The 242073-nt window shown below is 28.3% G+C and overlaps 6 protein-coding genes across 12 annotated transcripts; 3 read left to right on the forward strand and 3 right to left on the reverse strand.

Moving 5' to 3' along the window:
* Nucleotides 1–103362: 103362 nt before the first annotated feature.
* On the forward strand, nt 103363–112635 carry LOC123292681. Its single transcript, XM_044873393.1, has 12 exons — nt 103363–103398; nt 103491–103576; nt 103639–103751; nt 104084–104223; nt 106596–107197; nt 108012–108146; nt 108726–108879; nt 109576–109768; nt 109827–110589; nt 110652–110746; nt 110948–111063; nt 112232–112635. The coding sequence occupies exons 2-12, from the start codon at nt 103503–103505 to the stop codon at nt 112313–112315; spliced, it is 2469 nt and encodes an 822-aa protein (XP_044729328.1). The 5' UTR covers nt 103363–103398; nt 103491–103502; the 3' UTR covers nt 112316–112635.
* A 1369-nt stretch (nt 112636–114004) lies between these two features.
* Nucleotides 114005–135119, forward strand: LOC123293301 (eukaryotic translation initiation factor 5). The gene is made up of 9 exons (XM_044874074.1): nt 114005–114162; nt 114269–114398; nt 131293–131410; nt 131826–132299; nt 132637–132921; nt 133199–133365; nt 133425–133847; nt 133915–134103; nt 134760–135119. The coding sequence occupies exons 4-9, from the start codon at nt 132143–132145 to the stop codon at nt 134886–134888; spliced, it is 1350 nt and encodes a 449-aa protein (XP_044730009.1). The 5' UTR covers nt 114005–114162; nt 114269–114398; nt 131293–131410; nt 131826–132142; the 3' UTR covers nt 134889–135119.
* A 1810-nt stretch (nt 135120–136929) lies between these two features.
* On the forward strand, nt 136930–209683 carry LOC123293901 (kinesin light chain). 4 transcript variants are annotated; one of them, XM_044874894.1, is made up of 11 exons: nt 136930–137132; nt 137241–137320; nt 177514–177775; nt 187127–187439; nt 188052–188280; nt 188792–189050; nt 189307–189511; nt 195334–195560; nt 196435–196446; nt 197140–197298; nt 209387–209683. In XM_044874894.1, the coding sequence occupies exons 2-11, from the start codon at nt 137283–137285 to the stop codon at nt 209417–209419; spliced, it is 1737 nt and encodes a 578-aa protein (XP_044730829.1). In that variant the 5' UTR covers nt 136930–137132; nt 137241–137282; the 3' UTR covers nt 209420–209683. The 4 variants fall into 4 exon arrangements, with proteins under 4 accessions (XP_044730829.1, XP_044730826.1, XP_044730828.1 ...); XM_044874891.1 differs by lacking the exon at nt 209387–209683 and adding an exon at nt 200377–201062; XM_044874893.1 differs by lacking the exons at nt 196435–196446; nt 209387–209683 and adding an exon at nt 200377–201059.
* LOC123293904 lies at nt 181358–182780 on the reverse strand. The gene is made up of 2 exons (XM_044874900.1): nt 182492–182780; nt 181358–181649 (listed from the first exon to the last, which is right to left on the reverse strand). Exons 1-2 carry the CDS (start codon nt 182741–182743, stop codon nt 181512–181514), a joined length of 390 nt encoding a protein of 129 aa, XP_044730835.1. The 5' UTR covers nt 182744–182780; the 3' UTR covers nt 181358–181511.
* On the reverse strand, nt 183847–186485 carry LOC123293903. 3 transcript variants are annotated; one of them, XM_044874899.1, is made up of 4 exons: nt 186445–186485; nt 185435–185653; nt 184249–184852; nt 183847–183946 (listed from the first exon to the last, which is right to left on the reverse strand). In XM_044874899.1, the coding sequence occupies exons 2-3, from the start codon at nt 185563–185565 to the stop codon at nt 184576–184578; spliced, it is 408 nt and encodes a 135-aa protein (XP_044730834.1). In that variant the 5' UTR covers nt 185566–185653; nt 186445–186485; the 3' UTR covers nt 183847–183946; nt 184249–184575. The 3 variants fall into 3 exon arrangements, with proteins under 3 accessions (XP_044730834.1, XP_044730830.1, XP_044730833.1); XM_044874895.1 differs by lacking the exon at nt 186445–186485 and adding an exon at nt 185723–186048; XM_044874898.1 differs by lacking the exon at nt 186445–186485 and having other exon boundaries at nt 185435–186048.
* Nucleotides 209684–214548: 4865 nt separating the features above from the next.
* On the reverse strand, nt 214549–230775 carry LOC123293826 (muscle LIM protein 1). Of its 2 annotated transcripts, XM_044874761.1 has the most exons (9): nt 230610–230775; nt 224982–225120; nt 224750–224915; nt 220482–220599; nt 219059–219155; nt 218816–218900; nt 216475–216595; nt 215910–216406; nt 214549–215698 (listed from the first exon to the last, which is right to left on the reverse strand). In XM_044874761.1, exons 2-9 carry the CDS (start codon nt 225094–225096, stop codon nt 215425–215427), a joined length of 1473 nt encoding a protein of 490 aa, XP_044730696.1. In that variant the 5' UTR covers nt 225097–225120; nt 230610–230775; the 3' UTR covers nt 214549–215424. The 2 variants fall into 2 exon arrangements, with proteins under 2 accessions (XP_044730696.1, XP_044730697.1); XM_044874762.1 differs by lacking the exons at nt 214549–215698; nt 215910–216406; nt 216475–216595; ... (1 more) ...; nt 219059–219155; nt 220482–220599 and adding an exon at nt 222323–222780 and having other exon boundaries at nt 230610–230765.
* Nucleotides 230776–242073: the final 11298 nt, after the last annotated feature.

Consider the following 242073-nt stretch of genomic DNA (forward strand, 5'->3'; position numbering starts at 1 on the left):
GACTTTTACTTAAAGAAAGATGATAAATAATACATCTTTCATTAAGTAAAGGTCCAAAAGTTAAACGTATGGTCCACTTTCATGACCATCTCAGAAATAAAGCAAATAAGGAAAGCGGTAACGTTAAATAGGAGACGAAATGTGTATCCACTGTATTATATATATTACAGGCAATAGCACTAAAGGCTTATTATAAAAAAATTTCCATATAAAATCAGCTTAAAAATAAACAAAAATGAGTACGGATCTTTCATATGTGGGGATATATGCTACTTAAATTTTGATTATACACAACTTTTTATTAGATCCAAGTTATTGCGAATAAAGGGCGGATTTAAAATTACATTTATTTTACATATTTATATATTTTATGGTTTTGCTTTCAATAAAAATCAAAGACAATGAGAATAATTAATTCCTTGTGCGTCATGAAACCATTTTTCTACTTTTATGGAATGCTTTTACACAGAAAAGGCGCAAGATTCACTGGGAAGATATAATGAAGTGCAAATACATTAAAGGATGAAGATGTTGAAATCGTGATTGAAAAAATAAATCTTGTAAGACCAGATCTCCATACTCGTCCAAAACGATCAAGATCCGCTGTTTGGAAATACAAATCCTCAAGTTTTATGAGCGCTATGTGACTATTATACCACCTGTACCAATTATTTCATCGATAATTTTTTTACATAAACTTTGAACGCATTCAACTTATGTGTATATCTAAGATAACTGATATTATTCCCCTAAATTAGTATTGTACGCTTTGTTATTGGATTATTCGTCACCAATTGCTATAGACAGCTTCCCTTGTATTAATCGACAATGTTGAAATGGACACTATTGTTGTCATATGGCTTGTCGTACATGACAATTATGCTTTCAATTATTAACAGGTACAGAAGGTACTACCTTGTATATTGGAGCGTGGACTTAATTTCCAATATATAAAATAAGATAATCATAATAGATTTTATTATTTTGGTGCGAAACCCTAAATTTCTTTGGAAACAGCCCATGTACCTCGCCGATAATAAAGGTTTCCATCCATGAAGTAATTTTTCAAATCGCTTAATTACCTAAAACCTACACCTATATCTTGAAGAATGTTCCCTAGCTCATATCCTCGGTTACTTTCACCTTTTTAAATGAGCATCTATCCATCTTGGGTTCAATATCCGGTTTACATATTGTAATGACTTTGCAACTCTCTGTATTTCTTCTATATTTTTATTTTCTGGGTCATAAGCTTTTGGCAACGCCATCACACAAAAAATTGCATTCACTATTTTTTTCCACTTTTGGGTAAAATTTTAACAAACTTTGTGAAAACTCATTTTTCTTAAAGTAATAAAGTCTTAAATTCTTCTTCTGCCATGTAAATCTTATTAAAACATAATGTTATACTCATATTTAGGTATCATCAGCGACATTGCTATAGATACAATTGAATAAATTAAGCTTGTAAATATTAAAATTTTTTTAATATAATAACATGAATAATACATAACGAACTTGGAGCACAGACACAAAATTAACCATTTGTTACATTACGGCATGATGGTGTAATTAATGAAAGGAAAACGTTGAGCAAAACGCTGGTTACAGAGGCTAAATCGAAGGACGCTTAAAGAAGATTTTATAGGATGTATTTTATTTGAGACAGGCTAATTATTTTTTATTAAACATCTCATCTGTCATTCACGATAATCTTTTAAACATTCCGTCTGTCATTTACGATAATCCTTCCATACTTTTTCAATGATTCTAAGTAGCTGGCCGAAATAAAGAAGAGGCATTTTTATGAAAAAAGAAATAGTTAACCATTTTACCTCTTGCAACGTTACAAAAAAAATAACGCCTGTAATCGCTGTGGCCATTACACGGTAAACACATGATTTGGAATTTTTTGCCAATATCTCCAAGTCTATAAACATACATATAACGTTTAAAAAAGTGCATTTTATTTTCAAAAATATTATTTGTTCATCATGGCTTAGCATTTGTCTAGTACAATAGCAGCAGCCTATTGTTATATATCAGAAATGCAAATTTTAAATTGATAATGTTTCAGTTGATAGTTCAGCTTTACTATTTATTTATGTTCTGATTTAAAGGCGTTTTCACATTTACATATCATGAAAAAGAATACCTGTTTGTCATCTCATGCTTCGCTGGAAATAAATTTGTAACTCGTCTAGTCAAAGTAAGAACTTTTTGTTTCAAACGTTTTGAGGTCTTGTAAAACATTTCTTCTCATTGCTTTTATAATTACATGTACAATAATTAAATATATATTATCTTAGTAAAATTTTTACAAAATTTTTATCTCTAATGGCAAAGCACAAAAAATTTTTATTCTGACCTTGGCTTACAAATAGCATTGGTCATTAAGTCAAGTTAATGTTTTAAAAAAAAATTAATGCAATAGAAACTCTTTGGTAAAAATGCCAACCAATTAATTAATATATTATTTTTGGAATCTAAATAATTATAATTGAAACGATTGTTTATATAAAAATCTACGAAAACGGGACTATGCTATTATTATAAATAGCATAACAAAAAATTGTAATGCCAGCCTTACAAAATGGAAATATTTATATATAAAAGCCCATTTGTTGCATGTGAAATATCCGTTGTCCCTTCATGTGTATACAGCTAAAAGTTCTGGTAGGCGTAAAAGTAGCCCAAAGGGATACATGAGATATTTTATGTATGTTCTGCAGGGATGGACATAATTTAATTTAATTGAAATCTTGAGAGATCAAAAATTAGGAAGAATGTATGACTCAATCGCTTACCTGCTACTCTCAAATAACGGCGTAACCAACTTAAAAAAGAAATATGTAAAATATTCACAGAAGTGAAGAATAGTGTACAAAAAAACTGTAAATATTGAAAATAATTTTCCATAGTAAAACCGTTTGCCTAGTTGCTTTTGGTTCGCAAGTTTAGTACATTGATGAATAATTAATCCATTTCCGGTAGTCTGTCTGTCTGTCGTATGTCCATCTGTCATCACGATAACTCAAAAACGAAAAGGGATATCAAGTTGAAATTTGTACAGTGAGCTCAGCACGTAAAAATTGAGGTCGAGCTCGTAAATGAGCAGCATAGGTCAATTGGGTCTTGGATCCGAAGGATCCATCTTGTAAACCGTTAGAGATAAAACAAAAGTTTACATGTTAAAAATGTTCCTTATAAAAAATAAACAACTTATGTTTGAAATATTTTTTCGTAAACATCACTGTTTACACGTGAGAGCGCAAATTATGCGAAAATTGTATAGTATGTATTATATGGGCATATCAGTTATATATTATGACATGTATGTATGTATAATGTGACACAGTAATCAACACTTTCTAGAAATGGTATTTCAATAATAAAATCAGTCAATTGTTTGTTTTCACTTTTTTTTTTTTCTATATTATTCTTGTGACTTTCGAATGTGTTACATTAATTAATTTCTGCAATTAAATCTTCTTCAAAAAAAAATAAGATTGGAAAAAATAACATAACGTGCTGTATATTATTAACGAGAATAACGATATCTTAAACAGCACAGATAGACCAAAAACATAGTAGATTTTCAGGGGAATTAAATAATATTTGTTCCTACAGTCCATAGTTTCAGGGTTTTCATTACATTCCAGTGCTTTTGTCCTGTTGATTTTTTAACATGCTTCATCCAGTTCCTGTCTCTAAATATGATACATATTTTCACTGTCTGTTTAATATTATAATAAAGTTGGTTGGTTGCTTATAAATTTTATTATTTTATCATTCAATTAGCCTTCGCCAATAAAACAGTATTCATATCATTACTTTTCTATTCTTTTCTTCTATGATAAAATTGCTTTCTAATGTAATTTTTATTGTTTATTTTTTTTTAAATAGTTTAAATGGCAAAGTATAATAAATAGGATTTGAAACACTGGTATTCAACAACGGGAAATCATTATTATTGCATAATTAGTATAAAACATTTATAGAAAAATTATACGAACAGTAGTTTCTTTCCACGGCTTTGTAGGTGTACAGATACCATGTGTATCCCTTGTTCGACAAAATAAGTTCCGTATAGGTAATATTCATATTCACATGAATTTCAATTCCATGAAATGTTTTACAATATTTTCAAACTACATTTTATATTTAGACCTTTGTAAAAATTTTATAATAGTCAAATAAAAAAATACCTGATAAAAAAGTTAAGCTGTGGGTGTTTATAATTTGAATAAAATATGTAAAATGTGTGTATGATATTTCAAATGCCTTTTATCCGCAGGACTAATAAACTAATTTAATAAAATATTCTTTTTGTCAGTTATATGTTCTGGTGCTAACATGATACATTAGTAAAATATTATTATTATTCGATTGAATTTTGTTTTGTATATATATCAACAATCATATTACGAATCCGATATCAGATTAAACGGATTCTGGCACGTATTCCAAAAACCGTACCATCTTTAACCAAGAATTTATCTTTTTTTGGCACAAAAACGGCTAATTAGGTATTTACCGTTCAAAGATATGCTTTCAGAATGGTCCCTTTTAATAACATCAGAACCAAAAATTTTACGTCAAGGATGAAATATTCTGAAAAATTACCAATAATTACCAAGGTGTGGATGGTCCAATTTGAAAAGAAGTAAAAATTTCCACCCTCATAAGCCTTTAGGAAGAGAATAATAAATTAAATAGTGTAACAAAATTTAAAAAAGCCATCTTATGAGTTATATATGAGTAATTACAATTAGAAGTCGGTGCCAATGAATCAAGTCGTCCTGGGATATGGTTTGCGTGAACTACAAGATGTAATTCCACACAAAGAAATTATTGATAGAGGTATTTAAACTATTTTGACTCATTTATGCATTTTTTTTAAATCGATTCCATTTTTGACAAAAAATTTTATTTATTTATTTTTTAGTAATTTAAGAAGGTTTTTAGCATGAAAGCATAATTTGCACTCCACTATGATTTTCGTAGAAAATTCGGTCTATTCTTTATTAAGGGCTTTGGTTGAGAGAGTTATTACGTGGTTTTTAGATGATATATTTGATTAAAATTCATTAAACTATTGTAAAACAGTCAGTTTTTCTGAATATCTCATAAATAGTTTAAATAGGGAGCCTTTGAAGGGCAAATATATATAAGAATGTTTTTTTTATTTTACAGCGCTGTCAATATAAAATATAAAAATGCTTTTGCATATTCTTAATGCCATTAAAAATGAGCCACGGCCATTATAATGACTTTTCCAGCGAAAAATATCTTACTACTATTTTTATTTTTCAACTTAATCCTTGGAGTAAAGAAATGTTTGCTTTTAGTACATTACATAACCCTTTAGATGCTGCTTCAATCTTATAGCTGATATAAGTACAAAGCAAAAAAAATTCGCATACGATGGCAAAAACCCAGTCTTCTGCATAAAAGTATCATATACACTTGAAATAAAAAAAAATACTTGTTTTGTACTCCCATGTAGTTGATTAAATAAGGCATTTAAGGACGGAATTTAAAACTACTCCTCTGATTTCTGCTGAACCGGGCGCTAACTGGTTTGTATGAGTGTAAAAGAAAGTCACTTTGATCCTAAAATATGGTTTATAAATTTACGCGTGTGAGTTTTCTTACAGTTTTATATTTTTCTTATATTTTGAACGATTTGTTAGTGTTTTTTGTCCTTTTTTCCTCGCCGATTTACTGATACAAGCGTTAGAAAAAATTTTTTATGAAAATTAGATATTGCCAAAGTTAATGATTATTGAATGTGCGGCTTTGGATCTGATATTATGGATATTTCTAAACGGTATTTATTCTACAACTTTTTCCACATTACCTCGCCGTTTAAAAAAAAAAAAAAGGCTTTTTAGGCTAAATTTTCGATCGAATATTTGATTAGAAAGTCAACTAATATTTTAATATTCTAAACACATTTTGTGTCGTGACATTTTGTACCTAACATCGCCATTACCGAGATATAGACGTTTAAAAAAATTTAATAAAATCAATTTCGACGAAATTGTAAAAAAACCGATTTTGTAGCTTCTTAGTTCTTTTGTTCTTAGTCTTCCAGAAGTGTTTAGGATAGTCAATCAATAAAATCAGTTGGTTGTCTAATTTAACATTTAATCTAAGCAACTTGATAATCGTCAAATTAGTTGATAACAAAACTTAAACACCGCTATATTAAATACGGCGAGGTAAGATGAAAGAAGTCATAAGATAAAAATTCAATTGTTTTTTAATCAAATATTTGATCAAAACCACACAATAATCGTTAATTTTGTCAATATCAAATTTTCACCTAAATAACGATTTTCTTTAACAAGGTTTAGGAAAAAATGGTAAAGGACACAACCGCTTAGAAAAGTTCAAAATATAACATCCAAAAGTTTTTCTTTTATTTAAGCTGTATGTAAGCGTAACTTTAAAGAGTGCACTTTCGTCCGGTCTTGTTAAAATTGAAGTTGTAGTTTTAAATTACGATCTCTTGGTTATTTTTCGCTTTTATTACCTAGATTAATGTGAATACTTTCCTGTATTCACTCAATATGTACCTTATACACGAGTACCGTATGCTTCTTACTTCAATCCAGATATTAACAACTTTTTGCATGTTGGTGGTTGGAAAGTATTCTTTACTTAAATACACATATGCATCGATATATTCTTTTCTTACAGTTCATTTCAAAATAATTTCAAGTTTATCCAATATTCCAGTAGCCTTGTCGCCTAAAGTGGAGAAGGAGCTAGCTTAAAATAAAATACCGTAACTAGTCAAAATACATTCGTGACATTTTGAGTTAGGTATACACGCTATCGAAAATATTCTGTTGCTTCTTAAAAAGATTACAAAAGCACTGTTTAAAATATTGAATTGTCATCGGTCCTTGTTAAATATGCCAAAGGTCGAGTTAATCTGACGTTTTAAAACGGATCTAAATCATGTTTAAAGTTTCCGTTTCATACTAACATACAAATATACTCACACACAAACATACTAACATACACAATACTAACATACTTTTGAAGCTAATAAAAGCGTATTATAAAGCAAGATAAATTTTGTTACACAAAATATATCGATGGTGATTCGCACTTGGCACATAACGCTTGAAATTTGAAATTTTTTACATTTTCATGAAATCACAATATTCATTACATTTTGTATTTTAATTTTTTTATATCGTACTGTCTGTCTGAATCTGTCTGGACATATTAATTAAAAGAACATAATTTTACAATTTTTAACAATATATATCAGTACAATTTTTTTTTTCAATGTATTAACAAACAGAAATCATCATTAGAGAATGATGATATAAAATGAGATAATACATTTCGATAAGCCTGTACACAGTAGTGCATACAGTTAGTCCATGTTTCTAAGTAATGAATTTTTTACTCAGTCATTTGCATATAAGCGACTAGTGATGATAACAATGATAATTATTATTATTAAAGCCAACCATAAAATGATGATAGTACTACACCGCTGGTTAAGGAGCTGGTGATAAAACATTTTCCGTTTTTTTATTAATGAATGAAGTAGAAAAGTATTATGAGATGATAATAGTAAAAACCAGAAAAATAATTTATTTCACTTTATATTTACACCTAGCTAAAAATCAACTAGGTTATACCTATGTTGAAGAATTCCGCACCATATCTAAGCTATTGGCACTATTGGAAATATGTCTTTTTTCGCACGTTATCGTTCTGATGTGTTTGCTGGTTGGGAGCGAGCCGACAGAAACCGACATCTAGATAATCAACGAATCTAAAACTTTTTCAATTCATTTAGCATGCCATATTTTTATAACTGTCAATTTGTATTTTTTGACAAATTTTTATGTTTTATCATTTAAAAAAATTTATTTGCGAAAGTTGTCAGAAGTTTAAGATAAGGGAGATAATTTAAAGTAAGTACAAGGCCATTTTTATGTTATGTCATAATAAATATCCTTTTCAACCCAAACGTAATGTACGCACAAACAAGTATTTGACTTCTGAAATTAATACCTCAATTTTTCAGAAAAATATCTTGTAAATAAAAAAAGTAAGCGCTACATTTATAATGTACCAAAGTATGAAAGAAATATAGTTCCTACCGGGTGTTCCATGAGACTTCTCGTTTGTTTTAAGAAAAAATTTGTCTTAATAGTTTAGAACGTCTACTTTCCAGTTTCGTGTATCGACTCAGCAAATATTCAATCGTTTCTTTTTCCTCATCTCATTCAGCACATTACTTGCTATTTATAATCAATTTTAGGGTGATTTAATCAACACTTTCATTCCAATCTTCGGGCACAAATCTCTAGCTTAAGCTCACTTAATTGCTTTTTTACATCCCCGTTTCGTCATATACATGCTTGTGTTATTTGGTTCATGTTCAGAACCACCAGCTCTTTATTCTTTTAGATATATACAGAATGTTTTTAAAAGATTATGAAATTTTTAACACGTATAGTATATCTCAAAAATTTTTTGAAATGTATTTTGATGATTTTGCTAACATTTGACATTTTATTACAGCATTATCGGACACAAAAATAAAATATCAAAATCATGAATAATAGCATACTATTAATTTCTACGCTACTGGATATTAGATTAAGTAAGGTTTCTACTTCTAAAGAGGTTTTAGTAAAAATAATGCGTAATCAAGGCGCACGACTTGCTAAAAATTTTCTATCTAAAGAATTGTAAGGAGTTAAAATAAAAATTATTACAAGCGAGCGAATTAGACTACTAACGAGCGGTGATGAAATCAGCGAATGGTTAAGATGTCACGAGAAACCGATTGAAGTTGCTTTATCGACAAAATGTTTTCTGTAAACGAATTATACTATTATCGATGCTTTAAATATAGAAAATGTGCATGAAACGTAATTTTTGGTAGTTTAATTTGTAGATGAAACTACTTTCAATACTTTAAATCGCTAATTTGAATAAACCATAACAGCAATCTAGATTTATAGCCAGTATCTGTTTTGAAGTACCTATTCAAACTTTTAAACTTAAATTCCTTTATCTTCACTAACGTAGAAATTGTGTAGGTTTTAGTACTAAGACGCACTAAAACCATCACGTACACCACTAACAAATATTTATTTCAAGATAGTTATCACTATCTTTTAGAAACATTCTGTATATTATATAATCTCAACACTATTCATTTGTACCTATACAACGTCAGAAATATTCAGATTTAGCTGGTGAATCTGCACAAAAAACACTATTTTTATTTTTTGATATGAAGTATAATAGAACAAGATGGAATGTTAAAAAGTTAAAAAAAATATATTTTATATACCGTTAACATTTATATATTATCAACTGTATAAAAGCTCAAAGACCTAGTATCAGAATTATACTGTTTGACTCAGTTTGACTAATTTTATTGAAATGATGAGATCGATACAATTCTAATAATATATAAAAAAAATATCTACGTGACAGTCGACGGTAACAAAAAATATATTAATTCAAATATATTTCCTTTCCGGGCATAAATAACAAAATTAAGTATAAATGCCATCACCGGGAATTTTATTCGTTTCTAACGGATTAGAGTTTATTCTGTAAGAATGGTGTCAAAGACCCTGATCCTATCACTATTATAACCTTGAAAATTGTTTGGATGTATAGATATATGTTGACGCATACATCTGTAGTTTTGAAGTAAAAAATTCAGGACTGTTTTGAGTAAAATTCCACTACAACGATTAAACTCTAAATACTCTTTATCCAATCCAATACAGATTTTCTTTACATAACCATAAATTGTTTCAAATAATTTTATTATTTATATAATTTTAAGATCCAGATATGATCGAGTTTTTTTTTATAATTCAAAACAAACAAAAATCCAAAATATTTTAAGCAAAACAAAAAATAAAAGCTCAACGAATCGATAGCGCTCCTATGATAAATCTAATCGGAATGTTAGTATCCGTTGGCATCGGAAAAATGGGCGTATCAGCATTTATACTTGAAAATTAATTTTGTCGATGCCGGCAGTGAATATTGGAAATATTTATTGCTGGCAGCGGTTATATAGATTTTTTTACCATTATGTATAATTAATTTATTAATGTATAATTATTAAAATTTAAAAATTCGAATGAGATATATATTTGTTTATTCATAGGTACATCGGAGTGATTTTTTCTAATTACTATACCAGACGCATATATTCGTACCAGGTATAATTGTATGTATGGTAAAGGCTAACAAAAAATATGTGTCAATTAAGTTGCGATTGCCCTTCGGGATTTTATTAAGGTATATATTTACTAAAACATTGGATGATTCCATTATCGTGCTTTAATGAATTTTTAGATACCTATATATGCCTTAAAATAAAAACAACACAATGCAACAAAATTACGTAAAGCTTGTAAATTACACAAGGGTTTACAAATGGATTACCACAACCACAAAAATTTTTACGAGTAGTTTTCGAGCTAGGGGCGATCAAAGCAACGAATATATTATAGATTTATTATATGGCTAGAAAAATGGCTTTCTGTCAAACTTTTTTAAACCGCTCCCAAAATGTTCCTTAGATCGCTCTGATCAAAAGCTCTCATAGTCACAAAATTTTTTTAACAAGTACTTTTCGAGCTACGGACTATATAACTATGTGTAGCTTTGATTGTCCGGGGCTCGAAACTACCCGTTTAGCTTGAAAATTTTATGGTTGTGATAGCATTCAATCAGAACGACCCGAAGAGCATTTTGGGAGTGATTTGAAGAAGTTTTATAGAAAGCCTTTTTCGTAGGCATACAGGTATTATAAATATGATATACGAACAGCTTCGATCACCCAGAGCTAGAAAGCTACTCTTTACAAAGCTTTGCGGCCGTGAGAGTTTTTGATCAGAACGATCTGAAAAACATTTATGGGGCAGTTTGAAAAAGTTTCACAGAAAGTCATTTTCCTAGTTGTATACTAAAACTTAAATATTTTCGTAACATTGATCATCCGTAGCTCGTTAAATTTTTTTGTGGCAGTGAGAGCATTTCATCAGAATGTTCCAAAGAATATTTTAGAGCTAGTTAGAAAAAGTTTCACAGAACGCCATTTATCGAATATTGTGGAGTCATTTTCAATAGAAAACGGTGAAGAAAAGTCTACCAGTCTATTACAATGGGCTAATCCAATACGTGGGAATTTTCAAAATGGAAAATGCAATTTAGGCACTCATTGCAAGTTGGCACGATTTGTGTATTTTACTCTCTAATAACTTTGTAATAAAGCCATGCTCTATGTGGTTGTTATAACAAATTTTTGACATATTAACAAATATGTTTACAGTATATAATATTCAAATGAAATGACGTTGATTCTAGAAAAACTGAATACACCATATAGGTAGGTATTGATATAGTATTCATTCATTGCACGAAAGTCAGGGATTTCTTTTAGTATTATATGCATGTGTGTGTGTGTGTGTGTGTGTGTGTGTGTGTATATAGGTGTAGGTGGTATCTCAATACGGTGCCGACATGTATATACATATACACAAACCTCTATACAAAAGACAAGTTTTCTTTGATGTTTGCAAGCTTTTGTTGTATCTGATATACCACTTACTGCTTTGTGTTTAAAAAAACCATGCTGATGTTTCCATCGAGCGCGAGCGGTAGATACATGGTAGGTACTTATTACTATATGTGTGTACTACACTGCTTCAGATTTATATAATACCTACAACTGTATTTTCGTGGCATACTAGTTAAATCCAGGCTGATTTTCTGAAAAGTTTCCAGTTAAGAATCTGTTCAAAATATTATTATTTTGAGAATTAGATTTGTTGGTAAACAATTTCTTTCTGGACTGTTTATAACCTGAAAATACTTGAAATCAGGTAATCACCTACTTACCACGAAAATCGAAAATTCCCACGTAAAATGAAACAAACCGTATAAGAACCCCCCCCCCCCCTCCGTAAGGTAATCAGACTCGTATTTTACGGTTTTTTGATAATCCAATCCGTTTTAAAAAAAGTAAGCTGGAAACTTTTTTAAAATAATCACCTGTATATGTATCATGAAGTATATTTGGGCACAGAACTGAAAGAAGAGTATTCTGAAATTGATGATTTTTGAATCTCTGATGTTAATTATAGAAGCATTCAATTTATTAACTTCTTGTAATGAATTGTAGATCAATTTTCTAAACGTATGCAATTACGGCGATACGAAATTTTTCAAGCTATGCCTATTATAGCGAAATAGCGAAACGCTAATAAAAAAAATTAAGCAAACCTATCGAGTAGTATATCAAAATAAAGCAAATAAAAAGGGGATAACAAAATTATATAAAAATATTATGTTTAAATTTAATTAGAAAAGAGAAATTGAATTAAAAAGTTACAATAGAGTTTTTTTAGTGCCGGGACACTAAATCAAAAACCCTACTGGGTGAAATAAAAGCTGAAAAGAAACAAACAATTCCAGTAGTTTACATACTAACTTTAATTGATGAGGCCCATTAAAATCCGACTGTTGAAGTCGCTATATAAACGACTGAGCTTATTTCTTTCTTTTCAGATTATATTTTACAAAGTCGAATTTCTGATTTTTTATTTATTTTATTTTAAAGATGGGTAAAAGTATTCTTATTATGAAAGTTTGTATTCTAATTATAAGTGTTGGTTTTCTAAACAAATTACACTAATAAATACACTCGTACTTTCAAAAAAGTCTACGTAATTCAATTTTTTACTACGATTTATGAATCTACATGGATATATTTGCATTAGATCTGCACTACGATAGTAAGATCAAACATCACATGTGGCTTCTGTTTGATTGTGAAGTTATAAATAATGGTAAAGGTTAAAATCTTACATTTACAGGACTATCAGCAAGAGTGTTACACAAATAGTAACTTAGCCAATATTAACCTTAATAAAATTTCCAATGTGCACATACTCACAAAAGACTACATATAAGGTAACATAACTAATTCATGGAAAAGCAATCAATATATATGGATACCTCTATAAACTGAGGAGGCTATCTGAGGAGGCTCTGTAACCTGAGGAGAGAAACTATTTAGAAATTCAGATTTTCCATAGACAGAAAACCCTTCCACAATACACACACATCCATACGAATTGATTTCAATTAAACTTTTGTGCTGTACATATTTTCCGAATATCATATTCAATTCATGAATTGCATTCATTTGGCGATGTGTATACATATTTGATGCTTGCCTGTTGTTCGTTGTACCTCTGTTGTCGGAAGTATTTGTTTTTATAATACTTGAAGAAAAAATGTTCAGATGATAAATTCGAATATAAGCTGGTTTTCCTTTTGGCAAATTTTGTTGAAAAATAAGTATAGGTATATTTAATTTTATGCATAGGTCACTTAAACTAACGAATTCAAACTAATTTAAATACCCAAAGTAGCTACGAAAGGATATCTTTCTTTATGTATATGTAAATGATATAATAAGATAAAAAATAATTTAAATAAGAAAAGAAGCCGACGACACTAAAACATTATAGTAGAAGTAGTATTCACTAAGGAATTCAAATCATTTGAAAAACTTAACTTTAAAACAGAATACCATATACTACGTACGATATGATTATTATATAATAATTAATTCTGTTTTTTATTTCTGATGACGTTCAACGTTATTCACAAATGGGTGACACGGCAATGACAACCAACGATCCGACAATGATGGCTATATATATTATACAGCAGCGAATATATATAAGATATTACGATGTAATTAAAATTTATAAAACGAGTGTTTAAAAATCTCAACTAATAATCTTTTTTGTCTCCCTCAACATTTTCTCATTTGATGACCGTTTGTATGCCTTGTCGGTCTGTCTGTCATAAGTACCTACCATATATTTTTTATACGTTTCTTTTTAAAAAAAACTCTGAAAACTCTATGTAATATATACCTTCTTTTTGTTCTTTAAAAGAAGAAAAGATTATTTTGTATGTGTACTTACAAGATGGTGTAAAATAACATTCCGTCTATAGAACTTTTGGATATACATTACTCATAGTTCTTCAGTAAAAAAAAAAAAAAAACATCCGAGAAATCCACGAAAAAGTCGGAAGAGATGAAAAAGGAACTTTATTAATTCATAGAATTTTCAGAATAGGTCAAACTCACTATGAAAATCACAATTTACTCGGGTCGATTTACCTAAACTGGATAAAACCCAGGAAGCCTACTTAGTCCACCATGGTTTGGATCGTTACCTCAGAAGCGGCATGCACACCACGTGACATACATAGCACGTAGAAAATACCGATTCACTGCCAATTCACTGAAGTTAAGCAACAATATGCACAGTCAGTGCTTGAATGTAAGATCGCTACTTCAACTTTGTGTGCTGTTGCCTTATGACCACTCTCTCATGATAGCCTTTGTTTTTTTTTTAAGTAAGTTATGTAAGAGGTACAATCTTTAACTTCATACTAAATAAATAACTTTTTTCACCGGCTGCGTTAAATAAAATCTGAAAAGAAAGAAATAAGTTTAGTAGTTTACATAGCAATAGTCAGGGCCCATTATTGGTCAAATTTCAACCGGTGTAGATTTTAATTAACTGCTGAACTTGTTTCTTTCTTTTCAGATTTTATATAAAGGATTTTGATTTTTAAAATTATTTATTCTATTTCAGACTTTTTAGTGTCCTGGAACTAAAAAAACCCTCTTATTAAACTTATTAAACCAAGTTATTATTTCTAATTAAATTTAAACATATAACTTGCATTTATATATATATATATATTTGCAATTTCCTTTTAAGTTTCCTTATTTTGATACTCAACTTGATAGTTTTAGTTAATTTTTCTATTGACGTATGATTATTTCGCGACAAAAATCTGCCATTTTCTTTTTTTTCGAACTCCTATCAACAAGACACTTGGCTAAGACGAATATAACGAAATCTTAACTCCATTGTCAAAATCCATTGAGCCGTTTGGAAGATACGGCGTAATTTAAGAAATTTACGCATTTTAATTATGCATACATATACATACATACATTCAGGATACGCGCGTAAAACTTAATCACTCAGTAAGATCTTTTAGCCTGAGATAAATGTTTGAAAATAAATTATCATGACTTTATTGTCATAAGAGAACTAGAAGAAGAAGGGAATTTAAGAGAACGAGTTTGTAAGAGAACTGACAGGACACAATGTGACCGATCACGCTTTTTTAGCTGTAAACTTTTCGAAAGTATATCTACAGAATACATACATGAAACAGTAGCTTATCCTTTTCTTAACTAATAGTTGCGGAATATCTTTCACCTTTTCAATACAGAAAAACAATATTACTAAAAGATATTTTTATATTTTTTAAATAAATTTTGAACAGTAATTACTGATTATTGAATTGAAAAGCAAGATAAGATAATGTTTCAGTACAGTAATGATCAATGACACTATACCTGATATATCTCAATAATTTTAAGATTTTGTTAAATTTTTACATGCCATAAGGTAAGAAAACGTTAATGACTTAAAAAGTGTTTTACGAATAATGAGTAACGCAAAGGTTATTCAACAATAGCCAGTCGCCCGTCAACATAAGTCACACATAACATCGCTAATAGTTCTTTATGTATATAAACATACATTTATGCGTATTATATGTTGACTTATAACATAAAAACCCACCTTAAAGGTACAACAAACATGTTTTTTAAGTAATCAACGCATATACCTACTAGTAAGCTTTATTTCAATAGAACCGGATAAAAAATAAAAAAGATCTAAAGATTTTCTTAAATGTTCCGACAAACGAATATGTATTCATTCACTCAAGTTGAGTGAGTTAGTAGCTGCTAGTATAGGTGAAGCTTTTTTGTATTTAAAAAATCCCCTTGTTTATGTAGGTATTTTTTGTTAAAAGAAATTATTTTACAATGTTTTGAAATGTACAGAACATTTGTTTACCTCTATACAGACACTGGTCGTAAAGTTTCAATTTCATTGAATTTTTATTAGAAATGATTTACTGAGTCGAATGATGTACATTTTTACCCGACTGTCAAGGGATGGTTATGTTTTTCGCGCGTAGTATGTATGTATGTATATTTGTTTGTAAATTTCTTTATTACCTCGTACTTTCCAAACAATGGAATTCAAAAACCCAAGTATTCTTTAACCGATGTTGGAAAAAACAATACAAAATTTTGGAGCGATATAATATGTCAATAAAAAAACTTAACAAAACCTATCGACTATGGTATCAAAATAAAAGAAATTGAAAGGGGCAAAAAATATGTATAAGTTATATGTTTAAATTTAATTAAGGATAATAAATTGGTTTAAAAATTTTAATATAGTAGGTATAATACGAGGATTTTTTTAGTGTAATGTGACAGAGTTAATCAACACTGTCTATATATGGTATTTCAACAATTAACTCAGTCAATTGTTTGTTTTAAATTGTTTTTATTCAATTTTTTGTAGATAGAGGTGATGTGAATCTTTTATACCAGATTTTATTTTTGTTAAAAAATATATGTATATTAATGAGACTTTATGATTATTTCTTTTTTAGTGTGCAAATAATAATAAGCTATTGTGATAACAACTTATTTCCATCCGTTTTCCAGTTTAGTTAGGATGATTTTTCCTTTAATTAAAAATTGTATATATTTTTCTATAGTACTTATGTATACCTAAAAGTACTATAATAAATACGTATACTATGTAATAACTTAGTATTATTTTTTTACTTTGGTATTCATTTTCAAATTCATCCAAATAGAAAAATATGTATTATCATCTCTTGATTTTCAATGTTAATTGTTGAATTTTTTCCATTTATCATACTTAATATTTACATCAATGAATACATCAGAAACATTAAGAAAACTGTCTTATAGTTTGTTATTCAAATATCCAGGTAAAAAAAAATACATATAGACCCGTATAATAATGGTAGTTCTACTTATTCTTAAAAGAATAGGTATGTACAAAGTCATTAGTAATATTCCTTTATATGTAAGATTCTTGCAGCATAATTTAAACAGAACAAATTAATGCTTTTTTGGCACATTGATTTTTCCTACAAAAAGAGGCGATCGTAATAGCATATTAAACTACAAGGGCAGAAAGTTTGAGATTCCTGCACTGCGCGATATGATCATGGCGTGTAGTTCAAGGCTCTTAAACTTGCTATCCGTGTGATGTATACTATTTAACCCCTGAACCAAAAAAAAAGGGGCGTCATAAGTTACCGCTATGTGTGTTGACCGCCATGCGTATGTGTGTGCCTGTCTGTGGCATCGCAGCGCCTTAACGGATGAACCGATTTTAATTTTTATGATTTCATATGAAAGGTAATTTAACGGAGAGCTTTCAAGTGTAAGTTTAGGGTTCCGCACTTGTTGCTTCTATTGGGAGGTCGAAGCTGCCACATTTATGTATTAGTACCAAAGCATATATGTCGGACTAAGATAAAGATTTTGTTCGAGGATAAAGAAAATACATTGTAAGCACAACATACCCCCAAGCAACATATATAATCAAATGTTATGTTTGCTAGTTTATTCAATGAGAATTTCGTAAAAGTTTTTATGTTTATGAAATAACCATTAGCTGTCACAAATAATACAAAACTGATTGAATATAAATTAGTAACTATTTTACACTGCATGAATTTCTATATGTATTATACAAGTAGTAAACACACAAATGTAGATGATATCCATTCCGGATATGAATAGAAATTAGAAACCACCAAATGATGAGTTTGTGGTTCTCAACCAAAACATGGTACACAAACTGTCAAATGTCTACCATTCTGTTATATATGATAATAACTTATTACTTACTATAATAATACTTTGATCTATCAATCAACTATGAAGTTCATTTATATAATATTATCATACTTGTTTAGTCCATCTACATGTGGTACAAAATCACCAAGATGGTAAATTTCGTTTTCAGAATTTTTGAAATTTTTATTCCTTATTTTTGTTATTAAATCCAGTTAAAGAGAAGCTGCTTGAAATATTCGGACGATACTAGCGTCCATGGTTGCGAAAATAAAAATATTTTGAATTATATTGGCAGGTATCTCTACTATATATCGCACGGGAAGAAAATTGTTATCAAATATTCACTTCCATAGAGAGTATATTGACACATAAATCTTAAAATAAATATGATCACCAAACTGTAATAAAGTAGTATCAAAATTGCTTAAAATAATTTTAAAATAATGGATAACAATATGGAAAATTAAGTTATTTTTGTTATGTAATTCTGTTAGTATAATTCATCACGATATTTTTATACTATGTATATGAAATATACCAAGGTATACTAAGTTTAGTCCCACGTTTGTAACGGTTAAAAATATTGATCCTATGAACAAAATTTGGGTATAGGTGTTCATAAAATCACCTAATAAGTCCATTTTCGGTTGTCTGTCTGTCTGTGTGTCTGTCGTCTGTCCTTCTGTCATCACATTATTAAAAATAAGTTATTTACTGATTCAAAAACCTTCGAAGCAAATTTACCACCTTGTTGATTTTTGTGTTTTGAAACTGTAGGTATTCATCCCATATTCTAGTTAGTATGGTTGGTGTATATGATATCAATTATATTATCGATTGAATATAGTTATTAACTAACTACTATATCTACTCAATAATCCCCAATATTGATGGACATTTGATATCAATTTTTTTAAATATTTAATTCTTTTCATCAATTCTGTGGGTTTATTAACTATAATTACTTTGATTTCCGCAGAGGAAAAATATCAATAAAGTATTATGTTTTTACTTGACCCAAAAAATTAGAATAGAGAACGATTTTTCCCTGGTTTATGTTAAAATTGGACTTCAGACCTAAGAGTACCGTGCCTGTTTAAAGTGAAGCGTAGAGTGTGCATGATGCAAAAGTGAGAGTCATATACCAACGATTTAAGAACGTTCAAAAATGCGAAAAAAAAAATTAATTTTGTAACAATTGTTGACAAATTGCTTAAAATTTTTGGAAAATGCAAAAAAAAAAATTGCACTTTGAATTCTGCGGAAAAAAAAATGTGTTTTATGATTTGACGTGAAACAACATTTTTGTCCGGGCCGGATATTGCTAGAGATTCATCTAGAAAACTATGTAGCCACAACTAAAATTTTCTTACTCACTAACTGATACAACTTCTACAGCACTTCTATACATGCTAGAAAGATACGGTTTTTGGCTTTCGACGCAGGATTGCTTGAAACCTACGGGAAACTTCGAACTTCATCTTTTTCATAGCAACCCCCCTGGAAAATTGGAAAAACCACCCTAAATTACTTATTTCAGTTCTATATATCCTAGAATGATCAAATTTTCAGCAAACGACCCAAAACAAAATCAAGTTAACAGAAAGATGTTAAATTTGTGTCTTGATGAAATAAATTTCCGAAAAGGAAACCGATTGATGAAATTTTGAAGAGAGATTTGAAATTTATGTAACCAGCATCTACTGCACTTTCTATTATATTTCACTTAAGAAAGTCAATTCAAAAAATGATTAAACCACTAGACTGTGGATTAATATACATAGTTGCTTAATATTTTATTTTAATTAATTTTAATATCTTTGAATATAATTTTATTTAATTAATTTCTTAATTATTTAATTAAAATGTTTTCCAAGTATGTGTTTTGTTGTATAAGAAGAAAGACTATTACCTATGTTCATACAGTTTATATTTGTTGTCACACATATCTAACCTTACTTACTTTATATATAAAATACAATGTACATGCATACATAGAGGAGATACGATACACTTTCATGTATTCTACAATCTAGATCTATTCGAAGTAAGCAAGGCATTTTAATAGAATACGACATTTAATAGTCAAAAGTATTTAATTTTCAGTAGATGTACCCAACACCAAACACACGTTGAAAGTTAATAGTAAATTCTAAACAAGTACCAACACTAAATAAGATTTGCATTTAACATCATAATGGTGTGGTAGTGAAATGCTTGTTGCCAACATTGAAAGCAATAAAATTTCTATTATTATGTATTATTGTGTTTTGTTTGTTGGTATTATGTATTGTATCTATATTTACTACTGGTATATATTCATAGTTTTTAGTAGTCAGTCGTCTATACTGTATCATTTACACTAGAATAAATATTATAGAAAATTGTTTTATTTATAGAAAATAAAATAGAAACTTCTATTTCAATATCATAACACATTTAATATGTATTGTATATTATATGTATTGTATACATATCAAAGTGAAAGATATTCCTACGTAAAGGTTTTAGGTTTGGTATGTTTATACGGATGGGAACACTTCAGACAAGTTCAAGCATTGAGCGTAATTGTAATCTCTACGTATATTGTTGCAATTAGTATATTATTGAGCATACCTCACTATTCACTATTGAATTTTATACAACGTGACCTTCTCCATTTCAATTTCTATTCAATATTTTCGTATTTTAGAATTTTGTTATATCATACAATAGGGGATAATCCTGATTTCGAATTGGCCATATTAATTCATAAAAATGTAAAACTAGAATTGATACAATGATAAAATTTGAAAGTTAAATTGACAAATGATTAAAAACGAAGAAGTTATAAGCAATCGAAGATTGCATTCAAAGTTTACCCATCCCCTTTTACCAAAAGAAAATTTTTTACGTAATCTCCAGGGCGATACCCACGTAATAGCAACGTGATAGCTAGTGAGTATCTTCCTCTTTGTTTAATAAGGAATTTTAATTGTTCATATCTTGCATACTGGTAAGATTTATAAAATGCAACTTCACTTTTTATTCGTGAAGTGAAAATTCTTCATCTGAAGTAATGAAAAAATTTAGTCCGATCCCCTTATTGGAATGTTGTCATCCATTCAAAATACGTCTGTGAAGTTTTTACGTCTGCCATTCCGTATAATTGAAAAATGCCATACATAAAGAAGTAAGAAGTAATACCTGATTTATGCTTTTACTTTATGTCAGTGATCTCAATGTTTAAGTTAATAACATTAATAAAAAACGTACAATATTTGAACTATATTTGGCTAGTTTCATTCTTTCATTGCTTTAAATAGTGGGTTATCCTGGGACAGTTTCTCTCTCTCCTGATACTCTTGTTTACAGAAAAAATCACAAGAAAATCGAATTTTGATAGATCCGAAAAATTTAGAACAAATTTAATTAACCTTAGGTACTTATTTAAAAAGGCAATTCACATCTTATTCAAAAATTCCATTTTTGCTATTTTCTTAAATACTTATTTATGTAATTCAAGGTGCTAAAAAAACAATTTGGGAAATTTGAAGTTGTTTTTGTACACCAGTAAAGTCGTAAGATCCGGGTGGGACAGAACCCTATATAATAAGAAAATATGGTATAATAACAAACGTGTTTATCACGTTGATACAAGAAAACTTATTTCTGTAGACAAATAATTTAAATATTTGGAAAACGAAGGTATTCACTTGTTACTATGTTAAAAACATATTTTCTTGAACCAATGACATGTTGCAACTAGTGCTTTTTCTTACAACGTAAGATATTCAATAATATTTAAAAAGAAAATAAAATTCGTTCGTTTAAAAATCATTTAAATGTTTCAGTAAATTTTGTTAAAGATTTGAATTGCACCAATGAGTTAAGAATAGGTTGTATCGTATGATGGGAGGGAATATAACTAATAAATTAAAATTATTTTCTAATAGATATTGTATATTTTTCATATGAACCTTGTTTGGCGTTTTAAAGTTGAATTAAACATTCTTAAAAAAGCTTTAAAGATGCTGCAATTATCATAGTTTTTCCTTTGCAAGACTTTCATTGCCACACAATGTTAATGTTTAGGCAAATCTTTTATTGAATCTTCAAAGCCACAAATTTTTCTAGTTAAATGCACTCCTTTGATATTATATGTTTTAAAAACATTATTAGTTTATGTTTTAACATTAACAGAACATTATTAGTTCGTGTGAAACTTAATAGTTTGCTAGTTAATGTAAGATGGTCATACTACCCAGGTCCGTAACTAGGGCGTGGCATAGGAGAACCCGCCACCGGCGCAACAGAAATAGAGGCGCAAAACAAACAGTATGTTTTATACGTAAAAGGCGCTCATTAATTTACAATAATATAAAAATCATAATTTGTAAAAATAAATACTTCAGAGAATTCTCCAAACTCCGAAATAACTTTAAATATTAAATTAATTTTGATCAAAACTTTGAAATGTATGATCCAAATTTAGTAGGATTAGATACTTGGTTTATCAAAATTGGATAAAATTTGGATATGATAGAAAAAAATAAAATTTTTTTGATTCCGATGACGTCATAAAGTTAAAAAATTCGATTTTTTTGATAACACAAGCAAATTTGATACAATCTTATTGGAATTTTTTTTGAAACCCACTAATTTTGGATCATACTTTTCAGCTATGATGTCAGTTTGATTCATATGTTTAGTTCCGGAACCAAAACTTCACATTCTCGAAACCTATTAGCGCTAGGTTAATTTTAATCACAAATTTGAAAAGTATGACCCAAAAGATAACTTACTTGGTTTATCAAAATTGTATAAAATTTGGATGTGATACAGCAAAATTAATTTTTTTGGATTCTGATGACGTACTAAAGTTAAAAAATTCGATTTTTGATAACACAGGCAAATTTGATCCGATCTTATTGGAGTTTTTTTTTTTTTGAAACCCATCTATTTTGGGTCATTCTCTTCAGCTGTGATGTCCATTTTTCGCTAGCTATCACTTATGTGCTTAATTCCGGGACCAGGACACCACATTCTTCAATCCTATTAGAGCTAGGTTAATTTTGATCACAAATAAGAAAATTATGGTCCAAATTTAGTTGGAGAACATACTTGGTTTATCAAAATTGGATAAAAAAAAACTATGAATATGTAGGATAAAATAATATTTAACTAATTCAAAAAACATAAGGGTAAAAAAGTAAGTGTGAAAACTTCAGCCGGGAAATCCTTTATGGACGTATACTACTTCTTCACCTTTACTTTCATATTCAATAATTACCACTATATACTCGATTACCCACTCTATGTTATGGTTTTTTACATATCCACATATTTGTATTTTTAATTATTTGATCACGAATATCCATATTCCATTAATGTAGACAAGACGTCAACCAATTTGAATTTTATTTTCTTAATGTAAATACTGCTTAGTTTATTCATTATTCATTCATTTTGCAATTTTGTTAAGAGGAAGTTCCCTTTGATAACGCAGCACCTACGTTACGGTATTTTTTTATTCTTAAGACCATAATAAAAATTTTGTAATTTAACTTTTACTTTATAAAGTAATACCTTTATTACCACGGGTATTTTAACTGCGAAGAAAGAAATTGTATTAAATTGCTTCATTTTCATATGTTTTATTATAATACAATATCAGTACCTATTCTAAACTTTTGTTAAAAATTTTTGGATGAATATTATTATTCCAAAATTCTATGAAAAACAAATCCAAAACACATTTTTATTTTATTTTTATTTTTTCGTCGGATTAATAATACCACAAATTTAATATTTTCTCTGCAACTAAATATACATATACCAACAATGTCGTAACATAAGTACGTTATATATTTTGCAACCATAATATCAAATTCACCAGAAAAAATCAATGTGAAATAATGGACATTAAATATCCCAGAGATAAATTTATAAACAGTGGTTACTTCAAAAAAAAAATTTTCGGAAATTACGTTCGACCAATGTCGTCCAAACTGTAAAAATAATGTCTGTCAGCATCGGATTAAAAGATTCAATGGACCCATTTCTGTTTGTTCTGTTGAAGCTCAAATTTTTGAAGTAAAGAAAACACGTGGTTGCCTTGTTTTTAACCTTTAAAACGCTACTAAAAAGTTCATTCAAAGTGTGATGGAATTTTTACGATAATTCCTATTTTTATTGCAAAATTAAAACAAGCGTAGGAAAAGTTGTGCTTGTGAGATCAGTTTTATTAAAAAATAAAGTCAATTGAAAAATAGCATTTTTTAGGAATTTTTTCGCATTTTTTTGCAAAAATTTGAAACTAATAATTAGTTTTTTCTTAGTTATAGAAAAATATATATAGAACAAAAAGTTCCATAGGACCAGTATCCTCATTACACCATTTAGGAGTTATGTAGCTTACAAGGAAGCAAAACAAAATTTCCCACCGAATTTGCTAAGTAACTCCATTCCCCAGGTTCCGGGCGCATGGACTCGGCAGGTCCATTGTGTGAGTACCCCCATCTAGAGAATAAAAGAACTTCTAACCTTTAATCGAAAACAACAAGTAAGCCATATCTATATCCGTTATTCTATTGGCCTACTAAGGAACGATAAGTTTCATGGCACCAAATCTCTTAAGTCACCATCACTTACAAGGAAGCAAAACAAAATTACCAGCTCATTGTTTAATAACTCCAAGCCCCAGTTTCCGGGTGCGTGGACATGGCAGGACCATTATGTGAATACCCACCTCCTCCAGAGATTAAAAAACTTCTGACCTGTAACCGAAACCTATATTTAATTGTGCAAGCTGTAGAGCTAGAGAGCCTTCATCGCCCAATTTTTGACCTTTCCTTCTGGGTTATCCAACTGAATTGGTTTTAAGTTTCACTAGCGCCACTAAATGTAACCATTTTGAATATTGAGGTACAATAAACATATACATACGAATATTTATAAACAAGCAAACGGTGACAAAATATTTAAATTTAAAATGTTCACATGCATATATAAATAAATATTGTTGCAAACAACAACAACAACAACAACAGCACCAGCAAACATTTTCATTTTAAACTGTGTATGTTATTCGTCTATTGTTTCCATTATTATTATATAAATGGATATATTCAATATAAAATATACATATTGTTTTCAATTCAAAACACTTCTAAGTTTCAATTATTTTTTGAAATATATATTTGAAAATTATTCTCATTTTTTGTCACATTCTTGAAAAATTAAATTGTGACTTAATGCTGGAAACTTCAATGAGAAAAATTATTGCCCAAAGGTATAGTAAAATTCGAATTGTGCAAATGTATAGGAGTAATATCTGAATGTACGAGCTTTGCTAATTTTGATAAGAAGTATGTGTGCATATGTGTGTGTGTCCGTAGACATTTTTTTCGTCGTCGATATCGCGCGATCAAAAAATTATATCGACTTCTTTGTGGTGTCAATCGATACGTATTAACAGCAATCCAAAAAGAATTTCATATAAGTGTTCAAAAATACACCTAATTAGTCAATTTTCGGTTGTCTGTCCGTCTGTCGCCACATTTACACAAACACGAACAGAGATACCAAGTTGAAATTTTTATAGGCTGTTTAAAACGTAAGAAGCGAGGTCGAGTTTATAAATGAGCAACATACGTCAATTGGGGCTTGGGTTCGGAGTTCCCATCTAGAACAAAAGTTTGGATGTAAAAACTATTCATTTTTAAAAAATAAACAAACTTTTGTTTGAAACAGTTTTTCGTAAATATGACTGTTTACCTGTGAGGAAGCAAATTTGGCGCAAATGTTATCTTAATATTATAAACTACGAGAAAAAGTTTCTAACATAAAAGTAGCATTTATATATACCGGTATTATACCTAAATTTTCTACGTATTTTTGTTATACCCTGTATAAATAAAAGAAAAAAAGAATTTACAATAACTAGGAATGAAACAAATAAATATGGATGAAATGCATCAGGATGGTTCGGTCATGGAATTAGTATCACAAAGACATACTTTTTTATTTTACTATTACTTAGAAGCAAGTTATTTCTACTAATCGATAATACTTTTAAAAAATTCAGACTGTATACAAATCATATTTAAATGCTCAATACTGCCCTTTCTCTACAAATTTTACACATATGTATACACACATATTGTTATGTTGTTGATGGCGCTACTCGAAAATGATTTTTCCCTTTTATCAAACATACATATATTTTAAAATTGCATAGTAAACGAGAGATATAAAATGAAAAATAAAATAAAAACCAAACAAAACCTAAATAATATTTTGCCACACATTTTCCAGCAAACGTACGTAGATAATGTAACCATTGAATGTTGATTGTGTGATAGTGCCACACAACACTTTATTTACAGTATGGTAGGTACTGGTAGTAAGAAGAAGAGTACCTACAACAGCAATCATATAAATAGTAAAATGTTTGATTGTAGAAAATCACGTTCTAGACATGAAAATATTTTTATAGTTCATAGTTCGTTATAAAACATTTTTATAAGAACTGGCTGGATAACTATATGAATTCATAAGTATATTTTTAATGTTAATTTGATTTTTAACTTTTTGGTAGAAAGTTATTATTTTACTCCGGATAAATAAATCGTTCAACAAAAAATACATGTACTTACCCGAAAGTATATATGTATACGTATGTGTGTATGTATCTGTCTGTCGAGCTGTGTAGCTCTCGAAAAGCAATCTATTCCATCTCCTTCTCATCAGACTATTTGTTTTTGTCGAAAAGATTTGTTTATCGAAAAAATTAGACTTAAGGAGAAAAACCATATACACTACTCATTTTGTGTCTTTTGCTATACTGATAGTTCTTATATGCTTATAGTAATTTTTATTAACCAACTAGAATGCGTATCTTGCAAACTAGAATGTGTAGCTCAACTCCTCAAAATAAATTAATTTAATTAATAGTTTTATGAGCAGGTGTGTGTAGACTATAAATGTATGGCGGAGGTGTACTCATTCGCTCAAAATCATTGAAGAACTGAAATTATCAATAAAGGTGATTCTAAACCTACAGTATTGTAAAAAAGTTTTGGTTTATTTCACGGTACACACATACAAACCAAATACATGCCTTGTTGTCAAGTATAAGTCAAAAATATATAAAATATTGCGTGCAAGTGCTGCTTATAAACTTGATAATATAGACATCGCTCTTCAACCATCAATACTCTAACTATGTCATCTCTGATCTTCAAATGATGGATTTTCGATGAACTCATAATTAAATTAAAATTGTTTGTTTTTATATCATCGGCAACCTGTTATTTTTATGGTATTATTATAAACTACAAGATTGTCAAAATTTTTTAGATAATAAAAAAAATCGTAGAGCAGGAGCTGCGTTATATTTCATTCGGAAATTTGCTAAAAATAGCTCCCATGATATAATCCATAATTTAAACGAAAAAGAAACTTTCGTTTTTCGCGTTCGTTTTTTTACAGTCAGTTGTTAATACTCTCACAGATATAAATAAAATACATATTTAAAAGCTACATTCATACAGCATATGTCAGTTGCAGTAATTTACAAAAGTCTGTTGTTGACGAAAACGAATCCTCAGTTATGCAGTAAAGTATTATTTTATTTGCCCGCGAACGCTTTTGCTTTTCTCAGTGGTCTGTAGTCCAAATGATCATATTATAAACAGGGTGTTTCAGAATTGTAAGGCATTATTTAAGTTATGTGTTCTCTTACATAAATAAACAAAAAAACTCGTATAGATTTTTGTCACTGAGCCTGTTAAAATGACCACAATCTCTTGATTTCTTACCGTTAGGATATTTGATCTGGGTCTGAAGGAAGTCTATGGTTTATTCTACTATGGTCTATTGGCATGCAAGAAGAGCTTAATAATCGGATCGTGCAAGGCGCAGAACAGAATGTTATGTTATTAAAATAATGTATTTCCCCCTATATCGGTAATAAATTACTTAGATGCATATGTTAGTTACATACTTTGTTTAATTTTTGTTTACTTTATGCTAGACAACACTTCAAATAGTGCCGTGAAATTCTGAAACACACTATATAGGTTATCCAGGAGCAGTGGAATAAGTTTCATTCTTGTAGATGCTTTATAACCTTCTTCATAAATATTTTTTGTAAATTAATACATATTAATATTACAGTTAAAGATGTTACAAATAAAAGCATATGGAAGAAACCACTGCCATTTTCCGAAACCTCATGGAATATGTTTCTTAAGTGTCAAATATCATTGGTAATGCATGAGTTATTGGTGCAAATGATTATATTTGTTAATAATATTAATAATAAATAAATTGTAAATTCAATGGAACGTTTAATGTTAATATTTCGTTGTCTTAAAGGCGAGATACGTGTCTTGAAAATGGACAACAGATTGGCCAGGTCAAAATTTATCTTGACGCAGTAAAATTTTCCTCAATCCATCGTATGGATCTTAATACAAAATTTGATGAAAATCATCGAAGTTTTTTAATTTTCGTATGGTTTTCAATTTCAATATCAACAAACCATATCAATCTTTTATCTACCGAAAAGTAGATAAAAAAGCATGGAATTATTACATCATCATTAGCTCACGGTATTGCCGACTACGGACTATAAATATATATATTTTTACTGTAAAAATTAAAATCTATTAGTCTTGTTTTAGTATCCAGAGATAAAGTATCGCTTAACATCAGACATTTTAAATGTTTTCTCTGATAGTTAAATGTTTTGTTTACAAATTGATATAGAAAAGTATTTCAAAGTTACTGGAATTTCAAAGGTATGCGTTACTAAAACCAGAAGCGGCTGATGTATTATATTTTATAAAAACTTAGTATATGTATAAGTATATAGTATTGTACAACATAGGGATTCATGCCTGAACGTGTGTGTAGATGTTACATTACATGTATACATGAATTATATCTTTTATTATAATAAATTACATAGTTATTTCCTATTTAGACCATGTACTTCCATGATTTAATGCTTTTAAAATAACTCTAAATAAATAAATAGAAAATACACACATACTTTACTATAATACACACTTGTATGTATTATGTAATGTAATATATACAAACATCTCTTATTCATTTCACTTAAAACACAAGTTTTTAGTAATATTGTGAATTATATAAAACTATACAATACTATACAATAAAGCTCTCTCTATACCTACACAACATCGAAAAAGTGATGGTTCCAAAACATTTAATAAATAGGGTTGTTGACACATAAAGAAAGTGTGAGCAACTAATGATAAAATTTAAATGACTTAAATCAAATTCCATTGTAAATTAACAATCATATTAAATTAAATTAAATCAATAAAAAAATTATACCTTTAACTATTAAAAAATAACACACTTTATTTAAATATTTAAAACATCTGCCTTTTATTATTATTTGGGATAATTATACCATGTATATGAAATATATCAAAGTATACTAAGTTTAGTCCCAAGTTTGTAACGCTTAAAAATATTGACGCTACGAACAAAATTTTGGTATAGGTGTTCATAAAATCACCTAATTAGTTCATTTTCGGTTGTCTGTCCGTCTGTCTGTCTGTCCGTCTGTATGCCAACACGATAGTTCAAAAAAGAAAAAAGATATCAAGCTGAAATTTTTATAGCTAGGCTAAGCGTAGTATTTTAGAGATCGTCTGGAAATTTGAACAACTGTTGTGAAAATCGTGAGAAATAAATTATTATTCAAATATTTGAATAAAAATGCAGAATTTATTTTGGCTGGCGAAGCATTCAAAATAAAAAAAAACATGCTGTGCTCCTACTTGAACCTTAAAAATTACAAATCTTGTCGAGAAATGGGTATATCGTTCCTTCGATGTTGTACATGATATTTTTGCTTTTTTTTTCAATTTGCTTCTTTGAATATCGTCCCCAATAAATAAATATTCATCAATGTTAGGCTAACCACACAAATAATAGCTATCCGGTATTCACTCACATTTTAGTTTTTTTTTCTCTTTCCAGAATATAATTGAGTATTGAATTTTTTTACCTACATAATCAGCAATAAATTGTTAATTAATTAATAATAAATAAATCAATTTATCAATTATTTTTAAAACATAATTTTCGATTTCGATGTACAATTTACGTAGTTTTACTCTCCTAAAATATACCAGCTATAAAAATTTGATCGTTTCAAAGAAAAATTATTGAGTTTGGCGTCCCCATATTATGCTGGTATTTACGCACATCTTGGGGGTTATTGAAAGCCCGAAGGAAATTAATTTAGTTCCTATAGCCCACACACTTTGTACAAAGAGATAAAATTATTTCTTCCACTTCTCTGAATTAAATTCTGAAAACAATGAATTTTCTTTTTGTTGCTATTGAAATATACTTTTAGTTTATAGAATCCTGGCCGTCTGCTGGATTGACCTTTGGGCAGATAGGAGTTGTTTCTAATGGTAATAAATTTAATAAATTACGTGCATTTTATATAGTTTTTCTCAATATAGAATACATTTTACTCAATTTCTATAATTTTGGTTTATTTATCACACTGTATCAAAATTTATGACAAAGAATACAGAGTAATACTGTACATCTCTTTAATGAATATTGTAAGTTTTAACCATGTTCTTCAATCACACAAATTATCTTTATTAAATAGAATAGTACGAATCGGCACAGGAGTGCAAACAACCATTCCACCTCAATTTTCTAATACGATTCTATTCAAATTGTCCTAATGATAATATAAATGAATGTTGCCAGGTCAGAAAAATAGTCGGAAAACTTTTAAACAGTAATTTCCGAGGCATAATAAATAGTTTTCGCAATTTGATTAAGGAATATTGTTGAATAATTTTCGCCCTTTTTTCCGACCTGGAAACATGCATTTATATCGTCACTGAGACACTTGGAAGAGAATCATGTAAAAAAAAATTGAGGTGGAGTAGTTGTTTGTACTCATGCACCGATTCGTACTGTACTATAAAAGGCTAAAACAACAATTTTATACAATAATGTTTTTATAACAGTTAATGTTGATTAATTTTAAATATCCTTTGCAACTTATTTGTTTACAGAAAAGGGATACTCTTGATCAACCTTACGTAAATTCTTGTATATCAAACGTCCGGCTTGGGTCATATGTCATATATACCCACAATATACCGGATTATTATACAATTCCATTCTTTTATAATACCTTGTTTACTCCAGTTTATAAGTATGTACAGAAAATATATGAAAAACGTTTGCAGTGTAAATTACTTAAAAAGATAAAAACATTTAACAAAAGTTTTATATAAACTACCCTGTTCACTTCAAACTATCCTAGAAAAATAATCATTACTTAAAAATACATCAAAAAGTTATCACATAAAAGTAACAAGTTAGTTTGTAACCTAACGGAGGAGGATTAAAAAAACTATTTATAAAAATATTGTTTCCAAGGCAATGTATTTGAAAAAAACTTATGAAAACGTTAAAATTCACGAACAAATAATTGTGGTAGAGTTTTTAGCGTACAGACTTTTCTTTAGAAAAATTTCTTTCCCTTTAATCCTCTTTTTAACCCCTGACTCAAAATAGGGGAATTATTACTTTAACGTGTCTGTGCATTTATGTTAATGTCAGTGGCATTGTAGCTCCTAAACGCGTTATTTGTCAAAAGTGTTCTAAGCTACGTTTCACCTTTCAAGCGAGTTTAGTGTTCCCTACCAGATAACAACTTGAAAGAGGTAATGATTTTCAAAGGGAAAAAATTCTTGAAATATAGCTAAGAAGACTCTTGATCAATTTAACTTTATAATAAATAAATACATAAAAAACTATTCATCTGTGTCAAAAGCTACGCTGTCACAGCTTTTTAGTTATGTGTTATTTTAATCGATTGTTGCTTGTTGCCATTTGCGTACGATTAGTAAATTTATCGAACTCAATGGAGTATTTAATAATCACGCTTTAAATGGTGTATGTAACTCGTGTTCACTCGAGTGGTGAAAGAATCCACTTCGTTTGTTCTTAAAACTCCACTCTCTAGCACTTTTAACAATTAAATATTACAAAAACGACAGGTATCGTGAGACACTCGGTAGGAACTATGTTCCTATCGTATCTTCGTACATTATAGATGTAGCGTTTACTTTTTTATTCACAAGATTTTTTTCTGAAAATTAAAGGTATTAATTTTAGAAGCCTTTAGAAGAATACTTGTTTTTAAGTAGTCTACATAATATGTGCGTAAATAAATTTGTTTTGACCAGGATATTTATTATAACAAAACATAAAATTTCCTTGTATTTACTTTAAATTATCGCTATTATCTTTAACTTCTGATACCTCACTTTCACTAATAACTAAGTGATTCCACATTTTTTTAAATAAAAATAAAATTTTGATAAAAAATACAAATTGACAAATTATAAAAATATTTTTAGATATTCTATAAATTCATGGCAAGCTAAATCGCTTAAAAAAGTTTCAGTTTTCTATGTGACTTCCGTGAAAATAGTCGTTCGATAACGGGCGATAAAGAATCCAATAAGTCGATGTTGTTATTTTAATGAGTTAATTGAGTTCTTTTTTACATAGTTCAACAAAAGAAAGTACCAAAATACTGCAGTTTTGATTAATTTTCCTAGAATGTCTTTTAGAATATAAATATCTGCTCTTGGAATTATTTTGAATAGAACGACTGTACCATGTACATACTTAGTAAATGAAATAAGTTGCCGGGAGGTTATATGATGTTAACTTACTTATATGTTGTTGGTTTAAAATTTTAAGTTAGAGGTGGCATTTTATATATACGTATACAAACATAATGCAAATACGAAAATAACGTATGGCGTTAGATTAAATTATACACGCTACATATCCGTATATATTCCATGTATACAGTTGAGTCATTTTCAAATGTAGAATAACTTTTTGGCAAATGTTAGCTCTAATATAGTTGTTGAAAACTGAGCTTATATCACTTGAGAATTGTACTTTGAAGTAAAAGGAAGAATATAGTATTAGATGGCATTTTTATATCTGTCAACATTAAAGTAACCATCTGGTTGTAACAGGCAAATGGTTAAATTATTAATAGTACAGGTGAAGGAGTTTAAAATTAACAAAAATTTAACCGTTTGGTTTGTCAACGGGATAATTAAGAGAAAAGCAGTATTTTTTAATAGAACATACATTACAGCAAAAATCGGAGTATAGGAAGTTGTTTAAAAAAAATCAAGAGGATACGAATAACCGATTTTTTGCAAAAAACGGAAAAAGCATTTTGACAAAAAATAAAAAATAGACGCTTGTTGAGCTAAACAAAAAAATCGAGACTAGCAAAAGTCAATTTCGTTTGAAATTTTACGAGAAAACACGGTTTTATCTCAAAAAATTGAACAGATTTCCTGTGAGTCATACAAGCCGAGAAAATAAATGGTGAAAATCTCGATTAAACCGTGTCATAGTAGTCTCATTTTTTACCCCCGAACTAAAAAAAGGGATTTTATGATTTTGACCGCTATGGGTGTGTGTCTGTTTGTGGCATCATAGTGCCTAAACAGATAAGCCCATTTTATTTTGTTTGGTTTCGTTTGAAAGGAAATTTAACGGGGAGTGTTCTTAGCTATATTTCAAGGGCCAGATTAGGGTTCAGTACCCGAAAAAAACTAAAAAAAATTTCGACGATCACCAAATTCCTTAAGGAAAAACGTAATTTAATGGGGAGAATGTTCTTATATATATTTCAAGTGCGAATTTAGGGTTCCGAACCCGAAAATTTTGTGGGAGTTTTTTAATTTTTCTAAATTTCACTTGTTTTCGTTTGATTTAACTCTACGACTATCTATTTTTTGTTTCTTTCATATGCTTTCTTTTTGGAACTTTTCAATTTTTTAATAAGTTTCCACACTCGCATTTTTCCAGAGTATTTTTACTTAAACACTAGTATTTCCTAATTATACCGTTGAAAAACCGGAGGGGTTAATTTTTTGTTTAAGTGAGGTATTTTCTGCCGAACAAACTGCACTATAAGCTTAACTACATATAGAATTAAGCAAGAGCCAGACCTGCCAAATTTTTTCTTTGCAAAAAATTTGCACATGAAATTACAGGTCACACAGGGTGGCAAATTAGGTACGATATGATTTTTTAATTATATTTTCAAATCTTATACTGAATTATAGAATTCAACCAAATTTTATTATTGCTTTTTGTCTTTTCTCGTCGCGCTCTAATACAATTTATCATTATGAATGTAAATATAATTTTCATCTACTCGTTCATAATTTGCATGCTCAAATTATCTTTTATTTTATCATTGTCATTGTTAATATGTCTACTCTTAGTTACATTTTCATTTCAATTGAAATTTCTAAAAGTATATAGTTTTTAGCAGTAAAGCTAAGTAAATAATAAAGGAAAGCACTACGGTATGCGTACACATCATAGTTTATACATAAAATTCGTAGCGCAGGGGTTGCGTTAGCTAAGTGAATTTCCTCAGAGATTGACTGATGAAACACATTTGTCTTAAATTTTTTATTTTACAAAAATTTTTATTTCGTAAACTAAGCGTCCAGAGAAAAAATTTCACGAATATTTTTTACTTAAAACTGTTCAAAAAAGACAGAAAAAAATTTTATTTTGTAAAATTCAAAATTTTGTACTTTGCCCACCCTTTGTTTATCTGTCGATTTTTCTCATTGACGAACTTGACCTTTCCAATACTAAAACCTTTCTTGATACCAAATTTTATTCAAATCAGACTTACAGGTGATCAGTTATATTATTAATTTTAACGATGGTGATTTTTGACATCTATTAGGTTCCTTCGAAAATTCGATAAAAATCAAGGCTTAATCTTTTTGAAACTAAAGTGATCATTCATTCCTAACAGGCACGATTGTTTCAAAGCTTTTTGTCTTCAAGGAATATTTATCACTAATTTTTTTTTTAAAAGCAAGATACCCACTATAGAAATTTACGGTTGAGTTTATAAAAATGTCTTTTATGCTATTCAATTTCGATTCAAAATATATAATTACTTCTTTTAAATGTTTTGGGTACCACGACTTCTGCTTAAATTAATGCTCATGATGATAAGCTTAATGAAATTAAGTTTGGAATAATTTATCAGCAGACCAATTTATTGCCTATTCCAGTTATTAAAATTTAAGTATTATTATTATTAGTCAAGACATTCTTAGAATTAAAAACGATTACAAAAAAGAGTCAGTCGTCATTTAAAAAAACTTGTAAGTACTTTTCCTTTTACAATTGCGTGAGTGATTCATTCATTCATTAGCAAGAAAATCTGCACACACAAAAATTTAATTCAGACAATTTTCTATTTGTGTGTCCCTGATATTCATTCTAACACTTTCCCATTTTACTTAATTATGCCAAAATAATAAGGAGACTCCATTGTAATATTATGTAATTTTAAAATGATGAATGAAGAAATTCAATGTATTTTAAGTTTTTTTTTTTTTTTTTAATTATATTTATTCCATATATAGGTATATACACAACTAAGTAGTTTTATATGAAGAAAGAAATTTATTTAACTTTGTTATACGAGTTACAATACATCATAAATTCTTTTGACATTTTTCCTTCTTTCTATACAGTATTACACTTTACAAAACTGACTTTCAAAAATGTATAATTGAATTCATGTTAATTAGTTTTTGAAAGTTTTCAAAAACTAGTTATATTATTTTTAGTTATTTATAAATTGTATTTTGTTTTTAAAAGCATTTGTGCGCAACTTTAAAATATTGTATAAATTTTCTCATATAAATTATTAATTTTCATAATTAGAAGAAGTAATTATGAAAACTATTTTGTATTTTATATTAATTTTTAATTTAAAAAAATTACTGGCTAAACTTTGTAGCTACTATGGTCGTGTCAATGTAAGACGCGACAAGTTATTCTGTGAACACTTACTCTAAAAAATTATAAAATAGCTATAAAATTATTCTAGGTAGGTTGTGTTAATATATCGATGGCGAAGGCGCTTCTTCAAAATTTTTTTACAATTGACTTTTTTTACATTTGACAATAAGAAGCTAAAAAGTTTATAATATAAATAGCTCATTTTCACGAAATTTGACAAGCGCTTATTTAAATCTCATTTGACTTAACAATCCAATTTAAATAATGTTTAATTATTAGCCCGCCAAAAACGTACAAATACTGATTTATAGCAATCAATTTCAAGTTAAAAAAGCAATACTGTTAAATTAAAAAATTATACGCCACAATAGTTTTTATTTTCACCCTTAGCCCGAAAATTTGTCCGTCTTCTTATATAGACGCAACATACATCAATCGCTTAGACCTTTAAAATACATTTCCAGTCATCTCGGTTGTTTCTGCCTAAATTGCATTTGTTTGCCGTTTACGCAAAAGATTAAGAAAACAAAATTGATAAATGGTACATAATATTTTTTATATTTTCAGGCGAGAGAAGCTTTAACGAAAGAAATGTCCTAATCACAAAATAAAGCATATATAAAACAGAAAAAGTTGTTTTGTATCAGATGTTATGTCTAATCTCAGTGAATTAAAATTGGCAAGGCTCAATTTAAAGTTTCTATTGATAAAATCGACATACGTTTGATTTCATATTAAGTTTGATTAAATATATTCGCTACATGGAATCATTCCCTTAATTTAATGTGTGTTCGTTTTGTTTAGAAAATAATGATGATACAACTCACCATATATAATATACACATATACAGTTAAGACGTTTATAGTTTTTTAGAGTAAGATGGCAATCAAACAACAAGTAATATAATAATGTTAAAAGAGTATTAGGTATCTACATGCATGGGATTGTGGTGAAATAGTTCACACATTTCCTAGAGATATAAGTTACTCAAAATATCAATTTTTACTGTACATTTTACTGTACACTTAAGTATGAAATGAACCCTATTTCTTCTAATCATGCGTGAGCGGATGGAACAATTCGCTAATTTTTTTATTTGCTGTTATTACATTCAATTATTCTGAACATCCTTCAATTAGTGACATGAGAAAGTTTGAATGAAAAAATTAAGGAAGCTGAACATTAGAAAATTTAAGAAGAAATATTAAATATAATAAATGATGGAAACGCCTATAAATAATGCATTTATATTACCTTACAAATACCTATTATTTGCGCTCCCACCGTATTTATCTAGAATTGTGAACAGGTATTTGAATAGTTATGAGGTATAATTTTGTATTATTCAAGTATTTTGAATAAGAATATTTACCAGACCTATATCAGAGCCGAAGGCCAAAGGCCGGTCCAAGAGATAGTAGTAAAATTAATGTTTAGCGGGCATGTGGACTGATTTAGCGGGTAGGCTAAGTATAGTAAGCATAGTATAGTTATTAATGAATTGTACCTGCAGGTTAATTGAGATTAATAATTGCTGATCAATACATACAATTAAATAAATTTTTGGTGAAATGAAAATCTCAAGTCATCTACTATCTTCATAAAAATGTATATTTATTATACATATATGTATTATAAATGAGAATTCTAGGATTTTTCGAACTAAATTTCGAATTTGTTTACTCACTTTCTTAGATTTATTTCTGTATTATATAAATACGTATTTTCACTACCATGTAGTCACCATCAGTATGAATAAGCTAATTATGATTATTATAATAATCTTATAAATAGCGAATATTAGTCGCTGTTTATTTGGTGACAAAAACAAATTGAAAATTAGAGTTACGCTGCTAATTAAAAAGCGGTATCAAAAAGATTAATTACGATTGCCTAATACATACAGATAACTACATGTGTTTCGAAATACGTATTTGTTAAATACAAAAATTGATTTAGAAAATAGGACCAAAAAATGGACATTTAAGTGGCGCAATAAAATTGAATATATATGATGTAGCTTCAGACTACATAGCAATGGAGTGCACCACATATCGCACAGGTATAAATAATATCAGGTGTAGTTGAAATTTTACAAGGCTAACATATCGAAAATATTTTTCACCACAAGTAAATTTTCCCCTGAATTTTCAGGGCATAACACCTGCTGAGACTTCTTTAGATTATATACTATATATATTAAACGGGAACTTTTTGCTTTTCTACTTTTTAGTTTCTGGTGGAATATATACATTGCCAATAAAATATATTTAATAGGTTTAAATAAATAAATATGTTACACAACAAATACGCTTGTAAAAATGTTTTAAAACATTTAAATAACTTTTTTACACGCAATTGTTTTGTCATTTTATATATCTAAATATTTTATCTTATGCCTGATCCATATATGGTGCTACTATCATAGTAAAATAAGTGCAGGTACTAACAAAATCCGGCAGTTACTACCATTTTTTTGTTGGTATTGCCGCATCTCTTAAGATTGATACAATTAATGTACTATTTTCTTGTGGTTTTCTCATAGTGCACTAGTGTAAATAGTGATACATATTTTTAAAGGCTTAAAAAAATAATTAAAAAAATTAAAAACCCGGCTGCGTTAAATAAAATCTGAAAAGAACAAGTTCAGTATTTTTAAAAAGCGGCTTAAAGAGCTAGGGCCCATCATTAGGACTATTTGAGTCAGTTTAGATTTTAATTATCCCCGACTGTTAAAGCCGCTATGTAAAATACTGGACTTGTTTCTTTCTTTTCAGATTTTATTTAACGCAATCGGATTTTTAAAAATCGAGAAACACATAGAATTTGATGAAACTCGGTGGATGGGGTAATTTTGATCCAAAAAGTATCCCTTTGAATAAATCGAGAAAAACGCAGAAAAAATTTTTGGCTTGGAATTTGATGTAACTTGGTGGATGGGGTAATTTTGATCCAAAAAGTATAAAAATCAAGCTAATTTAGTGATTGGATCCAGAGTTTCTGAGATATCGCAATATTTTGATCGATTTTAGTACGTATCTCAAAAACTATTCCCCTAATTGGACCTAAAGAAAGTTACAATGTCAGCGAATATCATTGGCAAAAATTAAAATCCATAAAGCTGTGAACAAAAGGGTGGATAAGTGAGGGCTATAACGTGATAGTCTAAAGGAGAAATTTCCCAGCAAAGCAGGCGGGTATCTGTAATCTTATAATTTTATATCTCGTACAAACTGTATTGTTTACGCTTGTGTGATGACAACAGTCACAGATAAGCGTCATAGCAAAAAATGTGCTTTGGCACTTGTCAATTCTAATTTCAGTATCGTTTTTTTGCCGTAAATACAATAGACTTCCAGAAATATTAACGTAGCCTGCATTTTATAAACTAATAAACAATACAAAACTATTTTTCAATAGTTTTAGTAGCTACTCAAATACCCTATTGTCAAAGAATTAGAATAAATATTCTGTTCTACGACTTGTCATAATTTCTGTGATATGAAAAGTATGGTACCGACATGAATAAAATAAAAAATAAAAAACACAGATATAGTAGTTACCTAATATCGCAATATTAACTAATCTTATATCTTCTTCCCCTTTTTAATACTTTTTATATTGTTATTATGTTTAGTTTATACATAACATGAACATAGGTAGACGAGGTAGGTTGTAGCTATGTGTTTGGTATCTATCTTATCATTGATAAAATAATAAAGATGGTTTTACTAAATATGGAAGTATCATTCATTATTTTATAATTAGCTTCGCGTGTTTTCATTTAATTTAACTTTTTTGTTGTTTGTGTGAGGTATAATTATGCTTACAGAATGAGGTTTGTGAATATGGCACCCCCATGACCGAATTTTACGTTCTTTGTGAGCTAAATCGTTTGACCATCGTAGGACCACTTTTGACCACCCTCAATTTTCGTTTGACCACCCTCCGTTCGGAAAATATTCACGATTCAAAATTTTATTTCTCGTAGCCTCCACCATAACCAGCATAGGGAAAATAACATGGTAGCACCCCCATGAACGAAATTTAATTTAATTGTGAGCTCAATCGATTCTAAATCGTAGGACCACTTTTGACCACTCACAATTTTCGTTTGACCACCCTTCGTTCGAAAAATATTTAGAAAAAAAAATTTTTTTTTTAACGAAAAACAAAAAAGGCTGGATTCTAATGAATTACTACAAATTCTGGGGTGTTTTTGTGCTCAATCGTTGGAGAATCGTAGGACCACCTAGGAATATTAACAAAAAACGTTAGACGACCCTCCGTTCGAAAAATATTTAGAAAAAACAAATTTTTTTTTAACGAAAAAACGTTCCCTCCACCATCCAAAGATTGTAATAACGACAAAAACAAAAAAATCGATTTTCTACTAAAGGAGTGAAAAATTTATAGATTTTTTCATCCAAATCCATTCAAAATCGTAGGACCACTTTTGACCACCCACAATTTTCGTTTGACCACCCTCAGTTCGAAAAATATTTACAAAAAACGAATTTTTTTTTAACGAAAAAAAAATGAAAAATGAATTTTTATATAAGCAGCAGGAATTCTGGGGTGTTTTTGATGTCAATTGTTAGCGAATCGTAGGACCACCCCAAAATATTCACAAAAATCGTTTGACCACCCTTCGTTCGAAAAATATTTAGAAAAAACAATTTTTTTTTTAACGAAAATAAAAAAAGGCTCGATTCTAATGAATTACTACAAATTCTGGGGTGTTTTTGTGCTCAATCGTTGGAGAATCGTAGGACCACCTGGGAATATTAACAAAAAACGTTAGACCACCCTCCGTTCGAAAAATATTTAGAAAAAACAAATTTTTTTTTAACGAAAAAACGTTCCCTCCACCATCCAAAGATTGTAATAACGACAAAAACAAAAAAATCGATTTTCTACTAAAGGAGTGAAAAATTTATAGATTTTTTCATCCAAATCCATTCAAAATCGTAGGACCACTTTTGACCACCCACAATTTTCGTTTGACCACCCTCAGTTCGAAAAATATTTACAAAAAACGATTTTTTTTTTAACGAAAAAAAATGAAAAATGAATTTTTATATAAGCAGCAGGAATTCTGGGGTGTTTTTGATGTCAATTGTTCGCGAATCGTAGGACCACCCCAAAATATTCACAAAAATCGTTTGACCACCTTCTGTTCGATAAATATTTAGAAAAAACAATTTTTTTTTTTAACGAAAAACGAATATCAGTGTTGCACTATTTCTAATAAATTAGAGAAGTTTAAAAAATCGACACATTTATCAAGTTCCAGTATTAAAAAATTTAAAAACTTTTAAAATATTTGCTAGAAAACCGTACACCACTATGTTAAGTGTACGCACAATAAATTAAAATTTTTTTAAGTTTTTTAACATGTGTGCAATAATAGGCCAAAAAATGAAAATTTGTTCAACAAAGAAATTTTTATTTAAACATAGACATCAAAACAAAATTTGAAATCAGAAAATGACAAATCTAAAACACATTCTCAAAATCCGCTTTTAAAATAAGATTTAGACTTTTATTTAAAATTTTAAATAAGAACGCTAACTAACAGAATAACATTTCAGAAAAAAAAAACGTTGTTATGGGCAACAAAGGATCTAATTTGATTCTATTAGTCTTAAAAACTCATAATCTTAGATTCATTTGGAATAGGCCTATTGGGGATACCACATTAAAAAAAAGTCTACCTCGAAGGTGGTGTGGAAATGACTAACAAACTGGAACCTTCTTTTTAAAATTTTTTTAAAGAAATCATTCATAAATTCTTGCGTTTATAAAGCATTTTCGAAAATTTAATTGCAAAAGCTTATCTTTTTCCTGTTAACTTAATGGATTTTATAAAAAGTAATTCTTATAGTCTTTCGTTTATGAAATACATTGGTTGATTTAATTGTAAAAAGTAATAAAAAAAACCACCATAAAACCAAATTTTTAATACTAATTATCGCTGTTGCTTAACTTTTATCGTAATATAGATAATAAGTGTAAAAAAGTATAACTAGTTTTTCCGAACATTATTTTTTCACTAATTAATGAATCTAAACTGTATTCATTAACATCCCTGCATATGATATAAATAAAATATAAGAATATAAAGTATCAATTTTCACTACCAGAATTCTTCAAACTAAGAGTGGTCCAATCAAGTTTGTCGTTTGTGGTAACGAATTTTCAGGTTTTTCTACACTGGTCCAACGATGGTCAAACGATTAGACGATTATGAATTTAATATTTATATATCTTTCAAACTGAGGGTGGTCAAACAAAAATTGTGAGTGGTCAAAAGTGGTCCTACGATTTTGAATGGATTTAGATGAAAAAATCTATAAATTTTTCACTCCTTTAGTAGAAAATCGATTTTTTTGTTTTTGTCGTTATTACAATCTTTGGATGGTGGAGGGAACGTTTTTTCGTTAAAAAAAAATTTGTTTTTTCTAAATATTTTTCGAACGGAGGGTGGTCTAACGTTTTTTGTTAATATTCCCAGGTGGTCCTACGATTCTCCAACGATTGAGCACAAAAACACCCCAGAATTTGTAGTAATTCATTAGAATCGAGCCTTTTTTGATTTTCGTTAAAAAAAAAATTGTTTTTTCTAAATATTTTTCGAACGAAGGGTGGTCAAACGATTTTTGTGAATATTTTGGGGTGGTCCTACGATTCGCTAACAATTGACATCAAAAACACCCCAGAATTCCTGCTGCTTATATAAAAATTCATTTTTCATTTTTTTTCGTTAAAAAAAAATTCGTTTTTTGTAAATATTTTTCGAACTGAGGGTGGTCAAACGAAAATTGTGGGTGGTCAAAAGTGGTCCTACGATTTTGAATGGATTTGGATGAAAAAATCTATAAATTTTTCACTCCTTTAGTAGAAAATCGATTTTTTTGTTTTTGTCGTTATTACAATCTTTGGATGGTGGAGGGAACGTTTTTTCGTTAAAAAAAAATTTGTTTTTTCTAAATATTTTTCGAACGGAGGGTGGTCTAACGTTTTTTGTTAATATTCCCAGGTGGTCCTACGATTCTCCAACGATTGAGCACAAAAACACCCCAGAATTTGTAGTAATTCATTAGAATCGAGCCTTTTTTTATTTTCGTTAAAAAAAAAATTGTTTTTTCTAAATATTTTTCGAACGAAGGGTGGTCAAACGATTTTTGTGAATATTTTGGGGTGGTCCTACGATTCGCTAACAATTGACATCAAAAACACCCCAGAATTCCTGCTGCTTATATAAAAATTCATTTTTCATTTTTTTTCGTTAAAAAAAAATTCGTTTTTTGTAAATATTTTTCGAACTGAGGGTGGTCAAACGAAAATTGTGGGTGGTCAAAAGTGGTCCTACGATTTTGAATGGTTTTGGATGAAAAAATCTATAAATTTTTCACTCCTTTAGTAGAAAATCGATTTTTTTGTTTTTGTCGTTATTACAATCTTTGGATGGTGGAGGGAACGTTTTTTCGTTAAAAAAAAATTTGTTTTTTCTAAATATTTTTCGAACGGAGGGTGGTCTAACGTTTTTTGTTAATATTCCTAGGTGGTCCTACGATTCTCCAACGATTGAGCACAAAAACACCCCAGAATTTGTAGTAATTCATTAGAATCCAGCCTTTTTTGTTTTTCGTTAAAAAAAAAATTTTTTTTTCTAAATATTTTTCGAACGAAGGGTGGTCAAACGAAAATTGTGAGTGGTCAAAAGTGGTCCTACGATTTAGAATCGATTGAGCTCACAATTAAATTAAATTTCGTTCATGGGGGTGCTACCATGTTATTTTCCCTATGCTGGTTATGGTGGAGGCTACGAGAAATAAAATTTTGAATCGTGAATATTTTCCGAACGGAGGGTGGTCAAACGAAAATTGAGGGTGGTCAAAAGTGGTCCTACGATGGTCAAACGATTAAGCTCACAAAGAACGTAAAATTCGGTCATGGGGGTGCCATCTTCACAAACCTTACAGAATGTCTCAACATAATACAGACCTAGACGTTTACAATAGTTAGCATCACAAATTTCCGAAAAAAATGAACAAAGGCAATCATCGTAAAAACAGATACTTTGAATATAGACAGATACTTTATTTGTTTGAGAATCAGAAAATAAAAGATTTCATCTAGAATGGATGCGCAGTGAAATTGTTTAATTGCATGTTTTAGAAAAATTAACTTTTATATTACCGAATTGGATTTTTCATGTTGTACTATTGATTTTATCAAAAATCACTTTAAACACTCAAGATACGAAAGTTTTGGTAGACATATTTTTTTAGAAGCTTCGACGGTCTTTGATATTTATGAAAATATTATTCTCAAAACCCCAAAATGATTGTACAAACAATAAATATCGTATATATGACAATTTTGTATTTTGAATTATGATCAAGTGTCGAATCCTTATACACTTAAGTCCTTATATATAGAATGATGGCGACCAAGCTTCGAAGTTTACTCACTTATAGCATTTTCAATCCAAATTGAGCGTCGCCATTAGCAACGAAAAATGAAACAATGTTCTATGGTTATTTAAAAACAAAAAGAACTCACAATGGAGTTCTAGGAGAGAAGTTATCAAACAGAAGCTTTTTTGCGGCAAAGAACATCAATTGCTCCAAAAAAAAGTAGATCCATTTTACAAGACAAAGTTGATTCCTGCTTAACCACGAACACTTAGCCGTGTGAAAAATCTAAATATTGGATATTAACTATACTTAACTATATGTTTTTAATTTCCCTTCTATTTATCGAATTCTAAATGTGAAAATCACCTGTTTATGTTTTTCAAATATACTTCCAGTCCAGAATCTAATGGGGAGATCGACGCAAAGGTTCTTCCTTAAAAAAATTTGATGCAATTATGAGTTAGTGTCAATTTTGAAGCGATTTTTGAAATTATTTGTATCATTTCTGGCAGATATTTAAAAGATATCAACTAATTGAAAATAATTTCTATAAGTTCAAAAAATATATGTCATTTTTAACTTAAAATATATGGAAAAAATTTGAAAAATTTCTCAATAATATCGTGTTAAGATGAAAAACACTTCTTCACATTCTACGAATTTCATTATAAAATAACAGTTTTTGCATAAGAAATCAATGAAAATATCTGTTATTTTTTTCTCCAATCACAAAAAATTTTCATTAAAAAAAAATTTTTCAGATAAAAGTTATCTTTTTTTTCCTATAAAATTTGTATCACCTACAAAATATATAGGGACCCATTTGAAAAAATGAAACTGACCACCATTTAACATAGAACTTATCGACTTAAAAATAAACATTCATTTGGAATCGAGAATCGAGGCATTCAAATGATCAAACTTTAATCATTAAGTTTAAAAAAATAGTTTGTTTCTGTCTTATTTATGAATTTTTTTTTTTGCAAATGTCAAGTTAAAAAAGCCATCCATATGGATTGATAAAGAAAAAATATTTATCATAAAAATCTTGAGGTCTTTGATTTCAATTATTAAACATATGTTATTGACATTTATTGGTAAAAGTAAAGAATATTGTAGGATTATGTTTACACGTAGATATATTTTTAAGAAATAAAAAGCTGCTAATTACAAAATTTTATTCCTTTTTTCTAATTGTGCCCGAGGCGTTTTTTTTTTCCAACACTGCCTATCCGTTTATCGTGATTCACTCTATATAAAGTACAAACATATCTGTATTTATATGGTTGTGTATGAAGAGTGAACCTACTCAAAAGAACGAACCACACACCATTAATGAAAATAATAACAATAATAAATAGAAATGTTCATGAAATTTATTGATTTTTAGGAATGTAATTAATTTGCAAACAAATTGATATTTATATTAATTTAAATTCAAATGATTTAATAATATAATCATCCTACATAATTTATTATAACATCTATTTTCTCCACTCATTCACGAAAAGTACTCTCTGTCCGCACTATTTTCCGTACGACTAACAACTGATTGCCCATTGCGTTACTTGTCGCAATCAAATTTCCATTTGCGTGGGACAGTTACATTTGTCACACTCAATCGGCTATTACCAATTTATTATTGCACAGACATTGGGCAAAGTGAGAATCAAAAGATCATTCGTAAAAAACATCGTCAATGAACCTTGTGCGTAATTCACCATGACACTTGTTGTACAATTTACTATTATTCACTGATAAGCTATTATGTCAAAATATAATTACACAATTTTCTTAGAATAATTTTAATGATATAATTTTATATTCAAATTAAGTTGATTAGTATGTAGTACGTACACATAAAAAATTTTTAATTAATAATTACTGTCAATCATTCAAGAAGTAATTATTACTGTATTAACCGGTTTGAAAGTTCATATTTGAAAGATTCAAACCCTAATTTTCTCTCGCGTGGTAAATAAGCTCCTGAGTAGATGTGGATCATTTTCTTACACAGACCTTATTTACCACGCGGCAGAAAGTTAGGGTGCATGCATTTTTTTGCGTGCCATATCCTATAATAAATCTATTTAAGCGAAGATTATTTTCATTATGGACTGGTCTTCGAACTAATTACATTTTTTATTGGGCAGATTTTCATGAATGCAGACCCACGCTTTAATTTTACAATAAAGTACCCCTATATTAAAATAAAATTTCTTGGCTGACTATAAAAGACTAAATTAAGTATGCAATAGAACTTGACGCGGTATGATCCGGTACTATAAAAGTTTACTCTGAGGTTAAGAATATTAACAAGTTTTGCTCTTCTGTTGTTTTTTATACAAATTTGTATAATAATATATAAAAATTGTTTACAGGAGAAATAAAATAACTTGTGGTTATATTGTTTTTTATTTTATTTATTTTATTATTATTATTATTATCATACTAAAAACACAATTGCGGTTTTCAGTTGAAAGATGAAAAACCACAAAAATACGTATACAAAGTTACTAAAATGTTTATACAAAGTAGAAACAAGCTATGAGATAAGTCATATTTAAATAAAAGTTTTGAATATCCTGTGATCCATGTACATTATCGCATTTATAAATTCAAAATCTAAAAAGCTTGAAAGTGTTGCTGGTTGTTGAGGATAACATAAATGCTATTCTCTCATAAAGGTGCTTGGGAATACAAAGTATAAGCCTTTCTTAGTAAACCTGCCTAAAATCGATTTCTTTTCAAAGAAAATAATCCAGAAATATCGTTTAGTGATGACTAAGGGTAGTTGCTAGTAAAAATTTTCCGATTGTTTTGATTTACAAATACAATTAATATAGATCACATTTCCTATGAAACACCGTTATTATCTTATATATTTAAACGAGCAATTCTTGAGTATATATATATATATTATCTCGGAAACGGCTCCAACAATTTTCATGCAATGTAGTATGTAGGGAGATTTTGGGGCGAAAAATCGATTTAGCTAATTTTTTATTTTTAGAAAATGTCGGTTTATCTCGGAAATTTTAACCTGTGAAACGGCTCCAACGATTTATATGTAATGTAGCACGCAGGGGGTTTCAGGGGCGAAAATTCGATCTAGCTAAGTTTCATTTTTAGAAAACATCCTTTTATCTCAGAAACGGCTCCAACGATTTTCCTAAATTTAGTATACAGGAGGTTTCTAGAGCGAAAAATCAATCTAGCTTGGTTTCGTTAATATCTCGGAAATTTTAATCTCGGAAAAAAATAACGAGAAATGCTCGGTCATTCAGATAATGAACACTTTAATTCTTTCACAACTTCAGGTAACTAATATTTTGAATTTTTGAGACAGAAAACATAATTAATTTTCATATTAGCTCCTCAATAGACACTTAAAAACATTTATTGATTCATATAAAAAAAAATATAAAAAAAACCGATAACGCAAGAGCTGTGTCAACTAGTGAATTTTATTTTCATAAAATTCAATAAACCAATCTCATTCACTTCAAAAAATTTTATTAAAATGGCGATCTAGTCTTTGTTAAATAATAATTTTATTTATTTTCAAAAACAATAAAAATACATACATATGGTCAGAGTGTTAAAAATTTTCGATCAGAAATCTATTATACTATTGTACATACATATTACATACTGCGTGCGATTGCATATGCACGCATAATTTTCGATAGTGCCATTTATTTCATCAAGTTGAACACGTTGAACAGTATTATCGTTGAGATTTTATATTAATGAAATCTATAAAAAATATACACATCATCAGGAAATCGCTGATGATTTTCCATCTGCTAAATTTTCATCAGTTTTAGTACACTTTTCAACTAGTCTTTAGCATGTATTATACATGAAGCTGGAGATAATAGCGATTCATTTACCTATACCTACCATCTTTCCAGTGGTCAGGTAACATAATATATTTATTATTTGAAAATGATAGTAGGTTTACCATGTGGTTTTTATTGTACAAACAACGAAATGTATATCACTATTTAAATGATAACTTACTCAATTTCGTAAAATATTCCATTTAGTTCAAATACACAAAATATGAAAATCTAATTAACATTGATTTTTTATTAATGACTAACATGTACCCACCCGATCGCTGTGTTTAAAAGTAAGGACCACCACGTTATTCGTTGTGTGCGTAGTCATGGTAGGGATAATAAAATCGATGCCAGCGCTTTAAGTGAAAAATTTTGGAGATAAAGTGGGCTGTTATGACTAATTTGCAATTATTTACATGTTAATGATATAGAAACTGTCAAATTAAAATGATTGAAAAACACTAATTAATTAAACTTAATGCATTAAAAATTGTGAAAATAAGAAATCAAATTGTACAAATATTATTTTTCAAATGTTAATTATCGTAATTATTTATTTAAATTTGTGAAACAAGAATATTAAATTTTAAATGTAAGTTTTCAATGCAATCCACACAATTATATATGCATCCATTAATTCTATAATTAAAGTAGTGTATCGTTGTCATGGAAACGAAATTCACGCTCGGAGCGAATAGTCTACGCCCCTCTTTCTCTCACTTATTCCCCTTCTATATTACTCGAAATAGGGATAGGGATTGTCTTACACAGGAAAAATTATACATATGTACAGTTTTTAATTTTTTTAAATGTAAATTAGTCATAATGCTTTGAAGTTATATGTTACAAATGCTTCAAACAATTTTTTTTAACATGAATTCAAAAAAATAACATTTGCTATGTTTATTAGATCCAAAGAAATCCGATTGAATAAATTGTACTAAAACCCATAACAAAACGATAAACAGTTCTTTAAAAAAATTTAAATAAAACAAATTTTTAAATTTTTATTGAAAACAATTTGTTAGTGAAAAAGCAGCAATGAGAAAAAAACACAAATAAAACATAAACTTATTAACTTCATTTCCGTTTCATTCTCTCCACCCCTATCTATCTAAATGTTATTTTTCATTCTCTGTCAAATTGATTTTGTGATTCCGTATCAAATTTATTATATTCGGAGAAGTTTTATATTAGTTTACTTGGACGCATACAATTGTTGAGCTTTATGTTAAAGGTATAAAAGTTTTATGTTAAAGAATATTATGAGCATTAATAAATTTTATACTTATTCAATTAATTCGAGAAGAATATTTTAGGTATTTAATAATCTCCAAGCACAATGGGACCTGGTAGACTCACTTGGTAGGAACATTGCAACTTGAAAAACTGTTACAGTTTTTGGCTGCCAAGTAAATACAATAAAACTTTTTAGGGTCACCTGCCGTACTATTAAGAAGATTTATTTCTAGTATTGTTATAGAGAAGAAATGTGAAATGTGAATGATATAAATTTCTGTCTTTATTTTCGCAAAAATAACACTTAATTATTCGATAATTTTTAAATATCTTCTATCATAAAGATTGTTTTCGATGAATCTCTAGATGAAATAATTTCCATTTGTATCCTTAAACGTTATCCTTTAAACAGGATGTACGAATGCGATTTAATAATTGTTAGCACCGCAATTCGGAGTCTCATCAATAATAATTACTGGTGTTAAGATGTCTTGTGAAAAGCCGTTACGATGATTATCTCATAAACCAAGTCATTACTATTTGAATCTCACAGACAAAATAGCAAAATAATTGTAAACTGGCTTTGAATTCATTTTGAGAACTCTAAAAATGTTCTGATCTAGACTTTGATAAAAAAAAAACTTCTTCTTGTCTCTTTATTACAAAAAGCATCATAATTAATACCAAGAGCACCCATGGTATTGATCCCATTCATACTTGCTGAATGTTTTTTTAAACAAATAAATAAGTATTTATACTATAATTAATTAATAGAATTTCGATCCTAACAAAATTAATGACTATCATTTTAATCGACTTGTGTGTTCGTACTTATTTAATTAATGTTTTTCGTATGGTTCACTGTAGATTTCCTTCGCAAGTTTCAACGTTTTTGTTCGTTTTGGTATTTAAAAAATAATTACAATACATTAAATTGTAGACAACAACAAAATGAAATTAAAAAAATCCTGCACCACCATCATTAGACAATAATTATGCTTTATTGTTGCTAGTATATACAGCGTGTCACAAAGAATCTTTACTTCTCTTTCCAGCGGTATTTACTATGTCTTAACTGGTTTTTATTTTTTATATCTCAAACAATCGAAAAAAAAATTAATAGTAACTAACAACAGTATGTGAGTTCTATAGTAGTATAATAAATTCAGTTGTGATTTTAAGTATGAGTTAAGAGTTTCAGTCTAAATATGAAGGTTGTTATGGAGTGTAAAATCTGTTTGAATCGACTTTTGCAAGAGCGTTTACCTCGTGAACAATTGTTTTGAATTTCAGGACAATGGTCCATTTTGTATACCAATTTATTTTTTTCTCTTGTAGTAATTAACAACTTGAGAACCATAAGGCATCGAAATTCAGATTTTGTTCAATTTATTTCAACAAATGAAGGGAGGAATAACAACTAACATCCTAGGCTTTTTACTAAACGACGCCATTCAACTAGCGGGCTAATTCCGTAACGACTAATAAAACATTTACCTAAAAACTGGCTGACTGATGCTTAGACTCAGTGCTCCCAACCTGAAGTGGGGAACTTATCGTACCAGTAGCGTAAAATTATTATTATTATTGACACTATGACAAACTATTGACACGTGAGCAACTTATTAGTAGACAAATAGTTTAACGCTATCGATCAATGGAATTTGTCAAGCTGTTTTATTGAATGGCCTAATATATTTAGGCTAATAGTTAAACGGTATCGTTTAGTAAAAAAAACTAGCTGCTTGTTAGGCTTAATTGAACGGCAAATTAAACTAGTTAGCTGCGACATATAAACCTACTAACTGCTTTTCCAATTTTATTTTACTTTTTCTATTCTCAGGAGCCTGATTTCTTTTTACTTTTAATAAAGTGATAAAATTAAGAATTGTTTAATTTAAATGAAATTCTACTTAAACTTTTCGTTATTCAATGTTCTTGTTAAATACCAATGAAACCATTGTAAACAGGAAAAAGAAATAATTGAAGTTTGAATTAATGGAAATTTCAAAAAAATAAATGTTTCAAATACGTACCAATAATTCAGATAAATTAAAGTAAAAGTTCTAGTTCTTGTCTATTTGCTCCCAGGCTTTCGTGGATAAAAGAACAAATTTTTTAGCCCATAAGTTCTTTGTTTTTAGCCCATAATAAAAGAACATTGATAAAATTGTTTTTTTTTTCATATTTCAGATTTAAAATTAATTAATAAAGAAATATAAGGTGAAACTTTTTCTCGGGTGACTGATTTATGCAAATAAAGTTTTTCGAATTTTTGAGTTTCGAAGATGTTTTGTTTTGTTGTAGGTAGGTTGTACTCTATAAAATTTTTGTAAATTTTTTACAAAAATAATCATATAAAAGTATAATTTACGGTTAAAGATATAAATTAATTGTTTACTTCTTGTTTATGGGAATGTATGTTTATATACAGACTAAACCATTCATTGAATTTCAACAATAATGTTTTGTTTGGAAGGAGCACAATTGATATTTGAGTATTATACACATACTTAAAACAAAAGTATGTATACAAAATTGCTGGCCAGTCTATCTCTCCTTTTTCGATCGGATAGTAGATATGTTTTAAGTGGTATAACACACAGTACGTTAGCTTGTCGAATGCTTGGATAAACTTATTCCACTGTTTAAAATGAAGAAACTGAAAAAAGTTATTTTCACGTGATAGTTCTTAATGATTTTACCATAGTTTGGGAACTTCATATGTAGCTGTATTATAGGTCTCTCTTTCAGGGGGTTCGGAAAATTAAAATTTACAAGATATATATAGATAGTTGAATTATAACGGCAATATGTTCTACTGTGAGATTCTACTTTGGGCGCTCTAGGCAGGCTGATAAAATTGTTTTTTTGATCTGGTAGTCAATTAAATTGTAATTAAACTTGTATTAAAACACTGAAGCGGGCTTAACGTAATCAAATTTGTGTAATAAAAAAGTGAACTGTCTATATTCAAATACTTATACGAATTTTTATTGTTAAGTTTATTTCTACATACAAATACAATATAGTCCACAATACTTTTATTTTAATGAAATTCTGATAGATGATAAAACTTCTTTAGTTAATTTGAAGAGTCTGTATTGTCATTTCACGGTATCGCACATCGTACGCTGTTTATATAGTTACAATCAATTATTACCGTACCGTCTAGTAAATTCTAGAACTGCCTCGTATGTTCTATTGCATATATTTTACTTGTATATATTTTCCGTCTTTGTTTAAGTAATATCAAACGATATTGTTATTTCTTTTTAGAATTGTCTAGATTACATTTATTTTTAAGATAGTACTGTATGTGTGTGAACCGTTGAATGAATATATCGTCGGGTTTATAACGACCGTTTATTTATGTTGTCGGGTTAATTGTTAACACCACAACACTTATATCTTAAAATATTTCAGCCCATAACACTACTTTAGTGATAGCTACCTATTTCAAAACTGTCCCTTGCAATAAATCAAACCATTTTTTTTTTTATAAACTGATTTGCAAAAAGTTGTATGCTTGTCACTTTATTCATGTTTATACTTCATGTACATACTTTGATGTATGCACATCGCTTCTTTTATCATCAAAATCCTTATAAGTAATCGAAACGTAAACGTTCTGTATATACATATACATATTTATACATACACCATTTTGTTAGTTTCTATTCCAATGTCTTGTATTACACAACCGGTATTATAATGTTTCTGACTGGAAAATTAATGTGGTGGAAAAAAGATAAGAGTTAACAAAATTTATTATCAGTTGTAATTTGTATTCATGTACAGTGTCTTCATTATCTTTAATCATAATTTCATTCATTTAATATTATTATTATTAATTAACTTTTTTTTATATATTATTATTAACCTACTTACAAAAATTGAATCTCAGCCAAAAGTGTTTATTTTGTATGAAACGATGGTGATAAATATTTCGTTTTGTTTATGAACTATCTCAGTGAGCTCTATTCCAAACGATTATCGATGATATATTAACATCCCCGCTAATTTGGTGACACTTTACTTCAAATGGGTCTCCAACTGAGCTCCAAGTTTGAAGGTTCCCTCATTTTTAGAAGACCATTTTTGCATTTTCGATACAAATTCATCAAACGAAAAGTCCTAGTTATAATAAATTGAATAATTTAAAAAAAAAAAAAGGCTATGCTAAATCAAATCTGAAAAGAAGGGAGCAAGTCCAGTGGTTTACATAGAGACTTAATAACAGTCGGGACCCATTATTGGGAAGATTTGAGTTGGTCTAGATTCAAATGGACCCCGGCTGTTAAAATCGCTATGTAAAAATACTGAATTTGTTCCTTTCTTTTCAGATTTTGTTTAACACAGCGAATGTTTCATTTTTTTAATTAAAATTTTTCTTTTACATGTGACTTTTTAGATTTCTATATTAAAACTTTTAAACCAATTTATGATTTCTAATTAAATTTAAACATATAACTTATATTTTTGTAATCCCCTTTTAATTTCCTTTATTTTGATACCCTACTCGATAGGATAGATTTGTTAATTTTTTTATTACTATTTCACTAAAAAAATCTGCCATTTAGTTTTGTTTATTCAAACACTTATCTTGAACACTTGGGTTTTTGAAGCAAATATAATGACACCTTAAATTTTGAAATACAATTTAGCCGCTTGGAAGATACGAAACGATACGATACTCCTTGACAGTCGGGTAAAAATAGAGGATGAATGTCTTCAAAATTACATGAAGTCACATTATTTTTAATCGTCAAATTAAAATAATAATATTAGCAATAGCGCTCTGTAAGGTTATACCTACTAATGATATTCAATAAGAATAATTATACTAATGGAATAATTTCTAGTCGCGTTTTAATATCATAGGTATACCTACGTTATACAGAGTGTCATCATTTTTTTTTAAATAGTCCTGTATAAATTTTATTATTTATAACATAGAAATTAAAAATTTAAAGAAACCCCGACATAAACTCAGGTCTGATGTGTTCGCTTGTGACATCGTAGCTCCTAAACGGATGAACCGGTTTTGATTTTTAAGGTAATTGTCCAATGCCGTATAATGAATAAATTTTAATTAGTAAATTGTGATTCTTGATACAGTTGTTTAAAAAAATATGCCCTTTAATATACCTCGTTTGTAAGATAAGATGAACTAAACAGTGTAAATAATAAAATAGTGTTAACTTAGTATTTTATACTTTAAAGCTTTTTTAAAAACGTGGTATATTGAAAGTACTTTTGGTTTTAAATTTTTAATATTAAACTAACATTGTATGTGTATACAAAATGGTGAAAGCGATGGAAAACAATTTAGTTTCATCACCAGTCCACCCTATATATCAATTAAATTTTATGCAAAAATATTTTAATTTTCATACAAACAAAATCTGCCCTCTCAGACATACAGACAGACAATATTCTAGTTTACAAAACTGATGTAAACCACCCTTTATTATCACACTATCACACGATTTTATGAATATTTTTCTTGTTTTGCCTGCAATCAATTCATTTCAATTAAATTTGCCTAAAGAAAGTTCCTCTGAAATCATGAACATGATATTAGCTGGTAAAATTGGTAATACCCCTAACGGTACGAATTTTTTCTATTTAAAAAAGTTCACTTTGATCATACAAAGAAATTCTATATTGAACTGTTTTCAAAAAGCTATTCTATTATAAAACATTGGTAGTTTGCATATGCCAAATTTGGAAAGCTTATATTCGTTAATTAAAAACAAACAAAAAATTTTCGTGTAAAAAAAATTCTGGGGAAACTACATAAAAACACGTTTAATGTTTGTTACACAATTCTTAATTACCATGAATTTTTATTGAAATAAATGTCACTTGTGTGAATGTAAATAGTGAATTTCTTCTAAATAATGATTTCATCTACATCTTTTTCATCTATCTCAGATTTGGATATTTCGAAAACCATTACCTTAAATCGTCAAAACTATAATTTTGTACCTTAGAATCGGCCATGAAAAGTAAACAATCGAATTATTTTCATGGTAAGAAAAATGTCTATAAAAATTTACGTACGACAGCCTGTATTCAGTAAAACACTTTCTTATTTCAATGCAAAATAATATTTATTTGAATATAAAGATTTATTACTAATTAATAATATTCACATACAAAAGGCAATTAGATTATATAACTTTTGAATTGATTTTCAATTAACATAATAGTTTAATGCAGAACGGAACTTTATATTATTATTATTATATCCTTATAAAATAATTGACACAATGGTGGCTCAACCAGAAATATCAATAAAGAATAATTTTATGAACTATCAGAAAACCAATTATGGAGCCATCGATGCTAATCCAAGATCCGTGGATGTATTGAACAGAGCAAGGAAAGAAGCTCACAGCCTGACCGCCATTCATTTTTGGATCTTTATCTTAGTAATGATCACAAGTATGCATTTCAAAGTAAAATATATTTGCAGCGTCGTATTAACCAGACTGCATTAACTAAAATCTAAAAAGAAAGAAACTAGCCCAGTAGTTATCATAGAGGCTTCAACAGTCGGGATCCATTTTTGGGAAGATTTCAGCTGGTTAAGATTTTAATAGACCCCTGTTGACTGTTGAAGTCGCAATGTAAACTACTGGACTTGTTTTTTTTTTTTCAGATTTTATTTAACGGGTTTTCGATTTTTTTAATTATTTATTTTATTTTAAACTTTTTATCTGAACTAAATGTTAAATTTCATTGAATTATTTGATTATAAAACATATTTATTCTAAAGTAAATGTCCAAAAACTATTCCAGAACAAAAATCTGCCATAAACGTGTAAAACCTACAATTCTAGATATATTTAATTATGTATATATAATTACAATTAAAATAGAAAATTATAGTGAACAATAATATTAAGTGTTTAATAAGAATTCAATAAACTGAGCGACGATACTTTGATCTCTATAACAAAAAACAAACTAATATGCACTAAAAAGTAAAAAATAACGAAAATATAATGTAGTTACAATTATTGTTATTTTTGGAGTCGGTGTCAGAAAAGGAAACAACTGTGACAGAACAGTTTGCTATATTAACTTGGCTGACACCGACTCAAAATATAATAATAATTTTAACTACATTACATTTTCTTTATTTTTTACTTTTTAGTACATATTAACTTGTTTTTAAAAAAATGTAAATAAAAATTTTTTTTTTATTTTATGATTGTTAGTGAATCTGAAGTACACTAACTAATTTGTCACTAAAAAAAGAATCATCGAAATCAATTGGCCTGATACTACATGCAAATTTAAGATTTATGTAGTTTTCACATAGATGACATAGTCAGAACTGAACCAAATTGAAGTGGGGCCACACGAGAAGCAAGAGCTTTCAAATATATAAAGAGTTATCAAAATCGGTTCACCCGTTCAAAAGTTCTGAGGTAACAAACTTAAAGAAAACAAAAATACAGAGGTAAGAACCTCTTTCTTTTTTGTTTGAAGCCGGTTAAAAATAAAAGATTTCATTATTTTTGATCAAAAACATTTAAAAAAATGTTTTGGATCCTAATTGAAATTATTGAAAAATGCGAATGGCTCATTTTATCGTTGATATAATAACTCTTGCATTGTGTTAATAGAATAATATTAACTTTATCAATAATTGAGTGAAACAGTTAACAAATATAATTAAATGCTTAAAATAAATAAACTTTTTACCTGTAATCATAAAGTTTCAAAAATTAAAATGAAAAAACGTCAAGGTATACACAATATAATTGCAATATCTATAATGAAAATTCTTCGTTGAATAATATTATCATTAAAGTAATAATAATAACAAGCCGTGTTGTATATGAACTATAGAGACCACACCAATTTGCCACCAATTTCTTCGAACCTAAAACAGTTACAAATTCGTAATAAATAAATAATAATAATAAATAGCTTGATTTAGATCCCTTGGGCAAAGGCCTTCCCTAGTACATTCCACGCTTTTCTATTTTTAGCCGTTTTGCTCCACAGAGCTCCTGCATACCTTGTAATTTCATCTCTCCACCTAGTTGGTGGCCGACCTCTTTTACGTGCTAGATTTAATGGTACCCATGATGTACATCTAGTCGTCCATCGATCATCGTTTAGCCTTGAAACATGCCCAGCCCATTTCCACTTCAATTTTTTGATACAGACAGTTACGTCCTTGACATTTGTTATTGATCTAATAGTATTAGATCTAACCCTATTTGCAAGTCTGTAATTTAGCATAGACCTTTCCATACTCCTTTGGCATGTCCTGAGTTTTTTATAATTTCAGATGGTTAGCGCTGAGGTTTGGGTACCGTACGTTAAAATCGGTAGAATACACGCATTCCAGGCTTTTGTTTTTAAAAGAAATGTGCAATTTACTTTTAAAGATTTCTGGTCATGAAAAGATATAATTTTGCCCCGATATTTAAACTCATTCACTCGTTCTATGGTTTCATTTTCTAGAATAAGTCGAAGGTTGTGATTATCTTCGTTTGCATTTGGCATCCATTTTGTTTTTTGGACATTAATTTTTAGGCCTACGAGTTTACTTCTAAGAGCTAGTTGGTTCAACAATTTTATTGGAGATATGTTTTCTAAAATTTTTTTCTAATTAACTTCAGGGATGAATAATCTAATTAATACATATGTAATATATATCAAGGTATATTAAGTTTAGTCCCAAGTTTGTAACGCTTAAAAATCAACACTGTTGAAGAGTAATCAACACTGTCTATGCATGGTATTTCAAAAATTAACTCAGTCAATTGTTTGTTTTCAATTGTTAGTTGAAGGGGGTATTTTATGTTAATTTAACCAATAACGATTTGTGCTTTATGAGGTCTAGAATCCGTCTCTCTTATTTTATTATTACCAAACAAAATAACAAGTATTGCCAGCTTTCTCATCTCATGTTCTTATTTTATGAAGGAGCATATAATATTTTACAGAATAAAGTTCATATACAATTCTTTGCTACATTTTCTATTTCCTTGGTGAAAACAAAATCTCTATATTAGAAAGTTAATAATAATACTAATGTCCATAGGTATATTCAAAAAATAATTAAATTTTCATATTATTTCATTACAACATTATCCTCGACTCATGCACTTTATGTTTTTTAAAAAGAACGAACAGACATAAATGAATATACGATAAAAATTTAGACGTTAGAAAAAAAAACACTCTCTTATACATATTGTGAAGTCATATAGTTTTTCTACTCGTATATACACATTAAAAAAACACACAAGTTAATGCAGCAGGCAGTAAGGAATTTACCATTGTGTAGTGAGGTAGTAATGTCATTACATTAAAACTCAATTCTAACGTTCATCTCTTGCCGATGTTGGTAGCTTGCACACTCGGTGCAAAGCCATTAGAAAAGCTTTTGTTGAATTGTGTGTGCTAGTGGGCTTTGAAATATACAAGAATAACTTGAAAATAGAACTTACTACTACGTTACATACAGGTACATAAGTACGTTTGAATAGAAACATACGTTGTCACCTTCAGAGTGGCACGTCGTTTCTTAGAACATCTACTATTCAGGTATGAATGTGTATACATAGATATACCTTCTCTCTGACTGCAAGCATTACCACTACATTGGCACCCACGTCTAGTGTGCTTTTGTTCTATGTATTTGTCAGTGATATAAACTATACCGCTAGTAACCCAAGTTATTCTAATGACAACTTTACCTTATGGAGTTTTATATAGAAAATACATTCATTGAAGTGCTTTACAGTGAAATTTTATACCATGTATTCTGATTACTTTTATTTATCTCAGGTTGACATGGAAAATTCGTTAATCTATGAGAAAATTACTATGAAATGGTAGCTATGACTCTAATTAGTTTCAGGTTAGCGTAGGTTTTTGGAACTTATTTTCAATAAGTTAAAAATTTGTGGATTCGTAATCCTCACGAACCTGGCATAATTTTATTTGCCCCGCTAGCTTAACATTGACATCTATATGCTTTTCTTCTGATTTTATAAATAAATAATCGACTCTGCAATACTGCCCTGATTGTTGTACGAATACTCAACTGAACGATTAATAGTCCGAAATTTGAAATTTTTAAAATGGTAGACTACAAACACTCCATCTTGAATATCATACAAAAATTGACAGTGTCTTAGTGCCGATCATCTTCTTAAAAGAATAAGAAAGAAGGTAGATATTCATAAACTTTGAACTGGCTTTAGTAGGGATACTACTTTCATGTCTTATTTCCTGAAAAAAAAACCTCTATGACCCTTAATATTAAACTAAATAAGTAATATTGTACTATTATATAATACTGAGTCAAATAGGACCCTAAGCCCTTTTACGTCAGTAACATTAAAGACCGTATGAAGGTTAATATATTGTAAAATATCTTAGTATCTTTATAGCTGAAAAAAATGGTGGAAGCGCAAATAAATTGTTGATATGAAGAACTGTTGCATATGGTATGCGTTTATTTGCACTTCCACCATTTTTATTAAAACGAACTGTATGGAAATAAATTTAATAATTAATTTCATTAAAATTTATAATATTTCTAATACATTAAATTTTGCATACACTAAAATGTTTAAATAATAAAAGTTTGCTGTTAACAAATTTTAACAAAGCATTTTTCCCTCATTTTCAGAAAGGTCACGGTGGAGCCAAAAACAATCGTTTTAAAATATTTTAAATATTGTGACTTTTTAACAATTTTTTTCACAGTGTTTTTTTTGTTAAAAATGCGTAATTTTTGAGTTACAGGCTCTACTCGACCTATATTTTCATAAAAAATTATCAAAAAGCATTTCTATTTTTCATGAAAAAGGTCTATTGCGTTTTTCAAGGTTTTTGACCGGTAAAAATAATTCTTAGAAATTCATGTTTATACCATGCATATATGAAATATACATAGTATATTAAGTTTAGTCCCAAGTTTGTAACGCTTAAAAATAATGATGCTAGGAAAAAAATTTTGTCATAGCTGTTCATAAAATCACCTAATTAGTCCATTTCCGGCTGTCCGTCCGTCCGTCCGTCCGTCCGTCCGGCCGTCCGTCCGTCTGTGGTCACGATAACTCAAAAACGAAAAAAGATATCGAGCTGAAATTTTTACAGCGTACTCAGGACGTAAAAAGTGAGGTCAAGTTCGTAAATGAGCATCATAGGTCAATTGGGTCTTGGGTCCGTAGGACCCATCTTGTAAACCGTTAGAGATAGAACAAAAGTTTAAATGTAAAAAATGTTCCTTATAAAAAAATAAAAAACTTTTGTTTGAAACATTTTTTTGTAAACATCACTGTTTACCCACGAGGGCGTTAATTAAGTGCAAATTTTATAGTATGCATTAATATAATTGTATATATGTGTGTGTGTGTGTGTTTATTTAAAAGTGAATATCTTTTGTTATTTACGTGACGTCAAAAAAACAAACGACTGCGCATCAACACTGTATATACATTTTTGTATGTGTTATGTGATAAAGAAATCAACACTGACTATGCATGGTATTTCAACAATTAACTAAGTCAATTGTTTCTTTTCACTTGTTTATTATTAAAATTTGCTACGTATATCTACGAATAGTTGTCAGAAACCTCATCTTAATTGTTAGAATGCCATCTGTATGCCAGTTTTTAATTATCTACTATCATTATATTACATAGTGGGAGTATAAAAGTAGTTTTACCATGAAAAATGCAATTCGAATGATGCATAAATACAAGGTGGTAAGTGAGTACCTGTGTTGCATATAAACGACTATTTTGGTTTTCAATGTATATCAACGACATTACCTGTTTGTGTGCTAAGGAAAATGCACCAATTGCATTTCTATAATTCTGCAAGCTGCATATGTATGCTTGTGTGTTGTATATCTGTTGGCTTGTACACGTAAAAGCCACATGTACACTGACTTTTTAGTCATATTTTAAACAAAATAAAAAAAGATTTATGCTCATATAGAATCGAAGGTCGTGGAGAAGGTTGAACGCTTTTTTACATTCGTTTTATTTCAATCAAAACATCTGTTTCCAAATTGTGCTAGAGGGTCGGAAAAGGTGTTAGTCGAAGTAAATATATCTTAAAAAAAAAAGTAGTACTTTATTTCTACATGCTTTGATATATAAAAATTTTGGTATATAGATTTTTCGATCGATAATCAAAATTTGATTATTATAAAATTGATGAAATATTAAAGTAATAATAAAATATAACATATCTACTATATATTTATTTTTATTTAAATTTAATAAAAGTTAATGTAGGCAGTGACTTAATCTTTACAGACTGTAAAATTTGGAAGCCTTTCACTAGAAATCTAAAGGGTCCAATTTTGTCAATTTTAAATAAACACAGGATATACTTTTACTGATACCCAACACCGGATATAGTGTATGCAATATACACGTCCGAAGGATCCATTGTTTTTGCTTGACCTGTTTTTCACAGTACTGTAAATGATTTGTTTTAGGTGGTTTCTTATCATCAAAATATATGTTATCTTAAAAAAATATGTTTGTAAATACAGTCACGGAAGCAACGTACAAAAAACGGAAATAAAAGGTGGATCACAAACACATCATGAATGAATGAAGGCGAACTATTAGGCTTTACTTACTTGCTAAGAATATGAACTAAAGAACTGGTATTGTATTATTAATCTTCATTTTATATTATTTCAATGTGTAATTCTAGAACACAGGTTGTTGTTATTTGTTGTCGGTAATATACCATCATTATTACACTTTAAGAAATGTAATGTTTGAATCTAAACACACCTACTATTAATACACCGTCTACATCTACATCTACAATCTTGAATCTACAATCTACAGTTAGTCTATAGTGGAGTCAATCAACAGTTTTATTCTCAATTGCGGGGAAATTTTCAAAACGTTGAATTTTTAAGCTTAAAGAAAGGTCATAATTGCATTTTTCTCATAAACTAGACTTGTAATAAACAATAAAGACATTTAGTTTTGGTAAAATATATTTATATGTTGTTTATACGATAATGTTGATAATTGCCACTAATTTTTTTAATTTCTACTACGGCTATTAGATGCAGGAAGCTAATAGTTGGTTTCTTTCTTGATAAGATAGTGAACATTAATATTCGAACATTGGACTAGGGAGCGGTTTGTATGCTGGACTCTAAAAGTATGAATTAAAAAATACTTTGGAAAGATGGGCTAAAAAATTATTAAAACACTGTTTTCTGTATTTTCAATTGATTTTTAATAAAGTTATTGATATTTTCAATCCGTATGTACTTACATCTTTTGGGTAAAACTAAAAATTCAACATAAGGAAGTTCTACTAAAAAAATAATCTTACATTTTTGTCAAGTCACAGGATAGTTTTTTTTTTAAATTATCATTACGCCATACTATTTCGACGGCTAAAAACAGCCTGTGTGACGACAATTTCAAGGAAACTGCGACAAGGTCTTTCAATTGCCTTACGAAGGTACCCCTGATTTGTGAACATCATTTTCATATAACCTGCTTTAAAAATTCGAGTTTCAATGCTAGTTTTTTTTTTTTCATTGTCTCAGTTTGTCTAGTTTTGAATAGGTCAACGAGCATTGAAACTTACAGTTTCAAAATAAGTTTTATTAAAAATATAGTAGGTGGAATTCAAAACTTCATTATCGTCTAAAATATTCTTCTTTCATCCCCTTGCTACACAACTACTTCGTTCAATATATAGGTGATTTGAACTATTATAAGCATTGATTTATACTAAAGTAATTTTGATATAATTTCTTTGCATTGTTCTACAAAAAAGTTCCACGCAACATGTTATTTTACATTCTTTCAACTATATGTAAGTTAATTTTCAATAAATCCACGAATATTTTGAGCTCAGAGTTAATTCATTTCTCTTTTGCTTGTAATATTAGTTAGGAATATCGCACTCTTTACCTACTCAATGACTCCACTATTACCTCTACACAAACAACAGTTTCTATTACATACACCACGCCGTGAAAAACAACAACAAATACTTTAACCTCATATCTTTGTATGTCTACTACTTAAATTAATACTGTACTTTAACTAGGAAAATTATTATGTTTTTTATACCTTATTACATAAGTTATTAAATCCCTATTTATGTAAATATATTAAATACCTAAAACTATTATATAATATATACCTATTCATGAAAAAAGCCTTTTGCAATTGGGGACACTTACTGGTCTATTTAGTGGCTCAATTAGCACTGAGTAAACTCAATTTATCAATAAGAAAAAGTCTCTCTTAAACGACAACATCACTTTAAATGGACTTGTCTCTACTCAAATAATGTAATTGAAGTATCACCCGAGATTGTCCTAAAGTTTATTTAAGGTATCGAGCTCCAGAAGCACATTCACTAACCGTTTATGATTTACACGACTATGACGATTTACTTATTGACTAGTTATTAGCATTTTATTTTTTAAACAAATATTAGAAGAAATATCGGTCAAATAATCAAGTAAATCGCCATAGTCGTATAAGTATAGTCGTATAAACAATTAGTGATAAAAAATTATATAAAAAAGAAAATTTAATTATCTACAATAAAAACCATTACCATTTTTGGTCTAAAGTGCACGGCTATGGAGATATAGCCCAAAACGGTTTTCCTTAAAATGGAGGCACTTCCCACGCTTATTTTATAAGGATTTTGTTCATTTATATTCATTACGTGATACTGAACCTATTTAAATAGCTCCTCTAATTTATTGAAAATAAAAATTCTCTGTAGTCAGAAGTATATTAATAATAATTAATAAATCTAGCCCCAAGTTATTTTAATTCAAAATTCACGAGAGACGTATAGTTTTATTATTTTCAACGAGTTAATATATTACTAAAAAAATTGAAACTTTTATCGTTTCTCAGCCACGTCTAGCCATGTCATCAAGGAAGGTTATTAAAATTAATTTTCAATAAAATTTAGTATAAGAAATGTTTCGACTACAATGAAATAATAGACAATATAATATAGCCAAGAGTATTTTGGCATATTATAGAAGCAATTTAGATTTAAATTGACATTATAAATCCTACATCAAAAATTTTTTAGAAAAATAGGATAAAATTATTCTCACTAACATAAAATTTATTAAGAAATCACGTTATTCAGAATCTTTGTCCAGTGGCATTTTACAATAAAATAAAGACTTTTTGCTTGGTCAAGGTTAATTCAAAGATATTTACAAGTCACCTCTCCATATATCGTAATCGTATAAGATAATACTTCTATTTTCATGTAGGTAATAGTGACATCGACTCAAAATGCAAGGTATAATTTTAAAATGATAACTTGAACAAAAGTTTTATACTTAGCATACAGTAGAAAGTCGTTAAATCACTTTTCCAAATCATTTACAGTTTGCTGAGACTAAAGCTATATTATGTGGCTTTTTAAAAAGTTTCCATCTTGCAAAATGGGACGGAAAATTAAAAAACGTAAAAATACGTATAGACTTTATGAAAGTGTGAAAATATAGTTGTTAGTTTTTTCATATTAGATCGTGTACATGATCACAGTACACGAATAGGCATCGACTTTGATTTTTTAAATGTGACAACATATTTTTGTAGCAAATTCTTGTTCTTTATGACAAAAATACAATTTCTGTTTGAAAAATTTCCTGGACCTCAATTTTGCGTACCAGACTTCAGAAACCTTTACAGTTTTAGCCTTAAACGACCGTAAAATTAGATTCCAAAGATTCAGGTGTTTGAAAATTTTCTAAAAACTAAACTTTCTTTTCATGCTACAAGGAGTTTTTCAATTAAAAAAACTACGTTAACACCATGATGACGCCTCGTCACATTTGAAAATATGACGCCTTGATACATATTTTCGTGTTTTATGATTTTCCATTCCGTTTTCGGAATATAAGGCTGAAAAACATAAACCCGTGTAAGATTGTCATATTTGTATTATAATGTTACGTTTTTCGAAGTTTATTACTAAATTTAAAAATATTATACCAGAAAGATAATATTCGACCATTTTTACGGAACCCATAAGCATATGAGATATATGGGATACGTCTTTGAATTCCAACTTTCAAGAAAAATTTTGCCATGATTCGAAAGAAAGGTTCCCTTTTCACATTTCAGAGACCAATTTTCGAAAGATTTCATTATTGTTAAGACCGCCACTGTAAATTCTTTTTACCACATGTAATTATTATATTATTTGATACTGTAATATAAATTCAAGAATGGTTTTTAAGACATTAAACTAAATAGTTTAAAGAAAGACATACATATATATATTATAGACATTCCAACCAGTTAATACTTCACTTATATAGGTAGGTATATACATATATCTGATACTAAAAGATATTTAAGTAATCCATTATTGTCCATTTTATACAGCAGAATATAAACACTTCTTCATAACAACAGTGCCCAACAGTAGTATTCTTAGGATATATTATTACTATCTATTTCATGGGACACAACATCACTAAATACCACAATAATATGGGCAACTGCTGTACCTTTCATCAAAATGTAAATTTATGTTTTTTAAAACTCTTTAAATTTCTATAGGTAGTCTTTTAAATATAAATTTAAATTTTATTAATATATGATCCATCATAAGACCAAAATTTATCTTGTATCACACTCATATATAACTTGAATCAACCTCACCGATTCTGCAGTTCGAAATACCTTCATCTTACCATTACTTTGACTGGCAAGATAAATGGTATGTCGACCAATAATACAATAAGTAATTACAAAAATGGGTTACCTATCTTCATGTATATTGTTTTGGTCCAAAGTAGGTACATGACACTGTGTTTTTAACTTGACATTCTTTACATTCCACGTTATATTTAAAAATGAAATATGAAAATTATCCACTAATAAGCGATGATTTAGAAGGTGATTTATCAAAAGTCAAATTTTTTACCCTAAAAATTTTATTATATTTTAATTTACTGAACAAAATCAAACAACTGCTGCCTTTGTTTCTTTTTCACTCGAGAATACATTTTACAATTATTCAATTGATGTCGTATAGATTACCTATATCTTTCAAGAAACGAGAAGTATGCGAGGTAGAACGCTTTACCCTAATTTAACCCCATACGACATATTATTATTTAAACATATTAAAGACAATAGGATTATATATTATGTTAATATACATCATACTTCCTTAATATACCGGAAAAAGGATGTTAGTATAATACAGAAACTAGATGATATTAAATGTCTAAAATGTACCTGTATCTTTGGACAATTGTAGATTTTTATAATACCTAAATAATTTAAGTACAAAAACTAAGTACCAAGAGAAATAATTGACAAAATGACCGCACGAATCCAATGTAAAAAATGTTGGCAAATTAGCTTAAAAAAGAGTATGATTTGATCAATATTATCTTCTCTTGGGCACAAGAAAATGTACATTTTACTATATGGCATATACTTGTATCGAAATTTTCACAATTTTTAGAAATTGAGGTGTAGGTTAAACCTTTACGCTAAAAGCGCCATTATGTAAAGTTTCCTTGTATAAGGTTTTAAAAATTGAATAATAATTGATAGTTTTCCTCAGTTAAATATTATGAGAGAAATACCTGGAAACGTAACTTCATAAGGAAGCGTAAGCATTAATTTTAATTGCCGTGGTAGATTCATCGGTTTTTGTGCTGAATATAACATTAAAAAAAAAATACGAAAAACTTTGTTTTCATTATAATTCCGTCAAATTTTATGCAAATGACTTGAGATTTTTTTCCAATTGCGTGGTTTTATAGTACTTTAAAAAGTGTACGATCTACTTTCTTAAAAAAATTTTTTAGTTATTTGACGTTAAATACTCTGAATTTCAATAACTCGGAAAGTATTGACTTTTCGAAATATAATCAAAAGACTTTTTTTGCTTGGCCCCCACCCCCTGGAAAAGTTCGACAAATTTTTGTTTTTATCTTTTTTAAGTAAGCTTTAAACAATGCAGTCGAACAGTTTTTTTAAAGATTCATTGACTATCTCTAAATTCCGACCTTTTAACATATTTATGCCTTACGGATCTCTGTTGTATTGTAATTTGCATCTTAAAACAAGTATTATCTTTTTTAAGTAAAAAAAGGATAAAATCCTTTCGAGGAAATGAATACCGTAATATTTAATTATCAATGTCATTACCACAGTACATTAACGATAATACAAAATTTGAAATCAACATTAAAGTAAATATGGATTCTTATATAGATTCTAAAAATGTAAAAACAATTCCATCTGATATTTTTTCTGTCTATTATTTTATATTTCAATAATTGCATGGCTCGTGAAAATATCCACAAAATATATCTAACAATTGTCTGGATAAGAAACGTTTGGTTCGTTTCATTTTATTCCATCGTTTCAACTACACAGACGGTTACTTGGGTTATGTAATAATAACAAGTTCGTGACGTGCTATAGTAAATTCGTGTCTGATGCACTTGATTCAAGGCTTTAGTTTGACGTGTTTGTTATTTTATAACACTGTAGCAATATTATCATCATATTATACAAATATACCCATTGTTTCATGCAGTAGGCTATTTAACCATTTTTATAGAGAAATTTTCAGTTAGATGTTCGCGTAGTTGCGATTTCACTTTTCCTTTTATTATTTTCGTGAATATCAACATTAATTCTTTTGGATCTGCCAGCAAGGCATGTCCTGTACAAGCATTTGGAACTGCAAAGCATACGTTCATAGAAATTTGACGTTGTGGCTATTACTGAAACTCTGTATGTCTCTTATTTTAGCTGTATTTAAGAGAAATTTCTTGCCCTACCACCATTTCGCAGATATTCAAATTTTTTTGTATGTGCGATTGACTAGCAAGATCCATTTATCACGCTCTCAAGATCTGCTGGGCATGAAATTTCAATTATATACAGTTAAAATAAAAAGCGTACAAAATTCAGCGATGGATACAACCTCAAATCTCTGCGATCGTTAAAACAAGCGCACATTAAACACGCTGTACAATTTACATTTGTGTATAGAAAAGCACTACATATTTATATGCAAGTAGTATAATATGTGAATACTTAGTCATAAGGTTTCCCAAGGATTGTATTAGGTTCTATTATATAATCCTTATTTATACTACAATTTGATTCTTTTATTTGATTTTACAATTATTATTACTTTTGTCACATAACATTTTTATCTAAGATAAAAAAAACATAAGATTTGTAAACATAAGACAAAATGTCTTTAACACTGTAAACAATTATTTTTCGATTTAATAATAGTATTTTATAAATTTCAAAGGAGTACAAAAACAAGTCTTATTACGAATAATCAATTGTTGTTGCTTTTATACAAATCTTCAAACCATTTTACAACGAAGAATAGTTTGCCAAATTAATAATAAGAAAATTAAATGTTTACAGCTCAAATCTAAAATTTTAGCACACATTTGACAATATGCATCTTGTTATTGTATATTGACCGCAGTCGTTCATTGAACACTGTTCGTTTCGGTAGTCTTTGGCATAGCTAGAAAAAATCAGGAGTAGTCTATGCCCAGCCTAGATAATTCATTATCCACCTTGGGTATGGGTTTGGGTATGGAGGCTAGCGGGCCATGCTCAAGAATCGCGCCTCGCAGCAATGGTTCAGAGCACCTAGCCAAGTGGACCCTAGATTATCCACCTTAGAAAAATAACAAATATTAAAAATGTACTGTTTACTTTTAGGAAGTTTCTGAGCTAGCTGAAACCAAATTTAAAGAAACATGAAAATTCAAAATGGAATCCCGTAAATGTAGAATAAGAAACAAGCTAATTTTTCTTGCTGTCATATGGGCTTTCATACTTTTCAATTTTTGTTTAACATTTAGTAAAACTCCGAGATGTTTTCTGTTCTTCAAAAACCTTGAATTCAATAATATTTTTTTTAATGTGAACAATTTTTTCTACTATTGCACATTTTTTAAATTGATAAAGATGTAAACTGGAGGTGTAGTTGAAGGTGCAATCCATAAACTAGATCTGTCATAACGTTCTTATAGCTAATCCTTCCAAAACTTGCGGGCATATTTAATACATGTTCTCCACATCTTCCTGGAAACCTAGCTCCGACTAAAAAGGCAAAGAGATAAATTGAAAAAAAAATGAAAAATAAATATATTAGAGATTTTTCTAACGTACAATTATATCAACACAATCCCAAATAAAATATTTTTCATAATGTCGCAAATTTTTATATAACAAAGCCATTACAAATTAATATCTTATAAATTTAGGTTCAAATAATCTTAAAATTTATAGTACCTTATTCTTAAATACAGTTAAATATTATTCGAAACAAAACCAAATATCACGTTTGATATTTACACACGCATTCGTTTTAATAATAAAATTATTTCATTTTTCAAACAATTCCTTTTTTGATAGTACGGAAGCCAATGTAGATAAACAGAAGGATTTTTCATTTTGGAAAAAGGCTAAAAATTAACTTTGGTTACATGAGCGCACTTGATAAAATCTTGTGGTCTATTTTTTACTCGACTGAGCAACGCAAAGGAGTGATTTTTATCGGTCTATATATGTGTGTTCCTATGTGAAACACTAGATATCAAACGCGTAGGCCGATTTTTAAGATTCAGACGTCAAGTGAGTGCTACTGAAGATATTTCAGTAATGAAAATTCAATATAGCGACGCCATGTTGTGAAAAAGAATATATGTGTGTTCATATGTGGCACACTAGAGACCAAACGCGTGGGCCAATTTCGATGATTCTTAAGCCAATCAATTTGTTTTAACCTTGCGAGTGCTACTGAAGGTATTATTATGTCAATTATGCCATATTGAATTATGTCAATTATGCCAAGTGGGATATCATTGAATAGCTCTTAAATAGGAAAATCGGTTAATAATCATAAAAATCGGTTCACGCGTTTGGTCTCAAAAGACCAAATATACACATATAGGCTAAAAATGAAAACCGACAAACTATGTTAAGTGGAATATCGTTGAATAAGTATTTGAAAATCCTAACTAAAAAGAGTAAAATAAAAAATATTATTTAAAAAATCAAATAACCCGACTGAGTTCAATGTAAACTGAAAAGAAAAAAACAAGTCGAGCAGTTTACATAGCGACTTAAACAGTTGGGAACCATTAAAATTTAAACCGACTCAAATATTTCCCAATAATGGATCCCGACTGTAAAAGTCGCTATGTAAACTGCTGGATTCTTTTCAGTTTATATTTAACTCGGGTTTTTGACTTTTTAAATAATTTTTTTATTATAAAGTCAATGGGTTAGACTAAACAGCGAGCATGTTCGTAGGCGAATGTGGTGCTGTAGAGTCTAAAAGCATAACAATGTTTTGTATCCAATTTCTGGAGGGTTAAGATTTTTTTCACTTTTATTTCTTAGTTACTGATCTTTTCGTGATTACTCATAGCTAAGCTAACTAAAGACAAATATAAAAAATACTAAAAAATAGTCTGCTACCATTAAATTTTGAATTACACTAAGCTGGTCGTTTTTCCCAACCTAGAACCTATAATATTATTCGTTGAATTTTATAAACAAAATTTAAATCCTTGAAATTTCAAAACAAACACATAATACGAAAAGAAAGGAAAATACAGGCAATATAAAACATTATTAACAGAATTTATTTCTAAAATTACTATAAACACTATCAAATAAAGCTCCTTTTAATAATGATATATCAAAGATATACAGGCACACATATATTTATACAGTGTTCTCAGTATTCCCTGGATCTTTAATTTTATTTCAATACAACAAATAGGGAGTAAAAAAATTTATAAAACGTATTCCTACTTACTTAATGTAGTAGTATAATGTATGTACAATGTATTTTAAAATTGATGCTTTTTTTAAATGCATTGAAAAAAAAAGCATATTGTGGAGGGTGGCGATTCAATTCACAGTACCTAAACAAGAGAAAAGAAAACCCATTTAAACATCCTCAAAGCAAAGCTTTGCGGCGAATGTCACTTGTCAATTTTTCCAAGTTTTACATGAAATATAGTTTATTTTAACCAAAATATTTGCCATTTGTGAAATGTTTTTGTTTTTCCTTAAGTAAAAGCGCCTAACTTCATCGATGTATTCTTATTCAAAAAGTCTGGCGTACTTCAAAATATGTGGCTCTAAAGAAAAGTCTGACTAGAAAGAATCCTATGATGACCATATCATAGAGAATAGTTATTTAATTCCTAGTCTAATTTGAAATTGACGAAATTCGTATAAAATCTTTCTGAGCTAAATGTATAAATTCGAACATAAGTTCAAATTTACATAAAGAATCGATTCCAAATTCAGATGTGGTTGGAATTGTTACTTAAAATGTCAAGAAAAATAATCCTCTTCTTTTTTTGGTCTGCCTAGATCTTTCTAGAAATACTAAAATCAGCTAATCAATCAACACTGATTAGTCCAATAATATCACTTACTTGTTGCTTATTGGTTAACGCTAGGTAATGGATAGCGCGCATCAAACGAAATACAGAAAATAATAAATCTTATACAGGGTGTTCTGTTATTGATTGCAGATCGTTGGCCTACACTGCCTACAGAATAAGCTCATTAAGACGAAGGAAAAGTTATTTACCAATTTTGGATCTGAGGCCTAATTTTCGAGATATGGTTATGGTACAAGCAAAAAATTTAACCATTCACAATGTCTGTAAACCTGGTAGGCATACACTATCTTATATGGAAGGGACAATTAAAAACTATAAAATTTAATTGGATAATAAAAATCCAATACATTAGCAATTTGTTATCTTTATTTTTCTCATTTTATTATTTACTTGTCTCACTTTTGTTCGATTACTATTTATTTGTCATTATTTCCGAGAATATGAAAAGAATTTGGCAAATTTCGTTTCACATATGGAAAATATATAAAATGATGCCGAAACTGAAATTAGTCACGATACTTTCGCCAAAATAAGAACGACTAATATACATATGCCATACATCTTTGTTTATCAAGAGCAAGGATTGGACTGCATTGAAAAGTACAATCAACTGATGAACAACAAATCGAAATTACTTGTTGATCAGCGCTACTTATTTTCAAACACTCAGTGATTTCTCATTTTTTTAATTAAATTTTATTAAAAATTCTTACTTTAGTTATTTTTCTTATATTAACATTTTGCATCACTGACTGTGTATGTATGTAGGTATGTATTTTATTACTTATTATATGTATGTAGGTATCAATACATATGAATAGTACTCTACAGATTTTAAATATACATGGTGGTTTAATTCAACATTAAGACTTTATCAAATGGCTGATCGCGTTAAAATATTGACAATTTCTCAATAAACATACAAGAGTAGCGTCCTTTTCAAAATACGTGTTGAAATTTAAAAAAAATGTATGCGTCAGTCCAAAACTAACAGCGTCAAAAGTGAAACTTTTTATGTAATTCAAAAACTGTCAATGAGTGTACAAAAAAATACATTGCAGCAAAGAAAAATTGACTGGAAATTATAATAAAAATGATTTATAATAAAAATCAAGAAAAATCTACAGACTATCCCGAATTAATTACTACGGAAGTTTCACTCGTACGTACTATTATTTACATATACATAAAACTATATACATATACGTACAAGTGAAACTTCCGTAGTAATTAATTCGGGATAGTCTGTAGATTTTTCTTGATTTTTATTATAAATCATTTTTATTATAATTTCCAGTCAATTTTTCTTTGCTGCAATGTATTTTTTTGTACACTCATTGACAGTTTTTGAATTACATAAAAAGTTTCACTTTTGATGCTGTTAGTTTTGGACTGACGCATACATTTTTTGTATCTTCATTGACAATAACTGAGAATAAAAACAATATTAAAAAATTTTTAATATGAAATAATTTAATAGACATATACATATATATATATATATATATATATATATATATATATATATATATATATATATATATATATATTACATATACATAAACATTCTTCTTTCGTAATTCCATAAATAAAGCAACACTAGTTACAACGACTTTCTCTGATGAACTGAGACTTACTTGCTCTTCTACGTACGTAAGATTGTACAAGTCTAAACTAGTCCTAAATTTTATATAAATAAATAACATCAATACTGCTTGACTCATATACAGAACATATATTGATTTTCCGCCTCTCTCACTCTGCTAGAGTAAATGGTAATAAGAAAGAGACAAGGAGTTTAACAGTTTTGTTAGCTCGACGAGTTAACTCTCATGACAAAACGCTAGTGTCCCATAAAAAGTTTCACTTCAAAAATAAGATTATTGTGAATATTTCCAAAACGGCTACTTAGAACAACTGAAAATTTATGCACACAATGCTCAAATCTTGGAGAATTGCATAATGTTAATGTACTTGCAATAAAGTTATTGGCGCTAGAGATTTTTCTCTCGAAACAGGGTGATGGTACCTCCAAATTTCTACCGCTGGTTTTCGTAATTAATTACCATAAACTTTAAACCACGAATTCCACTAAATATTCTAAACTAAAATATTCTTCACACTAAAGTATTCTTTTATTCTCAAAATTACGTACCTTGTATCTTGAAAAGTATGCTTTCCCGGCTATTAGTGTATTGGGAAATTGTCATTGTTTTATGTGTATATATCAATGCATGAAGTCATGCTCTTATAATTTGGATCACCCCATATAAGACCATGCAGATGCGTTTATAACATTAAAATCCGAATATATCAGATTTGTAAACAAGCACCCAAAATTATAGAAGAAACGTCGTTGATTAAAAATAGTTAAATACATAAGCCATTCTCGATTCGTATGTAGCTTTTGGGGGAAATTACAAAATTCTCGTTACATAACCGAAAATAAACATTCTGTATGTATACATATATATGTACAAATCATATAAGTATATGAAATAAATGTATAAGTATTAAGTATATGTACACAAATAGATAGATATACCGTATTCGTTGTGTGCGTAGTTATTGTAGGGTACAATAAACTCGATGCCAGCGCTTCCAGTGAAAAGTGAGGCTTTTGGCGTTAAAGGAGGCTGTTTTGACTAATTTTCAGTTCATTACATGTTAATCTTATAGAAAATGTCAAATTAAAATTATTGAAAAACGCTAATTAATTAAACTTAATGCATAAAAAATTGTGAAAATAAGGAAGAAAATTGCATAAATATTATTTTTTAAATGTAAATTATCATAATTATTTATTTAAATTTGTGAGACAATAATATTAAATTTTCAATGTAAGTCATAAATGCAATCCATACATTTTATATGCATCCATACAATTCTATAATTAAAGTAGTGTATCGTTACCATGGAAACGCCTCCAATAAAACTCACGCACGGTGCGAATAGTAGATACCGTAGCATATATAAAAAGTATTGGAGTTAAAATGAAAGACACAAATCGATTGTAAGTAATATGTATTCAATAAAATGGATGAAGAAATACCATCATGAATCAAATAAAAAAGATACCATATCAAGTCTTTTTAGTATACTCACATTTATTTTATATTGGGTGATAATTGTTTGCTGATTGTATGCTGCTGAAAGAAACATTATTAAAGTTATTAGATTGTATAAAAATACGAGGTGCAATGGTTTTGTTGTTAATGTGTACCTCTTGTACCTCTTGGGGTGGGGGGCTACTCGATTATTTAAATAAATAAATGACTTCAAATGAAGGCATATTAAGCATTGGTCTTATAGGAAGATGGTAGGTGGATGATATGTTTTCATACATTTCTCCAAAACTAGTCGGTAGAAATTTAAAAAAACTATTTAAATTAAAATTTGTTTTCGTTATACGTTTTTTTTTCCGCCTATTTCGTTTATAGGACTTAAAAGAAATGTGTTCCCGTTTGATTTGTAACCTAATATATTTTGTTGATATATACTGAAAACGAACACTTTTATGTACTAAAAAAAGTTCGATATATCGAATATGTAGGTGACACGATCGGTATAGGTGAGACGATACTCTCAATGAGTTAGGTATATAATACCAAAATCGAACTAGGAAAACAGAAACGGATATGTTAAACTTTATAACAAATTGATAAAAAATGAAATATAATACACAACAGTGACATTTTATTATTTAGAGAAGGTGAAACCTCATGGGTATTGTGACATTTCGCGTTATCAATAACAGTTAGTGTATTACTGAGGTATATATTACCTAGTACCTATATAGGTAAAGGTAAGTAAATACATATAAAATATTATTATTATACATAGGCATATATATCTTACTCTTCTATCTCTCTTGGCTAAAATATTCTTGGTTATACAGAATGGCACTTGCAATTTTTGAGTATTTTATTTAAGAATGTGGTAAAGTGTTACTATTCCTTGAAGATAAAATACCTTGAATCAACCTTTAGTTTCTGAAAGATAATATATATCGCTATGTATCGGGCAATCTATATAGGAAGAATCTACATAGAATAGGTGTCCATATACTTTTGTTTTTCAATCAATTAAAATTGTGGAGCGCGAAATGTAAAAATTTTTGCTTTTACAATTTAACTATTATTTATTTACAAGATAACTATTGTTTATGCATTTACTAGTTAACTTTTGTATTTTTTGTTTTAAATCACATTTTAAGTCACTATTTATAAGAAAATACTTTGTTACATTAATTATACCTTAGTTTTAAATACAACGCTAAGTCGAGGTGGTAATGTTTAAAAAGACAGTCCGTTGTGCATCTTGTATCAAATAATTCTATGTACGAGTAAATGTTTAATAACATCATTTTGTCCTTTGTTATTATAGGCAAGTATACTAATTCGAAAAAAATAAATGTATGTAAGAAAATATTTAACGGTTTGCATTGTATTAATAACATATCTCCGATTTTCATTATTTTCTATAATAAACAATGATACAAGACCATGGAACAGATCTTAATAAAATAAAAATGTAGTTTTTATCGGTTGCTGTATACTACTTACTCTCTAAAGAAAACATAGTATGTAGGAATAATAAATCTACAAGGAAAGACTATTTCCATTGTTTTTATTTTCTTAAATGGATATAAAAACAAGTAACTGTAAATTATGATCCATTCTTCCACATTCTTTGCTGTTGCTTCCCGTAGTACAAAAATTATCTTATTTTAAGGTAGTTGGCGTATTTTCAACGCATCTTTATTAGCTAAGTCGTCGTAGATAAATTCCAGGTCTTATAGGTAAATTCAATTTATGATAACTGAACTGGTATAATTCTCCAAGAAATTATAATCTGCAAATTAAGATATATGTACTTATTCATAGGTAGAATTGAATTCGTGAATGACCTCACGATATTAGGGGGACATAAGCATTTACAAAAGCTTGCTAATTGTAGGTTCAGGGTTTTGTTGAACATCGAAAAAATCGGGAATAATTTACTATAAAATTTACTTCTTATCTAAGGTGTGCAATCGAGATTACTTTAACTTTATAAAGAGCAAAGTACGAGTAAGAAAAAAACACTACGAAAAAAAGATTTTACTAATAACTTTCATGTGACCATTTTTACGATCCTACAAAATAAGCGTTCGTTTATTGTGTTCACTTTTTAATTCCTCAACTCTTGTTTACAAAAGCGATCATTTTTTAAAAATTATTATTAATATAAGGAACTCAAACGTAAAGGAACCCAAAGCTCCTGAGTGATAAATTTTTCTAAATTTTTTTTTTTTTTAATTTTTAATAACTTAATTCAAATAATAGAAATTTACAAAAAAAACTTAGTAGACAGACGATTAATTCGGGTCGTTTTAAATAAACAATACACAAAAGCTAAAATTTTTGCATTAAGCCTGAATTCGTTTCAATTTACAAAACTTTACGTCAAAGTAATTCTTTAATAGAACGATCATAAAATTTTAAATAAATATTTGAAACTTTATTTAATGATAAAATAAATTTTAGGATAGATTGGTATATCGTGTAACAGACATATAAAATATTACGTAACTTTAGAAAATACTATCAATTTCCTGTATAACACCGGAAATAGAACATACAAATGAAAGATGAGAAGACATGCTAAGAAGTCATCCAACTATTCTTATCTACTTTTTCAACATATACCTACATATACAGGATGTATTAATATCTTCTTTTTTCCACGTAGCAATCTCGAATGTAACTGCTTCGTAGGATAAAATTCTATTTACTTAGGTTACATGTTATTAGGATAGTATTTCGTTGGTTTAAAGTATTAACCTGTAGTTAAACAAACTACATTTCCATGCACTCTACTATATACAAGTACATAGAAAGTATAATTTTGTGTACTTCTATAAAACTTTTCTCTAGGAAGTTTCACGAGTGAAATTTACAACATTTAATAAGCTCTATCAAAAATAGCCTATTTTAAGGATCGTAATGAAAACGATCAATGTTTGTTTTTGTAATTCTCATTCGGCATACTCATTGCTTGTGATCAGATTTCGTACTTTTTTTAAATCTTTTTTCATATATAATACTAATATTTGGCAAGAGAATTTTGTAATTCAATTAAAATCAATAAAAGAGTTTACAGACCGTTTTAACAAAGTCGTCCAGTTAGCATTAAATAGTATGTATTATATCTTTTTAAGACTTAATCATGTTTAACCCCGTATTCAAAATTTTTATACGATCGTTTACTCCCTGATGGCTAAGTATGCAAGTTATAACGAAAAATAAATAATATCTAACTTTGATTTGGGTGAAAAACAGTTCGTATGTGTAAACACCTGACAAGATTCTTAAAGTCAATATTTTAGTAGAAATCGGGGCCCAGTCTAAGCATTAACATTTCTTCTTGTTCGTTCCTTACAATATTGGCATCGAAAGAAAGCCCTTTTCCTGAATATTTCAAACATGTCAAACAATATGTCTAAAAGTACATATAAATATTTATTAATTTTGTTACCCACCTACTTCACGGACCATAGAATCTTATCGGATCAGACTGGTATGGAACTTTTCATTTTGGATACACAAAATCTCAAAAAGGACCGAACAGAAGAGGATTATTGAATAAATAGTGTAAGAATCAACTTTATAATTTATTTAAATGTTTAGAATAAGCAAAAATAAACAAATACCAAAAAACTTATACACCGATACAAACATTTTATGGGCACAGCGTATCTAACTCATGATTAAGCCCGTAAAAAAATTTTCACATAAATGCTAGAGTTCTCATAGTCACCGTAGTATTTTGACCTCATCATTACATGTAAACAATTGAAAATTACTCGTATTTCAAATAAGAAGCATGATTTATTGTAATGTTACAAGATAACAGCATTGCGATCGATTTAGCTATCCCCTCAACCTACTTTGCTCCATGCCAGTATAGCTATATTTGTTTCTGTATCAGATGTAAATGAAAGTTATTATATCCCACGATGTTTTTAAAATTTTCAATCGTTTCAGTTTACTCTATTTAAAGATTTTTTTAACACTATTTGAAACTTTCAAGTACTTTCAAAAAAATACAAGTAATGTTATAAAACAAATACATGTCTTTCCATTTTTGTCTAACAAAATTTTGTTCAACTCATTACTGATTAAAACAAATATTAAAACAAAAATTGATGGAAGCGTTGGTGGGTTGATTTTGATGATAAATAATAAATAGGCACTGAGCTGCGCGTTTATAAAACTGATTTTTATCGAACACGATGATTTTAGAATTTTTCCATAAGCATCCATTGCATTTAATTTTGTATCAACCCCACTAACTTAGTTTTGAATCACTTTATATACAATATGCACACATTATCATATAGAAGGATAGTCAAACTATATAACGAAATATATATTTTTCGGATACTCTTAACATTTGTTGATATACATGAGATATAGGAAAACATAATGTACAAATTGAAAATATATTTTTAAATAAAATATTTGATAAAGATTACATGAATGTCTCATATAATTGACCACAATTAGTTACAAGAAAAATATTATAAGAATAAATATCATTTTGCGATAAAAATATGAGAATGGTTAATAACCTGAAAAATCAGATTTCAATTTTTTTGTGCCCTTTTTTTCTATTCTAAAACTATTTTCAGCTACTGTTTATCTGTTTTTGTGATTTTTTATCATACAAAAACTTGTTTGAAAACTTATGGTCAGGCTTAAAAACTGATAGGATACTTACGCGAGACTAGGTAACCCGATTTACAGAGCTTTTATATATTTATGAGCGGGATGTAATTTTTCTAGTCAATCAAAATTTTTCAAAAAAAACTTCTGTGTAATTGTCTCTTTCTAATTCGTTACTAGTAATTTCCGACACAAATAGAACCTAGCCCTCCAACTATAATCGTTAATTTCTTCTTAATGGTTTGAGCTATACAATCGAGAATAGAGCAACTAATGATCACTTAATAGCACATAACTTCTGGAGTAGAGCCGAATTAGTTTGTGGTGGTGGAGGGAAGGCATGTATAGATTTCACTGTAAACGGTTGACTTGTGACTAAATGTTTCACTGGTTTCTTAGAGAACGTAAAAAGTAACTATTTCACATCTATACACTTTTTGGGCTTGTTTAATTTTTACCAATTGGCGGGAGGGGGTTAACATGACGCCAATTTAACCTTTATTATCCATCATTCTAACGTTAATAAAAGTGAAAGGGGTAGTTTTAGGGGTGTTTTTCTTATTTTCGGGGAATTATGGTTTAGATATTAAAATAGATTATAGCCTATGTCCTGATATATAAACTAGAATGCATAACCTAACCTTAAGTTGAGAAACGATTGGTTCCCCAAACAAAATTTCATCTTTATTTCTCCTCCCAAGTTTATTTTTGAGGCAAATGATACTTTTCCATGATCCAGTCTGTCTTTAAACCAGAAAGCATAAAGATTTGTTCAGCTGTTAAGGTGTAGATACGTGACAGACAGGCAGACAGCCAGACAGACAGAGTTACTTTCACATTTATAATGAGATTGATCCTTGAAAGAATCACAATTGAAATTATTATGTTGAAATAAACTGTCAACTTCAACATAAAATTTTCCTTTTTTTTCAATTTATGCCTGTGTCAAAAAAAAATTAGATATTTACAATTCTTTTCTACTTTATGAAAAATTGTCGAACATAATAAGATTCTTTAATAAAAGGAACAATAAAGTACAACAAATAAAATATTTATTCAATTTGAAATATCTTTAGGTAATAAATTTTTGTTGACAAAATTTCAGTTGATAAATTTTGATTTTATTTCATCAAATTTTTTATCATTATTTCATTTTGTCACTGTTGTTTGTTGTTATAAAATAGTACAAAACGATCACATATACCATACAAATAAAAAACAAACATTGAGGAAATATATCCTGTATAGAAAATAAGAGTGTATATATAATATATTAATACCTACACAAAATTGAAGAAATTGTGTGTACGATTCAGAATATATACATACGACTAGTGTAAGTTGAAATTCATCAAACATTGAAGTAGCCATTAGGTATAATAGTTATTATTACAAAAATTTTCTTGGAGGAAACTTTTTAGCCCAATATCAAAATATCAGGAGCTAAATATTGAAGACTTTTTTAGGCAAAAGATATTTTATTTGACTCTTGATGACCGAAATATGTGGAAATGATATTTCGATAGCCAATTCATTTCTTTTTTTTTAGTTTACCGGCCAATTAAAAAAAAAAGGATCTCTTTACGCAACTTTAGAGCCTTATCCAAAACTAAAATATCAAAAAAAAAGTTTAAACAAAAAAAAAACCGAGTTCAAAAAAAAACTATTGCAAAACAAATTAATATTCACTAAAAAGTAAAAAAATAATGTAGTTATAATCATTGTTATTTTTGGAGTCGTTGTCAGCCAAGGGAACAACTGTGACAGAACAGTTTGCTACATTAACTAAGCTGACACTGACACCAAAAATAACAATAATTGTAACTATATTATTTTTTTACTTTTTAATGTATATTAATTTGTTTTAGAATTGTTTTTTTTTTTAAGTCGGTTTTTTTTTGTTGTGATTTTTAGTGAATCTGAAGTACACTAACTATAAATTTGCCACTAAAAGAAGAATCATCGAAATCGGTTGGTGTGATATTGAGTAATTAGCCCATTTGTCGCGCACATAGTTAATGCAAATTTAAGACTTATATGGTTTTCTCATGGATGCCATGTCTAAACTGGACAAATTGAAGTGGGACCACACGGGAAGCATTAGCTTTCAAATAAAAAAAAATCATCAAAATCAGTGCATCCAGTCGAAAGTTCTGAGATAATAAACATAAAACAAAGATCGAATTGAGAAACTTTTCCTTTTTTGAAATCAGTTACAAAATATATCAAAAGCAACAAACATCAAACTGAATATAAATATTCATAAACAAACATTACGAAGATAGTTTATCGTTTTTTTTTCCTTGAAGTACTTGTTTTGTTTGAATTATTCTTTAATTTTACCGAATTTTTTTTTTTTTTATAATCATGTTAAAATGGTTCATAAAAAAAACATCAACTTTCGAATTTAAATTTTGACAAATCATAACATTATATGATATAGACATGGACCAAATACAGTTCGTAGCCTTTTAGCAATATGCGGATTTCAAATTTCCTTCACATATACATACATGGATTAGGTTCCCTACAATATTAAGGACTACTTTTACTCTATATTTATCTCCCTGAACTCATTCTCATATATATTTGTCTGGTGAACATAAAAGAACAAATATATGTAATTTTATGTACAATACTAAGATTGAAATTTGTAATATTGTTCTTGTAGTATAAACAACCCTATTGTTATCAAATGATCTTACAAATACATATAATTTTACACACGCATTCCAATCAAAATACTATTTTTGACTGTTATGACACTTTGAAAATGGTATACAATAGACATAAATGGCAAAAACTGCAAAAATCTAATGTGTACTTTCTACATGAAAATAACACAATAATTTCTTACAAAGATGATATGAGAACATTTTTCCCGAGATACACAATGATATTAAGGATGTACGATCGGGGTTGATTATTTAAATAAATAAATGACTCCAAAAGTGGATATATTTAACATTGGTATTATGGATAATATGTTTTCATAGATTTCTCCAAAACTAGTGGGTGGAAATTAAGAAAAAACTATTTAAATTAAAGTTAAAACCTTAATAAATTATTGGATTTTTTGATGGTAAATTATAATTATAACTTGACAATATAATATTGGCGCTCGTACTACCTTAATATATATTTTTGTTCAAAATTTTATGATGGTGTATTCGAAGATTAAAAAATTAAAACTCTTCAATTATTTATTTATGGAATAATATTTGTACAGGGTGTTTTTTTAACTTGATATGCGCAAGAAATTTAGGAAAGAAATTTGAAAAAATTCCCATTGATTTCGTGTATTTCGTGTTTAAATAAAAAACACTTCTTCACATTCTATTAATTTTCATAAAAAGTATAAGAAATCAATCACGTAGCGAGGAACAAATATATAAGCTGTCTTTTTTAACTTAAAAATTAACTTAACTAAAAAATTGTTTCATTCATTTGAAAGGCTCAATCAATTCCAAATGCATGTTTCTTTTTAGGTGGACAGGATCTAGGTTAAATGGTGATGAACTTCATTGTTTCAAATGAATTATTTTTTGTAGGTGATCTGAGGAAAAAACAACAGATATTTTCATTGATATCTTATGCGAACAGTTGTTTTTTTAAGTAAATTCGTAGAATGTGAAAAAGTGTTTTTCACATGAATTTATTGAGAATTATTCCAATTTCTTTCATACATTTTTTACAAATGTCAAGTTAAAAAAGCACCCAAGTATATATTCTCCAAAATCACTTTATCACTTGTTCTGGAGATTATGTAGCAGATTTTCAACACATTTCTACCGCTTCCCTATCATGCCCTGAATCCTGAATTGATATAAATCATTTTTAAACTCAACTATAAATTCAAATAAAATAAATTCAACTATAGATATAAAATCACATCATATACAATATAATATAAATGTATAAATTTAGTTATTAATATGTTACATTGATTACCATGATTTATCTTGGTCAACATGATATCTGTCTTTCTATTTTAACTTAAGTGTGTATAGTAGCATGTACAATATACTTATGCATATACTTATAGTAGAGTGAAATTATGCCTTGTGTATGGATTAAAAAAAGTTCGGGCAGTGAAACTTCGGGATTTTTCTTTTCACATCAAAATAAGTATTTTTTGAAATTTTTTACTTTCCCGGAGTGGTGTAACATGTCTAACCAACAAAATGGCGTCAAAAATGGAATTTTTTTCAGAAATTTTATCATTATTATTTTATATTCGCAAGAGGAGACATCGGTGCATATCCAAATTTGGTAGGTTTGTAGTCAATGTTAAGAACTACTTCTCATATTTTTTTGGGTGGGTTTCGTCCCTTCCCCTCCCAGTTATATATATATATATATATATATATATATATATATATATATATATATATATATATATATATATACATATATATATATATATGTATACATACATATGGTAAAAGATAAAAAAAAATTTAACTCCGCAGGACAAAATGGCAGCCATTTTAAACAATTCACTAAATTGGAAATTTGGACGAACTATTTAACGGATTTCGCTAAAATTTTAACCGAAAGTTGTTAGTAATAAAACCTACTATTGATATTAGTTTCATTAAAATCCATCCAATATTTTTCAAGTTATAGACAAATGAACTGTTTTACCATATGTATGTATACATATATGTATATAACTGGGAGGGGAAGGGACGAAACCCACCCAAAAACATATGAGGAGTAGTTCTTAACATTGACTACAAACCTACCAAATTTGGATATGCACCGATGTCTCCTCTTGCGAATATAAAATAAAAATGATAAAATTTCTGAAAAAAATTCCATTTTTGACGCCATTTTGTTAGACATGTTGCACCACTCCGGGAAAGTAAAAAATTTCAAAAAATACTTATTTTGATGTGAAAAGAAAAACGCTAAAGTTTCGCTGCCCGAACTTTTAATCCATATAACAGTCTTTTTTTGCTTAAATTTACTCCAGTATTATACGTATGCACTGGATCATAAAAGTAACATCACGCTATAAGAACTTTCCAAATAAAAATTTAAGCCATGTGTTTTTTAACCTCTGAACTAAAAAAGGGGTGTTATAAGTTTGACCGCTATGTGTGTGTCTCTCTGTCTGTCTGTCTGCCTGTGGCATCGTAGCGCCTAAATGGATGAAACGATTTTGATTATTTTGGTTTTGTTTTAAAGGTAATTTAATGGAGAGTGTTATTAGCTCTGTATCGAATTTAGGGTTACGTACCCGAAAAAACTGAAAATTGACGATGATCTTCCAAATCGACTCAGTTTGGAAAAGCCTTTAAGGAAAAAGGCAATTGAATGGAGAGTGTTCTTAAATATGTTTCAAATGCAAGTTTAGGGTTCAGTATCCGAAAAATTTGTCGGGAGTTTTTTAAATTTTAAAAATTTAACTTTTTATTTAACTCACATGTACAGCTTCTGTGAAATTTATACATATTTGAAAATTTTCGTTTTACGATCTTCACATATTTAATAAAAAATATAATGAATGACGTGCAATGAGGAACATGAAAAAAAAATCGTTGACATTTCGACGATTTTTCTTATTCTTTAGATATAAATACTTCATCCTTAATATATAATAATGCATTTTCGCAACAAAATATGATACAACTTAACGCAAAACCTATAAAAAGTATTAAACCAGGAGCTTCTAATGAGTCAATTGACAACGGTTTTATTTTATCACGATAAAAATTTTTTGATTGCAATTGAAAATAATCATTCAACCATTTTGAAGACAGTCCGGACGCATGAACATAATATAATTTATCAGAAACATTATTCCTCAGCGGATGACCTTTCTGAACATAAAAGGTATTAAAAAATGTTAACAAATATAAATCTGATACCACATATATACGTTGCCGAAGTGTTTTTGGATCCTGCGTCATGGTATGCATAGCAAGAACTGTTATGTAATTCAATATTATTGTTATATTTCTATCGTTAACAACTCGTTCCAAACCCTTTATTACAGAACGGTTACTTATTTCAAATTTATTAAAGTGGAGATTGTTTACATGCTCCCTGAAACAACCCTGTACAGAAACAGTTAAGCCGGATTCATTGATATCTTTATAAGAACCAATTCGTTTTTCGTAAATAGGCGTAGTTAGAAAACTACTAAGTTTTCCTTGATAAATTACGGAAATTATTAACCCATAGTAGATCCAAACAATGAAAATTATTCGAAGTGAGTCTACATTTGGAACTCTGCCAGCATTGAAACCTAAAACAAATTTACTCAATTAATGAAAATGATAACAGGCCAAAATAAGCAAGAAATAGTTCCAGAACAAGAACTAGAAACGTAAAAAAGCATAGGGAAAATTCCTATATAGGCATAGAAATAAATCACAGTTCATTATCGGATTAAGTATCAGCAAAAATCAATAAATTTCCCAAAAAACCACGCCAAAAAGAACGTTTCGGAATTAGATTTTTTTACATTGGCTTCATGCAAGATTTTTTCAAAAAGTAAAATGAGAATTCATTATGGTAGCAATTTTTGTAGTCTAATTTAACCAAAAGAAAGTTTGAACTCAATTGAAGCGAAAGACTTACCAAAATTTAACGCGAACATATCAAAAAAACATTTGATCTTATACTTTCGATAAAATTCACTCTCATAACCACAAATTGCTACAGTAATAAAAACAATCGTTATAAAAACCAAAACAAAACTATTACACGCCCATAATTTGATTGTAAACGCTTTCATGTACGAAATCCATTTAGGTACTTCTCGCTCTATCGGAAATATCCACACTAATTGATCACGTATGTTATACGTCGTAAAATCCACCAAATCTTCATGATAAATAAAATAAATAGTTGGTCCAATTGCAGCAAATTTTCTTAAACCTTTCATGTCTTCTAATAGAATTTTGATAGAATTATTCTGTACTAAGTCCTGTATATATACTGACTTTGATTCTAGCAAAGAAAATTTTATTTGCATGGACTGAAAAATTATTTCAATCATTTTGTATGCCATCCCACTTGCTTTTCGATCGGATATCCGTAAAGCATATGGTGGTGCGTTGTAGTTTAATAAATCGATAGGACATTTTATGAATTTACTTAAAAAATCAGGAATTTCTGTACAGGTTTCCAACTTGGTTAAAGAATTGGTCATATTACACATGGAATAAGACGTGTAGAGTTGTTTGTCATAAATCAATAAAATATTAATAATCAATAAGTTCCAACATTTAATTATCAATTTCCATATATTCTCTTGTGGATTATTTGAAAATATAAAAATAAATAATGCTCGTGGATTCCAAGAACATACTTCTGTTGAATGATGTAATAAAATTTCAATTAATTGCTCCACTGAATAGCCAATAAAAACGTATTGTTCGATTTTTGGACAATACTCGAATTTAGGTAAATTTTTCGTATAAATAAATTGCATTATATAATTTTTATGAGTTTCCGCAAACAAATTTATCATGTTATATTTATCTTTAATGAAAATAATTTTTGGATTAAGTTTGTTGGTAATTTCTAATGCACACGAAAATTCAAAATGTAATTTTGATAAACTTATACCAATCAACGTACAATTACAGTAATTTATTAATATTAAAATTGTTAAAATTACTTTTAAGTGACAATTGTTGTTTTTCATTCTATTGCAAATTTCGAACGGAAAATGAGCTGCTTATTTTAATTATTTATATTATAATGCTAACAACTTCTTAATTAGCACAATTTGCATTAATATTTAAAAGAGTTATTAATCTAGTAATCACATAACAAATATGAAAATATACTGACAGGCATAATAAATTTGCGTGAACTGTAATAAAATCCAGAGTCCTGAAAAAAATTTCAATAGTGTTATTAATACTATACATAAATATCAAAATATATATGTTTGGATCTATTTTTGATACTCAGTCACTTAAAAACTACAGATCCGATTTTGATGAAATTGAATTTTTTATTTCTTATGGTCATACTTAAAATATAATAGATTTTCTTACAATGCATAGACATTAAAAAACCATTATACTTTTACTTTTCTAACCCAAACTCTAATACTACATTGCGAACGAAGCAATCTCCGAGACCAAAGGCCGTTTTATTTCACAACATATGGAAGTAAATATGGTGTTTAGGGATATCAAGTGGGAATAAGGCGATTTTTTTTTTAATTGATATTACCCATCAAAGTAGGTGGTTACCCATCGAGGAAGATTTGCTAGTATTTAATAATTTTAACATTTTAAAAAAAATTTGTATACGAGTTGATCACCATCTGAAAGTTTCACAAAATTTTTTCAAAAATTCCCTGATCATACGCGATATGTGTCACAATTTTGAGCACTTCAGTGAAACTAATATTCTTACCAAAATAAAGTGGTACAGAATAAATTTTTCTATAATTTATCGTAATATAAAACCGATAAATAAAAATTAAATATAACGATTAAATTTTCATCGAATATAATTTAATATAACGATATATAATAACAATAAATATTAGTAAAATGAATATAATTTTATATAACGGTATATCATAACAATAAATGTTGGTAAAATGGAAATAATTATTAGAAGATAATTTTAGAAAATGATCCCCCCACGAAAATATATTTTCTAATATTCCCGAAAAATTTTTTTCGTCCAATCAAGTTTTTTAAACGATGACTTTTAAAATAAATGAAAAAACATAATTGAAAGTGATTATTTTTTATACAAAAATATAAAATATAAATACCTGTTAACATACTTGATAACATACAGCAATACATCAAGCAACTTTCGCCAAAATTTTTCTCTGCTTTGTATATTGATTTATAAAGATAGATAAATATTATGAGTTAAAACATCCCTATAAGCAAAAAACATTGTTTTTTTAATAATTTAAATTATTATTTTAGCAAAATAAAAATATGAATGTTTTAGAATGCACCAATTTCGAAATGTTGCACACAACAAAAATAATGAAGTATTTTTCATAATAACTAGAATCAGTTATTATCACTTTAAACTACTTTTATATCGATTAATAATAATATTAACAGAAAAGTAGGCATAAATATAGTATCAAACGAACTATTGTAAACAACAATCATAGTTCGCTGCATGCATATCAAAGTCATTTTACCCGACTGTCAAGGAGTAGCTATGTTTTTCGCACTATGTTTATCGCTGTATTCACTTTAAAATCCGAAATATCATTAGATAGGTGTTTGAAAAAAAGACAAAATCAAAAAAAATATTTTTGGCGTGAAATAGTAATACGTTAATAAATAAAATAACCAAACCTTTCGAATAGGGTATCAAAACAAGCTGTGGGTAGGGTCTACCCCCTCACAAACACACACACATACTTCTTCTCCAAAATGGTATTAATGCCTTGTTCTGACCATGAAAAGTATAGATATATTGAAAATTTCGATTTCGAAAATCGAACCTATTACAATAACATCCTATACTGGGAGGTTAATAAAGGAAATTGAAAGGGGGTTACAAAAATATATACAAGTTATATGTTTAAATTTAATTAGGAATAATAAATTGGTTTTAAAAGTTTTATTATATTATAATAACTGGGTTTTTAGTGCCAGGAAGTCTAAAATGAAATAAATAATTAAAAAAATCAAAAATCTCAAAAGCATTAAATAAAATCTCAAAAGAAAGACAGTCCAGTAGTTTACATAACGACTTAAGAAAATTTCAAACGAAATGAATAGATCGTGGAAAGACAAAGGTTGCGCACTACTGTCCTAGGCCATCTGGTCACTTATAGAAGTCTAATGTGTATAAAAATCCTAACAGACAAGTTATTATCATACAAAACTTTAAAAACAACCATGTAAATCAGATCATTGATACTCGAATTATAAGCACGCAAGCCATTAGACATAAAAACATTGTAATAATTAATATGTAAGGATGTATTTTACAGGGTTTTTCAGCAATCATTTGGGTGTTTTTATAAGGAGTAGCCATATTTATCTCAATAGCTTAAGCATATTTTATTGGATCCAGTTAAATGTACTTTTTTATTTGGTGGGAGATTATAAATCAACAAAATAACAAACTTGTATAGACATGTAATTTGTTTGTGTATAGACGTGTAACTTATTATTTTGTTGTTTTATAAATAGATATTTAATTTTGTGGATTATCTTATTACATAATCTCTCAACAAATAAAATAGGATATTTAAATGGATCCAACAAGAATATTGTTTCAGCTCCTTCGGCATTGTATTGCTAAATTTGGCTACTTCTTTTAAAAACACCCTATGGACTAGATTTGCTGAAAAACCCTGTATAGTTAGCGAGAACCATTTTTTGTTGACTCTTGAAACATAAAGCATATAGCATATAAGGGAGAGTTATAAAGGGTGGAAATCATTATATTCAAAAATAGCCATCTTAGTCTGTTTCCTTAAAAAGCACATCCAATCTGTTTTCGCGATAACAAGGTAGATCAAAAATTGATAATAACATGGTGAAATTTTGTGAATAGATCTAAAATTTGAGTTCGTGTAATAAACATAAACAATCACACTTTACCATCTCAATAACCTTATTTTTCTTATAAAACAAAACAGTCGATGATCACATTTTGTATTATTTGATGACTTGATTGTAAACCTCCTTGCATTAAAAAATCCATTATTGCTAATTACATGAATAGAAGTACATAAGTTTTATTACACAATATTTCAGTTTTAATGGATACTCAATTAAAATTTACTTTACTCTTATTTCTTTTCGATAAATTGAATTTTTATTTATTTCTGTAAACAATAATGATCCATCACAAATAAACTTGAAAACTATAGACTAAGAAAATTAATCCAAAAAAGATCATTCTTTCTAAGAAATAACCTGCAAGTTGAAAACAATTTGAAGACTTTCAAGTCGTTGGGCATTCCACACAAAATCATATAAAGTTAAAAACTAATTTGTTCAAAATTTGTTTAATGTTGAGCCAACGAATGAAGAGTTAGATCAAAATTCGAGATCAAAATTGTATAATTATCGTTTTTTATACTATTTATACATTTATAAGGTGAAAAACGTTCGGTTGCAATAACCATAGATAATAAATATTTATATTATACTAGCAATAACTCAAGTTTTAATAGATATATTTGAAAAAAATAAAAAAGATTCTTAAACTAGAACAAATTTTCATAGTTTTCTCATAATTGTGAGGGGTTTTCTTTCGCTAGAGGCTCGGTTTCGACTTATAAAATAATAGCAAAATATAACAAAATAACAAACATTCAAAAATATGATTAATTTATGTCATTCATTTTTTTTCTTATTTTCTATCCTGGAAGGCATAGTCTAGCACACGTAATCAGAAAACGATTTGTCATTTATTTTCATATTTTCTCGATTATATTCCAAATTTGAAAAATTTTGTAAAAGAAAATGGGTTTTTTCGACAAAGTCGAGTGTTTTTCAGTTTTTTGCTCTTGGAGTAACAGCTTCTAAAAAGAGTTATTATGGTTAAAACAATTTATATAAAAATTTTTAGAATACCATGCATTTTACAATTTTAATGCTGTGAGACTGCATACCGATAAATTCCATGAAGAGCCTATAAAAAAATTTTCTTCCAGAATTTAAGATAATCAAATATTTTTCTAAATAACAAATAGTATTTACATACCCAAAGGTATAAAAACAAAAAAAATTCAATAATATTAATAATTTTAAAGTGGGTGGTATTATAAAAATTGAATTAAGAAAAACTATTTTATTAACCATAAATTGTTTTATATGCATAAAAATTTATTACTTTGTATAATAAAAATATAATACATATTTGAAAAAAAAATTGATAAGCCATTAAAATTTGTTTACGTTATTCTACAGGTGGTGTAAAAAACTTTGCACATTATGTTACTTAAAAAAAATGATGGCGATAAATCAGATCCGAACCTACTTTACATTTCAATCAGACAATAGAAACAAAATGTGTGTGCAAGGATGAAACAACGCTTTACAAATTACAAAGAATAGAACACTTCAAAATAAGTGGATTAGGAAAATTAACCTTATTAAAAAAAGTGTTCTCTTTGTGAGTTAGGCAGCCGTAAAGTTAAAAGGTGAATTTGGTTTTTGAAAAATCATTTGAAGAACGCCATTATGCCAAAATTTGGTGTAAAATTTTGGGGCACGGTTTTGCATTATTAAAATTAATCTATTGCCGTAGTGTATGGTGATCCAAGTACTGACATCACACAAAATTCTGCGAAAATAGATTTTTATTGTGAAATTTATATTTTCAACAAAAAGAACCTGGTGGCTCGGTTAGTCTCCTGATTTACTCGAAATTTACAATTTTAATCATTGGAAACAATTTCATACAAAAATTAAACTACGGAAAATTAAGTAATCGTTTATTCATTCCAAACATTCAAGATACTAGTAAAATTCAAAATATCGTTAGAAAGTCTTGAAGGTAAAATTTTCTCTACAAAGTAGTTTAAATTTCTCTTAACATATCTTAACATATCAACAAAAATCTGGGCATTTAAGATACGTTTTTTAAAAGTTCTTGAACTGTGGTTTTAATTTATGGATATAGTATGAATCTTTTAGTTCTCTATTAAAGGTATTTTTACATTTTGATACTCACCATCCTCTATCTCCAATAGCGTAAAAATTTCAGAGGTTTAAGTGCGTCTGTCCAACCTCACCCTCTTGACTTTTTATGCCTATGAATTGATATTAATCATAATTTTGATACGAGTTTTGCGTGTCTGATACACTTGTGTTCGGCATTGTATGTCTCCAAAATAGAAGTTTCATTAAGATAGGATTCAGGCATTATTTAACGGCCTGAATTAATACTGCTAGTTTAAAAGGATAATTTGAGTTTTAAGCTTTCTTATACTATACGGCCACATAGTATGAGGAATCAGGCAAGAAATTATTTTCCACTTTTTCATTAAAATTCTTTACCTTAATAGTTATTTGCAAATTTAAAAGTCATTCGTGAGACCCAACGCAACGATATCCTATTGATCACATTGATGAGAACATATTGATCATAATTTGATATCAAAATATATATGTTTCACAAGTGCCAACACAAAACTAGATAACTAACTTTTAATTTTGTTTTAACGCAGATTTTTAGGATAAGCCGGTTCTGTTAAGAAGTTAGATGTAAATATTAAAAAAATATAGAAATAAAAACAGACAAACGAGTACTATACAGAATGTTATCACTATCCGTAAAAAGATTACTTACGTTCCAAAACAACTATCGTAAAAATAACGCGTTACAGATCAAATAATCTTCTCTCTATGATGAAAGTTAACTGTAGGTATATATACGTTACACATAATAGTCTATGAAATTAGACCTAACGGACCGTTAAAACATAAACAATATAACGTTTTATTATCACAATATATCTTTCACATATACACATATACATTCCCAGAATATCGGTTGATTTATTACATCAACTCAAGATAGAGTATTTCGCAAATAGTATGTTTCTGGCAAGGATGGCATGACAACTATTTGGAATACTAAAATATGAATTGACATTTTATTCACAAAATTATTCTTTTTGTTTCGGACAGATTTCAATCAAGTAAAAACATATCACATATCTTTTATCCTAGTCAAAATGTGCTGTTTGATAAAGATAAAATATATTAGATTTTCTTAGGTTAAATAGTTTTTTGGCAAACTGTCCAAATAAAAACAAAACGATGAAGCCTATTTCGTGTGGTGGAAAAACCTTATTTTTAGCCGTTTTTAGGAACAGCGTTCATATGACTATCACATTCAAATTTTATCCAATTTTGATAAACCAAGTATATAATCCTACTATATTTGGATCAGAAAATTTGTCTGTGTTATCACAAAAAATGAATTTTTTAACTTTATGGCGACATCAGAATCCAAAACATTTAATTTTGCTCTATCACATTCAAATTTTATCCAGTTTTGATAAACCAAGTACGTAACTGTACTAAATTTGGACCAAACTTTTCAACTTTCTATTCAAAATTACCCTAGCTCTAATAAGTTTCAAAAATGTCATGGTCCCGGAATTAAGCACAAAGGTGATAGCTAGCGAAAAACTGGCATAACAGCGGAAAAGAATAACCCAAAATTAGTGGGTTTCAGAAAAAATTCCAATAAGATTGCATCAAATTTGTCTGTGTTATCAAAAAAATCAAATTTTTTAACTTTATGACGTCATCAAAATCCAAAAAATTTAATTTTGCTCTATCACATCCAAATTTTTCTCAATTTTGATAAACCAAGTATGTAATCCTACTAAATTTGGGCCATACTTTTCACATTTGTATTCAAAATTACCCTAGCTCTAATAAGTTTCAAGAATGTAGAGTCATGGTCCCGAAATTAAGCACAAAGGTGATAGCTAGCGAAAAACTGGCATCATAGCGGAAAAGAATAACCCAAAATTAGTGGGTTTCAGAAAAAATTCCAATAAGATTGCATCAAATTTGTCTGTGTTATCAAAAAAATCAAATTTTTTAACTTTATGACGTCATCAAAATCCAAAAAATTTAATTTTGCTCTATCACATCCAAATTTTTCTCAATTTTGATAAACCAAGTATGTAATCCTATTAAATTTGGACCAAACTTTTCAAATTTGTATTCAAAATTACCCTAGCTCTAATAAGTTTCAAGAATGTAGAGTTATGGTCCCGGAATTAAACACAAAGGTGATAGCTAGCGAAAAACTGGCATAACAGCGGAAAAGAATAACCCAAAATTAGTGAGTTTCAAAAAAAAATCCAATAAGATTGCATCAAATTTGTCTGTGTTATCAAAAAAATCAAATTTTTTAACTTTATGACGTCATCAAAATCCAAAAAATTTAATTTTGCTCTATCACATCCAAATTTTATCCATTTTTTAATCGAAACATAATGGACTGTATTCCACGTAAGTGTTTAAAATCTACTAATATGTATTGACAGATTGTTAAAAAAGTTCATCAATGATGCTATCTTGAATTGTTTGTAATTTCTTAAACTTTAAACATCCTGTATATAATTTAACAATAATTTAAAATAGAGTAGACTTAGCCATGCTGGCTCGTAACTTCCATAAAGTTTCGCTTCTGCTATTGCTCACTTATTATCAAAAATACTAAATCACTTTTTACATATGGATAAACACACGAATAACTACATATAACACACTTAGGCGGTGACCAAACCAATTTTATTAGACGTAAAATTACGAAAATTCAATGGTTTTTTTTTTAATGTCTCAATATATACAGTATGGATTTGTGTATATGATATCTCCCTATCATTACTAACAATAGAATAAAATTATATGTGTATCGGATCTTTTTTCCCCAATTTAATTATATTTCGAAGTTAATTTGTTTTGAAAGAGAAGATATAAACATCTCACAATTACTATATTATCAAAACTCATGCCATGTTCCATCCCAGCAAGCATACAATAAGAATGGCTTTAAAGACGTATTTTTTCAAATTTTTACTGACTTCATTAACAAATTTTCAGTATGACATTTTCAGGACCTCATTTTTAAGTTTCCTGAATTTGTAAGACGTCATATATATGAACGCATTCTATTTTATGACTAGATAAAAAATATGAGCTCATTAAAAATAACTTTTTCTGACTTCTGAGCTCATTAAGAAATCATGCGAGCTCTTTAAGACGTTTTTTTCTGATTTCATAAAAACATCTCATTATGAAGATGTTTCTTTGACTTGGTATAAATAACAGAAATAAGAACATATTTAGGATTCTTATTTTCATACACATAAAGATCAGAAAGACGATCATGCGTAAGAAGTCAGTCTGACTTCGTAAAAATATCAAAAATACAATCACTTAAAATTGTTTTTTCAGATTTCATATTAATATGAGATTGATCAATTTTGTAACAGGACAACGATTTAACAATTTTTTAGTTCTTTTTAGAAATATCTTCAATACATCAAAATAGAAACTAGGGTAAAAACAATTTCATTTAAATACTTTATTTAAATGAAAGAAAAAATTCATTATTGTTCAATATGTGACAAGATGGTTTAATAGATGGGATATCAAGCTGATAGTTTAATATGTGTGAGGACTTTTAAAAAAAAATCCTTTCTAAAGTATATGTTCTATTATTGAATGAACTCACGAAAATGACGTTTTTAGAAGTCTTTGATGAAGTCTTAAAATGGTTTCACAGTGGCAAATTAGAAATTCTCAAGACGTCATAATTACTTCATTTTGGACAAAAATTTATTAAGTTTTAAATTGGTCTTACAGAAGTATGTTAGAAATCACCTAGACGTCATAATAAGACTTCAAAACTTTTAATAAGATGACTTTATGAGATAAGAAGACAAGCATACAATTAAATTATGTATGTTTAAATATAAATTGTTCTACATCCATAATTAATTTCCATAATAACGGTAAATTATTGATAAAAAACCTACAAATACTTCATAAATACTTTCCATTTGGTCCATCAAATGTCTTTTTTAAACCTGACCAAAAAATTAGAGAAAATCAAAATCATCCAAAATTGTCCTTATAAAATTCGTTTCAATGTCTCTAGATTCCAAAAATTCAAGTTTTTATCCACACAATATAAGTCGTACAATAATTAATTAGCGAACAACTCATAGTTGCCTTAATAATTACTGTAAACCAACTACTCGAGGCTAGCAACGTTCGACCTTTTATAGTTTCGAAAAATTTCCCTGATAACCTGCAGAATCTTGATTAATCATTATTTTTCAATGATTTTCTTTGAATACATTAGATAAATATGAGAATGAAAATTTGGTATGATACTGAGAAACACAGTTAACTCGAAATTACCTACAAATTGGTAACGAATACGAAAATAGCCTAAAATTACAAAATCAATTCTGATACAAACTCAGTAATAAATCTATAGGAAAATAAAAATTTCCAATCGAAAAATAAACAAGTTTCAAACATTTCATACTTGTATTGTGTAAAAAAAAAAATTTTGTACAAACCTAATAAATTTAAATTTCTGTTTCAATATAAACAAAAATCAGTATATTTAGTGTGTTAAATTGTTTAGAAACAACAAAGAAGTTACGAACGTATAGTTTGTACTATAGGCAGGAGCATATAGTGTTTATAATGTTCATAACATGAGTAGGAGTGGAATTATTACACTACTCGGTCAAAAATTTAGAAACCTCAAATATCGATACTCGATCTCACCCCAATCAAGGAAGATATATATTCCTTCAATATCGTAACAATTCCGGGGGGGGGGGTATTTATGGATCAAGCAGAGAATGTTTACAGTCTGCCATCACCATCCATAATTTTTGTACAAACTATGAGAGCGTATATCTGACCCTCTGAATGAAAGTGAGTGAAAGGAATTTGGTGCAAAGTAGTAGATAAGTTCATCGCTACTCATTTATTCATATTTCTCAATGCAGTGTAGTATTAAAGTTCTCGGAGTTATTTCAATTTTGGGGGATTTAGTTTTTCCTCTGATTGGGGCTACGAGATCGAATGTTGGAAATTTTCTGATTTTTTCTTTACGCCTCCTGATTAAAAAGTTAAGATTATAGCAATTTTTTTATCAAAAAAAAAATGGTCAAGAACAAAAAATTATTAATGACTCTTTCAAAAATACTCCTTTCAACATATTGTGTGTAGTTCACATTCTGTGGCAACAAGACCAAATAATGTATCTAAAAAGACAAGTTCCGATAGTTTTTGCGTGAATAATTGATGATATGAACCTGTATTAATGCAGTAAATTGTCAAAAGAGTGAAGAGAAAAAATAGATCTTGCTTCCAAGTCACGATGGGCATTACCTATACAAGGCGTAAATACATGCTTTTTCATGACTAAACGGAATTCTCTCCATATATCTTTTAATATTAGCATAATAAAATATTAATGAAAGAAAATCGACAGTTCAAAGTTAAATATGCGTACATTTTTATACATAGAATACTGACAGATACACACAATCTGCATTCTTTGATTTATATAAAGCCTTCTAATTTTATACTGTCATCGTATCGGAGAAATTGATAGGGCAAGGAATACTTAATAGAGGGGAGAGTTCACTTTTTCGAATGTCCCACGGCTTTGACACGTGGAACTATTCACTGTACGAAATTGTGGTCAGGGCATCATATATTATGTAAACATTTTCTTTGTAGGAATACTCTATACTGGCTGATTTTCGGGTGGCTGTGCTTTACCCATCAACTTTTTGAGGGGTGGATCCGCGCCTGTGGGTAAATACGATAAAAACGATTTTCGATTTATTTTGACTCATGGAATCCTTAATAAAGATTCAGCATGACTTATGATACATCTTAAATACAACAATTATAGTTTTAAATTTTTGATTATTTGTGTAAAACTAAATGGTAGATATAACATAGGTTAGTTTACTTTTCTTTTACCCTTAATAATAGTACCCTAATGTATGGTGTATGTATAAATTTATGTTTTGTTTGTGTAATCGAATAGATGTTAATAAATATCAATCCAGGGTGTTGTGAAAAGTGAAAATGTACCACACACAATGGTTGTTTAGTCAGCCACCCACCCCAGTACTTCCTCTTTTATATAAGTAGGTATACAATGTTTATACTCATTCTGTGAAAACATGAATTGATCTGAAAGTACGAAAATCTCCCTCATAAAATATCCGCAAGATTGAAGACAATTCTTGAAGGTTTATGTACATAGAATTATATTAATCCTTTACACAACCTAGGTGAATATTTTATTATACACCAAAAATATTGTTGTTACTTAGAAATAAGTTTGTATCCATTCTTTCAAGATTTTTATTTTTATATATTCCATCGAATATTGAATGAAAGTTACATATTAAAATTGGTAACTTAACCGCTACCAAGTAAAATTGAAAAAATCAATTTAAAAAGGTGAGAACGCAATAAAACACAGATTCAATAAAATAACGTTGATGGTAAAATTTAGTTTCCGTGAAATAGCAATAATAACGTTCGCTTTAAAAAGATTGAAATACAAAATGGTAGGTTTAAAGAAAATTCGCTGTGCCCTTTCAATAATTATATAATTCTAAGGTAAGGACTGAAGACATATTTGGGGGGGAGGGGGTAGGTTGGTGAGAGGTTAGGGGGATTGGTCACCATCCATATCAATGCTTGACTTCCCAAAAGAATGCTTAAATTCATCTTCATAATTTGATAAAACTATCGGAAATTGGAAATAAAATGCTCTAAGCCTAAGACATTGCATAACATTATATTTTCAATAAACTCAATGACGCTAGAAATTTTTTATTCGAAACAATCATATTTCAACCACTAGTTTTCATAATTATCACTTTAATCCGTAAATATTGGAGGATCCTTAGCTCACACTGTCAAATTTCCAATTTTACTAAGCAGGCTTTTTGGTAATATTCACAAAAATATTATTTTCACTCCAAAAATCCAACACCCTGTATCTAGAAAAAGACGCTCCCCCAGGTATAAGAGTATTTAGAACTTATCGTTATTTTATCATTATACCTATCATTCGATGAGGTTTCGCTTTTATTATTACGACCACCTCGTATATTATAAGAGTAAAAATAATTTAAATATTTACCCACTAAACTCATTATTCGTTTTTGCATCAATAAATTATCAATATAAAAACATTAAAAAAAAAACCATAAAATATTATCAAAATGAGTTTTTAATTTAAAAAGTGATACTCGTCGCCCCCAGTATATTACATAATAATATTTATGTACATAAATATATAAATATTGCTTTCACACACGCATTCAAAGCAATAAATGGAAGAAATCGAACGAAGCAAAAAAATATAAACAAAAAAAAATATTAAATAGTGTTTAAATAGAAAATTGTTATATTGAGTGTCATTTCTGTTCAAAATGAAAATGTCTATATCGATTATGTGTTATGAAGCGATGTCATTCGATTGTGTTCAAGCGAGCGAACATTTTCACGATATAAGGCGAAAAACAAACATGTGAAGAATGTGATAAGATTTTTGTATTTTTATAACAATGTACACACGTACGATAGGTTACTTGTATCTTTATAAATGAATGTAATATACTTCGTACACTGGATGTAAACTTTTATATTCTTCTTTTATCTTTTCAACTTTAAAAAGTTTCATATCAGGAATAAACAGTTCGAAAATGGAAATGAACAGTTTCAAATAAGGAATAACAAATTTCAAATTGAAGAAAAAATTTAGTAACATAGAAAGCACAGTATATATTAACCAAAACACATAGATTAAAAGTATAAAATACCGATTACGAATCATAGATAGTTCCATAATGGCGATTCCCGATAAAAACTTAATTTTATTGCGTTTTTTTTCTTTTTTCAATTTAAATTTTTTGGGTTTAAACATTTCCAAGCTGATTTTTCATATATGAAAAAATATTTTGCAAATTTTCAACTCCTTAAAATATACATCATCCAAATACGACAACTTTATTTATTGTAAAGGTCCTTCAACTTGTTAACGGAACCTCATAAAGAGATAATTCAACTGACTCATGATCATTTTCGCTGTTACACTATAATGTAAGCCATCCTACCATTTCAAACATCCACCAAACAGTTCGAATCAAATGTTCAATAGTTATGTTTACCAGAAAATAAATACAGACAAATAATAATTTTTTAGTCAGATTATGATTTGATAGTCATCCCAACTTTTTGAGAAGAAGCGCTTTTACTTTCTCTTATTTTAATCAAATTTCGCGATTTTTTTTTGAGAATTGACAACACATACAATTCTAACCATGTGTTAGGAATGAGTTTTCCCATTGCGATATTTACATGCTTGCATTCATAATACTTACCATGACTATTCCAAGTTTCCAAATTTTTAATACACCAAGAGCTAGAGGTGGCAAATTTTTTATCGTGTGCTAGACTGGCATCAATAATATTCAATTAGGCCGCCAATTGAAAGGGGATAAGGGCATAAAGTCATTTGAATGGGCATACAATTCTCTATTCAAGCATGATAACAAAAAAGAAATCGATCGATTGATTCTTCAAATAGACTGCACAGAGAATGGAAAGTATGAATTCCATCTTCTGTGTAGTATGAATTCTATCTTAAAAACCAATCGATCGAATCCATTTTTTTGCGACGGTTGAAGAGACAATTGTATGCCCTCTCAAATGAGGTATCACAAAGTAGGGGGTGCAATTTGAAATTTCAAAATTGGGGTGGGTGGGGGTTAATGAATGAAACCTAGAATTTTCTAGATACCAATTTTGAACATCCCCGTCCGATATTTAAATCGACGTATTTTCACCCAAAACAATAATCACATCAGGTCAAGAGGTATTAAGAGTGAATAACTTCCATCTTCTGAACAGTTTATCTAAAGAACCAATCGATCATTTTCATTTGTTAACATGGTTGAATAGAGAATTTTATGTCCTTTTAAATAAGGTGTAACAAAGTAGGGGATGCCATTTGAAATTTCCAAATTTTGGTGGCTACGGGCGAAAGGGTGAAATCTAAAATTCTCTAGGTACCATTTTTGAACTTCGTCCTCGTTATCTAAATCGACGTGTTTCCACTCAAAACAATAATCGCTTCAGGTCCAGAGTTTTTAAGGGTGGATACATTTGAAATGAACACACTGTATACTAACAGTATAGGAAATTACTGGCTTTTAGAAACTTATATTATGTTCAAAATATTATTTGTGACATTTTGGAATAGTGATCCAAGATGTTTCCAGGAGTACAAAAATACTTCCATATTTTCTTCTGTTTATAAAAATGTTAATTAATTAACATAAAAATGTTAAATAATTCAACTTTTTAAAAGGATAGCATAGTGTTATACATAAACTCACTCTTGGTCGTCTGCAAGTTCGTGAGGAGTAGATAAATATTACCTGCCTTGCATATTTCTATTTTGCCCGTGGTTAAAAATTGTGTAGGTATGAGTCTAGAAACAAAAAACTGATTAGTCTCCAAACAGAAAACTGATTAGTCCGATTACAGTATGACTGATATAACGTTTCGGTTACAATAGCATACACAATATAATGTCACCTGGTTATAACGATAAGTTTAAATCTTATTTACGCATTATTGAATTTATTGACAAAATAACCACCACATACGATATAATAATATTTTTAGAATTATTATGGTTGGTATCTCATATGAACTGCCCCAAATATCACTAATTCCTTTATCATCAATATTTCGGTTTTAAAGATGAATTCACTGGATTTCAGTATAAAAAAATTAAATTGCTTTACATTCTTACAGAGACTTGACATTTTTATGAAAGATTTAAATGATCATTTTCTCTTTCAAAAAAGTCGATAAAATTTCAACAAGTAAATTCAACTATTATTCGATAATTGCCTCATGGTAGGCTTTTTAACCAACAAAAAAGGAGGAAGGTTTTCAATTCCTAATTTTTTTCGGGGTACTTTGATTTCGAAAATTCTTTATTTATTGGATAGGGTATACTTCGAAATTTGTACCACATAATTGAAAAAAATTTCGTCTCTAAGAGTAGAAAATTAGAAAATCATTGATTGTTACTGAATTTATATCAGTGAATCGATTCTTATGTATCGATTTCTCGGCCAATTTTTAGGCTAATTTGCAAAAATTTTTAACTGACTTTTTTGTTGTTTTACGTAGGAAAGTAGAGCTAAGCTCACTAAAAGTATAGTTCTATTTTTACCAAAAATAGAATCGGCACAAAAGGTACAAAAAGGTAAAAAATAATTTTAAATAAAATACCGAGTTCAATTAATAATTTCTTTGTGGGTAATTACGCTTTGAAGTCGACACTCACGAAGTCGTTATCCTTAACTAACAAATTAATTAGAGTCTATTTCAAAGCGTAACTGTTCAAACAGTGTAAGTGTATTACTTTTTTTAACCAAAAAATTCGTTACAGTGCAAACTCAGAGGGAAAGGGTCGATAAAGGGTTGGGTAAAAAATCAAACAGCTGAATGTTTACCAGTGAAGAGGGGTGGTGGTTTAAAAGGATAGCTAACGTTTTTTTCGATTTGCTGCGTAAATACTCGTAAAAATCAAAAAAAAGTTAAATGTAATAGTTTTAGTCGCAGTAAAAAAATCTAGAACTTTTATTAACTCGCTTATATTTGCTTCACCTGTATGTATATGTTTGTATGTTTGTATGTAACTCTCTAATATCATACCCATGCATAGGACATCATCAGTTATATACATTTATTATACCTACTACCGACAACCATACTATACATATATACTTAGAACAAGTACCAAGCGTGCTTTTTAGTTTTTTAAACTATATTCTTATTATTTTAATATCCACAATTCTTCCGTTCATGTTTTTAGCGATAAATGTATATTTTTATAATAATTTTATATCTTTAAGATTATGGAAGGAATAAGTAATCTATTTTTAAAATATATCGATGTTGATGAATATTTTTACTGTTATTTCTATATACAATTGTTATAAGTTCCTTAAAACTTTAATTTACCTAATTAATTTAAATTAAATGTAGTTCATTTAATGTTTGATAATTTTAATTACCTGTACTAGGATATTTTTCTAAGTTATTTACAAAAAAACCGTACGAAAAAGATGGCTAATGTTAAGGCATACGGAAAAAAATTGTGATGAAAATGTCTATGATAATCATAGACATTTAAAGATTCTTATAAGTCTATGATTATAATAATTGGCCATTATTAACGTCATAGCATAATACTAGATGTCGACACTTACTGTACCAAACTGTACTTTCTCTCTATTGGTATATTTAAATATTACAATACTGGTCTGTCATTTTAGCCGATAAAAATGCATACATACATACATTAAAAAAAAATCATTACCATAATTTGAATGTGTTTGTTTTTCAGTTTCTGTTTATGTTTACAAGTTCGGAAACAAATAATATTCAGTTAAAAGTTAGTTAATTTAAATTGTTGTTACTATTTTTTAAATTTATAATTTACTAAAATGTTATAAAGAATATTGATAATATTAATTAATATTCCAGAACATTATAATTATGTCAAATGATTTGTTTTGGGAAAATTCATACCAAGATGATGAAGAAAAATCTCAAAAGGAATTCATTCTTTCGTAAGTATTTGGATAAATTCATATTAAAGTTAAAAATATATTAATTGAGAAATTGGTTTTAGGTACTATTTTACATTATTAAGAGCAACAGGTCCATTAGATGTAGGAACTTTAGAAGAAACTTGGAGAGAACAAATAGAATTATTTTCAGATGTATCATTTTATGTTACACATGGTAAATTTACACCTCTTAAATTTTCTTTATTTTGTAATTGGACATATATAGTTAGACATATTTTCAATTGGATTGAGGTTTGGATTTCTTCCCAGCCACTGGAACTAACTTTGGCCTAAAAATAAATACAAATAAATAAGTTTTCGGGTGCATTTACTTGCCAAAAATGTTTTGCTCCACGACACATTTCGATGATGTTCGTCGAAAATTACAGTATAAGTTTTCTCATCCTTCCAATTTGCGACACAAAACGGCAGAGTTTGATTGTACTGATGAGTTGCATACGAAGCACTGATTTAGACGATGTAATTGAAATAAGTAAATGATTTCAGGTATTTCAAATTTTCTTCTAAATTCAAGAAAATTTAGATTTATCAACGGAAAAATACATATAGTGGATAAGAATGCAAATGAAAAAACAGAGACTGAGTTAAACAAAACTAATGAATCAAAAAATTCAAGCATTAATAAAATGCTAATCCAGGCTAAATACATCCGATATTAATAATTTTTGGAAAAAATTAGTTGCAGGATCGGACCCATTTTTTTGTGTAGGACTAAATGTGTATAACTGAGGAAAAATATTTAAAACAGCTGAATTTGGCCGGAAAGGGGTGCGCCGGGGGTGGAAATAGGGAGCAAGTGGTTTTTAGCGATTTGTGGCTAAAGTATTAATTATACAGAAAAAAGTTAAATAGAAAAGTTATTGGCAATAAAAAAATACATAACTTTTGTGCTTACCATTTTTTCACATAACCTCAAATTTAACGAGTAAAATGTTAAAAACTTATTTTTTTGTTTTTAGCGTTTCTTTCTTAGAAAAAAAAATCGGAAAAACTGAATATGTTGAGGAAACGTTCTGTGTTTTATTACCAACAAATTGTTTTTTGATTTTTAAAAAAAAGTTAAATAGTTTTTGAGATATTCAATTTTTTGACAAAAACCACCCCTTTTTTCAGCTGGATGAACAATCTATTTTTTTTCATCATACAGTGTTGACCATGGTCTCATTTTCTTTGTTAGGATGTATATTTTCATTTAAAAAAGTAAAAACATATCATTGCAATGAAAAAACATTGTTGAAATCGCCAAAAACTAAAAATTCAATTTTTTCATTTACACATTTTTTCAATGTCTATGATAATTATACAATTAAAAATTAAAACCGCGTTCATAATTAATGTTTTCGATTTTTATACCATGCATATATGTAATATGCAAGGTATACTAAGGTTAGTCCCAAGTTTGTAACGCTTAAAAATATTGATGCTACCCACAAAATTTTGGTATAGGTGTTCATAGAATGACCTAATTAGTCCATATCCGTCCGTCCGTCCGTCTGTGGACACGATAACTCAAAAACGAAAAAAGATATCGAGCTGAAATTTTTACAGCGTACTCAGGACGTCAAAAGTGAGGTCGAGTTCGTAAATGAGCATCATAGGCCAATTGGGTCTTCGGTCCGTAGGACCCATCTTGTAAACCGTTAGAGATAGAACAAAAGTTTAAATATAAAAAATGTTCCTTATAAAAAAATAAGCAACTTTTAGTTGAAACATTTTTTCGTAAACATCACTGTTTACCCGTGAGGGCGCAAATTAGGCGCAAATTTTATAGTATGTTCTATACTTGAATATCAGGTATGTATGTGTTATATATAATGAAATCAACACTGACTATGCATGTTATTTCAAAAATTGGAAAATCTATTGGACAGAATTTCTTGCAAGTGTGAAAAAGGAGGTACAACCTCCAAATGTAGTTGCAGAAAACAAGCCTTAAAATGTACTAATTTATGTACTAACTGTCACGACTTAGAAAACTGCACTAATGCTGAGGTGGTATTTTATGACCGTAATGACGATTCTGATCAAGATGAAGAACAAGGAATTGCTATAGAACCTGCGTCAATAATCGACCAGGAAGAGAAAGAAAAAGAAGAAGAACCCGAAGAGAACGAAGAAAATTAACGGCGAGAAAATAATTTGAGGAGTTTAAGTTTAAGTTTGTATAATATTAAAAATATAAAACTGTTCCAAATTCTAAAATTTTTACTTTTTTTCTTTCAATTATTTTTAAAAAGCTAATATTCCCAGCAATGATAATGAAAATTTTTTTAATATTTATGTATAAAATGTCAGATAGCAAAAATATTAATTATAACGTTTTTAATTTTTAATTGTATAATTATCATAGACATTGAAAAAATGTGTAAATGAAAAAATTGAATTTTTAGTTTTTGGCGATTTCAACAATGTTTTTTCATTGCAATGATATGTTTTTACTTTTTTAAATGAAAATATACATCTTAACAAAGAAAATGAGACCATGGTCAACACTGTATGATGAAAAAAAATAGATTGTTCATCCAGCTGAAAAAAGGGGTGGTTTTTGTCAAAAAATTGAATATCTCAAAAACTATTTAACTTTTTTTTAAAAATCAAAAAACAATTTGTTGGTAATAAAACACAGAACGTTTCCTCAACATATCCAGTTTTTCCGATTTTTTTTTCTAAGAAAGAAACGCTAAAAACAAAAAAATAAGTTTTTAACATTTTACTCGTTAAATTTGAGGTTATGTGAAAAAATGGTAAGCACAAAAGTTATGTATTTTTTTATTGTCAATAACTTTCCTATTTAACTTTTTTCTGTATAATTAATACTTTAGCCACAAATCGCTAAAAACCACTTGCTCCCTATTTCCACCCCCGGCGCACCCCTTTCCGGCCAAATTCAGCTGTTTTAAATATTTTTCCTCAGTTATACACATTTAGTCCTACACAAAAAAATGGGTCCGATCCTGCAACTAATTTTTTCCTTAAAAAAATGCAATTCAGTTGGTCTATGCGTGATATAATCAAAATAGAACATCCAACAATTGATCAAATTATCACATACAATATTGAACGAAATAAATCACTTATTGAATCCATGAATAATGAAGATGAAAAAGGCAAAATAAAATCACAATCGTTGGCATTGAAAATAAACTCAATAATTACATTTTCCAATGTACAAAAACAAGATGAGATACAAATTTGTGTGCGGCCAGCTGTAGAATATTCAATGTATAGTATGCATGAGTCCCTACGAGCTACTGGATCTTATTCCTTCAAATATACTGTTCATTTATCAGATAATGAATTAGACATTTTATCATGTTTATTGCGAAAACATGTATTATTGCTTGACTATCGAAACGACGATACTTTTGAATATTTAATTTTAAGTGAAAAATGTGTTCCTGAAGTGGATGATGGTTTAAATCATTTTGATAGTTACTTAATTAATAATGATAAGAATGGAATTTTCCAATTTGATTCCGTTAAACTTTCCAATACACACAGTCTGGAGGATGAACATTTCGCATCAGAAATAAAACATAAATATATTACAGCTGTTCAGAAATTTCTGTTTGAATGTGAAATTCAAAAAAAAATTATTAGGTATGTCTTATGAATTTTTTTTATAATTTATTAAAAACCAGCTGTTACCCGCCTGGGTCGCTAGATTCCATTCCAATGAAAATAAGAAATGACTGGATAAACAACCATCTGCTCTCGACTCATTGATTTAAAATAAACTACACATTTCTTCATCCAAACATCATAGCTTGATTTACTCCCTATATGGCATACGTATTTAGATTTATGCCTTCGTAAGTGTTTCGATTTTTCAATACAATACTTGTTCATCCTATATCATTCTTTAAGTGGTTAATTTTCAAAAACAAAGTAACCTATATCCCCCCTTAAGGTTCAAAGTATTCACACATCAAAACCAAAGTCAATCAAAGCAAGCAGGCACCCAATCAGAGTTATTTCCGCATTTATAATATTAGTAAGGATACATAAAACGATCTATTTGTGTCGGTTATTGTGTTCGTTACATAATCAAAATATATTGAATCGGGATACTCTCAAAATCGTGTAGTTTCTGATGAGCCATAATGATAAGTTTCTACGATAAACATCGAAGATACAAAATTATGCTTATTATAATGACATAGAAATTAAAAGATATTAATAAATATTGCAAATCGAGAAAGATTTATTACTTTTAAGGTAAGCGTATTAAAGTATATGGAAGTGCTGAACTGTTTCTCGAAGACGGTTAACAGTTTTAGCTTCAGTAGTATATTTCGAGCAGGATGAAATCAAAAAATTTCATCAGAATATTTTATTTAAGGTCATGACTAACTGGCTTCGTACTATTAGTTTTTACTCCATATAGATAATAGTTTTCTATTTATCTTTTCAGAGATCAAAATAATAAAATACAAAAAGAAGTTTTGCAAATGGCACTTAAAAATGAAATACCAAATAATAAATTGCAACATCAATGTATAAACTACTTGGTTTTTCTTCGGAATCTAATGGAAAAACAAATTAAAAGGTTTTGTAAAATATTATAATAAGTTTATAAGGTCATTAAATTTCTCATGAAAATCGTTTAGAGGAATTATATAAGTATATGAAAGCAGTAGAAACTTCAGAACAAAGAATTTCCGAAGATTTGCTATACTTTTCGATATACCCATCAAGTTTTAACTTTATTATCAATAATTGTATATATGTATTTTATACTGTTTAGTATAGCATACTACCAATGTAAAATAAAGGCAAAGAATAGTAAGTTTAAATTTTTTTAACTCGAGAAGTGTAGAGCTATTCGTAAATTTCTTTGATAATTTTTTTAATTTTATTAGGTAAAGGGCACCCAAGCAGTTTCTTTCAATCTATTTCAAAGCTTTACTGCTTAGAATTAGCTAGGAAAGGGAAGGGAAAAGATGAAATATTTAACGGCTTAATTTAGCCTAAATTTCTTTGGGATATCTAACTTTAGTCACGAAGATTTTTTTAAATTGCACCACCCTAAAAATTTTGGCCATTATTGTATTATTTTAGTTAATACAGTAAATGAATGCAACCGTATTAGTGTAACTTATAACAGTCGTAAAAGTTTTTTTTTCAGTTTTCAAGATAAAGCATTAAAAATTTTAACATTTTTTAATGAAATTAAATCAAACAATATATCGAATTCAAACTCACATTTTGGCAATATGTGTTCGACGCCCACGTGGAAATTATATTTATATGAGACTAAGGAAGAATTTAAGAAAATGCGGGTTGGTAACTTAATTTTATTATTGCATCCAACTTTATGCAATAAGTAAACTTCTGTTGTCCCACCAAAATCGCGGTAGCATAGTATATCCAAAAAGTTAGACCCTCAAATATTTTAATGAATAACTTGAAAAATCTTCAAATCTCATAAAATTTTATTGACTTTAAGTGTTAAATCAAGACCTAATTATCACATATAAACCAGACTTATATTACTAGAAAGTTTTGAATATAAGCTAGAATTTGAATTATTTTCATTTATCGTTGTTTTTCGAAAATTTTCGAACTTTTCATCAATTACGGCCGAAAGGCCGACATATTTTTCTTGGTTTTTTAAACTCTTCTAATTTATAAAAAAAACAATGCAAACACTGATATTCCAAACTTTCTATACAGGGTATTTCAACAATTAACTCAATCAATTGTTGGTTTTCACTTGTTTTATAAGAAATTTATCTCTCTCCAATTTACAATCCATAAATTTGTACAATTTAAAATAATAAAGTTATTCATCAAAATAGGATAAGGGAAAAAAAATTTGGATCATTTTTTATTGTTTTCCCGCATTTGTTTAACAATGTACACTCCAATTACTTTCAGTCTTTCTTCTTTTGAGTTATGCTTATTTAATCTAAGTGTATCATTAATAAATTTTTTACATTAATAAACTAACAAGTGTGTTTAATAACAATTTTCAGGCTGTTTTTGAAAAATTTAAAATCCTTATTCTTTATGAAAATGCGTTGAATTTGAAAACGTTTGCATTTGTTACAATGAAAGAAGAGCCACCAGATAGCTTACACAGCCAATTAAGAGAAATTATTAAGAATAATTCTTTGAGTAAACAGCAAGATGGGAATACTAACATTCAATTACAAATTTTGCAGGAATGTACGAAGATGTGATGATTTAAAAATGATCGTCTTTTTTCATTGTAATTTTTTTATAGATATTTATGGTCCATACTTGGGGATTTTAAACAAACCGAAGCAGACTGATGACACGCCTGTAAATAATTTCAACCAAGCATTTTCATCTGGCTTCGTACCGAAACTATACTTTGTTAAACCAACTCATAATTTAAATGTTCCTAATAATAAATCAAATAAGACTGGTAAAATAAAAACTAATATTCGAGAAGCAGACACTTTTATTGATATATCAACTTTTTGGATTAAGAATTTAAAAGTGCCTAATAAATCTGTTTCTGTAACTGAAAATGTTGATCACGAAATGAAGTTAAGAATGTCAATTTCTAAGTTAAATAAATACGTGTTTGGTGTAAACAATTTTAATCGATTTGAAATAATCGTAAATTCAGATTGCCGAAAAAAATTATCAACACTAAATATGACCGAATTATCTGAAAATTTATCTGAATATATACCTGCATATTTATTACATGGTCGAGTTTTTATGAGTAAAGAAAAATTACAATATTTTGATATTTTATCATTACCCATAAGTATTTATTTTGGTTCACAAACGAGAAATGGATTTTTTGAACCATTTATAAATATCAAATGCAACTTTAATCGTGTAGATGGTTTACCACATAATATTGAAGTAGAAATCAAAAAAATTACACCAGAAACGATGCATACGATGGACACCATTTCAAATAATCGGTCGATTTGTGATGAATCAATATGCAGTCAATTTTCAAATTTGCAAATGAATGCATCTGGATATCCCTTTTTAAACGAACAAAGGTAAGACAACCACATCACTTGTATTTAATAAAAAAAATTGTAATTCATTTTCTTTGTTCCAGCGAGTCTGAAGTTTCAAGATACACTGATTCACCAAAAAGTATTTTAACGAGATCAACAGGTGCTAAGCCAAAACAATCGATAAATTCTAGAAGTAGTAAGTTTATTACTCAATCTAAAATTTACATTCAGAGAGTTTGAAAACCTTTTTAATTTATTTTATTGCGTCATTATAAATTTTAAATATAAGTTTTTTTTTTAAAATACTCCATAAAAATTAATACATTTATTCGCATGTTTTAATAGAAAAGCGAAATAAATCATTTAGTTTAATTATTGAAATGTATTTTATTTTCAGAAAAACAAAAACGTGTAACAATAGATGAAAATTTGGAAACATGTTGCATATGTCGAGATACTTTTCGTAAAAAACCTAAATTTCATCTTAAGTGCAGGCATATTTTTCATAAAGAGGTAAATATTTCAGTTGAAACAAAATCGGAACCCTTTTATTAAATTTTAGTAAAAAATCACATCACAAACGTCTCTTTTTGAAAATGTTAGGAATCTTAATCTATTTCAACTTGTTAAATTTTTAAAACTCAGCGTTAAAGAGAGTTTACTTACTACATAATGCTATAAAGTTGTGAGAGTTTTTTCATCATTTACTGGATTTATATTTGAAATTGAATTCTTTTCACTGTGATTTAATTGATGGAGAAATTTGAACTCCGCTATGTTTCCACAAATAAGAAATTAAATGAAAAATAATTTTATCTTTATTTTATGTAGGTAGTATATGTGCGTATCACGCAAAAACTACCAAATATACATGCATGCTATTTTTTAATTTCGTATATTAACTCTAACAAAACTTATCTCTGGGAAAAATATGCATTCTTATGAGAAATCGAACGTCCATCATGAAAGTTATCAAAACATATGATAGTGGTAAAATAGCAGAATTGTTAAGCTAAAGTTGTTTAATATGACGATTTACACAGTAAACAACTATAATATAGAAAAATTTTTCACTTTCAGTAAAATCGAAAAGCACTTTATTAAAACTAATTTTTTTGTTCAAAAATTGTAAAGAGTAAAAAAATATTTGCCGATTTATATGTGAAAACGTAGTTTTTTATAACTTTTTTTGTGAAATTTTTCTTTACCCCTTTGGTTTTGAGATATTCAGCATTTTATTTTCAAGAAGATTTTTTGAAGATGTTTCGATATTTCATAAGGTTGAATTTTGACTGGAATTCACTCAAATTCAAAAATTTGTAAGTTTATCTGGCATTTCTCAAACAGTTTAGGCAATGTATTTTACATTTGTGTAAACTTTATACATTAAGTACAGTTTAAACTATTAATATATCCAAATTTAAAAAAAAATACACAAAATAAACCGTAAGAAGAAATATCTTCTGCCTCCTAAGATCTGTAGATATAGAATTGTAAAGCGAAGGGAGTAACCATCACTTAGAAATGTATTAAAATTTACCTTTTGTCTTCCCACTTTCATTGATCTGCCATTTCAACAAAACGACTTTGAATCTCACTATTATAATTGAGTTTTCTGTCAGTTGAGTCTTGGCAAATTTAATCTGCTGCTAATTGTCCAATAATTTGTATGTTATTTTAGTGCATTCTAATTTGGCGTCAAAATAATCGTTTCTGCCCTGTTTGTCGACAAATTATTGAGTATGAAGAATTTCCACCGCTTTGAACTAAGATGTTGTTTTTTTAATATTATAATTGAAACTTCTTAATTTTTTAATTCGCTGTGATCGTTCAGAATAGATAAATAATTTTATAAGTAGTTGGATATGAAGAATTTATTTATTTATCCTACTACGATACAGAGTAAAATCGTAGAGACCAGCATTGAAAATTTATTGTTTATAATCAGTGGGGAGCAATAAAATTTTTAAGAAGAGACCCGCAAACAGTTTAATGATACTAGTTTTTTACAGGTGTATTTAATTGAAAAAACTAAAGCAATCGATAAAAAATGATCATTGCGAATCCAACATTAAAAATTTCATAGCTCCCATTTTTTAGTACGAGTCTGAAAAAATCTTACAGCCTATTGCTGTTTATATTGTGATTATAATAAACAAGTGATGATTACACTATTTTCTTAGTAATTATTTTATTTGGTGTTTATGTTGTGTGTTATTGTTTTTTTTTATATAAAAGATATACAAATTTTGTGATTTTGTATTAAAATTATTAAATAATTTACACTATTTGAAATTTATTGTTGTTAATTTAAAATCTCCTGACGCTCCTATGTGACCGCTTTCCTGATTCGCTCATCTGTCTTTATATTTGATAATATGCTCGGTATGCTAACCCTCATAGAGAACACATCATTAATAATGATAAAAAATACAGTATTCTTTGTTAATGAGACGTACAGTTATTAGGTCAATAATCGGTGAATACTGTATTTTCCATAGAGATTTTCCCTTTTTCGTTTTTTTTTTCTTTTGCATAATTATCCAAACAAACGAAAAAGCTTAAGCTTATTTTAGAAGTCCGTAGTTCTGCAGTCAGCGTTATAGAACATGCTGTATATTTTTATTATGAAATCAAATTTGTGTAGGTACTTTATATAACTTAAAGTCCCTCATACATATATATATATATATATATAAGTTACCGAATAATTTTCTCGAAACTATAAAAATTGGTAGCGTTTATCGTAATTATAATCACTAAATAGTCTTGAAAAGATGAATAAGGTAATTAAGGTGCCACTCACAAAATTCCTCAAAACCGGTTGCCGAAGTGTCCATATATGAAGAATTAATTGATGATATCGCAATTTTCGAAGCTGTAGTTTTTTAATACAAAACATCTGGTTCCAATTTTTTTTACTACTATAAATTCTGGGCTTTTCGAATTTAATAAAAGGCTATTTGTTATTTGATTGTATAGGCCCCGTTTTCGAGTTTAATTTTTGACTTGACAACAATTAGCTTTACAAGGTGAGAAAGTTTTACAGGGTGATGCAAAAGTTATGCACTCATTAAAAAAAAATAAAAGGAACTAAACGGAAAAAGCCCTTCATGGGAATCCCATGCGAACCTCGGTAGTGGAAACTGATCCTAAATTGAAAAGTAAGTTTACTTTAAAACGAACGCGCTTATTGTTAATACTTTATTCCACCTTTTTTCAAGTGGTAATACATAAACATTTGTATAGATGACTCTAAAGTTAGCATACACTAACGCCATAAGCGGTGAAAAAAAATATGTAAATGTTTATGGATTTTATTTTGTATTATAAACATTTCGTCATATCCCACATCACATAGGAAAGTAAATTACCATACCTCCTCGTGGTGTGTTAGACGTATAAAGTCTAATAATATCAAAAAATTTTGCATAAAAATTATACATTTACAATCAATATTTTATTGATCAAAATATCTAATTAATTATTATAAAATAGTGATATTACTTGGCGTTGTTTTTACATCAAGGTGCAATTGTTTGTTTTTTTCTACGTTTGTGTTTTCATAAAAGTGTTGTGTTCAATAAATTATTTCTGGCTACTGCTAGAAATGTAAGTACTTAAAAAATTATTATTTTTGCATGCAATAAATATTGATTATTTGATTAAAACATGCAGTTAATTGTATTAATAATTAATTATGTTTTATTTATTGCAGATATTTGAATCATCTTTAAACCTCTTTACATTTCCATTACCATTCTGCTTGCAGTAAATTTTTATTATCGTTTTGCGAATATCGTCCAGAAGGGCGTTACCATTTTATATGACTTTAGCAGGCCATATAGGTAAGTTTTATTTTTAAACTTATAGGTTATGTCATTATGAAAATTTATGTAAGATAGAATTGTTTCATATAAGTGTATGCGTGACCACGTATTTAAATAATTTTCACAAAAAAAACATGTTTTTTCATTTAAACCTGTTTTCCTATATAAATTTTTGTAATAATAAAAAACCAATATAGAACATATTAAAATACAGCTCTATTTTTAACTTTTGTCATGTAACATATCGCATATCTTTTTACCATCACGTCTGTAAATATTTACCTTTGATAATAGTCCAATCAATAGGTAGAAGAGTTTGCAATATTCGAAAACAAAATATGTGAAAACATAGGGAAATTTTTTAACAAAATTTGTTATAGATTACTCTTTCTTTTGATTATATTGAAATAAAAATATGTAGGTAGGTATTAAGATCTTTCGATTTATATATTTAACATATCGATAGTTACGATACGGTATAAATCCAAAAAATCTCAAAAATCGGGACTTTTTGCTTTACCTATAATTTAAAATATTCAATTAAAAATAAGTTTTTGAAATATAATTATTGATTTTTCAAAAAAGACGTTCTCGAATATGCGAGATAGAGTAATACCGTTGGATGACTGTTTCATTCTAAGTGAGATATTCTCTCACGGTAGAAAATAAAAACGTAACCATTTTTTAAAATTTTAAGTATCAAATTTTATCTGAACTATTCAAAATGAATTCAGTCTAAATCTAAATAGATATTTTATTGAAATCTAAAAATCGAAAATGTATAATATCTCATAATACAGTTTAAAAAAAAGAGATAGACAACTCGAGGTTACAGCAGCCCCGAACTGAAATTTCAACGTATGAATATCACGCTGATATTCATAAAAGTTGGTTCAAAAGTTAGCCGCTTTTGTGCTAAAAAAGAAAGTTTTCGATAATAAGTGGCACGATTTTTGGAATATATATAGATTTTAAGGTAAAATAAGCATTTCAAAAAAGGTAAAGTTGGCTGAATATTTTATAAACACGTTATAAAAAGTTTCATTAAAATCGGTGCTGTTTCCCAGCTTTTCCCCATTGACAATTTATTCCGGCTTATCACTGTATTATTATATGTATGAAGTTATTACATAACAATTTGCGAGCGCTTCATTTGAAAGTTGACATTCGCACAAAGTTATCAAATGCAAGTTTTAAATGGAACAACAAACATGCACACCATGTGTAGCACAATGGTATCGCGTGCTTGAATGGAAAACAAGGAATACCTACAATTAAGGTTTTCCGTTTTTATTGTCAAAATTTTGTGAATATTTATTATTTTAAAGTTTTAAACCATTTCGTGGTGTTATCATATCAGACCAGATTTATTCAAATACGAATTTTAAAATTTTTTAATTATACATATTATTACTAGACGTGAAATATTGAAAATTTAACATTACGGGTGGATAATGATAGGTTGATCGGTCTAAACTTGTTCCATTCCAATCCATTTAAATGAATTACATTTGTAATTAGATATAAATATACCGGGTGAATAAGAATTAATAGTCAATAATCTAAAGGTGATAGGGCTCCACGAAACTAGAGTTTTCGTGGAGCCACGTTTTTATCAGTTGATCTATCTTGTTAGACGTACAGTAAAACTGTTTAAACAAATTTGAAAAGAGAGCAAATCTAGCTAATGGAACAAACCGTTCAAGTTAAAGGAACATTTTAGATAACATTTGAATTTATTAACCATTTTTCGGAAATCAAAGTTATGTAAATTTCTAACCCTTTTTGCTCTGAAGTGAAGCGTCAACGGACACATGTTCCTTATGCTAAGCTGCCTGTTTTGATGTATCGTATCACCCCCTATATTATTAACCATTTATTCTGATACACTTGGTATATATACTTTTTTTTAAAGAAACAAACCGTTATGTAAGTTGAACAGTGAAAGTAGTATATTTTATATCTTTATTAATTATTGCGTTTGTCTAGCATTATAACTGCACAAAGGATTGTCTGTTAAACTAAAAAGAATTTGATCAAAATATAATAAGTATAAAATTGTAATTGAAATTATCGTGACATAATCTATTAGTCGTCAATGCTGCATAGCTATTAATCGTATATGTCAACCTACGATTTACAGTATGTTCCAGAACTCTTAACAAACATTTTCACGCCACCTTTGCGTTCGTGTACTTAGCGCATTTTTTTACCGCGGTTTTCCCGGTAGGCTTATTCAATGGGTCTGTTTTTCTTGGTAAAATCTGTTTGTATAACGTATCTCTCCCATTAAAGTGTATCCCCATTACACATATTTTTGGTCAAACAAAATTCATCAAATTTGAAACGTGTATTTCAAGTATTATCACACATTCACTACCTTAAAACAGGAGCACAAATATCTGATAAATTTTTGGAAAAATATATCATCACACGAGCCAATTTTCATGATATTTGATGTGTAATTGTGTTAGACCACTTGAAATAGAGTATTTATTTGCGAAGAATATGTAATTTTATTGTGAAATAGATTTTTTTTTCAATTGAAAAATTTGTTGGAATATTAACTTATCAATGGAAAATTTATCAAATTTGTAGTTATCTGCTTTTTTCTTCAAAAGGTTGAGACTATCAACTTTGACATTGTATTGCTCATATTTATTACCATAAAAACAGTCAAACACAGTTATACATTTTAATTTCAGGGTTTTTTGGCCTAGTTAGGTTTGGTTATATTGACTGTCCACGAAAGATACACTTAGGCTATAGAGTCTATTCTGATAACATATTATGTGATTTACCACCTTTCCGCTGATAATTTCATTTATCAGCTCCTCAATTACTTTGATAGACTGAGTGCATCTCCTTCATGATATACACCAGTCCATCACAAGTATTAATTAAATTAATTTTTTTTGTGACGGCGAGAATCGAGCCTGCTACCCTAGACATACCGCGAACAAAATTGGTTACGTCTTAACCAAACTTAGCTATTAGGGTGATTTTGGACTATATGTTGAAAATCCATGTTGAAACTACTAAAGCCTAATCTACAATTGAAGTCATATATCAGTTTTCGGATGTTTGGAAGATCCGTAATATTAGTTATTTACGATATTAGTGGGATAATAGTAGCATGAGTTGGGCAGTTGCAGAAGTACGTTAATAATGCGTTATCACACATATATCTTTCAAAACTTGACGCCTCTAAAATGTGAAACTAAACAATTATTAAAGTAACTAAAAGTTGTAACTAAAAAAGTAACTATAGTAACTTCTTATTAGTTTACATTTTGACAGTAGTTCTAAATGTGATAATGAATTCGTTACGATATTAATGCGGTTATGAACTATTTTTCCTACGCATACTGAGTGAGGAAAATAGTTCTTATCTCACAGGCGTAGATAAAAATATCTATGTACAGATATAATTGATAATTACTGATTAACAAATTTTTAATATTTCTCGTCAAAAGAATGGCTTCATACCACTTTTGATAATAAATAAACATCAACTTATCAGTTAAGGGTAAACTGGTAAATACTTGTAATAATGATTGGACTAATTTATAGCGGAATTGGCAATTATATTATAAATTTATTTCACATGCAAGTTAAGTTCATCATCATCACATAGGCATTGGCATAGAAGCAGTTCTTCATTCCTTTCTGAATTGAATTGAAAGTGTTATTTAATAAATTAGTAACAACTTATTATTTTAAATGTAAATAAAATAATAACATACTTCACCAACTAAATTAACAAAAACAGTAGGGGAATTACTAGTATGTAACTATCTTCAACGTTCTCTGATCAATGTTCTTTGTTCTCGCCAAAAAATAGTATGCTTTACGAACCAGGTAAATTGTATATTTGATACTATTACTGCGTTGATATATCACATACAGGATGCTCTGTTCTTGACTACAGATCGTTGGTCTACAGAATAAGCTCATAAAAACGAAGGGAAAAGTTATTTACCAATTTTCGATCTGAAGCCTAGTTTGAGAGATAATAATATTAATACAAAGTAAATAGTTTTATCGAATCACAGTTCACTTAGATATTAAAGGCTGGTATTGTGTTATTACATAAACTAAGTGGGTTGTGATTCCATAAAACTATTCACTTTAAATTAATATTATATTAATTTATTTGGTTAATTATCTCTCAAAGTAAGCCTCAAATTGAAAATTGGTAAATAACTTTTTCCTTTGTTTTTATGAACTTATTCTGTAGACCAACGATCTGCAGTCAATAACAGAACACCCTGTATATTCCTTGGATAAAACATACTTTATTTTGACATATTTACGAAAATTACATATTTCACGACTTCTAGCTCGCACATTTTCAGAGAACATCTTAAACACTAAAATTAAATATCAAAGTGATACATTTTGTAAATTAGTACTACAAAACTTTGACCTTGACGGCAATATTTAAAATAATCCAAAGCTCACGATTTTAAACTCTTGGTTTAATTTAAAAATTTCTGTATACAATTCTTAATTAAAATTATTACGACACGATGTCTTACGAAAATTTTTTTCGTGTCTGCCGTTTTCGTTTCTTTTTTGAAAAGTTTTTTAAAACTGTATGTATCTTTCAAATTATTATGAAAAACTAAAAAAATTTTGTGCAACAACTAAATTAAGACAATATTTTTCATACTGTTTTTATACCATGTATATAAAATATACCAAGGTATATTAAGTTTAGCCCCAAGTTTGTAACGCTTAAAAGTATTGAGGCTACGAACAAAATTTTGGTATAGGTGTTCATAAAATCACCTAATTAGTCCATTTCCGGCTGTCTGTCTGTCGTCTGTCCGTCTGTCATCACGATAACTGAAAAATGAAGAGATATTAAGCTGAAACTTTTATAGCGTGCTGAGGACGTAAAAAGTGAGGTCAAGTTCGTAAATGAGCAACATAGGTCAATTGGGTCTTTGGTCCTTTGGGTCCCCATCTTGTAAACCGTTAGAGATAGAATAAAAAATTAAATGTAAAAAAATAAACAACTTTTGTTTGAAACGTTTTTTCGTAATCATCACTGTTTACCCGTGAAAGCGCAAATTATGCGCAAATTGTATAGTATGTATTACATGGGAATATCAGTTATATATGTGTGACATGTATTTATGTGTAATGTGATAGAGTAATCAACATTGTCTATACATGGTATTTCAACAATTAACTCAGTCAATTTTTTTGCATGTACATAATTTCATCGATTCTCCTTCAATGGGTTTCATCCGTTAATTGTAAAGTTGGTATTTTAAATATGTGTTTTGTTATCAAATACCAAATTATTGTTTATATGAATAGTTAGTTTAATGTAAATAATATTTTGTCGGTGTTTGTTGATATTGAAAAAAAAAAATAACACTTGAATCAGCAACACTTATTACCTCTTGCCTCTTACGATATTCAATAATTAATTTTATTCATTTATTTATTTTAAATCTTTATGAATTTTTAGAAGTAACTAAAAGTTGTTGTAACGGCTTCGTACTCGGAATTAATTAATGCTAGAATAATAACAACAAATTCAAAGAATGAATAAAAAAAAATTTCGATTGATAATTTTAACGTTTATGGCATAACGTTTGTATAAATATTTTAAACGTGTAAAACATCTCAAAAAGTTTTTGGAAACTAACTAAAGTATCTCGCACATTTCTTGTGGATGGGCTCCATTAAATTGAATTAAAATTTTTGAAACCTCTGACTTTGCGGCTTATTGTTCACGGGTTTTTTAAAGTCTATTGCATTAAAAATAAACTGTGCGTATTTCTTGTGGAAAGGGGCCCAATAAATTGAATGCAAATTTTTGGTGGCTCCTAACAACTCAACGGTTCTTATTAATTTCTAGGCCAAATAAAAATTTGAAATTTGTGAGACACTTATATACATAAATTTGGAATCTGCTTTTCATGACCTTACTTTTGATGCGAAGCACAATAAACTATCTCAATTTTTGAAATATCAACTCAATATGGCAGTCAAAATTAGACCAACCGAACATTTTCATCTCGTTAGTAGATGAAAATTGAAGTTGCAGCAGCAGTTAGATTTGTCTCAAGACACACGTATTGTATATAATCGGAGTTTTACTGTTTTTATCTCATAATAACCTGTGGAATATACAAATTATGTGAAAAATTCACGGACTGTTACTCAAATTATACCATTGTTAAGTATATCTAACTTTTTAATCGACTTTAATTTTAATATGAAATACTTCCGGATTAGTGGTTTTATTTATAAAACTTGAGTTGGAATATCTACTTTCCTCTCAATTGTTATATCCAGTTTTAAATTATTATTGGATGAAATAATTATTGTCAATCTATCTGTGTATTGCAAATTGCAGGAAAAAATTTCATTGGAAAAGCTCTTTGATACCGAAGTTAGAAACGGATTTATTTATTATTGGTTTTGGATTTATTAACTTTTGGGTTTTTCAAATATGATTTCAGCGCCATATTAGCGTCGTTAAAACAGCTGTTCTTTGTGTACTAAATTTTGTGGTCAAATAAATTATTTAAGGGAGCACGCAACAGTGAATTGTTTTTTTATTGAAAACTGTGGAATTCTAAATGTCAAATAAAATCCAATAATTACTAAATTATTTGATAGTTAACAATCAATTCCATTTCAAACAAATAGTTCTCAATTTCTTTTAATTGATTTCAAGTTTTAATTGGAACGAAACTGAAAACAACGGTTGTGTGGAAAATCAAGTCATGATAATATGGAATGAAAACAATTTTATTAGTAAACACAAATATACTGTAATAGGTAAATTTTTATGTATACCATGTGTTCAAGGTTGATGAGATACACGTGTTACTGTTATAAGGTATTTTGATACCTTTGATACGAGTGCGTATTTTTTTATATTAACTGATACCCGCGACTTGTTGTAGCAATTTCAAGTCCGTATATCTTTCAAGATACTCACTACTTCGTTCAATAAAATAAATTAATATTATTAAAATATGATCATTATTTTGCTAGATTAGTGGAAAGATTGTAATATAAATATTCAAAAAAAACCCATTGAATAGTGACCCATCAATAATTGTAGGTAGGACCCATCTTGTAAACCGTTACAGAAGAACAAAAGTTTAAATGTATAAAATATTTCTTATAAAAAAATAAACAACTATCCGTGAGGGCGCAAAGTAGATCAAAAGATTGGTGTCAACACATTAGTGTCCATTTTCTCCAAAACTTTAAAAGATAAGAGAGTTGAAAATTTGCAGGTAGCTTCAACTAGTGGTCTTGCGAAACATTTTTAAAAAAATTATAGAAAGTACTTAATAATGCAAGCACTGATTTTCAACGCTTTCTTTACAGGATATTTCGACAATAAACTCAATATTCAATTGTTTGTTTTCACTTGTTTAAACAATTATTGTGCAACTTTTATAAAAAATCAATTTTCTGAATCAAATCTGAAATCAAAATAAAAATCGTTTTTAGTGTTTCTTTTCTTCGACTATAATAAAATAATCGTAGTATTATAAATCGACAGTCCTAAAAAGCATTTCACGTTGCTGTCAGTATTCGTGACCCTGACAGTAACATGGTGTATATTCAAGCATAAACTGCTGCTGTTGTCCCTGACATCATGTGTACATTTAATAAGGCAAGGGGTAAGATATTTACTATATAAAAATAAAATTATTGATAAATTGTTAAAAACAAACTATACCAAACCCAAATTTAACAAGTGAAATCAAACAATTGACTGAGTTAATTGTTGAAATACCATGTATATGCAGTGTTGATTACGCAATCGTTTGTTTTTTTACGTCATGAAAGAAAGGTGGCCACTCTTACACACAAATAAATAAGAGTATCTTCTAACATATTCAGTAGACATAGTATATGCTATAACAAATCTGTATACATACTATATAATGTTTCTAATCTAATTTGCCCCCTCACGGGTAAACAGTTATGTTTACGAAAAAATGTTTCAAACAAAAGTTGTTTATTTTTTTATAAGGAACATTTTTAACATTTAAACATTTGATCTACCTATAACGGTTTCCAAGACCCAATTGATCAGACTTACTTACTTTCAGACTTACGAACTCGACTACACTTTGTACGTCCTAAACACGCTAAAAAAATTTCAGCTTGATATCTCATTTCCCATTCCCACCTGTACCAAAATTTTGTTCGTAACATCAATATTTTAAGCGTTATAAATTTGGAACTAAACTTAGTATACCTTGATTTATTTCATATATACTTGGTATAAAAATCACAAATCCTCTATGTACATGTCCAGTTTATCTATGTGTATCAATAAACAGAGAGAAATTAGAACATTTTGTCGACCAAAATTTAGAATCCCCCCACTATAAGGATATTGTCTCAAGAATAAATATTGAAAACTAGGATGTTTTCGAATATTCTAAACCTGTTTTGTCATTTGCTTGCATTAATTGGACACATAAACTACATTAAATTTGACGTCTTTATATATAGAAGTTAAAAAAAATAAACTGTAATATCAGACATATATGAGTTTTAAATGATGGATCGATCTGACGTGTTACCTGCTCATAATTATAACATAATAAGAGAAAGTGATTTTGCATATTAAAAGTTTATTGTATAAAGGTCATTTATTTCATATTTTGTATAAAGTGTGTGTATAAAAAAATATTATTTGTACTTGAAAATTAAAAAATGTTATCACATATCAACATTCAACATACACGACTACCGTGTCACAAAGTATGCAAATAAATAAAGTTAATAGAAAATATTTTACTATCAATAAATTTTACATCCTTGTTATATATATATATCACATACTAGCTGGTCTTAGAGTATTAGATACTCTTAGTGGAGCACATGTAGGTGCATATGTCAAGAAAAAAGTTCGGATCGATTTGTTTGCATATTTACAATTAAAAACTTAATCAAGATCAAAAGTTTGTCGGGCGAAAGTTTGTTCTTATTAATTACTTAAACCTGTTAAAGAACCTCGTACTTCTGGAAATTGGAAATTTTTGAAAGCCATTTTTCCAAGCAAATTTGCCCTTTATGTACTCCACTATCTAGCGTGACTCACAATTTACAATAATAAGTACTTCCAATGCAGTTAGTTCATTTACGAAAACAAACTGAAACTCTGGGGTGTTTTTATAGTATACTAAAATGATTGTCTTTATCAACATTGACGTGAATCAGTACACCTGGGAATCTGTAATCTTGTATCTTTCAAGAAGTTTGTTATAAAAGGGCCTATCAAAATCTCTGGCCCGAGATGATTATTTGATTCGCTAGATTGGGAAATCAAAATTGCAACTACTGCAGGCAATTTTGTGAGAAGAAATGATAGAATATTTTGTGTATCGTTGTTGTCATTCTACAATGTAATAAAATAAGCTTTGCTAAAAGCTGAAAATCCTTCAAAGCGAAGGTTTAAGACAGATTAACAAAATTTTTTCACAGAGGAATCGGGCGCTGACCATTCTCAAATTTATCTTCCTGGATTTTACGATATTTAGCCGAAAACAAGATATCATATTTCGCGGGACAGGCAGCACCTTTTTGTGTACATACTTGAAGAAACTTCGCGAGTGGCTTCTTTTTGGCGAGTCTACCAAACTTTCTCTCTACGACGTTTTTCGAAATTGTTTCGTTTTTGAAATGAATATGATAACACGTCATATTTAAGCTATCGGTCTGAATTTGTCGGACACCATGACCACTTGATAACATGAATAAGTATTAAAAAATTTAATGTATTGAAAAACAAAAATACTTAGTGCTGTTCGAGATAGACAAGCTCATCGGTGCAGTATATTTGCCGAGCAACATATTTTATTTGTTAATAATTATTAATATTACCAAGCGGTCATAGTGTCCGACAAATTTCTTCCTGCGTTTTTTCAGATCGATGGCTTAAATAGGACGTTATCATGCTGTTTTGAAAACGAATCACTTTCGAAAAAAGTCTGAGGGAGCAAGTTTGGGAGATTAACCTAATGGAAGCCACTCATGAAGTTTTAAACTACGTTATTAATCATTTAATAAAAGGGTGCTGTCTTGAGGATTATCATAATTATGATAGTCTTTAATTATAATTAACCTTTCTAAATTATATAAAATTGAAAAATTTTGAATGAATATTTCATTGGAAGTAAAAAGTTAGCATGTCCTAATATTTGACATTGCAGTATTATAGCAATAGCCACGATCAAATATTTGACACCGATTTATTTATTGTACTACTTGATTTGTCACGCAAGGTAAAAAAGAATTTAATAATACCGTCACACAAAGGGCTACGTTAACGAAAAACTACAATAAAGTATGTGTGTACATGTTACATGCTACATGGACATATCGGAACGGTATATATATATGTATGAATTGGGCGTGCGCTTAAATATTTGACACGCAGTCGCAACAAAAGGAGCTTTCGCGTTGAATCAATCCCGGAATCAGCACCTGCAATAGTCCGGGCTAGGTCTGCAGTCTATATAACGCGCGTCACAACGTTATATATAGATATATTAAATACTCCTCACTGGTTTTAATATATATTGAATATTCAACCAAACCCGGTCAATTGGACCTATAATTATTTAAATTTCCTTTGAACAGTTTCCGTGTAAATTGAAAAACTGGTGTCCATACTAATTCAATATAGCAATATTGCTATTGCAAAACAATTCAAAATTGCTGGTCTCTTAGTTGATCATTGCTATAAATTTTTAAAAGGTGTCAAATTTAAAATAAAGTTCTTATCAACAGATTCTAGTGAATTAATCAATAATTTTATTTCATTGTTTGTAAATCAATTTTATCAACGAACTTTTTATTGTAATAATCAACATTTTAATTGTTGCAACCGGCGAGCATTTCTCTCAAACTGGTGCAAACATATGGTGTTTCTAGGCCCCTCTCCAGGTGAGCCCCGTTTTTTATATCTTTTTGTTCATGTCTTTTATGTGTTTGATTAAAAAATATGTTTTTAAAATTTAAATGTGTTTTTTTCGTTTTCCTTAAAATATTTCTTCACCGGTTTCCTTCCTTTCTGCTCTAAAAACAGCTGGTTGATACAGGGTTTACATTTGACAGTGCGCATAGGAGGAAGAAAGAGTTCACTCTTGAAATATAATAGGTCAATAGTGGCAATAAAAATGAGCATTTAAATTTCTCTCCAATGATAATTTTATTATCAAACGTCTCGACACTATTTTTTTTACATTTTGATAAATGGAATATTGCAATGTTGTCCAATTTAAAATCAATAAGAAATCATCTGATAAGAATATTTTATTACCATGTTTAAATTCAAATCGATAAAAATAGGTCTTTAAATATTATTCTACGCATACGTTTTTCTTAAATCTTTTGTTTTTATGAGTCATTAAATAAAAATAAAATTTTAATTATGTAAATTGATAATACAAATCTGCTTTGAATAAACAATTAGTTTCGCATTGTTTATTATTTATGAAAATTTAAAAATTGTTCTTGAAATTCAAGTTCAAGTACTTATTTTATGTGGAAAATATCTAAAGACCATTCTTATACAATTCCAGTATAATGACGTAATAGATTTCCGAATAATCTCGAATACGAAATATTTGTGTTCGATTTCTTCTGGAACAATTAGAAATATTTAATAATAGAGTATATTGACGCTTATCAAACGTAAGATGATTCGGTGATTCTTTCGATATCAGGCACGTAACTATGAGCTTTTTATAATGGTTGTACTGGTTTTAACCTCTTACAAAAACAGTGGATGGATTACTGCTCTATTTGATAGTTATTTAAATAGGATATTTTACCATGCATTGCACTTGAAGGCACATTGGAAGGTACTCTTAAGGTACATTGCATTAGAAAATGTATCTCCGTCTAGAGGGACTTGATAGAATTTTAAAATCAGTTAAATTTTTTTCTCTTCTTTCATGCCACTATGGCAAGGGACAAAAAAGTTTGGGATACCCCGATATCTCCTCTTAACTCAATTTCTTTGTTACAATTTGTGAGACGTGCGAAAAACTTTGAAAAAGTTGATCTTCAATAAGACAATTGACATGTATAAATTTCAACCATCGAATAACTCAATTCGAAGGGACTATCATGGTGTGAAAATTTTAAAAGTCGCCAACTTCCGACTTCTGTGATATTTTTTTTTTTTGTCTAGAAAACAATTCTATACAAGGGCAGATGACTGATATCGAATTTGCCACATTACCCATAAAAATGTAAGACTAGTTGATACCATAACAAAATTTAAAAGTTGAATTATAATTGATTATAAGCATTCAAAGATTGTTGCCCGCCTCTTTCTTGCAAATGAAAGTTTTATATATAATCTCTATGGCGATATCGTACAATGACGTCACTATTCTGTATCTTTCTCTTTGTTAAATTAGAAGTTTTAAACGTTCATATTTTGCATACTTCTCAAAAACTAACTTCACTTTTCGTCTAGATCTAGATGATCCCTACAGCCTTCATCGACGTTCGCTATGGTGCAAAATTCATTATTTTCAGGGGAAATTCGATAGAAAAATACCGATCTATATACCGTAGATGAATAATAGATATAGTTCGTACAAAACCAAGTGGCACCGAACAAGAGAGAGTATAGATATAAGTGCACATACATATACATCATACACTCTCTCTTGCTCGGTGCCACTTGGTTTTGTACGAACTATAAATCAAGTTTACTTGGATAAAAAATACATATTGCCTATATTGTTTGAAACATGACATTTATACAGGGGGTGCCGATAAGAAGGTAGCCAAGCGGACTACAAAAAAAAAGCCCCTCCTTCATGACGCAGAAACTTAAACTACGTGCTAGATCAATAAATTCTCAACTTCGTTTTTAATTGTAAGCAGGAACATTCCATTTAATTCTAAATGAAATTATATACGGTTAATTATTTTTTGTTATCAAAATTGTTTTTCAAATTTATTTTTGTTACACATTTCAAAGATAACGGTTTGTAATATACTCGCGGGTATAGATATCGCTTCTTAACATAATATATTCTTTACATTTTTCTAATGTTCCCTTCAAAACTTTAATGAATAATTAAAATTTATTATTTTCATAAATCATTTTAGTTATATTTTATGCATCTCACACATGCTTTTTTTTATTAATCCGATTATATTTTTAAGATCCTAGCGCCGCGGTAATTAAAAAATGAACTTTTATAGAACGAAGATTATAGAACGATTATAAAATACGTTGATATATTTATTTATTTTGTATTATTGTGTTTAAAGCGTGCTTTTGACGACAGCTGATTCTTTTCGTTATTTAATTGTTATTAGATAAATTTTGTACTTCATCGAATTATCTTTTTCTTGCAAAATGGATTTAATTGACTTTCATTCTTGGCGTTAGTATTGTTGTCGAAATTTCCAGTTTAGCCATTCAAATTTTCCTTCGGTTCATTTATTTCCCATTCCTTTGTACTTATTCTTCTGCCTTAAGAAATTTATTTAAAATAACATTTGATGAATTACATTCAGCTATACAGTAATATTTAAAAATCATATATCCAATCTAAATTACTAAATCGTAGGTAATCTCTATAATTAGCATATAATTAACAATCATAATTATGGCGAAGCCGTACATCTGTATGACATTCTATGTCTATAAAGTGACCTGTAATAAGGTTCCAAATAAAATCGGTACACACTCCTCCTTAGTAGAATTATCGAATAAAAAAGAAAGGATTTTAAGTTGAGTCATAAATTTTGAACTGTACATTAAATCACAACCGTAATAATAATGAAATCAGTCAATGATCTTTTTAAAACTTATATAAAGTACAAACTAGCTAAGTGCAATCTATTCGCTCCGAGCGTGAATTTCGTTTCCATGACAACGATACACTACTTTAATTATAGAATTAATGGATGCATATATAATTGTGTGGATTGCATTGAAAACTTACATTTAAAATTTAATATTCTTGTTTCACAAATTTAAATAAATAATTATGATAATTTACATTTAAAAAATAATATTTGTACAATTTGATTTCTTATTTTCACAATTTTTAATGCATTAAGTTTAATTAATTAGTGTTTTTCAATCATTTTAATTTGACAGTTTCTATATCATTAACATGTAAATAATTGCAAATTAGTCATAACAGCCCACTTTATCTCCAAAATTTTTCACTTAAAGCGCTGGCATCGATTTTATTATCCCCACCATGACTACGCACACAACGAATACCTTCGCGTCAAGGGCTCGGTATTAGTTATGAAATGAGTATTTGATTTGTGTAAGGTATACCAAATAGGTAGATTATTAAAAATTCTTATAATCGAATTATAGGGTCCGTTAAAAATTTTTGTTGTCTGGTCTTGATTGATTTTAAACAGACTTTATACCCGTGTGTTGTGTGTATATTCAACCAGATTTTTTTTCATAATAATATGATTCCGACCCCCGACACAGTGTGGAATTCAAAAGTTATTAACGGTTCAAATCTCCTGATCTATTAGGGCAGCATTCTAATAGTAATAGTGGGTGATAGTATTGTTAAAATTTCCGTACGGATTCCTAAATGTAATAGAGATTGCGCTTGTAGATTGGTAGATTTATAAAATAAAAAACAAATGAGGGTATGAACTAGTAAATGCATTATTTTAATTCTTCAGAATTTCAGTATAGAACAGTCAACAAAATAATAATACAGAATGCCGTGATTGTCATGTGTAGGGTTGCTATGGATTGTTAAATTGTTGACACAGTTAAAATACATATTTTTATTATATATTAAATAAATAGAAAAATGTAATAGTCAAAAATAATTTTTGCCCTTCATCTTCTAGAAATAAATAAATCGTTCAAAATATTAGTATTAAATAGTGAAATAATTCATTATATTCAATGTTGAAATTATTGACTATTATGGTGGAACAGCGATCTATTATTGGGATGGTTCAACGAAGCGATTGGGAGAAGTAGTAATATTTAATAAAAAATTCATGAAAAAATAAATACAAAATAATTGCTTATAATTTTTTTATTTAAAATATTTAATATCTCATTTTTTATTTTCAAAATTCTCCCGTCAGTCCTAATGTGGTTCATTATTTCTGTAGATAATTTTTATTAAAATAATAAATTTAAATCAAATGCAAGCATTTTCTGAAATGATTTATTTTTAAATGTTGTTCAATTCAAAGCTGGTCACTTATGATTACGAAACAATATTTTTATATGAATGTTATTTATAATTATATAGATACATGTTTAAAACAGGTAATCATTCTCTTATCTATCTTACAACAATACAATTACAATTATCAATTACTTAAATCAATAATATTTATTATTTACTTCCGCAATTCAATTGTCTATCTGAAACGTAAGAGAAGCATTTCAATTTCTATAATAGATCAAGAGATTCCAACAGAAAAATGGAATGGCAGAATATAGTCTGCCCTTATGAATACTCTAAAGATACTTTTTATGTGAAATACGAAGTTTTATGCTGTCGTAGCTGTTACTTAACGCAGGGTCTTAAAAAATAGCTTATGTTTATAACATTTATGTTCAAAGTAGGCCAAATTTATAATAGCCCTTCGGTGCTAAATCTTACATTATTTCTTCTTTTATAAATAATCACATCAATTTTTACAAGTCAGACTCTAAGAAATATTTATTAGCGCCAAGTTCTTTTCAATTTCCAAATGCAAACTTCCTGCAAAGTTCATTTTGAATATCATAACTAAATTGAATTTTATTTATGTTAATAATAATTGATATTTTGGTAAGATCATAAAATTAATATATACATACAACCGAAACCAACTGTAGTCATAGACCAATTACGTATTTTAAATTAGTTTGTTAGATATACAAACACTGTTGATTGTCAATTCTTAGCTGTGTAGACTAATATGTATAATTTTTTATACCAACATATTAGTATATCAGACGTTTAGGTTCGCCGAGCGGGCTCGCCAGTGAACGGCGGCGTACTTAACTGTAAAAGTATGTTTATGTAAAAAAAAATATGCATGTACATGTGTTGGTCGTTACAGCTTGATAAGTCATTATATCCGATATTATAGCCAATACATTAATTTTCATCGTTATAACAGACACTAACTTTAAATCCTTTGTTCGTAAATTCAAGAATCCACATGAGGAAAAAAAGATAGTCATGGGGACTGTCGATGGAAGTAAAAATTTAAAACTTTGAAATAACTTGCCTTTATCGTTGGTCTGGCCTTCGGCAGAGGAGCTCGCTGCGCTCGAATATAGCTCTAATAAATACTAATTCACAATACTTGAAAAGTACTAAATAATTACCTCCATACTATTCAAATAGCTATTCACAATTCTAGATAAATATTTATTGCACGGGTTTTAATTTTTTGATGCGGAACCATCAAAAATATTTCGTAGTGGACCGAATTGTCTTAAATCGAATTATATATTACATAAAATTGAATTTAACCATCCTCGCATCCACTTGAACACTTACATAAAATTATCAAAATCGGTCCATCGGTTTAGGAGGAGTGATAAAAGTTTTCACTTCAAAAAGAATTAATGGCTAATAATCTAGTTATTATTCATAATATTTTTCGTCATAGAATTTCAATCTTGCACAAAGCTCAGTAATTTTTTCGGAATAGCGCAGGCTTTGATCAAGGTATCAATATAAAAAGTAAGAAAAATCAAAAAATAGTATATTACAAATATGGAATTCAACTTCGAGTGTAATTGCATGATTTAACGTTCATCAACCCACTATATATAATACAAAATTTATTCATTTACCTTTTATTTATTTTACTTCATTTTGAAAATCAATTTATAAGAAAATTTTATTTTAATATTCGTTTTCTTTTTTTACAGAGACATTATTATCCAGAAGAAAGTCTGGGAGTACCCGGTATTCAGTGCTAGAACCAGCCCTTGGCATAGAAACAGGGTGTATGAATTCATCGAAGCGTCAAGAACCTATCAGTTATAGGTATATATTTTCATAAAAATGCTTGTATTTTACTGACTAGACAAGAGGCTTTTTACAACTTCCATGAATAAAATTATTTCGTACAAAAATGTAGGATATCCAACAAAATCAAATCAATCAGGTTGTTTTAGTTACAGAAATATTTTTATCTATAAAATAACTAGCAAATAATGCTAAATATCTTATTTACTTAATAAATAATGTTATCACTTTGAAAACAATATTTTTTACACTGTTTATTAACATTTAGTAAAGCAGTGTTCGACAATAACAATCAAACCGTTCTTTTTCTGTTCTATTTTTTAAATAAAAAATTACCGTTGTTTTTTAATTTTAAATGGATTTTGAAAACATGAACTCAGACAAAAAAATTTGTTTAAAAAAAGTTATTTGACGGCGTGTATAAACATTTCAGGATATCAAAATTTTCAACTAATAGGCATCGGAAGTTACAACCATTCAGAGAAACGTGACTGGTCGCTAATTTGCGCACTATTGCTAATATTCACTATCATCAGTTGTACAAACATCACCCTGTTGCAGCACCGCCACGAAACTTGCTGACACCACCTGCCTCCGGTTCCGAGCCTTTCTAGTCATCTAGCTCCTTTACGTAGAATACATTGGATCCCATATTATCATCACAAAATAACCATACCCGTCCTCAATAAGAATTATTTTTACTCCCAAATAAATTCCTTTTAAAACACCGTTGCCAACGACGTCGTCAAAATGGGTAGCGTCAACGTTAACCGTAATGTTAGCGATGCATTTTATCGTTATAAAATGCCTCGCATAATGGCTAAAGTTGAAGGTAAAGGAAATGGAATTAAGACAGTTATTGTGAATATGGTTGATGTTGCAAAAGCCATTGGGCGTCCAGCAACTTGTAAGTTTTATTTTTTATTTTTCTAAAATAATAGTATTTTGTGCAACTACTGCATAATTTGTCAGTTTCGCTTGAGAGAGCTTAATAGACAACTCACACCAGTTGCACACACTTTTTAAAGAATTTGGGATTATCTTTTTCATAAAAATTTTTCGTGCATCATCACCTATCTTTTGCCCATTAAGGCACAGTTAATTTGAAGACAACAACAAAATTTTGCTCTCGAAGTTAGCAATTTGCTATTTAATGCATGGAAAACTAAGAGAGTGTTTATCCCGATTATTAAACGATTATTAAAAAATGAATCATTTTAATATTGTGAATTCATTTATTTTAGATCCCACAAAATACTTTGGGTGTGAATTAGGTGCCCAAACTCAGTTTGATTTTAAAAATGATCGTTTCATTGTGAACGGATCGCATGATGCAGCAAAATTGCAAGATTTATTGGATGGTTTCATCAGAAAATTTGTCCTATGTCCTGAATGTGACAATCCAGAAACTGATTTGTTGGTTAGCACCAAAAAAGGAACAATATCCCAGGGATGTAAAGCTTGTGGTTTTCATGGACCTCTAGAGTTCAATCATAAACTCAATACATTCATCTTGAAAAATCCACCCAGTAAGTACTAAAAATGTATTATAATGATTATCTAACTGAATATTTTTAATTTGACAAGCCTGCGATAAGAGCTTAAGATTTAATTGAAAAATGTCTATGTGTTTTTAATTCTGAAGAAAATGTTTTCGTAAATGTAACGTCAAATAAGGCAAACTATGAAATTGGTTAAATAAAAATTGTTGATGAATTTCTAACGAATAATTTCGGCAGTTTTTTGAAACAGAAATGGTTTTTTAAAATTGCCTTGGTTCTAATATCATTATTTTTAAAATTTTAGACCTAAATCCAGCCGTACAAGGCTCTTCCCTTACAGCAGGTAAACGTGCAAAACGTAGCAAAAAGTCTGGCGATGAAGCAAATAATTCTACAAACGGAGACGGGTCAGGATCGCCCGATGAGTCAACTGATATTGTTGTCGACGCTCCAACAGTAGTTGCAGCTGATGTAAGGAAAAAATTTAATTCCAAAAAGAATTCGTTAAAACAATTTTTCTTTATTTATAGGATAAAGATGATGAATGGGCTGTCGATGTATCTGAACAGGCAGTGCGTGAACGTTTAAAAGATTTAACTGATGGTGCCAAAGGCATGACAATTAGCGATGATCTCGACAAGACTGAAAAAGAAAGGATGGATATTTTTTATGAGTTAGTAAAATTACGCCGTGATGCTGGACAATTGAATGGAGCAGCAAAGGAATTGTATACAGAAGCAGATCGTTTAGATATTAAATCGAAAGCTCCACTAGTACTTGCTGAATTATTATTCAGTCAAAATATATCCACCGAAGTAAAGAAGTATCGTTTACTTTTCTTACGCTTTGTCCATGAAGATCCAAAAGCACAAAAATATTTACTTGGAGGAATTGAGCAAATTATTAGCATGCATAAAGATGTCCTTCTACCGAAAGTTCCTGGAATTTTGAAAGTAATAAAAATAATAGATGAAATAAGATGGGGACGGAATTTGCTTATTATCATTTTTAATGTTTCAGTTATTTTATGATGAAGATTATTTAGAAGAAAAAGTATTGCTGGATTGGGCCAGTAAAATCAGCAAAAAGTATGTATCGAAGGAGTTAAATCAAGAAATTCATAATCGTGCTGAACCATTTATTAAATGGTTAAAAGAAGCTGAGGAAGAAGAATCCGACAGTGAGGAAGAAAGTGATGATGATTTGGAGGTAATGCATGTTTAAAATTGGATCTACGTTGCTCATCTGTGCATGCATAACCATTGATAAATACACACCTCAATTGCCACACAACTTCATAATGCTTAGGCTATTACTTCTCTAAGAAATGGAGACAAAAGATAGATAAAATTATTTCTGCGTTTGTTATTTTTTAAATTAATATAACAAACGCCCAAAAAACAGAAATTATTAAAGATTTAGTTTCTGTGATATTCGGATCCAGAGCCAACCATATCTCGATTAACTTTTTTACTTGAATTTCATATTTGTTTTGAAACATCTGTATAGATAGAATGCTTTATTCAAAATTACGATTAATTTTTTGACAGAATAAATAAAGTATTTCAGCTTGGATCTTGGCTTGGTACACACTTGACATTTGTTACTTCATTTTTTTTAATCGTAAACTAAAGTCTATTGATTTCAATTTTAAATGAATCATTTTCCCCGTAAAGTAGCTAAGAAAGCACTTTCCAGAATTTGTCTTTGCTTATTGTATTGAAAAACAAAAACTACCTTTTATCAATTTACACCAAATCCATACATTGCAAATTATTATCCACAAACAATAATTTTATTACCATAATATTGGTTTTGTTTATTAACAGAAAACTCACTAATAATTGTTTTATTTATTATTTTAGATTGAATACGATGACCGTGCTAAAGGAACTCCACTAAAAGAAATTCCAAAACCAGTTACAAAATCACTTGCTAAACCAAAGGATCCAGAGGATGAAGAAGCTGATGATTTCGATATAGATGCAATTTAAAGAGAATAATAATGAATCGGATCCTTTTATTCAAAGATCATTCAATCACTCTGCACACATAACCACCAAACAGTTAAAACACAAATCTAAGCTTACACAATTCCCAATTTTTTTCTTAAAATAATTTCTCTACTCCTTAGACTTTTAATAGTAAAGAACTAAATACAATATTGTTTCATTATAAACAAAACCAAACACTTTTTCTTTTTTTAAAAAGTCTGATTGCTTTTATTTTTGTGTTTATTCTTATTTTTTGTCACTGTGAAATATAATAATTGATTTATAATAGATTTATATTAACGTCCAAGTTAATTATATTATCAGTATAATTATAAATATATATTTAAATATAAATAAACTTATGTACATTGAAAGAAAAAATCCTTACGCTAAATTTGATTAAAAAAAAAAAGTATTTTACGATTGTTTGATTTATTATTTTTTTGAATAAGTAGATGTTTATATAATTAAGATTATTAGTTTTGAACGACTGGTAATTGTAATTATTAATTAATATTATGGTTTCTTGAATTTACAATTAAAGAAAATATTACTGCTTGCATTACAAATTGTTTTTTATTCATTTTATTTTCCTGTCTACCAAGTTTCATAAATCTTGTAAAGCTCTTTCATGGTAGGTACCACTGAATCCTTTCGAATGTCAGAACCATAGTCATAGAAAATAAATTTGGTTGTCACAGTTCCATATGTGTGAACAATATCTTACAACCTTTATTTTGTATATTCGTCCATTTGTCGCGCACATACTTAATGCAAATTTATTACTTATGATTTTCTCATGGATTATATATTGTCAGAACTAGAACAAATTGAAATGGGACCACATGGGAAGCACCAGCTTTCAAATAAAAAAAGAATAATCAAAAGCGGTTCACTCAGTTGAAAGTTCTAAGGTAACAAATAAAAAAGAAAATACAGTTGAATTGAGAACCTTCTTTTCTTGAAGACGGTTAAAAAATTAAAAGAAATAATAAAAATCTAAAAACTACATTTTCAAGAACATTAAATTTTTGTAGTTTCGTTGTATTTACATAGAGCTAATTATTTGATAGTCTTAGAAAACCTATTATCGATCGCAATTTATAAGGACCTCGCTAAAATTTGGCATCGCCCACCCGTTAGTTCAGATCTGATAACTGACATTTCTTGATTTTTTTCAAATATGTTTTTTTTATCCAATTATTGTTAGTCAAATACAGAATCCTCATTACAAATGTGTTTTTTTCCTAAAATTATGGATTGCTTTCGAAAGCATCAAGACAGTAGTGTCAAGTGACTTAACAAAGACACTTGTTTTCTTGACTACACTTTTGAGGTTTTATTACTTTTTATGTAAAAGTATGTTATAGTATGGGTATCCTAGAGGAAACATTAAGTCAAAATATTAGTTATTCCTAGAACCCATTAATTGACATACTCTCCCATTTGTAAATCAAAAGTAATTTACAAGTAACATTTTTCCTCAATAATTAATCCCTTATGCTATTCGCAAATTTGCTTCCACATAAAAACTGCAAAAATTTATAATTTCAATTTCAACAAGTATGATGGGTTGGATAACTTTTTATTTACAATCGCCGTAGCCCGTAGAATAAACAAGATAATAGAATATATCTATCTATATGGGTCAGTTTTACGGCATGGTTTTTATTTAAATAAATACATTATTATATTAGTCGACATAGATCTATGAAATACATTCAACTATTTGTTAGCATCGAATATGAGATATGTTTTAACATTCATATATTCCTGTACTTAGATCTAGAAGTTTCTATATCAATTTTAGTAAGTTGTGTGCAGCATTGAAACTGGTAAATAAGGAACTTTTTAGTAAATTTAAAAATTATTTAAGATTTAATAGAAAGAAACAGGAACAAAAAATATTCATATTTTAAAAGTTTAAATTTGCCGCTACTTGCATACATACACAAAACCCGTACAAAACCATTTGTGCAGGTTTGTGTCTGAAGTTCGTCTCAATTCGTGCACCTCGTGGGCTATCGTATTGTAGTGGTTGTGTTAAAATGGTTTAGTGCTCTGTCAAATCTATCTTTTGAAGAATAAAAAAATATAAAAAAAGACCAATTAATTTAAAAACAGTGTTTACAAAATTAATTATAATTACAAATTGTCTTAAATCTCTCATTTCTTCATATGTGTGAAGAATTTCGTGAAGGTTTTAATTACTATTAATATAGTTTCGCCATTTTTTCCATAAAAGTAAGTTCACACTTTTTTAATGGTCTATTATTGAATAAAATAATAAAATATTTGTCTGTATTATTTTACAGTAATTTTCAAATAGTTATTATATATTGTATTTTGTAGGTTTGCAATGGTTCATTAAAAAGAGCATTGCAATAATTCCTTATGGTGGCTGTTGAAAAAGCTATGGATGACCGCACACCGTAAGTTTTAAGAATGTTTTATTTTTAACCAAATTGATATGCAGTGAAATAACTGAATTTAAGTAAACAATGAGTATTTAATTTATGTCAGATTTGACGTGTGCTTAAAATAATATAGCAACCATAAATAGGTTGCTATTTTTAATTGTTTAGTACGCATACGTACATCAATTGACACCAAATTTAAAAAATATATTTACATCTGAATCATATTTTTAAGATAGATATTAATTTATAAATGCAAAATAATTTCAAAGACTATTTTAATATGCATTTCTTGAAGCCCAGTTTTGTGACATGGCGCTTATTTTCATACACCGATTTTTGTTTGTTTTAAATTTTCAAGGTGATTGCCAGTTTTTTTAAAATAAAACAGACCATTCAAAGTAATCAAAAGAGGTTGAGAGGGGATTAATTATTAATTCTTCGGCCACTAGCTCTAGTTGTTTTTTGACTTTAGTCTAGTTTCCAAATTAGAGTGATTTATGTTTAGTCTAGTTCATTTAAGTATGCAGTGCCATTGATAACGAATTTGTTGAGGTATTTAATTTTAAAATGGCTTTCGTTAAATTATCTAAAACTATAAATTTTTGGAGATGTCGTTTACACTATATTAGACCTACCATGCGTGAAATGTATACTCAATGTCACAAAAAATGCTCGTTTTAAAACATTCTAAGTGTTACTATTATAACATAACATATGATGCGTACGCTTAGAATGTTTTAACTGTGGCACTTTTTCTGACAGTGAGTGTATGTAAGATTTTTTTCTAAGAATTAGTGTTTACAGAATTAGCTGTACATGTTTTACGTTTAGAAACACTTTGAATGTTTTCATAATGTTTCATAAATTTTAAGTAATATTAAGTAGTAAAATTCAAAAATTTGATTTGTCGTCAGGTCTGATAGATTTAAATCTATTCATTTGTTTTTTATGAATATGAATTAACCTTTTTATGTAAAATACATCTTTACTGCTCCAAATAAGTAAATGCTTTCTCTTGTTGCATATGTAATGTATTCATTTTTAATAGCTCCATAATAAGAAAGAAAACTTTACTGTAAATAGCTAAATAGCTACTGTAAAGATTTGAATCGATAGATAAGGTTATTTGAATCTTTTCTGTATCAGTGAAAATTGTTTTATACCATTTTTTACAACCATGATTGTTATAATGATATACCGTTTAATTTTATCATAGAACGGTATTAGCCTATAATATTCTGCCCTTTGCGATGACATTGTCTTAGGAAGAAAGTCGTAATAATGATCACTATACTTATTTCAAAAAAAGTCAAATTTTCCAGTTATTTAACATTAATTAAATCTGCAATAACTCGGATAGTATAGACTTTTTGAAATACACTAAAATGCCACTTGATTGCTTAGATTTCATCGCTCTATCGATTCCCGTTTCAATTTATACTTTTCTACTCCTTGAAGGAGTGGTTACCACCATCTGGGCAAAAGCACCACTAGATACAATACAACTTCTAGAGGGTGAATAAAGCTTAATCCCAAATTTTCATCAAAATCGGTGCTATTGGTCACAATTTAGAGATTTCATCTTTTTTCCCTCGTTTATTGTAGTTTTATCAGCTCTGTCATATTTATTGATTGCATTTTTTGATGGCACCTATCATCAGCAAGCGATAGACATAGCAAGATCTCCGAATGGCTATGTCGAATGGGTTACACAGTCCTTGGCATTCGTACATCTTGACACATCGTGTTGAAAAAGCGGATGCAATTTTTTGGTTACATTAAATAAAAAAGACCTATTAAAAAATTACATAACCTATTTTAAAAGTTAATTCACGTTCCTTAAGCTACGTAAGTGTGCACTAAGAAAAGATTTTCGGAAATGACAACAATGCCGAGTTTCAGAGATATCGCTATATCGATATTTGGATCGATTTTAGTCAGTATCTCAAAAACTATTCGACCAGTCGTCAAATGCACCCGATTTTTGTACTTTTTGGGTCAAAATTACCTTATATACTGAGTTTTATCGAAATTGGAGATACAAATTTTTTTTTTCGATTTTTGTAATTTTTTTAAAAATACGCAAAAAAAATTTTTGTTTTGGAATTTGATGAAACTCGGTATATGGGGTAATTTTGATCCAAAAAGTATAAAAATCAGGTTAATTTAATGATTGGATGCAGAGTTCCTGAGATATCGCAATATTTGGGTCGATTTTAGTCCGTATCTCAAAAATTATTCGGCCAGTCAAGAAATACACCCGATTTTTGTACTTTTTGGGTCAAAATTACCTTAAATACTGAGTTTTATCGAATTTGGAAATAAAAAAAATTTTTCGATTTTTTGCAATTTTTTTAAGGGGTACCCCTTTGAAAAAATCGAGAAAAACGCAAAAAATTTTTTGTTTTGGAATTTGATGAAACTCGGTATATGGGGTAATTTTGGTCCAAAAAGTATAAAAATCAGGTTAATTTAATGATTGGATGCAGAGTTCCTGAGATGTCGCAATATTTGGGTCGATTTTAGTCCGTATCTCAAAAACTATTCGGCCAGTCAAGAAATACACCCGATTTTTGTACTTTTTGGGTCAAAATCACCTTATATACTGAGTTTTATCGAATTTGGAAATAAAAAAAATTTTTCGATTTTTTTTAAGGGGTACCCTTTTTTGTACCCCTTTGAAAAAATCGAGAAAAACGCAAAAAATTTTTTGTTTTGGAATTTGATGAAACTCGGTATATGGGGTAATTTTGGTCCAAAAAGTATAAAAATCGGGTTAATTTAATGATTGGATGCAGAGTTCCTGAGATATCGCAGTATTTGGGTCGATTTTAGTCAGTATCTCAAAAACTATTCGATCAGTCGTCAAATGCACCCGATTTTTGTACTTTTTGGGTCAAAATTACCTTATATACTGAGTTTTATCGAAGTTGGAGATAAAAAATTTTGTTTCGATTTTTGCAATTTTTTTAAGGGGTACCCCTTTGATAAAATCGAAAAAAAACGCAAAAAAAATTTTTGTTTTGGAATTTGATGAAACTCGGTGTATGGGGTAATTTTGATCCAAAAAGTATAAAAATCACGTTAATTTAATGATTTGATGCAGAGTTTCAGAGATATCGCAATATTTGGATCGATTTTAGTCAGTGTCTCAAAAACTATTCGACCAGTCGTCAAATGCACCCGATTTTTGTACTTTTTGGGTCAAAATTACCTTATATACTGAGTTTTATCAAAATTGGAGATACAATTTTTTTTTTCGATTTTTGCAATTTTTAGGATACCCCTTTGATATAATCAAAAAATCGCAAAAAAAATTTTGTTTTTCAATTTGATGAAACTCGGTGAATGGGGTAATTTTGATCCAAAAAGTATAAAAATCAGGTAAATTTAATGATTTTACCTATAGAAAGTTACAATGTCAGCTAGTATCATGGGTAAACCTTCATTTATATGCCTTTATAAATCTTCAACAATTAACTTAGTCACCCAGTCAATTGTTTATTTTCACTTGTTTCTTTTTAAATTACAACTCCATATTTGCCCAATTCAAATTGATAACAGGCTTAGGTTAAACACGATTTTTTTTATAAAAGAACTCTTGTACCCCCAAATATGCTGCCATCTAGTTTTTAATTGACCGAAGTACTTTTCCCAGAAAAAAAGTAGTTATTATGGTGACGGAATCCTTTTTTGCGTCTATGCATGTGCTACAACTTCTTTGTTCCATTTAAATTTCGCTCGAAAAATTTTTCTTACGTTTTTAAAACTACGCTCCATTAAAAAAATAAAACCTAAATAATTTGCTTTAATATTAAAATCTATAGTTAAGATTTTTTTTCAATATTTTATAAATATTGTATGTATTATAAATTATGATTGAGAAGAAATGACTTGTCAGATCCACTAAGCGAAACATAATAGTACGGTCATGGCCGTTAATTAACAAAAGCATGAAAAAAAAATTAACTATGTGTGGAATTACTTTACTTTCTATGCAATCATGTTAAGACGATTCATTCTTTGTATTCGTTTTAGCCAAATAGAATTTTTATATCTAAGCAAAAAAAAAAAATTACTTAATTATGTAATTATAAAATGATTGATAGATTATTTTGGATAAGTGTGGATGCTGTTTACATACACGTATGTGACTACCAGAAAAATTAATAATTTTTGTAAATTGTAAAAAATTGTAAAAAATGTTCCTTATAAAAAAATAAACAACTTTTATTTCAAACATTTTTCGGAAATATCACTGTTTACCAGTGAGGGAGCAAATTATTTAGTATGTATTACATGGGAATATCAATCATGTCTGTGTGACTTGTACCTATGTTTGGCTATTTAAAAACAAGCGATTCCGTTATCAAGACTCTATACATGGAATTTCAACAATTAACTCAGTCAGTTGTTTGGTTTCACTTGTCTGTATTCAAACTACTAAAGCCTCCTCATCAGTCTCGCGAAGTAGCCCGAAGTCGGCAAAGCACGAAAATGCGGTTGTGATACTTGTGCCTGGCCAAAAGTATCACATCCATATATATCACGTCAGATGGTTAATTTCCCTAATACGCAAAATCAGATTTAAGATCTCCAAGCAACCCCCTCTTGAATGAATGAATAAAAAAAAATTTAGTGACACAAACTTTTGGGTCAACCCTTAACTGCACTGGATTATTTAGAAATTTTTCGGGAAATAAGTTTAAAAAATCCGATAAAGATAATGAACATTAAAAATTAGATCACGAAAAACGTTTATCAATTATTGTAAGTTATTATTTTGCTCAAAGCCTCTATGATTTGTATATTTTTCATTAGTCGCAAAATTTTAATGTTCGTGATGACCTTAAACACCGAGTAAGTGTCTACTTGCAAGAAGTAGATGTCCCTGTAGGCACAGCGTAAATTCGACATAAGTATACACTGTAGGTTTTTTCGAATGCAGTATCTGTTTTACAATTACACATCTTATGTTTTTATCCGCCAGTTATCCTACTTGGATAATCCTATGACTATCTTCTCGATTTATTGTTAGGTACAAATATAAATAACAGTAGCTTACTTTTTACGAATTAAATCTAAGCGATTTCTTTCTGTACCATTTTATGTTATTAACAATCAGATTTATTGATTTATCATTTAAGTGCTTTACCGGAATCGAAAAAAAATTATAGCCTGAAGATTATGTCGTACACAATTTATTTCTTAATACGAAAAATGAAGCATCTACGTTGCCACCCTCGCCAATCATTTTCATTCAATAAAATTAATTTAGTTTTAACAATTAAAATTATTCGTATTATTATGATCTAAGTTCTTAAAAACGCAGTTATATAATGAGCTAAGCCGATCTATTCAAAATCTTGACCTTATTCACGCCTGGCTAGAAATCTTAACTTAGTAACTTTTTCTCCTATGTTATAAAATGCATTTTTGTCAAATATTAATACACAGATTGTTATACAGTCAAAAACGGTTATAAAGACATCGGATATAACCACGAATTAGTTATAACGACGAAATTGAAAGGTGGCGCCTAAATCTCGGCTATATCAATCAATATTCATTGCAATTATAGGACGACATATCCACTACATCAGGCATGGGCGAGTTAATTTAAGTCGAAGTCACCATTCCTATAACTTTATTGTGTGTCATAAACTTTATTGCGTGTCTCTTTATCTAAGCCCGCATAGCTTATAGAGGAGGAAGCGAGACGAGTATACGACTCTTCTACCTGTCTCAGTTTCTCTAATAGTAATGAGATAGGTAGAAAAAAAAAAGTTGTCTCTCTGTTTTACTCGTATTTTAGGTTGTCACTGCCTTACTCGTATTTTAGGTAAGAAGTCTGAGGGACTTCTGTAAGTCTTGTTTGCCCATGCCTGCTCTACAACGACAAACGCATGCATATATACATTCTTTTCTCAGTGAAACAAAACAATATCATAATGCTATTTTGAACTCTGTAAACTTTAATTTGAGCCTTATTACATTTGTGTTGGCCTTATCAACTCATATATACCTAGCGATCGATTGTCATTTGAAATAAGAGTATTCAAAGAGTAACTGTAGGCTGATATGTGTACATTGTGTAACCGAAAATTGCATTTATCATCGCTGGCAACAGAATCACTTCTTAAGAACAATTGATAACCTCGACATAGGAAGTACAAGTAAAAAAAACGTAATTTATCCTCAAGTTAAAACACAGATACCAATCTCTGTGCCATTGATTACTGCTATGTCTGCAAGTCTAACATATGTAATATAACAACACATATGTATTATTTGATTAACTGATTGGTTGAGAGAATTTGATACTTAACAAAGACAATACTTACTCAGTTACTCTTTTTAGTAACATCACAGCAACTTACTTAGTGTGCTTACTGCTTAGTATTAGTAGCATGACTCATGGCCATAATTTTTTTTTCATATGAATTTATTAAATATTTCTATGTATGCTATTGTATTGAAAACTCATCAAAGAAATTTAATACGAAAGAATACTTACGATTTTCATTAGAAAGAGGCTCTAAATATGCGTAAATATACTCTAACTGTGTGCATGTGATATTCATGTGTGTATGGATTATGTGCATAAAAAAGGTTTTACTTATATGGTGAATTTATTTATATAAAAAAGGTAGGTTATGTTTTGTTATTAATTCATCGATGAATGATATCATATGTTTAGGTGGGTTATTATAGCTCTTATCAGATATGAAAAAGAAAGTAATTATATGATTGTTATCGTTTTTAAAATTATCATTTTATTTGATTGTTTTTGTTAAATTCGAAATAGGCTTCAATTGAAATTTAATCAATACTTAAATTATGTAAGATTTATCTCAGATACGTGACTTTTTAAAAAAAAATTACTTTGGCTGCATTTTTACTGTGCAAAAAATTAATTTTCTAAATGTTCTGTTCTGAATTAAACTATTATTGGAATTTGGTTAATAGCCATCAATGTGGCATATCTCTTAGGAGAATAATTACCGCCATGAACCAAATTAGTGACAACTAATATACCCTAAGAGAAAAATTGTGACATGACAGTGTGACTAAATTAGCGCCAAGTAACATATATATCTTTCGGGAGAATAATTACTGGCTTGAAAGTGTCACCAAATAAGAGATGAGTAATATATCTCAGGAGAATAATTACGTTTTGAAGGGTGGTGCGATTACATAAGAGACAAAGTAACATATCTCTCAGGAGAATAATTACTGCCACGAAAGTTACACCAAATTAGGGATGAGTAATATATCTGAGGAGAATAATTACGTCGTGAAAGTGCGAATAAATTAGCGGCGAGTTGCTTTTATCTTCGGAGAATACTGCCGTGAAAGTGTCATCAAATATGTGACGAGTAATATATTTCACTAAGAGTATAATTACCGCCGTCACCGTGTCATCAAATTAGCAACGTTATATATCTTTTAGGAGAGTAATTACGCCGAGAATGTATCACCGAATAGCGGAGAGTAACAAATCTCCGAGGAGAATTATTACCCCCAGAAATTGTAACCAAATTAGCTATTCGTATATATATATTTCAGAAAGACAATTACACCGTGGAAGTGTCACAAAATTATGTTTACTCTATATCATTAAAAAAGAACTAGTTAAAATATTCTAATTGTTACTAAAACATTACATTTGATGAGTACATTTAGAATGTTTTAACCGGTGCCACTTTAATGAAATCGAGTATATGTGGAAAGTATCCCTTCGGAGAATAAATACGATTAGCTTATTCATGTTGATGATTATTAAATTGTAATTGTAAACAAGTATATTTACGAATTATCTCTTCAACAATAATGCTATTATTTTTATATCGTTGTTAAAATTAAATTTCTTTAAATGTCCATATCGATTCTGCTTGGTAAATGTCAACCGTTATATCTGTCCAACATCCTATTTAATACCTAGACCGCTTTGGTATAAAGAAAGACAAATTTGTTAAAGCGAAATCGAAGCGTACATAATTTTTCGATAAATGGTAGTAAAATAGAAATTTTTATATTTTGCTGAATATAATAAACAAAAGTTAAAAATTATAAATTTTACATATTTATCATGTCAACCCTAGTAGCTTAGTTGGTTAAGGCGTAACCTCATCCGTTCGCGGTATGCCTAGGGCAGCGGGTTCGATTCTCGCCGTCACAACAAAAATTAATTTAATTGAAAGTTTTGATTTTGATTTAAGTATCTACCTTTGTGAATTTTCTTATTAATTTATTATTTTATTTTATATAATAATACATTTACTGTCAAACAATAATCAGGTAAATATCATAAAAATTCTATAAATAATCACTGATAAAACTTTATTTTTGTAGAAACTTTTGTTTGACTGTTGATAAATTAAATTATCAACACCCAATTGTCTGTGGGCAAAAAACTATTATTTAATTTAGTGAAGCAAACACGAAAAGGATAAGAACTAGCTCATCCATTCTTTATATCTGTCAATTCACTAAAATACAGTGAAGTAATAATGTGTTCGAAGAAAATTTATTACGGTTAAATCGAAATGTATATAGGACGATTTTCATTTAATTTCTTTCATCAAACCAAAATGAATGCAATTTATTTTTTATACCATGTATATATGAAATATACATAGTATATTAAATTTAGTCCCAAGTTTGTAACGCTTAAAAATATTAATGCAACGAAAACAATTTTGGTATAGGTGTTCATAAAATCACTTAATTAGTCTATTTCCGGCTGTCTCTCGTTTGAGCAACATAGGTCAATTGGGTCTTGGGTCCGTAGGACCCTTCTTGTAAACCGTTAGAGATAGAACAAAAATTTAAATGTAAAAAATGTTCCTTATAAAAAAAAAACTTTTGTTTGAAACATTTTTTCGTAAAGATCACTGTTTACCCGTGAGAGCGCAAATTGTATAGTATGTATGTTATGGCTATATCAGTTATATATGTGCGACATGTATGTATGTGTAATGTGACAAAGTAATCAACACTTTCTATACATGGTATTTCAACAGTTAACTCAGTCAATTGTTTGTTTTCACTTGTTTTACATTTGTATATATTTTGTAAAGATTTCATTAACTGAAATGATCGTTAATGTTTCAAAACAAGATTGCAAATCTCGAATATTCAGTATAGACGAATATAAATGAAAACGAATCTAGTTTTCTAAATTGTGTATCATTTTTATTCAAAGACTTTTCTTAACGCAGTACACAGGTGTTGTTTGTACTTAGAATTAAAATGAAGAAATTGTATTTTTGTTGAATAAACTAAATTAATGATGATGTTTTTAAACAATGATTGTAATCATACTTAAATGAAGTGATGATGTAATTTTTAATAGCAACGGAGGTTGTAAAATTATTATATTTGATTAATTCAACCGACTTTGTGTATTTTTATATAGTTTATATATACAGACTGTTTCATTTATTATTTTATTGTAATACATGGTGATTCTCTTAAACGGCCTGTAGCCTGCACTGTTCCTAGTAAGTCTTTAGTCCAGTAAGTGTTGATAAAGCTACGACGGCCGTTTGAATGTTGAGTAAAAATTGCGGATTTTGTAAAAAAAAAAGGTTTTTAAATTTTCGGGTTTCGATGTAATAGAAGTATGAAATTGTAACTTGGCGCAAAAGCACTTCCAACTCTTATATAGTTTTTAAGCTTTGAAATGAGCCATAAATACCCATTAATGAAAAATCGATAAAATACTTATTTAAGCAAAGCTCTACTCTCTTTTGGTAAGTATATGCGGCTAAAATGCGTACTCATTTTGACAAATGAAAAACCTAATTTTTGATATAAAATCGTCGAATTGTACTCAAAATTAAAACAAGCGTAGCTCAGTCAAATATTGATGTATTGATACAAATAAAATACCAATCGAAAGGAAATTTAGTATGTAAAATGGTTTTTTCTAGAAAACGATAGCACTTCATATATTTTTTTCAACTATAGCCCGAAAACCAAAAAAGAGCTTTAAATTTCCGTTAGAGATTGGGTGGAGAATTCTCAGAAAGTACCCAATAGATTTACGTTTTTCGCTAAAAAACGCTAGTCCCACTTTTAGACAGATCCATACGAATTATTCGCCCATAGACCCAAATGAATTTGCATTTTTGCTGCACTAAATAAAAAGGCCAAATTTTCTGAAACAATCCTATCCGTATAAGTTGATTGAATTTTGTTTTAACGAAAGTTTTGTGTTAAGAAGGGATACATTAATTGCGTGATAATAATTTCATTGAATAATTATAGAAACTGTTCGGCTTATAACTAATTAATAACCAATATCGATTGCGTGCACATGCAATAAAATCGTGTGTTTAAAAATATATATTGATCTAATTACTTTTTAAATTTCTTTATGAAAATAAAATTACTTGACTATCAATAATTCATGTAAGAGTAAAATTAAATGGCACAAAGTTTATCAAAGAACAAAAGTTTATGACAATTTAATAGATTTGATGTCAGTACCTCATGCTTAGAAAGCACGAATTTTACTTCTATTTAAAGCTACATATATCTCGGTTCCAATACAATAATTAATTATGCGTTGTAGGCAGTTTAGTGAAAGTTATTTTCATCATCTGGTAATTTAATGTGTGGACCATAAGGGTCGCACTCACTTGAACAGCTTATTTAAATTATAATTCATATTATAAAACATAATATGATATAGTTCATATCAAAGACTTATCATTTTCAAGATGTACAATTTGATTATAAAGTTTTAATATTTTTGTTACCAAACTTAATTATCTTAATCTCTAAAGTAACCATATTTATTATTATAAACGTTTTTCTTATTTTTTAACCCCCGACGAAAAAAGAGAAGTGTTATTTTGATCGCTATGTGTGTCTGTATGCCTGTCTGGCACCACAGTTCCTAAACAGACGAACCGCTTTTGAATTTTTTGGAAGATAATTTAATGGGGGTGTTCTTAGCTATGTTACAAGAAAATTGACTCAGTTTGAGAGAACTACAAGGAAAAACTGCATTTGTCGGATAGTTTTTGTAAATTTTGTAGGGTGTAGTATTGTGAGCACAAATTATTTAATTTTATATATCTAATAAAATTTATATATCTAATATTTATTCAGAATGAAATATGATTCAAAAAATATTGTGTAATTAGGTTTTGCGAATGTTTAATGACATTTTATATTGTGGGCAATATTATATTTCAAGAAATTTGTTAAACAGATTGGAATATAAATAAATACCTATGTTTTTTTATAATCTCACACACTTCTGGGTTATTCTGTTGGGAGTTTTTGTTTTTGTTCATAATATTACACAATAGTTATTAAAGAAACGTTTCTCAAACCTATTGTAGTTTCAATTTCAATTCATTTGCCACGAATTTAATATCACATGTGCTTAATTCAACATCAGGAAGTATTTCATTGGCTAGTTCAATGAAAATAAAGAAGAAACATTTTGCATTCTATTCATTTTTGGACCAATAAAAAATTTTAAGCTTTAGGACAGGCATGGGCGAGTTATTTTAAGCCGAAGTCTCCATTGTTATAACTTTATTGTGTGAAATAAACTCAATTGTGTGTCTCTTTATCCAAGTCCGCATTGCTCATAGAGGAGGAAGCGAGATGGGTGTACAAATCATCTACCTATCTCAGTTTCTCTAATAGTAATGAGATAGGTTGAAAAAAAATGTTGTCTCTCTGTCTTACTCGTATTTTAGGTTGTCACTGTCGTACTCATATTTTAAGTGAGAAGTCCGAGGGACTTCCCTGAGTCACATTTGCCCATGCCTGCTTTAGAATTTGAGGGGCATTTTATTTATTTAGGAGTTTATTGCTACTATGAATTATGAACAGAAGACTATGAATTAGGAAATTCATGTCTTTATGTTTTGGAATCAAGAGTTTTTTAAAACTTGGAGAATTGAATAGTTCGATAATGGAAAGTTTCTAAATCGTATATATAAATTTTATTTCTTATATTTGTGAAAGGAATCTTAAAATAATGTTTTTTTAAAATGATTTAATCAACTTTTTCATATTTTTGTTTCAAAAGTTTTATCATGATTATATATCGTTCAGAAAAACTACATCAGCAATTCATCTGTAGTTGTCTAAAGTCGTCTAATGCAGTCTTTTTGCAACTCTGACGATTGTTACGTAAATTGAGAGCCCTGATCATACGCAGGTTATCTTCTACAGAATCTTCTTTTGTTCGTTATTATTGACCTTGAAATTATTTTAATCACCTGTACATGTTTTTCGAGTTTTCTGAATTATTAACTTGTATAAAAATCACGTAAATACTCAAACCACAACTTTTATAGCAAGAGAAGATTGAGATAATAAAGTTCGGTATTTTATCTCTTAAAAAATTTTTTGAATTAATAATTGAATGCGAATGGCCAATTGCTGGTTACTCATCTGTTTACACTAGGTCACTGGGTAACAGATATTCTTTAGTTTCAATGCGCAGATCTGTGAATTATAAAATCTTGAGTACGTCGAATTTTTCAGATTGATACAAAAATTATTGAAAGCCTCTCGTGTAAGCATTGGTAATTCCCGTCTTGTATTCAAACTTGTTCTACCTGATTATAATATGGGTTTTGCTGCAATGCAGTAGGTAGTACATATCATCTTCAATTCGGAAACTACTGTTGCATTTTATAGACGTTATCTTATCATTTTCACCGTCTAGTAAATTTCAATAATATGAGTTTAAATTTGTATGTAACGTTCGAGGCTGTACTATGATTAATATTAAATTGGAATACACAAATTTCGAGGTTTTACTAAGGTAATAAACTTTCATTTTCAATATAAATCTCATTGAAATTTGATCTTTCATCAGTAACATAGGTATGGGATAGTATCATAATCACACCTATATATAGCTAAAAGCAATTGTTTGTACTATCAAGTGTGATATATTTTGCATAGTTCGATAGATAACAAATTTTTTTACAGTATGACTCAGAGTTTTGGTTTTCTGTTTCAAAATTGGACTAAATTCGAAAGCTTATGTATTTCTCTGTAATCTCTATTCAAGTTTATTAATTAATTAATCTCTATTCAACTGTTCTTCTTGGAGATTCATTTACTTGCAATTTTGTCTCAGTTTAGCACTAATTTAGAACGCATTGTACTAGATCAAGCACCCAAATTAGTAGTATTAATTATCGCATAACATAAAAACTACTAAAAAATTATGGACAAATCGGTGAACCCATATTTAAACAAATGAAAACAAACAATTGACTGAGTTAATTGTTGAAATACCATGTATAGACAGTATTGATTACTCTTTCACATTACACATATACATGTCACACATGCATAACTGATAATCCCATATTAATACATACTATAAAATTTGCACCTAATTAGCGCCTTCGTGGGTAAACAGTGATGTTTACGAAAAAATGTTTCAAACAAAAGTTGTTTATTTTTAGATAAAAAACATTTTTTACATTTAAACTTTTGTTCTAGCTCTAACGGTTTACAAGATGAGTCCTACGGGCCCAAGACCCATTGACCTATGTTGCTCATTTACGAACTCGACCTCACTTTTTCGTCCTAAATGCGCTGTAAAAATTTCAGCTTGATATCGTGTTCACAGACGGACGGACTACCTAAAATGGACTAATTAGATGATTCTATGAAGAACTATACCAACATTTTTTTCGTAGCATCACTATTTTTAAACGTTGTTGGGACTAAACTTAATATACTACATATTTATATTTCATATATACATGGTATAAAAACATGTAAATCGAAGTAAGAATAGAACTAAATATATTATTCAGTCTCTCATATAATTGTTAATTGTAATTGAGACAAGCTGAAAATTTAAACTGCATGATTTTAAACATGTGTGTCCCCCTTTATTAATAATATTTTCCTTTACACATTCTGTAAGTAAAATGAATCATGTGAACATTTTATATCTACAAATAAAATTTTTTAGTATTATTCATGTAGATTTCACAGTAAAATTACCTTTGCTATAGTTAAATATTTTTCATTAAAGTTCTCTTAATTTTGTCGTATTAAATATCCAGTAATTTAAAAACATAAGTGACGCGTTTTTTTGATCATGTTTTTAAATAAAATATTTTGTATTTAATTTTTTTTCTTTATTTCGTGAAACTAAATTTATAATTAGAGATTTTTTTAAGATAGTATTTATTTTATCCGTTCAATGACGCATTATTTGAAATGTTTTAAATTACTGTGTTTTAAATTACTGTGTTTTAAATTGTGTGTAATTTGAATTCATATGTAAAATAAATTTAAAGTGTGCTAAATGTAAACAAAAATATTTGTGAAATAGAACAAAACAATGTTTTTTATCGCAAGTGTAATCTTATTAAAGTGTCGGTGTTTGATAACATAAACGGTACTGATTATTTAAAAATAGTTCACCTTAATTTTGCAAAGCTTAAAATCACTTACAATTTGGTTGATAATTTTAATATTTTATCCACCCTACTTATACAGGAAGGTTCAATAAGATATTGCCAGTTAAATTAATGACGAATTGATGATGAATTAATGACGATGTGTTTTAAGAATATAATACAAAGTAATATACAGGGTGGAACATTTCTTCTATAAACCTAAGTATCTCGTTTTGTAGTTAACCAATCAAAAAATAACTTAAACAAAAGTTTGATGTTGGGCATTATGTGCTGATACCAGATTGGATCTAGTTCCTCGGGTATCTTTAATAGCCAATTTAGATTCTTAACGGTAAGAGATAGAATAACACTTTAAATTAGAAAGTTGGCCCTCATAAAAACACTGTTAATTTTTGTGCTGAACATTTTTTCGCAAAACATTACCTTTCGGAGGAAATGCGACTTAAATATGTCATTATTGTATTTAATCAAAAAAAAAAAAAATCACTTAAAGTTTATCGATAATTGTAGGTCAAATTCACGGACACAGGTGAATGTCCTTCATTGTCCTTGATTATTTTTTTTTTAAGTCGAATTTTCCCCGAAGGTTTTTCGAAAAAATGTTTTGAACAAAAATTGTTAATTTTTTCATAAGAATCAACTTTCTAAAAGTTTTATTGTATATTGTACCGTTTAGGATCTAAATTGACTATTGAAAGAAACCCGAGGAACTTGGTCCAATGTGATGTCACAACATCATGCCCCCCATCAAACTCTGCACCTTTTATTTTTAGTTATATTTTTATTGGTTAACTACAAATCGAGATATTTAGGTGTATAGATTAAAATGGCCCACCCTGTATAATTTAAAATAACTTACTATATATAATAAAATATTACTCATATTATGTTCTTAAAATAAACGTCTTACCCATTTAAGTGGTAACAATTTATTGAACAACCCTCTATTATATATACGCAATATTTATAACGCATTTTTTCGATTATTTCAAGATCTGTATATCATTAGATATCTTAGACCTTAGATATCGCAGTTACAACTTGCTATTTGTGAGAATGTGGGACAAACGATTCGTGTTGGTTGAGTAAAATAATCCCCCGTCTTATCGAAAGATATCTATAAAGACTAGAAATTAAGTCGAAAATGGATTGGGATTCTGATTTAAACGCTACTCGTAAAAATTGGTGGAATTTCTTAAAACAAAAATTCTTATCTACTATGATAATTGTCATTGAAAATTTATTCGAAATATAACGATTTGAGTTTTTTAAACATTTGTGATCTGAAAGTGAAAAGTTCAGAAAGTGATCTAATAGCTCACTTAAAAAATCAGAGATCATTCTAACAAATCCTTTAGGTTATCATAGCGAATCCTTTAAATTAAATTCTAATTGTCTTAGAAGATGCCCTGAGTATTTACAGGTGGTAGTTTATCTTAATTTTTTGAAAATTCATTTTAAAGTTCAAACAAGATTTATTATTTATGAACATAAAGTAAAAATTTCTAATTTTACTTGATAGATAACCTTGCATTCAATTTAAGTGACCTGGTAATCAAGGTGTAATTTAACTTTTAAAAAGAACAAGAATTATTTTTTAATTTAAAAATATTTTTTTCTTAAAATATTAAATTTAAAAATCCATGATATTGAAAATAATCTTGCTCAATTCATTCTCAATTTAAATCAAAATATATATATATAGGTGATTTTTTTTTTCATGCTAATTATTAAAATAATAGTATTGAATATATAAAATCGGTAAAATCTTCTTATTTGGAGAAATGAAAAAAATGTGCCTTCGCCTTTTTAAAGGAATTATGTACTTATATATTTGTTGTTATTGTCAACCAAAATCACTTTTGATCGCAAATTTCCAGTTAAAAGTACTATTAACTAATGATTTTCAAGTAAAACTACTTTTGACCAACCTGTGCAGTCAAAAGTACTTATGCCTTTTTTCTGTTAAAAGTACTTTAGACTGGCTAAGAGTTTAGACTGTGACATATACATTTAAATTGGCGTTTGTGTGACCACTTCGCGCACGTGTACATTAGAAAGCAATATCAATTTTGGCAAGTTGGACCTTGTACAAAGAACAAATTCCAGCTAAATCAAATTAAAAAAAAAATTACCTCTTAGTTTTGTCTAAAAATTTGTTCTTACAAATCCACAAATCAAATCAATATTAGAGCTATATTTCAGTTAAAAAAAGATTTTTAATAATTTTAATCAAACAAATGGTAAACAAGTAACCATTATTTATATTATAATGAAAATAGTCGTATTATTTACCGGTAACACAAGTTGTAAACAAATTACTGGGTATAAATCAAATAATTATGTTAATGATTAGAATGACCTTGATAAAGGAATGCAAAAAAATTGATTTCAACAATAAAATAGACAATCATTTAAAGTATTAAATTAAATCCCGAGGATTATTCGATTTAATTAAGGGGATATTTTTCTACACGGTAGCACAGAAAAAATTTATCTAATTCATAAAAAAATTTTGTTATGTTTTTATTTTAATTAAGGAAAAACGCCAATTTTACAGAGTGGCCCCTCACTTTAAAGGTGTTGTCTGGTAAAATAAATGTGCATACATATCCTAAACTGTGTTTTTAAAAAGTGAATCGGATTGAAAATATCAACTCACGCTTGCGCCCACAAACATCTAAGTAAATACTTTAAGTACAGTCCCGCTTAAAAGATCAAACTGAAAATAACATTGATATGATGGATTAGAGGTTTGACCTTGATTGTTTGGACAGGTCCCCAACCTCATTATTTTTGAAACTGCAATGAAATCGATATGTTTACTTGCGGTAAAAAAAATACCAATCACACACAGTACACATTCCCTCTTTGTTTTATACATAAGAACGCCCATAAAAACTCACTTGCTTCATATATTTTATATGGCTTACGAGATAGTTTACAGTCGTTATACATGAAAAATGCGACTTGAATGAGTATCTTTGAACTTACATAATAATTAACTTTCAAACTGTATTTTATGATAAACAAAGTGGTAATAATATTTGTAATAGCAACTTTAAACGAAATTAGTTTTCCATATCATAATTTTGGCACACAACAATCAGTTGACTACTTCACACATGTCCATGACATTTGGACCTTGTTTTTCTGTTCTTCTTATACACACATAATACCTTTTGTAAGAAGACGGTCGGCTAGTCCCAGATGATGAATCATGGTTTGACGTAGATGACTGTCTCTCTAAGCTCATCGCACACAAACAAATGCCAACTGCGAATGTCACGCGCTCTTGAAAAGCTGTTAAGAGACTAAGCGCGATAAATTCCAATTTTAAAAAGTTATTCTTATTATTTGTTTTGTTTACTTTAATCATGTATACGATATTTATTTAAATCGAAGTCTCTGGATACATACAGCGTAAACTAAATATTTCAAAAGTTATCTAATTTCAAACACGGTCTGAGAAGTGTGGCACTTCTTGAAATTTTTAAGATCTCATTGTAAAGCCTTTTTCTAAAAAAAATAATTTTTTAGAAATTATTAAAATTTTTTTGTATGAACACTTTTTGGTAAACCATCCTGTATGTTTCAAAAAAACATAATAGTGGTATCCTACGCGCATGTGATTTTGTTGGTAAGGGGGCGGTGTCATACATAGTAGCGTCGCGGCGCTTTTGTTGTATTAATGGCGTCATTGGCGTCCTTCTTGTTATAAGCTTCTATATAAAATGTTGATGTTGATACGGGTAGTCTGCGCAAAGCTAGACGCCGTGTAGTAGGGCCTTTCGTTCGCGTTGTGTGTCCTCCGTTTTATTGTTATTTTTTCATAAAAATGCACACACATTCCAATAAGTAGTTTAGTTTATTTTTACAAAAAAATGCTCATTTTTTCCACTTAGAAGACAAATAATTATAAAAGGCAATCAAATCAAATGTTTTTTTTTGTTTTGTTTTTGTAAATAATGAAAATAATTGTATATGACAAATTAAATTTTATAGCTTTTACTGTTAATTGTTAGCTTAACTATATTTTTTCATATAATATATTGATGGTTAAGATAAAATAGCTTTAAATTCAAATATTTTTGCTAAATATTTTCTTAAAATAATAAATCAATAAACCAATAATGTCTGATAAAATGTGCTTTTGAACATTGAAATAAAATAAATTGTTGTGATTATATAACTGTGCGCTTTTTAAGGCTTTGAACTAACGTTGTTTACGATACAAAAACACGGTATTATTATATATAGTGATTTAACTACAGCCAATTGGGCTTGTTTTTGTTGTTGGTGAAGAGAAAGAAGTGGTGTAATAAAACGACGTGCTGATTTTTTATATAATTTTTTTCTATCAATAAGAAATTTTTTTTTAAAGAAATTTTGTTGCTACGCTCAATTTTTTGAGTTTGATTTCTGCTACTATTTCAGCCTGATGATATATGAAATATTTAATAATCATACAAAATGTCGAAAACTATTAACGCTTATCGAGTGTAAGTATTGCTTTCTTTTTTTTTTAATTTGATTAAAATAGTTTTAATAATTCAAACAGAGGGGAGACGCATTTCTTGCTTTTACTATTTAATTTTAATATTTTACAATCAAATCACTAGTATCACTAGAGGCACAATAAATCTGGAAAATAGTCGAGTAAAAAGTCATTAGAAAGTCCATGTTATAGGAGATGAATATATAATTATTTTTTCAAATAGTTTCAAAAGAAAATTGTTAACTTTGTTTCTACGGAAATTTATTTTGCCAATAAATTTTTTTTTCTATTGCTTTGTCTAAAAACGACTATTTTTAAAAAGGAAATAAATAAAATTTGTTAGTTTTTATATAAAAATGTAAATATATATGGGCAGATCCATTACTTTTCGACAAAAGTGTGCGGGGTGGGTTAGCAATGTAGATGCCGATTTTTTTCTCGAAAGTACATCAGAAAAAGGAATGATCCTGAAAATTTGAGAGCGATTCGTTCAAGTAGAGTCGGTGGAGAATTTTTGAATTTTGAAAAAAAATAGAATTTTTAGTCATTTTTAAAAGTTTATATCTCAGCTTCTGTATAACTTAGAAACTTGTCTGAACCGGTATTCTTATCTGTTAGTATTGTATCTGAATTTTTAAAATGCTGTCATATCTATAGTTTTCGAAGTAGAGAGTTGATCAGCAGTTGATATTTCTTGTTCAGGTATACTCTAAAAAAATCTATTCACTTTTTTATTGATTGCTTCTATTACGTTAAATTATGGCCATTTAAAGCCGATCGATATTTTTAAATTGTCATTTTATGTTAGCCAGAACTCTTTTCTATCAACTCGTAATCCTTTCGGGGAGTATACTTCATTAAATCCTCAAAGAACTCTAAAAATTTCAATTTTAGAATGGTTTTTCCGAGCTATGAATTTTTAAAACTTTTGTGGATATTCTAAATCATAATATTTTTATTATTGAATCGAAATCCTAATCACTAAAATTTCTAACCTGATACACCCAGAAACCTTTGGTGAATAATTTTTACTGATTAGTATTTCGATTCAATAATAAATATATTATGATTTAGAATATCAACAAAATTTTCAAAGAATTACTCGAAAACCACTTCTATTCTAGAATTGAAATGTATAATAAAAATATTATGATTTAGAATGTCGACACACCTGTTCGCCTGAAACAATATTTTTTTTAAACTAACTGAAGTATGTTATTCTTAACTTAAGTAAATACAATTTTTTTAAGCGCACATGTTTCGAAGTATTGAAGCCAAAAATAAATATATGACTTAAAAAAACCCCACATATAATATATGAACGGAAAAGATATAAACATGTAGCACCTACTTACGACAAACCTAAAACAATCAATGCTTAAAATGGAGCATTCATAGGTTTTCGAAAACATCCAACCGAAGGCTTACATGTTTTGGTATTCGGCAATAATAAATTGAAAGGTTTGAACTGAATAACTTTCGATTTTTGTCCCAAGTTCCTAGATCAATTTTTGTATTATATAAAAACGTATTTCGACTACCAAGTAGTCATCATCAGTATGAATTAGCTAATAGTAATAATTATACTTTTATTGTGTATGTTATTCGTTGTCAATTTGGTGGCGGGCTGCACCATTTGATTTGATAGAATATATAGCATACTTTTTCAAACGGATTCTGTAGAACATGATAAAAACTATACTCAGATATGAATCTAAATAAACGCGGAAATAAATATTTCTTCACTTTTCTATATTATTGGCATATTTCTTATCAACTGTAAATGTGGCAGGCAAAAGTCTTTTTTTATTTTCTTTTTTTTTAAATTTATTGTACTATTATTGAATTGGCGTTAGTAACTGACAGTTTCTACTTCCATGTATAGGTAGTTCAGGAAACCACGAATAAAAATATGGAAAAATTTTGTTTTGAATTTATTAATCATCTTTGCCACTTATTATATACCCATTGCATGTTATACTATTCGTATAAGAAATTAAATTGAGAGCAATTAATATTATTTACATGAAGTCATCGACGTCATATTTTTTCCTAACAATTTTTAAAGGAAAATTGCTCGTGTCCGTGTTGGTGTAATTTGCATCCACGTCTTTGTTCAAAAAGCTTTACTATTTACTTTTTACAGGAATGGCATGCATTTTCCATATTTACATTTATCATGAAGTTAATTGTGTTTTCTGTTTATTAAATTTTAAGCATATGTACGTAAAATCGAGTGTTTATCAAAATTGAGAATCACTAGGACATACGAAAGGCTGTGCTCGTATTTTTGCGTATGATAATATTAATCGATAAAAAATTACTCGGGGTTTTAGGGTTTTAAAAAATTGGGAGATTAAAGTATACCATTCTTTTAGTCGAATGTTAAAATGATAAGTTTTTTGGACTACTTTAACCTTTAATTTTTTAGTAATCTTACAAAATAAGTTCCCGAAACTATCGGCCCTATAAAACCGGCTTGATATCAAATTGTTGAAAATTTAATCTTCTATAAAAATAAATACTACAGTTTTTGATGAAAAACCAGCCCGGTTCAAAATCGGCAAAATTGAAATAAGGTCAAAATTTTCGAGATTTTTCTTATTTTTCGGCATGATCCGATCGTTTCCCAAAGTCGAAAACTTGGATTTAACATTGCCATTGAATTAACGGTAGCATATATATTTTAGTGCAAAAACTGAAACCTGAATTCTTCGAAAAAAAAAATGTTCTTCTTCACTAATCGAAAAATTCTTTTTTTTCACTATTCGATAACTGGTAGTATAATTCAAGAAAAGTTGGTAGGACGTATTTTCTTATAAGGCTCTTATATTGTTAACATTTTTGAACATTTTTTTCACAAAAATTTACACATTATGGTTTGGTCAAAATTTCACGATAGATAAAGACTTAAACCATTATTAAAAAATTATTTTTCCTTGTCCAATTATTTTTTAATTAATATGGGAGGCCAAAGAACTCCCTTAAGAAATTAAAAACACGAAAATAATAGAAAATATTGGTATCATCCTTTTCTATAGATGTGTATTTTTTGTCTCCTAGCTCAACAAACATGATATAAAAGGATATAAAATTTTATGTACCTACACTATCTGCACGCGAGTGTAATCCTAGACACGACGCGTCAATATATTATGCAAAATTATTCATCAACTTTCATGTTCAGGTATATATATCATTTACACGTTAAATTCGTTATTGGCTCGCTTATACATATTTCCCGCTGCCAACCCTCGAGAAACATATCATTCTCGGTAGTCATAGCAACGGATAAACGATCATACTAGAGGATATATCACAATTTTTAGTTGTATCAGCTTCTTGCATGAATAGTCAAAGTTGAATTAACTAATACATAACAAAAAGGACATGTGAAAACAAACAATTGACTGAGTTAATAAAAAATTAAAATATCCTATATAGAATCTTTTGGTTAAATGCAATAATGACGTATTTTTAGGTTGCATTTCCTCGGATAGCTGACGATTTTCGAAAAAATAGTTTGGTTGAAATATGTTAGTTTTTTATGAGCATCAACTTTCTAATTTAAAGTGTTATCCTACCTTTTAGGATCAAAATTGGCTATTATACAAACCCTAAGAATTAGACTCAATGTGATGTCAGAACATGATCAATGTCCCCCATCAAACTCTGCAACTATTGTTTAAATTATTTTTTGATCGGTTACTACAAAACGAGCTATTAGCCATTATAGATTAAAATGATCCATCCTGTATGCAGGGTTAAAAATTATGTACCTGTTTTTTTTGCTAACTGATTAAGTTAAAATAATATTTATTAAAACAAGTTTGCAATTTAAACGTACGTGACGCTGAATAATTTTCTATATTGTTTTAATTAATTACAATCTTAATAAAGTTATTATTTAAAATTAATTTAATAAATTATGTACAGAAGCCACAAACAAGTATAAAAAACTCGGTCTTTTTGATATTACTTTTTTAAGGTATTTTGATATCGTCAAAATGAAAATGAAACAAAAAATTTTAAATTTTAATTATCAATTAACAATGTACGACCGCCAGGGCAATTTTGGATAAAAGGCTTGATTTTTTATATGAAGTTGGACTAAGTCTAAATCAATTTTGAAAATTTAAGGGGAAGGATGTCTGATTATTTAAATAAATAACTGACTTCAAAAGTAGGCATATTTAACATTGGTCTTATGGGAAAACGGTAGATGGATGATATGTTTTCATAGATTTCCTAGAACCAAAACTAGTTGGTGGTCGATAGAATTTTGAACACCAAAGACGTATAAAAGAATTGATTAAAAATATTTTTTATGTTTAAGTACCGCTTTCATTTTTAATCTTTATAAAAATAAATACACGTGTTTTACCATTCTAAAAATTATAACATTAAGTATGAATCACATAATGTTATAGTAATAGCACTTATAATGGTTTAAGATTTAAGTTTTGCGTTTATTTTTACCTGATTGCGTGACGCAAAGAAAGAGGCAAATGAAAGAATTTATCAATCTATACATGTATATGTGTGTTCCTTTCTGACACACTAGAGACCAAACGCGTGGACCGATCTTGATGATTCTAACGTCAATCGTTTTGTCTTACGAGTCCAGACTCCATCTTTGTTGCACTAGTATTTGTGCCATATGTTTTATTACATCCTATCCAAAACTATTAGAAACACAGAAAATGTCTAAAAACGTTGTAGAAATAATTAATAATATTTGAAGTTGGAGAGTGCACATAAATTAATTAACTTTACGCTTCCATACACTGATGTTTTGTTTAATAAAAGATGATATAGGTACTTCTATTCTATTACTTACGATACTAACCTAAAAACGATATTGAATTAATAAATTAAAATTTCGTGTCTGATACTGAATATTACTGAACGTTTTTAGTTCATCAAATATGTTCTTTGAAAATTATTTTCAATCATTATTAATTTTTATTCAATGTTTGTTTACAAAGGCTCATGTAAATTTAAATTAATCTATTAAGTTCATAAAAAAGCTTTGTGTTTAAAAAATGAATTCAATGAGACATCGCTTTGGAAATGGATTTTTTAAATCCACTTTTACAACTAAAATAATTGAATGTAAAAATAAATAATTTTTAAAATTCGAAGATTTCAAATTACAAAGCTTATTTTTTTAATAAATATATCAAAATATTTTTTCACTCATTTGCTGACTGGTCGAATAGTTTTTGAGATATGGGCTAAAATCGAAACAAATATTGCGATATCTCAGAAACTCTGCATCCAATCATTAAATTAACCTGATTTTTATTCTTTTTGGATCAAAATTATACCCTGTATATATGGTAATTAAACCCACACCTATAATTTAACGCCCTAATACAGTATTTGTATAACGTCTTTGGAAACGCCATTTAGACCAAAATAGGTTTTAATACTTACCCTTTCACCTCCGAAACAGCGTTACGTGCTTTATGATAGATAAAGAATGAGACTTAACTAGTTGACTTTGCCTTATTCAAATCAATTTTTTATAATAATTAGTATTCTTCAAAAAATTAAGACACACCTATAAATTAGCTGAATTCGTCAATATTATTTAATTGATTTCGGAAATGAATATAATACACCCTCAATCTATAAACGATTAAAATCATATTTTAGAAAATTAAATTGAATAAGACCGATTAATTAATTTTCATTGATATTAGCAGTTATCATGCTACAAACACTCGGGTACCTTCACTACTTTAAATAGTGGATATTTTTCTAACTACACCCTTATTTATTTACTACCCTTATTTATCGCTGCTGTCGTCTAAGTTCATTCAACTAACAATTCGTATACGAGTGTGTATTTAAAAACTTATTAAATTACTCGACATAGAAATTTACTACGTCTGAAAAAAAATGTAAATTTTTATATTCGTGTGTTTTTATTTTATATATTAACGGAAGGAAACGTGTATTATCTGAAATTTATTTCTCTTTTCTTTAATTTTTAAGTAAATTGGCAGGTAAAATATTAGTCGAGTCAAGAATCTCGTTGAAAAAATCCACATATTTTTCTTAGAAAATATACATAATATTGTAGAGTTTGCTTTTGCTTTTAAAATGAGGTATAGGATGGTCTCTTCGAATTTCAAACATGAATTCAACATTTCTGTAGCAACCATAAAATTTTTTTTGTAAATTTCTCAGAAAAAAATTGAAAACATTTTTTCAATCTTCTCATGAGACTTGTTAGAAATCAAAAAAATTATGATAATATAAAAGTTTAAATGATTTCGAATGATTGAAAGAAAAAATATACTGTTATCGAAGTAATTTCGTTGATTTTTAAGTTTAAAAATAACAAAAAGCAAGGTTTATACATGGGACATGGTAAATGGAAATTATAAATCAATATTTCTTCATCTCAATAATATCGATAACTATACTTGAAACTTTTACCAGTTAATAATTATGTTACCAGAATTTAAAAAAAACTTCAATTTATTTCTATTCATTTAAAATTATGTAAAGTTTGCATACTGTTTCCTATGAACGCACATAGCAAAACAGGATGGTAAATATTGCTCGGTATATTAAATCCACGGTAACCATTTTTTTCTGTATAAGCTATTCACTCTGTTGAATACAAACATGAAATTTTGGAAGTCCACCAAACATGAGCACGATAACGGCATATTTAAGCTATCGCTTTGAAATTTGGAGGATACTACGACCACTTAATAATATTGTTTAATTATTAAACAATTCAGCAAAGGTGAACCATGTATGTATTTAAAAACAAAAATACCTAAGTACGGCATGTTCGAGGTGGTAGATAAGCTCATCTATGCAGGACTCTTGTGGGACAAAATATATTGTTTAATAATTATTAATGTTATCAAGTGGCCATAGTGTCCGATAAATTCACTGTTTCGTTTTTTCAGACCGATAGCATAAATATGACGTTATCATGCTCATTCGAAAACGCGACACTTTCAAAAAAAGTCTTAGAGAGAAGTTTGGTAGACTCGATAAAAAAAATCCACTCATCAAGTTTCAAGTATGTATTAATTATTTAATAAAGCACCCTTTTTGTCCCACGGTCTATAAGTTCTTAAGGTAAGAGAAAACATCGGACAGGAGATATTTAAGAAAAATAGAATAGATTGTGATATAATTTCCCCCTGAGGAATGTTTTCCTTTTTTTTTTCTATTTGAGAAAGTAATTAATTTATAACCTTCAAGTATAATATGTTGTGAGTTTGCTGAATTATTAATTTGAAATGTAGAAACGTTATTTGATAGAACATCCGACTTTAGTCATTTGAGTAAAATAAAATTTCATATAGTTTGAATGTATCATAATTAGTTTCGCCTTTTATGTGGTTGGTCAATTGGGATACTAGTAATGAAACGTGTTGGCTAGCTAAGTGTTTAGGTCAAAATTTTGTATAAAGATATATTGTTATTATTGTTTGATTATAGAATGTAATTACGGTTCTTAATTTCGATGGTAACTTTTTTCCGAAATCCACGAAAAAAAAATTTTTTTGTTCCTAATAGTAAAAAAATATATATTCAAACCTTATTAATTTATTGCGTTTCATTGTATTTTGGAGAAAAATTAATACCCATGGATACAATTTTCTTCATAGATAAGTTATTCGAAATAGAAAAAGTGTCAATCCATTTTTGTTTGTTTTTAAAAGTTATTGTTCCTTTCGACAGAAATTATTATGTATAGTAGTTTAGAACGTTATAATTTCATGACAGTAAATTTTCAGTTTCTTGAAAAATAATGTTCTTTTTGATACATCAATTAATTGAAGATCAAGTTTACTTACCAGTACATGTATTCTGTGACTATTAACGACTATCGATATCGTTATCGGTAGTAGCTTTGCTTAGACGGTAATTGATATATGGATGCTGCTGCCGTGTCATCAGTTATCACAATTAACAACACGATCATTGCATGGTATATTGTGTTCTTGAAACACCGATCGTGTATTAATAAAATATCGATATATATTATAAATGTGAAGGTAAAGTTGTTTGTTTGTTTGTTTGTGTTTGTTACGCTTTCACGCAAAAACTTCGGAAAGAATTTGAATGAAACTGTAAAAATAATATAGTCATATATCAGCATAACACATGAGCTATAATTTATAAAAATATTGAAAAAAATAAAAAATTGTCTTTGGCACTTCACTGTACCATTCGTGAACATCATTTTAAAGCTAAATTAAAGATTTCTGTAATATTGGTGAACGAGATACAATTTATGGCCATCTGTTCTGATATACTTTAAACTGACTATTTTAAACATACTGTATAAATGTACATTGTGATCCAAGGATCACTTGTGATCATTCTCATATATGCGAATGATAGTGAGACTGTGATTTGAGATAATATCCACCTAATTAAAGTTATATTCTACTAAACTTTAATCATGATACTCGTAAACTTAATTATGTTGTTTACATAAAGTAATGTTAGAAGTTTCTATGCTTTTTAGAATGAAAAACATATCAAAGATAAATATTATTTAACTTTTGAATAGGAACGAAATATCATGTAAATTAACTATTCATAGCAAATCCCTTTCACAACTCGTTTGTCAACGTTCAACGTATGATATTCTTAATAAAAAATATTTATTTACGTAATTCATAGTTTTGTCAACTCCAGCGTCAATTTTATTTAACATATTTATTAAATGCTTTCAAAATTTACGACTGCAGAAATGTTTATGGACAAAAACGTTTTACTTTATACTTAAAAAATATACCGTATATTTTTCGTATCTTATGATTGTTTTACGTAGAATAATGTTCCGAATATAATATTCATCGAAATTTAATTTTTTTACAATGTACTTTTTATAAAATTTCTTTTTAAAAATTTCTAGAAGTCGGAGTTCAATTTTGATATTGAATTTTCGATAAATAATCTTCAAAATTGAAAATATATATTTTTTAAATTTGTTACCCTACTACCGTGCTCATACATCCTTAACCTATACAGCTATTATAAAGTTTTTATAATTGTTGATTTTAGTGTACTTCAATAACAGCTTACATCGAAAATAGCTTGAAATTTTTTATACTAACATTTACAACTTGAAAATAAAAACGTAAACATGATTGAAAATAATATGATTGTTCGTGTTTAAAATGCTATCAAGATTGTTATTAGTGAAATATTAACATGTAGGTATGCATATGTTATTTATTTTATTTCACAATTTAACAAAAGGACTTTTATCAATCGATTTTTCAATTTTTTTGTTATTTTGTAATTTCTCAAACATGCGAATATCAAAAAAAGAATAGCGCCTTAAAAAAACAAACATCTGAATGGAGTAACTTTACAATTCTAGGTAAAAATTTATTTCTTTGTTTTAAGGTAGTCCTTTCTCTACAATCCAGTATAAAATTATTGGCTAAAAGTATTACCTTACCTATTTTATACGTATATACATAGCTAATACAACTACACTACATACAACTACGTTTTTCGTCTAAATTCATGAAGTTATAAAAAAATTTATCATCAAAGTTGAAAATAAGGTACAAATAATTTCAACCACAAATCTAAACTTGCCTTGGCGTTCGCACTACCTTAAAAGAATATTGAAATTATTACGTATGTATATAAAATTGAATACATTTTTTTTTATATTCCAGTTTTGTCATTCATTACTATAAATAGTGTCGAAGGAAAGGTATATATAATATACATGCATAATAAAATACGTGTCAAAGACCTCACTTAGATAATATGAATTTTTCATAATGATTGTAATATTTCCCTGGTTAATTTTTGTATTTAATAGAAAATGCTTCTGGTGTAGAAGAAAAACTCTTGCATAATTTATAATACAGGTATGTTATGTACATGCACTATGTATGTCTATTGTTATAGCAAAGCATGACACACAACTCACCACATATGTGACTACTACTTGCATTGTATGTTAGGCTGTGTCGTGTTCATCAACTGGGTAATAGTTAGAAGTTAATGCAACAAAATAATAGCCGAAAAGCTATGGTTGAAGAGAATGCTGCATATAATTTACAAATAGAACAGATACTAGATATTTTAAGCTTAAAAATTTAGAAAACCAACATTATGCTAAGTTATAGTTGATGTAATTCTGCATATTTTAGTTTCTTATTCGACTTTCTATTATCAAAATTGGCTGAAATATGCTACTTTCTACGACATCGAGAAGAGTATGATATTACTATGATAAAATAGAAAAGAGACTCGGTTTCTTTCTGTTTCTATAAATATAATAGGGGATCGGACTAAATTTTTTTTTATCATTTCGGATGAAGTGAAGTATTCTCATTTCATGAATAGAAAAGTGAAGTTGATTTTAAAAAATCTTTTCTAGTATGCCAAATATGAACGTTTGAAATTCCTAATTAAACAAAGAGGAAAATACCCACTAGTGACGTCATACATGAGTATCAATTGACTTCTTTATGTTTTCCTTCTATGGTGATCCATAGCTCCTTAACTACAAAAAGTGTTCGTTGTGTCGTTACCAGCAAGTGGAAACTACAGAAGGTGCCAAAAGTAGGTTCCATTTTAAAGATTATTTTTTTAAAGAGCTCTGTTTAAAATTTTTATTGTTTTTTAATTATTCAAAAGTGTTTTCATAAAATGTAAATACAAATTTATTAGTTTTTATTAACTCGGTATTCCATTATTTTAAAATACTATGATATGTTGGTTGATAATAAAAGATATCTTTTTTACTTTAATGAGAAGTCATTCTTCGTAAATGTTTCGAGAGATAAGATTACCTTATATACCAATTTTTGGTTAAGTAGTGCTTCAAAAATATCTTCCAAATTATGTTTCCGAGAAATAAAATTGCCACATACAAATCTAGTAATTTAAATAGCTAAACTAAACATGGTGTTAAAAAACCTGTTTAAAACTGAGGGAAAATGGCTATCTGTCAAATCATATGCAAATTTTGGAAGTGTTAGTTTTTAACTTCCGAACCAAAGAAAGGGATGCTATAAGTTTGAACACTATGTTTGTGTGTGTCTATCTGTACCATCGTAACGCCTAAACGAATGAACCGATTTTGATTTTTTTTTATTTAGTTTGAAAGGTAATTTAATAGAGCTATGTTTCAAGTGCGGGTTTAGTGCAAACTTTAGGGCTACGTATCTGAAACAACCAAAAAATATGATCTTCTGAAAATTGGTTCAATTTGGAGAAGGTTCTAAGGAAAAAGGTAATTAAATAGAGAGGATTATTAGATATGTTTCATGTGCGAGTTAAGGTATCCGTACCCTAATATGTAATTTGTTGGAGGATTTTTAAATTTTGTAAATTTCGCATGTTGATTTATTTCAAAGATTTTTGTTTGCTGTGATGAATACACTACTCTACTCACTTTTGATCAAAGTTTGGTGCAAGGAAATCTCCCTCTATAGTTTCTATAAAAAATCTTTTTCTGTCGTAAAATTTTATAATTTTTCATTGGTTCTCTCGTGAATTCGAGCTTTTTGTTATGTTATATAAAAAAGTTTTTGAAACACACTGTAAGTATCATTATAATGTGGTTTAAATTTCTATGGTATACGAGTACTGTATTTTACTGTTACTATTTGTTTTAACTTTATTAACTTATATGAATTGTAAAATGTATACTAGTATATATTTATTATAGGGTAGCCAGTGAATCGTTATCAGCAAATCGTCTGAGTAATAACACCTCTAATTTAACATTTTAAATCTGTAACTGTTTTGCATGTTAACTAATTTTTCAAAGCAAAAATTTCTGCAAAACATACTAAATATTATTACTTATAATGGACTTAAGTTTTTAAGTCAATAAATGTAAAATTCTTTAAAAGTAAATTTAAATTTTTTTTAAATCGAGTATTTGGAACCGAATTTGACCAAAATTTGCTACCTGCTTGAATATGCATTCTAGGTGGCCTAGTCCTTTTTGGTTCTCACTTTTTTTTAAATACATTTAAAGTTTCAAACATGTGACCTTCAACATTCAAAGGACCTGCAATATTAGATATGAAAATGGCTTTCTGTGAAACTTTTTCTAACCCACCCTAAATTGTTCTTTGGATAATTCTGATCAAAAGCTCTCACGACCACAAAAATTTTTAACGAGTAGTTTTCGAGCTACGGGCGATCAAAGCTGCACATATTTTATATTTATAGTATCTATATGACTAGAAAAATGGCTTTCTATGAACCATTTTCAAACCGCCCCCATAATATTCTTCGGATCGTTTTGATCAAAAGCTCTCCCGGTCACAAAATTTTTTAACGGGTATTTTTCGAGCTAAGGGCTTTCTAAGCTACACCATATATTAAAGTTATCCAGCCCTTAGCTCGAAAACTGCCCGTTGAAAAATTTGTGGCCGAGAATTTGGTACTATAAATATAATATATGTGTAGCTTTGACCGCCCATAGCTCAAAAACTACTGGTTAAAAATTTTTGTGGTTGTGATAGCTTTGGATCAAAATGAATCCAAAGAACATTTTAGGGTGTGTTAGAAAAACTTTCACAGAAAGCCTATCTAATATTGATTGATTCTTTCTACCTTATTGTCATCGGTTCGTAATATGTATGTATAGTTTCAGACCATTCAAACATCCAATTGAGCGAAACCAGAATTGAATAATTCGAGCATATTCATTAATGCAGGTTAAGCTAATAAAAGCGAGTTAAAAACTTTTAAAATAATTTTTAAAAAAACCGCCTCTGGTGTTCAATAAGCCGTGTAATCGGAGGCCTATAGTCTGACTAATATAAGGCATTTTCTGCTTTTGATACTCTTAAGCCACGCTGACGCTAAGTCGGTTTTTTTAAATTTTTTCGATTAAATAAGTTTTTAGTTTTAATATTTTGAATATTTAGAACTGTGCGATTTACACCAGCTACATTTTGTTTCCTTCTTTCTTATCAAATATGGTTCTTTTGCATTTAAATATTCCACGAGATTAATGTGTCAAAGTGAGTTTGTTTACTCTTAGTGGCGGAGAAACATCAATTTTACTGCCCTAACTTAATATTCTGTATTTTGTATATTCTGATATAAAAATACTCATCATACAATCTTAACTATGCAATCGCGTGTTAAATAAATCAAAATGGAAGCTAAAATCATAAACACATTAAGTGATGAAGAATGATTTGAGTTTCGTGAGGAGATAATGGAATTTAAAAGTAATAATGTACCTATCTGATAGTCTGATACCTTAAACATTATCAACATTTTTGTAATACATTTGTTCCATTCATAGCATTCTTAGCTGCTATGTTATAAATATGTATTTTCTATTATTTAAGATTTTAATGCATTTTAGCTTTTTTTATGGATATTCTTTCGTTTTTCATAAAATTAAAAAAAGACATCTTGTTTGAAATAAATTCATTCTGAATATACGCATTCGGTTGGTGCAGAATAACAATATGCGCCACATAAATATCAAAATTAGCGTAATTTTATAATAGAACTTTTCATTTACAAAATGATTATTTTTGTTTCGGACAGATTTCAATCAAGTAAAGACATATCACATATCTTCAATCCTAGTCAAAAAACGCTGTTTGTTTGATAAAGATAAAATATATTAGATTTTCTTAGGTTGAATAATTTTTTGACAACTGTCCGAAACAAAAGCAAATCGATGAAAAGGTCTATTCACGACACTAAAAAAACGCCACCTGTTAAAAAATATAAATTCAATTTAAAATGTCTGCTGTTTTCATGAAATTCTGTGTAAATATTTACAATTTTTTTTAATAACATTTATAGTTGCTATTAGTACATTTAATAAACCGTAAAATACCATCAAATGTGAAAAAGTGGTGGAACAGCTCCGATTTCAAAAGTTTTTTGTGTACGACTTTCAGAAACATTCAGCCGCACTAACCTCAGCATGACAAAGAAAATTAGAGTAGTTTTCCGATCCCCAAAGCACTCCAAATAGTAACAGTGAAAACAAATGAAAATTTAACCTCGAAAATCGTTTCCCCATTGTTTTTCGTGGTCGTTTATTATGAATTCAAGGTTAAAAAGCAACTGAATACGGTTGCAATCCCATTAAAACTACCCCTAGAAGTATCAATGATAAACAGATTTTGAAAATTCTGAATTTTACCTCAAAAATTATGTCTCTGCTGTTTTCGGAGTCGTTAACTTCGTTAAAAGAATACACGCTTTTTTGTCGACGCGACACCACAATACGTTTTATTTATTTCTTTTTTTAAAGAAATGAATTTTATATGGTTTTCAAGACTATATAAAAAGCTTATTATATATGCTTAAATAAATATTAGTAAACATCGTTATCGATTTTGTATATTTCAAAATATTCATTTACTTCCTTAAACTGTTCCATTAAATTTTTCAGTTTTACAACGTACCATAAAAGAACTTATGTTATTTTTATGGAGTTGATAAATAAACTGAATTTATTTTAAAACGAAACGTGCTGCACCAGCAGCCAACACTTATAAACCATTGTCTGTCATTGAACCATTGTCTGTCATTGAGATAAGCATTTATATATTGTAAAATATCGTGAGTGATTGGCAATCATTTCCAATTTCCAACCTGGCTATTAAACGCAGGGAACTAAAAACTAGCACATGTTCGTAACTGGAAAAAAATAGATGAAAACTTTTATTGGAAAGTTTACTCTTCAACCTTTTGTTCTAATACAAATTTTCCTCTATTTCTTACTTGTAACACACATGAGGTAGTTCATTGCCTCCAAAGCCTAACTGCAAAAATGGGAATTGAAAATGAGTGCCATTCATTCCATTTTCCAATAACTTGAATGCATCAATAACAGGCATTCGTTTATTAGACATTTAAATGTGTTGTTAGCTATCGGTCCATAAGCATATCTAAATTATTTAACATATTTTACGACTTTTACGAATGATGTAAGTTTATTTACAAATGTTCATTCTGCAGCTCCTACCCTTAGAATATAATCAAGTTAAAGTATTTTAAGTTCCTAAATTTAAATTTTTAGTACTTAATGGAGTTTCTTTTCTGTCCTTTTCGCTTTAAGGTAGTTGGATCACGCAAGCAAAATATGAATAAACTTTTAATATAAGTAATTAAAAGCCTAATGGCACCCGCTGTTAAAATTGAAAGACAATTTACGCCTAACATCAGATAATTGAAATTAAAAATGACATTATTTGTATTTTTATGAATTATTATTGATCGTTACAAGTGAAATTTACAAAATTTAAAAAACCCCCGATAAATTTTTTGGCTACGGAAATTTAAACTCGCTCTTGAAACGTATCTAAGAACACTCTCCATTAAAAATTGAGTTATTCAGTATAACTAGTACTGTAGTTTGTGGCGCTCGTACGCCGAAACTATTCATTTATGAAAAAAATGGTTACGACATAAATTGTAGGAAATTTTCTCTAGTTTAATTTTGTATGTAGACACTTTCCTCGTAAAATGACTCGGAAAGAAGATATCGTCAAAAAACTCCTTTTGACGCCATTTTTCCAATATGGCATATATGGCTTTTTTTAACCAAATAACTATAGTATTATGTAATTCTTGATATTTTAAAAGTAAAATCAAAAGTCTTATTTGATTCTGATGCAAGACATTTATTTACTTACTATTGGCTCTTGATCTGTAAAGTATTAAAAGTTTTAATATGTTTCCTCCTGTTACGTACGTACAATGCATAATAAAGCGCATTCGAAAATATATCTACCACGTGTGTGTATATGCAAGAGTATTGATCGTTTCGGAGCTTGACTGTATGTTGTGTATATAATACTATTCGACCAAATAGTTAGAAACATTAAATTGTCTAGTATTGTATACTGTAGTACATAATTGACCTACTAGGTATAGTATTCACAAACTATGAACAAATACATTACCAAAAATGAAGAATGAGTGAACTAGGGTGGAGGCTAGTTTTTTATGTGGATATGTTTACACTAATGATGAAAAAATTGGGAAATGTAGCTGCCTGAAGCTAGACACAGAATATTTTTAATTATTTATGCATTTTTTAATTTGTAGAATTTTTAACATGGTTTTTCTAGGGTAATTATCCAACGAACATGTGTGTGTGTATTCTTCTTTGATATTAGCTTTTCACTACATAATAACAATAATAATCTCTACATGGACGATGCAAGATGAACTCTTTTTCTGTTTTATTTCAAACTGGATATCCTGAGAATACCATCGCTGTTATGGCTTTTGTCTCGCAATGGCCATACTGACAGAAAATTCTATATTTGGGTATACTTATTAAGAATATATAAATACAAAGTTCGGAAAATTAACATGGTTTTTCGGATCATCAACAATTTTTAAATTCTAGAAAAAACATATCCTTGTCACTAATCCTTCTTACAAACCAACAATCCTCTAGATTAATTTGGAGAAACTGTAAAAACGTCGCTAAATAATAAAAAAAAGCTTGTAAGTTAGTAGTACCCAAAAGGCACATTCTTGATATACTAACTCAAGTAACACACAGATTTTCAATCATTTATTTATTAGCTCAATCTGAGGACTTGCACAGAAGTTTAAAGCCATAAAAACGTCGAAAAAATTGTTATTTTCTGCTAGGAATCCCCTCCAAATTGCTCAAGTACCAATACCGCCTTTATAATACCGATCCGCTTAGTAAACAACCATGCATACCAATTTTCAGATCATTGAAACTAAAGGCATTTCCAAAAACCCAAAAAATTTGTAATAATATTCATGAAACGGATTTATATATAGCACATCCCCAATCTTACTCCGTTAACATTCGATACCGTACATAAGACTATATTTTCGGGGAAAATATGACTATAAAAAAGGATAAAACTTTTTTTTGAAAAACAATTCATCATGATATATGTTTAACCTCATGTTGTTCGGGTTTACGTATAACATAACCTATCAACATTTCAAACATTTGAAGTGGATAATCATTTTTATTTTATTATATAGCCCACGTTTTTGTAACTTCGACAATATTTCAAGTGAACAAAAGGTGATCCTTTTTTATTTAAAGTCAATTTATAAAATGTAAATTTTCCTTGAATTGACGTTTTGGAGAAGACAAATTTAATAAAAACGTTTTCATGAATAATATTGTACTATAGTTTAGGCCATGATTTGTTTTGATATTTCATCCATTTTATAAAATTATTGTTCAACGCTTTTCGATAATAATTTACTTTTTAATAATGTTTAATGTTGAATATTGTATCTGTCGTAACATATTGTAACTCCTATAGCTCTAGTCAAAGTTATTTTCGGCCCCATTTATGTATCAGAGACTAACAGTGAGTTCCAGAATTCTTTAGAATGTTCATAAATATTCTTAATTGTTCGAGAACTTTTCAAATGTAAGAAGAATGATTTGAAACATTCGAAAACGATCCAGAACATTAAAAATGGTTAGTGAGTTCTACAATCCAGATTTTTCGAGAATGATTTGGAATTTTCAAAAGATTATTCTAACAAAATACGTTTTTAAAGCACATAATTTAATTTAACTGATTCAATTTAATTCTGCTTTAAAATCAATACATAATATAATCTATTCAAAAGCTTCCCGCTATTTGTCCCTATGTCCTTATATAAGCTTAGATTTTTAAAACTACGCAACGAATTTTGATGAGATTTCTAATAGATAGAGTGATTTAAGAGGAAGGATAAGAGGCCAACCTTGGGAACTTAACTTCAAAGTGTATTTTCGAACCTAGTTGTACAATTTAATTGATTCTAAATTATAATTTTGCTAAATATAAGTTACTAGCTGTGAACTACCCGCTTCGCTGGGCAACTTCAATTTTAAATACAAAGATTATTGTGTTATAATCTTCACTTCATATGCTGTCACCTTCCTTTTGTTCACAATTTCTTTAACCTCTAAAATTATCAGTGTTTCTTTACTATATTATACACTGATAATTTTAGAGGTTAAAGAAATTGTGAACAAAAGGAGGGTAAGTGACGGCATATGAAGTGAAGGTTATAACACAATAATCTTTGTATTTAAAATTGAAGTTGCCCAACGAAGTGGGTTGTTCACTGCTAGTAACTTAGAATAGAGTTAGAATATTTAGCAAAATTATAATTTAGAATCAATTAAATTTTACAACTAGGTTCGAAAAAGCACTTGTAAAGTTCCCAAGGTTGGCCTCGTTGATTTTAATATTCAACCAGTTCAGTTGATCTAGAGCAATCTTGTCTAGGAAACGCCGTGCATTGCAGCTAGTACAAATGTAAACGTAAAATAGTGCTAGCATAAAAAGAATTATTTCGTGCTTAATATAAATAAAACTTAGACGTTAGTATTATATTATATGAATCAATAAAATTTATATGTATAGACACTTTGTACACTTAATTAACGTATTCAATTACCAACGATTAAAACCGACTATTATTTACTATTAGCATGTAATTCTAAAGTAAAGTATTAGGTTTGTATCATTGTAGTCATATATTTTTATACAGAGTGTTTCATTTTAAGACATTTCGATTCCATTGATTAATATAATTGCGCTTAAACAAACACTTGTCACTTTGAAACAAACCAGAACGTGATAAATAAATATGTCACCATGAAAATTCAAACTTTTAATATAATGTATTGAGTAGAAAGTTTTCGTTATTTGGTGATAATACTATTCAGTAAATACATCGTTAAGAAGATTCTACATAAGACATTCACAGTTAATATTTTAAACTTTAATCTGTAAAGTTTGTTTATATTGATTTGTTATATTCTACCATTTATTAATTTTGTTTTATATAAATTCAAAAAAGGAAATTATTTTACTCGGTTTGAAAATTAAAATAAAAAATTGTATTTCTCTGTTTTGAATAGTAACAAATTTAACATTCTTTTAAAAATGTGTGAAGTCTATGCCTAAAGTTTTGTCCACCTCGCTTAGCTTTTCTCTAAATTAAAGCAGATATAGAAAAATTTTATGGTCATTTTTCGTGTACATTCATTAAGTTATAACAAAATTTATCACCAAAGTTGAAAATTTGATAATAAAATTTCAATCTTTGATTTACAATTCTTGTACTTCCTTAATTTCTAGGGATTGTAAAATATATGAATCGGTTTATAATGAAAAGTGTGTATTAAATAATTACTGTATTATAAGCACATTGCGTAACTTGCTTGTGAATATTATAATACTAAATCTATAATTAACGTAAGTCATATTACAATATTGATTACACATTATTATCAAGTTCAGCCAACCGTGTTTAAATTGTACATGTATTTATAAACTACAACTATTCATTATTATAATATGTTATACGAGCCCATTCAATGGACATTTAACATTTTGTTGCTATTAAACTGATTTACAATATTTATTTACCTTTATCGAAAATAACAGGATATTAGAATATTCATTTAATTTGACTAATCGATATTCTTCACTGTCAATTGGAGGACAAATTGTAATAGTGTTTTGTTTGTGTAGTAGTCGAATTTGAACGGGTACAGTTCTTTATTATGGCGTTGTTCTGGTACCCGCGACGTAAAGAATTAATGATACAATCTAGAGACATGGTACAGGGAAAAAATCACATTATAATTCATAAATAGTTAGGCAACTCTACTGAACAAGACATCATCGCGGCTAGCCCCTTACTATAACACCAAAACCATCGACATATGAAATTAAAAGCAATAACAAAAAAGATTACGAATAAAATACCATTAACCATTTTGTTTATAAATGATAAATGTTGTTTTATTTTTATAAATGAGAATTTTAACCTACTTTTTTATACAAAAATACAAAAAACAATAAACTTTGTATGTAATAAATAACAACAATAGAGTTAGACAAACAAACGTAAAATTAAAATAAACTTGTTAATGGTTTTCAAGTATATCTATAAAAAGAACTTTCAAGTATTTTATTGAAAAAATGAAAATCTTTTAATTTTAATAAATACGCGATTTTCGATGTTCATCTGATTTTTTAAAAAATAGAGAAAATGTTATATTTTTTATGTAATTGAACAAATATGTATTCGCTTCGTGTATCATTTTTATCTCAGAGAGTTACCACAGTAACGAAAGGTTGTTTTATTTATATAATTGTATGTATGCACATATAAGTTCTGTATATTGTATTTATGCTTTACATTGAAAATTTAATCCTATTTTTTAACAAATTTAAATAAGTAATTATGTTAATTTACATTTAAAAAATATTATATATGCAATTTCGTCTCTTATTTTCACAATTTCTAATGCAACAAGTTTAATGAATTATATTTTAATAACTTTAATTTGACATTTACTATATACCGTTTTTTCCCCTCCACATACTATATATACTTCTTGCCAATAGAATTTTTTATTAAAAACATAAATAACATCGATAAATGCGATGACAATCAAGTCTTTTCCTCTTCTGCATTAATAGTGTGTCGCAATTTCTTCCTTTAGCTACGGAATGGCCTACCTATCATTTACTTGTACTTTGAAGTGGATGCCAATAAATTGATTTCTAGCTAATGATATAGATGTCCTCCAATTCTAAACGTAACTATTTATACCTAAAAGGTGTAATTTTCCGTCTTCCTCTTGCCTTTAAGTATGAAATCATCCCGGAATTGCGGCCTTTGTTTCATAAAATAGTGTTTCTTCAATTTCATGGTTTTTGCATGAAGAGATATTTTCTTTACTTTTAAGCTACTTGCTTTTGTAAAAAGTTTTGATTTTGAAAATTTATTTGATAATAATCTTTTCATAGAAGATGTAATTAATCAATGAACTCATTGCTTTTAAAGTTTTAATGATGATGCCAGTAAATTTCATCATTCTGTTAATATTTAAATGATTAATAAGCGTTTTGATATAAAAATATTTTGTTTTTTTGTACTAACGTCGACAAAAATCATTTTTAATGATTTTATCAAGTGTTGTTTATTTTTTCTCAAAATAAGTTTAATAATTTATCCATAAAAAAATCGAGCCACTTCGAATAATCCATAGCTTATTCGAAAACTTGATAGTTTTCTTCAGGCTTTTCTATCATCCTCTACTGTTTGGAAAAGGTTATACACTCTATAAGTTATTATATATAAACACATTATTCTAAACTTACCTGTAACTAAAATGTTGCTGCATCTTATATAGGCCGTTGTTTACTTAAAATTTATGTAAAATAAACTTTTAATTTAAATAAAAATAACTTTTAGTTAATTATTAATGTTTATATTTTCTTTTATTGCAGGAAAAAAATAGAACATATCGGAAAGATGACACAAATGACACAAGAAGAAATTATAACAAACACAAAAACTGTGATGCAGGGTTTAGAAGCGCTCAAAAATGAGCACAATAGTATATTACATGGTTTAGCCAGTAGTTTAGAAGCCGCAATGACGGCAATGGAACGTGCTGCACAGACTGGTGATTCAAATGTGATTGAAGAAAAGCAGGGACTTGTTCAAAAATCTATTGATATGATCGAATTGGGTCTTGGTGAAGCTCAGGTATGTAATCCCTTTCACTTAACTAGGACCAAGTAAATAAAAAGACTATAAGTAAATGATGTTTATTCAAGTGATTCCAAAAATTCCTTTTCTTATTATGATGAAAGTCACTAAAAAAGGCAAGTTAGTTCAATCGTATTAAAAATACCGAAACTTCAGTTATACCTGGAAATTTTCTCCTTAGTTATGACCAATTGGGAAATTTTATTGCAGTTAACATATCTAATCAATCTAGTCAGATTAATGCAATCTTACCTGCTAGTTATTTATTAAAGAATTTTACAAATATTGTCACAAGTGGGAAAAAGTAAAAAAAGATTTATTGTTTGTTTGCGGAAGCTATTGAATTTTAAAACAAAGGTTCAATTTGAACTTAACATTTTATACAATTACACACTGTTATGTCTTTGTACCTTTGTTCAAGGAAAACTTCAAACCATTGATTTTTTTCTTTATTGAAATTGAAAATGCATGTTAATATACAGTTTCTGGTTTTAAACACGCCAAGCTATACTATTTTATTTATTTAATTTTTAAATGCATGAAACCAATTAAAGTTGTTAAAACAATTATCTAATCAAATTTGAAGAAATATTTTATACGCATTTTTGTCAGAAAACGTTTGGGTGGGCGGATTTGGACAAATAATAGATTAGAAGCCTAATAGATTAATATACTCCAAATAGTACTACATACATCGAGTATTGACATACTACATCCTTATCCGAACACTCTTTAGTGAAGGATAGAGATATCCCTTTTTATAAATTTTTTTGACCATACCTTTACCTCCGCGTTAACAACTTCAAGCTATTCTCAAAATGTAGTCTTCATTAAATACAATGACATTAGAACATCGTGCCTCATTTTATCTTGAGGCGTTATGAAACCCGTCTTTTTTTTTAACGCGCTATAGTACCTTTCGCGTAACACTGCCGTTTCCCTTATTTTCTGTTCAAAATGGTCTATATTTCTAAATAATAAAAGTAAATTGTCAAATATATACTTTGTTTTGATTATTAGTATTTGAATACGCGTCATTTATCGATTGTATTTAATTTGCTTTTTCTGTAAAATATTCACCAAGATCATAAACCTTTATGTAAAAGTAAACAAAAATTAATGTTCTTTATCGAATAATAATGTTTAATTAACCGTCAAAATTTATTATTATTCAAGATGAAATGCCCCCATAAAGTAGTCATAGTCGACGAACAGTAACACAAACAAATTAGACGGGTAAGACGTTAAATCGGTATAACGCAAAATGTGCTTGGCTGTTTCGACATATATAACGGTTTACAAGATGGGTTCTACGGACCCAAGACCCGATTGTTGCTCATTTACGAACTTGACTTTACTTTTTACGTCCTAACTAAGCTATAAGTATTTCAGCTCGATATCTGTTTTCGTTTTTTAGTTATCGTGTCCACAGATGGGCGAGCAGACATACAGACAACCGGAAATGGATTCTTTTATGAATTTTTTATTTAATTTTATGAACACCTGTACCACGATTTTGTTCGTAGCATCAATATTTTTAAGCCTTACAAACTTGGCACTAAACTTTGTATACCTCGATATATATATATTACATATATACAGGGTGTCATAAACCTGTCGCGCTTTGGCTGCATATACACTGACTGCTGCCGAACAATTCTATGCATTTTACTAGCTATCGGAGCTAAAATCTCTTGATTATTAAGTGTGTTTTGGCCAAATAGTGACCCATGGCTAAAAAGGTTCAAAAAATGGCCACGATACAAAAAAAATCGTATGGTCATAATAGTCTTCCCGAATCAAGTATGTCTTAGATACGAATCTTACAAGACCTAGCGTCTGTTCTAAAGTTATGGTTTCAGCGTCTGTATAAGATTAGATGGTCAGTCACCTTACAATCATTTTAAATTTTGAAGCTAAATTAACAAAATTTGTAACTCTGTTTATCAAAAAGTATATTGTTATTTACCCAAAAAATATTGATAAGACTACCTAAAATATTTTATATTTGAAAATATACATAAATATTGCTGAAACAGTCTGTAACTAAATCACCGTGTAATAAAATAAACAAAGATAGGTACAATTATATATAAACTATTGTTCTTTTGTCCTTTATTATAATCGACATCATAGTCTCAATTCTTACATAACAGAAGAATTATATTATGTGCAAGGATTGGGGGCTTTACATGGTAGTATGAATCGATTTTAATGTTGGTAGTTTGCAAAGCATACTTCTAGTCTTTCTACCTACTTTTACTAAAAATGTGTATATAATATGTACACTGGTTTTTCTCGATGACTCATTCACTGTACTGCGCCAAGACGCGAGGCAACTCCAATGACCGTGGCCTCTTCTTATTTTTTTTTATCTTATCATATTACATTACACTGATATATTTCCCTGTTTTAGAAGTATTCAATGAAATTTTTTTGTTCTTATTTACTTTTTGTTTCTTTTTCTTCATCACCTGTGACGTTCATAGAAATAATGTAGATACAAGTATGAAAGTATATTCTATCTTTATCTAATTTCTTTGAGACAAATGATTGTATCTTTTTTCACTTAAATAATAATAAAGCTTTGTCTAGTGAAACATTCCACAATCATGAAATAATTTCCAACGGTTAAAAGTATGACTACTTAAAAGTAGCCTTCTAGTGGGTCCAATTCAATTCAAGAGCATCCACATTAGGATCGTTTAAAATTCAACGATCGTTTAAAATTGTGGTCCTAAATAAATTCGCCGAATATTTGATCGATTCAATTCAAATTTCAAATTTTCTAAATTCAGAAAATTATCGCCTTCACTAACCTTGTAAAAATATTAAAACTGTTTCTATACACGAAATAGCATTGATTTTATTTTGGCGACACTTTGTCTTGTTATTTTTCTATAAAAAATGTGTACAAAGTGTTTCAAAATGCCCATATTATATTAATTTTTATTTCTAGCGATACTTGGCTGGGTGGTAGAAATAAAGAAGGAAAATTTTAAAACGTGTTTTTCTGTTTAAATTTTTACAGCGCAAAACTCAGAAAAACCAAAAATGAGTGTATTGAATAACTATATACCTATTTTTTCGACTCACAACAACTTCTTGATAATTTGAACATTGTAAGATACACACAAATTAGTTAAAAATTCTATAGCAAAACATAAAAAATAACAGACTAAAGACTCTCAAAACTAGAATAGAATAAACTGCAAAATAATATTAGATCTGAGTGTAATTAACCATTGTAAATGGATATTTTTCCCAATAAATTGTTCAAAAATTGGAGACTTTATAGTTATCTACCTGTTGCAGATATCGATGTGAAAACTAATTTCTAAGAAAAATTTGCATTGTTTATGTGTAATTGTACTTTTACTAATATCTTTTGTTTGTACTTTTATATTAATGCGATATTCTATTCGACCTTCCATACTATTTAAGAGGTCGTAATTTTTAAAGTAGTTGGTTAAAAATAATATTTAATTGCTTGAAGCATAATAAAATAAATTTTTATTTTAGTGTAAATACTTTTATTACATTACATAATCAGTTAAATTTCTTTTTCTTTCATCTAGTTTCATTTTTGATACCTCTCAGATGATTTCAGAGAAAGAAAATATGTCCACATCAATTCAATGATGAATAATATAGATCCAAATCAGGAAGTGATATTCATTTGAGAAGTTTTCATAAATTTGTCCATCGTATCTTATATTTTCTATGTTTATTATTAATTATCCGCCTCACACAGTTTTCTTGACTTACAACTTTTCATTTCAGAACCTGATGCTGGTAGATCGATACTGCTTACACTCATTGCAGGTTCCAATTTTGCGGGACACTTTTTAGATCCACATGGTTCTGTTCTCTGTAAAATACAATTAAATTACTAAATTAGTTTTCGATAGTTTAATATTTATTGTGCGATTTGAGAATTTAAGGTAGTTCCTCCGCGACCGTCCAGTCAAAAAGTTTTGGACTAATACTATCATTCAGTGCATTAACTGTACTATGACTATTATACATATACCATATATTATTTTCAAAAGACTGTAGTTCCTCACTATTGTTTCTAGTATACATATAAGCACACACACTATGACATATGCCTTTAACATTAGTCTTCATATCTTTTCCACAAAAATCATCGCTAAAACGAGTTATTTATTTAAGTTTTTTATCGAAACTATATGGTAAATAATTTTTATTTTTATTTATATATTTTCTAAATATAGTATTCTACATTATATTAGTTTTTCATAGAGATGGTGGACGTCATTCATTGGTAAATAAATATAATATTTGTAAATTTGTGTATTTTTATACACCTCTCCCATGTACACGTACAAATTGCGTCACTTTTAATTGCTAATATCTCATGTATGGCATGGTAAATCATCTTCTAATTTTAACAGCAAGTGTATTATGAATTAAATATTTTATATTCTGAGTTTTGAGAAATTCTTGGAATATCACTTTCGTGTAGGTACTACCTTAAAATTGATTTTGACAAATTCAAAACTTTAATTTAAAAAATTTTTCTTAAACGGCAATTTTTTGCGTGTATGTAATTATACTGGCTGTGACTTGAAACCAATCAATTTTATCAAAAGTAATTTTGTTTGCAACTTGTCTCCATAAGTTGCAAATAGTAGCCAAGCGCTAAAGACTAGACTAGATTTAGTTTCTTTGTAGTATTAATGTACTTACCCTGGGCACGACAATAATAGAACGTGTCTGTTGTGCTGCGCAGACCATTCTACGCTTACGTCGTGATCTTCTTCGTAACAAAGGTACTTTATTACATATTAAGAAATCTCCATGCAAAAGTATAATTGCGATAAGTTCAAGTGCATAAAAAATTATTCTAGGATATTTTTTTGATCCTAGAACTGCATGTAAAACTACCTCAACTGCCGCATGTCCAATTGGAATGAGCATCAACAATTTCTTCGATACCATTGTGATGCATTTATATTAAATTTTTGATAAAAAATTTTAATGAATATCCATATTTGAATTATTTTTCATAAATATATTTTCTTTTTTTAAATTGTTTAGATAAGTAGGAAATATTATACAAAAATTTTGAGCATATTGCCGAAACTGTCTGTTATAAATTTCAAAAATATAAGATTTGTTTTTTATTTTGAAATATGGAAAAAGAACCATAGAAACATATACCGAATTTTGTAAAACAATTTTTATGTATCATGTCAAAAGCTTTACATTCTAATCATTACAAACTTGGGATTAAACTTAAAATACTACTATTTTTCATATATGGGGTATAAAAACACTAATTAACGAGGTGTTCAGAATTCAACCAATTTTTTTTCACATACTAAGAATAGGGTTTCTATTTAATAGTAAGCACTATTGATAAAATTCTGTTAAATTGGGTTTCACAATAGTTCAAGCAATGGAACTACCTTAATCGTTAACGATCAGACTGCAAACGTCAAAGTATTTTTAAAACTTCGTAAATAGTTTATAGTTTTAAAATATTATCGTAATTTTTTTTTGTTTTAAAAATATTTAAGTAAATCTTCCAGGGTCAAGAGTGATTTAAGATTTGTGAGGAAAGTTTAAGATAGTTACAAAATTACTGCCATAATTTTAGCCTGTGTAATAAGAAGGCAGTCTGAATTTTGTTAATGATATTTATTTTCAATTAATAATGACTATGAAAAGATGTTAACGTGAATTTACATAACTTTAGTTTAAGGTGTATTATTTGGTCTATGATACCACTTGCGCCTTAATACAAGCGTAATAATAAAATGTACAAAACCAAGGTTTTAAACCGGAATTAATATTTAAAATTCCTCGAAAATTGTTTATATTTCTTTGAAGCTCACACGGCGATTATTTAGCTAAAGACTGTTGTCTTGCTATTGGTAGAAAATTCTCAAATTTTTTACACTTATTAAGGATATTATAATACAATTTTCATCAAAAGTTGAAATCGATCGATCACCTTTTTAAAATGATTTATTTTCAATTAATAACGATTTTATATAACATGGTTTTACATAAGTTTCTTATAAGTGTATTATAATTTGGTCTGTATCACTTGCACCTTTATCTAAGTAAAATATAATGAAAAATCAACATTTTTAATATTTCAATCCCATATGTCAGCACTCCAGTACATTACACCACCTAGTAACACATATGAAGCCATAAGAGAAAGTATACGCAACGAAAGTTTAAGATGGTTACTTTTGGATACACTTTCTTCATATGTTCTTTTTGGATACACTTTTTACATTCAATGTAAGTAAAAAAAGATATACTTTTATAGTACTCTTTTTTATTCACACTGATTATAAAAAGTGTATACAAAAATAAGATAGCGATGTAAGGGATTTATTCCCTTAGTTCTGGTCTGAATAATAAGATCACAGCTTGGATTTTTTTTTTACAAACTTAGACTATACTAAAAACATTGAGTTTGGTCTTACCGGTATGGCCATAGGATGTAACTTTCAGGGTTACTTCGGACGTCTTTTAGACTTTTAGCTGTCATACTTCTAGTAATCATATTTGAAAGATTAAAACTATTTGCATATTTTTTTAAATGATTTATTTTCAATTAATAATGACTGAAAAGTTGTCAGCATGAATGTACATAACTTTTGAATATAGGTGTATTATTTCGTCTGTAAGACTTGCACCCTTTATACAATAAAATAAACAATCAACATTTTTAATAGTTGAATCCCATAATTTACCACTCTACCTTCTTTTTACCTTTTTATCCTCTTTGGGTTTTTACGTTTCTACGTAGATTACCGTTTCCTTTTTTTCTTTTCATCCTCGTTTGATGGTTGTACTTGTTTGAATGCGTTGGGATACCGCCGAAATATAAATAAAGGTTTACGCTTCTTTTTTCCATTCTCTTCAATAACTGTAACAACATATTTATCTTTTTTCTTATACATTTTTTTCTTATTTGCAGCATCTTCTTGCTCTTCCTTCTGTTTTCTCTCTGTGTCTTTCACATCCTGTGCCCAATCAAAAACTAATTCTTCCAAAAAAAGACCAAGTAATCCACCCATTTCAAAACTGTATAAAAGATAATGATTCAGTTTAGCGATTACTTTTAAAAAGAAAATGATGAAATTTTTTTTACGCATAGATACAGCACTTCTAAAATACAAAAATATTTTTTAAAAACGCAAAAAACTGCCTTGTTTTGTTAAGAAATCAGTTCGTTATTTCAAAGCCACTTTGCCACTTGCTTGTATGTCTATCATAGAATTAATTCAGTAAACATGGCACAGCCAATAAAAGTGTAACTATTTCGAAAAATGTAAAACTAAGTTTTTTGTAAGTTAGCCATGCAGGAATCTTTCCTGAGTCTATTAAAAAATGATACCCTTCAGTCTCATTTTTTATATTTACGACGAAACTAACTTCACAAGAAATTACTGTTGAACGACATTTTACACTTAGTTCACCTATTCGAGCCATTTTATGCTGAGAAACTACCCTCTTATCTTTCAACACACTAAAACATCTAACTTTCACTTGCTACACTTTGATGTTGTGAAGTTTAGCAAAATGTTACTTTACTTACACTCTTTACGAAGTGATCTAAAATCATTTTTCCCAAATGATTTAACTTATGTCGTTAGCTAAACTTACCTGTATAAAACTGATCGCGGTTCATAATCGGTGTCATTGTAGTAGTACAAAATTCCTTCAATACATGCATGAAGAATTGGTATTATTAGACCAAATCGAAATTGTCCAAATCTGACAGTACACAATGACATTTTATTGAGGTATTTTTCGTGATTTTAATTGAAAATAAATCATTTTTTAAAATTGCCTAGTTCTTTTTACCAGTTCTCAGCATTTCAACTAAAAGTCATTAGTTATTATTTATTTTTATTCTTAATTTACTATGGAAACGTAGTTTTCGTTTTTTACTTTTTCATCGAAATTGATTGGCATACAAATGTCCATATATTCTCAAAAATCATCCAATAGTCCTCCAAATATATGCCCGCATGTGTTCACTCCTCTCCACCGTGGAAAAATGTAATAATTTGTATATACAGTTGTATTTGCAGTTGCAGTCGAAGGATCTTTGTCAACTTGATTTCTTTCAAACCACAAACCTCCTAACAATACTAGGAATACACACAATACTTCACTTGTAATTGGATAAAGTACATCATCAAGTATTTCTTCCTCCAAATCTTCGTCCATAAAGATCATATCAATAACTAGATGCACAGCCACAAATGCCAAATAAATCATTATTTCCTGTTTTTGTTCTATCCAAATTTTGAAAAAATTTGACAATGTATGGACATTTGATGCCTTTCAATGACAGTTAAATTAATACGTATTTCATACAGAATAAAATTCACAGCCAACGTTACAGTTTTAAATTATAATACTTATGTTAGTAGGGATTAGGTACTAACTTTCGGAGTTACAAATTATTTTCGAGAACTAGGCTAACCTGTTTGATTTTAAGAAAATTTTGTTTCTGGGTTAGGCGGAGGGTTATTGGCTGTACATTATAAAATTATTTTCGGAATGTGCAGGATAATATAAAATAGTATACAGGCCAGTAAAAATACAATTTTACATCGCTCTAAATTACCGATCCGATTTTTTTTATAAGGGTTAGGATCACTTACTCAGTATAAAATCACAAAATGCTGACAGATTCCGGGAGAGCTTCAAACGCCATCCTTTTGTTTTTGGTCAATATCTCGAAAAACACTTGAGGACAAAAGTCATAGAGACTATTATTGTAGATAATAAAATTTCGCATCTTCGGTTTCACATAAACTTTTTTTGTAAAATCTAACGCTTACGATTTATGACTGATTTAATGAACAAGTTTTTTTATCCCAACCGATAAATCTTATAATATTGGTTTAATCAATAAAATGCATCTATTTTTAAACATCTATCTATTCTCCACAACCTTTATTTGAAACTATTTTCTAACGTCCATACCTTTCGAGCTATAAGACGTTTAATGTCGGACTGCAAGTTTTAAAATTTCAAGGTATGCATAGAGTGTAATGGTTCAAATTCAACAAATAATCTGGATACAGAAGATAACCAAATGATTTTGTATCCAATTATTCCACATGCAAGCCCTGCAGTTTTCACTAAAATTATTTGTACTTAGGCGATTTATATATCCCCTTGATTGGACATGTACGAATCATTATAAACATGCCTTAGTTTTAAATTAACAATTTCGAATTTTAGTATAATTAATGCAACTGAATTTTATTTTTATTATTATTTTCATTCATTTAGCTTGATATTTTTTAAATTATTAAAATTTTTTTTTTCCTTAAATAGGTAATGATGGCTCTTGCATCACATTTACAAATGGTTGAAGCCGAAAAACAAAAATTGCGCACACAAGTTCGAAGGCTTTGTCAAGAAAATGCTTGGTTACGTGACGAATTAGCAAATACTCAACAAAAATTACAAGCTTCAGAACAAGCTGTGGCTCAATTAGAAGAAGAGAAAAAACATCTCGATTTCTTATCATCAATTCGTCAATACGATCAAGATATTGCGGAAGATCAGTCGGATAATAAACAAGATAATAAAAAGGATGATCCAGTTGTTGATTTGTTCCCGGATGATGAAACTGAAGAAAGAAATAGTAAGTTTTGTTTTATACCTACATAATGTTTTTTTATAAGACCTCTCAAGCATGAAAGTACTGAATTCCCGAATACTAACTAGTTTTAATTATCTTCTTTTTTCAAATACAACTTTTCTATGTATCGACAGAGAGCATATTAGGCGGAGGGGACAGATAAATCGATCGCAGCACTTGTCATCTTACAAAATTTACAATAAATTATGCATTTTGTTTAAAATATAACTAATTTTCATTTGTTTACATGTGGTATAGTAAATGTCAAATTAAAATTATTGAAAAATAACAATTAATTAAACTTGTTGCATTACAAATTGTGAAAATAAGAGACGAAATTGCATAAATAATATTTTTTATATGTAAATTAACATAATTACTTATTTAAATTTGTTAAAAAATTTAAAGCATGTATATAATACATAGACTTATAGAATTGTTTCTGAAGTTTTTTCGAGTTATTTGCATTTATTAGATCCAAAAAATACCCGATACAAAACCATAATTCTATGGAGTTAGTTTGATAAGGATATTTTTATCCAGAAAATGTAAATTATGTCCCCATAAATATATTGAGCCATTAGTAAAAACTAATAGTTTTTTTTTCTATTTTAGCTATGTCTCCTACTCCCCCTAGCCAATTTGCACAACAAGTGAATGCAGGCTATGAAATTCCAGCTAGATTACGAACATTACATAATCTTGTTATTCAATATGCATCACAAGGCCGGTATGAAGTAGCTGTACCACTGTGTAAACAAGCTTTGGAAGATTTAGAAAAAACAAGTGGTCATGATCATCCTGATGTTGCAACAATGCTTAATATCTTAGCATTAGTGTACAGGTAATAATTTTTTTTTACTTTCGAATGCAGTGAAAAACAGATAGTGATTGTGGTGGTTAATAGTTTTAAAAGATTTTCGAATTTCATCTATGAAATAAATATTAAACTATAGAACAAACCGTCTTCAAGACACGAGACACCTAAAAAATTGTCAAGTGACTAAACGGTAGAAAAATACGTCAACCTAAAATTGATGTATCGCCTAAAGCAAAAGAGTTTGATAGTTTTTGTTCTGCATTTTCGAAGATAACATTTTTGTGATAGGAAAAGTTGTTTTAAAGTCTTTTGACGTCATTTGTGACGATTAGGTAGTTTTAAAGATATTATGTTAAAAAGTTCATTAATTGACAACCTTAAAAATACTGAATGATTCAGTTTGTTACTTGTTACAAACATATCTGAAATACTTTCGTTTCTACGTGTAAAATAGTTATGAATATTGTGACTGTGTTTAAAAGAATTTTTATTAATAATTTTAAATATTTAATTGTAATTCAATATATTATTTCAGAGACCAAAATAAATACAAAGAAGCAGCTAATTTATTAAATGACGCATTGACAATTAGAGAAAAAACTTTAGGTGAAAATCATCCAGCAGTTGCTGCAACACTAAATAATTTGGCCGTGCTCTATGGTAAACGAGGCAAATATAAAGAAGCTGAGCCATTATGTAAACGTGCTTTAGAAATCCGTGAGAAAGTTCTTGGCAAAGAGCATCCTGATGTTGCAAAACAATTGAATAATTTAGCGTTATTATGTCAAAATCAGGTTAGTAAATCCATCTATTTAAATAAAATCATAGTCTGTTTCGTCTTTTGCTTCTTAATTTCTTTCTAGTATGTCTAGTAGACATATTAGCAAGTTATTTTATTATATTATTTATGGCCTTGTAAGACTTACAGACTAGGAGTTATTAGCTGAAGCTACCGAGCATCATCACTAGTTTTTTGATAAAAGATTAAAAATTGAATATTGAAATATTAGTATTTTAGGCAATAAAAATATTTTTAATAATTTTTTTAAGGGAAAATATGAAGAAGTAGAACGTTATTATCAACGTGCACTAGAAATATATGAATTAAAATTAGGTCCAGATGATCCAAATGTGGGCAAAACAAAGAATAATTTGGCATCATGTTATTTAAAGCAAGGAAAATATAAAGAAGCTGAAATATTATACAAACAAATATTAACTAGAGCACATGAAAGAGAATTTGGAACAATTGATGGTAAGTTCGGTATTGGATATCCAAAACGAACTGTTTCTTAAACAATACATTAATTTTTTTTTTTTTATAAGTTTTATTAATAAACATTTTTGTTGTTAATTTTTTTGTCAGTTATTTAATTTAATTTTTTTTTTTTGGTACTAATTATAAGTCGTACATTTGATTCTTTTCACTTCTAAATTACGTTCATTCGGAGATCAGTAGTGATAAAATGAAATTTGATTATTTATATTGTATGTAATATTTAAAAATATTATTAAAAGAAAATCAAAACAAAAAATTTGTAAAAGGTGATCAAACTTAGTTTTTGTAATTTTCCTACTGGATAATTGTTGTTTTTCATTATGAAAAATATTGTCACTTGAAAAACCGGGTCTAGAACCTCTACAACAATTAATTCTTTCATTTATGACACATACTTGAACTTCTGTTTGACGAATATTTGTCATAAGAGTTTGAAAGTTTAAAATAATGCTCTTATAAAAAAGCTACCGTTTCTAGCAACATATTTTAATCTCACCAGCATCGTTTTCGCATCTAAACCTTCAATTTCGCGCTAAAAAGATTAATCGGGATCTTACAGCCCTCACCGTTGACAATAATATGTTTTATCGCAATTTTAAACATTCATTTAACTAATCAAAAATGTGTAAAAGTGACGCATCGGATAATAATCTTCTTTGAAAAATGAATTTTTTGTTCCTCTATTTTACGTGTGTCCCATGATCCATTTAGTAAATGTGTTGTTACAAATTAATATTTGACGTTAGGCACTTTCGAGTCAAGGTAACGAGTGGGCCAGATTAAATTTATGATTTTAAGCCGAAGAATAAAAATGTTATCAAAATCGATGAATTAACAAAGATGAATAAAGAATTACTAATCGGACCATAAATGACTCGTATTTTATTTGACTTTTCCGATACATTTCGAGGGTTTTTCTAGGAAGCAGATATCTTTACGGAATTCGATTTTTCGGTCGGAGAATTATAAATCGGACAATAAATGGCAGTTATTTGATAAAAATTTTTCGAGTAGTGTTTACAGATTGCTTAATATGTACTATCTCAAGCATAAGAAACTGAAATTAGATCACCTTGTGAAACTCAGATTAGATCAATTTTATTGGTTTAGTTATACGATCACAAAATTATTTTATACGCATAATAATTAATTTTATGAGTATCTTAGAGAGATGAAACTGTACGATTCCTTGATTCTTTACGCAATGGAAATGTTTGCTCGTATTTAGTTTTTAATTAATTTCATTTTATTGAGTATGATCTTATTAGTTTTTAAAGTAAAGTTATTCAAATGTACGCGAAAATTTATTCCGGGCTAATTTAAACTGATAAATTATAAAACTAAATTTAATTTATCGATAAAAGTTTTTTTTATTTTGTAAGGAATTCTTATAACATTATAATGTTGTTTGAGAACCAAAAATTTCTAAATTAGCAATATCTATAGTGACTTTGCATTCCCTCATGTGAAAATGTGATTAATTTGTTAGTGAATAAAAGTACTATTTAGTTAAATTATTATATTTTGTTAATGTTAAAAAATTTATTTATTAATTTTCTAAATTAGAATTTGGTTTTTCATTAAAATTAATAATAAATTTAAGTATGTTTTTTTTTTTATGTAGTATAATTTTATCTTAAAGAGTTTAAAATTTAATTATATTTTTTTTAATGGCTAAAAATGGAATTTGCATGTTTTAAGAGAATCCGAATATAGAATTTATAATGCAGCTCAAATTATTTAATTCATTAAAAATGTGTATTTTCCATTTCCTGCTCAAAGCTACAATCATATTCAATTTTCTTCTCAACTTACAGTGAAATAACTGCGATTTTTTCAATTTATTTATATTAAGCTTATTTTCCCATACTAAAAAAATGCAATGAAAACAACGAGAAATATTTAATGTAGTTATCAAAAGACATAAGTTAACTCGAAATAGTTAACTTATGCCATTTAAAATTGACTTATAAACAATAAAATAATAAGTTACAAGATTCCAAATCATATTTAAAACTTTTGTTAAACGCAAAATTAATAATAACTCAAAAAATATTAAAACAGTTAATTTAAAAGTCTGTCTTAAAATAATATAAAATAGTACTATTTTTGCCACCAGTTGGTAAAATGCCTTTGGCATACTTCTGAATAATTTTTATGATCAAATCTGAACGATCATTATACTGTCATCAGGGCTGAATTAATCATATTAAGAACTGGGGTGTGACTCCATTACCAAAAAACAATAACATTAGTAACTTTTTTAATTAAATATCAAATTCAATTTTTCTAGCTTTTAAGTTGGCAAGCTTTTTACTATCTTCTGTTTTAAATATAATTTTGATTCGATACTTATTATGGCCAAATTTACTAATCTCTGTCAAAAGAATTTCCACAAAACAATAATTTTATACAAACTTCTTGCAAAAATTAACTAGCATTTTACTATACGAATTATATAAATTTTCTATTCAATAATAAAGAATAGTAGGTATGCCAAACATTATTATTTTGTTTTAATGTGTTCATTGTTGTCAAATATGTAATAAATCTTTTGCTTATACATCTCAAGGTGATTGTATACACCTGTCTGAGGCACATTTTGTAAACAATATTGTTGCCTATATAGGTATAATAAATGTTTTAGCCCTTTTCAAAACTAATAGCTTGCGCATGGCGTGTGTATGTAGGTATAAGACGATCGGCTGGTGCCCCCTAAAACCCTGCGCCCGAGTAAAGACGGCCCTGACTGTCATAATAACTATTTCAATCAATCAGCATAATCGTTACAAATTATAAGTAATATTACTCGTTGTTTTCTTGAAAACGTTCTAACGAATGTTATTATTTATTTATTTTTTTTTGTAAATCTTTTTATCTACTTTTAAAAATGTTTTATTTTCATTTTATACAATAAAAATTATTTGTTTGATTTGTTATAATTTGGCCACTGTATAGAGGTAGACGTTGTTCCTATTTTATGTTTAAACAAAATCCACTGATCTTATGTGTAATATATTTATTATATGTAATTTATTATTATGATTTTTGATGTGTATTGCATTGAATTTTACGTTGAATATAGCTGATTGGCTTGCATGAATGAGTTTTGTTTTTTTATTTAATTTTATTACTTAGTAATTCTATCACCTAGATACACACGATTATGATACATGTAGATCGTAAGTTAACACAAATTACTCAAGTTCTTAAGAATGAATCTTGTTTAAACCGGATGGCCTTAACTCTTACGAATTAGCTAGTAAGTAGTTAGGAAGAAGTGAATTTCAAATAATTATGAAATTAAATATCGATTCTAACTTACTTGTAAAAAACGGAAAATTAACATTTTATAATCTTCTTGTTCCATTATAATTAATTGGTTTTGATTTCAGGCTATTTGGAACAATCAATAAAAAACAATTTTTATTAAGGGACGATTAAGAAATATATATTTTTTTCTTCTTCATCTCTTAATAATACAAAATTTTATAATATAATTTTGATGGATGAACTATTGATTCCTCTTTTAAAATTAAAAAAAAATAATTGAACAAAATAATAAATTATGAATACTTTAGAATTATATTATAAAATTTTGCATTCATAAGAGCTGAGAATTAATTGAGAATTTATTTCCCTGATGATAACTTACTACCAAGGTCGAAATTTGATTCAATCGAAAATAAATTTTTATATAATAATAAAATCGAGTAATTTTAGTTTGTAATGAAACTACATTTATCATAATCGAACATCATTTGATTTGAAAAACTTATAACATTCGTTTTTCTGTAAATTCATTAAAGGTGATTATAAAAATAAGACTTTTGAAATTTTAAATCAAGTGATGTTTTAAATCAAAATTTAAACGGGATATTAAATACATCAGTTAGTTTCTCCCCACTTTCTTTGATATTAAATTATCAAAGTGATAAAAAAAGTTTAGTGAATTTGTGCGAAAATGAGAAAATTGTGATGATTAATAATTTGTTTTTGTAAAGTACTAATATTTCTGATAATTACTAATTAACGAAAATGTGAGACTCTTGTGTACAAATATTTTGTGAAATCGATCGATGTTTTTTTTAAGTTTTGTGTATTTTTTATTTTTGTTATGTAAAATTAGTAATTACTGGAAAAATTAATAGAACAATTGTGAATTTTTATACTGCTTAATTGCATATAAAAAGTAGGTGACGCTTTTTATTCATCAATTTTGTATTTGTATGTATAAGATGTTTCATTTAAAATTTAGTCCCATTTTTTATTAAAATAATTTTTAATATGTTTATTTATATGTAAAACTAATCTTTTAATATAAAATTTCAATAATTATTAAATGAAACATCTGATATAAGGGTGATCTGCTACAAATGAAATGCATTATTTTCATAGAATAATTACATATATTTTTTTTTTAAATTTTATACAGTGGCTCAAATTTCTTTTTTTGTTTTCCTATGTTATAATTTTTTGTTTTTAAAATTATTCTTCTTTTGGTGTGCTATGACAAAATCATCTGAATGAACATCGTGGGTATCACATAGTTATAACCATGTGGTGCATATTGTTACACGAAATAAACATGTGAAGTTAGTCGTAATTCACAAGATGACATTCATCACTAAATAAAATGAGATATACGCAACGAATATACGAATATTACACATAGTGAAATTACATATTATACACAATTAATATAATATTTCAGTGTTTGGAAAGATAGCAATGCACTTGGTTGTCTTATTTTGCACAACGATAAAATTATTAGCAAATACACATACATCTCGCAAAAATTATCTTTATAGTATACTTCATTTAATGTACATCTTCCGTTTTTATAATTATTTGAAATGTTTAACATTGTTGCTTTTGGTATACCCTTCAGCTTGGTATACCCTTCAGCTTGTTAATTTCGGGAACAAATAATTCAGGTGGGATCAAATTTGATAATTGCCAAACGGCAACACTTCTCATGGATGAAAATAATCCACAAAAATCAGGCAAACAAATTTGGATTGGCAATTGTCAGAGTCACCTTTTTAACTTTTTCGATATTATGTTGGGTTGAAGAAGTTGGATTGTTTCCAATACTATCACGGTCTACCTTGAATGCTTTATATCAGCCGTTTTCATTTTTATTGTGTCATCTTTGTAATTATTTAACAGAATGTACAATAGTAACAGACCAAAGAAGAATAATTTCTAGAAAATGTACGTAAAGATCAATCAAATCTGACATAATTTAATCATCTAAAATAAAATATCACACAATCTCTGATGTGTATGTATATGGATATCATTTATTCTTTTAATAAATTAAAAAAGAAAAAAATGTATTATACTGGATAGATTTTGGTACGAATGCCAGAATTTTGTTAAAGAGAATTATTAAATCACCTGATTCATTAATATCTAGAAATTTCATACTTTTTTTTGTACATATACATCACTTTTGTTTTGATGTAATGCGTTTCATTTGTGTTGGGCCACCCTATATGACAAGGATAATATCACTTAGAATGAAAGACAAATTGAAAAACGATAAAATATTTACATTTATTACTTTTAGACTTAATCCAAATCATTAACCAAATAAGACATTATTTACCATTATAAGAAAAAAGTATAAGGAAGTCGTTTTTCATCTTGGCGCTTCAAATATATTCAAATCAGCAATTAAACAAAGTGTTACATTTGTTTTTAGTAAATTTTGTAACACTTTGTATTTTGTTATACAATTTTTACGGTAAAAAAAATGACAGTTAATTAAAGATTAAATATTTTTAATTTAGGTGACAACAAACCAATTTGGCAAGTGGCCGAAGAACGTGAAGAAAATAAGCACCGTAACAAAGAAAATGCCCCTTATGGTGAATATGGAGGATGGCATAAAGCGGCAAAAGTTGATTCACCAACAGTTACCACAACATTGAAAAATTTAGGTGCATTGTATCGTCGTCAAGGCAAATATGAAGCTGCTGAAACTTTAGAGGATTGTGCTTTGAGAAGTAGAAAAGAGGTTTGTAATAAATTTTTATATTAACAGGCAATAAAAAAATACTTTTTAAGAAAAATCGATTTAATGTGATCAATTATTTAACTCTTTATAAAATAATTTGCCAGATAACTTGCGTATAGAATGCTTATAACGCCAATTCAACGGCAGTCTTAATATAACTAACTGACTAGCAGTTTTATACGTTGAAGCGACTCGTTCGTTATTTTTTTACTATAGTAAGCCCCGGCGGTTGTTACTTTAACAGCACCCGTACACAAGCAGGCTTAAAATCTACTTTCTTGTAATTTTTTTTTTTTTTTTTTGTACGGAAGTTTGCATACTACATTTCGATGTTGATTCATCAACATATAAAATAACGTATTTTATACGTTTTAAAAGCTTGGAAAATATTACATTTTTTTAATTTTCTACGAGTCTTGGTAGTTAATTGACTTCCATAAATAGTTTCCTAAATCTTACAAAACTTTTTATTATCTATTCTTTAACAATCATGAAACCTAAAAAATGCATCTATTATAAATGGATTGGAATTAATAAAAATAGCCAACGATAACAATATTATTTCATTACCTCGATAATTTTATTTGTTGTAAATGATACGAGTACCCAAATTACATTTTTTCGATTTTTTGAAAACAAAATTTATAAAATTCTTAATTGCTTTACGTTAGCGTTAATTTTTAAAAATATTGCATGTTTCTGCGCGGCTTAAATTTAGCAGCAGCAGTATTAGAAAATAAATATTTTTATGAATAAGGAGTTCATTAGTTTTTTTCAAAATTTAATCAGTAATTTATAATAAAATATTTATTTTCTTCATAAATAATTTGCATTTAGCATAACTAATTTTATTAAAATTTTTTTAATGCGGCAGCATGTGCAACAAGTAAGTGATATTCGATTACTTAATTATTTAGCTTGAGTGCAATAATTGCGAAGCCATTTTCAGCTTTAAAATTTATTGCTTTATGTTTTGATAATATCGGCATTGTACGAATTTTTTTTCTAAATTTTTTATCAGCTAAAATCAGTTATAAAAAGGCGATTTGTATATAAAAATATGATGAATTTTGTTGTTTTTACCAAAATAATCTTCGAAATTTGGGTTAAATAATCTTTAATTCGGCAGTTAACATATTAAAGTGGAAAACTTCTTAATTATTTATTTCGAATTTTTGTATTTTTAATAGAAATCGGAAATGTATAAGGTATTAAATTGGAATATTTCCCAATTATCTTTATATATAAAAAAGCTTCTGTATGTTTGTATCCGCAAAATACAAAAAGTAGTCGATGGATTGACTTGAAATTTTGGCTAGTCGTTGCATTTTTACCCAAGAGTGTTTATACATACGTATCTCAGTTTGATTATATTAAAAGCATACAATGGGGTCGTTTAATAAAACAACTTGATTACTGATATATTAACGCATTTTAATTTCTGTTTTTTTTCCATCATAATAATACCAAAATAATAACAAATCATGCTAGAAAAAAATTAAATTATATTCATAGTTTTTGTTTATATTTGTCTTTTTAGTTTCTATTATTACTAAACAAAATTTCCGTTGTTGTTTAGGCTTTAGATATAGTTAAACAAGCTAAGGTCGCTCAAATATTGGGAAATTCTGCCGATGGTGAAAAACGTCGTCAGAGTAGCACATCTAGCTCGAAAGACAAACATTCTAGACGAGGTTCCCGCGAAAGTATTGATTCAATGCAGTACGATGGTGAAGAGGTGAGTACCATGATTATATTTACATTAATATGGAAATTTTTGTATTCAGCAGATGGAAAGTGTGATTCAAGTTTGTGGGAATAGTTATTTTATTTTATTTTCAAAATTTGTCTATCTTTTTCTTGTAAGTCCAGAAAATAAGAGATTTTAAATGTTATATTAGTTTCTTTCTCTTAGTGTCTTCAATTAATCGAGAATAAGTTGGATCTGAAAGTTCTATTATTGGATCATAAAATTCTATTCTTGAAAAACGAATTCACACTTGGAAAATTATCGATTTCACTTATATTAACGACTTTCCAATCTGAACACAAATATTATGAATAAGTTGATATAAAAATTTAAGATAAAAAAAATGAAATATAAGAGAAAATTTGTAAAATTGTAAATATAAATATAATTAGTATTAAGAAATATCGACGTGGCACTATAATTTTAGCAAAATTAAGTCAAGAACTGCCACGTTCTTTTTAAATTACTCTATTTGGTTTTATAATTTTATTTTATATAGTCATAAAGTGACTTTGTTTAGCACAATTTTTAGATTATAACGGCCGTATTATTAATATGTTCCATATGTATGATTAAAATATCCTCCTAATGTGAACAAACAAATCTCAAATTCACATTACAACTTTTTCTTCCCTAGCGCCACATAGGCCATTTATTGAACCTTTATTTTACTAATTAAAAGTTCCAATTTATCAGATTAACTGCCACATAAGTTTATTATGAGGATTGAGTCATTTGGTATGACGCAATGAAACGCAAATTGGAGTTATTATGTCATTTTAAAAAAAAGTTCTTAGGAAGCGTTTGAAATGTGCCAAAAATGTAAAAATATTGCTATTAATTTTTTTAATATTTTCATTGGAATTGTTCGTTGTTAATAATAATGCAGGCAATCTTGCAATATATGATGTCTTACAATAAATGTGTAAATTTTAAATAGCAAAACAATTTAGTTTTGCTAAAGTTTGTATCCGTTAAACGATTAGTTGAATTGAAGCCATTTGATACGACAGAATATATCATTATAAAATGGAGACGTAGTGGCCCAAATGAAAGCGTCTTTATTCTTCAGGTCGTAGTTTGTTTGATTTAATCGCCTAAACGCCTAGCGTCTTAATGAACACTCGACTTTAATTTTATAATGTTTACAAATTTTCTCTACATTGATTTATTGATTAGTTAACTGAATACTAGTTAAGTAATACATAAAAAAGGGTGTATTGTGGTGTAAAAATATTGGCTGGTTAATACAGCTGCGCTATAATAGACGGTAGGTATTTTGTTGAAAAATGCGTTATTTTTGGGACCTTAGTAGCTGTGGCACGGACACGTCAGCATAGAAAAACCGTACGTATCAATCCTACGGTGACTGGCATTAATCTAATTCAATCACACAATCACTCTCTTCTTTAATATTTTTTATTTTGTTTAATTTTGTAATATTTTATTATTTGATTTTTTATATTTATCAAAAAATACACAAAGATTACAAAAGCAACATATCAACTCCATATTACATTGAAAGTAGTGTTATTTTTGTCAGTTTTTTTTTGCACTTAATCTTCTTTCTTTTAGCACTCTATCGAGTTACTAATACTTTTTTTGGGAATCTAATAATTAAAGGGCTTTGTATAATAATTTCAATAAATTGTTGTAGTTTTTATGGCTGTAATTGATTAAATTTTGAATATGTTTTGAACTTAAAAAAATTGTGACGAAAATATTCATCTCTATATATAAATGTATAGTCCAAATGTATACCAATCTGATTTATCATCTCAAACAATTATACATACTATATTCAAATTTAATCGAAATTATAAAAGAGATTCGTCTGCGGCAATCAAAAAGATTAAACCAGTTTTATTAATAAAAATTATATTTAAAATAACAATAAATATATATTGCTAAGTATTTTGCCTATCTTTATGTTTATAAATCTTTATCGCTTCACAAACATCAACTATTCGAGACTATAGCGGGTGGAGGCTATAGAGAGTTTGAGAGTGCCAACTGTTGAAATAAAATTCAAACTTTGTTGTGTATATATAGTGGGTTCTTATAATTTATTGATGAATTCGATGAAGCGCTAGTTTTTCATGACTACAAGTAAACTGAATTTCTAAATTGCAACATTGAAATAAAATGTAAACTTTTAGATCTAATTTATGTATGTTATTTAATTGCTTACATTAGTAATGTATTCTTGGGTCATACATATTATAGTTCTTCTTTTTGCTGATGTGTAAGATTCTTTACAACGAATTTTGCGTTCCTGAACGTTTTCATTGTCACAAAAAAAAAAAAAAAATTTGATTATGATATAAAGCAACACCAAAAGTAGATGTTTACCAGTTCATTTCGACTGACCTTAGTCGCCCCTTTAAAGTTTTAAACACATGTCACGTATTTTTAGTAGTTATTTATTGAAATTACCTTATAAAAAAAGTGGTATTAGCAAAATTAATTATTCTAAATAAATTTTTGCCAACACCTAAATATATAAAAGTGAAATTCCACAAATTAAAGCTCACTGCAATCAATACAATAAACTGTTGATTGTTATTTTAAACATTTCTTGTTAACAAAACAAGCTGAATACACCACGTGTTCAAAATGGACTAAAATTTATCACAAAAATTTCTTTAAAACACTATGTGCTTCCATAAATATCATGTCGATTTTCCCCGAATATTATGTATTATCATTTTGTTGAGATGGTAAAATAGAAATGTGGATGAAATATATTGTACAAGTGTTCAAAGTTGTTAACTTATTGCCTGCATTTATAGTTCTGGATTCAGATAAACATTACATTGCATTTTAATAAACTGAAGCCCCGGAAAACATACAAAATTCGAAGTAGGGAGGTTATCACTATTTCAATTCTCCAATAAATCCCAAGTCGAATGAATGTCTGAAAATTTTTAGACTGCATTATGTTGAAATAAAACAATGATGTATGTTGTAGTAAATTTTTTTAAATTTAGATAAAAATATTAATAGGCTAATGATAATTTAGAAGGCACTTACAAAAATATTTAGATGTTTATAATTTTGTAACAGTCAAATTTTGGCAACACGAGCGCAACTGCTACTACGCGTACTACAAATGAAACTGAACGAACTGGTATCAAAAGTAAATTTTTCCAAGTATTTGGAATCAACTCATCGCCACTATCCAAGTCAAATTCATCAAATTCTACTTCACAATCTTAACATTTGCGGTTATTAATTTAACAATTTTTATTAAATTGTTGTTAATTGCTACTAAAATTTAGTATTAAAATTTTTATCTACTATTAGTTTTATAATTTTTTTTCTTTAGAGAATACTTAATAGAATTTTACAAACTCTTGGAAAAATAGCGAATTATTCGGGATATATTTAGTAGACAGTACAAGCAACGTAAACAAGTGATAAGTAAAGTTAAATAATTAAAAGAAATGTGAATGAAAAGAATATTAGAACCATATTAAGAACGGCAACAGACATACAAATCTAAAAAAGAATTGTATCGCCCAATACGATTTTGGATGAAATAGTTTTTTATAGGTTGCTTCAATCACAAATAAACAAACCTCAAACCTGTTCGTTTTCAAATCGATATTTCAATAAGCTTTGATTTATTTGTGTGCCCATTTACATATATATTTTAATATTTCACCCAAGTTCGCGTTAGTAAATTTGTTATTACGACTCTGTTAAAAAAGTATCAAGAATAAATTTTTTCTGTTGTAATAATTTATAGGCTGACTTTTTATCTACATTTTTAGTCTGAAACTTGCCATGCAGATAAATGAAACATTTAATTTAGTTCCTTGAGTTTGAAAATTCTATAATTTTTTTAAAAAGGGCATATCGAATTAAAAAAGTGCCAAATAAAAAAAATAATATAATAAATTTGTTAAATTGCTTTATATTAGCACAAATTTTATAATATTTAAATAAAATATTTTTTATATACTTTAAAATTGTTGCAACGATGTTAATAAATTTAATAATATTATTTTATAAGTAATAATGATGAATTCTTGTGCTTTTGAAAAAAGAAATACAAAAAAATGCTTCCTGAAAAAAATATTAAAGTACATTTTTATGTTTTTAGGACATCTTTTTTTTTATAAAAAATAGTTTCACTTATTTAAAAACCAAAATTTTTGTTCACGAAAGTTGTTCAAAACAAAAGATACCTCTGCCATGTTCGTATTATAAAAATTATTTAATAAGTATTAAAATGAAAATTATTTAAAAAAATTTGTTTCCAGTTTGAATTTTCTCATTCTGGTGACGATTTTTTAAGTACTCCAAAGCGATTATATTTGAGATTTTCTCCAAAAATTTACACTTAAAATAAATTTATTGAATATTGAATATTGATATTAAAAAAAAAAAAATTAATTTAACATAGTATTTTAATATTAAAAACATTATTCAATATACATATTTTATTCAGAAGAGAAAAAAATTCACATAGAAGCAATTACATCTTACCTTATAGCTTAAGACTATTTTTTTAATTTCTTGATTCATATAGAAGCAATTACATTTTACCTTATAGCTTAAGACTATCTTCCGATTGGAAACAACTTATTGGGATTGTTTTATGGTGGGGATAAACTATATTATTGATTAGAATGCTATACACAGGAAATCTATTAAATTATTTATCTTTCGTAAGTAATTTTTGTACACAAAGTATCTCGTGTATAGCACGCTTTTTGTTTGTTTTTATTTTTATATCGAGTCGATTTTTATTAAACAATTAAATTTAGAAATTAGAAATATGAATGCTAATGTGTCCTAAAATCATAAAAATGTGTTATTAAAAAAATACTATAGTCAATAATGAAACAGATGCCTTGAACATAATACATACTTTAATTTTATTTACTACATACAATACGCTTATTTTTTCTTTATCGCAATTTTCTCTTACTCTTTTTTAAAATATATTTTTGTAATTACGATTACATCAAAGACTAATAATTTCCGTTACAATTTGAGAATGTACATTTAAAAAAAAATTATATTTTATTATGAATCACATACTTTTTTAGTGAAATTGTGATTTATAGTGTCAGTTAGTGCTTATTTATTTTAATTAAGTGGCTACATACAATTTTTACATTTATTTTTTAAAATGTCTTTAATTTTTATTTGTTCGTTATAAGGATTGTACACAGGGAAATAGGAAAATTGCAATGTAAAAAATCAATGCAATGTTCTTTTCTGGTTATATTTTGTTTTAAGGGAATAGCAATCAATAAACGTTTACCAATTTATTACAAATGAAAATTTGTTTACGTTTTGCGTGTTTTCGAGTGTTTATTACGAGTGTTACAAAATGCCAAACATCGGATAAGAACATATTAATTTTTCTATATTATTTTCGTGTGTACATTAATCACTGCTGAAATTTGGCCCATTCTTCTTGTCCCATCCTATATATTCGTTGAACCAAACACTTAAAGCTATTATTAGTAACAAATAGGACAAATTTGAATTATTGTGGAAAGCAACGAAAATTCTTACTGTTTTATTTTTAGTTACTATTAATTAATTTCTATAATTTTATTCCATTTTTAAACTACGTTGTAAAATTCAAATTTTCTGTAAATATTGAATGAAAAATTAGATTAGTTTGTTTGAAAAAATATATAAATTGTTTTATCAAAAAAATGTCTTAACAGCTGCCCTCAATTTTATCACAATTATTGTTTATGTGATGGTGCATTAATGTTGTGTTAAATCGACGAATTGCTGTTCGACAATTCTCACACAAACGATCAAATAGTTTTCTTTATTGATTAATTTTACATTACGAATATGGAAAAAACAATTAGCAATTCTCGATATTATGAAATATAAATTTTGAAGCAGTCTTCCCTTAATCATTTCTACCAAAAATCGTTACACTTGAACTGTATTCCCATAAATATTCAAAAGAGATGATTGAAAATTATCAACATGGTGCGATTTCTTTACAGTTATCTCTGTCTTCTATATGCGTAAAGCAGTAAGGGATGTAGTAATGAAAACTCTCTGAAATGCCAGTCAATATATTTGTATATTCCGTTATATATTTTTTCATATAAAGTATTTCGTATTGATGAAAGAAATGGGTTTAGTTTTATAGAGAATTGATTTTAGCAATGTAGAAATAAACATGAATTCAAATGGAATAAATTTATAATTTAAGTGGAATAAATAGATATTATTTATTTCAATCAAAATATTTACTCTTAATTGGGCGCATAGAGTCCTTGTGACTCTAAAACGAAGAAAAATATTATTAAAATTGAACGCAGCGTGCCGAATTTTCCGAATTCTTCAAATCAGTTGAAATTTTGAAGTTAACCAGTTTGATTTTTGTATGTTTCTAGAGTAAAGATATTTTAAGGGTAATAAAAATTAATTATTTAGTTGAGATGAATTTTTTAGATAAAATATATATTATTTTAAATTTGAAACATATACCTCTTTATTTGGGGCCATCATACACTCCAAGTGAGTTTCTTAATGCGCCCAATTAATGGTTAACTATATTGCCATTTTTTGTCCAATTTTTTTAAATGGAGATTTTATATTAAATATTAAAATATCTTATTTTTTAGTTGTTTTTTTTTTTTTTTGCAATATTTTTTTTGATATATCTGTTAAAAGAAAGACTTAATATATATATAATTCGATTTCGTTCGAAATTCCGAATTATTTTATTTTACACTTCTATAAATAGTATTTATGCAAACATCAAAGAAATAAATTTGCTTTTTATTAACAATTTTCAAATTCCATTGTTAATTATTGCTATTTTAGGAAATTTTAACAAAATGCTGTTAACAATTTTGATAGAAATCAACGTACAATTAATTATGGTAGTCAATAAAAAAAAAATTCTTACTGAATTAAATTATAAACTTAACGTTTCTTGTTAGTTATAATAAAAGAAAATATAACTATAAACGAATTAGAAATAATTTTTTAAACATTTTATTCAAATTCTTCAAATAAAATTTTTTTAAAGAAAATATTTATTGAAGTTAAAATTAAAATTTGATTAAATATCTAATTTTTATATCGTATTGCTTACATAATATAAATAGAGATTTAGAGAAAAATTAATAGATATTTCTACACTTTCTAAGCTTACAATAAAAATCTTGTATATTTTATAAAATTAATTAATTTTGTCTTATTCAAATCTCTATTTTTATTGTGTAAGAGGATAAAAAGTTATCAAAATTTATCGGTTAATTAAAACAATTATCGCTGCCTTGCATCTTAATTAACGTTTCAAATTTGTAAATAATAGAAGTTAAAATTAAAAAGGCAATCATAATTTAATTTCATATTCTTTTTTATACAAATAAACAATTTCAAGAAATTTGATTAGTTATTTGTTGATGGATTGCAGGGTTATGTAGCACCCAAAATTTTTTAAGGCCACTTAATTTATAAATTCTTAAAAACGTTGTAAAATATATTATTGTTGGTCAGAATAATGTTTATATTATATATATACAAGTTATTTGTAATAAATTATTTAAATCAGACACACACAAAAAATCTTGAAATATTTTGAAGTAATAATTAAAATTTTATTGTTAAATTAAGTCAATTATTTTAATAAAATGTTTTTAATTCTTTTATTACTTCAATGTATTTTTATTTTTGTTTTCTTACTCTCCTTTTGTTTTTTTAATTCTTCAAAACATTTTGAAAATATTTTTTATTAATTAACTGAGTAATTATTCAGTTTTCTCACGTACGATTTTAATTGTAATATGGGCTTTGGATCGAATGCGTTCGACTCCACGATATTCTATTTTAATTATTAAATAAACTTTTGAGATCTTTTGTTGTTAATCAGAATGAAGTAGAAATTCAAATTGAACAAACATCTTATGATTAATAAACATATTTTTATTTTTATAATCTATATACTTAATGACTTTTGAAATTTTAATTATATTTGAATATCACATCGACTTTGATATGACTGAAGAATGACTGACATTCATTTCCATTAGCTAATTATAGAAAAACTAAATGCAACTTAAAAAACGCTTAATTAGTTTATTTTTAATTCTCAACCATTTTATTTCTTTGCCATTAGCATGATTGATTACAACTAATTTTCTGAATATTTTTGCAATAAATATAGTTAATTACTTGAAAAAATTGGCAATATCCTTAAATAAATAAAAATTATTGCAGTAATATTTAAAAAAATTTATTATATTAATTAAAAGAGAATTGAAAAAAGTACGCTTGCATCAAGTAAGTAAAAAAAATTGTATATAAGCAAACAAAACATAAATAATAAATTTATAGTCATTTTTGTATTGCGAAAAATTTTACTTAAATATGCTAAACTATCGAATTGAATTTATTTATAAACACGAAGTTAACCTCTAACAAACTGAGTGTTGCAACTATAAAAAGCCCGGAATTTATAAATTTAAATTTGTATTTTTATTACATTGAATTATATTTTTTGAAATAACGCTTCAGAAGATTTCTTAGTACATACACTACTTGAAGTCGATATAATACTGTTGAAATATTGTCACTCTGAAACAAACAATGGTTTTAAATAATACTAGTTAATATCGTTTTATTGTAAATAATATTTTCAAAATGTTGATTAAAAACTATATATTTTTTTATTTTTTTATTTTTGTACATATCATTGCATGTTTTTGCAAATTTACTGAATGGTATTTGCCATTTTATGGAGTTGATATGAATATCAAAACACTGTATTTATATTAAAAATTTTGCATGATACCCACTTTTCCTTTCTAAAATTTTATTATTAATTAAATGCTTATAAAATATTTTGCAAACTAATCAGTATATTAGCTTTTTTCAGCCGTATGAAGCCTTTTGAATTTAATGTAATTATTGTAGTACAGATTTTCCAGTAATATTTGGATAATTTTTTGGAAGATTTTAATATTATTTAATTTTCTCGTTTTATTAAAAAACATTTACTTAAAATCGTTCCTAAATTGTTAATATTGTATAACAATGCCTATTTTACAAATTATTTTTATTTTAAGTAACTTGTTGATTAATTTGAGAAACCTTGAATAAATTGACTAATAACGTATGATTTCATTTATCCGGCTCTTGCCTTTTAATTCTGAATCAGAGTTCTATTGTATTCGTTGCATGCAGAACCGGTTTTAGCGCCGTTCGCGGGAAAACTTGCAACTTCTTCAAACTATCATACAAAATATATCTTATTTATTTCATACAAAGTATATCTCATTTGGTTGTCAAATTACTAAATAATTTTTATTTACTTAGTTATGTGCAATCCTTTTTTGTTATGCTGTCGTTTTTTTGCATCTTATAATGCATGAAAACTAATATAGACCCTGTGTCACAAAAAACGCACGAATTTACATAGAGGATGTATGTAAATCCAGACACAGAGTTTACCTTAAGAAAATGCAATCATTTAAGTCTTTAATTGGCTTTAAAGCTATTAGCTAATTTTACACTTAAACTATGTAATTAATTGCTTTAGATATTAGATTCGGTGAAAACAAAAATGAATACTGAAGCAATCAAACTTTACTATTATTACAATAATTCTACAACATGATATCTACCTGTGAACTTTCAAAAATCAATTTACAGTAGAAATTAGTTTCTAAAATTTCATAAAAAGTTTTCAACAGCATCGTAGGAAATTTTTTTATACGATTAATAATGATATTAAATACGATAGAAACCGTAGTTGAATTCATATTTAATTTCTCATTCTCTTGTTTTGTAAACGAAGTATTGATGAAAATTCTATCTACAACACATTAAAAAATATTTTGATAGACCGTATTATTTGGGGCTCTGGAATTGCATATATTCTCCATTTATATTAATTAATTTTTTTAAAGAATACAAGACTAAAACGAAGTTGATGATCAAAAAGATCGATAATGTGATTAAGAGCGTTTGATATTTAATTTTAAATTAAACTATTTGTGTACGAGATCTTATCAAATTATCTTGATTTGAGAAATTGCTGTATACCTCGCTGAGGGGCGCGTCGACCTCAATTATTTACGAATAAGTCTTATGTCGTTAGTATAGAAAGTTATTTTAGGTACGTTTGGTTTTCTTTGAACTGTACCTATTACCTGTACTTGAATCATGAATTCTGTAACGAGTTTTCTTGATCTGAACGATTGGAATACAACATACTAATGAAGTTAATTTATTTCCTTAATGATTTGATTCGATATTAATTATTATAATTTCGAAAAACTGTATCAACACACTTCGCAGTGATACGTTGTTAAAATTTTAATGTCCTTATTTTAAAAACCTTCAAGATTTAGTTTCCTCCTAAAATATTTATTTCCAAAAATTTGGTAAACTTATTTTTCGTAAATAAATCTTTATTCTATTTTTTTAAATCATTGTGTCTAAAAATAAACCAAACCCTAAATGATGGTGTCAAATATACCCCTCCGGCCTCCCATATTACTAAGTTGCGATTTATGGTTTTTGGTTTTAGTTTTTTGTTTTGTTTTAATTAATAAACTTATTTTAGTACTTGCACGTAGTTTTTCTCTTTAATTTATTTTAGCATGAAGTAAATTTAATATTAACATTTTGTTCAATATTTCACGTTTTAATTTATTTTCATTATAAACTTTCTAAAATATTTAAACAAATGGAAGATAAAAAATATTTTTCAAAATATATTAAAAATAAATATAATGACCAAAAAACATCAAAACCAGTGGGTGAGTTATCAAGTTCTATTGTCTAGTTTGTCTACGGGAAGCTGAAACGGAGTGCTTCTTTCAGTAAAATGCGTGCATCAATACGTAGATCCAGTGCCAAGCTAATGCATAAATTATCTACAAAACTTGATTTAGAAGCCACATTGCATGCATCTGATGAAGTTTTCAGGTATATATTGTACATATAATTAGTTGTTTCATCTAAATTCGTAATTTAAAATAAAAATCTATTCGTATTCATTTAAATTCGTTGGTATTTTTGGCCCGAAAAAGTTCATAATTATTAATTAGTTTCTTTCTTTGTTTATGATTCAAAATTTTAATAAATTGAAATTTGTTCGAAACAAGTTAAAATAATGATTTTTCATCAACTATTAAATATTCGCATATAAATTAGATATTCCAATAGTAAGCGTCCTATCTAACAAAGAAATTATTATTTTTTAAATGCTGCTTTTCTAGCGAAACTTTGAATTTGTAAATTTGTTGTTATATATTAAAACAAAACTACAAAATTTCGTCTTGCAGCGTATCAAGTAATGATGCGTAGTTTGCATCCTTTAGTTTTTTGCTTCTATAAGACATAACTTCATGAAAATTCCATAACATATATTTCCAGTCACATCCTCTTAGCATCCTCATCATAATCTTCAGCTGATTAACTCTTCATAGTTCATTATTTCGATATAGGAACGTAGTGCTGTATTCATGTTGTATATTAAAATTTAATAATCGACTCCAAACTGCGACTTATTTCGTTTAAATTATCTAAAGAGGCGGTTGTTTGATTCATTTCGATAAAAATCTATTTCTAGTATAGTCTATAGAAGCTAAGAAAATATTGCAATTTTTTGCCATCCTAGAGGTTTATCTACGCTATTGAGCAAGCACTCATTATTAAAAACATCAGCTATTTTTTGTTAGACAATTCATTCATACATTTGAACAGTATTGTTGTAAGTAATTACTATCCATCTATTAATTCAACGCCGACTGAAGCTCATTTTATCGCCGTTCTATTTAAAGGCAGTGGTTGCCGTATTGCTATTCCCAGTATTAATTGTTTTATAAATCAATTTTGTTTATATTTTGGTTAAAATTGATATTATCGAATTGGCCTTTTTGACTCCCATCAAGGGAGAGGGAGGCGAGGTAGCGTAGGATAAAATTTTACATCTCACGGATCTAAAATTTCAGAAAATACGAATAAAATTTTACTTTACGATTTTTAGAGATTTTCGTTGGTGTATTTTTTTCAAACAAAATGCATATCATCTTATTAATCTTTATTAAATATTTTATGATTACAGACTGAAGCGCGCAAACTCGCTCTCCGTTCTTAGTAACAATCAATTAGACCTAAGTGTTCCTGAAGATATGCGATCATCGATAAGTGGTTATTGTACACCAACAACAAATATTAGAAAATTTCTTCAGGATAACAATGCACATTAGCACAGATCAAGGTGGTATAATTATGAAACAAAAAAACTAAATTTTCAACTTTTTCGTTATTATGCAATTAGTAGATTAATTTTGTTTTACAATTTGAAATTAATTCAATGAATAATATGACTTAAAATCCACCCTTTTGTTTTCGAAAAAAAAATTAATTTTCGATAACACAATTGGTTTGGAAGTTTATTTCACATTTTAGCACTGAAGTTAAACTTACAAATCGTTATCTTCATAGTTACATCTAAAAACAGGTTCATAATTTATTGTTAGTGGTTATATATACTCAGTGTTACAATCGTAAAGTAAATTTCAAAGTAGATTATTGCAAATATTTTTCGAATTAAGTACATTTAGCAAAAAATATGGGAAAGATAGGAGAAAAAAACTAAAATATAAAATGTCGTGTAACGTTACATAATAGTTAGTTTTTGTACTTGCCTGTTTTAAATTATTAAAAAAATTGAAAGCCAATTTTTGCCAGTTATTTCAACAAAATCTGTAACTCTGTAAAAGTTTGGAGGCAAACAACGAATCGTCGAATATGATTATCATTATTCTGCCCTGTCATAGCCAACACATGCTTAACTGTTTGTTATTAAAGGTGGTGAATAAATGAACGTTAAAAATTACAGGCGTCATGTTAACATGGGACAGAAAATATTATTAAACTTGCGTTAGTTGCAACGAACGTTAAAAATTACATATGCTTTATACACACGAGATCGAAAATATTTTAAGAATATTGAAATGTGAAATTCACTTCCAAAAATATTTCTAAAATGTGCATTACCGGCTGGCTAAATTACTAATGCCATATTATTAAAATAACGATTGTTAATATCGCATTCCCTTATTAAAAATATTTCACTAGAGAAACCTGTATCTAATACAATTAAGATGGTGTTGAAATTTTTATTGGCCCACAGCAAATAAAATTATTATTTTTGTTCTTCATAGATTTTGTGTGTGTTTTTTTGAGAAATTTTCTTTATTCACAGTTTCTGTTTTGCTTATGTGGGAGATATCTGCCCTGCATATTTTCTAATCTAATAAAAAGTACATATTATCCGCCACACAAAATGACGATATGTGTTAACAAAATTAAAGTTAGTTTAATCACTTTTAGTAAAGTAACTTCAAGTCCAAAATAAGATCCAGTCGATGTGACGCGACCCTATCGTCAATTGCGCGATCAAGGACGTTGTCTGTGCGCGGAGATTAAATTTCTGAACTATTTTCAAATTGTAAAATATCTTCAAAATAATCCAATAATATTTTCGAAACGAAAAAATTTTGTTTTTTGTTAAACAGAATGCCTAAAATAAAAAAATGCTTATGTAAAAATTATAAAAAAAAAGAAAGAAAAAAAAAACACCATTTAGATTTGATATGTTATTCTTATTTTGTTTAAAAAGAAAAACTCTTTGTGCAATTAATGAATAATGCATTGATTATATCACATTCTTTGGAATAATACAGAAAAATAACGGTTCTATTGTTTTAAGAAAATTTATTACATCGAATATTTTATTGCGATGGGATTATAAAATATTATTAGCGGTGCTTTTTGGAAGAATAGTTTTATTTTGAAGTAGTGTTGTATTAAACATTTCTAATTTATTAATTGTGCTGAATATTAATTTATAGAAAACCAGGTCCGTATTAATAAAATTAGGGAAATTTTGCAATATTTCTATTCTACTGTATTATCATAAATTATCAAATACTGCCAATATTTAATAATGGCTATAATTGGTTGAAACATACGTAACGGTAAAAATGTATCTTTCAAATACGAAAATTTCATATTATGTGAAACAATTTTTCGAGCTGATCAACTAAAGTACAAAATACGAATCCAAATCTAATGATTTATACATCTTTTGGAGTCATATCCAGATTCAGCCATATTTTCTCGATTTACTTCAAAGAATGCCTGTTTGCCGTCAATCGAGTTCGAGCAGTTTCCTCGAAAAGTAATAAAATAAGTATAGGGGACAAGAGAAAGTCACACAGAGTTATAATTGTTAAAAACTATGATGGTAGGTAGTATGATATTCTTGTCATCTTGTCAATCTTATCATAATTCATTATATTAAAAAACAATTCGCGAGTGATTCTAGAGATGCATTCGAGGAACTCGGATACATAGTATTGTGGAAATATTGCCAAATATATCTGATTTTTATTTAATTAATTAATTTGATTTAATTAATCTAAAAAATTTATCCTTTTGATTATTTTTGTATTACTATAAAAAATCTGTTGTTAAAGAAGAATAAAAGCATTTTCAGGAATTAAATGAAATGAAATAGAGTTGTTCCATTCAATACTATTTTAAGGCATTTTCTCAACTCAATATTCACGGTATAAATATTGAGTGTGTAGATAAATATGCACAAAGGAAAAAAATAAATAAAATAAATTAAAATCAACATTCAAAATTTTTTTTTTCTTTTAAGTAAGAACAGTATTATTATCTAATTTATTTTTACCATTTTTATTAATTTATTGCAAAACCAGAAATTAAAAAACCTTTTCAAATCTTTGTACTTAATAAAAAAAATGTTTTTTATATAGTGATGAAGTAAGAACTAGGATATTTAAAAATACATTCCTTGTTGATTCAAATGTTTTTTTATTAAAAATATTTGAAGAAATCATTTATAAAGTTTAATAAAAATATTTAATTTTATTTAATTTATGAATATTTTTTTAGATATTTAAGGAGAATTTTATTTTGTAGGTAATGTGATTAAGTTACTTCTTTTCAGTCTCAAGTAATATTTAATATATTTCTTGAATGTGAAAAGATTCTAAATAATTTATTTAGTTATTAATTGCTGTTCAAAATAATAAGGATAATTGATTCTTAATTGAAGTGGTTTCGTAAAATGTTGAAACATTTAATTTATTGGGACAATCTTGAAAGTTAATCGACAATATGTCAAACGACACTTACTCATGATTGTCAATTTGCTCTTAAAAGAGGGATGAGAATGTTATTTCAAAAATAGTAAGATATAGATTGCAATCTTATGAAACTACTGCATGTGATAATAAGTATTTTCTTTTCTTCTCGGTGTAATACACTGAGTGTAAGTGGAAATAGTGCTATTACAACGTTATAAGACTTTCATTTACTACTTTAACTCAGTGTAAATAGTTTATACACTTAATGTAGAAGTTGTTGAGGTATTATCCATATAGGCCAGAAACGATGACAGTTGCGTGATCAATATCGCCAGATTGGAACCTTGTAGTCCGAAACGTTTTGTTACCCTTTAATATCGCGATTTTTTGTATGGTTGTTCTATCAAGGTCATAAACAGCATTGCTGTCATCGTTAAATATGGACGAAACTTTGTGACTGTAAGGGCTTACACACACGGGTGTAACTTTTGGTTGCTAACTAGTTTATTTTCCAATAAAAATAAAATAAATGAAAATAACCACAGAAACTTCTTTGCAACCTAAATATCAATCATGTGTGTAGGGCTTTAGTTAATTTAATTTTTTTATTGCCTTTTGTTTAATTAATGGCAATTTAACATAATTTTTTACATTTTCGATAGAATAAAATAATCTTTATCCTTAATTTTTTGAACAGATTATTTTTTATTTTTAGAAAAATTAATTTTTTAACGATAAAAAAATATCAAAAATACAAAAAAAAAAAAATTGCATCCATCAAGTTAAAACAAAAATAAATAAATATTTATAAGAAACTAACTTTGAAAAAAGCTTTATTGTTGTAATATTTATTTGGCATCAAATTTTTTTTTCTTTGAATAAAATAATAAGCTTTTTTAAATTTTGACGATAGAGATAATAAATCTATCATATTTTGTATTACGATTGCAATAGTATTTTACATTTTGAAACCAACATTATTATTATTTTCCTTGTAATGTAACAAAATAATGTTAATTAAGGGGCTTTTTTTCTATTTGTTTATATTTTTCAAATAAATGGTATAAAGCCTATTGCAATATTTTGCGTTGCTTATTTTGAGCTATCCCTAAATTTCAGTGCATTATGAAATAAGTATATACTACATGACAATATATATACTTACTTTTCAGTATGTTTAGTTGCTGTTCACAAATAATTTTGGGGAAGGGGTATTTTTCCTATTGCCCTTATAATCTCTATTCTCGGTATTAGTTTTGCGTAAAATATTTTCATCCGCGAACTCTTGATGGACATAAAAAATACCATCGATGTTTTTTTCGATGTAATGCATCGGATAGTGGTATCGATGTAATATCGATATATAAAAAAAACATTAATGAAATAAATACTCATAGAATTAATTAAAAATAATAATTTAAAAATATTTCGATGTATATCGTCCACTCCTACCGCGAACCCTGTATGTTGTAAAAATGTTTTTTGATATGTTTTAAAAACGGAAAGTGGGTGAACGATAAACTGAATAAGTATATGAAATAGCTTAAAAGAAGGCAGTTTCAGCTTTCGAATGATATGAGACAAAATTCAATGCGATTTTAGACCACAATTGCTACTATGGTAATTACTTATTTATAGTCTTATGCATCAATTTTCGCATAATAGAAATATACGTATTTTCAAACAATTATTTTTTTAAACATCTTTGGTAAGGTCTCCTGTAGATTTGGCAATATTTCCCTTAAGACAATTCCATTATTCCACATATTACACAGAAACATTTTCAGCTTGTTGTTATGTTATTGTTGCTTACGTGCCTTGTTGACTGTTTATTGGTCGGTAGAATATAGAAATTCCACTCACTCCTTTGAAAAATGTGTAATGATTATAAAGGTAGGTAATTAAAAAACTTGATATATTTTTGTATTTTAAAAATTTTTGTATTTTAGCAGTCATAATTCATAATACATTATATATATTATATATATTACAAACTAAAAAGAAATTAAAATAATTTTAATTTTTCTCAAAGCAATTTGGAGTTACACATTTTGCTTTGAAGCATTGCATTTATAAGCGATTATTTAACGAAAATAAGATGTAAATAATATTACAAATACCGGCCGGTCATCGTAATATTTGATTCCCAAACGACAGCAGAGAATTAAACCCGGGTTTTGAAAAATGTCTCCCGGTCGTTCGAATTTTTTGAGAATTGAGAGAATCTCACTAATTGTATTGGAATTAAAAAAATGTAAAAATAATAATTCCCAATTAAAAAAGAAAAAATAAATATAGAAAAATTAAATATTAACAAAAATTTCAGCATACCTAAAATTTTAAATCAATATTCGTTTCAAAATATTGTTTTAGCGTCGTTTACAATATTTTCTTATTTTTTTTTTTAGGATTTATAAAAAATGTTTATAAAAATCGTTTGAATAAAAGATGCCTTTAAGTTATTCTAATTGAGATGCATAAGTTAAGCTCACTAAATATTTTTGATTCACCATTTTTTCGAATCTAAATCTATCGTTAAAAAATTACTAGTTTTGTGTCTAAAATTGACAGTCTTTTACAATGATATTTTTAAAACTAAATTTTTTTTCGATAAATATATAAATTCTAAAATGGCTACTTTACTCTTCTAAATAATCGAAAGCAATCTGAAACTTGAAACTTATATGTACAGTAAAGAATTTTGATAGCGAAATCTAGAATATATTCCCTGTTTTTCCATTAATAAATTTAAAATAATTTTTGTACTTAAACAGGAAACTATTTTTAATACTGTCCCAAAAAAATAATAATTAAATCAATAATTCGGTATACAGCAAAACTAGTTAATTATAGCATATACACAGTTCGTCGACTCACTCAAATGTTCAAACGTTAACTTATTCGAGTCAATATTTACATATTTTACGGAATATTTATAATGAAATACCAAGGAATATATACAAGATTATGTATTAATTTAAGCCATGGTTAAAGTACCAGCACCCATTCCAAAACCTACTCCTTTTGGACCAAAGTTTTTACCATAACAACCTCGGCAGTAGATATCTCCATCTGGGCCATCATTTAAGTTAGTTGAATCTAAAGAGCGGTGGCAATCGGAGCAATTGAAACATCTTTTATGCCAAATGCGGTCTTTACTAATCATTTGTTCAGCAGCGTATACAGCAATACCACATCGTGGACATCCAGTACCTTTTGGAGCTTGAATTCCATTGGAGGCAAATCCATTACTAAAATTTGGAACAAATGACATTATTACTAGATAACTGAATATTATATGAAAAGCTGATAGATATGAAAAATTCTTAATTTTCTAAGCGCAAGATCGAGAAAAGATTATAATTACTTAAATTAAAAAAAAAAAGTGTGCATGAGTATAAACAGTCTTTTTGGGTTTGTAAAATTAAGAATGTGTTCTTCACTGATCGGTAAATTACTTACTGGATAACTGTACATTCTCCATTGGTAGAAACAAGGGTAGGAGCATGTCCAAATCCAAAACCTTTTGGACCAAAGAGCTTGCCATAGCATGCTTTACAGTGAATTTCCTTATCGGGACCGTCACAAGCTAACATTGAGTCAAGAGGCCTGTGGCATTCAGCGCAGTTGAAGCATTTTTTATGCCACATAGTTCCCTTGGCAAGTTGTTGTTCAGCAGCAAATACCAGACCACCGCAACGTGGGCAACCTTGACCTTTAGGTGCCATAAGAGATGTTGTATCTGGATTGTAGAATGGTCTTGACTTAGAAATTTCTTCTTCAGTCAAACCATCAGTTTGAAGAAATCCTGAACCACATGCGAAACCATATCCATGTGGTCCCCATTTTTTACCATAACAAGTTTTACAGTATACATCACGATCTGGACCATCACAAGCAATGATTGAATCAAGTGTTTTGGTACAATCACGGCATTTGAAGCATTTGCGATGCCATTCCTAAAGTAAATAAATTTATTTAGTATGTTCTTTGCATTTAACATTGTTATTTGGTAATCTAAACTTACCCTGCCTTTGGCTAGAACTTGTTCAGCTGCAAATACTACACCACCACATCGAGGACAACCCTGTCCAGGTGGAGCTTTAATTTTAGCCGTGTCTATCACCGTTGTTCTTGGTGCTTGATCACTATAAATGAATTATTTACTTTAATATTTTGATCAATAGTTAAATAATAAAAAAACTAAAAACACTCTAGTTTTTTTAATGCAACAACCGTATCAAACAATCTAATAATATTGGGCTTATTCATAAACAATCAACAACTTTTTTTTTTAAACAGCCTTCATTGCTTCTTTTATAATATTGGAGACATTTGTCCTGTACTTAATCCTCAAACGCCTTCACTCACAATTATGTGATAGGTAGTGATCTGTAAGTCAACGATGCAGTTCGGATGCGTTACTTTTGTTATACAATAATCAATATTGAGTCCTATAGCGTTGTCATAATATCTAAACGAATTCGATTGAAGAATTGAGAAGGTTTAAAAAATGAAGATATAATATATAGCACGACATGTAAATGATGAACTGGGCATACATACATCATTCTGCACTTTGTTCTTGGGTTAGAAGGATTTTGTCAAACCTAGAATCTCAGTTGGTTAAGGCGTAACCAATTCCGATCGCACTATGCTTAGGGTAGCGGGTTCGATTCCCGCCGTCACAATAAAAATTAATTTAATTAATAGTTGTGATGGGCCGGTGTAGTGCATGGTATATGCATGAAGGAGGTACACTCAGCCTCTGAAAATAATTGAGGAGCTGATAAATGAAATTATCAGCGGAAAAGGTGGTAAAATACATATATGGTATCATAATGGGCTTTATTAGCATGAGTGTTCCCTTCCCGGACGGATAACCTAGAAGGATTTTTTCGATAAAAGAATTTGTGTTTGGACCCAAACTTACCGCTGCTATCTAAATAGTTAGGCATCAGTAGCGGTTTTAAGCTGTGGGCAGTTGCTCATGTTTATTAAAAACTGAACTATTCGAAGAGAATTCAAACTGTTTGGAAAGTGAAATAGTAGATTCTAAATTAGAATCAAATTAATTACGAAAATAATGGAATAGGCTTGCCTGAAAACAGTTCATGAAAAAAATTATTAACTAAATTTAATTTAATTAAAAATAGTCATGAACACTTTACGTTAGAAAAATTATGTTAGGAGTGTTTAAAAGTCAATAAAATTTCGTAAAATATCGTGAATATCGACCCTATACCATCCTCTCAAGCTATCAGGAATTCATCACCAATATTTCGCAATCTTTTATATAATTATATTGGTAGATTAATAACATTCTTTGCGTTTTATGTGTAATCGTGACTTGCATATAAATAAATTAATGTGTAGAGTTTTCCATTAAGAGATGTCATCTTAAACTTCGCATCTTTCTATTAAAAGATTTGAATATTATTTTTTGTCAGTTTTGAAGTATAAACTCGAAAATGATATGATATGCGCTGCAGCAAAGAATACAACTTGTAATTTAACATCGCTAGACGTTTTCCTACGAGACCATGCCACAGATTAATGAATTGTGTATTTAATTCTCGAACAATTGAAGTACTCAATAATAATATTTGTGCTATTATTTGAGAAATAGATCAGCCAATGTGCGGTTAATGGGAGTAATGCAGCACTTTTTCCAAAGTAAACCGATGGTTTCTACTTGAAATTTTTATATAATTTGAATGAAACCTATAAATGGCAAACCGTTGACAAACAAATATGAACTAAGCCCATTTGTTAAATAAATAAAAAAGAAGTATATACAGGTATATCCATGTAGGCAATACTCCATACTCAAGTGTATTTAAACTTGCATAATTTCTATATACACAAACCATGCTATTTTATATTTTCTACGGATATATGTTAATAAAATGAATTTTCAGCCCAATAGCATTATTTATGTTATAGGTACAATTGGAAATATTTAGAATAAAATGGATTTTAATAGATCAGATTATGTGTATAATTTTAAAGGGTATCACGGATTTAAGGATATAGGTTCATGCATTTAAACAATATCTATACTAAAAAAGAAATATTGAATATCTGTCTAACATTTATATAAGGAAAAGCATGCCTAAATTTTTTAGGCAATGCTACCTTTGCCATTGTTCGTCCATAATATCACAAGTAAGTCCAATTGAAGAAGCGCCAGCATGACCTATACCACGAGGTCCAAATCTTTGAGCGTAGCAAGCTACATTCATACAAAAGATAAATAAAATCATCTATATATAAGCCATTTAAAAAAAGCTAATCTCAATTATTTGAGCATTAACAAAATTCACAAAATATTAGTTGTATACAAAATTGTATATGTGGGGTCATACCCATTAGCGTAGCAGTCACTCTGTAGAGCACCGCCACCTTGTCCATAACCATAACCTTTGGGTCCAAATTTCTTGCCGTAACACACTGTTTATAAAACATATTAAAATCAATCATTCGATGCAACATTCAAGTTAAATACAATATTTGAATTTTATAGTTTCGAATTGAATTTGAAGTATAGTACGATATCTTAAAGATTTGATCAGAGCAATAAAACTGATTTATACTGATTAAAAACGCACCTTTGCAGTAAATATCCTTGTCTGGACCTTCGCAACAGTTGACAGAGTCTAAACCTCTGTTACACTGACCGCATTTGAAACATTCTTTGTGCCATGGCTTTAATAAATAACAAATAACATACATAGGATAAATCATACGAAAACAATACAAAAAGAAAACAATTAAGGTCTATCAATTAATCATGAGAAATTTTTAATTAGTAACACTAGGTAAATCGTGCTAAATACAAATCGTGCAATATTGTCCTATGAATATCGTAAATAGAGTCGTAAATTACTATTATTTTGAAAATTCATTTTTCTTTTATCTGTGTGTAAAAATTTTAGTTCTTTGCTCAAATTCCAAATTCCTTTCCATGACTGTTTTTTCATATATCGAGCTTATTTTTGAATGCCTAAAGAATAACTTGAGAGCGGAGGGAGGAAATCTTTCTTTATATCGCCTATAATTAGACAAGGGGAGGAATCCTATTGCCCGCCGTAAAAATATCTCTATCAGTTGAATCAAACCGTCATATAATATGTATGCAGTCCACCCCCCTGTCAGATCTCTTTACAATTTCTTCAATGAACTAGAACTAGAATTTATTACTTCGAATAATCTCACAATTTTAGCTCCATACGTTTTGGATTGAATCCTCTTGGAAATAAGTGACCTCTCTTTTATTGATACTTGATTAATTTTGAAGGTTTTGTAATTTTTAACACAACAAAGATAATTTAATTGAAATTTACGACTCGGATATTTCTACACTGAATTTTTCAAGTTTCAAGTTAAGGACATACAATAATTGCACATTCGTAAAAATTTTAGCGTGCAAATATAATTTGCACGCATACCTTTGCAATATACTTCCCCATCAGGGCCATCACAATGTATATATGAATCTAAATGTCTTGTACAATGGAAACATTTAAAACAGCATTTATGCCAGCCCTAATACACAATAGTAATTACTTAATATATTCAAGTATTATTTAAATTCATTGTGGATCACAAAGATGTTTCATCAAGGTAATTATGTGAACCACAATGTATTTTAGGATATATTTATTAATATTGCAAAATATTTCAATGAAATTCCTTTCATTGTGTAATGTGGTGCCTTAAGTGTTGAATACTGTGCTGCATCCGTCAGGTTATTGCCAGTTTCAAAAAATAGATGCTTTGTTGGCAACACACAAGTACACAAGTAATACACAGGCATTACTAAAAAGTGAAAGGTGCGCACGATAGGTTGTGCACAAAAGGAGTAAATTCCAATAAACTCCAAAAAGTTTATAATCAAAATGTTGTAAAAAATTTTAGCTTTCAAGACATGGGATCATGAAATATATTTTTATGAAAGGAATCTCGCATTAAATTTTTTCGTAATATTAATGATAACTCTTGGATATTTATAAAAAATTGAATTGTACTTACACGGCCACGGGCAAGCATTTGTTCTGCTGCATATACATAACCACCGCATCGTGGACACCCTTCACCTTCTGGGGCTTTTGCAATTAATTTTGGTTCTAAAGCTGCTAATGATGTTGGGCTATAAAATTAAAATCTTATTTAGAAATTTGCTGTAATTTAAAATTTAATACTTTTAATAGAAAAAGCTTTGTAAGAAAAATTTAAAAAAAGTTATTGCGAAGCTGCAAAAAATTTGTTGCCTACAGTTATATTTTCTTAAAGCAGTGATAAAATTATATTTGGTAATGGGAGAAGGGCCATCACTCCCGTGTTCAACTCCTCCACAAAAAATTTGCTATTAAAAATTAATAATATTAGCCATCAAGTAAAAATTATTTACAATCGTGGGCAGGTTCCTTATCCCATCACTTGATTTAAGCACAGGGAAATTGTTTAGCTTTTTCTTTTTGATTTTATTTCCAAAATTATTAAAAATATTTTTGAATAATCAAAAATAAACACTTGAGTTAAGCTGAAAATAATAATATTATCAGAAACAAAAAACAATATTTGGAATTTTTATTGCTACATATATTTTGAGAATTGAAAAATAAATATAGTATGAATGAAAATGTTTTTCTAGTTTGGTTAGTTCAAATGCAAAGGAATAGCGTAATTGGATTAGTTTCTATATCGTCATTTAAAAAAAAAGAGCACTGAATAAAAATATCCTTTATCTTGCAATAGAAAAAAAGAAAAAAAGAGGAACGTTTTTGTTTAGAAGAATGAGTACCTTTTGGAAGTAATTCCAAAAATTTTTTTGTATTTTTGATTCAATTAGAAACCGACACAACTTATTTCTTTTAAATATTTGGTAAGTACATACATTTTGTAGGAGTTTCAGATTCTGTATGTTTTTCGTGCATATAAAATTTAGAAGTTAATTCACACATAGTTGAAAATTTTAATTTCCCGAATATTCGCGCCACCAATTCGAATGTAATTTATTTATTTTTTTTAAGCAATCAAACCCATTCAAAATATTATGAAAGGGAATGGATCAGAAAAAATTTAATATTCTCTTCATTCCGATTCAAATTTACAACAGTTTTTGAATCGGAATGAATGAGAATGAATCGGATACAATTGTTTTAATTTCATATTCATTCCGATTCATTTCATATTCAAAATAATGAATGAGTTGAAATATGATTGCATTGGAGATTTGGAATTTAAGGTTCATTTTGATTGAATTTGATTCGGATAATCGAATTTATTTTTAAAGGGGTGATGTTTCAATTTAAAAAAACCAAAGTTGTGTTCTTTTCCTTTTAAGTCGGTAATGCTCTAAAAAATTTGAATGCTTCAGCAAAAAGTACACGTGCTCGTAAACAAAAAATTGCCTTTTTGGCCGATTGTAAGACAATAAGAGTATTGAGTATTCTCTTTTTTATTAATGACTCGGTTTCATTTTAGTCACTCGAAGGTATTAAATTTTTAGAATGAGAAGCCACGCATGCGCATACAGCAGCTCACACATAATATTTGTATTTTTGGTCTTCTCACCCATTTGTATGGAAGATTCTCGATATATTCTTTTGAATGATAACAAATTTTTAACTATCACAAACGTGCACCCAAAAAAAACTATATTTTCTGAAAGGGGGATAATTTTTCATCTTCACTAATTATTGCAATTCTTTTTTGTTTAATGACTATAATTGTTGAAATGTTGTTGTTTTAATAATTAATATTAATTATGTTTCTACATATTTTTATATTTAAAAAAATTGCAGCCAATTGTAAAAATGAAAAATTTGATATGGAAAATAATGGAAAACTAAAAATTTCTAAGAAAAATCTTGTAGATAAAATATGTTGTTTTATTGAGAAATCATTCAAATTATGTATTGAACAATAAAGTTCAATATAATTGATATAATTGATACACAAAATAGTCCTATAAAAAGTAAATTATTGATAATTTTTAAAATATTAATTAATAATACGACACAAAATGTGCAAAACAAAAAAACATAAATATTCTAATTAATCATTAAATTTACTGGATTTAAAAAAAATAGATCTAAATGAATAATAAATCTGATTTTTGGTATTTGGTATTCAATCTAAGTACCTATTAAACTATTATGTTTGATTATATGAAAAGGTGCACAAATGTGTTGTATGGTAATTTTGGATTGTATTTCGCGATTTGATTGTGAATGATGTGTGGGTGGTTTTGATAGTAGAACTTGATAGCGGTAGAACGGCTTTTGTCGACATCCGCATATTTGGACCCGCAGGAACCGCTTAATTACTGTGCGAAAAAGGGAGAACACAAATCATGCAATCGGTCATTCAAGAATATAAAAAATTTTTTTTGGTGTGTAAAAAATTTGATTTTTAAAAGGATCTTAAATGGAAATGTTTTTGCATTTGAAATCCTTTTAAACCTATGTTCATAATAGGCCTTGTAGCTGTTTTTTAAAACATTTATATGTGTTGTAAATCATCGTGGAGCATGCATTTAATTAGATGGCAAGACGATTGGGCGCCAAAAATTTGATTGCCCATCGCAAAAAATAAAAAAATTTAGAAAAACCATCAGTTTTTCTTTAAAAAAAATTGTGTTTTATACACTGCATTTTGTTAATTGAATACATTTAAAAATTGAAATGATTTTAACTTGCAATAAGCATTCGATAAATAATCTCTTGATCAAAATAATTGAACCCATATGGAAGGAAAAAAATTATAAAATCAAGTCGATATTACTAAATTTACGAAATATTATAAATAAATGTGCCTACGTTCTTTTCACAGTAAACTGTACATACGAATTGGAAGAATGCTAAAAATTTAAAAGTATTGGGAAAAGTAAGCGAATTTCCGAGGGGATGTTAGCAAAAAATATTGCTTAGTGATTCGAATCAATTTTGGAAAATTCAGCTCTGTAATCAGCCTTTCTCAAAAATGTGAGTTTGAAGCTGAAACAAATATCTTTTAAAAAAGAAAAGTTCATATCATATTCTAGAGTTTATCAAGTCCCGAGCTTAGAGTAAATTCAATAAGTGTTTATTATAGGTAAGGATCATATAGAATTTAATTTAGCTTCTAGATGTAAGTATTACAAAAACCAATATCTCCGTTTGTCTTCCTGATGCATTGCGAAATGTATTTAGAGAAATTGAATTAAGCCTGATGATTAGATAATATAAAACTCTAAGAAAAAAAAAGCTGCCGGCAAAATTGTATCAGCGTGTAAACAGAGTCTGCACACCTCGTTAACAGAAAATTATTATTGTTAATAGGAAATTAACGCATGTTCCTTTGATCTTTATTTTTGGTAGATGGTGAGAAAAGTATAATCTTTCAGAGAGGTTCAATTCTTTTAAAATTAGAGCAGATATATTAAATTCATTTCAATTCTTAAAACAAATAAGGGTTATTATTTTTGTACAGTGTGTTTGTATATTGTAATATATTTTGTAAGCAGAAGGATTTCTTGGGCTTATGAAGTGAGAAAAAAGTATATTTCTATAATTAATTTTATATATTGTACTTAATTGTTCGTAAAACAAATGATGAAGATAAGGAATCGCCCTTTCGACTTTTTTTTGAAAATTTTTTTCAAATAATTTTAATTATTGACTTTAATAGTTTAGGAAATATGTTAAAAAAGATACGTTTTGTTTTACCAAAGAATTGTACTTAAAATTTCAGTAATTTTTTTTTAAATTCAGTTACCATGAATTTATTTTAAAAATTTATTTATCAGTACAGTTCTTGAGTATTTTTTATTTAAATGTCTCTTTCAAAAATTTGAATCTTGTTCTATAATTGATGACGTTTTCTATGAGTCTATGAGTAGGTGCTCAAAAATATTAAGGGTAGATACTTTAAGTTGGATGCCGAATAGATGTGACTCGTGGAGTAGAAAATTTATCAATTAACTAAGTACTAAATGGTTTTTCTAATATAAATTTAATACACGAATTACACGAGCGAACTTTTGCCGCTCTATGAAAAGCGTAATATGTATTGCATGTATTACTTGGAAAAACCCTATAATACCCACTTGATTGTTAAATTTGCTATCTTTGTCGCCAGCACTGTTCTGCAACCAACGAATAATCTACAAAATTGTTTTTTTATACCGTGTAATGTTTTCGAATTTTGAAACTGACATTTAAAATTATTGTATTATATTAGTTACATGATAAATGAAGAAACTGTTTAGGATAAGTAGAGTATCTATTAAAAAAATCACAAATTTTGACACTTACGCTCCTTCACCACCAAGATGGGATCCAGTGTCCATGCTAAGACAACCAGCACCACCACCAAAACCGTAACCTTTTGGTCCATATTTACGAGCATGGCAGACTTTGCAGAAAAGTTCACCTTCGTGTTCAGAGCAGTTGGTGGAGTCGAGCAATTTTGAGCAGAGACCTATAATTTATATTCCAATAAAGAAAATGTTTGGGAAATTTATTATTATGTTGATGTAAAACATACCGCATTTGAAGCACATTTTGTGCCATTTAAGACCTCCAGCTACACGTTCTTCTGCAGCGTATACAGATTTGCCGCATTTTGGGCATTTTGGGTGTTCAACTGGTTTGAAAGGCATCTTGATTTATTTTACTTTTTCGGACTGTAACAAAAGGAAGAAAAAATTAAATATTTGTTAAATTTTTTTGGTTTTAATATCGTGGTGGGGTTTTTTTAAAGTTTAAGCTAACACCAATTTATCAAATCATAATAAAAATTTGAAGTGAAGAAATTTGTTTGACAATGGTCAAAAAACGTAAAAAATTCAACTTTCGGAAGATTCATTTCGATTTTTAAAAAAGAGATGCCTTGCTTATTAGATGATATTCAGTTAGAATTATACTCTATGCATCAATATTTTTCAAACTTTATTATTTGCATTATTTCTCAACTGCCCAGAATCGATTAGTTTTCGATTATCGTTTCGATTTTGTGTTTTGTCTAGTTTTAAAACATGATTAGAAGAAGAAAAACGCGGCCTAGAAAGACAACTAGAATTTTTGTAAGAGCAAGAGTCAAATTTTCAATTAATTAAATTTTTTGTCATTTTCATTTTTATTAAAATCAAAAGTAAGGGCCAAGAAGAGAACTACAGAGCTTCGGCATATTCCACTTATTTAGGTCAACAATTGAGGAGATACATAGGTGGTGCACGAAATGGTCAATATAATAATTTAATTAGTTAGAAAAATATTGAAAGAAGCTTTTGACAATTCTATATAGTACTTTAATTCATTGGTCATTAAATAATCATGTCTGACCGAATGTTTGCTGTTTGTTCAAACTTTTCAAAAAATGGAAATGCCTTAGCTGATTTAAATGTTATTTCCTAAATTCCTTCTAGACAAATATCCTCGTTATCTTTTGTATAGATTCAAAATTGATTGAATTAAACCCCACGTATTGTCAGAGGAGTATTAAAAATCGAGAGCGCACGCACCTCATCGGGGTCTTTCTAGCGGCTATATATTGTAAATTTTAACTAGGATAATTAATTTTATTTTAATAATTTTTTTTTTGCAAAAAAATTTCCACGCATACGACCTTTTGTAACCCCGTGCCTTAGGGATAATACGCCTCTGCGTATTGCTCAGTGTTATGGTTAGCCATAAGGAAACAATAGTGTTTATGAAACAAACAATGAATCCATTATTAGTATTATATATGTTGGAAAAAATAAGAACATATGTGCAATAATATTTTTAGAATTAAGGTAAAGAGGTATTATTATTTAATATATAATATGGTTCACCTACGCGTGTCACGTAACTTGGCAAAATTATGATAATAATTCATTACCTCTGTTCATTTAAGAATATATATTTTTTATATTTTTGTAAAATAAAAATAATACAAAATAAGATTTCATAAATACATCTACACGTAAACACAAAAATTATCTAATTTTATCTGTTTTTCTTCATTCGTTAAGATTCGTTTAAATGCCGGCCGGTAACGAACTCATGTGTGTTGCACTTATTGACGCGTGGGAACATTGTTGGATTGTTGCCAATGCCGCGACCCTAGCCAAATTTGGTGAGAGCAGGTAATGTTACACAGAATATGAAATACTTTTTATGAAAAAGGTGTTTTGTTTGTTTTACACAGTTTCATTTGTTTTATTGGTTTGAACTTTTGGAATGTGTGTTTATTAAATTTCTGGACTTTTGGAAATTTGTATTATTTGAAATTCAATTTCGAAATTATTTTACATTGATTTATATATTTACAATGTCACATTTATTTCCATGTTGTGAAAATACTATTTCTTGGTCCAGCTTGACTTTTCTGATTATATATATTGTTCTGAAGCCAACGACATAGGCCCACCCGTAATTTCGTTTTGTCATGGTTTAAATTTTCGGTTCAATAAACTTAGATACAATTTCATTCATCCATAAATAAAATTATGTAGAAAATCAGCCTGTTAGGCATGTTGGAACGCAAATGACCAAAAAAGTTCTTTTATTTAAATGTAGAACTCATAAAAGTTATTACTATTTAAAATCATATTAATTTTAAAAAAACTTTGGAAAATATGAATAGTTGGGGATTTTATTATTAAAATTACATTGATGTTACATTTCAAGCATCAACGACGCTAATGAAATATGCGAAAACAGTCATTAAATTCAAGGATGGAGCGCCACAAGAAGTCTTATCTCCAACTTCCTTTTAAACCTCTGACTTTACCCTATATTGCGTATAAAATCGAAATATTTTAAGGTATTTTGCATATTGTGCTAATTAGATTTCAGATAATAGAAAGAGCAAATCGACCAAAAATCGATTTTGATTGAAGAGTGCCATTTTAATTCTTTGTTGAATATACTGTTTTCTAGGGAATTCATCGACTAATAATGTAATGTATTGAAAAGCCTACAGAGAATATATCTGGATGATTAAGTAAGTTAAAAGAGTTAATTTTCATCTATTTTTAGTTATCACGATTATCGATTAAGATTTTTTTTTTGTAAATATATATGCACGCAATTTTAAAAATATGCATTGAAATAAAAATTTGAAGGAGGTGCAGTGAAACATGAGAAACTGGGCACTGAATTTATAACATTTTCCACCAAAATGTAAACTTAAAGTTAGCACCATAACAAAACTTGAAAATTAAATAAAAACTGTTAAAAAATCCAAGAAGATATAAGCTTTCAAAGATTATTGTCTATCTTCTTCTTGTAAAACGGAGTTTTATATAAAGTTCCTAAAACGATTCGCATTAATTTGGAATGAAAACGTGCTAAATTGCTAAGTTTCATGATTGGGATCAGTCCATTGAAAAATAAGTCTTTATCTTTAATTCATTTTATTCACTATTCGCGAACGAAGGTGCGAATAAAAGCTAGTAAGAAATATATCCAACATGCATTACAATTTTAAGGACGTTCAATTACCATCTTGTTTTGCTATGCGCGTTCAAAAGAAAACAGTATGTAAATTTTAAATAATTTTAAATTAGTAGAAAATTGAAAAATTTGGTGAAATTTTGTTAAAAGTTATTTTTGAGAAATATCGATTTATATTTTCTATTTAGTTTCAGGTAATAATATTATACCTTACTTTTTGTCACTTTTTAAACTTAATAATCAACGAAATTCATTCGATAACTGATAATTATATTTTCTCTTTCATAAATCATTCAAAATCGTTCACGAATGTACGTTCTTAAAGGAATTTCTAGTAATAAAATATATTATTTATAGTCCATGTCTCTAATATCATGTCCATGTCTCCAGACTGTAATCTTATTATTTTTACAAAAATAAATAATAATGATATCGACATTATAATTAGACTTAGTAATAATATTATTTAATTGGCAAGATGCCAAACAAAAGAACTTGTCAGTTGGCAAAATTTAATAATTATTCAATTTTTCAATAATAAATTTTCCATGGAAATATTCAAAATAATTTTACAAATTGTGCAATCATATTTTTTTTAAGAAAAATTTCTTTAAAATTTGTATATTTGAAAATTTCTTTTATTATTTCATCTTTTTTTTCTAATATATTGATCTGATATTCTGATATTCTGATATATTGATCTTATCCTGGCATGGTAATTTTGGCTACCCATCCAAATTGTATATTGAAGTTCATTTAAAACGTTTTAGCTTTCTTAAGATAAACTCAAGAAATATTTCATTTTCGACTTTTCTGAATTATAAAACACTTTACAATCGACAAAGAAATTTTCAAATGATAAAACCTATCATATTTATTTCCTAAATGAGTCAGTGCTCTTGGACTGTTCACGGATACTTAAACTTCTCAAATTTCATATTGCTTCTACCGAAATTCTATTTCATAGTGTTGGCAAAATTTTGACTTGATTCGATAAAATTTAAAGTGATTGAACTTCTTTTTCCATGATATAGAAATCCAAATATAAATTATTCTGTTACGAATAACTCAAGTCCTGTTCTCGAACTTCTCGAAAAGATAGTGTAAATTTGAAAACTGTCTTAATGAATAGTCTGTTTCTTTAAATTAAGTATGTTAGTTTACTCCCGTAAAGTAGTATATCTATAGTTACAGTCAGCCATTTTGTGTCCATTAAAATTTTATTTATACTAAGTGGAACGTATGTAATCATGTTTTCATTTTAATTTCTTAAATCCGTTGATTTCCTTTGGACAAAACTTCACACTACTCTCTATAATTCGCATTTGTACAAATTTTTCCCTACTCTCGAAATATCTAAAAGTAATTTTTTATTGATTTAAAGCTCTATTTTCTTGAAATAAAATTTTCTACTCTCTAATTTGTTTTTTAAATTTTTCTGTTCTTTAAATATCAATTTATTTTATTTTTTCGTTTGTATATTTTATATTTTGTTAAATCATTTAAAAAATGTTTTGCTAAATATTTTTAAAATTATTCGATCTTCAAAGATTAAAACTTTATCTTTTTCTCAAGGACCCGCTTGAAAATATGAGTTCAAAGCATGAAGTTTAATATAGATGCTCTTATGGAAGACTTAAATTGTATTTATCCGTGATGGACTTTGCCTTCATGAGTATTAGGGTTATGCAAAGTATTCTTTCTCACATAAACTGTGGAAATCATTAAACAAAAGCGCACTGGCCAGATATGCAATAAAAATGTGTAATTTATTAATTACTTAATCAATCAGTAAAAATTGAATTTCCTTTCGTTTCAAAATGGCGGCCATTTAAAATTTGATATGAACGCGTTAACAAAATTTGTGACTCGACTATGTAACATGATCGAAATGTATTAACATAACGTTTTAGATTTTTACAAAAATAGAAATTAACCCAATTGAATTTGATTTTTTATGTGTCATATTTGATAATTTAAAAAAAAAATTAATAAATTAGAAAAAATATTTGTAACAAAATATCAGCATTAAATAATCTCATGTTTAAAAATAATTGTAAATGGAAATTCCAATATTTGATGTTGTATGTTTTATAAATGAAACTGTGTTTACACTTCCTGTGTTTATAATAAATGTGTAGCACTAAAAACTCTAAAAATATCTTTTTATTTCAGCAGCATTACAGTTATTTGAATATAATACTGGTGCACTTTTATTCTCTGGGATTTCTAGTAGTATAGCAGGGCACTTCACCTAATTTTATTTTGTTGTTTATGTAATCAAACAGCTAGCAAATGTTTACACTGAGTTAATTGATGTTGCCATAAATAAAATTGTCACTTTATAATCATCACTTTCACAGAAGAATTTCTAAGTTGAATATCACAAAAAATAAAAAAAATTTATAAATAGATGAAATCTTAAAATAACTGCGTATAATATTTCTTTCAAATTTTAACAATTTGTATTAAAATTATAGAAAAGTTTTTGACTTGCGCACATTTTTTTTTGGTTGAACTAAAAATAACAATGGACTTCACTAGAAATTTTCCAAACACATTTCCATTTTCTAAGTTACTATGAAAATTAAATTCTACATGCGAATTAATGCCTTCGAATCGTTTGTTCGAATCAAAAGTTGATTTAGAGTTAGTGTGTATTTCAATCCAATTTCAATTGGTGTTTGCTTATTCTTAAGTTTAAAATAATTTGAAAAGTGAAAAAAAATCTTACCTTTTCGGTATCGTTGGGTAGAAGATGTCCGGAACGCGAGCTCCAGTAAGATGATAAACAATTAAATATAATCTTTTGGGACTTGTGTTCCCGTCACTTACTACCACTTTAATTCGAATGACTGTCGGATCGACTGAGCTTTGCCTAGTCTATGGGAAATGTATTTGCACACGGCCCTTAATATAAGGTGCTGCGTTTAGTACCTCCCAAGGGGCGGTATCTCGTTATTGTCTTTGCTGTTTTAACTGATTGTAAATATTTTTGAATACATATGATCAAAATTGTAATTGGGATCTGTTAAGCTAAAACCGCTTGCATCAAAAATGAATTAATATTTCAATTTTTTTATTTTTTTTCTTATAAATTTTTATTGATTAAGTGACTTGCATTTTTGTGACTGCACTTTTGTAATCCATACTATGCCATAAAAAATATACACAAGTGATTTTCTTTTTACCACATGTCAAAAATATGCAGGAGAGAAAGGCGAACGCATTCCCGTGAATTGAGTTTGAATTTTTTCTGCGTGTATCGGGTAATATTTTTCTGCCAGTGTGAAAATATTATTTTCTGGAGTCCAAAAAATACAAAAATGTCTTTGGCAGATAATAAGATCGCGGGGTTTTTGATTTACAGAATTTCAAAAATACGCAGACATTTTTTTTGAACCTTTGATGTAACGAAGGTCATTTTTATTCTTACAAAGTGCGGGTGACTAATAATTCTAGCTCGAAACGAGCAAAAAGAGGTCAAAATTGGTAAGAAAAATACCATTCCAAGTTGTCCAATTTTTCAATAATCAATATTATATATTTAAACGAGCGATTGTATATATATATAGGTAAATCTCGGAAACGGCTGCAACGATTTTCATGAAATTTAGTATGCATGGGGTTTTTTGTTCGAAAAATCGATCTAGCTAGGTTTCATTTTTAGAAAATATCTTTAATAAGTTTAATCTCAGAAATGATCACAACGATTTTCATAAAATTCAATATGCAGTGGGTTTCGCGGGCGATAAATCGATCTAGCTTGATTTCGATTTACTGAATAAAAAAAAATAACGAGCAAGCACGGTCTTCCTGGTACAATAATATTATTACTCTCGGTTAGGTAAACCTGCAATCTTAATTTTTTGAATGTTTACTTGAACTGATCATTTGATATGATAGACCATATTGCTCTGAACTGTTGCATAGTTTTTACTATCATACTATCGTAGTCAATCATAATGCGATGTTGATCGTTAACTTAATTGACATGAATATATTTTATTTTTAATTTTCTTGTAAAACATATGCACGAATAGGTAAAGAGAGGTGTGCACTTAGTATATTATATTAAAACTGTATGCCTATATGGTGGTTTAAAAGAATAACATCATTCAACAGACATCAAAAAAATGTTTAAAATTTTCGTGTGATTTCACTCGAAACTATTATTATTTGTATGATTTATAATATTTGTCATCTATTGAAATTATTTTTAGTTTTGGAAAGGTAAATTTTTCAATTTACCTACCTACCTTTTGATATTTGTTATAGGTACCTATTTCGTAGCTACAAATATAATGTTTTTGTTCATCATTTTGGAATTTATTGAAATTTAATATTCACTCAATTAAAATTTTTAAGAAGCATAATATTATTAATTTATCGTAGGTACATACATGTGTTGAGTAATTAATAAACGTTAATTCGTTATTTTAGAATTAAATAAATATAAAAATTATTGTTTTTCTTATTCTGCTTTACATATATTAGATTTTTGTTTTAAGGGTGTTTGATCACATTACTTTTTAGTAATTGACTAATAAACAAAAAATATTTAAAAAGCATTTAAATCTTCTTTATCAATTACCTATATTTTGTCTTTAATTAAGACGCGAATGCTAAATTTGTGAGAAAACGATTAATTTAACCTCGCACAAATTAGATTTAATCTGCATTTCAGTTAAACTTTTTCAAATTTTGGCCAATGATAGTTTAAGTCATTCTAAAGAGAAGTTCCCATGGTCACAAGTGATGAAAATGACAGGATTTCATATTTTAGCTAAATTAAAGTTGGAAAATGTACTTATTTGTATAATATATGCCTAATTGCCTATGTGTGTATAAGCAAATACATATACAGATATGTATAACAACATGCATACGTGTGTTTTTTAACGTAAGGGTGTTGTTTTTATACCATGTATATATAAAATATACATAGTATATTAAGTTTAGTCCCAAGTTTGTAACGTTTAAAAATAATGATGCTAGGAAAAAAATTCGGTCATAGGTGTTCATAAAATCACCTAATTAGTCCATTTCCGGTTATCCGTCCGTCCGTCCGTCTGTGGACACGATAACTCAAAAACGAAAATAGATATCGAGCTGAAATTTTTACAGCGTACTCAGAACGTAAAAAGTGAGGTCAAGTTCGTAAATGAGCATCATAGGTCAATTGGGTCTTGGGTCCATAGGACCCATCTTGTAAACCGTTAGAGATAGAACAAAATTTTAAATATAAAAAATGTTCCTTATCAAAAATTAAACAACTTTTGTTTGAAACATTTTTTCGTAAACATCACTGTTTACCAGTGAGAGCGCCAATTAGGCGGAAATTTTATAATACGTACTATACTTGATTATCAGTTATGTATGTGTCACATGTTTGTATGTGTAATGTGATAAAGAATCAACACTGACTATGCATGGTATTTCAACAATTAACTCAGTCAATTGTTTGTTTTCACTTGTTGACAATTAAATTACAATATTTTTTTTGATATAAATGAGTACATTTTCCAATTTTAATTTAGCGATAACTTCCTGTCATTTTCATGACTTATGACCATGGGAACTTTTATTTAGAATGACTTAAACTATCATTCTCCAAAATTTGAAAAAGTTTGGCCGAAATGCATCCTTGTGGCAAGAGTCTTATTAACCATTTGACACTTGCTATGACTGAAACGAGAATATGTATTTGATTCTTAGCTTAGGTTTGTTAAAAATCCAAATTTAAAATGCTAAAATCTACAAAATTTGTAACGCACGTGATAATAACGTTTTTATGGAAGGGAATTTAAAAATGATAAGTTGGGTAACTATATTCAAGTTTCAATGCGATAAAAAAAAAATTTACATTCTTGGGAACAGCCTTAATGCGCCGTTCTTGGGAAATGGCAAAAAATTCCGCTTTAAGTTTTTTCAGCTAGATCTGAATAATATACATACGCAATTTGAACTGACGAGAAAAATTTCACAGAAATCATTTTTATCGATGCTATATGCTTAAAAATTTGTCACTATTCCAGAAAGCGTATAAATCAGGATTAAAAAATTATACATTATAGTTTGGTAAAGAATATATTTGTGAAATTCAAGTATAAAATTTTTTCAACATTGTAAGTTACAGATTAAGTACTTTACCATACACTTTACTTAAAAATTAAATATTTTAACACTAAAATTGTAACATCTGTTTGCCGTTTTATTTTTAGATGAATATTAAAAAATATAAAATATTAAAGCTAGTATAGTCGGCCGATTTTAGTAAAATGCCTGGAACCAAGAACTGCATGTAGATAGAGCTTCGCGGTTTTGGACAATGTTGTAAAGAATGCATAAAGCAACTTTGTGTTTTGTGTGTGTATTCGATTGGGGGAAATGTTGCTCCAAACGTCCCAAAAATGCATAGTTGGGGTTTTTTTGAGGTCACTGATTGCGAATTTAAAATGAAAATAAATATAAAATGTTTAGACCGTAATGTAAAATACATTTAATGTTGAGTAGTTTACCGCATTTTCGTAGTTGCCTTCTTCTGTTTGAGGCAGGGGATTTTATACAATTTAAATGTGATTTCTTGCCCTAAAAAAATTTAAATAAAAAAATACTTTTTAGAACACTAGCTTTTATTGTACTAAAAAGTATAAAATAGTTTTTTCTATGAGTCACTCATACATGATTATTCGTAGAAGCTTGGCACTCAATATAAAATATCAACAATATTACGTGTACACTACAAAACTGTAACCCGTACACAAGGGGATATTTGGGGGAAGGGCGAAAGTGGGGATGAACGATCGAATATACCCAAGTCTGGTATCAAATAAAAGGGCATGGTGTGTATATTAAAAACTGTAAGTTGCATGAAATTCAGTTCTACCGTTTAAAAGTTGTGAACTCTTTTATCGAGGGTTTTTCAAATATCATATTTACTAGATACTTCTCATCTATTTCCATGCAACCATCATGTTCCACAGCGAAGCGTGGCGGGGTTAAGCTATTACCTATATTTACACAACTAACTGTTTTTTTTTTGGAAAATGTTTCTTTTGATTTACGATTTTGGTGGGTAAAGTATCAAAATTAACGATTTTGGTGGGAATTCGGAAAAATGAATTATATTTTTGTGAATTTAAAAAATAAGTTTATTCAGAAATTATTTGTAAACATTATCAATGTTGACATAATGCGATCCCAAATTTATTAAATAGTATTTAAGTTTTACAAATGTCCGAATAATTCACAATTTATTTATATAATTTAAATTATTAATATTAAATAAATTCAGATATACTGTACTATTTAATATTTTGACATCAACAATAAACATTATGTTAGTAATCCAAGGCCTATAGAATCAGAGCCAGCACACATTTTCTGGAACTATTTTTTCCATAGCTAAAAATTTATTCAGGCGAACAAATTAGGTAGTGCGACAATACTAAGTAAGGGCAATATTCAGAAATTTGTAAATTTTAAGTTATGACCCCGGCATATATTTTTACTCCAGCAGCTTAAAATTGTTGACTATTTGTTTTCTTTATTTTTTCATCACATCGACTTTCATGCACTGCAGGCTTCGACCCGGTAGCAATGTAGGCTTTGGCCCGGCACACAACAAAGCAGCGTGTATTTAGGAGAGCCAATTAAAATTACACTTCTCTTAATATCTCCTTTGCTCATTGTAATCGGAATACCTAATAACTACGCCTCGAAAAATTTTTAGCTATGAAAAATAATACTGGCTCTAGGACAAATTAGTCAATATTGAAAATTATGTTTCTAAAACAAAACATAATTTTTGTTTTAATATGGCAAAGTTATATTCAGTAATAATAATTGAATTTTCTATTAATATTGAACGTGAACTTGTAAAAGTTAAGCATGAATAATAATGTGTCATTTCTGGTCGATATGTTACAAAAATCAATAGCCTTGATATTGACACAAAGAATTGTCCATTTTGCTATTATATTTTAAAAATTACAAAATTTTTGGCACCTTTTTGTTTTAGAATAAATGATTCGTAGACAAAGAATGAATTCGTTAACGATATGATGCTTAATGATGTTTGCACACCCACAGTTTTTAGTATCAAAATAATTGGACAGATTTTAAGATTATCGATATTTGTTAACAAATTTAAATTTTTTTTAAATGGAGGAAACTCCCCTTATTAATTTGGACTAAAAATTAATTTGTTTATGTTAAAGATGGATTCTGTCGCTGAAAATGAAATTAATGCTTACTGAAAATAGTTAAGTATGAAATATCTTTACTATAGATAGTAGTTGTTAGGATGATTACTAGCCTCGTAGTTCAATGTCTAGAAAGTTAAGGTTTCTCTGCATAAAAATTCAGCTTTTGTATGTTTGTGGACGTAAAAATCGAAAAGTAGTGGATGGATTGGCTTGGAATTTTGACAAATCGTAACAGATAAGGATAGTTTTCTCAGTAACATCAGCAATTTTTACAGCGTATATAGTAGCCTCAGAAGCTACAACGTTAAAATAATTAAAATATTATTTTAATAAATTTCTTCACATTTTTTTCAAGATAAGAAGTTTGTTTTAGGTGAACCTAGGGCTTTAATGGATATTAAATCAGTTACAAGCTTGGAACCAATTTAGCAAAATAGAGGGGGCTTTTTTTATACAAAAGACATTTCCATTTTTTTTTTATTTTGATCTGATTTACTTAAAGAAAAGAATGAGTCGATAAGGCTAATTTTTTTCTATTTTTACATAAAATTTGAATAATCTAGAACTTTTTTTGTTGAGATATTGTGTTTAAACATACTCATTTCGGCGAATAATGAATAAAAATAGTATTGTAACAAACGTTAGATTGTAAAGATTCGAAAGACTTCTATTTTTGAGACGAAAAATGTAACCTCGCTGTTACATATGCGTTAATAAATCTAGAGGTATAAATGAAATAATATTTATGCTGATATATTAAATTTGACATATTTATCGAACGAATTGCATTTTATTACCCAAGGTTAAACAATTTAATATGATTCGGATTATTTGTAAAAGGTTGACTGTTCATTAACATGTAAATATTTATCAGACATAACTTATTTTTCCTTCAAAGTGTTTATGATAATCATTATATTCTAATTCTTGGGAAAAAAACTAATAAAATTAAATTTCATTAACGTAAATATTTATTTAAGATGCATCTGCTCTCTTACTTAAAAAATTTAAGTAAATGAGGTAAATTGTAGTACCTAAAGTCAAACGTATTTTGAATCATTTGTAGTTTCTCGGCATATATATTGATATTTACTGGGCATTATTTCTATTAAAATGAGGATATTTAATTAGAATGCGGGTAGTTTAAAGACTGATTGTCAACGTCACTTTAATTAAAGTATTATATTATTATAAATTATTCTATTTTATTAGTACTCAAGTACATATAAGCGCAATGCAATATACCTAACTGGGAAAAAAGTCTCATTCACCATGAGTTATTAAAAATACTAGTTGAAGCTGTTGCTGGATGCTCAAAGTAGTGGATGCCCATATACTCGCGTCATTTTAGCATTTCAAAGAGAATTTTTTTGTACCTCAACCAATGGGGGCAATTTTTTTTTTAAATGTTCAGGGAGGTGCATATATTAAAATCTACATCTAACTTGGTGCCGCTAGAAAATATGGCCTTTGCTATGAACCAAATAGGCCAATTATTAGAATCCATTTCTCAGGTGATTTTTGAAAATTATAAAACTTATTTAGCTGAAGGAGAAACTTGTGGAGTTTTCAATGGTTTAAACATATACATTATGATGCTGTTTGTTACCTAGAGAGCACTATAACGATTACATGTTGAAGAGAACGCCTTCATGTACAATCGGTGAAGTGATTCTAAGTATATTAGTATGTGAACAATAGTACAATATGATGTAGTACGACGCTTCACACATACGTACTATGCGTTTTTATCGATTGTGATTATCAACTTTCATTCTCAAAAAATACATATTGATGAAGAATAACAGTACTATAGTCAAAGACAATTTTCATTGTTATATTTAAAAAAAAAATGGGTTTCAAAACACGTAAATGTAAATTCCGATTCTAGGTACTATACCTGTCCTTATAGATGTTATTATTTTATGATGATTTAATTACCTGATTTTATTTTTGAGTAAAGTAGGTTCATATTTCAAACAAATACGAAATAAAAATTTATAGCATTATCTTCAGCCTAAATTTGTACCTCCTCTTTAACTTCTTCCTCTAAAGTTACTTTTCTTGTGATTATAGTTAGTTCTTTCTTGCTGTCTCTTGTTTTTGGGTTAATTGGCTAATTTATTCTTTAAGTTCACAAAATGTATATATAATGGCGTTAAAATTTTCGATCTTTCAATTGGTAGGCCACAGAAGATTGATTTATTTTAGTTTAACACGCTTTTATAAGCTTGACTCGCATGAAGAAGTTTCATTATGCTGAAAATATAGAAGAAGTATACCAAAGGTTTGTTCATTGTTAGATATCTCGAGCTCATTGCCCTAATTTTGTCAATACTAATATTATTTTTTTTAGATATTCGCCTTTTAATGTCTTGATACAGACTACAGAAGTTTGATTTATGTGATCTTTCCTATCTTCAAGTTTGAGTTTATACATATAGTTATTTTTAAGTGTGAATGAGATTTATCGAATTGAATTATTTAGGAATCCCAAAATTGATGTGAGTTGCATAATAAACTATATAACTAAAAATCAAATGCTGATCGTTGGTAAGTGCATCACTTGAAAACAGCTGTACCGATTTGCCTTTCAATGTTCAAAAACGTAATAGTTTGAATAAGGTTTTTAAAGAAAGAAAAGTTTCCCGGAAAATACTTTTTTGTGGAATTTTTGTGATTCAAATGATGTACACTCTCTGTCACAAAAATGCACGTATACCATTCTAAGTGTCATAATTAGAACATTATATTTGAATCAAATATACTGATTTCTTAATAACACTTATGGTTTAAGTTTTGCATGTCAAAGGGGCTTTGTGGGTGATAGGCAGGTATAATGTCCCTAAATTATGTGATGATATTTGTTTACAAAGTTGGAATAGTGCAGTGAAATGAGTGCGTAACGGCTATTTTATAATAATAATTAAAAGTAAATAATAATTAATTTGTTTCTAATCTGATAATAAGGTTAATTATCATACAATAATTATATAATTGATATATAGTATTTCAAATCATCATAATCTTTTCGTACGAAAACATTTTGCATGAAGGATTATTATTATTAATTACCTTTGAAAAACGATTTTTTTTTCTTTAAATGTGTGGGTTGTTTGAAAATATTTTACCTATCGCTATCCAAATTTATGTGTTTTATACACATATACGTGTATTTATGACCCATTTTATTTTATTTATAAAATGTTTGCAGGTGAGAATAAAACAGTTCAAAATGTTATAAATAGAAGTATTCCATTAATTTATTATATTACTTATAATTATAACGTTTTTATGTGGTTGGTATGTTGTGTTACTAACTGGCGATTAATACTTTCATATGTATAATTAGACAAAAATTTAATTTATGTACTATTTTTTTTAAAGTTAATTTATATTAAAATGTATTAATTTCTAAGGATTTATGAGACATAAAAATCACTTCATTAAATCAATACACATATTAGAAAAATAATAGTTTAAAAAACTTAAAAACACGCTTTTGCAATTGGCTGAAGTAAAATTCAAAAAAAATAATTTCATCGTAAAAAAGCGTGGAGTGCTAAATTTTATGTATTGTAAATATTATATAGACAGATATTGGTAAACGTAAAGTCATTATAAAATATCTTAGAAAACACCCCACGCTTGTTTACGATCAAATGATATTTTTGAATTTAGAGAAAATTATTTTCTTCCTTTTAGTTTCAGCTAGTTACAAAGTTTCAGCTTTTTTTTTAAATTTTTTTAAAACTATTATTTATTTAGTGTTATTTAGTTTGTTAGACTATTATTTATTTATCAAAAATTCAGTATAAATATGGTGGGAGCGCAAATAAATGTGTATATTTTCAGATATGGAAACCGTTATTCCTGAAAATCCTGTCAATAATCAAATAAACTTATAAAGTTATTGTATTGTCATCGGTCCTTGACAAGTATGCTAAATTTTGACTTAATCCGACGTTTTGAAGGGGGTCAAAATCATGTTCAAAGTTTCCAAATTGTGACTTTTTTACAATTTTTTTCATAGTGTTTTTATTGTTAAAAATGCGTAATTTTCAAGTTACAGGCTCTACTCGACCTATATTTTCATAAAAAATTAACAAAAAGCATTTCTGTTTTTAATGAAAAAGGTCTATTGGAGATTGTAAAATAAATTTTTATTCTTTGATCAGTTCTTATATAGAACGATTTGTGTGTAGATATCATAGTTTTCAACAAGCAGACATTTTCACAAAAAAAGCCTTTTGGTTATAAAATTTAAAAAAACCCTTTCTTGTCTTCTTTTTAACTCTCGTGCTAATAAGTCAAAATTTCTTAATCTAATTAAAATTCAAACGCATGTTTTTGAGAACAAATTAATAAAAAGAAATGTTCATAACAATTCTGATCTGACATATTTATGTCTTGAAAATAATAATTTACAGCATTTTATCACACCTCTTTTACGATAATGACCTGTAATTTGTATTATTCATGTTACAGATAGATAAGTTCATATTTATTAGCTAAACGGATGTTCGTTTAATAAGTTTAATTAACCGTTTGAAATATGGATATATTATCCGTTAAACAATGGCTTATATTTTTTACTATTTAGGTCAAGTGTAATTAATATAAAATGAATTACTATTTTTATATGACTCATCTTTGTTAAATATCAAATAAAGATTTTGTTTTTTATTTGTAAGGCTACGTTTGGTGAAAGTTCTACGTTATAGTCTGTCATTTAAAGATTATTGATTCTTTTCCCATTGTGTAGTCTTATTTTTATTCAACACCAACGTTTGTTTTAAATTTTTTGTGTTCTTTTATACAGGATGTAAAAAATAGTTTCAGTAAAAAAAAGTTAAATACATAAGTACACCGGTTAAATATAATATATGAATGTATAAGACTCATACGTCCTTAATGAGCTGGTGGAACAAATGAATAAACCTGATATGGATACAAAGACACAGGGACATTTCACGAAATTTTGAAGCCGACGAGCTTGCTAGAAATGGCACAATGCTGCCGGACACAAGCATCAATAAATATCCGGGAGTTCCATTTGCGAGCTAAAAGTTGCTCCTCAAGGAAGATATCTTAAAAAAAGCCAATCTTAGATGCAGGGAGGAACGTACTTGTGGTACTACAAGACAGATATGGTTTGAGTACAATCGTAGGCGTTCCGAAGATCTTATATCTTTCAATGGCCTCTGTAAGCAAAGTTGTTGCGGCTGTTACAGGACACAGGTTAGGCGGCCATCCATGCTGAACGCCTGGGCCTGGCAGTGTATCACGATTACTGCAGGAGCTGTCATAGTAGTGAGAAAGATTAGATAATGTCTCATCTTCTCTATCACTGCCCAGCTCTTGCCATGAGGAGATACACTTACTTGAGTCAACCTCTTTTTGAAGACCTGTTTGACTTCAAGCTCGTCGACGTCAAAGCACTCCTGCTGTTCTTAAACAGCTCCAAATGGTTCATGGAGTAGTGGCCGGGGATGGGCCAACCCTGTTTCGGTATCACAACGGATCATATAGTCTAAGTGGTCCCACCCCAGGACAGCCACTCTAATCTAAGCTAACCTAAGTAAAATATAGGTGTATTTAGTAACTTAGAAGTAATTTGTGTGTGTGTGTGTATTTTAATACATTAGATATTAAATTAAATATTAAAACCCTTGTAGCATATTAACTAGCGTACTACAGGTGCGTGAATAGTGCACAATTCTTCAGTGAATTCGTCAAAGACTTTGGTTGAGTTGAGTTAAAAAAAAGGAAAATGATAGGAAATTGAATTTTCAGTAAGTTTATCTTGCTTTAGAAATGACAAGTTTAATTAAGGGCGTTTTTAAGTAAGAAAAAAATTAATTTAAGATTATTTATTATAATATATATTTATACTTAAATATAATTGTTTACACGAAAAAATATTTTTTATGAGTTTACTAATTTTATTTTACTATCTAAATATAAACTTTCCAACTATTTGTGAAC

The sequence above is a fragment of the Chrysoperla carnea genome, chromosome 2, assembly GCF_905475395.1.
Source record: "Chrysoperla carnea chromosome 2, inChrCarn1.1, whole genome shotgun sequence".
Lineage (NCBI taxonomy): Eukaryota > Metazoa > Arthropoda > Insecta > Neuroptera > Chrysopidae > Chrysoperla > Chrysoperla carnea.

Bases quoted from the DNA above. Each gene is read 5' to 3' on its own strand.
- LOC123293301 (XM_044874074.1), top strand. From the start codon at position 132,143: ATGGGTAGCGTCAACGTTAACCGTAATGTTAGCGATGCATTTTATCGT. The intron at 132,922-133,198 runs GTAAGTACTAAA...TTAAAATTTTAG, and splicing joins CATCTTGAAAAATCCACCCA to ACCTAAATCCAGCCGTACAA. The intron at 133,848-133,914 runs GTAATAAAAATA...TTAATGTTTCAG, and splicing joins AAGTTCCTGGAATTTTGAAA to TTATTTTATGATGAAGATTA.
- LOC123293904 (XM_044874900.1), bottom strand. From the start codon at position 182,743: ATGGTATCGAAGAAATTGTTGATGCTCATTCCAATTGGACATGCGGCA. The intron at 181,650-182,491 runs GTAAGTACATTA...TGTATTTTACAG, and splicing joins CTATTATTGTCGTGCCCAGG to AGAACAGAACCATGTGGATC.
- LOC123293901 (XM_044874891.1), top strand. From the start codon at position 137,283: ATGGTGGCTGTTGAAAAAGCTATGGATGACCGCACACC. The intron at 177,776-187,126 runs GTATGTAATCCC...TTCCTTAAATAG, and splicing joins TGGGTCTTGGTGAAGCTCAG to GTAATGATGGCTCTTGCATC. The intron at 189,512-195,333 runs GTAAGTTCGGTA...TTTTTAATTTAG, and splicing joins AGAATTTGGAACAATTGATG to GTGACAACAAACCAATTTGG.
- LOC123293903 (XM_044874899.1), bottom strand. From the start codon at position 185,565: ATGTCATTGTGTACTGTCAGATTTGGACAATTTCGATTTGGTCTAATA. The intron at 184,853-185,434 runs GTAAGTTTAGCT...TCTTTTATACAG, and splicing joins CCGCGATCAGTTTTATACAG to TTTTGAAATGGGTGGATTAC.
- LOC123292681 (XM_044873393.1), top strand. From the start codon at position 103,503: ATGTCAAATGATTTGTTTTGGGAAAATTCATACCAAGATGATGAAGAA. The intron at 104,224-106,595 runs ATGCTAATCCAG...TTCAGTTGGTCT, and splicing joins AAAATTCAAGCATTAATAAA to ATGCGTGATATAATCAAAAT. The intron at 108,147-108,725 runs GTTTTGTAAAAT...TTTTTTTTTCAG, and splicing joins ATGGAAAAACAAATTAAAAG to TTTTCAAGATAAAGCATTAA.
- LOC123293826 (XM_044874761.1), bottom strand. From the start codon at position 225,096: ATGCCTTTCAAACCAGTTGAACACCCAAAATGCCCAAAATGCGGCAAA. The intron at 220,600-224,749 runs GTAAGTGTCAAA...TTAATTTTATAG, and splicing joins CATCTTGGTGGTGAAGGAGC to CCCAACATCATTAGCAGCTT. The intron at 216,596-218,815 runs GTATGACCCCAC...ATTCATTTATAG, and splicing joins AGTGACTGCTACGCTAATGG to TGATCAAGCACCAAGAACAA.